At 42.4% G+C, this 276,849-nt stretch overlaps 2 protein-coding genes and 2 long non-coding RNA genes across 9 annotated transcripts; 1 reads left to right on the top strand and 3 right to left on the bottom strand.

The window, feature by feature from the left end:
• The first annotated feature begins 12,545 nt into the window (after positions 1-12,545).
• On the top strand, positions 12,546-17,368 carry LOC133386588 (uncharacterized). Its single transcript, XR_009763201.1, has 3 exons — positions 12,546-12,719; positions 14,440-14,653; positions 17,303-17,368. It is a non-coding gene; the product is annotated as an uncharacterized LOC133386588 (long non-coding RNA).
• Positions 17,369-36,198: 18,830 nt separating this feature from the next.
• Positions 36,199-152,644, bottom strand: ATP9A (ATPase phospholipid transporting 9A (putative)). Of its 4 annotated transcripts, none has more exons than XM_061631251.1 (28): positions 152,560-152,644; positions 115,841-115,985; positions 115,008-115,121; positions 109,793-109,901; positions 102,167-102,225; positions 101,110-101,161; positions 99,177-99,271; positions 98,763-98,843; positions 98,365-98,440; positions 95,054-95,130; positions 93,934-94,094; positions 93,004-93,146; positions 90,953-91,065; positions 85,331-85,543; positions 77,083-77,244; positions 71,235-71,327; positions 69,881-69,964; positions 66,595-66,765; positions 61,728-61,826; positions 60,247-60,336; positions 60,001-60,145; positions 57,421-57,485; positions 56,176-56,331; positions 53,606-53,670; positions 50,182-50,290; positions 50,017-50,074; positions 46,958-47,161; positions 36,199-42,169 (listed from the first exon to the last, which is right to left on the bottom strand). In XM_061631251.1, exons 1-28 carry the CDS (start codon positions 152,589-152,591, stop codon positions 42,033-42,035), a joined length of 3,108 nt encoding a protein of 1,035 aa, XP_061487235.1. In that variant the 5' UTR covers positions 152,592-152,644; the 3' UTR covers positions 36,199-42,032. The 4 variants fall into 4 exon arrangements, with proteins under 4 accessions (XP_061487235.1, XP_061487234.1, XP_061487237.1 ...); XM_061631250.1 differs by lacking the exon at positions 152,560-152,644 and adding an exon at positions 152,121-152,448; XM_061631253.1 differs by lacking the exon at positions 152,560-152,644 and adding an exon at positions 124,737-124,798.
• Positions 152,645-161,436: 8,792 nt separating this feature from the next.
• SALL4 (spalt like transcription factor 4) lies at positions 161,437-193,672 on the bottom strand. Of its 3 annotated transcripts, none has more exons than XM_061631246.1 (4): positions 193,464-193,672; positions 171,436-173,955; positions 165,427-165,731; positions 161,437-163,544 (listed from the first exon to the last, which is right to left on the bottom strand). In XM_061631246.1, exons 1-4 carry the CDS (start codon positions 193,534-193,536, stop codon positions 163,110-163,112), a joined length of 3,333 nt encoding a protein of 1,110 aa, XP_061487230.1. In that variant the 5' UTR covers positions 193,537-193,672; the 3' UTR covers positions 161,437-163,109. The 3 variants fall into 3 exon arrangements, with proteins under 3 accessions (XP_061487230.1, XP_061487231.1, XP_061487232.1); XM_061631247.1 differs by lacking the exon at positions 193,464-193,672 and adding an exon at positions 192,642-193,232; XM_061631248.1 differs by lacking the exon at positions 193,464-193,672 and adding an exon at positions 192,329-192,513.
• On the bottom strand, positions 183,980-185,057 carry LOC133387123 (uncharacterized). The gene is made up of 2 exons (XR_009763372.1): positions 184,963-185,057; positions 183,980-184,250 (listed from the first exon to the last, which is right to left on the bottom strand). It is a non-coding gene; the product is annotated as an uncharacterized LOC133387123 (long non-coding RNA).
• Positions 193,673-276,849: the final 83,177 nt, after the last annotated feature.

The raw sequence follows: 276,849 nt of genomic DNA, 5'->3' as shown, positions 1-276,849 counted from the left end.
CATATGGCTCTAACAGTTAGGAAGTCATTCCGGTGGTACAGCTTAATAGAGGATTGGGTAGGTGCTCAGGCAGGGGGTATGGGAAGGCAAAGTCATTTACCACCCCTCCCAATTTACCGCTTGAGACAAGCAACTCGGTGTAGCTCATGAAGGTGTCTGTTGAATGTGTAGGCAAGACCTTAGTTTGGAACCTAAATATTGAAGTTGTTACAGATTGATGAAGGCAATCTAGTCTCTCTCATAAGACCCAGTGAACCTTGGCTCTCTTCACTCACACATATACAGGTTGGTGGTGTTGGTATGTAGGGGGGATTCATAGAATCACAGAATAGTAGAGTTGGAAGGCTACTGAGTCCAACCCCCTGCTCAATGCAGGAATCCAAATTAAAGCATACCCAACAGGTGTCTCTCCAGCTGCCTCTTGAATGCCTCCAGTGTTGGAGAGTCCACCACCTCCCTAGGTGGCCATATCAAAATAGATAACACAGCAACCAAGGGAATGTCAAGGGAATCACTGGGCTTCCACTGAGTGGTCTTTGGGACACATGATCAGGAGATTGCCAAACGGCACGAGCCCTGAATGAAAATATAAAAGATTACTAGAACCATGTGATTCTGAATACATAGTTTCTTTATTAGGACCAGCTAAAAAGTCAAGAACTAGTAGTGAATAAGCTTTTGAGTTCTCCAGAACCTTTCTTCAGGCTCCAAGAACCTAGCAACAGGCCTGGATGACAAAGAGAACAACTTAAATAAGATATTCAGTGTTCTCTTGAGTAGTAAATTGAATAAGGTTCTATAGGATTTTAATTTTTAAAGAGTTTTTTTTAGCTCTCTTCCCGATCTTGGAAGGAGAAAACATTCAGCTTTGAAAGGTAGTTGGCCCAATGCAGGCACAATGACCATGCTAAGAAGTAAATTTGAATTTATTTTGCATTGTTTGTGCCACTTATGAATATTGTTTATGTGGATGCAGGACAGAAACTGAACATTCTAGCTCATGTAGGTTTTACATTATAGACTCATTTAAGCACACACATACCTATTTAACCCTCACAACTGAAGACACCATTGTTTTGAATAAATCTGTGGAGAAATAAGACAGTAGGTAACTAAAAACAATGGGCACAATCTAGCCAAAATGTAAGCACTTTTGTGATTTCAAGTACAAACATTTCATTAAAATCAATGAGACTTTCTTTCAAAAAAGTTTATACCACTTTTCTACCATTACTCACACCTAAGAACTCTATAAAAGAGATGCAAGGATGACAGATTCATTCATGGAGGAACCATATGATGAAGAACCAGAAATGTTACAATGTGAGGTGAAAGCTGCTCTTAAAATACTTGGAAGAAACAAATCACCAGGAACAGATGGCATACCAATAGAGTTGCTACAAGCTACTGAGACTGAATCTATCCAAATTTTGACAAAAAATTGCCAACAAATATGGAAAAGAAAACAACGGCCCACAGACTGGAAGCATTCAATATATATCCCAATGCCAAAGAAAGGGGATCCCACGGAATGCAGTAATTATCGAACTATTGCCTTAATATCCCGTGCAAGTAAAGTAATGCTCAAGATTCCACAACAAAGGCTCTTACCATATATGGACTGAGAAATGCCAGACATCCAAGCTGGATTTAGAAAGGGAAGAGGCACCAGATATCATATTGTAAACATACATTAGACAATGGAACATACCAAGGAATTTCAGAAGAAAATCATCCAGTGCTTTATAGATTACAGCAAAGCCTATGATTGTGTAGATCATGAAAACTATGGAATGCTTTAAAAGAAATGGGAGTACCACAGCATCTGATTGTCCTGATGCACAACCTATACTCTGGACAAGAGGCTCCTGTAAGGACAGAATATGGAGAAACCGATTGGTTCCCAATCGGAAAGGGTGCAAGACAAGGGTGTATTGTATCACCCTATTTGTTTAATCTATACACAGAACATATACGGAAAGCGGGATTGGACCAATATGAAAGAAGTGTGAAAACTGGAGGAAAAAATATTAATAATTTAAGATATGCAGACGATACCATACTACTAGCAGAAACCAGTAATGATTTGAAACTAATGCTGTTGAAAGTTCAAGAGGAAAGCACAAAAGCAGGACCACAGTTGAACGTCAAGAAGACTAAAGTAATGACAACATAAGATTTTTGTAACTTTAATATTGACACCGAGGACATTGAACGTCAAGGATTATCAATATCTTGGCACAGTCATTAACCAAAATGGAGACCGTAGTCAAGAAATCAGAAGAAGGCTAGGACTGGGGAGGGCAGCTATGAGGGAACTAGAAAAGGTTCTCAAATGCAAAGATGTATCACTGAACACACACCGGATCATTCATACCATGGTATTCCTGGTCTCCATGTATGGATTTGAAAGTTGGACACTGAAAAAAGCAGGTAAGAGAAAAATCAACTCATGTGGTGTTGGAGGAGAGTTTTGTGCATACCGTGGCGTGCAAAGAGGACAAATAATTGGATGTTAGAACAAATTAAACCAGAACTATCACTAGAAGCTAAAATGATGAAACTGAGGTTATAATACTTTGGACACATCATGAGAAGACATGATTCACTAGAAAATACAGTAATGCTGGGGAAAACATCAAGGAGTAGAAAAAGAGAAAGGCCAAACAAGAGATGGATTGATTCCATAAAGGAAGCCACAGACCTGAACTTATAAGATCTGAACAGGGTGGTTCATGACAGATGCTATTGGAGGTTGCTGATTCATTGGGTTGCCATAAGTCATAATCAACCTGAAGGCACATACTCACACCTAATACATTTATGAAGCTATCAGAACATTAGAAAACAGCAGATAAAAATCACATTAGAACACATTGGAAACTCTTATATACAAGGGTATTTATATAAGGGAGAGGTTGCCATCCTTTTTGGAATCATGGGCACATTTGCCAATCAGATAAGCTGTCATGGGCACCCCAGACACTGCAACCAAGCAGACACCACAGCCTATTCTAATGGCTACAATAGAGCCAATGGAAGCCTAATTTCTATAATTGGCTACAACAGAGCCAATTTCAAGCCCAATGTCAGCAGCAGGAGGGGACCTTATGGGCATCAGGGAAGCCCTCTATAGGTGCATGTGCACCAATGGATGTCATGTTGGTGACCCCTGAGGGTTCCAGAATTTCTGTTAGCGTTCCTCCATCCCCATTAAATACAGTTATTGTTTTTAAAAAGGACTTTCCCATGAGCAGCACAAATAGGGATGGGGAAGGGAGGGAGTGCAATCAGAGAAAGGTAGATATGCTGAAATGAATAGGATATGCACATTTAAAGAGGCACTTAAATCCCATTGATTTCAATGAGATGGGGACATGGTATTTTATTTGCATGGATGTAGAAAAGATATATATATCAGCACATGCTGCCATGTGGAAAACAATATGAGTAGCTATTTAACTACATATTATATACCCATTTGGAAGCTGTAGCAATAAATGTCCCTATTTTGTCTGCATGGGTTTTGAAGTATTCAAAGTACATTGTAAATGATTATATGAGGATTTCCCATAACCATTTAAAAAAGACAATGCTCCAGTACAGAACACATGTGAATGAAGGCAGTAGTGATACTTCCTTCAGAAATTCCTGAAATAGTTTGTATGAATGCAGGCAAGCAATAACCTTGGAGTTGAGCATACATTAAAGTGACATAATATAGTCACCTTACACTGTCCTTGGTAAAGTGTGACCATTTCATTGTGTGTCCACTTTGAGGAGATGATAGAGATGGCAGGCCTAGCTACCACATTTCCTTCCATGAGGTCTGCTGGCAAGACGTGCAGCCACAGGGGCTGCTTCCTCTACAGACACACACACAGGCAACTGAACTATATGAGGTATAAAGTCAACTGATTATATGATGTCACTTTAATGTATGTTTCAACTCTAAGGGTGTATTTTAAACAGCAGCACTATGCTCCCATGTAATTGCCTACATTCTCACAGAAACTTATTTGAGGATTTCCTGAGGAAAATACTGCTATTTCCCTCATTCACCTTAGGGTTCATTCACTTGTGTCCAAAGTACTCTCTGGAGCATTTTTAAAAGGTGGTGAAAAATCTTCATATAATAATTTAAAATGCATCAGGGAGTGCTTTAGTTCAGGACACATGTGGACAAACTAGGGTCATTTCCTGCTGTGGCTTCAAAATGTGCATATATGCAGAAAAATAGCTCAGGGTCCTTGCCCTGGTGCTGCCAGTTGATGATCCATGCTTACAAGCTTGCAAGAACACACAAATTTCAGAGCTTTCTGGGGCAATTTTTTCTACCATAAATTACATAACTCTTCCAACTGAAATATACACACACAAGACCACTGGTGTTGCACTGCAATATTTCTTGCAGTGATTGTATTTATATTCAGAGGGAGGCTGCAAAATCTTCTTAAATTGATAAAATTAACTTGTGCATGGGCCTGTAGATAAAACATATTTTAAACCAGCAAATTGAGAGGATTTAGAAATACAGATGTTTCACTAAATTAGCAGAATTAGGATAATTTATTATTCCTTCAGAGGTGTGTGTGTGACATATTAATGGGAGGGTGTAACACCTTCTATGCTGTTCTCCTTGTGAAGTTACATTTCCATAAGATCAAGGTGAAATGAGCAGGTAGGTTACTCTGCAGGGGTGGTAGGTTTGCTGCTGACCCGTTGGAGGGTGATACTGATCAGAAAGAAAAGACTAGGACTATTATAGTAACTGTTGGCTATGTTCAGGAACAGGGGGGTCTCCTAAGCCAACATGTTTCCTGTAGTTAATGGAGAATATGGCTGCCCAGGTGGAAAGATGTGCCCCCACATTCCTGCATTACAACTGGGAGAATCCCCTTTCCACGGTTAGGACACTCAGTTTGGCCTGCTTTGGCCAGGACAACTTTAAAAATACCTTGTCTTTCTTTAAATAGCCCAAAACTCCATCTGCTCCTGCTGGTTCACATGAGATAGTTTTCTTAAAATATCCATTTTCCACCAGTATCTGTTCTCTCTCTTTTTTTCCCAAGTTTGAAAAATGCTGAATCCTGCTACTCAAATCCAACTCCAAAAAGAAGGGTTGGCAAGAGAGATTGCCTTCGTAACACTAGCATTCCCTAACCATCCCAGCATCTGACAGCTTTCCAAGGGCTTCTGGAGAAGGCCAGCAAGAGAAATGTGTGTTCTCCACAGGCTCCTGCTCTGCTGCTGAGTTTAAAGTTTCCTGATGGAACCATTTCTGTTTCTGGCTTCACTACAGGAGACCTGAGAGTGACCATGGATTGGGAAAGGAGCTAGTTCAGATGTTACATAACCCTCAGGAACTCCAAAGGAGGAGGAGAGTGAGTTTCCCTAGAAACCAGAAGAGTTTTCTATATAGTTATATATTTCAATTCTTTCTCAATGGAAGGCCAGATGCCTCCCTCACTTTTTTCCTTTCTTTTTTTAGTAACACAAAAATGGATTTTATTTTTGTAGGAGTGAAAAAAAAGCTATTTATTCCTACTTCCTTCAAATGTTCCCCTGTCACCATTTCTCCCAGATATTGGATCAGTTACTTTCCATCTGGGTCTCCTGTCCTCTTGATAGACAGGACATGTGTTAGATTAGATGGTGGGTTGCCTCTTTTCCCCAGGTATTCCTTTGTAGGGTCAGGCCTCTTCTGAGTTGCCAACTAGGGGAAAGACCCTCCTCACAGAGCATCATTATTGTTGCCTTTATCTTGTAGGGAAGAAATCAGTAATCAGTAGCCTGTTGTTTTAGTTCCTTCCTTGCTCTAAATAAGTTGAATAAATACTTTTGCAATTTACCTAGTTCAAGAATTACCAACTTCTGTAGTCTCCAGGATCATTTTAGTGTACTTGCTGCTGAAACTGATCCCTTCATACAAGGTCTGGCTCCATAAGAAAGTTGCATCTAGCAGTAAGGGCTTTGCAGTTACGGAGCACATATGCTCAATTATAACTGTGGCACACAAAATCTCAGAAATGTAACATTAAAGTACACAATATGTCTACTTCCCCCAACTTGAAAAAATGTTTCCCTTTTGAGTGAAACTGGGGGCAATTTTTTGTTATCATACTTTGATTACATTTTGGGATATGACCTTCTACAGGAACTAGAGAGCTGCCTTACAGCAGGGCAGACTATTGCTCCAGATAGTCCAATATTGTCTACTGTAACTGGCCTTGGCTTTCTATCATATCAGGCAGAAGTCTTTCCCATCACTGGCCACCTGGCCTTTTAAGAAATACCAGAGATCTTCTCCAGAATCAAAGGAGATGTTCTATGACTGAGCTATATAGAGTCCCTCTCTGCTTTTACCCAGGGACAAATACATATAATGCTTCAGGGGCTACATTTAGCTCATAGCTCCCATTGGCCATCCCTGACCTAATACATTTAGTGGGAAAGACTCTGGCAGGATGCAAAGACATGCTTAGGAAAGCAAAGGAAAGACGCCATATTGCCACCTTTTTCCCTCAGGCTCTTTAGAAGATCAGCCCTCAAGGTTTCCTGAGGATGTGCTCCCAAACCTTGACGGCAGCTCTTTTGGGCTTATCATAACAGCCAACTCTGTTTTTCATTTGCAAAAGCATTCCAGTCTCACAGCAACAATAAGTAATTTTGACAAAAGACACTCACTCTTCCAAAGTAAATAATCCACAAAGACTCTGCCATTGTATGCTGTTGGTGACAGATCGTAAACCAAATCTATGTGAGTGGAGGGTACCAAGCAAAGTGTATATATAATAAACGCAGTTGGTGAAGGGAATGTCCAACGATAACACATTTGGTCCCAAATAGGATAGCCACGTATCCTACTATTTCACAGAGGGCAGCCCTCTATTTGAAAGGCTATATGGTCATAAGAACAAAAGAGCCCTGCTGGATCAGACCAAAGGCCTATCTAGTCCAGCATTTTGTTCTCATGGTGGCCTCCAGATGCCTATGGGAAGTGCACAGGCAGGACATGAGAGCAACAGCATTCATCCACTCATGATCTCTAGCCACAGGCATTCAGAGGTATATTGCCTCTGATACTGGAGATACAACATAGTCATCATGAGTCATGAATACTAGCCTTATCCTCCCCCCAAGTGCCCCCAACCCTCCAGAGCTGACTTTGAGGGCACATGGGGGACAGGAGAGGAAAATGTTCCATTGCACGCATGGAAGGTTGTTGCACCAGAGAGAAGTGTTTCCAGGATCTCAGCTAGCCCTGGTTACTGTGCACCTTGGCTGAGGAGTGTGTGTGTGTGTGTGTGTGTGTGTGTGCATTTGCCTCAATTGCCTCATTGTCTTTGGCACAAGCAGCAAAATGACATAGGCCAGTCCTGGGGGCGGGGAGGCTGGAGCAATCATGAAGAGCAACTTAAAATTTTAAAATAAGCCTCTGAGGAAGAAAGTAAGAGGGGATGGGGTCCATTAACTGAGTTAGGGAGCAAGTGAATGCTTAGAATCTCTCAGACCAGCCTGTCTCTGGCTACACAGTCCTGGGATGCAAACTGTAGGCCTCAGGCTCTGTCACTCCTCACTGTGGTGATGGAGCTAGAGCTGGCTCCTGTGTGAGGGCTGAAGGAGATGAGTGGCTGTTCCCTCCCCCCTTCCTGGATGGTTCCTTCTTTCTTCCTCTCTCAGCACCCCCCCCCCAGTCTCCTTGGTTTCTTTCCTTGCTCCAGTCTTCCATTCTCCTCAGTCTCACCTGTAAACTCCTCAGAAAGAACCAACCCTTCAGTAGTTCCTAAAGGCCTAAAAGGGCTGTGCTTCAGGCATCGGCAGGGGGGCTACATTGACCAGAGATACTGCAAGAAATTGTTCAATATCTTTTTACCAGCAAATATTTATTGATTTTTTTTTTTTAGCTTACTGTAATTTTGTATGCTATATAACACCTGCTGTATCTTTAGGAAAGTGCGGTCTCTAAATATTTTAATATATAAATAGATATTTTGACACCAGTTTGTTGCTATAACCCAAGTCAGTGTATGCATGGCCACATTCACACTGTACATTTGTTCCACCATCATTCCACTTTAAGCAGCCATGGCTTCCCCCAAAGAATCCTGGGAAGTATAGTTTGTGAAGGATGCTGAGAGTTGTTAGGAAACGCCTATTCTCCTCACAGAGTTACAATTGCTTGAGTAGATTACCAGTCAATCCCTCTTCCCAGAGAATTCTGGGAATTACATGGGTTGTGGGGAGGTGCTATCTTGTTCTTTTCCTTTGTTGTTGTTATGTGCCTTCAAGTCCATAACAACTTATGGCGACTCTATGAATCAGCAACCTCCAATAGCATCTATCATGAACCACCCTGTTCAGATCTTGTAAATTGAGGTCTTACGATGCAAAATTCCTTGAGCTGGCCTTGACAAACTTTTACAGTGCATGATATGCAGAGACAGTCCCCTGGGGATGCACGTTCTACTGGAACTGTTATAGATCCACATGGATTTTGAAGACTGTAGCCCACTCAGGTCTTTAACCCAGCGGTAGCCTGCTCCGGGGGATTATCACTGTCAGTGTTGTGATACCAGGGGCATCCCAGACCCCACAAATCCACCTGGCAGCAGGACAGCAGCCAATTTGCTACAGAGGTGGAACAAGTTCAGATAGGAACATTTGAATCAGCAGGATTCAATGAATAGCTGCGTTCATACCACCTAAACTACTTATGAGTTGATCTGCTGATCAGTTGCGATTTTTTTTAAAAAAAATCGCTCCTGCTGATTCCACCAGATTTTACAGTAAAAAGGAGCAGAGTTTAGCTAACATTGTGTTCCCCCTTTTTCGGGGGGGGGGGAGTGGAGATGCACTGGAACCAGCAGAATGGTGTGTCTCTACCCTCCGTTCATTTTATGCAAAGCAGAAGGTTTACACTGAATGATGAATTGTTTTTTATCTATCAGACATAATTATCATGGGACACTTAAACTGGCCAGGCTGGACTCACACTCACATCTAAATTACCATCAATGATTAGTTTTGATGACTCAGACATGAAGATTGCACTTATAAAACCCCAAGATTTTGAAAGCAAAACTTGTTTAGAAGGAAGGGGGGAAAGCAGTATTCCAAATCAAGCCAAGAATTAAGAAGTTAGTTTTTAATCCAACATTATTTCATCTTGAAAGCTGTAAAAGCGAGAGCACTGTAATGTTTCTGAGTATTGTAGCTTAGTGGAGCAGGGTGGCCAAACACAGGAATTGCCTGAATAGGATCATTATCAGGTACACAGTGGGGGTTTGCGGGAATCTACTTGGAATAAAATCCATGAAAATCTATAATTACCGGATACGGTGGGAAAGGAGTGGGGCTGATTTTAGAGCTGGGACAAACTGCTGCAGACATTTTAAACTTAGCAAACGTTCAGAATTTAAATTTTGAGCATTTTCAAATTGTGCTTTTGAAGTTCACATTTGAGGGGTAGTGTTAAACAACTTAAAGCATGTCAGCTGATTGGCGGCACGTGCAAAGCACTATGAATGGCACTCTGTACAGTGCTTTGAAGCCCTGACAATCAACTGATCAGCTGGACTTCAAAGTGCTGTGCATCACATGGGACAAAACAGGTCACCTGTTTGGTTGGAAGTAATAAACATCATTGTGATGTCAGGTGATTGACAGGTGAGCAGCCCCATTCATCTGTCAAACTTGGCCTGTGGGGAGTTCCTCCCCCGTTACACATGTATTGTTTTGTTATATGTTTTAGAATCCTTGACTATTCATTATTTTAAAGTCCTTGACTCCTTATTGTAAACCTCTTCAATATATTTTTATATATAGTAAGTGGCGTGTAAGTTGACTAAATAAACTGGCATCAGCTTTATAAGTGCTGAGGCGCTGATCTTTCTCACCACTGCTATCAGAAATCCTTTCAACTGGAAAAGGCAGGTTTGAATATGGGACATCCTACATGCAAAGCATATGCCTTACTACCATGATATGATGGGCAGCGACTCATCTCTGAAGATTTAAAGACATACATCCATTTTTAACAGATTATAGGCATTGCTATTTGAAGTCCTAAAGATAAATCTCTTGTTACTGGATCTGTGGATCTGAATTATTTGGAACAAGTAGATTATTTGTATATTATAATACATATGTGGTTTGTGTAGATTCATATGCTTAGCATCATTTAGTAACTGATATTGCTTTGGATTAGATACCATTGTATGGCTTTTAGTAATGGTCAAGTTGATGTACCTGCAAGAGACCTCAAGAGCCATTGCGAACCAACATTGTTGGCCTGCATAACCACCAGAAATGCACAGCCCAATCTGATGCACATTTATTTTCAGTGGGAAGACACACTCAGATACGTACTTGATCCAATGAACGTTTGGTTAGAAGTAATAAAGTTACTTCCCCTACGTTCATAGGATTGCAGCTTCAGTCTATAAGGAGAATGAAATTCTTCAATTGTGGAGTAACCACCAATAATGTCTCTGTATGTGCCCTTTTACAGGGATCAGTATAGTCAAGAGTGTAATTTAATAAATCTTAGAGATAAGAAAACATAAAAGGAAGAGGTGCATCTCTCAGCTGTGCAAGGTCAAGTTCATTTAGGGCTTAATAGATGAAAACCTTAAACTGTGCCACTGTAGAATAGTAGACACCACTCTAGAGTGGGATAAACTGCTTCAAATGATCTGCCCCTGTTAAAAGACAAGCAAGCAACATATGGTTCATTTTAAAAAGTGCTTTAAAAAATGTGCCATGGAAAATATTGATAATATTTTTATTTAATTTCCCTTAACTCATTCAGCCCATAGCTGCATTCCCAAAGAATAAAGGAGATTAAACACGAATCAGGTGAAACTTGAAACTGTTGAAATCAATGGGACAAGTAAGTCACAATTAATTTTATCTGGATCAAGGCCACCTTGATATCCTAAATAGATTAGACATACAATAGTGCAATCATTGAAATAAACTGTACTGTATACAATCTAAGTCATGATGGGGGGGGGATAAAAAAACAAGTTGGGCTGCTTCCAGTCTAGCCATGTAGCATTGAATTGCGACACACCTTTGACTCATTTTTACAGAGCATCAACACAGCATTGTCATTGAATCATTGTCTTCATTTTCCCCCTATTTTTCTTTCTCCTTTTTTCAAGCCTTAGAAATGCAACTTTTTAATGAATAAAAAAGTTTTTTCCCTCCCTTTCTTTTAAATAAAGGAGCTGTTATTTTAAAATCTCGGCAAGAGGAGACAGAGTCTGACCTTAACTATGAGCACAATTTGCTATTCATTACCATAGCCACTGACCACACCCTCCAGCTAATGTTGAATTTCACACATTTAATGAATTCCATATTTGAAAAAACATGCATACACACATGTGCCCTGTAAAACCCGATTTATACTGTTGTTAAAATACCTGACATGACGAAAGAACATGTTTGGAAGTATATATTTATGCAAAGGGATGAAAAAATAAACAGAGCAAAAAAAAAGTATAAACAACCATGACATTAATTTGGCTGAAAATATAGCCCTTCCCCCATCAATAAAAACATTATTTCTAGTGCTGTATTTCTTTCAGCACTTCAAATTTAGCTGCTCTCTGCTTCAGTGGCCAAACATGCTAAGTTATTTAAGGACAGAAAGGCCTTCACAATGTAATTGTCGATACTTGGGATGCTAACTTAGCTTGACAAGTCAGTTCATGATACAGTCCAGGTTCTATAATTAGTGCATTTCTTGCAAGTGTAATAAACACCTGTGGCATTAGGTCAGTTCTTGTCTGGACTATTTAAGAAGTACCTTGCAATGCTCTTTGATTCAGGCGTGTTCAGCTTTTATTGTTAACACCTGATATTTCCTCCAGGATTTGGTTTTATTGAACACGTTGTTCTGAACCCCCACTTTTTTTTCTCACTGCAAGTCATCAACAGGAGCTCCCTTGAAACCAAGAAGATCAGGGATGAGTGTAAATCACTTAGTCGACAGCACAAAGGGCGAACACAGCTGTAGCCACTGAGCCGGCCCATAGCAACAGCTGTGGTAGAGCAAAATTAAAAGCTACACAAAGTCATTATTGTTGATCAGCTAGAAAAATGCCCATCATTATGTGCAGTGTAGTTGCATAAGAAAGGAAGGCCAACATGTTGCAAGGACCCCTGTCAAATAGCAATGTATACTCTGCCCCCAGAAACTCATTTCATCATCATCATCAATAATAATAATATCCACCAAAGCCCATGGAAGGGGCTTGGGGGAGAAAAACTAACCTTCCATACACGTTTGCCTACATGTTAAGATCACCAACAGAGGGTGTCTTGTGTCCCCCAAATCCATATTTGTTTAAGACTGTTGGAATGCACCTCACATTAGCTTTGCATGTCTGAAAGGAAATAGAGAGGAGTCCTCCAGGTTGCTTGCTGTACCTGTCCTTTACTCATCTGCTAATCTTCCCTCCTGTAAACTGATACCTCTTAAGGATGCTGATCACACCAGCGCATTCTCCTTCCTGCTTCTTCTCCATCTCAGAGAGAGGAGACATCTGTCTTTCTGATGTGTAGCATGAGGGCAATGACCACACCAGGTCTTTGTACCTCCTCTAGTTAGAACTAGAATCCCTTTCCTATCTATTATGTAAAAGTAAGCTTTGACCAGATCTGAAGCCTCAGTGATTGTAGCAGAGTAAACAGCTGCTCCTTTACAGGTAAAGTCTCTCCCACACACACTTAGTCCGGTCTGCTGCTGATCTAAAACCTAACTCTGCTAACCGAGACAAGGGGGAGGGCCTTTTCCATTGCCAACGCTTCTCTCTCTCTGTCTTTCTCTCTCAAAGTAAGAACACTGGAAACTGCCTTATATCGAGTGAGACCATTGATCCATCTAGCACAGTTTTCTCTATGCTGAGTGGCAGTAGCTCTTTTGGGTTTCAGATAAGGATCTTTTCCAGCCCTACATGAGGAGCTTCCACATGGCCCATTTACTGCTTAATTGCAATGTTTGGGGACTGAACCTAGGACCTTGTAGATGCAAAACAAATGCTCTACCACTGAGCATCCTTCCCTACCTACCTCACTCCCTTGATAGCTTTCTGCCACAATGTAAAGATTTCCATTTTCAGGAAAACGTTGAGCCCTTAAAATTGTAGTTGCTTTGTGCCTGTTAGAGGTTTGTCTAACACCAGTGGCAACTGGTGCCTCCAACTCAGTTGGGCAGTGGAATCCACTCCAGGTTTTAGTCTGAACTTTCAAGGAGCTGTCCAATGTAGCACATAAAAACAGTTTAAAATAGTTCAAATACAGATGCAGACTGGGATAAAGGTTTCCACTTAAAAGGCTTGTTGGGAAGTCTTCAGTGGGCACCACAACGATAACAGAGATGGTGCCTGTCTAATATTTGAGGGAGGGAATTTCAAAGGGTAAGTGCCACAACACGAATGGCCCAATTAGTGCAGTGATCAATTGGGCATATAAGAGGTGAGACAATCTTTTAGGTATCCTGTTCCCAAGCTCTACAGGGCTTTGTACACCTGAACCAGCCCGTTGAACTTAGCTCAGTAGCTAATTGGCAGCCAATTCCAATTCCATGCCATCTTGAGTTCCCAGAACAGGTGCTGCAAGCGGGGTGACCCAGATTCAGAGGAAGGCCAGACTTTGACACCTTTGCTAGTAATGTAGAATAGGAATTTTTGGCAAGTGCAACTTGTCACACAAGGGCAAGACAATCTATATCTGCTGAAATTCATCCTTTTTATGCAACTGTTAAAGATACAGGAATCCCTTTTTCCTTTGCCCTAACCCTAGCCTTGCTTAGTTTTATGACTGAGGCCACATTCACACTGTACATTTACCCCACTGTTATTCCATTATGAACAGTCTTGGTTCCCCCCAAAGAATCCTGAGAAGTGTAGTTTGTGAAGAGTGCTGAGAGTTGTTAGGAAAGCAATATTCCCCTTACAGAGCTGCAATTCCCAGAGTTCTCTGGGAAGAAGGACTGACTGTTAAACCACTCGGGGAATTGTAGCTCTGTGAGGAGAATAGGGATTTCCTAGCAATGCTCAGCACCCTTCAAAAACTATATTTCCCAGGATTCTTTGGGGAAAACCATGGCTGTTTAAATTGGAATAAATGTACAGTGTGAATGTGGCCACAAGTACAGTCAAATATTAATAAGCCCTAGTGTCTCTGGTGACCCTTTAAAGTTTTAAAATCCAAATCAAACAGTGGGTAGCTGATTCATGCTCGCTGTGTCAAGAATTCCATGGATGTCCCTGTTTGTAAAGAGATCCAAGAGTGTTAGTCATATACCAACAGCAGTTGCAGAATACAGCAATTCTTTAGACACCACTCTGTCAGAAAGGAAGCATTGTTGGGGAGAACAGTGGCCCTTATAAATGTGGCCTTTTCATCCAAAAACTTAATTTCTAGTTTACAGATGATGTAAAGAAACTGAACTGCTCTGTGCATGGAGTACTTGCTTTGTAATGGACCAAAGTTTGGTGACGGCATTTCAGTGACATCATTCATTTTGAGAAAAGGTGACATGCTTTTGGAATGACATCAGTATTCAAGATATTAGTAGCTCATGGAAGATTTGCTGCAACCTTTGGAATTTAGAAGATATGCCCCAGTGCTATCCATAGTAAGTTGAACAAATGTATGTCACCACTTTATTCAAACAACACTACAATAGATGTGTAAATTGGACATTAGCCTGGCACTGAAGACGGACTGTATGTTTGAGTTGGGGGCACTTTGTGTGCATTTAACATATATATATACATATATATTGCTACAGTCATAATTTCAAAATGTGTTTTAATCATATTTGTTGTTTAAAAATAACATTATTCACACGAAGCTCCATTATATACTGAAACAGACCAATTGCTTGATCTAGCCCACTGTTGTTGATTCTGAGAGGGCAGAAGCTATCCAAGGCCTCAGGCAGAAGTCTTCGACAAGCCTGATATCCTTCTGAGATCATTTTAACTGGAGAGGGAACTGGGGACCTTGTGCATGCAAAGCATGTGCTGTACCACTATGGAGGCCCTTCCTGCTCCGCTACATGCCTTTATTGCTTATAAATACTGAACAATATTTTTGCATCGATTACTCAGTACTAAACATTATGGGCATCCCTACATCGGCCACATTAGGATGACCATATCTTGGTTTAACAAGCTGAAATATAAACAAGCCTCATGCTCCTGCATGCAACTGCTTTGCTCCTCACTTCATGCAGGTGGAGAAAATATATCTTCATATTATGTCAAAACAGCTTCCAAACTGGTCAGGATATGAAGCTCTGATTTAAAGTTGACTTAATATTCTGATTTGTTTAGAAGCCATTAACCATAGTTAACGTTTCCTAGCTTTCCCCCACTCCTGCTAAGTGCCTGTGTGTGGGTGCAAGAGATTCACTCATAACTTGGTTTATTGAGCCAAGATAAAATCCCCCAATTGGGGCCACTAAGATGTTCAGTGGAGGGCCACTTCTGGGTGACCCCACAATCTGGGATAAGATGGGTGGCTACCAGAAAGAGGGCTTTCTTGGTGATAGCACCCCAGTTGAATATAGTCTTCCCAGTCAGGTTGGCGTGGTGTGCCAATTTTATTGTTAAGGTGTTGGACTACGACCTGGGAGACGAGGGTTCAAATCCCCACATAGCCATGAAGCTCACTGGGTGACCTTGGGCCAGTCACTGCCTCTCAGCCTCATGAAAACCCTATTCATAGGGTTGTCATAAGTCAGCATCGACTTGGAGGCAGTACATTTACATTTTAGTTTATTGTCTTTTTTAATTTACATTTTAATTGTTCTTTTTATGGGAATGTTATTGAAGGGAGGGAGGTATACAATGATTAACATTTTCTGAATCTGTTTTATTTATTGTAACATTTATATTCAATTACTAGGGAAAGGGCCTCATTTACACGTTCAGCGATTCTGGTGTCACAGCCTAGAACCTCCAGTTTACATACTCAAGGTGTAAAATAAGAGCCAAGTGATTTAAGAAGCTAACAGTTCCTTACAGGAATAGGGGGCATTTCACTTATTTATTTATTAAGAGCATTTTTAACCTGACCTTCATTCAGTGATCCCAGGGCAGGTTGCAATATTATTTAAAATACAAACATAAGAACAGGTAAAGTATTTTTTCCAATATAAAAATACAGCAGCAGACTAATACCACATAAATACCCAGGAAAGCACATAGACTTTATTCTGGCATTGTCACCAATCATACTTCTGGGAGGAGGATATTCTAGAATTGGGGTACCAACATAGAGAAGGCCCTCTAGTATCATCATCTGATATACTTCTGCTGGTAGTATGACAATGAGAAGGACCTCTCTGCCAGATCTAAAGCCCCAAGTAGGCTGGGAGAGGTGCTTATTCAGAGACCTGTAGCTTAAGTTGTTAACTTTCTTTCATCTTTATTTCATTATATGTAGCACTCATATAAAAAACTAGGATTTAAAAAAAATGGATTAGGGGACAGGATTGCAGGACTAGATTGGGCCACTGGCCTGATCCAGAATGATCGTTCTTATGAGTGAAGTTCACAGTTCTGAAACAAAGTAACCTAAGAATGACTCAGGGTTAAACCAGAACTATCACTAGAAGCTAAAATGATGAAATTGAAGTTATCATACTTTGGACACATAGTGAGAAGACCTGATTCACTAGAAAAGACAATAATGCTGGGAAAAACATCAGGGAGTAGAAAAAGAGGAAGGCCAAACAAGAGATGGATTGATTCCGTAAAGGAAGCCACAGACCTGAACTTACAAGATCTGAACAGGGTGGTTCACGACAGATGCTGTTGGAGGTCGCTGATTCATAGGGTTGCCATAAGTCGAAATCAACTTGAAGGCACATAACAACCACCACCACCTCTAAATCAGGGATGGGGGACCTGTGGCCCTCTAGATGTTATTGGATGACAACTTCCATCATTCCTGACCATCGGCCATGTTGGCTGGGGCTGATGGGAGCTGCAGTCCAACAATATCTGGAAGAGCACAGGCTCCCCATCCCTGCTCTGAACCTTGAATTCCACAAACAAGAAAAAAGGATGGGGCAGTGTTTTGTGGTGCAATCAGCTCATCTGCTCCCTCATTCTAATTTATACTGTGGATAATTCTGCTTTCCTCGTGGCAAGCAAGTTTCTGGATACAGTTCAACTTACTCCAACTACATATTTGAACTAAAAATCTGTTTCACATAGGACAAATGAGAATGGCTATTACCATTGTCTTTAATGCACTAAATTATTTTGCACAGATTGTTCTTGTTACTACCACTTTGAAAGGATCTGAACAGGACACAGTCTTCTTTCTGTACATATGCGCCATAAGCAAAGCTAAAAAGAAAAAGCAGAAAACTTGGTAACACCAGAATGTTTGATGTTTTGTTTTACTCAAGGATTTGTTTAATTTTTTGGTCTGTGTGGACATGTGAAGCTGTCTTGTCCACTGAAGTTTTTGTGGGTGTGGGAAGCCTCCATGCATTCCCCTGTGACACAATTCCGCATAAACTTACATACACAAAGAGACACAAATAAGCAACTATTCCCGAATACAGGGATGGAGAATCTAGGGCTCCCTGGATGTTGTTCAACTACAAGTCCCATAATCCCTGAGCATTGGTTATGCTGGTTGCAGCCAATGGGAGTTGAATCCAACAGCAGAGTTGCAGGTTCTCCATCCCAGCCCTGTTGTTTTAACTTTAAAAGCCCCCTTTTAAGACAAACATGATGATTATTGTAATGGCAATTAATTTTGGCTAACCTACTTGTTCCCCATTGTTGTAACAACAACCTGTACGTTTTATGTTATTAATAATGCTATGTATTATCAATTTTACTTTATTGCTTGAGCTATAGCCCTTTGCAAATACAAAACAAAATTAAACGATAAGATTGTTGCCATAAAACTACTTAAGGCATGTATGCTATAGAAAGCAAAAAGGACACTAACCTTAAGATTACACCACATTATTTAAAATTCATTAACATCTAACTCCTTCAAAAGTTAAGAATCAATAATAAAGCTAAAAAGAATTGAAGATAGGAATATTAGATCAGAACTATGTATTGTATTTTTGCATTTCTGTTATGGCCCTGGGTCAATACAGAAATAATGGCCAACTAATTTTAAGTGCAAGCCTATGCACAATTACTTGGGAGTAAATTCCATTGAACTCAATGGTACTTGCTTCCGAGTAGACATGTATATGATTGTACTGCCCAATAGCAACTGCTGTTTCCCATTGCCATAGGCTGCCAGTAGTTGTTGGAACTCCAGAATACTGCCAAACCAAATATTCATAAATATCCAAAATTTTCTGTCTTGAACGCAACTTTTGTCATCTCTGTAATATGAATGTGAAATTCAAGTGATATTGACTTGCTAGCATTTTGATTAGTGTTTGAAAGGTTATACTTTGTCTCCTGGCAAATTTTAAATAGTATTGCATGCTAGCTCTGTCAAATACTAAAAGCCATTACATGTCAACAATAAAATACTGTCAAATATTCAACACTGAAATTGTACATCGTTGTTCATTATGCATATCAAATGTCTGGCAGATAGTCAAAATATCAGGGGAAGAGGAGTATTTTGAGCAACAACATTATTTCTCCCATTGTTATATAGCAAAAGAACCTTATTCACTGCTTCAGTTGCATAATATTTAATGGAGCAAACACTGAAACACAGACACAGACACACACAGACATCAGTTCATAAGAGATGGTGGTGTATGTGTATGTATATATATATATATATATATATATATATATATATATAATTTTCTGAAAATGCAAGTCAAGAAACTCACTCCTGCAAATGAAGCTGCCTAATAGTAGGTCAAACTCTTTGTCCATCCAGCTCAGCCTTGCCTCCTCTGCCTGGCAACAGTTCTCACTTGCTACATTTAATTGGAGATGCCAAGGACTGAGCATGGGACTTTTTGAATGGAAAGCATGAGCTCTACCACTGATCTATGGCTCCTCCCCTAGACAGACATGCAGCATATAGTAACAAAAATCTGAATTCATAAATGGCAAATGTGAAATGTAAAAATAAGTTTTTCTAAATTTTGTTATAGAACTAGCTCAGTATTGCCTACACTACCAGTGGTTCTCCAAGGCTTCCAGCAGGGGGACATTCCCAGCTGTCCCAGGAGATTCCAGGGATTGAACCTGGGACCTTCTGCATGAAAGGAAGAGGCTCTACCACTGAGCTATGGCCTTTCCCCATTGTCATTAACCTTGGATGGCTGTCACACACAAGGTGATGCAGGAACTTGCAGGTAAGGGCTGGACTTGGAATGAGTGACTAGGGCAGCAAAAGCAGAAGGAAGAAGGTGCAGATCCCAATTAACTGCAAGGAGAAGGGAGACTGGAAACTTTTGCTTCCATTTTCAATGTACTACATATTTTGTTGTTATGTGCCTTCAAATCACTTATGACGTATGGCCACCCTATGAATCAGTGACCTCCATTGTTTTTGTTTTTATGATGATGATGATGATGATATCCCAGGACAGGTTACAACAGTTTTAAAATACATCATTAAAAACAGCCTAAAATTGCAACAGCACAAAAAATAGGATTGATCCTAAAAATATACATCTCAGGTGTCAAAGGAGGTTTTTAGCATTATTCCTGAACTCTAAATTGTGATTAATCTTAACTAAGGTTTAAAGATAGCTTGTTTCAGTTAACCACAATTAATACTAAGCACAAATAGATGAGTAGTTACAAATGAAACTGAAAGCAACCAAGGCTGATTCACATAACGCTAAAATGTAGTTTATCCAAGCAAAAAGTGCATGAGCATCTGTATCCAATGTAGCCATGCCTAGTTAAATATTATTCTGTACCAAGCTAAATTTAATAGCTTTATTTATTTATTTATTTATTTATATCCCACCCTTCCTCCCAGAAGGAGCCCAGGGTGGCATATATAGAAGCTACTCCAGACTTATGAAACTAGTTCCTTCTTTACTTTCTGAAAGTGCTGTAAAACTTACCTCTTTTGAATGGAGAGGCTTTGCAGTCCTATCTCTCCATCTGCTGTAACCTGATGGAAGGGCTGTGAAAAGAAGACTGCTCAGGGAGGAGCCTGATGGAGCTGGTCTTTCAGCAAAACCAATGGAGAGGCCCTGAAGTCCTATTTCTGCCTGTGCTATAGCCTGATGAGAGCCAGTGTGGTATAGCGGTTAAGGTGTTGGACTATGACCTGGGAGACTAGGGTTTGAATCCCCACACAGCCATGAAGCTCACTGGGTGACCTTGGGCCAGTCACTGCCTCTCAGCCTCAGAGGATGGCAATGGTAAACCACCTCTGAATACCTCTTACCTTGAAAACCCTATTCGTAGAGTTGCCATAAGTCGGGATCGACTTGAAGGCGGTCCATTTCCATTTTTATAGCCTGATGGTTCTTAAAAGCCTGGAGAAACAGAAAGTTTTTTGCCTAGACCTAATTGATCATAATGAGGTTCTAGGGTGGGCCTCCTTGAGGAGGGCATTCTGGAGGCAAGGAGCCACCACAGGAAAGGTTATCTCTTCATTAGCCACTCACCATACTTCAGACAATGGGGGTACCTGGAGAAAGGTGACAATTGCAGTGAACAGGTGGACTGATACAGGAAAAGATGTTTCAGCATATTTGGGTCCTATGTCATGCAGAGGTTAAAGGTTAAGACCATCACTTTGAATTGGAAACTCCACTGGGAGCCAGGGGAGTTGTTTCAATAGGAAAGATATATCTCCACATGATCCCTGCAGTGTTCTGGACCTACTAGCTGCAGTTCCCAAATAGTCTTCACAGGCAATCCCATAAGAAGCAACATTCAACTCAGTAATACAGCTTTAGAGTTGCTAGGGCATGGATAACTGTGGCTGGGCTATCTCTGTCCAGAAGAGGTCACAGCATATTGGCATCAACCAGTAGAATGGGAGGCTACTTGAGCCTCAAGAGATAAATACAAATCTAATAGTATTCCCAGACTGCACTCCTTATCCCTTAGGGAAAGTACTATCCTCTCCAGAGCTGCATGAACACTGCTTCCACAGGCACCCACCTGCCAATCAACAGCACTTGCATCTTGTCAAGATTTAGTTTAATCTTATTGGCCCTCATCTACTCTATTTTTACTTCCAAATGCTAGATCAGCACATCTTCTGCCTCAGCTAGAGAACACAGGCACAGCTGGGTGTTATCAGCACATTGATGACACCCAACTCCATATCCTCTGATGACCTCATTCAGCAGCTTCATATAAAAGCTGAACAACATGGGGGACAGAATGGATCCTTCAGGGAACCCAAAACACATATACCAGAGGGCAGAAGTAAAGTCACCCAATGTCACATTCTGGAATCGGCCCTCTGGGTAGGAATGAAATCACGGGGGGGGGGGAAGCTACCTTTAACCTCAACCCAGAGAGCCTATCCTGAAGAATACTATGGTCAATGGTATATGCTGCTGCAGGATCCAGTAAAATCAACAGAGTAACAAACTCGTGTCTCTCTCCCAGGTCACCAGGATGACAAAGTCAGTTTCAATTCCAAATCCAGGCGAGGATCTGGATTGAAATGTATCCAGGTAATCAGTTGCATCTAATAATGCTTAGAGTATTGCTCCGCCATATGTCCTCCCATAGTACATAAAAGAGAAGTCCAGAGAAATTAAAATATAGCAGCTATCAACACTTCAAGTAGAGGACTCTTGAACAGGTATTATACAGCCACAAGAGTGGCTTTATACTATAGTTAGCATGGATTTTTCACATTCTGCCATATTAAATTGAAAATACCCCCCATGCTGCTTCCCATAAGCTCATTTCAAAACAAAACCTTACAAAACTTATAGTCCTGAAGTCAGAAACGCTTGCTTAACAACTCTCTAAGTTTTCATGATGATACACAAAACAATCAGAGAGAACTGAGAGTTCAAAGTGTAAAACAAGAGGGGGGAAATCCAGACCCTGGTTGGACTTTTTTCTGTCTGTGGTCTCATAATTTGTTGAAATTAATTAAACATCAGCCATGTTCACAGAGTACCTGTAATCCTATTACTGACCTTGTCCCATACTCTGACCTTCATCTTCTGCAGTTTAAAAGTTAAAAAATGCCTGGCTGATTTTTAATTAATTTATAAAATTTAACATCGAAGTCTATGATAGTGCAGGCATGCTCAGTAAGGACCAACTGTAAGTGTTCTAAAAGCCTAACTCACAGCTGTTTGGCTTGGCTAATCAGGGGGCCACACACAATGACATTTATTCCACTTTAAACAGCCATGGTTTCCCACAAAGAATCCTGGGAAGTGTAGTTTGTGAAGAGTGCTGAGGGTTGTTAGGAGACTCCTATTCCCCTGACAGAACTCCAATAGTCAGAGTGGTTTAACAGTCAGCCGCTCTGATCAAAGCTCTGTGAGGGGAACAGGGCTTCTGCTAGCAACTCTCAGCACCCTTCACTAACTACACTTCCCAGGATCCTTTGGGGGAAGCCATAACTATTTAAAGTAGAATAAAGGTCTGTTGTGGATGTGGCCAGGGACAGCTTTGGTTTAAATTTGGGCGGAAGACTACACATGTCTGCTGTAGAATAAAAAGGTGGGGAAAACCCTGGGGAAAAAATATTGTTAGCAATGTTTTCCTTTTGGAAAGGAAAAGGGCTTTCCCTCTGCCCAGTGCCCACCCCCTCTCCTCTCCTCCCTCCCCCTACTCTTTCCCCTCCTCCCCCCCTCCTCCCCCCCTGCCCTCCCCCCCAGGTCAGTTTCACCTATCCTAAACATGATTGCACAGCAGTAAATCCTACTGAACTAAATAAGCATGCAAATGATCAAACCTGCCTCTCCCCTCCCCATCCTTCCCCTCTCTCCTCTCATGTTACCAAATTCTTCCAAGCTACACAGGAAGTGGATTGGACTGTGAAAGAACAACCCAAATTGTGTTGGCATTTTGACAAATTTGTAGGGCAATACAATATCTCAGAGGGGAGGTCAGGACTCCTGCTCTCCTGGTGCATCTGCTATTGCTGCCCAATTTCTCTGCTTTTTAAAGTTTGATAGAAATATCTGTTGGCTATAGGTACGTTCTTAAATGGCAAGGCTTTTTTTGCCTATTAGTGGATAATTTATAAGAGGAAAAAATAAAGAGACAAGCATTATTTGGGCAAGCTTAAAACTGTAAACTTAACCATGTGTGAACTCCCAGAATGCTGCCAACTGCTGAAATGTTGAAAAATATCTTGTACAACCCAGTTACATGAAGAATGAAATTAAACCCAATGGAAATCTGTGACATTTTTAGCATTATGCAATGTTTGTATGAAAAACTATTGCAGAAATTCCCCTTGTCTCTCCAAAACTATTTCTAGCTTTTAATTACATTTCACCATTAATTCAGGACAGCTTTTTATAATGATGGCCCACTACACCACACTTATGTAACCCATTTAAACATGGGAAATTAGGAACATTCAGAGGGAAAGCCTTTGTTGTAATAAAGAAATCTGTTCCTTTTGTCTCAATAGACTCAAATATGATCTGCTTAGTCAGTATTTGCAATAGTTACAGGTATCACAGGAAAGAAATAGGCAGTGAAAAACTAATTTTAGAAGTGTTCTTATTCTAGAAGTGCTGGTGGAATGCTGAGAGATTTTGAACTATTTGTTATCGGGATAGGATTGTAGCATGGTGGTACAAATGCATGGAATGTGTGAATAAGTTTCAGGTTCAATCCCTGGCATATCTTTTTTAAGGATGTCAGATACCAGAACTATCAAAGACCTCTGCCCAAGACCTTGCTGAGCACCCATCAGACTAAGGTGGGGAAGGGCTATAGTTCAGTGACAGAGCATCCTACATGCCCTGTAAATTTGCTCTGGAGGGTTGGAGGAAAACCCAGAACAGATTTAAGAGCATCCAGGTTTAAGAGGACAGGGAAGTTTCATTGTGCAACTGAAACTCCTTGTGCCAATGGAACTATTTGTTTTTTATTCATTTCAGTGCTAGGTGCATTTCCCTGCCCATATCAAGACTTCTTTCAAATGCCCATGCCATCTGAGATGATACGGGCAGTAATAAGAGGCAGGGCCTGCACACTGGTGGTGCCGTGACTATGTTTTCCACAGGAAGGTTCATGGTGTTTACTTTGCAATCTTTTTGGCACCAGGTGCAAACTGTATTATCTTAGGCTTTTGAACAAATTTTAGCTGTGACATTGGTTTTATATGCTGCTTAACCATTCTTAGTTTTGATATTGTAATACTTACTTGATTGAATGTATTTTATTTATGTATTTATTATTTGATTTATATCCCACCCTTCCTACCAGCAGGAGCCCAGGGCAGCAAACAAAAGCACTAAAAATACTTAAAACATCATAAAAACAGATTTTAAAATACATTAAAACAAGATATCTTTAAAAGCATTTTTAAAAAGCATTCAAGACATCTTTAAAAAAAGGTTAAAAACATATTTTTTTAAAAAAATAAAGGTTTAAAAACATATTAAATAGCAATTCCAGCAGAGACGCAGACTGGGATAAGGTCTCCACTTAAAAGGCTTGTTGAAAGAGGAAGGTCTTCAATAGGCGCCGAAAAGATAACAGAGATGGTGCCTGTCTAATATTTAAGGGGAGGGAATTCCACAGAGTAGGCACCGCCACACTAAAGGTCCATTTCCTACGTTGTGCGGAACGGACCTCCTGATGATATGATATCTGTGGGAGGCCCTCACCAGCAGAGTGTCATAATCGAATGGGTACATAAAGGGAGAGACAATTATTCAGGTATCCTGGTCCCAAGCTGTATAGGGCTTTGTACAGCAAGACTAGAACCTTGAACTTGGCCCGGTAGCAAATAGGCAGCCACTGCAATTCTTTCAGCAGCAGGGTGACATGCTGGCGACACCGTGCCCCAATGAGCAGTCTTGCTGCTGCATTTTGCACCAGCTGCAGCTTCCTAACCAACCTCAAGGGCAGCCCCACATAGAGCGCATTACAGTAATCCAGCCTGGAGGTTACCAGCGTGTGGACAACAGTGGTCAGGCTATCCCAGTCCAGAAACAGCCACAACTGTCTTACTAGCCGAAGCTGGTAAAAGGCACTCCTAGCCATGGAGGTCACCTGGACCTCTAGTGACAAAGATGGATCTAGGAGCACCCCCAGACTACGGACCTGCTTTTTCAGAGGGAGTACAACCCCATCCAAAGGAGGCAACTGACCAATTATCAGAACTTGGGAACCACCAATCCACAGTGCCTCCATCTTGCTAAGATTCAGACTCAGTTTATTGGCCCTCATCCAGCCCACCACCAAGTCCAGGCAGTGGTCCAGGGCTTGCACAGCCTCTACCGATTCAGATGTTACAGAGAAATAAATCTGGGTATCGTCACCGTACTGCTGACACCTTGCCCCAAATCTCCTGATGACCACTCCCAAGGGCTTCATATAGATGTTAAACAGCATGGGGGACAAGATGGTATCCTGCAGCACCCCACAGCACAACTGCCAGGGGGCTGAAAGACAATCACCCAATACTATTCTCTGAAGATGGCCTTCAAGATAGGATTTTGTTTGTGTGTGTTGCAAAGTCACCTGGAAGAAACCTTTTTATTGTCATGGAGGGGGGAAGAGGAGATTCTGGGTGGCAAACTGCCCCCCCCGCATATGTTGGCATCATAAGTGTGTGTGTGTGCGTGCAGAGAATCTTTTTTCTTTCATGGGTTGGACCTGAACTGGACCTTTTTATTTTCAGGGTGGGAGGGAGATGAGATTCTTGGTGGCAAACTGCCCCAAGAATGGATTGGGCTGGGTTGGACCTCTTACATTTATTTTTATGTTTTAAAGTATCTGAAAATTTGATATGGGTTTATGCAAGATAATTAATCCCCACAGGGATAAGAGCAAGAATGTATTATAATTATTTTAATTAAAACAAAAAGCTTAGGAGTACTTTGAAGAAGACCAGATGTTTATTTTCTTTCTGAACCCAGGACTATGTCTTTCATGATGTGGGCCAGGGAAAAATAGAACAGGAGAGTAGTTGATAACAGATATTCTGGCATTGGTAATCCAATTAGCAGGGCATGTGTGGGGTTGTTGCATAGTTCCATCCCCAATTTCACTTTGAGTGGAGAAGTGGAACCTGTGCAAATGTGGTTGATCAAAAGGAGGATTTTTGAGTTAAGCAAATCCCTGCTTTTATAAAAACCAAGAGACTTAAATATGTGCCCTGCTACAGTATTCAGAACTGATCACATGGTGTGAAAGGCTCTTTTTTCTAACTTTTTGGCTTCTTGTTTTTCCCCACCTGCCGTATCTTTTTCTCTGAGTGATAGGAACTTACAGTTTACAGGGTTGGTTTTATTTTTTTTAAAAAGTAACTAGAGATTTTAGGCAGTAACTGTTATCCATGATATTGCTGTGACAGCTGCTGGACTCCCTTCTGAACCAAAGCAAGACACTTTAGAGTTAGTTAGGTGCTATTTGTAAAATTGGAATGCTTAAGTATCCACAGTATGTTGGCAAGGGAAGATGATGGGGAGAAACGCAAAACTTGGCCAATCCCTGATGACATCATTGGCCACACTCCCATAGCAGTGGGCACCAGCCACCACTGAATAGGTTGTGCCAATTACCCCAAAGGAGGTGATGGTGTGTCCCTTCCTTAACAAGCCCTCTGTTGATTTGCCAGAAATGAACATTCTCAACAGAGATAGCCTGATCACAATTATCCACACTTTGGTAATGTTCAGTTGGCTGGAACTAGTGTAATACACTCTACATTGGTCTACTTTGACTTGGGAGAGTGCAGCTGGTGCAAAATGCTGAGCACAGATACTAAAAATGTGGTATCCTGGAAGCATATAACACCAATCTTGAAGCAGTTGCACAGTCACTAACTGAAGGTGATTTTGACATGTTAAGCCCCAAATGGCTTGGGACTCAACGACCTGAGAGAACTCATCTTTCAATACTTCCTGCCTCTGAGCTGAGATTGGCTGGGGACGCCCTGTTAGTTCTGTCATCATCAGCAATGGTCCAATTGGCTAGAACTTGGAAAAGGGCTTTCTCTGCTGTGGCACCCTAGCAATGCAATCCTCTCCCTCTTCAGATCAGGCAGGCTCCAACACTGGGTGGGTTCCAACAAGAGCTTCAAACATTTCTGTTCTTCCAAGCCTTTGATCAAGAGTAGTGAGGCATCAATTAAATGTTTTCAGATTTAAAAATAGTCTGTTGCATCACTTTGAAAATGTTTTTAAAAAATTGATTTCATTTTATGGCTGTCTATTATGCTGATGAAATGGGGCCTAGGAGACAGGAATGAAGCAGGAGAAAGACTTATTGAATTCTGTGAAGCCAATAATTTGTTTCTTGCAAATACATTTTTTGAACAACCGAAAAGACGACTGTACACATGGACATCACTAAACGGTCAATATAGGAATCAAATTGATTATATAATTGGTAGCAGAAGATGGAGAAGTTCCATACTTTCTGCGAAAACAAGACCAGGAGCAGACTATGGTACTGAACATGAACTGGTCGTATCGAAAATCAGAGTAAAGCTAAAGAAGACCAACAAAGCAATCATAATGCCAAAATATAATTTAAATAACATCCCAGAAGAATATTAAAGTCAAATAAGGAACAGGTTTGAGGCTTTAAGCTTACTTGACAGAGAACCAGAAGAACTATGGAATGAAGTCAGAGACGTTATCAGGGAAGAATGCAAAAAGTCAATACCTCTAGTTAAAAAGAGAGAAAGACCTCAATGGATGACTGAAGAAACTCTTAAAATGGTTAAAGACAGAAGGAAAGCAAAAGCAAAAGGAGATAGAAACACAGTCAGAACCCTAAATGCAACAATACAGCGACTAGTACATAGGGACAAAAAGTACTATTACAATAGTTATTGTACAGAAATAGAAGACAACAAAAAGGGTAGAACAAGAGCCCTGTTCCAAAAGATTAGAGAAATGAAAAGGAAATTTAAACCAAGAGTAGGGATGTTGAATAATCAACAGGGGAATACACTGACTGACCGAGATGAAATAAAAGGAAGATGGAAGCAATACACTGAAGAACTCGATAAAAGAGATGCCCGGATGACAGATTCATTCACAGAGGGACTGTATGATGAAGAACCAGAAATTTTAGAATGCGAGGTGAAAGCTGCTCTTAAAGTACTTGGAAGAAACAAATCACCAGGAATAGATGGCATACCAATAGAGTTGCTACAAGCTACTGAGACTGAATCTGTCCAAAGTTAGATAAAAATCTGTCAAGAAATATGGAAAACTAAACAATGGTCCACAGACTGGAAGCGTTCCATATAAATCCCAATTCCAAAGAAAGGGGATCCCAGGGAATGCAGTAATTATTGAATTATTGCCTTTAATATCCCATGCAAGTAATGCTCAAGATTCTACAACAAAGGCTCTTACCATATATGGAGTGAGAAATGCCAGACATCCAAGCTGGATTTAGAAAGGGAAGAGGCACCAGATACCATATCGTAAACATATGTTGGATAATGGAACGGAGCAAGGAATTTCAGAAGAAAATCACCCTGTGCTTTATAGATTACAGCAAAGCCTTAGACTTTGTACATCATGAAAAACTATGGAATGCTTTAAAAGAAATGGGGGTGCCGCAGCATCTGATTGTCCTGATGCACAACCTATACTCTGGACAAGAGGCTTCTGTAAGGACAGAATATGGAGAAAACGATTGGTTCCCCATCAGAAAGGGTGTGAGACAGGGGTGTATTGTATCACCCTATTTATTTTATCTATACACAGATCATATCATACGGAAAGCAGGATTGGACCAAGATGAAGGTGTGAAAACTGGAGGGAGAAATAGCAATAATTTAAGATATGCAGATGATACCATACTACTAGCAGAAACCAGCAATGATTTGAAACGAGTGCTGATGAAAGTTCAAGAGGAAAGCACAAAAGCAGGACTACAGCTGAACGTCAAAAAGACTAAAGTAATGACAACAGAAGATGTATGTAACTTTACAGTTGACAATGAGGATGTTGAATTTGTCAAGGATTATCAATACCTTGGCATAGTCATTAACCAAAATGGAGACAATAGTCAAGAAATCAGAAGAAGGCTAGGACAGGGGAGGGCAGCTGTGAGAGAACTAGAAAAGGTCCTCAAATGCAATGATGTATCACTGAACACTAAAGTCAGGATCATTCAGACCATGGTATTTCCAATCTCTATGTATGGATGTGAAAGTTGGACAGTGAAAAAAGCGGAAAAATTAACTCATTTGAAATGTGGTGTTGAAGGAGAGCTTTGCGCATACCATGGACTGCGAAAAAGACAAATAATTGGGTGTTAAAACAAATTAAACCAGAACTATCACTAGAAGCTAGATGAAACTGAGGTTATCATACTTTGGACACATAATGAGAAGACATGATTAGAAAAGATAATAATGCTGGGGAAAACAGAAGGGAGTAGAAAAAGAGGAAGGCCAAACAAGAGATGGATTGATTCCATAAAGGAAGCCACAAACCTGAACTTACAAGATCTGAACAGGGTGGTTCATGACAGATGCTCTTGGAGGTCGCTGATTCATAGGGTCGCCATAAGTCATAGTCAACTTGGAGGCACATAACAACATTATGCTGATTATATATGATACCTGATGGTGTAAATGAGCCCTGTGACCACAGGAGGAAGGGTGGGATATACATTTTAAAAATACAAAATAAATAATTGGCAGTGCCAAGAACTGAACCTGGTATCTTATCTGCACAAACTATATTTTCTGTCACATGAGTTACAACAGCCCTTGAAGCAAACACAGCTGAATTTTTAATTTCTACCGTCGATTTGTAACTTTGGGACAGTTGGGTACTCTGGGACTAACTGGTTCTAGAAAGCACATGTTTGAGAGAGCCTATATCAATACGCAAGTTCCACCTAGTGGGCAAATGTAGCAGATTCATTTACGCTGCTATATATAACAACAATTTAGCAGGGAACTGAATTGCTCAAATTAATAAAAAGGGCAAACACATATATAAAAGGTCTGGTTATTGTAATACATAACTTTTGTAACATTAGTTCTAAGCTTTGCAACCTTTTTGGAGAGGTTATGAGAAGCAGTGTGTGGCAGAATACCTGGATTTGGCACCAGGTATAGAGTCAAGAAGAGGTACACAATCCTAGCTCCTGAAAATTGTACCTGTAGGAAGAACCATGTGTCAGTAGCAGAGCACATTATTTCCATGCAGATGGCCCTGGGTTCAATCCCTGGCATCACCAGGAAATGTCCCTTGTCTGAAACCCTGGAGAGCCACTGCCAATCAGCATGGACAATACTGATCTAGATAGAACAATGGTCCGATTTGATAAACAACAGCTTCCTTTGCATCAAGTAAACAATAAGCTTTACTCCAAGAAAGCAATCCGGAAATGAAAACAAATTGCAAAATTTGAATTCCAAGTCACAGTGCTCATTTTAAAACTTCTGATTCATCCTAAGAACATAAGAAGAGCCTGCTGGATGAGGCCAGTGGCCCATCTAGTCCAGCATCCTGTTCTCAAAGTGGCCAACCAGGTGCCTGGGGGAAGCCCGCAAGCAGGACCCAAGTGCAAGAACACTCTCCCCTCCTGAGGCTTCTGGCAACTGGTTTTCAGAAGCATGCTGCCTCTGGCTAGGGTGGCAGAGCACAGCAATCATGGCTAGTAGCCATTGATAGCCCTGTCCTCCATGAATTTGTCTAATCTTCTTTTAAAGCCATCCAAGCTGGTGGCCATTACTGCATCTTGTGGGAGCAAATTCCATAGTTTAACTATGCGCTGAGTAAAGAAGTACTTCCTTTTGTCTGTCCTGAATCTTCCAACATTCAGCTTCTTTGAATATCCACGAGTTCTAGTATTATGAGAGAGGGAGAAGAACTTTTCTCTATCCACTTTCTCAATGCCATGCATAATTTTATACACTTCTATCATGTCTCCTCTGACCCGCCTTTTCTCTAAACTAAAAAGCCCCAAATGCTGCAACCTTTCCTCGTAAGGGAGTCGCTCCATCCCCCTGATCATTCTGGTTGCCCTCTTCTGAACCTTTTCCAAACTCTAGAATATCCTTTTTGAGATGAGGCGACCAGAACTGTACACAGTATTCCACACCACAGATTTATACAACGGCATTATGATATCGGCCGTTTTATTTTCAATACCTTTCCTAATTATCGCTAGCATGGAATTTGCCTTTTTCACAGCTGCCGCACACTGGGTCGACATTTTCATCGTGCTGTCCACTACAATCCCGAGGTCTCTCTCCTGGTTGGTCACCGCCAGTTCAGACCCCATGAGTGTATATGTGAAATTACGATTTTTTGCTCCAATATGCATAATTTTACACTTGTTTATATTGAATTGCATTTGCCATTTTTCCGCCCATTCACTCAGTTTGGAGAGGTCTTTTTGGAGCTCTTCGCAATCCCTTTTTGTTTTAACAACGCTGAACCCTGAACCCTAGAAGTAGGCATTGTGAGAGCAGGGGCACAGGATATAAATTCAGAAGAGCAAAATTATCACAGGCCAAACCACAAGTGCCAAAGACACTTGAAGAGAGACACTGCTTACAAGTGCCTGTACACTAATGCTAGGAGCCTCCGAACCAAGATGGGAGAACTGGAGTGCTTGGTCTTAGAGGAGAGCATTGATATAGTGAGCATAATGGAGACCTGGTGGAATGGAGAAAACCAGTGGGATACGGTTATCCCTGGATATAAACTATATCGGAAGGACAGGGAAGGACGTATTGGTGGCGGAGTCGCTCTATACGTGAAAGAAGGCATTGAATCCAGCAAGCTCGAAACCCCAAAAGAGGCAGACTCCTCCACAGAATCGTTGTGGGTGGTGATACCATGCCCCAGGAGGGACTTAATACTGGGAACGATCTATCGTCCCCCTGATCAAAATGCTCAGAGAGACCTTGAGATGAGATATGAAATTGAGGAAGCATCCAAACTAGGAAATGTGGTAGTAATGGGTGACTTCAACTACCCGGACATAGACTGGCCGCATATGTGTTCCAGTCATGACAAAGAAGCAAAGTTTCTAGATATTCTAAATGACTATTCCCTAGAACAATTGGTCATGGAACCGACGAGAGGGACGGCAACCCTGGACTTAATCCTCAGTGGGGACCGGGACCTGGTGCGAGATGTAAGTGTTGAACCGATTGGGAGCAGTGACCACAGTGCTATTAAATTAAACATACATGTAAATGGCCAATTGCCAAGAAAATCCAACATGGTCACATTTGACTTCAAAAGAGGAAACTTCACAAAAATGAGGGGATTGGTAAAAAGAAAGCTGAAAAACAAAGTCCAGAGGGTCACATCACTCGAAAATGCTTGGAAGTTGTTTAAAAACACTATATTAGAAGCTCAACTGGAGTGCATACCGCAGATCAGAAAAGGTACCACCAGGGTCAAGAAGATGCCAGCATGGTTAACGAGCAAAGTCAAGGAAGCTCTTAGAGGCAAAAAGTCTTCCTTCAGAAAATGGAAGTCTTGTCCGAATGAAGAAAATAAAAAAGAACACAAACTCTGGCAAAAGAAATGCAAGAAGACAATAAGGGATGCTAAAAAAGAATTTGAGCAGCACATTGCTAAGAACATAAAAACCAACAACAAAAAATTCTATAAATACATTCAAAGCAGGAGACCATCTAGGGAGGCGATTGGACCCTTGGATGATAAGGGAGTCAAAGGTGTACTAAAGAACGATAAGGAGATTGCAGAGAAGCTAAATGAATTCTTTGCATCTGTCTTCACAGTGGAAGATATAGGGCAGATCCCTGAACCTGAACTAACATTTGCAGGGAGGGATTCTGAGGAACTGAGACAAATAGTGGTAACGAGAGAGGAAGTTCTAGGCTTAATGGACAATATAAAAACTGACAAATCACCAGACCCAGATGGCATCCACCCGAGAGTTCTGAAAGAACTCAAATGTGAAATTGCTGATCTGCTAACTAAAATATGTAACTTGTCCCTCGGGTCCTCCTCCGTGCCTGAGGACTGGAAAGTGGCAAATGTAACGCCAATCTTCAAAAAGGGATCCAGAGGGGATCCCGGAAATTACAGGCCAGTTAGCTTAACTTCTGTCCCTGGAAAACTGGTAGAAAGTCTTATTAAAGCTAGATTAACTAAGCACATAGAAGAACAAGCCTTGCTGAAGCAGAGCCAGCATGGCTTCTGCAAGGGAAAGTCCTGTCTCAGTAACCTATTAGAATTCTTGGAGAGTGTCAACAAGCATATAGATAGAGGTGATCCAGTGGACATAGTGTACTTAGACTAAAAGCATTTGACAAGGTACCTCACCAAAGACTTCTGAGGAAGCTTAGCTGTCATGGAATAAGAGGAGAGGTCCTCTTGTGGATAAGGAATTGGTTAAGAAGCAGAAAGCAGAGAGTAGGAATAAACGGACAGTTCTCCCAATGGAGGGCTGTAGAAAGTGGAGTCCCTCAAGGATCGGTATTGGGACCTGTACTTTTCAACTTGTTCATTAATGACCTAGAATTAGGAGTGAGCAGTGAAGTGGCCAACTTTGCTGACGACACTAAATTGTTCAGGGTTGTTAAAACAAAAAGGGATTGCGAAGAGCTCCAAAAAGACCTCTCCAAACTGAGTGAATGGGCGGGAAAATGGCAAATGCAATTCAATATAAACAAGTGTAAAATTATGCATATTGGAGCAAAAAATCGTAATTTCACATATACGCTCATGGGGTCTGAACTGGCGGTGACCAACCAGGAGAGAGACCTCGGGATTGTAGTGGACAGCACGATGAAAATGTCGACCCAGTGTGCGGCAGCTGTGAAAAAGGCAAATTCCATGCTAGCGATAATTAGGAAAGGTATTGAAAATAAAACGGCCGATATCATAATGCCGTTGTATAAATCTGTGGTGTGGAATACTGTGTACAGTTCTGGTCGCCTCATCTCAAAAAGGATATTCTAGAGTTTGGAAAAGGTTCAGAAGAGGGCAACCAGAATGATCAAGGGGATGGAGCGACTCCCTTACGATGAAAGGTTGCAGCATTTGGGGCTTTTTAGTTTAGAGAAAAGGCGGGTCAGAGGAGACATGATAGAAGTGTATAAAATTATGCATGGCATTGAGAAAGTGGATAGAGAAAAGTTCTTCTCCCTCTCTCATAATACTAGAACTCGTGGATATTCAAAGAAGCTGAATGTTGGAAGATTCAGGACAGACAAAAGGAAGTACTTCTTTACTCAGCGCATAGTTAAACTATGGAATTTGCTCCCACAAGATGCAGTAATGGCCACCAGCTTGGACGGCTTTAAAAGAAGATTAGACAAATTCATGGAGGACAGGGCTATCAATGGCTACTAGCCATGATGGCTGTGCTGTGCCACCCTAGTCAGAGGCAGCATGCTTCTGAAAACCAGTTGCCGGAAGCCTCAGGAGGGAAGAGTGTTCTTGCACTCGGGTCCTGCTTGCGGGCTTCCCCCAGGCACCTGGTTGGCCACTGTGAGAACAGAATGCTGGACTAGATGGGCCACTGGCCTGATCCAGCAGGCTCTTCTTATGTTCTTAACAATTTAGTGTCGTCAGCAAACTTGGCCACTTCACTGCTCACTCCTAATTCTAGGTCATTAATGAACAAGTTGAAAAGTACAGGTCCCAATACTGATCCTTGAGGGACTCCACTTTCTACAGCCCTCCATTGGGAGAACTGTCCGTTTATTCCTACTCTCTGCTTTCTGCTTCTTAACCAATTCCTTATCCACAAGAGGACCTCTCCTCTTATTCCATGACTGCTAAGCTTCCTCAGAAGTCTTTGGTGAGGTACCTTGTCAAACGCTTTTTGAAAGTCTAAGTACACTATGTCCACTGGATCACCTCTATCTATATGCTTGTTGACACTCTCAAAGAATTCTAGTAGGTTACTGAGACAGGAATTTCCCTTGCAGATGCCATGCTGGCTCTGCTTCAGCAAGGCTTGTTCTTTTATGTGCTTAGTTAATCTAGCTTTAATAATACTTTCTACCAGTTTTCCAGGGACAGAAGTTAAGCTAACTGGCCTGTAATTTCCGGGATCCCCTCTGGATCCCTTTTTGAAGATTGGCGTTACCTTTCCAGTCCTCAGGCACGGAAGAGGACCCGAGGGACAAGTTACATATTTTAGTTAGCAGATCAGCAATTTCACCTTTGAGTTCTTTGAGAACTCTCGGGTGGATGCCATCCGGGCCTGGTGATTTGTCAGTTTTTATATTGTCCATTAAGCCTAGAACTTCCTCTCTCGTTACCACTATTTGTCTCGGTTCCTCAGAATCCCTTCCTGCAAATGTTAGTTCAGGTTCAGGGATCTGCCCTATATCTTCCACTGTGAAGACAGATGCAAAGAATTCATTTAGCTTCTCTGCAATCTCATCGTTCTTTAGTACACCTTTGACTCCCTTATCATCCAAGGGTCCAATCGCCTCCCTAGATGGTCTCCTGCTTTGAATGTATTTATAGAATTTTTTGATGTTGGTTTTTATGTTCTTAGCAATGTGCTGCTCAAATTCTTTTTTAGCATCCCTTATTGTCTTCTTGCATTTCTTTTGCCAGAGTTTGTGTTCTTTTTTATTTTCTTCATTCGGACAAGACTTCCATTTTCTGAAGGAAGACTTTTTGCCTCTAAGAGCTTCCTTGAGGACATCCTATATGTTTCTGTATGTGAGCCCAGCCATAGATATGGCTAATGATGGACTAGGACTACTTGCATGTCAAGCAAGGCTTGCAAGTGTTAATCTGTTCTTGCTCTTTTTGGCAGAAGTTCATCTCCTATTGCCATTATTCCAGTTTGCCCATTCTTATCACTTTGTCTTCTATGCAAGGAATCACTCTCTGTGATTAAGCTATTTCCTGTACCTCTTAAGAGCAATTCCACACTTACATGTTTAAGGAATTTACAAGTGGCATTCGCTCACTTTTTATGGGGCATCTACATGATGCCTTTGTGGAACTGTTGTCTGCCAGTGTTTTTTCTGAACTCCTTCAGTCTTCTTTCAGAACATGGAATATTTTTTTAAAAAAGAAATAAGCAGTAGTCTTAAAATTAGATCAATAAAGGCATTAACTCACATTGCCAGGTCAAGAATTAGATATGAAGTTGCATAAAATATTTATTTTTTAACCTATTTTTATACCATTCCCTTTTAAAAAGTTCTTACGCATCTGCAACACAGAACTGCACATGACAATAATTTGCATTTATATTTCTCTTGCATCAAGAATATGCATATCTTAATTAACAAGGGGACAGGTACAAAACATCAGCATCACAAATGGTTTGACAAGAGAATCCATATTCCCTAACACGGGGGGGGGAAATCCCCCCCCGCTCCACATCCAAAGGTATATACTTTATTAGATTATAGTAACCAACTTGATCAGAGTTAACAAATGCTTTGGAATATCTGAGAGCCCATTCAAATGTTAAGAAAAAACATGGTACAGCCCTCCTGGGATTGTTCCATTCACAATGCCCAGGAATAGGTATTGCTCTCTGCAGTGAAAAGCTAGCAGTAAGACAACCTTGCCTGCATCCTGATATGGTAACCTTAGAAAGATTATCACAAGCTGCTTTTAATTTGCAATGTGATAATTAAAACTGCTGAGTAGAGCAACCCTGCTTTCTGACCTCTACTTTAAGCCGTCATTGGTTCTAGTACACTCAGTGGCTGCATATACACCATACATTTAATGCAGATTCTCACCCCCCCCCGAAAACCCTGGGAACTGTAGTTTACCTTTCACAGAACTACAGTTCCCAGCACCCTTAACAAATGACAGTACCCATGCTTCTTGAGGGAAGTCATGCACTTTCAATGTATGGTGTGTACACAGCAGCGTCCCTGGTGGCTCCTGGCGATAAACACCTGACAATGGTATTTCCTGCTAGTAATGCTTATGCATTATGTGCCATATTATAAGGAAACATAGTGTCTGAGATGTCATGAATTGCCTTGAGGAGAAGAGCAATGAGACACTGGGTTGGCCCCGTAGGCTGTATATGAAAAATGTGGACTTTTAAGACTGGAATTGAAAGAATTCTTGCACAGGAAAAGCCTTCTATAATTTTCAAATAGAAGATTCCATATCTGATATTAAATGTCAGAAGTTCTGTGCGGTCTTCAACAGATGTTAGGTAAAAAATATAGGTGGGCATTTCTGTCTTCATGTCATACAACCATATTTTAATGAGGCCCAATGCAGTAGCTGTGATGTGTGAAAACATTTGCCCCAACATGAATAAAAGGGCAGTTATAACTCATCTAATCAGTCAGGGAGCTTCACACATGACAAATAACTCATTTGTCATGTGAAATCCAGACATCTCACCAACAGCTCTAAACAAGCTGCAATCTATCATTGCTGAGAAAATGCAATTCCCTCCTAGCTGTCACATCTAATGTGATTGGTGCATGCAACATGGTTGCACAAGTGCCATAGGCCCCTAATGGATAGTGCCTGGCATCATGGGTGATTAATACCACAATTCCACCACACAAAAATTTGTAACCAACTCAGGACCATCAAGATTAAAAAAAAAAGTTTAGCCATTGGGCACTCAAAAATGGGAGTGGCCATGTTTGGTTAGAAAAACCCAACCATAACCCCATAACTACCCTCATTTGTAGGCCCTCATTCTAGTCTTTCATTATTTGGGGACAGGAGATGATACTACTACCTCTGTGTCCTTCAGGCATGAGCACAGTGCAAATATAAAAAGTGTAGCTAATAGTCCAATCTTATACATGCTTATCCAGACTTAAGCTCCACTGGGGACCATGGTACTGACTCCTAAGTAAGTGTGTGTAGGATTGCACTCTTGTTCTAGTGTCTGAAAAAGGCTGTAGGAATGTGCATGAACATATGATTTGGAAGTGTGAAAATAACCAAGAAAGTATGAGAAACATAAAAGATACTGTGTCTATTTAATGAAACAGCGGAATGAAGAGAGGGGAATCATCGTATCAGTGCAAAAAGAAATAAAGTGTTTTTAGTAACCAGCTGCAAAGAGAAATAGTATTTATCAGCAATCTCCATAATGCAATAGATGAACCACAAGTATTTCTCCACTTTAAGGAAACTAGCCAAATTGACTTGTATCACACTAGATATAACGTGTAACACACAATCTATAGGGATGTTTGCCAGGGTAAACCAATTGAAACCGTTCATTCCAACTGTGCCTTTGTGCAACTTCCATTTCAGTTCAGTGGAGTTGTGCAGGCATTCCCAGCAGACTGCACGCCACAATGTATGTTGCTGAACTTCACAAAATCAAAACAGCTTAGAAAAGGATACTTCCATTTCCCTTGTCATAAAGACACACAACTGGGGGGAGAGAAGAAGGAAGAAAAGTCTTGTTCTCAGTAGAATCCATTCACATGTGCAATTTACCCGTTCCCCAAAAAGGCAATTTTACAGACACCCTACCATGCTATAATAACAATAAAACAACTGGTGCCACTAATTTGTTGTACAACTGGCTGCTTTGAACGACTAAAAAAAACCACACTTACAAAATTAAATCACACACACTCAGAGAGAAACACTGCACAGATTACAACATTGTGCAAGATGTTAGCTATGGAAGAACAACAGGTCATAGAGATTCCATAGCACATCTTACAAAAAACATTGATATTAACCAAACAAAGTAATAGTTCTGTTACTGCCACTAAGTAAGAGTTCCTTAGTCAAGGCATTAGTCCAACAAATATTACTTAACCTAATTACAATTAATTCCCTTTCTTGCTGGATTTTTTAATATGTGTCCACTAACAGCATGGTGATCATAATTTAGTGTAAACTTCACTGATTATAAAACACACAACCCAAAGCAGTGAAGTCTACCAACATGGTCTTGCAGAATTCCCATCAAATCTGAACAGGGCTTGTGCCAGAGAGGTCATTTTGTTTTTGTAGGCCATCTTTATACACACTTAAGGTTGCATTTTATTTCTAGAAAGGCAAGACAAAGACAACCCATACAAATTGAAGGAAGATACAGTAGTCAAATATAAAAATTACTGGCTGTTGGCCCTGCTGTATTTATGGAATCCTCTCTAAAAAGAAAAGAATAGTTGTACAATCCAGTTAGACATGTTTAAGCCTACAGAAATGCATTTCAAATGACCTTATATGCTTTTATTGTTTGCTGAATGCCCATTAACTTGATTGCACTTCCCTTAAATGGCTGAAGGATGTTGATCTTTACAACTCTAAACTGAACACAGAAATGAATTGGAAGTATAACATTCTAGCCTGCAGATACATTTCTCTTTTACATGTCATCTAAAATCCATTTCCCATTGGCCACTCAAAATAGCTTTGCGCAGTCTGTTCTGTGGGGGAAATAGCATCTTCCTCTTTCATGGAGCAGGGAAGGGCGGCAAGGGTGGGAAATTATAAAGAAAATGCAGCAATGAATGCTTTCTACCTTTTCTTTGAGCTCTGGAAACCTCTTTACTAGGATAAAATGTTTTGCAGGTATTTAGCATTTTACACCTTGAAACCAATGGGCCATTGCAAGACAGAGGTATGTACTGAGCTTTTTTGGAAAAGAGATTCCTGGTAGTGCTGATGTGCCGCTGTCAATTTGGCTTTTGAAGGAATCATGGACAATGGTAAGCATGCATTTCTTTTTTGCTCACTCAAGATTCATTTGAGGGCAGAAAACAGAACAGCAACATCTTCTGCAACTGCCTCTCACACCCCAGATCAAGCAACCTCAGCAGGAATTTCCCATGGTTCTGCATTCATTTGCCCCAGTGATTCACTTGAAAGCATTCTTTTTATATGTAGACACATTCAGCTTTCAAAACAGCTTCCACAGTACTTATTGTAAATAGCTGGGCCAAAAATATGGGTCAATGCATAATGCAAACTCTCATCAAGTGCAGTGGCAGATGGGGAAAAAGGTCCCTTTCCTTTGGATGATGTTGAGCAGGCCTTCATTCTTAGTTTTATCGATGCACTCTTTTAAATTTCTGCTCTGAACAATGCAAATCCAGTATACTATGAAGGCCTTTACAGAACTTGGTCTGGAGTGGGAAATGTATCTCCGATTTTATTTTCAATTCTTCCTTCATCGAGAGCCCAACAACACATTCAAAATTATCACATGGCACAGCTCTGTCTGGACTATACCACTACTGGCACAGGGTAATGTATCCAAAAGTTGCTGCACCTCATGGAAATTTAGAGAAAACGATTCTCATGCAACTTCCTACCCAACAAACTTGCTTTTTCCACGTGTAGAAAGTTATTGTTTTAACATGGGAAGAACATTCAAACGTGATTCCCCAGTTGCAGTCTAGAATGGTACAGTCCAGTGAAAAATATAAACGTGCAGTTCCGTTTTAATAACGTTTTTTAAAAAATACAGTAAATAGCAAGAATCCCATGACCTTTCCCTTTCAACCTCCGATTGTTACATTTCTATTACAATCTGATACATCTGTTACACTTCTGCAGAACAACATTTCAGATGCTTTTAAGGAGGACAATGAGCAGCACGTTTCCTTCCAAAAACATTGATGAAGGTTAAAGTAGTTTGTCCCGTAACAGGGCAATGGTATTGGTACTGCCATCCACATCCTAATGTGCCACCTGGGGCAGTCACCTGCCATATATGTTTGGTACTCCCTGGCCCAGTCTGTTGCTTTACATTGTGAATGCACACTGATAGCCGGAGGCTCTGTAGGCAGTTAAATTAAGGTGTTGGGGGAGCGGCAGGAAGAGACAAGACTTGGTATGTTGGTTAGCTATATGAGATGAGCTGAATGCAACCTGCATATTGAGATAAAATATATATTAGCTCGGCAAACACATATTTGCTAGCCAGTGGTAATGTGTGTGGTGGTGGTGGAATATTTTCAGGAGAGAATCAGCAGGTGGGAGGAGGAGGGCTTAACCCTTTTCCCTACATGCCGATTCTCCTTTGCAATCCCTCCTGCCAAGTCTTTAGTTCTGGAGCCAGGTTCATTTTCAATCTTGGACTCAGCTGGGGGAAAACTGGGGAGGGATGGCTAGAGGGATGTGCATAATAGGGAACATGCTAGCTACTCCGTTGTCCGACACTCTTCCTACAAAAGCCCTTGCACTCTCATGTTAGCATTAATCAGGTGAACATGATGTGGGAAACTTACGTTTGCTTCAGTATGGGTAATTCTATCTGTAGGGAACCAGGATCTGTTGTGCAGCTAGTTTGAATGTCATTAAAATTCTCCCAAGAAAACAGTACCATTGAGAATAAAACAGAAGCTCTCTTTTACCAACATCAATTCCCTTTAAAAATAATTGGACAATATCACAGCAGGAAAGACTCATTGTGGGTATTTTTGTTTTGTTTTGGGGATTTAAGAAAATTAAGTTGAAGTTTGTAGCTCTGGTTTGCATTGGAACACATCAAAAGAGATCAGCGTGGCACCATAAGCTTAACAGTTGCCTGTTAACAGCATATTGTATCACCCATTTTAAAGTATTTCCCAAGACATACAAAATGCTTATAAACTAGGATCTGAACTGAAAAGACAAATAGTAATATAAAAATGACATGAGGAAACTTTTAAAAAAAAGAGGGAAGGAAAAATCATTTGAAAAATTTGTCACATCAATAGATTACATAGTTCTTTGCTCACTGGAAGCCGACTCTTCTTTCCAGTTACATGCATTTATCCTCAGTAAAATAAATATAAAGTGACAAAAACTGGATCCCTATGTATGTTCTCCTGCTTGCTTGACTGCTAGGTTTCAGCTTCACTGCAAGCTATTCAGTCTTTTAGCAACATTCACCAGCCAGTGCATGATCCTTATGCAACCATCACACAGCTGTTACTATGATGAACAGACATTTATTTTGTCTGTTAGCATTGTGCAAAAAAGAAAAAGAAAAAAAAAGAAGTCTCTGCTCCATTGGTAGAACCATCTATGAAGTGAGTTTTGAATAACTTGGGGGAGAAAACCTTCGCCTCAGATACTTTAGGAAGTAGAGAGGAAGACAGCTGACCAGAGTGATTACTGTCACTTTCCACAGGAATGATAAGGTTGCAATGAAATAAACATCTGCAAGAGAAGAGAAAATGGTCCAAATAATGGCAGATCATGCAAGTGTAGCTATATTATGATCATTTAATAAAAATTTAAAAGATGAGTCCAGTTGTACATTTAAAGCTAACTGAAATGATTTTATTGAAAGAAAGAAAGAAAGAAAGAAAGAAAGAAAGAAAGAAAGAAAGAAAGAAAGAAAGAAAGAAAGAAAGAAAGAAAGAAAGAAAGAAAGAAAGAAAGAAAGAAAGAAAGAAAGAAAAGATGTACTGTTCCAGGTGGTTACCTACTTTGGCAGCTACTAAAGTGCAACTCTGGAGTGCAACTTAGAAATGTTAATGAAAAACCATGACGTATTATTTATTCTATACCACCCTTCTAGTTCCCACGCAGGGTGACTATTTGGTATTTTAAGATTTGGAATTGTGTTATAATAGATGAGATAATTAATCAGATCAAATGTGCTCGGGGAAAACAAAAATCTGATGAGTTTAATACTAGTCAGGAATTATTTTTTATATACGCAGATATGAAAAGGAACACGTTAAGAGCTCCAGTGCATCTATTACAATACTGTCAATTTTTAATACAATAGACTGTGTTACAATAGCTCAGTTTGCACAACAAGCTAAGCAAAACCTTTGCTTAGTGAGACTGCGCATGCATGTGGCTCCTGGAGAGGACATTACGGCTGCTTTGCTTCTCTCCAGCCCTTTTTGCTGCTGTGCTGCAATGAGCTAAGTCAAGGTTTGGCTTAGTGTTTCATCCAAACTGGGACTCATGATTAAGCTCTTGCTTCAACTGAGCATGAGCTCTAAGTAGGGATGCGGGAGAATTTAAATTCATTTGCATTGGGTAAAATGTGCATAGAAATGCTATTTTAATGAAGACAACATACAAAAATGTATTATATTAGGGAAAACTGCTCTGCAAAAATGTTGTACTAGGCAGAACTGCATACAAATGTTTATTAGGAGAAATTCACATTAAAATGTAGATAGATTTCCATGTGGACTTTTAATTCTACCCTTGCAAACTAATGGAGAAATGTGGAGAAGTGAAGACTGAAAAATGAGAACCTGAAATTGACAGATTTGCCCGTGCCTAGCTCTAACAAAGGGTTGCCCTTTGTTACAACTTGTGATTACTGAAGAGTGACCTTAACCACAAGCCCTGGTTCAGATGACAAGCTGAGCCAAACTTTGGCTTAGCTCAGCAAGAGCCAACGTGGTCTCATGAAGCCAAGATTTGGCTCAGAGTGTCGTGCAAACCAGGCCATTAATTTTTTTGCTGCAATATTTAGGTTGGTATTTTTTCTTTAAATTATTATTTTTTAAAATGTTTGCCTATATATAGCACAATTTGTTAAATGTATCATTCTGCTAAATAAATTTATTGTCTTTTAAAGCAAATACAAGTTCAAAGAAAGAAAGAAAGTAATGGAATGCTTACATTCAGTTTTTCTTTCATCTTTGAAGGGACAGTTACCTATTAACTTTACATGGGAAAATTTGCAATCTTTACATTTTAGTTGGGAGCAAGTCCTGTTAATATCAACAGGGGTTACTTCTGAGTAGACATGTACAGGATTGCACTGTGAGAATACAGTATCAGAAGTACTTTTCCATTTGTTTTTTACAAATGTGAAAAGAAACTATAGGCCTAGTACAAGGCATACTTAACCGCCCTTTACAAAAAAGAAAACTGAGTGTAAACATTCCATGAACGAATTTCATCAGTTCCACTCTGATGAAGCAGCTAACTGCCTAAAGTGCTCTTTCAATAAAATAATTTCAGGAAGCTATAAAAGTGGAACTGGATTCTCTTAAAACATCAATAAAACCATGCTAAAGTATACAATTCAAACGTCAAACTCCCACATTTAAAATGTTAATCTAAAAAAATATATGATAGTTATACTTAAGACATTCAAAATGAAAACCTGAACATGAAAGCTGGCATCTAGTAGCAAGTTTCAATCTTCTCTGCAGAAAGCAAGCAATTAAGTGGAAATTGAATCTACAAAAGCTTCACACGAAGGTCTGCATGGGGGCGGGGACATGAATTTTGAAAGGTGATGTTCTGGAAACACAACCTTTCAATTCAGCATTGACAACTGCAGATTTGAAAACGGTCCAGTTTTAAATTGGGGGAAAATATTGTTTTGTTGCAATTTTAGACAGCTTTGCAAATGAGCAGTTATTTATCTTGCTTACTTTCCCCTCTTCTGTCAGCTATTCCATTACTTAATTTGTTCCATTTCCATTACAAGACTAGACTAATAATGGATGTGCCAGAAGACCTTAGTAGGCTTTTCTATATTATTACTTTTCACGATGTCTAGAAGGGTAGATGTTATTTCTTGGTTACTTGACAAACAATACAGGAACATAGGGAGCAGTCTTAGGCCAAGTCAGACCATTCATCTATCTAGCCAATATTGTCTAGTGACTGGCAGCAGCTCTCCAAGGTCTCAGACAGGTATGTTTCTCAGCCCTATCTGGAATTGCCAGGTATTGAACCTGAGACTTTCTGCATGCAAAACATCTGCTCCATCCTGAGCTATGACCTCCTCCATTGGCTTCATTCATTCAGATACTTTAGGGTATCGAATTTTGTTCTATGAATCTCAAAATCCTGAAGACTTATTTGCATCAGTATTCAAAGCAGGATACATTATATATGAAGACTTTGTAGACAAAGTCCTTTGTATCCTTCTTGAAATTTCCAAACCTTGAATATAGCATGACGTACTGTGTGGAACAGGTTATTTTACTTGATAATGCAAATCCATGATTTAGAGAGGCTGTGGGGACAGTTGTGCACCCCTCTTTTAGACCACCTGTGGGATGCTTCTCACTTCACTCCTGTTTAATATGGGGTACAGCACAATAATTGCTTTAACAACATACTGCTTTTTAATACTTTTATTTTAAATGTATCAGAAAGGGCTTTCTATCATTCTTGTGAATCTTGCCTATTTATTATTTATTAATTAATTTATTATTTGATTTATATCCCTCCCTTCCTCCCAGGAGCCCAAGGTGGCAAACAAAAGCACTAAAAACACTTAAAAATATCATCAAAAACCCCTACCACCATCAGCACCCACCCAGAAGCCTAGTCATCCCTCTTGATACACTAACTTGCCTAGAAATAAACTAAGTTAGAAGGTAGTACTATTTTATGTAAACCGCTTAGAGATTTCTTTAAAAAAATTAGGCAGTATATAAATCTTGCTAAATAAATAAAAGTATCACTGCTTTTTAAAGACAAGCCAGGGATATTTTCAATATGGTCTCAGAACTGCCATCAGCCTTGAACATTAATGTTATTGCCATGTCAAGAAGATGCAGTGATGGCCACCAATGTGATCCTGGAGGTAACAGAGTCACGAGGGAACAGTAGAAGAAAAGAACTATTGTTAGTGGTCCCTATACCCATGAGATCTATGAGGTGGGAACCATGCCTCTGGAATAACCTTCCCGCTGAAGTGCATCTCACCACAACACTGTTGTCATTTAATCATCACTGGGGGAAGACGCATCTCTTTGATCAGGCTTTAGATAAGGGTGAGGTACATTGTACTGGATTTTTATTGCTGCTGCTGCCATTTTATTAAAATGGAATTTGTGTTGGCTGGCTTTGATAATTTTGTTTAATTTTTGTTTTAATTCTGTGTATTTCCACCCTGGCATCTTCAGTTGAAGGGTGGTCTATAAATATGGTAAGTAAATAAATAAAACATGATGTTCATGTTCAGCTCGTGGGCTTCCATAGGCATCTGGTTGGTGACTGTGGGAAACAGGATGCTGACTATATGGGCCTCTGGTCTGATACAGTGCAGCTCTTCTTATGCTCATGTGTTTAAAGGGTAGCAGTGACTCCTCTGCAAAAACTTGCAACAGTTGCTTATACTAGCCCGTAACCATTAGCTACTGGATCAAGTTCAAGGTTCTGGTTTTAGTATACAAAGCCCTTTGCAACTTGGGACCAAAATACCTGAAAGATCATCTTACCCCTTATATAACCAGTCAATCACTGCACTCTGCAGCTGGGGGCTTTCTGCAGATACCATCTTATCAGGAGGTCCGTTCTACACAACATAGGAGGTGAATCTTTAGTGTAGTGGCACCTATCCTTTGGAATTCTCTCTCCTTAAATATTAGACAGGTGCCATCTCTGTTATCTTTTTGGTGCCTACTGAAGACCTTCCCTCTTTCAACAAGCCTTTTACGTAGAGACCTTATCCCAGTCTTCATCTGTGTTGGAATTACTTTTTAAAGATGTTTTTAAAGGTGTTTTTTTAAAAAAAGATGTTTTTAAAGATGCTTTGTTTTAATATGTTTTTAAAGATGCTTTGTTTTAATATGTTTTAGAGTGTTTTTGTTTGCTGCCCTGGGCTCCTTCTAGAAGGAGCAGCAGGATATAAATTTAACAAACAAAATCTTGACCTACCACTAGGTTAGTGAACAAAATGACAAATGGTTTTCTAGAGCAGCCAGTATTATTCAGTATTTGCAGATGGCCAACATGGATCATAGCTTTTCTGCATTGGCTTTAGCAGTAACTTACTTCTTACTTTGCCCATTACCATTCATGGGTTTGCAACTGAGCATTTTGGAGTACAGGATGGAAAATCCAAATGGCACCCCCCCCCACTTTGCTTTCAATAAAAAAATATTGAAGAATAAATAATAGACAATGCATTGCCCTATTACGGTGGCCCAAATCCATTTCCAGAGGTGTCTTCAACTTCAGAACTGACTGAGAAAGTTTTGAGAACTACAAAACAATTATTGTTACCAATAAACTCATGTAGGAAGACCAGCGAGGCAATGTAGCAGGAAAGGCTGAGTAGTTCCGCCACTATCATAAGCCAATGCCATGTCTGGATAGTCAATGCCACCATCAACAGCTCAGTAAGGATCAAGGAGGTGAAGGAAATAGCCACAATGTGGACAAACTCAGATTCAAATAGCAGCAGTGCACCATACATAATGATACTGCCTACAACATGGAAAGAATAGAGAGAAAGGAGAGGTTAAAGTCTCACCAGCATAAAATAAAATAAATTACAATGGATTAGATCCAGACTTAAGTTATGCTGAGAGCAGACTCACTGAAATCAATGGGACTAACGTTAGTCATGACTACCACTGAGCTATGGCCCTGCCACAAACAATAAAAGAAGGAGGACTTCCTTCCTCTAGCTAGCAAACAGTGATTAAGTATTTATATAGTGGATTGGAGTTTCAAAGCACTTCACATAATATTAGGAGTGGGGGACCTTTGGCCCTCCAGGTGTTGTTGGATTACAACTCCCATCATCTCTGACCATTGGCTTTGCTGCTGGGGTCAATGGCCCAGCAACATCTGAATGGCCTCAGGTTGCCCACCTCCAACGTATTATCCTGGTTAACCTTACTACAGGACCTGCAATTAGGTGGATTGGTAACAAATCACACAGTGAAAATGGGGGAGGGTTAGGCTTAGAGTAGCTTGCCCAAGATTTCCTAATGAGTTCATGGCTGAGGTGAGTTTTGACCCTATTTTTGTCAGCAGTCTTAAGCAGTTCACGGAGGATAGGCTTGTCAGTGGCTACTAGCCACAATGGCTATGCTCTGCCTTCACTGTCAGAGGTACTATGTTTCTGAACAACAGTTGCTGGAAACCACAGGAGAGAAGAGTGCTGTTGTGCTCATGTCCTGCTTGTGGGCATCCCATAGTAACCTAGTTGGCCACTGTGAGAACAGGAAGCTGGACTAGATGGGCCACAGGCCTGATCCAGCAGAGCTCTTCTTATGTTCTTATACTAAGAAGCAAGCCTCAATGAACTCAGTAGGACGTATGTCCAAGTAAACATATTGGGTCAGGAGAGAAAGAGAGAGAGACTGAGAATCACTTTGTATCCTGCTTCTGGCTGATCCGAGAATAGCTGCACAGTGTCCCAGATACTCAGCTGCAGACATAACTCATGTCATCAGCATGAGTAATCTGCACTGATGAGTAATCCACAGACTTCACAAATGCTTGTTTGAAGAACAATTCTACCAGTGACTCAAGATCAAACCATAAAAACACAGACCCAGGGAGTAACCTTTCCACCATCTGGGTACTGCTCAGTTTTGGGCCATCCCTGATCTTGAGCGATAGCTGCTAGCCAAAATTGCATGGTGTGATCCATCAAGAAGTGAAGTCATCTGACCAACAAAACGTAACAGGAGAAGCCTCTTGGCTTAAATAGCTTTCCCACGATATCTCACTCTTCCTGGCTGTCCAGAAGCCATGTGATCTCAATGAAGGCCCAGACACTGCTCTAGTATTGAGTTAGCCCTTGAAAAGCCATTCCTTCTCTCCCCTACAGCTCTATTCTCCCCCACCCTCTGAAAATGCACACAATTTGTTTTTAATATTCCCGGTCCTTGATTTTCTAATTAAAAACAATTACCGCATAACTGGATAGAACCTAGCACTTTTGAATGTGAAAAATGGATGGATAACAACTACAATGAAGAGTGTGGGGTGCAGAACAGCTTCACTGAAGGCCACTCTATAGGAAGCTGTCTTATACTGAGGCCAGACTCACTGGTCCATCTAGCTCAGTATTGTCTACACTGACTGGCAGCAGCTCTCCAGGGTTTCAGACTGGGAGTCTCTCCCAGCCCTACCTAGAGATGCTGGGGATTGAACCTGGGACCTTCTGCACACAAGGCAGATGCTCTGCTACTGAGCTACCACCATCACCCACCATGCCCACTCGACACTCAACCATCACTATTTTCACTGACATATCATTTAGAGCAGTCACTTCAAGACAAAGCCATCCTGAACCCCACACTGAAGTATCCAATAACTAATTATTTCCCAGATTCTAGGTCATGGCACTCCTCTCTCTCTCTTAAAAATACATTGATATTCCACTTTTCCTACAAAGAGCTTAAGGAAGCATTCCCACACTGTGAGATAGGTTAGTCTGATAGACTGTGACTGGCCCAGTGAGCTTCACGGCTGGGTGGAGATTTGAACCCCAACCTCCCAAGTCCTAGTCCAACCCTCTAACCTCTATCTATATCACAGTAGGAATGCATGGAAAACACTTGTGAACTTGCAGTGAAGGGCCTGGTGCAAATGGGCTGTAATGGTCTCCAATGGCAACAGAAACAGTTAACTTGGGCTGTAGCAGCAGAAACAAGCACCTTATGCTATTGCAACTGCTTCCTGGAGGAGGTAACTTGCTCCTCTCTGCTGCACTGCAGTGCCGTCACTGTAGGTGGCCAGATGGTGGTGTTAAAACTACCCACTCAACAGAGGTCAGGTGACATAAGCACTGGATAGGGTTCCACCCAATCCTATGAATCCACTGATCATGGCTTGGTTCCTTGGTCTGAGCAACTCACTGTTCAGGTAGACACTGGAGACTGAGCTACTCTGGGCTGGTCTCCAGACCGCCACCTTGACAGCCACTCTGCCTGCTGCTCTCTACATGTGGAGGAAGCAGGATGGCAGCCAATGTCTGGGAAAATATGAAAAGTCAGAAGGAAACTGAGCAGCACTTCCAGTGGTCAGGGAGAGAAAGAGAGAATGAGTGCATGTGTAGATCCAAATCTCTGCAGAGTTTCTTACCTTTTTCCAAACCTTGCAAAACCAAAATATTTTATGCACAATCCAATTAGTAGATTTGCTTACTTACTCAAGTCACTTAATTCAGGGTTTTCTGGTCCAAAATGTGGGCAAATTTAGTGCACTTTTGGTGATTTTTTTTTTATTTTTGAACAGCAGAGTATATACACCAAATATGGGAAAATATGAGAATTGAACAATTCATTTCATTGAGAAGTATCCTGGCAAACAAAGTCTCTTACCTTGGTAAATACTTATCAAAACCCATATTAAAAATGTCTTGTATGATAAGGGCCTTCCCTAAAAAGAGAGAGAGAGAGAGAACAGAAAAACAAAATGAACTTAAGTCTGCACATGATCTTGAGCACAAACCTGAAGAGAAAAAGAAAACACAAGACATAGTGAACCTTCAGAAGATCTTTGTAGAGTTCTGGGTACAGCATGGCAACTTCTGATTTGACATCTTTGTCCAGCACCAGAGAGAAAACAGGAAACATAGTATAGAGTGTAGAATACCTGAAAGCAACAACAGAAGAGATACCTACGGGTTTTTGCATGGTTTCAATAAAGTTTGTTTTTCTTGACAAACCCTTTGCACAGTTGCCAAAGAGAAACTCTAGTTAAGGCAAATGTAGGCATGACGGAGATACATCTTTGCTGATTTCCACATGTCTTGATGCTGTCTTGTAATCCATTGTTGTTGGCCACTTAAAAGGTTTGGATTCTACCCAGGATGAGACCAGCAGTAAAGTTTAAGCCTCTTCGTGGCCAAAATTCCCACTTTACCTCCTTCACTATCAGAGATTATTTCTTTTAAAATTGTTTTTCATTAATGTTCACTAGTGTATATATATATTTATTTATTTATTCAGCTTATATCCCACCCGACTAGCTAACAGCTCTCTGGGCGGCAAACATAGCAACATATACAATAATAAAATTACAAAGTCAGTATAACAAATATAAAAATACACCATCTAAAATAGAAATTACAGCATTTACATAAATAACTTAAATTAAAATGCCTCAGAGAAGAGAAAGGTTTTAACCTGGCGCCGAAAGGATAATAGTGTCGGCGCCAGGTGTACCTCCTCGGGGAGACTATTCCACAATTCAGGGGCCACCACTGAGAAGGCCCTAGATCTTGTTACTACCCTCCAGGCCTCCCTATGGGTCGGGACCCGGAGGAGGGCCTTCGTAGTAGACCGTAGTGTACGAGCCGGTTCGTAACGGGAGAGGCATTCCTGCAGGTATCGTGGTCCCGCGCCGTATAAGGCTTTATAGGTTAAAACCAACACTTTGAATCTGGCCCGGTAGCACTGGAAGCCAGTGCAAGCGAGCCAGAACAGGTGTTATATGCTCAGACCGCTTAGTTCTTGTTAGCAGTCTGGCCGCTGTATTTTGCACTAGCTGTAGCTTCCGAACCGTCTTCAAAGGTAGCCCTACGTAGAGCGCGTTGCAGTAGTCCAAATGTGAGGTTACCAGAGCATGAACCACTGATGTAAGGTCCTCCTTACTCAGATAGGGACGTAGCTGGGCTACTAACCGAAGTTGGTAGAACGCATTCCGTGCCACCGAGGCTACATGGGCCTCAAGTGACAGGGAAGAGTCTAAAACGACTCCCAAACTACGAACCTGATCCTTTAGGGGGAGTGTAACCCCGTCCAGGACAGGGTATGTATCCACCATCTGACCAGAGAAACCATCCACCAGCAGCATCTCTGTCTTATCAGGATTGAGTTTCAGTTTGTTAGTTCTCATCCAGTCCATTGTCGCGTCCAGACAACGGTTCAGCACATCGACCGCCTCACCTGAAGAAGATGAAAAGGAGAAGTAGAGCTGTGTGTCATCAGCGTACTGATAACAACGCACTCCAAAACTCCGGATGACCGCACCTAACGGCTTCATATAGATGTTAAAAAGCATGGGAGACAAGACCAAACCCTGTGGGCCCCCATATTGGAGAACCCACGGGGTCGAGCAATGTTCCCCAAGTATTATCTTCTGGAGACGGCCCGCCAAGTAGGAGCGGAACCACTGCCAAGCAGTGCCTCCAACACCCAACTCCGCAAGCCTCTCCAGAAGGATACCATGGTCGATGGTATCAAAAGCCGCTGAGAGATCAAGGAGAATCAACAGAGTTACACTCCCTCTGTCTCTCTCCCAACATGGAATATATGTATTCCATGCACTTGGATGCATTTTTAAATTTGCTGCTGGCAAAAGCTAAGAACCTGGATCCCAAATTCTGGCTAATCCAGAATCCTACACCTAGTCAATTTCCCTGTATCCATTTTTGGTACACTGCATATAATAATTAGAAGGTATAGGAAATACATGGATGAATTTGGACAAATGCAGTGTGTGTGTGTTTGTGTGTGTGTGTGTGTGTGTGTGTGTGTGTGTGTGTGTGTGTGTGTGTGTGTGTGTGTGTGAGTGTGTGTGAGTGTGTGTGAGAGAGAGAGAGAGAGAGAGAGAGAGAGAGAGAGAGAGACAGTGTCTATCTTAAAATATTATCTTCATTTTAAAAGAGCCTTGAACATTTAAATCTCTGGAGATGGCAGCACACGTTTCAGGAAAGGAGGGACTAACATGAAATGAAAATGTGTTTGTTAATATTTATTCATTTAATTTATACCCCAGCTTTCCTCCAAGGAGCTCAAGGTAGTGTACATAGTTCTACCTCTCTCCAGTTTATGCTCAGAACAACCCTGTGAGGTAGGTTCAGTTGAGAGAGACAGCGACTGGCCCAAGGTCACCCAGTGAGTTTCATGGGGAAGTGGGGATTTGAACCCTGGTCTCCCAGGTTCTAGTATGACACTCTAACCACACTGGCTCAATCAATGTTATAATAGGGTATCATAGGAAATTACCATGTCAGACTATTGATCCTACCACCACCTCCAGCCCAGTCATGTCTATCCTGACTGGCAGTGGCTCTTAATGGTCTCGGGCAAAGGTCTTCCCCATTACCTGTGACCTGACCCTTTTAGCTGGAAATGCCCCAGATTGGAGTGGCAACCTTCTCCGTGCTCAGCGCGTGTTCTGCTGCTGAGCTACAATCCCACCCTGACGTTGGTGCCCAAGAGCTGCTTCACATCTGAAATACATATCTCTTTTTAAAAGTGCCATATGTTGCATGCGCAATCTAAAAGCATAAATGTGGCAAACACATTTGCAACATGTACATATCGCACAGGACCATTCATTAAGAGTTGGAACTAGCTGCGCCTCTTTGCCAAAAATATACTTAGAGGCAAATTTCATTATGCTGCCGCAGCATGTGTAAGGTTGTCCTCTAAAACACAGGGTCTAATTTTACCACAAACTCACCAGAGCTGAACCTCAACCCTTCCCTACATTGCCAGGCCTTAGGCCAGGCCACTGGAGTAGGGCACAGGCATTCATTGCATTTTCTTCCATTAAAAAAGGAGTATGTCAGAAAAGCATGGTTGCCCTAATTAATTTATTTACTGGTTTTAAATTTTTTATCCTGCTTCCCCCCCCCCCCAAAGAAGAGTTCAGAGAAAATTAAACCATTCATTCCTGGTTCACAAATAATAGTTGCTTTAACAGCTGAAATTGGTCCTAATAAGATCCATGTGCTTATCAGGATTGCTGGATTAAAGCTGCTTTGAAAATGTGAGCCTTCAAAATCTCATCCTTATTCCGATAACAGTGGCTATGGCTATACCAGCAAGGAAGACAGTCAACATTTTAGGCAGTGACACTTGTTATGAATGCTTCCAAACAGATGAGGATTTCAAAACAAATCTCTTTGCATTTTGAACTTCCTATTCACATATTTTGGGAAAACTGTTTGGTTCTTACCCAATAATGAGGAAGCCCTGGTAGAGAGGTACAGAAGCAAAGTAGAATACCGAAGAAAAAACAGCCTATGGAGAGAGAAAAAAAGGCTCTTTAGGCTTCAGAGCAAAGATGTGTTCAGCAGAAATGATCCACCCAGCTGGTTCTTAATGGCAACAGGCGAGGTGGCCAATTATCAGAATGCTCTGACAATTCATAGACAAGGAACAAGATTGGAACTCACCGCTTGTGGCCTGAAGGTGACTTAAAGGAGGGATTGCTGCTCATGACATATACACTCAACTCACTTTAGCCTCTGGTGAAACAAGTTTTTATATGATTTCAAGAAGCTACAATGTCTATTTGACAAGATGCATAGTTTTCATTGGATGCATTTCATCAGACAGCGTGTGTACCTGGATTTCAGTGGATGCAATTTAGCTAACCTACATGTATTGTTTTTATTGGCTTCAGTTTGCCAGCTGTGGGCCTGTATGGCAGGGATGGGGAATCTGTGGCCTTCCAGATGTTATTGGACTCCAACGACCATCAGGCCCACCTAGCATGGTCAGCAGTCAGGAATGGTAAATGTTGTAGTCCACCATCATCTGGAGGGAACCACATTGGCTACCCCGGTGTGTACACACATCCCATTTTAGACTCTGGTGAAACATGTTTTTCTTTGGTTTTTAAAACCTACAGTACCTGTTTGCCAAGATGGCAGAGGACCAAAAGAAAAACAAACAGTGTGCGTTTGTTTTGCATTAAAGGCAACATCTCTAAAACAATTTGAACACTCTTAAAAACTATTGTCTCTCCACACATGGAAGACACATAACACAAGTTGAGCCAGTGAGGTGGTAAACTGTGCTTTAATCACAGAACACACACACTTGCATTTGAACTCCGTTCCATTCATTTTCCCTCTCCTCAGAAGCAATTACTCATACTGTTTATTATCTGACACATGCTTAAATCATCTTGATGAACCACAGGCCTGAATGTGCTTCTGGATGCAGACTGATATTTTCATAGAAGTATCTGGACACAGCAAATCAGACTCTTTGCCTTATGGTTGGCATACACACATAATTCCTTCAAGGTATGTAGCATTAGATCCTTTCACTGCTAGTGTTCAGGTACTAAGGGGGAAAACATATTTATATTATAGGCTCCCTTGATGGCCTTATTTTTAGGCAGGGTCCAAATTAAATATCCACTTACACTGGATATTTGATGGGGGATAAGGCTAATAGCTTAATTTCCACTGTCAGAGGCAGTATGTCTCTAGATACTAGTTGCTGGGAATCACAAGTGGGGAAAGTACTGTTGTACTCGGGTCCTGCTTATAGGCTTCCTATGGGCCTCTGGTTGGCCACTATGAGAAGAGGATGCTGGATTAGATGGGCCTTTAGTCTGATCCATCAGGGCTCTTCTCATATTCTTAATATGGAATTTTTAATCATCAATTATTTTGGCTTTAACAGATTAGTCAGTCAATTGACTGACTTTTAAAAGTATACACATTGCAAACCTCAATGACAGTGCCTTCCAGAAAATCCTGGATGAAAGGGACAGTTTTTACTAGGTGTGAGATAATTTATATTCCCTATTATTAAAAGCAAACATCAGAGCCAAAATGGCTTCAAAAATAAACAAGTTCAAGGCTAATCAGTATTTTGGGTGATCCAAGTTTGACTTTGACAGTGATTTTCAACTGAGGTTACATGCATACCATACATTTAAAGTACTTACTCTTAAACCACTTTAACAGTCATGGCTTTCCCCAAAGAATGCTGAGAACTGTAATTTGTTACGGGTGCTGGGAACTGTATCTCTGTGGTCTCCTAACTACTCTCAGCACCTCTAACAAACTACAGTTCCCAGGATTCTCTGGGGGAAGCCATGACTATTTTAAGTGATAAAAGAATGCTTTAAATGTATGGTGCGGATGTGACCTAAATACTATCCACTTCAGCATGCGGTTCTTATTAGAAGGCCAGTCATAGAACGTTTTCCCTGAAAGGCAATTGTAGGTTATCTATAAAATTCTTTTCCATCAAATTTCACATGGGAAAGAGCAGGTCAGTAGCACTCTGCTGGTTCACCTACACAGCCCTAACCTGGCCACCACCTTGCTCCATCCAGGGAAACTGCAGCAACACCGATATCGGGAAGGTGGCTCCACAACTCTGTCCCATCACACTGACTACTACTGGGTAGCCCTGAGTCTCTGCCAACTGCAACCCGTTATTTATTAACTAATTGGGGACTTTGGGCTGCTGGTTAAAGCAGGAATGGGGACTCTCTTTGACTCTCCAGACGTTGCTGAATTAAAACTCCCATCAGCCCCAGGAAACATGGTCAATGATCATGGCTGGTGGGAGCTGTAGTTCATCAACATCTGGAGAGCCGAAGGTTCCCCACACCTGGATTAAAGCTTGCTATTCCAATAAAAATATGACACATTTTCCAGTTTTAACAGAAGCAAAAATCAGAGAAATGTGAAAATACATATTTTCACTTTTGTACATCATTCCTCTCTTGCACTGAATAAACAGGGAGAACAGTGAAGATACAGTGGCATTACTTGCCTGCATGGTACTGATGCACAAGCTTCTGTGGATCACAAACTGGCTGAGAGCTGCAGATCTTTTGTAGCTGTTCCGTCCATGCACCATCAGTAACCGGCCCAGATGCTTAAACTGAGTGATGGAGAAGTCTGCTGCAAGGGAAGCTTGCTTTCCTTCCTAGGGATAATATGAAATAATTAAGAAAACAACTACCTATCAGACCACCACAACAGCAGAATATCTCCTGCTATAGAAAAACAGATACTGTTCTAATTCTGTAGTATCTATTTGTCTATTTCAGCTGGCGTGCCATCTGTGGGCAAGTGATTTAGCCCTGCTTCATATGCCCTCAGTGTGAGAAGTTAGAACTGTAACAGCAAAAAGGAGGCCTTTACCAGAGTGGGGCCAAGGCTTTGCAACAATGAACTTGAGAAAAGGAGAGGACATAATCTCTGGCTCTTTTCCAGAAGGGTAACAAGTTTTGTTTTTTTAAAAAATCTGCAGATATATGGCTAATGTGCTGTGCAATTCTAAGCATGCTTACTATGATGTAAGTCAAACTACATTCTGTGGGGCTTACTCCCAGGTAAGTGTGCACAGAGTTTCAGCCTTGGAAGGTTTTGGTCCAAATTTATAATTATTATTTCCTGTTTTGTTTTATGATTAGATTTTTAGTCTACTCTGCCTCCAAAGAGATCAGGGCAATGAAGATAATTTTACCCTTTATCTTCACAACCATCCAGAGAGGTAGTTAGCCTACACAAGTTGTGACCTACCAGGCTGAACACAACCCAACAGTCATGCACAGCGGCCCACTAAAGCACGACAGACTTCTCACCTGGGTTATCCAACTCTTGGCAGGCCATAAAACATACTGGTGGTGCACATTTACCAAGTGGTATCTTAGTTTGAGGCACATATATAACTATGTGCAGAGCTGACTTTATCACAAGGAAAATTTTACTATTTCAAACATAGCTTGTTTGGAAGCTATTAGCCATAGTTTCTCAATTTGCATGGAACAGGAAACAATGGCTAACTTCAGCTTCGTGGCCTGTTTCGCCACTTGTACACAGGGAGGATTGAAGGAGGTGTGGTGGGTAAATGGAGCTCATGCATATCCTGGCTTATTAAGTTCAGAGTTTAAGGAAACCAAGTCAGAGACTCACTTCATCTATTGTAGCAAAGACAGTTCCCTACTTATGCATTGTCTATCAATATAATTACTGGGTTAAAACTAAAATGTTGCTTTATAGAGAGACTTACCTTTCCTTCAACCCCAACACCGCAATCTGCCTCTTGAATCATACTAACATCATTTCCACCATCACCTGCAAGAGGCAACAGAGAGAAAGCCCATGGAAAATCTTGGTGAAACATCAACTCTTACTTGCAGCCTAGATGTATTCAGCAGTGCTGTACTGCCAGACAACAAAGGGAACTCTACTCCAGCATGAATCTGCTAATGGTATTCCTGTAACACTTTTGTACAGCAGGAGAGGGCAAACACTGGTGTTGGGGGATGGGTTCCTGCTTTCGTGCATTATCATATGGATTATCTCAATTTGTTTGGCTAATAAAGAAAAGCTAAGTAACCCAACTTAATGATTGTTAACGTGCTTCCAGTCAATGTACTTCCAGCTAGCATGTGAAAGAGAAGTTTGCATATTTCACTTTGTGGCAAGATGCACAAGTCTAAAATGCCCATAACGGAAGGGTGGAGATGCACAAATTCATGTTATCTGGGAGCTATGCATTAGAAAGGAGCACTTAAGTCACGAAAACGTTTTTGCAGCCTTCCATAATATTCAGAGCCAATTCCAGTTGGCCCTGCTTGCCAGAACTGTATCTGACTTAAGTTTCATCTGGTCTGCTACATCTTAATATAAACAGACAAATCAATTTTGGCTCTCAAATTCATGACTGGCAGTGATGTTCTTTTGCAGCTTTGTAGTAATGGAATACCGAGCTTAATTGCACATGCAACATAAAATGAAAGAAGCAGAACATACCATTCACATATTACTTTACTTTGAAAAAAGCTGGATTCCAAACCTAACTTGCATGTTTCTCAGGGCAAATACTCAGGGCCACTTAATGAAGATTTAATTACCCTTTGACCCCCTTCAGCTACTCTTTCTTGCTTATGATCAGGATGAATAAAATATTATTTCCCAACATTTTCACTGCATGTTTCTAAGTGATGTAGGGATTGTAGTTCCATATTAGCAAATGCATGGAAGCACAATGGCTAAAAACATATTATATATTGCTGTACATTGCCTTGATATTTTATGAGAGGGTTCATATATATATCTTATCTGGAATATGCACCCATTTTAGGTATATGTTAATAAGAAGCAAAGGCTTAGGGGATCTTCCATATACAATCTGTTTACTGAGCATTCATCTTGATTTCTTGTATAAATCATTTTTCATTCCACTCTTTTCAATGAATTTCTCCATCAAGTTCCTAATCGCAAAAAGTCTGTTTCTATTTTAAAGTGGATTTGTTGCACAAGGGTAACAATGCACTTTAATTCACTTCAATTGTGCTAACCTACATTTCTAGGTATGCACCTGGATACCGCAGAGTACTGACAGTCTGGAGGTGCCCCAATATATGACTAGCAGACATGGACCAATCTGTCCATTTCAGTTCTCTCACATTTCTCATTTTTTGAATCTTAAGTTCAGTTCTCCACATCTTGTAAGTTTGCATTTCACACACGTCAGATTTTTTTTGCGAATTTCTCCTAACACATTTTTGTATGTGCTAGTATACACATTTTTGCAAAGCAATTTCCCCTAATATAAAGCATTTCAATGTTATTTTCACTAACATACATGCTTTGCACATATTTTCCTCAAACACATTAATTTTTGTATACATTGCTTGGTTGGAATATTGTATTGCAAAATTCAGAAAAGTGTGAATTTGTAAGGTCAGCTAGGTTTTGGTTTGTATATTGGTTCAAGAAGTGTGACTTCGGTGGTTTCTCATTAAAATACAAATAAAACTGACTTTCCCCTCCATCTCTAATGTCTAGCAATGGGGTTTGGCTGGCCTCCATGCTTGCCAACGAGCCTCTGTCCCCACATGAGGGGGAATAGGTGGGTCCCTGTCCCAGACATCATACTGAGCTTTGAAGATCCAGCACAAATGCATTTGGTTCAGAAGGGAAAGTGTTTCTCCACATATTCAATCACCTGTAGTGAATGGAACTGTGGATCCCCAAGTAGCAAAAATATCCATCATCGTTGTGATGTGTGGAGGGGTTATCCATTGCAAGGACATCTGTGATAGACCTGCTCCTGCCCTAGCAATTCCAGCCACTGAGAATCAAACTCGCTCTTGTCAACATAGCCCTTTGGCTTCTTGATCATGCTAGAATGTGATGGAATTCAGAAATAACAGAACCAAGGCCTCAAAGAGAGGATGAGACAAACAACTTCCTTTGAACTTACAGCATTTCCTTCCTTTGAGCAGTAGGGGGAGCCAAACCCACTTGGAGACGTTCAACCCCCAAGGGAGAATGGCTTTTATCTATGTGGTCCAGAGGTGCTTGCATGTGTATGTAGATTGCTTCCAGGTCTGTGTGGATGGGCATAGTTGATTTTGTCGTCTGGCACTACTCCCTCACACCTCCAGAAGGTCCCCAACTATTGTAGGGGATTTTCAGGGGAGATTTTCAGGGGAGCCTGGTGGGTGCCACCAGAAAGGGTAGACTGAACCTGCTGATTCCATGGTGTTAGACCACCACCTCTCTGTCTCCCAATCTCCTCAATGAAGATGTGTTAAAAAAAAGATGCTGAACTGGAGAACAAAAGCTGGAGGCAACCTACCTACTGCACAGGTCAGCTTCCCAGTTCTCTCCTGGAGCAAGCGCACAATCTGAGCCTTCTGTGTTGGGGCGCATCGGCAGCAGACCACTGCTGGGCACTGGCAAGCTAATTCCATAAATTCATACTCATAGTATTTCAAGCACACCTATTCCATGGAACAGACAAAATAGTTATGTGGGCATACAATGTTTTCCACCAGCCCCAGCCCATCTGTTGCAGTGACTACTACAACAGCCCCATTCTCACCTCTAAGGAATCACCAGAAATCACAAGGGCGCAGTCATGTTTGCGGCGGAAGGCATTAAGCTCCAAGTGAGCTTCGCCACGGTTGGTCACCTAGAAAAGAGCAAATAAGTAACCATGATCACTTAAAATTGTACAGAAAGTTTACTTAGAAATGTTTTTTAAAAAATGATGCAATACAAAATTGTGTCACCAGGAAGTGATTTGGATCATTCAGAGCAAACCAATGGATGAATACTTTTAGTATTTTGTGTTTTTAATTGGCTTGAGTTTTTTAATGTTACTTTTTTACATTATCTTTTTGTTTTAACTTTCTGTAAGTTGCTTTGAGACTTTTTTTGTAAAAAGCAGCATATAAATTTAAATAACAACAACAAACACATGCATAGTATCAGGCTGTTAGAATGGATTAGGCCCCAATGGCACTATACATTTAAAGCACTATGATATTACTTTAACAGGAATGGCTTCCCTCAAGAATCCAGGAAGCAACTTCTTAGTTTATAAAGGGTGCTGACAGGAGACCCCTATTCCTGTCCCAGAGCTACAATCCCCAGAATTCCATGGGAAGAAGGACTGACTATTAAACCACTCTGGGAATTGTAGTTCTCTGGTGAGAGGAGTAGGGGTATCTAACAACTCTCAGCACCCTAAACAATGTATAATTCCCAGGATTCCTGGGTGGAAGCCATCACCATGTAAAGTGGTATGATACAGCTTTAAATGTATAGTGCAAATGGGGCTTTAGACTCATCCATATGAATCTGATGATTTGTGCAAGCAAATCAGGATGAGTGCTTAATAAACATGTCATTTGGAGAAGCCCCAAATTATATAAAAATAGTAACATTGCTGGCATCTCTCTATGAATCTTGGGACCTGTCATTTTTCTGAGCATACTCAGAAAAGCATTCTCAGGGAGATTCCTCGTTTCCTCAAAGGATAATATTAATTAGCAGGGTCTTTGTTGCAGAAGGAAAAAAACATGACAGTTGGACTGACCTAAAGTCTGAAATGCAAGCATGGTTTTAGAAAGTAAGCTAGAGTGTGTCATATAAGATCTGGAGAAGGGCAAGATCCATCAAAACAGGAATTCTCAACTTATTGACATTTTTCAGTTGTCAGCGAAACACTGCTCTGTGTTTTGGAAGTTGTTACAGAAGGGATCCAAATGCATCATGTCAACCATGCCTTCAGAAAAGAAATTAATTTATCCCAATTTATCCCAAGAAACTTGGGAGGAAATGAGGGTTACTTTTTAAGAACATTGTTTTTCCACTATGAATGTCCAACTTCTATGTACACATCAGATGAGCCTAGGTGTTGTATAAATGCAATGATGATCAGAGAAAGATTAGGTCTGCATATCATACCCAGATTGTGTTCTAAATGCACATTGGGGCTGGTGTAAGTTATTCCTCTTGATTCATAATGTAGCTCTGAGGACAAGTGCTAAATAAGCTAGTTTTATTCATATTACTCACCAGTCTAAATATATGAATGTCCTGGGTCCTGGTTACCAGATGTGCGTTCTTAGCTGTACACGTGGCTGTTTCCAGTTTGTCCCCTGTGAGCATCCAGACCTACAATAATAGTAATACAATACAAAATGTTTTGTCTGAAGGGAGTTTAGTAGATACCCTATATTTAAAGTGACTTTTACATGAATCCAGGAATATTGCTGTGTGTGTGTAATCCAGTCACTTTGTTTTTACTTTAAGCAAATTAGTTTGAGTACACGGACACATTTTAAAAAAGCTACACATTACACAAAGGAAGGTGGTAGGACTTGGAGCTGTATCACTTCACTTTTGGATTGTGTGCATATACACATTTTTGAATTCTCTTCCTGCATTTTTTAAAGCTCTTCCATGTTAAAAAAAAAAAAGCTCCATCTATGTAGTAAATAAGCATATCAAATAAAGCAATGCTAAGTCTCTGCCCCAAATATGCTAGTTTTCATGCAAGGAGGTACTGCCGCAAATGGGGAGCATTTGACAAGATGGTTGCATAAAGAGGAACAGTAAAGAAAATCCAGAACCTCATTCTCCATAATATATAGATAAAACTTGAGAGCTGCTTCACATGTAACAGCTGAGACAGGTCCCCAGGTTTTCACTACATATTGGTCACATCTGTTCTATAATGACTGGAGGGCCTTCACTTGTTTGAAAAATTGTTTGCCTATATACAGACATATACCCAGAGGTGTGCTTTGTACCTATTTTTGCTGTCATATGAATACCTTTCAAACATTCAGACAAATGCAATTAATCTATGGTGGAAACGTAGGAGCTTATTCTTGCAATGATGCATCAGTCAGCCATCAGATCCATTCAAAGGCTTAACCAATACTCTTCAGACTTTCTTTACATCCCACTGAGCATCTATCCTATTGATAACCAAAGTATGCCGCTTCAGTGTAATTTGGGAAGAGAAACACTGATTTGGCTAATAGTTTCCATGAAGTATTGGATATATGGGGATTTCAAAAATAAGTGAGAGAAATGTACATCTTTGCAAGCGCAGTTGTAACTGTCAAACAGGGATTTGGGACAAGCATTTTCTAGTAAAATAAATGGTGGTTTAAAAAGTTTCTTATAAAATGGGGGCCATTTCTGTATCACACTGTGATCTCAGCAACATTTTTTTAAAAGCAAGAGCAAACCCAATTACATTTTTGGAGATGGATGTAAAAGTTGTACCTAATGCAGTCAGCACTAGCAATATTTATTTATTTAATTTCTATCCCACCCTTCCTCCCAATCGGAGCCCATACGATACAGCCACTCTATAAAGACAACTTTAAATGAGTCCACGTGGCCACTATCTCCATGAGGAAAGCTGCTTGCGTGGAGGAAACCCAACAAGGAAGCTTTGTGGTAGCATGGTGAAAAATGGCCGTATCTGTACAGTGAGTCACTTTGTACACCATGTGGACCAGTTTAAATAAGTCTCTACATGGTAGCTAGAATGCATGCACAGGCCTTTTCTTAAAGCACACATAAAGCCTAGTGAACTCGGAGAGACTTGGTCTGTTTTGGGCTACGTATGAAGGAGCACATGATGGATTCTCTCCCCACAGAGCTGTGTCTGGCATCTTCATTATATAGCTTCCATCCTATGCCCTGGCCTTTCACACTTGAGCTTTGTTATTTGACGCTTTGAGACTGAGAGTTGTTAGGAGACCCCTATTCCTCTCACAGAGCTACAGTCCCCAGAGTTCCCTGGGGAGAGGGATTGATGATTAAGACACTCTGGGAACTGTAGCTGTGTGAGGGGAATAGGGGTCTCCTAACAGCTCTCAGCTCCCTTAACAAGCTACAGTTCCCAGGATTCTTTGGGGGAACCTATGACTGCTTAAAGTGGCCTGAGGCTGATTTAAAGTACAGTGCAGATTGAGCCCGTGCAGATGTCTTGCCAACTTTGGGTTGACAGTGATGTCACCCTCACTATTATGGGCTCTATGCAGGCAGGAATGGCACATTTTCCTGATGCGGAAACAGACAATAAGGTGGCAGTCATTCTTTTCCAGGTTGGGACAAACAGAGCCTTGAGTGTAATTCTGAATTGGGCCTTAACATTTCTAGCCAATCCTTCTCCCTAAAGGTCAAAGGTGACTGCCACATAGGCATGCACAAATTACATAATAAAATGCCAGTGAAAAAAACAGGCTAAAAACAACAACAGAGAACACTTTCTTAAACCCCCACTTCCCACCCAGTCATGCCCACCAAAACCTACTCAAACACAATGGATCAAGAATGTGTTGTGGTTTGTCGATATGGAAAATGATAAAATAAGTATTATTTATAAGCTTCACCGCAGTTCGTTCCAATTGTGCTCCCTCTGGTGGCCAATTCAAGACAGGAGCCACAATCTCATGGTTTCAGATGTATTTTTGTTTCATGCACCACACAAGGGACCTCATAACCAGTAGAGAGGAGGAAATTTCAGTGCTGCCCAGATTCCATAAATGCACAGAAGAGCTGGGCAATGTGGTCAAGTTTGCTTGGCCACACTAAAGTGAACTTGATCAAACAATCATCGAGTTATAGCCAATCTACAATTTATTCTGAGAGTGAGGTGTCATTTTTTAATGCTCTCTAGTGTACAACAAACAACCCCAAAACCTACTTGTATGTAGCAAACTTGCACAATAAAATCAGCGTAAGCCTTTCCCCGCTGTGCTACACATGGGTAAGTCCTACATGGGAGAGCATTAGAAAATATTACACCCATCATCACCACTTGCAGTCTGAAGACGTAAAAGAGCCGGGAAGCACCATTGTTTGTTGGAAGAGTACATGCTTGGCATGGAAAAGGTTCCAGGTTCAATTCCAGGTAGGGCTGGGAGGAAAACCCTGTACGAAACCCTAGAAAGTCACTGCCAGTCGGTTTTGACAATGCCGGGTTAGATGAACCAATGGTTTGACTCAGTACAAGGCAGCTTCCTACGTTTCTAGCTATTCTACTACAGTAGGGCCCCACTCATACAGCGGGTTAGGTTCCAGACCCCCGCTGAAAAGAAAAATCGCCGAAAAGTGGAACACCGACAATAAAATGGTGCCCGACACCCTTTTCAGAGCGCGTCATGCCAAAAAACGGCAAAAAGGTGCTGTATGAGTGGGGCCCTACTGTAACTGAAATCACTATATTAGCGGAACGCCGAGAAGCGAAACGCCAAAAAGCGGGGGCCTCCTGTATTCCAGTCTTCCGCTTCATCCTGTACAATGCACAAAGTGGCTCTTAGCTGCTATCTCATGCTAGGAAAACTCACCCCCCCCCCGCAAGTTTGGAAGTACCTGAAGGATTGCATGTCTCCACATGTATCTCCAAGTTCATTGTTAGTAGCCCTTCTACGAGTTTTCCACCGTCTGAAGTATAGTGGGTGAATTCTTTGGAAAGGGCTTTTTCAGTGGAGATGCCCTGGCTTTGGAACACTCTCTCCAGGGAGGTTCACAGATTTTGATGCCTTTTTGGTGTCACGCAAAGATCATTACTCGAGGCTTTTTAACTTTAAATTATCTGTTTTATTCTGCCTTGTAGATTTTAACAGATTTGCTGTTTCAGCTCAGTTTTCATGTACTTTTTTATTTTATTGTGTTAATCCTTATTTTATCGTAAGGCACCCAGGTAACTGAGCAGCAGGCAGTACATCTTAAATATGTCCAACCTGTCCTGGATGGGGTTGCACTCCCCCTGAAGGAGCAGGTTCGTAGCTTGGGGGTTCTCCTAGAACCATTTCTGTCACTTGAGGCTCAGGTAGCCTCGGTGGCACAGAGTGCCTTCTACCAGCTTCGGTTGGTGGCCCAACTACGTCCCTATCTGGACAGAGATAACCTGGCTTCAGTTGTCCATGCTTTGGTAATCTCTAAATTAGATTACTGCAATGCACTCTACGTGGGGCTGCCTTTGAAGACGGTTCGGAAACTGCAGCTTGTGCAAAATGCAGCAGCCAGATTGGTAACGGGGACCAGACGGTCCAAACATACAAAACCGATTCTGGCCCGCTTGCATTGGCTGCCTGTATGTTTCCGAGCTCAATTCAAGGTGCTGGTTTTGACATATAAAGCCTTACACAGCTTAGGACCACAATACCTGATGGAACGCCTCTCCCCATACGAACCCACCCGTACACTACGTTCAAGATTAAAGGCCCTCCTCCGGGTGCCTACTCTGAGGGAAGCTCAGAGGATGGCAACAAGGGAGAGGGCCTTCTCAGTGGTGGCCCCCAAATTATGGAATGATCTCTCTGACGAGGTGCACCTGGCGCCAACACTGTTATCTTTTCGGCGCCAGATCAAAACTTTCCTCTTCTCCCAGGCATTTTAGCATGTGTTTTAAATTGTTTTATATTGTTTTAAATTTTAAAATTGTGTTTTAAATTGTTTTTAAAATAGGTGTTTTAAATTGTATATTTGTTTTAATGTTTTTGATTGCTGTAAACCGCCCAGAGAGCTTCGGCTATGGGGCGGTATACAAGTGCAATAAATAAATAAATAAATAACGCTTACCCTACTTTTTAATGGACTTGCACACTTGGAAGATTTCCACACTTAGGAACCAAACTTCTCCTGAGTATCAAAGTCAGAGGCTAACAATGATAGGCATTTACAGGAAACTATTTTTGTGTGCGTGATAAATACAACTGTTATTGGATCCAAACTTTCAGTTGTCAGGATACCTCATTTTCACAATGCCAAAAGTTCAGTGCTTTAATTGCTGGGAAAATGCCATTTTCCCACCAAACAATGTTACAATCTCTCTCTCTTTTGTTCATCACTGCACTGTCCGACTGAGAAGAAAACATTAACAGCACAACACTTTCAGCTTCTAGTTTAGCCATACCTTAATGCCGGCATTTCTCAAGGTTTCCAGAGTAGGCCTGACATCTGCCTGCAGCTGATCCTCCACTCCAGTCAGACACAGCAGCTCCATCTCCATCTCCATGCTCTCTATCACAGTTGCTACCTTCAGGGAGCGGTCATGGACGCTCAACTTTGCTTGGACGTAGCGTGCCTGGCAAGGACACAAGAGACACAGCCAGTCAGTAGTAGCTCCATCACCATGCACTAACACCAATGCAAAATATATAAAGAAGCAGGTGTAGCTCAGAACTCCATGGAGATGGGTGGGCAGCCAGTGGATCAGGGGTGCAGAACCTTTTTTCAGTCTGAGGGCCACATTGCATTCTGAGCAACCTTCAAGGGCCACATGCCAGCGGCGGGTGGGCCAGAGGTAAAAGTGGGGCAGAACGACAAATGTAAATTTTACCTTTGCACGGTAGGGTAGCTTCTATACACGCTCATGCAGCCCTCTTTATCCACCATCCTCTATCCTTAGGCAAGAGGTATGTAAGAGTTCAAGGGCACATTCCAGCCAGGCAAAAACACGTAAAGAGTGTGAAGCAGGACCAGTGAGGGGTGTGGCCTAGGGAGAGTTTTGAGGGCCGGACAGAGAGGTCCGCAGGGCCACATTTGGCTCCAAGGCCTGAGGTCTTCCACCCTCCATTAGATGCATTGGACAACATGAGAGTGAACAGGGTGGAGAGCCGAACGTATTGCCTCAGCCCCATTACTCCCTTGCCATTGTCAATATTCTCATCAGTGGTTTCATAACCCCAGATCAGCATGATACCAGGTCTGGGAGCAAGAGGAACTCAGCAGGAAATGTATGGGTGGGTTGGCCCACGTGCTTTCAGAAGTTTCCCCTCCCTCTTGAAGCCAGATGCGTAGAGGCCTGCGTTATGAGGTTCTTTATCTACTGAAAGAAGGTGGATGAATGGTGAGCCAACTGGCTGCCATCCATCAGCTTGATGCAGCCCACAAGCTGCCAGCTGGCTGTCATTACTATAGAGTAAGAGCACAACAGACCAGCACCTCTTTTGTCATATTTCATGTTTATTTCAGCTTTGTCCTTCAGTGCCCTGGAATAAATTATTTATGACCATCAATGAGGGGAGTGTGGAAGACAACGCAGGAAAGGAGAGGCAACAGGGTGATGGGAATGGGAGAGACAAGAAATGACAACAAGCAAGCAAGTGCAGACACATATACATAGGTTTGCAATTTTCTTCAAATCACATGTCTCCTCCCTCTCCCTCTTTCTCCCTCCCTCTCTCTCTCTCTCTCTCACACACACACACAAAATGTATTACATTCATCTGGTGCCTTTCCATAAAATGTTCAATGGAACTTTCAACCCAAACAGAAGTGGTACCTGCAAAAAAAAATGTTGCAGCATGGAATGCTCCTTGATCAGGATTCCAGCCAGCATTCCCAACAGTCAGTCAGTATTTACTGACTGTTGAGTATGTTCAGTCATCATTGAGTTGGGTTTTTTGGGGGGGGGGTGTTTTTACAAACCTTGAGGTTCCCTTGAGCCTGCTGCTACTTCCTTTCTGTGTGTGGGAGATGCCATTTTGACCACATAAGCATGAGCAATCAAAAGCTCAACACTGGAAGCAGAGGGAATGATACCTGTTCCCAGGCCATTTAGGGCTGTCTCAAGGACCACTTTCTCTTCTTTGCCAAGTTCTCTCTCTCCCTCCCTTTCCCCATCTAGCTTCTACATCAGGGAGCCTGTGGCCCTCCAGTTGCTATTAGACGTGTTATGTCTCAAATTAATCAAGGAACTCTGGCTTAATGCCTGTGAACAAACCAAGATAATAAGCCAGGTATAGTAAGAGAGGGAGAAGCACACAGTTGAATCCAGACGTTCATTCATGGCTTCACAAATTACAGGTAATGAAGCTCTGGATGAACATCCAAATGCTGCCACAGACTAGCCTCACAGGGATGCATCAAACATGAAAAAAGTGCAAAGCCTTTGAAAATTGCTGTACAAGTGACAGCGTTCTTCTCTCAAGGCCTAAAGATTATAGCTGACATAATATGAAAAGAGCTCACAGCAAATTCTCGAGTTGCAGTGTGAAACTAGCTTCCTTCCAGTTTTCACAACTGTGATAAGAAAGGAAGGTATACCAGTCAACCATGATTGAAATAGGCAGCTTGCTTTTTAGCCTTGAAATCTGACATGTCAACGAACGTTCATGCGGTTTTCAGTTCGTTCACTGCTGAGTTTTTATAAAGCTTGCATTCACTTTTATTTTTGCAAAAGCGTTCCAAGAGCGAGGAGATTTCTTTATTCTGTCACAGCACAGTGGGCAAAAAAGGGGTGTGCGTGGAGTCGATCAGTACTGCCTACTGCTAGCTCCTGGTTCAAATTAGCAAAGTGCTTTTCCCCTTTCAGACCCTGACTCCTGCTGAGAAACAATTATGTTCAGAAAAGACACAGTGAGGATACTTCTGGGGGAGTTCTTAAAATGCAACATGTGTCCTTGCCCCTATGCTATGTCCTGAATTTCTCTGTAGTTTATTTATTTATTTATTATATAGCCCACCTTTCTTTTCCAAAAAACCTCAAGGTGGTAAACAATATGAAAATTAAAAACAATCTTAGACCATCAGTGAAACCACTGAAAATACTACTGAACAGAAGCTCCAAATAATCAAAACCTAATCAGCACATATCCTCGAAAAGCTACATTTTTAAATGGCAAAATATTAACAGTCATGGTGTTAGGCAGGCCTGCATAGGCATTTCCACAACAATGGTGCCACAACTGAGAAAGGTCTTGTCTCTCATGGCTACCCACCAAGCTTCAGCATGGAGCAGGACTTCTGATGTCGCTTGGAGTAAATGGGAGGGAATGTACAGGAGAGGGTGGTTCTTAAGTCAACCAGGTCCAAGGCCCTCTAGAATTTTAAAGGTAAGAGCCAGCACCTTGAATTAGGCCCCAAAACAAATAGGTATTCAATTAAGATGGCACAATACCAGAGATAAAGGAGGCTGACAAGACACATAATATATCAACCTAAATTAGTTTTTTTAAATACACTTTTCAGTGGCAGCCCCAAATGAATTACAGTGACTGTGGCTCCAGCAAAGGCTATATTTGGTGTTACCAGCTCAGGACTAACAGTGGTTGGGAAAGCACTTGAAAAGCAGTCCTCTTGTACAATTTACCCATTGAAATAAGTTATTAGTCTCTCTCACACGTTGCAGGGTTAACTGATAATACTTAAAAACAGTGCCTGTAAGCTCAGCATCATATATAATCTATATAACATACCTCAAAGTCTTGATATTGTTCCTCAGTCAGGGATTTCTTTGCTACTACCAGGACCCTCAGTCCTTCCCTTGCCATATTACCACACTGCAGAGGAGAAAAATATTGCAAATATGGTCAGTAAGCTACCCTGAAACTAGAGATTTCAAATCAGAGTTATTTCAAAGGCATTAGCTCAAGAAAATGTTTGTTTCCTTACCATTCTAACAGACAGGATGGGGACGGGGTGGATTCAGAACTCCTCCACGCCAGCTCTCAGTCAATTAACATTATATGACACGTCAGGTGATTTAACTTCAAAGGAAGAATTGGGAACACATTCTAAGCGGACTCTCAATTCTTCCTCTTTTCCTTTGCAGTCCTGGACTGAATTCAAGGTACAGCTGCAAAGATACCTGATGGAAGTGGGACTTCCATTCAGTGATGAACGCAAGCCCTGCTTTTGGCAGGGATTGGCTCCACTCTGGAGCTCCCAGGTGGAACCAATCCCAGTTGGGCTTGCATTTGGGGCCAAATTTAAAAGACGCCCAATGCAATGCCTGCTTGCAGAGGAACTATCAGGAGCACACTCTAAGGCTCTCGGTTGCTCCTTTGCAGCCACGGCTTTACCTGCCCCACATCTGATGTCACGTGTGGGACAGATGGGCGTGGCTGCGGAAAGACAGGCTTGTAGGCCAAATCAGGAACAAAAGTTCTCCATGTCCGAGAAAGGAGGGGGTAGTTTAGACTGCCGTGTTATAGTCTACTGCAGCCTTCCCCAACCTGGCACTCCCCAGATGTTTTGGACTATGACTCCCAATATCTGGAGGACACCAAATTGGGAAAAGTCTGCAGTATTGCTATTATAGCTTGTGCAAATGCAACTTGCATAAGAAGCAGATGTTAACAGCCACAGTCTCAGCTATTACCTCCCAAGACAATGGTGTTCCTTGTGTCCCCTGTACCACTTGACAGTCAACCCCTCATAAGAACATAAGAAGAGCCTGCTGGATCAGACCAGTGGCCCATCTAGTCCAACATCCTGTTCTCACAGTGGCCAACCAGGTGCCTGGGGGAAGCCTGCAAGCAGGACCCGAGTGCAAGAACACTCTCCCCTCCTGAGGCTTCCGGCAACTGGTTTTCAGAAGCATGCTGCCTCTGACTAGGGTGGCAGAGCACAGCCATCATGGCTAGTAGCCATTGATAGCCCTGACCTCCATGAATTTGTCTAATCTTCTTTTAAAGCCATCCAAGCTGGTGGCCATTACTGCATCTTGTGGGAGCAAATTCCATAATTTAACTATGTGCTCATTATACTAAGTGCAAATTTCATACTTTAAAGTAAATCAGCCAAGCCGCTGGACAGGCTGCTTCATACCTCTTCCTCTAGCCAGTCATTGTACTGAACAATCCCAGCCATCACCACATCAGCTCCTTTCATATAGAAGGTTATTTCCCCTGTAGATTCATCCTGAAATAGAATAGGGGGGGGGCACAGAAAAAGAGTTTCATCTGTTCTAGCATTGGCACTTAATGTTGCTACACCTTGGTTTAGCTTAGCGTGTCATCCGTACCCAGGCTTGTGGTGATTTCGCTTTCTCCAAACTAACCACAAGCTGTAACCAAGGTTTATCCTATGATTTACGGCTCATAGTCTGTCCAGCAGAGAGACCAGGGAGGAGCGAAGCGGTTCCCATCTCCTCTCCCGGAGCCCATGCATATGAGCTAAGCCATTGTTTGGCTTAGCATGACATGCAGATCAGGCAATTATCAATTTCTAAGGCCTAGCACTAACAATCACAATCAAATGGAACTGTATCTTTGCTGTACCACTCCAGACTGTAGGTGGGTGCTCCAATGACTGTTCCTCCGTATAATATAATGAATCTCCTACCCATAGAAAACTAGCATCTCAAGGAGAAGGACTCTGGCCTAGCCTATGCTGATTTTCTATGGGGCAGGAATTTGTTTTGAATGGAAGAGCATTCACTGACGTGACTCCCCAACCTCCAGCGGTACAGTCAGCCAGCAGGTTTACCAACTCTCATCTTCTGTTTGTGAGAACCAGGTCTTTGTTAACAATGGGCGATTTTGGCTTATCCCAGGCTTATGTCAGATTCCCACCATCCTGAATGGAAAAAATCACTTCTTTTTCCTCATTCCAACCATTCTCATGCCTAGCAAAAAAAAATTACATCAAGTCATTTTCAGTTAAACGCACACAAACGTTAACTTTAGCATTTTTCCTTTTACATATATACATTCAAAACAGGCAAATGTGAAGTCACCAAAATAAATGAGGAATGTGCACCTGTATTCAGATTAAACCTGAATGGATCCAAATCTTGAGTACAAATAGTACAAGCTGGAGTCAGCTTGTTTCATTCCTACAGAGTGAGTGAATTCTATCCCACTCCAAAATCAGGTTTGGGGTTTTGAAGAACCTTTCTGCATATCAGAAATAATCCTGTGGGTTCATAATCAGTTATACGCAATCCTACCCTACTTTCCACTCTTGAGTTTTGCTCACTTTAAAAAAAAAAAGGGGGGGGAATGACTCATTTCCAACAAAGTCTGGACAATCCATTATCATCTCATAAATTCATAGGAAATTGAACCAAAATAATGTTTTGGGACATTCTGGGAATTTCTACGTTTCAAATTTCAAAATTTGGATCGAACTGGTTTACAAACAGGGACAGACTTAGTTTAGCTGATCAGTCTGCTGAGCGCAAAACAGAAGCAGCAGTAAAATGCTCATGAGTAAGCAACCCAGCTGCTCCTCATGAGTAGGTCTGATAGCTAGGAGTGAACCACTTTGAGGGAACTAAGATTTTGCTTTAAAATTGGAGCCCTTCCTAGATGGTACATCTGCTGCATTCCTTGCCAATCTGCTGGGTGAGAAGGTGGGTATCTTGAAGTTTATGACAACAGCAACTTTATGGCACATTAGCAATGGGTCCCCCAATAATTAAAAAAAAAGTCTGAAAAACAGGGCAGCTAGCCCAAAGAGCTCAGGAACCCAAATAAAAGCTTGTAGATCAACATCACCAAGACTCTCCTTTAGCAACTTGAAATGTAGCTCTCTCTGACCAGCAGCATTGCAAGACAGCTCTGCCAGGTCGGGAGGACTCAATTTCAACAGGAGGCTGGAGTCTCCCCAGCCAGCAGATCTTATGCTCTACACCAGTCTCCTCCAAACTGGTATCCTCCAGATATTTTGGATTACAACTCCCATCAGCATGGCTGTGCTGGCAGGGGCCGATGGGATCTATAGTTCAACACATGTGGAAGGGACCAGGTTAGGGAAAGCTGCTCTACACAATCCTCTTCAAATATCATATAAAAAGCTTGCTCCTCTTTACAGAGCGATATACTTTTGCTGAAACCAACTTGAAGTCAAGCACCAATAGCGTCTTCACTCGAAATCTGGTGCAAACAGGAACCAAGCTCAAGGGAATGCAACCTTAGCCAAAGAGCAGGGCTAACGTTCCCTTTGCCCAGTTTAGATCGAGCAAGAGAAAATTGCGCCTGTTTTTCAACTACATTGTTTATTTTCCCTGCTATTTTCTCTATTTATTTATTTATTTACTTAATTTAAAAATCACTTCTCATAAAACGTGCTAAAGGGGAAAGGCTGTGGCTTGGTGGCAGAGCACCTGCTTTGCATGCAAAAAGTCCCAGGTTCAATTTCTGGCATCTGCAGGCAGGGCTGGGAGAGAACCCTGTCTGAAATCCGACAGAGCTGCTGCCAGACAGTACTGAACCAGATGGACCAACGGTCTGACTCGGGATAAGGTAGCTGGATGCCATATTGTTGTTCAGCTGTGGGTTTCACTCTATTTCTGCAAAGGGGTCAATGGTCCACATGTCAATGTAAACTTCCAACTTCAAAATTAGAGACTAGCGACATAGGCCAGAAAAAAAAAAATCCTAAAATAAAAAGATCTCTGGCATTAGTTGAGATAGATGTTTGCGCATTAAATGATTTAAACTGTTAAGAAGCATTTAACAACTTTTCGGTAGGAAACTGAGCAGAGACTCCACTTCCTGTGGTGCAGAACTAGCTTTAAGATGGTTTAGATCTTTTGTCCAATATAAATACCATATCAACTATCTCCTTGCATTAGTCACTTCCTCTCACCAGGTTCAGTAGGAGGTTAGCATGTTCCCATGCTATGGCACGATTACAACTATAAATCTGCAGAAAGATTTGCCAGTTGTATTGTTTCTCAACCACATCTTTTTCCACCATGGTCTGATTTTGGCCAAGGTTCAAAGGCCTTCTCTTCCCTACCCCCACCCCATCCCCAAGCTCCCATTTGACATATGACAAAAGCACTCTCTGAGCTGCAAAGAAAACATACTTCATTCCAGTTGCTCAAAAAGAGAGGGGGACACGTTTTGTGGTCAGATAAAACAACTGCCTTTGTGCCATTGAGAGACAGCAGCAACAGTATGGCTGACTAGTTTGTTATAATGGGATCCTCTATGGAACGGATACCTTTTGAACCAAGAAAGCTTTGGCTGGCATCTTTTCAGCAGTAGCATAAGCTTTTGTGGATTAGTTGCATCCAATGAAGTGGAGTGTAATTCAAGAGAGCTTATGCCATGGTTGGTCTTGAAGGTGCCACAAGACCTCCTTGGTTTTGCTGGAACAGACTAACATAGGTATCCCCCTTTGCAAATTGATAAGCACTAAGTTTTTTAAAATTGTATTTATATACTACTCTTACAGAGGCTCCTAGTCATCTCCCATCCAAGGAACCAACAAGCCCATACCTGCTTAACTTTAACAATGATGCAGCCTTGTGTGATCTTCCTGGGCCCTTAAACAAATGCTTTTGAGAGCTACTGCCATGGCCAAGAGTAAATCCTCAGCTCATATCTGATCTCTGCTGTGACCTCACTAAGCTGCCATAAACAAGCCATTATTCATCAATTGCAACTGCCCTTATCTGCAATATGGGAATACTTCTTATACACCTTACAGTGCTGTTGTAAGGATTAGAGAACACTTGTAAACACCCTAAAGCACAATGTAAGTCAGGTGTGGGGAGCCTTTGGCCCTTCAGATGCTGCTGAACTACAACTCCCATCATCCCTGGACAGTGGCCATGCTTGCTGAGGCTGATGGGAGTTCAGCAACATCTGGAGGGCCAAAAATTTCCGACATCTGATGTAAATGCTAAATATTTTGTTATTTTACATTCTGCCTCTCCCTACAAGGAGCTCAAAGCAGCATATGCAGCTTTGCACACCCCATTTTGGCCTCCCAACCACTCTAAAGTTGGCTGGATTGAGAAACAGTGACCAGTCACATATCACACAGTGAGCTTCATGGCTAGTAGGGAGTTCAACCTGGATTTCCCTGGTCCGAATCCCACGCTCTTAACCACTACACCACAAACTTACAGAAACTATCACTAAGCATCACAAATTGCCATATTTGAAATTTTCTAGGGTTGCGTCCAATTAGGTTTTCCTCAGAGTTCAGGATGTAGTTCACTTGTTGGTGTGGGTTTGGTTCTCATTTTGCCAAACTGGCAGCTGGTTATGGTTTCTGTTCTTTCTATTGATGGTCTCTGTTTTTTTTATTCAAATGGAAACAAGGCAAGTAATGGCTCATCAAATAGGTCTTTTGCCTCAGGGTTACTGTCTGTCCAAGGACAGTAAACTAAATCCCCCCTGCTCTCTGCAATAAAATGAAGCTCGTGCAGTTGAATTTATTTTCAACTATGTGATATAATTTTGAAAGCTGAAAGCTGAACCACTGGTGAGGTCTTGTCCTTACATCTAGCGTGTTTGAAGTTAATCAACCAAAAATTGATGTTGCTGGATCCATCATCAACACACAGCAATGACAACCATTTTTTAAAATTTGTCTTCCTCTCCCACGCCTCACCTGGGTCACTTTTTCACTGTGCGCTTTGCTTTATTAACAAAGTGATGCACACATCTTTTTTTTAAAACAGAGATCATGATGGTCTCCGATGTATATTAAATTGCCCACCTGAATGATGCTATGAATATATTCCTTAAAGAGACAGAGACGAGAGAGCTTGTGCTAATACAATGAAAGCTTGATATAACGCAGGGGTCAGGAGACAAAGGGTGTACCCATGTTATATGGGTTCCGTGTTATAATGAAAGCCTTTTATTGAATAGTATTTTCCTTGGGGGACATTGTCATCCGAATCCGCGTTATAACAAGCATCCAATGTAGCTGAAGGATCTTTTGAGCAGACACATCTGACAGACACACTATGACTGCATAAATGACTGATGTGTGAGTTGAAAAGATACAAGGGGGAGACAGGTTAAGAATCAATGAATGTTAATGGCAACCATCATCACCTTGATGACACAGAAGTTAAAGGGAATACACATTGCAGCTGTTTACATCAAAGATGTCATTTATAACAATGTTGTTATATTAGCCACTGTTGGTTCGTTTTAAAAAAATCCGATATCAGGAAAAGCTGCAGAAGCTTGTAGCAAAAAGACTGATCCACAAAGACAATGAACTGAGGGGCAGTTTGATGCTCCGTGTGACTTTAGCAAATTTCTTCCCCTTCCCTGCTCAGAAGTATACCCAACTGAAAATAATGAGCCAAAGTTAGTCATGTTAGTTGCTGCCCCAGGCTCCTGCTGGGAGGAAGGGCAGGATATAAATAAGTAAATAAATAAAAACAAATGTCCATTAATTTCAATGGGTCTACTTTGAGTAGGACTAACATTGGCTACAACTCTAGAAATTTAAAGAAGAAAAAAGTATCACATATGCATATATATAGTGATCTAATTATTTGATTCATCAAAGCCCGAGTTACCTGTCTTTGCACATGTAGTTGTCTGTATTTTTTGTATCAATATACAACATCAAGTCATGAACTGTCTACATGGAACAATGCACCGTAACTCATCTCATTTATCATTATTTGTTGGTTACAAGCAAACAGCAGAAACTACAGAGTCAGCTCCACCTCTTTGGCTGATAATCAGTTGACTTTCTGCTGTGGTTGTAATATAGAACATTTGATCTTTTTTCAAAACACTAACTTGAAAGCAAAACCCAGTGCTAATTTGATCTTATAGATCTGTGGTTATAAATGTAATAGCTTTTCAAAATACAAAATCTCAACTGAGAAATCTGATAAAAGTTTGCATTTATGGCTTTCGTTGCACTATCTTCAACTGATACTGTGCAGTTTTGTACAACTTACCCGAACAATGATTCCCATTCGTTTACTTTCATAAGTGAATGGGAAAATCTGCAGGATGGTGTAGTTTAGGATGTGGCCACCAGGAGTCCTCAGCTGCACAGAAGACTGATCTCTGCCAACCAGTGTTAAGCCTACACTTTCTGTCCACTGTACCAGGGCCACCTAAATACAAGAAAGGTTAAAGGTCAGATAGACTGCTGAGCTTGAAGGCTCAGAGGTCATGCAAATGGAACAGGAGGGGGGGGGAGGGAAGTGGGTGAGGCAAAGAACAAAGTTACTCAATTGTTAACTGTACATTTGCCCCACAGGATTAATCTGCTATTGCTGCTGCTAAAAATGCATGTACCGCAGCAGCGCTTACATTTCTTTACTGGCACACTGGGGCTAAAGATCTGAATTTTGCTACTGTGGGATTTCTGCACATACTTAGGAAACTAGAAGCCACCGTGCAAATGGTTCTGAGATCTGAAATATTCCTCCATCCCTTAGCATAAACGAATTGGGTGGAGTGTCCTTTTCAAATGGAAAAAAAAAATCCTTCACCAGTTCCTTATTCAGTGCAAGGAAGTTGTATTTTTTATTCTTTTCTTATTACAACTATCTGGACTCTGCCTTTCTAGAGTGCCTTCAAAAAAGCTCATAAATTAAGAAGCTGTCATTAGGAACATATTAAAAAGAAGTGGCCATGAGGAAACGTAATACTGAGTCAGCCCATTGGTCCATCTAGCTCTGTGCTGTCTACACTGACTGGCAGTAGCTCTCCAAGTTTCAGACATGGGATATCCTCCCTGCAGCTGGCAGGAACTGAACCTGGGACGTTCTCCGTGAAAAAAAGTGGATGCTCTGCCACTGAGCGATGGCCCTTTCCTTGTTAAAAGTATGCAGAAATGACACTGGCTTTGCAAGCCTACCAAAAGGAGAGCAGTGATAGGGCCAAGTGTACATCCAAGGAGAGGCTATTCTGCAGTCTGAGCCCCAAAACAAAAATGCCTCTCTCCCTTCTGCCCGCCCATCACTCTTCAGATGGCACAGGAACATAGAAGGCCCCCCCCCCCAATAGCTGAATGGCATCCTTGGACAGGTTTGCACGTATGGGATAACTGAAATATTTTTTATCAGCACGAGGCATGCCCTGAGTTCCTTTTTGGGAGGAAGGATGGCATATCCATTTAATAAATAAATTATACAATTTTAGGGATGGAAGGGCTCTTGGATGTAGCCCAACCCTCTGCTCAATGCAGGTTCCACAGAACTGGATGCAACTACAGCCTTCCAATGGCTGTCCAGCCTCCACTTAAATTTCACCAACACAAAAAAGATTTAAAAAGGCAAGAGGCCATATCTAGAGGAAGTCAAAAGCAGCTCCATGTCAGTGGAGATGGGAGGTGCAGAAGTGGAGCCGGCCCCAGGTTTTTGTGAGGCTTGGAACAATAAGCTATCAGTGGACACTTTGGCCCTGTTTTGCCTCTAGACCCTAAAAGCTCTAGTCGATCAGGCCAGGGGCCCATCTAGTACAGCACCCACTTTTCACAGAGGCCAACCAGATGCCCGTGGGAACCCTGCAAGAAGATCATGAGCACCACAGCACTCTCCCGACCTGTGATTCCCAGCAATTAGCATTCGGAGGCACAGCCTTGGCCTCCATGACCTAGGAATAAGGAAAAAGAATGCTGAATTCCCTCAGTCCCTCCACACCCCCAGAACACCCAGTTCCAGGGCTTTCTGCAGGGTACTGCAAGTAGGGACTCTTCTGCCTGCTTGCACATTTGGCAGATGCAACAGGGAATTCCATGAGGGCACCATGCCAAGCTCCCCACATCGCACACCCCCTCCTCTTAGTAAGCAGCAGTGACCCACGGTGTTGGGAAGCCGAGAAAACAACGCAACCCCACACACCCCTCCCCACTGCCAGCTGCTGCCTCTGCTCAATCCAACACCCACCTCACCAACTCCCAGCAGCCTAAAGCAGTACAAAAAACTTGCCTGGAGGCACAGAGTGTTAAGTGTTTAGAAACCACAACTCTCCATGCTGAGAGATGTCAGAAGGCCCCTGTTCCCCCTTACAGAGCTACAGTTCCCTGGGAAGAGGGATTGATTGTTAAACCACTCTGGGAACTGTAGTTCTATGAGGGGAATAGGGGCTTCCTAACAACTCTCAGCACCCATAACAAACTACAGTTCCCAGGGTTCTTGGCGGGAAGCCGTGACTGTTTAAAGTGGGATATTTCTGCTTTAAATGTATGGTGCAGATCAGTGGTGGCTGGTGCCCATAGGGACTGGGAGGGCAGAAGGCAAAGAGGCCAACAGTAGGTGGAGCCAGAACCAATGGCCAGCAGAAACAACTAATTCTAGCTTTGCTCCTGTCCTTCTCCCTGCTGAGGCAACACTGAGAAAGCTGACACATAGTTCTACCTCATGGACTGGGTGTAGCTAAGAAGGCCGGCAGGTGGGGGCTGGATGAGGGCAGATTGAGGTTGGTGGGGCACTGCCCCACTTGCCCTAAGGAACCAGCCTCCACTGGGGCAAATGGGGCCTATGATACACATTTCTATTAGTTTTATACCAGTTGAAACCACACAGCTTCCTTCAAAGAACCTTGGGAGTAGTAATTAGGTTAGCAAACCGTAACACCCTGCCACCCCACAGAACTATAACTGCTGTAGTTCCTGAGGGTGGGGAAATGACTATTTGAATAATGAAATCCTATGTGTGTATACTCTGCAGTTGGTCCCATTGAGTTCAATGGAGTTTACTCCCAAGGTTGTATAGGATCACACCTTGGTGTGAGTAACGTAGTGACCTCCACAGACTTAGGGTGCAGTCCAATCTCCTCAAGGCTAGGGCTCTGTGGAACGGTGGAGACTCCCCCACTGCATCCACAGCCCTGCCGTTCTCAGTAACCAGGGCGTAAGGTAGGGCGGCAGGACGACTGGGCCTGATCTCTGCACCAGCTCCATTTCATGACTTTCCACTTGTCCCTGCCAGTGGAGAAACCTCCAGCGGAGCCCCCGCCCACACGTTTGGCAATGTAGTGATGCTTGCATTTCTCCATTGGCAGTGGCTGGCAGGAGGCACAGATTTATTTATTATTTATTTATTTGGACCATTTGTTGTTGTTGTTGTTACGTGCCTTCAAGTCGATTACGACTTATGGCGACCCCATGAATCAGTGACCTCCAAGAGCATCTGTCATGAACCGCCCTGTTCAGATCTTGTAAGTTCAGGTCTGTGGCTTCCTTTAGGGAATCAATCCATCTCTTGGATCTCTTGGATCATTTATATACTGCTTATATTTAAATAAAAGTCTAAGCAGTGTACAACATAAGTCAAAACATCCTAAAAAAGCAGATGCAAAAAACCCACAATCAATAAAATACAATGACCTGAACAAAACACCCTCTTGGGTATCAACATAATAGTATAAACACTGCATATAAAATTAAGTACAAGAAATACAAGAAAAAAATCGTAACACAGTAGACTAAACAAAACATCCCCCCCAGCCTTCAAGAAAAAAATAAAAAACAAGTAAAAAAACACAAGCTTATTTTTAAATATAGATTAAATAAAATCAGCTCATTTCTTAATCACAATGTAATAGAAAGCAAAACAATTAGAACAGCCAGCCCCCTTTGTAACAGAATTTCATTGAACTAGAGTTGAAAACAGGCATCATTCCATTTACTCAAACACGCCCTTAACAAGACCAACACGCTCGTGTTCAAACATATCAACATCCTAAACCAACACACTCAAGCTCACTATTTTAGCACACCTGAAATCACACTCTACAAGTACTCACATAATTCAGCCTCACAGCCTAAAAAAAAGCATGATCGCATATCTATACCACGAGAACCACTTAAATCTACATACATACAAGTAATGCACACACACACACACTAAATAAAACATTCATACCAAACACTTTCCCTTGTCTCTCACTCAATCTGAGCGGAGGGACACATCCACTCAATCCACCCCACCCCCAGAGCCCAGCATAAGGTGGGGGGAGGGACTTGGATGGCTCTGTCTGGAATAATAAACTGTCACTGATTTTTATTATTGAGATATACAGGGATGAATGGATTAATGTCTCCAAACCCCAATTTTAAAATACAGCATTAAATTATTCAATGTGGGTAATTGCTTGCTTTCCTTACCAACCCCTAGGAATTGTTTGGAGATAACAAGTCTAAATGTTTGTGCTGCATATCTTTCCCCAAACCTTCTACAATGCAAGCATGTAGCATTCAAGAGCCTAGTTACAGGTTGTTCTATTGTTCATTGTTTCCATAACCATGTAGATAAAACATTGATCCCAGCCTTCCACCGTTATGGCTTAATAAGTAACACTGGTCAAAGGCTTTTCTTTGACTTCTGTTCTTCAGCTTTCAGTGATGTCATTTTTCACTTTTAAACTACAAGTGGGGCCTGCAACAAAAATGTTGCAGTGGGAAGCACTCCTGTTCAGGGTGGCAGCCCGCCAGCCACGCTGTCTTCCAGGATACTCCATTCTATTCCCCCCCTCACCCACCCGGCTTCCTCTCCCCCCCACCCCAATCCTGTCTCAGCCAGTTCTACACCCACTGAGCATGCTTGGTTCTCATAAGGGGAAACCCCTTAAAACAACCTTATTTTTTATTATCCTGCAAACCTTGGGGTTTTCCTAAACTTGCTGATGCTATAACTCCCATCAGCCCCAGCCAGAATAGCCAATCATCAGGGATTATGCGAGCTGTAGTTCAGCAACAACAGGGCACTTCCACACTGTCACTATTTTTGGGTGGAATTCAATCACATACTGGCAAACTCAGGTTGTACAATTTAAGGTGATTTGAAGCTTTTGTTCAACAAACCCATCCCCCCACCCCGTTGCCAAATTCGTACCTTTCGCAGTAAGAAAAGTGACAGGAAAAGGCACTGGAAAGTGTGGGTTAACATTTGCTTTATGTCATTGCTCCAGACTTATTTGCTATCTTCATTGCTATGATTCTACACCTTATTGAGGGGAAACTTCCTATATCGAACAGATGGAAAGCTTTTTAATCTCAGTAGGCTGAAAGCAAAAAATAAGGTAATGTCAACCTCTGTCGTAGAACTTCAATATGCCAATGATAATGTCGTCTCCGCACATTCAGAGAAAGATCTTCAAACTATCCTAAATGTCTTTGCAGAAGCATATGGAAAGCTTGGGCTCTCGCTTAATATTAAAAAAACCAAAGCGCTTCATCAACAGATGCGAACTAGTCCCTCTGTGGCACCATCAATCCAGCTTAATGGTGTAATGCTGGAGGACGTCGATCACTTCCCCTATCTTGGCAGCCATCTCTCTGTAAAAGCTGACATCGATGCTGATATTCAACATCGTCTCAGCTCTGCAAATGCAGCATTCTCCCGAATGAAGCGTGGAGTGTTCGAGGATCAGGATATTTGCAGGGAGACCAAAATGCTTATTTACAAAGCTATTGTACTACCGACCTTACTGTATGCCTGTGAAACATGGACCATTTATAAACGCCACTCCCAACTTCTTGAAAGATTCCACCAACACTGCCTCTGGAAAATTCTGCAAATTACTTGGGAAGACAGACGGACTAATGTTAGCGTTTTGGAAGAAGCAAAGACTACCAGTGTTGAAACAATGATCCTTCAACATCAACTTCGCTGGACTGGCCATGTTGTTCAAATGCCTGATCACTGTCTTCCAAAGCAGCTACTTTACTCCCAACTTAAGGATGGAAAATGGAATATCGGTGGACAGCAAAAGAAGTTTAAAGATGTTCTTAAAGCAAATCTACAAAAATGTAACATGAGCATTGAGAACTGGGAAGTCTTGGCCCATGAACGTCCCAAATGAGGCTTGGCTATTGTCAAAGGTGCTATGGACTTCGAAGAAGCATGAATATAGGGCGAATGGGACAAACGAGCTAAGGAAGGCATGTCAAACAAATCCTCATCGCAACCATCTTCCATCTGGAAACCTATGTCCTCATTTTGGGAGGCTGTGTGGATCCAGAATTGGCCTCCACAGTCACTTACGGACCCACTGTTAAAGACCTTATCTTGGAAGACAATCTTACTCGGCCATGAGAGATCGCCAATGATGATGTGCAAAACACTTCAAGCATTCTATAGTGTTATACAAAAATCCTATTCTTAGCTAGGAATGTTACATCCACCTGCCTGGACTTTGATCTGAAAAAGAAAGGCAGGCAGGCAGTTCTGGGGTTTTAGAACTGAAGCAGGTTTGGCGGTATTGTTGTTTTCAAAGACTGAAGCTGCTATAGAGCTAACTCTTCCTCTTTATAGAAGCTTGCTTGCCGGCCATTCAACCTGTATATTTGTAAACAAACTATTACAGAGAAGAAAAAGATATCCAGCAATCGTTCCTGACAAGGATGGCTGGTGATCCTGTAAAGCTGTCTCAGAATGACCACCCAGGGAAGCAAAGAGCACAAAACAATATTGTTACTACATTCTACAAATTTTAATTGAATGCTTCAGCAGATACTTCACTCATGTGCTTGAACATTTACTCTTTCCGTTCCTTAAATAGCATCAAGTTATTAGCAAAAAAAAAAAAAAAAGGCTGTTAAAACCACTTCAGAATCAGAGAGAGAATAGATCCCTGTTTGTTATTAGCTGCTGCCTGGATGCTTCATTCAGGCTGCACAGTCCTGGGGAACGCTACAAGTGATGCATCTGATCAGTACATCCTGGAGAGCGTTGAAGTGTCGTCAGGGTTAAAGGCCAGTTTGCCAGGAACCCTCCAGGGCAAGTTATCTCTGATCAGATCCTACCTATTACATTTCTTCTCTCCGTTACTGTATGGCCTCAACCTGACAGGATCACAGAGCCCCAGCGGCTGTAACTGATCTCTCAATAAAGATGCTTTCAGGAGTTCCTGCCCAGGAATGCATACAGGAAACAAATCTAGGAAATCCTGCTTTGTGTTTCAGGAAATGAATTCTGTGCCAACTGGTAGAAATTACCTTTGCTGTTCAAAAGTGGAATGGGGGGAGAACAGCTCCCAGGTTTTGTTCTCATTTCTGTGTAAACTGATCTTCCCGGCTTAATATTTTATCGCTATAGGATTTCAAAGGTGGAGTGGATGCCTATTAAAGAGGCTTTTCATGGATTCCCCCCATAGGGAATTGCTGGTTCACAGAATCCCTCTTAGGCCCCATCTGCACTATACATTTAAAGCAGTATCATACCACTTTAAACAGCCATGGCTTTCTGCAAATAATCCTGGGAACTGTAGTTTGTGAAGGGTGCTGAGAGTTGGTAGGAGACCCCTATTCCCCTCAAACAGCTACAATTCGCAGAGTGGTTTAACAGTCAATCCCTCTTCCCAGAGAACTCACACGGTTATAATTTCAGAAGTGTTTTAACGGTCACTCCCTCTTCCCAGGGAAGACTGTAGCTGTGTGAGGGGACTAAAGGTCTTAGCACCCTTCACAAACTACAGTTCCCAGGATTCTTTGGGGGGGGTGTAAGCCATGAGTGTTTAAAGTGTTATGATAGAACTTTGAATGTACAGTGCAGACGGGGCCTAAGGTTCCAGCAAGTATCCAGCTCTTATTTAGCAGTCATCCACTGTAGAACTGGGACAATGTAAAAGATGTATATTTCATATTGTTAAGGATATGCTATGCCAACTGCACCCCAAAAACTGAGCCACACTTTGATCATCCCTCCCCGGAGAGATCAGATTTGTCCCCCACACAGTGCTTATTTACAGTCCTCAGTCTGCTTAAGACCTATTTGTTCCAGCAGGACCATAACAGAAGTGACACTATTTGCATAACGTAATGTTGATTCTTATTGTATGCTTTATTTTGTCTCATGGCTCTGCTTTTGCTTTTAATACTGTATTTTTATTGTTAGCCTCCCTGGGTTCTCATGAGAGGAAGGGCGGAATAGAAGAAATAAACATCTTCATCCAGGACTAAGCTTTTAAACAGAAATCAGATTCTTGTACATCTTTATTTTATAATTGGCATTTGTGTATTTTCTAAGCAATAGTAAGGTAGCCTGGTGTAGGCTAGAAGTTTTTTTCTTTATAAGATTGGATAAATTGTATTCAGATAAACTATTTATGTTAGTACAATCAAATATTCCACCACTAATGTAATCTGAAATTTAATAGTTGTGCCTTGATCCTCACCAGTAAGAATATCATTAGCTGCCTTTGAACAAAAACAGTTAATAGGAAGTCAAACCATTTTCCCCAGAGTTTTACCTCATCAGGACTAGCAGCTTGGTACACTCTACATGAATCTTCATAATGCCTCTCAGCTTCAGCCTGATCCGTCACACCATCTGATTCATAGACAGGAGTCACATTGTGGCACAGGGCAATCGCTTTCACTGCCTCGTGGACTCGGCTACTCAGGGTTTTCCGTACTTTGGTAGCCATGGTGGGGCCTTTTAAAGCAGGTGGCTCCTGAGACTGCTAAGAAAAGAGGACAAAACACAATTATGTTAGTTAGAAAAAGACTTTGCTTGCTTAATATTGACCATTTGCAAGGGAAGTGCAGGGAGGGGGAGGTTCAGAATAAAGATTTAAAAGCTGACAAGAAAATACAGATTTGGTGACAAAAATATTTTGTAGAATGCAAAAATAAAGTTATCCACAGCCATTAGATGCAATGACCTATGTGCCTACCTCACCAGAGCATGGGTGGAGAATCTGAAGCTCTCAATATGTTGTCGGATTACAATTCCCATCAACCCCAGCCAGCAAGGCCAATGCTCTGGGAAGATAGAAGCCGAAGTCCAACAATATCTGGGGACCACAGATTTCCTATCCCTGCTCTAGAGCAGCCTTTCCCAACCGGTGTGCCTCCAGATGTTGTTGGACCACAACTCCCATCAGCCTCTGCCATTGGAAATGGTGGCTGAGGCTGATGGGAGTTGTGGTCCAACAACATCTGGAGGCACACCGGTTGGGAAAGGCTGCTCTAGAGTAGAACAGCCTTTCCTGACCTTTGGGTTCCCAGATGTTGCTGGACTAACTTTTTTCCTGTTCATGTTGTAAGCCGCTTTATGCATAAATTGTTATGGAAAGGTAGCATACAAATAAACAGTGATGATGATTATGACTATAGTTCCCATAATTTCTGACCATTGGACATGCTGGGAGTTGTAGTCCAGCACCAACTGGGGACCCAAAGGTTGGGAAAGGCTGTGAAAAGCACTTTTCATGGGCAGACCTTGCCTTAGTTTATGAAGTTTTCCTCAGGAATAAGAACTTAGGACACAATCCATAAAAAAGCACCTTGATTTCTTTGGAAGAAGTTAATCACATGCTTAATTTTCTCACTGAAATCAATGAGACTTAACTTTGCTTGATGTTGCATGGATTGTGCCATAATATTTAGGTGAGATTCTCTGGATTTTGAAAGAGGCAATATAGTCTGCACTGGGAAGGGCCATAGCTCAGTGAAAGAGCATCTGCTCGGAATGAGAAGGCCCCAGGTTCAATCCCTGGCATCTCAAGATAACGCTGGAAAAGACCCTGCCTAAAACCCTGAAAAGCCGCTGCCAGCCTGTGCAGACAATACTGAGCTGGATGAACCTGTGGCCTGACTCAGTATAAAGCAACTCCCTGTTCCCATAGCAGTTAAATTTTAAAATAAGACACTTACTTTAGAAGTGCTGTTAAAGTCTTAAAGGCATCCTCACAATAACCCTGCGAGGTAAGTCACTGAAAGATGGGAAGCTGACAAATAGTGACATGTCCTAGCTGAGTAAAATCCACAGCTGAGTGAGGATCTGAATCCATGGCAAACCAGGGATCTGAACTCAGATCTACATCCAAAACCAATGCCGTCTTCTCTAAACTACACTGGCTCATATCAATATCGAAATCAGTATCAAGATAATATTTTAGAATGCTTTCAGGCTGAAGAAACCTATTGTGAAACATTTACTTAAAGCTGGGAGGGAGGCATATTTGTGGGCATCCATGTTTTTATACTATTGCTAATTACTGTTATTATTACTATTTATGAGTAGGAGTAGGAGTAGGAGTTGCTAGACACAACGAGTGCCCAAGCAACCTACTAGAGCCATGTGCAAAATTGTTGCTTTGAGGTGGTGGTGAGGAAGCTCGAATTAGGTGAAGAGGGTGCCTCTGAGCATATGCTTAGTTCAGGAGTCCTCACTGCATAAAAATCCATTCCAGGATCTCTCATAAACTTTCTTTCAGCTTAATTTAGGGCAGAACTACATGTGACCTTTGCCATGTAATTTGCCCTTGTGTCATTTAAAAAAACAAGAAAAAAGAAAAAAACTATACGGTTGGCATTAGGAAGGATGAGGAAGATCAAGACTGTGGTATTGTGGGGTTGGAGGTGCAGACAGCATTCTTCTCATTGTGAATAGCAAGCACCAGGGTCTACACCTCCAGGTCTTGAGGAGGCTTGCCCCGCCTCCTGTATCAGCTATTTGATTTTTTAAAAAATCAACTACACAAACATAAAGCACATCACAAACATTGAGTCTAGTTTGGATGTTGGAGGAAGGCTTTTTTTAAATTGCTATTATTAAAACAATTGGGGATCAGAAGTTCTTACCACTCTGCAAATCACTTAAGAATATATTATCAGATATACCAATTTACCTTCTGCCTACTCCAATTTAGAGCATGAAGGGACTTCCTGAAATAGTGGTGCATGTAAGTTTGCACAGTTGGTTAGGAAGAGTATGCTTCTTACAGATCCACAGTCAGTTTAGTCTCTAAACTAAGCTCCATAAAGTGTTAGAATGTGTATTTTCAGTGAAATCACTTTACCCAGCAAGACACTACTTTGAAATGAACAGGATTTTATACTCAAACACACACCCATTGAAAAAGAAAAAACAGATGGATCAACATGGAGGTAGATAGAAAGCTGACTGTTTTAATTTTTAATACTATTTTCAAGGTCTACATCAGACCTTCCAGGTAATTTTACAATTACTAAATTATGCTGGTCACAGGGGGAACATATAGTCATCCAGTTTCCTGCTCTGTTAACCTCTTGTGTCAAGAGGACAAAAGTTTCACTTCCAGGTCAAAGGGCATAGCATGGTAACAATAATTAAAGCAATGAATCAGAACTACAGTTTAAATGAATCATGGCCAGCAAATGCTTCCAATTACCAAAGAATCTAACCTTTTAATTATATTTAAACTTATACTTGCTTAGAAGCTCCCTTTACCAGTTAGGGCTACTTTCCTATTCTTAAATAAAACTATATTAGTTAAACATAGGTTTTGATACAGCTTGATATTGTGAATTGACTGAATATCGCCTCACTTAGTACAATGGAAGCACTGATAGAGATGAGGAAAGTGACATGCAGATCTGCTTTCCATGTTTCCAGTTAATGTTTGACAGTGAGGCCTGTACAAATGATTGGGAACCATGCCTATTCAAGGATCCCTGATCATAAATCCAGCATCAATGTGCATAATTTGTACATGCAGATGCTCTTTCACAGGTGATGCTGAACACATGGAGGAGGTGAAAGTCAGGTATGCTCTTGCTCCCTCTCAATGCACATTCATTGTACCATGTGAGGAGCCCTATGCAGGGATAGCTGACGTGGTGCCTTCCAAGTATTATAGGATTCCATCTCCCATCAGTCCCAGGCAGCATAGCCAATGATCAGTGAGGATGGGAGCTATAGCCCAACAACATCTGGATGGCTCCTCATTGTCTATCCTGCCAAAGGGAAATGCACAAGCTTTCCCTCCCCAGACTCCTTCCATCATCCTTTTTTTCCTCCCCAGAATTCTTCCATTCCCTGAAGCATGGAAATAGGATATACAAACACAAAACTGGTGTTAAATTTTGTTTCTTTTGACTCCCTTACATTGAACCATAAGGAGCTCTTGTTTGATTTATCATTTGCAGCTAGAATTTGCTCTTGGCAGAAAATGGAAGTTAGTTGTTCCATCTTCCTTGAGCAATGGATGAAGAAGTAAGATATTATGATTATTCAAAAGCTAGAATAGTCAACATGGTACCCCTCCAGATGTTGCTGGACTCCAACTCCCATCAGCTCCAACCAGCATGGGCAAAGGACAGGGGTGATGGGAGCTTGAGACCAGCAATATGTGGCGGACACCCTGTTGGCTACCTCTGAGCAAAGCTAAGGTGTGTCTAATTCTTTGTTGCTTGGTTTTTGCTGCTACCTTAATACAGAGTCTGACCATCAGCCCGTTAACCCTTGCATTGTCAACTCTCACAGTCAGTGGCCATAGCTCCATGGTAGAGCATCTGCTTTGCACGCAGAAGGGCCCAGAATGAATCCCCAGAATCTCCAAGCAGGATGGGAAAGACCTCCTGCCTGAAATCCTGGAGAGCCACTGCCAGTCAGTGCAGACAATACTGAGCTAGATGGACCAATGGTCTGAGTCAGTATAAGGGAGCTTCCTATGTTCCTAAGACCATAGCAAAGAGTAATTCCCAGCTTTGCTACTGGAAATCCTTTTGAATGGAGATGTCGGAGGCTGAACCTGGGATCATCTTCTGCATGCAAAGCATGTGCTCTGGAACATGGATCTGAGTATGACTCCTCCGGCTACTTTCTTGCTACTTTCATATTAGGAGGCAGCAGGAAAATGCCTGAACTCCTGCTATATATTAATCTGATTGCATATTTTTATATTGCTGTAAATGGGGCCCCGGTGGAGAAAGGCAGGAGATGAATATAATAAATAATACAAACAAGACATCTTTATCTCTATTAGGGTGTTTCTAGCCTGTAGATTAATATTGCAAACAGGGTGCTGAGATATTGCAAAGATGTTGTTGGCAACAGATTTTTTTTAAACAAAGAAATAACGTATTGGATTGTCCTCCCTGGAAAGGAAAAATCCAGTTTAACTAGGGGGAAATACAGGTTGTCGTTTTGATGACAAAGACACTGAGTGGTGCAGCGAAAAATATGCATGCATAAGGAGCACTGATCCCACAAGAAACACCCATCTGGAAGCACTCTTTATTAACCTTTCACATATTCATGCACTTGACTTCCATTATGTCAACTATGCTCCCTACACAATTTCCTCCCTCCACAAAAATATAACCCCAAATTTAGGATTAACTCCTCCATCTTCAATGGTCCCAACTCAGATCAGTCCACTTGCCTGCCCACAGCTGCATTTTGTTAAGAAAGGGAAAGAGGCATGGCTAGAAGCGGGTTCATGGGTGGGGCAAAACCACTATGTCAGCTTCCCAACATGTGAATCACTGCTGTTTACTGGGAGGGGAGAGGCAGCGGGCATGGTGCAAATGAACCAATAGAACCAATCTGGCGCTCCTGCCAGTGTGTTTGCATTGTGCCGATCTCCCCAACGCCTTGCCCCTCTCCCCCCCTGTAAGCAACAGTGACCCACATGCCGCGGAGCTAGCATGGCAGGCCACTTCTGGGCATGACAGATCCTAAGCATACCACTGAACAAACATGACTCCCCACCACACCCAAATATCACATCACAGATTGCCTGAGAAACTCCCCAAGGGTTTCAAAAACAGTTTGGTTGGAGGAGGCGAGAAAGCAAAGTCTCCAAAGAACTGTTTCATGATTCTCTGAGTTCCAACTACAAATGCCAAAAAGGTTTCTGAGCTCACCTGGGTATGGAAGTGGACTGTCTTCAAGTCGATCCCGACTTATGGTGACTTTATGAATAGGGTTTTCATGGTAAGCGGTATTCAGAGGGGGTTTACCATTGCCTTCCTCTGAGGCCGAGAGGCAGTGACTGGCCCAAGGTCACCCAGTGAGCTTCACTGTACTGTGGGGATTCAAACCCTGGTCTCCCAGGTCGTAGTCCAACACCTTAACCACTACACCACACTGGCTCTCTCACCTGGGTATATATACTAAATATATGGCTCTGAACTTCATCCATGGAGTCTAGTCCATAAGCCACTGTTCCAAGATGAAGGCGTTTGAATACCATCTCATTCTGTGTTAGGGTCCCTAGAAGAGGAGCAGAAGTATAAGGGCATGGTCCAAGAAATGGCAACAAGATGGAAGAGTCTGCTTCACATTTTTATCCCTGCGCTTTGATCCACAAAGAAGGGAAAGGCCACAGGCACAACGATCATTTCTTCCCCTCATCATAAAGTAGTTTGCTTGCTTATTAGTCATTTACAGACCGCTTACTATCAATAGATCTAAAAGCTATTTACATTTAAAAAACAAAAGCCAGGTACATAAATATACAACGAGCATAATCTTAACAATTTAAGGAAAAATAAAATCTAAATACATGGATAATAATACAGCACAGCATCCATATATGTCGCAATAAAAATATCAGTATAAAATTCTAAAAATGAAAAATGTCTCATATATACACGCACAACTTATTAAATATAAATGAAGCTCTCAAAAAGATTCTGCCCACACAACCGCTCTCACAGTCTCTCACTTCCATCAACCTCTCACACCCACACAGCCTTTAATAAGGGTTTTCCTGTTCTTCCCTTTTTTTTTATTTCACATCATTTCATCAATCCCTCACATGCAACAGCTAATAATCATCAAACATACCAATTGTAACAACAATCGTAACAGTCACCGACAACCAATAATAATCAATCTCCTGGCACCTCAAAAACATCAGTAAATCCAGCCCACTCCCACTGAACTAACAGGTACTCTCCTCCCACTTCTCACCCATGGGGGTGGGGCAGGGGGCAGTACTAAAGCGGTGCAGGCTCTCACCCTGGGGGAGGATGTATAAAACTACTTTCCTTTCATTAACTCCCAATAACCACATCACAGCATATAACTGTTTAGGTAGTTTTTTTCTTCTCTAAATATTTATTTATATTGAATTTATATCCTGCCCTTCCTCCCAGTAGGAGCCCAGGCCCATACCATAAGGCAGAGTGAGGCAACTGCCTCAGGCAGATGGTTTGGGGTGTCATGGAAAGGCAGCAATATTACTATTACAGGGGGAGATAGGTTGTGGGGTTTTCTGCCTCAGGTGCAGGTACTATGCACCTTCACTGGGGTGGGCACTATTTGTTTTTTCACTTGGGCAGAAAAATGTCTTGGCCAACCCTGTATACATGCTGATTCAGAAGCAAGTCCCACTGAGTTCTATGGGACTTACTTCTAGGTAAGTACGTACAGGTCACAGACTAAGTAAGTGAATCTAGTAAAAAGATGCTAACTCACAACAATGAATAACTTGAGGCCCATTTATAATAATCTCTGTCTGTATAAATACCAAATCCAGGCACATTATAAGACAGCAAGTTTTTAGCTGAGTAACTGAGAGCAAGTTTATTATTTAAAAAAATAAAGGAATGTAGAGTTTAGTTGATTAACTGATTAAATTAATTTAAAATATTTCCCTAATAAAAATAACTTCTAAAACTCCTGCCCAGTTTAATGCAAGACTTATAAAAAAACTAGGATTAATACAAGGTTTGAATTTTACAGAGGTTTTTTTTTTAATAAAAGGATTTCTATGAGGCCTAGTCTACACATGCAGCTGACTGTGGTGGTAGAATGTATCACTTCTAGACTATATGAGGGACCACAGTTTCATGCTCCCTCGTGCTAAAAGTTTCTGAGAAGAAGAAAACTACCAAAGCAGGAGGCAGGCTGATATAGAACCTTTCTCCACAATATTACAGGAATTCTTTTATATAAGGGAAAAAATTTAAAATGGCATCTCCCACCTTTCACTCTGATACACCACCTTCATTTTATGGCTTGTGTAAAGCCAGTCTAATACATTCGCCTCTAGCAGCAGTCTTTAACGGTGCAACATCCACATGATGACTTGTTCCCCTCCAAAGATTCTATTCATTTTTAAAAATAGATTTGTGTCTTGCCCTTCAAAAGAAAAACTTTTTGCAGGGTAGCTAACAAAATAAAAACAGGGATATCTTTACATGCCTGTTTTATCTGTAAGTAAATAAGATATTCTTCCTAGTTGTTCCGGGATCGTGCTAGATCGAACCACAGTGCCAGGAATTTTAGAATCCTTCCGGATCATCCAACTGTAGACTATTTTCCCCATGTCAAGATTCACACGTAAACTATAGGGAGAGAAAAGACAGCAGAGAAAACAATTAAGGAACAACTATACAGCTGACTGAAATCAATCTGCCCCCGTCCCCTCCAAGCTCCTCTTTGCTCCTTGGATTGAATGAGCCAATCTTCCCCTACATAAAATATTCCTTGTACATATGAAATTAGCATGTCAGTTCTAGGTGAATTTCATATATACATGGAATAGTTTTATGCGGAGGATCAAACTTTCAGAATTCCGCTTATAGGCCCAGTACAGGCACAGTAAATCATGGGTTGTCATTACTTGAATAAGCTGGCACGAGCCACTTTCTGTGCGAGAGGTGGTCTGAAACGTCCATTCCTGGTTAGCAACAAACAGTCATTTCTTTCTCCATCCAGTCCTGGAAAGTGTTCAAACCACAGTTTATTAACTAACAAGGTTCTAGTTTCTTGCTGACCAGGAATGGAAGCTTCAGAATCTCCTCTTGTGCACAAGAGCAACAGAACAGTACATACATGCCTGAGGTCATGCTGGCTCATTTATATAATGAACTATCGGTTGTTATGTCATGTCTGAACTGGACCACAGATGCATTGCATGGAGCTTTCTGCGCTTCAATTTAGTTCTTAAAGCAGCTTTTACACAAGGAAACCTGAAACGGAGCTGAAATCAGTGACTGGGCTCAGAATAAAGATGTGGACTGAGCCAGCTATTTATGGTATGTTCATATATGGGCCAAGCAAACAAGAGCTACTGCAGAACTTACTAAGAAACTATAATAAGGGGGTGGGGGAGGGGAGAGACTTTCTTACCTAATAGGAATTATATTTGAGAAAAGAAGAAGAAATCTGATGATCTGAAGGTACCAGCGGCCAGCAAAGTGTTGAAGAGCAACCATGACAAGAGAGACCACCACCAAGGCTCCAAAGAGGATCTTGGTGAGGCAGTTCACTTCCAGATCAAAGAGGCCAATCTAAGGAAAAGAACAACAAAAAGACTGCTTGTAACATACTACAGTTATGGGCTGTTTTTCACTCTTACAATTCGATGAGCTGCTGCCATCATTATACAGCAAACTCTCACCTACAGACAAATGAAACTATAGTGTGGAGAAAGTGGATAGAGAGAAGTTTTTCTCCTTCTCTCATAAAACTAGAACCTGGGGTCACCCCTCTCTGAAGAGGGTCTGGAAGCTCATTTGTCTGAAAGCACTCACAAACCTCCTCCTGATCAGCACCCCGATAAGGCAGGATTCATGATCATGAGGCGGCTTGTAAGCACGTTCAGACACACACACTTACAATCCCACTTCGGACCTTCACACCTATGACATGAACACTGGGAGCTGAGGGGGTGCACACGTTTATGTTCAGCACAGGGCCCACGTGTATGCTCCCATTCCTCTACAGTCATGCTTTTAGCCTTGTATATCCAGGCCAAATGCCTGAGGAGCCACAATGGCTTTGTTCTACCTCCACTTGTTGAAGGCAGTATGCCTCTGGATGCCAGTTTCTGGGAATCACAAGTGGACAGAGTGCTGTTGTGCTTAGGTCCTGCATTTAGGCTTCCCATATGCATCTGTCTGGCTACTGTGAGAATAGGATGATGGACTAGATAAGCCACTGGCCGGATCCAGCAGGCTCTTCTTACATTCTTAAGGGGGCTACAATGGCCCTGGCATGGACGATGAAGAAGCTGTTTTGGGTTGTTGCAATGTAGGAGCTATAATGTGTGAAGTCACCACACTGAGACACACCAATTCACACACTGCATTTTTAGGTGTACAGCTGTCTTACATGCTCATCTAGGCGTTCATGTGACAAACACATCCATCATATGTGTACACAGCCAGAAGCCAGGATTGTCCACATCTCCCAATCCTAAGTTTGCTAGCGCATAATGAGAAAAGCAGACCAAGGAATCTTCGCTTACCTTACTCCGTGGATTTGATGTGTTCATGACACTGCGCAGTTCCCGGCCTGTGTACAGAACAACTCCCACAACTGTTCCTGAAAAAAACAAAAAGATTCAGATTACAGTTTGATATAAATTTCAAAGAAAAGCAGTTGTTTAAAAAATAAGAAGTGAGCATATGGAAAATGATCCTGTTTATTTGTTTTGGCAGAGCTGGTGAGAAACCTGATTCAGAGAGTCAACTGCTATATGTGAATGGGTATAAGACTGATCTACCCAAGTTAACTTGCCACACCATCTTCAAGAGGCACTTAAGATTAACGTCCCTGTAGCCTTGACAATTATTCAAAACAGACTAGGAGGGGAGGGTTTCACTAAAAGACATGCCTCTTCTCCGAAAACCAACCTTTCATCCATTATTACTGCCACATTTGAAAGGGCAAGGCCTTTGCAATTGGGGTTATAATGGAGATAGATATAAACACAATTTCAGGGCAGAAAGGGAAGAAAAAACGCAATAATGCCATAGTTAAAACAGGGAAATCGTTTTTGGAAATTATCTGTTGTTAAACAGTTGCGTTATGATACCACCTAGAGGTTCTCTTGAGCCATGGCTATATTATAGCATGGAGGACCATAAGTCTGCTCTCTTGGAACATTTTCAAATAGACAGAGTACAGGGAACATGTGGCCAAAGCAGTATTTTGATTTAAACACTGAAAACAAGAAGCACAAAGAAATCTAGAGATTTGCTCTAGAATACACAACAGAGGCATTCATAAGAACCTACGCATGCGCCCAATGAATATTTTGCGGGTTAACTGGGAGCATGCCTATTGGCCCTCCCAGACCAACGCCCCTTGCTGGCTAGGCCTCCTTGGTGACTGGGCATTTGGCAATGGTGAGAAAGGGGGCCTAGGCATGTAAGGCTTCTCTACGTGATTGGAAACCTTGGCTAGTGAGAGCTTCTTGTTACTCCCCTAATATGTTCATCGACTGTAGCCCATTGAAGGTTTTCTAAGGCTGAAGCTTCAGCCACAAGGCAATCCACTTTTGTACAGGGCCTAAGGACAGGAAGGAGTATGTGCAGGTGGAAGGAACAAAGGCCAGGTAAGCTGAGCTGGAAAAGCCCAAGAAGCAAGAGGCTTAAGTGACAGGTGGGTCAGAATGCAGTGGACCTCAACAAAGTGAGTGGTAAGCTGAGAAGCTAGGACAGACAAAACAACAGAAAGAGAAGGCAGGGAGAAAAGGGGAGAGATTGAGAAGAGTGAATGGGGTGGTAGTGGCAAAAAGCCTTTCCACAGCAGCACCTCCTGAACACCTTTGGATGTAATGAAAAAGCATGGTTTATTGTGATAGGAATGAGACAAGCTTCTTCCTGGGGCTTACACATTCTCCCCTCCTGCTTCCTCCGCTGCAACAGTCACGAACTTTCACTTCCATTTTTTAAATTAACCTTTATTAACCATAGCGTGGACAATCTGACGTTGATCTTAACTATGGCTTGCTTCAAGCAAGCAAACTTCAAACCATGGTTTATGAAGCTGAGTTGTTTCAACAAATCATAGTTAAGATCAACCATAGTTTCAGGTTTGGATGGAATGCTAAACTGTGGTTAGTGAAACAGGAAGCATTTCTATTTGGCTGTGCCAGAGAAGGAGATGGGGGGAGCATGCAAAGATACATGGGAAGAATTTATAATAAAATATGTAACTGAATAAACATAGACTACAACATTGAAGAGAGTCAGATAGGTATCCAGTGCACAGCTGCTGGTCCCCTGTCCATCCTCTGGACAGGCAGTGATCCTCGGTGCCTATCCAACACAGGGTATGCAATTTGATATCAAATGCTCTTATCTTCTTAACCTTGGACTAAATGTTTTGGGTTACAGGTTATAATCTCACAGTAATTGCTTCAAGCAATGTATTTTGAAATGTGTGTGTGTGTGCGTGTGTACATATCCTGTTAATATAAAGGGAGCCCATCTCATCAGGTCATCCATCAGCATAAGAAAAGAGATTGTGAGGTTTGGGCCCTCCACAGACAGGGATTCTTCCCCAGAACATCCAGCTACTGATGATGAGAACCCCGAGACGTCATTCCTCTAGCCCCAAGATGCTGACCTCACAGAAATAAAGTTATAGGCAGCCACCCAAAGGAGACAAATTGCTCAACTGGGTGCTAGGTTTAGCTGAAGTATGAATGAGAGCAAGATTTGGCTGGCCCTTGCCAGTGATAACACCACACTTGCTTGAGCAGCAGCAGTATAAAAGTGGTGTGTATGAAGGCACGAGTGCAGATTTCCATATGTTGTTGGTACTCCATCTCCCATCAATCCCAGCTAGGGATGACAGCAGTTATAGTCCAACAACATCAGAAGGAAACCAGGTTGGAGAAGGCTCCACTAAACACTAGGGCAACAGCTGGCCCAGTTCGTAGTTATTATGCCAACCACCTTGCAGCCTTGCTTCTAAAATTTGTTTGTTTCCCTATCAGATCCCTGAATATTGGGCTCAGATTAAACTTTATTCCACTTGGTTCCTCCACCTAACACTGCTGACTGCCCAAAATTAGACTACCACCAGCGTGAAGCCATACCGACAGCAAGTACCAAACTGAGATCAAATGTAGTTTCCTTGGGGTCCACCCTCTACACCCCTACATAAAGCTTATATAGAAGGGGGCAGATGCATTAATTGCAACAGTGGGAATAAAAACAAGGCTCTCTTCCTCGAGATGCACTTACTAGAGCAGGGATGGGGAGCCAAGTGACAATCCTGATGCCGGTGGACTACAGCTCCCATCTTCCCCAACTACTGGCCATGCTGGATGGGGATGATGGGAACTGGAGTGCAACACCACCTGGAGAGCTGCAACTTCCCCATCCATGTATTTGGCCGCTCTTCCACTCTTTGCAGATTCTGCATGCTACATCTGGTCTTGCTTTTGCAAGATGCTCTCCTATGGAGTTAGAAACCAGGGGGTGGCCTTTATTTGAAGATCTTTTATCCTAGCTTCCACTTATAATCTCTTTGACACCCTTTCTGCTACAGATTTAAAATGTCAATATTGAGAGCAATTAAGTGTTATTCAAGTAGTGGATATTTTGCCCAAAGGTTATTGGAATTCCAAAGGCTTTCTCATCTATAAAAGTCCGAGGGTAATTAGATGTCAGCTCAAAGTCCCCAGTGGTGTGAGGACAAGTGGGAAACTTCATTCCAGCCACTAATGTCCATTGACAAGAGATGATTATTTCAATTACAAGAGATTTTTTAAAAATTGCTAACATACTCCCTCAGACATTTAAACATTTTCTTTGGTCTTACCTGAAGCGATCACTGTGCTGGCCCACAAGGTATTTTCAATGCTTAAGCTCTCATTCACTGGAGGGTCGCTGTCCTCCTAAGAGAATTACAAAAAAAAAGAGCTCCTCAGAATTGCCTTGTACAACTTTTTCCAACAAAAGAAGGACTGCATCATTTTTTGGTCTCATGAATGGTCAGAGATGTGTTAATTTCACAGCTTGTAACACTCCTAGTCATCAAAAGCAGAGGTGGAAAAACTTTCTCAGTCACATTCCTTTCTCAGTAACCTTCAAGATACTGAACTTCTCCAGCATCTTTTGGAAGAATCTAGAGGTTGTCTGCAAACAACCTTCACTATCCTAGAGTTCTTAAGAGAGACAATTTTGTATTTCTTACTCAGCAACCCAGCAATTACTTACTCTAGTGAAAGTGCCAACAAAGTTGTGGATGTCAATGTTAGGCTCCTCTGCATACACGTATGATCGGATCTGAAGAAGGTCCTATGGATAACGGTAAAAAATGAGTTACACAGATTTAAATCTTTGCAGTCTCCTGTTTCAAGTCAGTCCTCTTTCCAAATAACTGACAGAAGCTTTAGGGAGAGAAAAACAGATGAAAAGGGTTTTTTAAAAGAAATTAAGGATATATCTATCCCACTTTTCCATCTAAATTACACTCAAGGTTTCAATATACTTTTTTTACAGCTGCCATTAACTTCAAGGAAGCTGGAGCACAAGAGATGCCCAAATGAATTGTGCTCTTGGTTTTCAATTATGGCTGCATTTTACAGGACAATACTTAAAAACAAGAACAAATTAGAAAACCTTACATACAGAAGCAGTGGGCAACCTCTGAGTGCAGCTGACAGGCAGGCGTAACTTCCAGTCTGTTTCACCATCCAGCTGATCCGTGCGTAGAAAACAGGACCCTGTGGATTTTTAAATCTGTGTTAGTGGAGCTTTGGTGGCTGTTCTTCAAACTGCATCTTAAAGGCTGCTGCTCGCTTACTTATTTCAATAGACCTTGCAAAGCTATAGTGAGAGGGACCATAGCTTAGTAGTCCAACGTATGTTTTTCATGAAGCAGGTGCCAGGTGCCATACCTGGCACACCTAGTAAGGGGGATCAGGTAGTAGGTGATGAGAAAAGACCTCTAAGACCCAGGAGAGCTACTGCCAGAGTAGACAATACTGGGAGGAAGGGACCTTCCTACGTAATTTAAACATAGTTTACATCAAAACACACATGTGCACAGCACTTTGATTTTAAAAAAAAATCTTACTTAATAGCACCACATCAGAAGGAAGACTCCAAGTGGCATGTCATTGGTTCTTATAAAGAAACAGAACCAGGAATCAGAATTCTTCATTGCCCCTTGCTCTTCCCCCACAGTTTGCAGACACAGATTAGATCTACTATACATTTTGGAAAGTTGTTTGCTCGCTATGCCTTTGGACACCTCTTAAGATATTGTAACCAAATTTTGCATGATAATTCCTGAGATCAAAGAGCAGGTTTTCATCTATGTTTGGATGTTCATGGACACCGTTCTGACTCAAAAGTGTACACTGAACCTTTCAAAACTGCACTGATTTTAATCACTGATTTCAAAACTGCACTGATTTTTTTAGTTTCTTAGAATTCCCAAGCAACACCAAGCACAAGGCTGCTAGTGCAAAATAAGCAAAAAATATGCAATTTGCTTCATCTGCATATTTTGCACGGATTGAAGAGTTCAGCACAGCAGCCTAGAGCAGGGTAACTTGTGCTGATGGTGGTACAGCTGCTGGGTTGGCTGGGGCTGATGGGTGTTGCAGTCCAAAACGTCTGGAGGACATCATATTGGAGAAGGCTGTGGTTAAGCACGGAGGGGAGAATGCTATTTTCTTGGCATTCTCCAATGCTTCGGTCTTTTAGCTCCTATCAGCCACATCACACTGGTTCCTTCCACTTCAAATGGAAGCAAAACTATTCTGAGCATAGTCACCCAAACCAGCACTGCTCCAAGGGTGTGCTATGAGTAGAAGCTTTACCATTCACTTTTACTCTCTTTCTCGGATATAGCTGTAAACCCAACAACCCAATTACTTCAGAGTTGGGGACAGCTCCATGTGTGCCTCCCCACTGCACTTTTAATCTGGGTCACTGTTTCTGTATGACCCACAAACAATTTGACAGCGGCCACCAAGATTGTAATATAACTGCACTTGAATAAACACTGCTACCAGCAGCTGTCCACTTGATAAATATTATTGCACACAGACAGGGTCCCAGTGTCTGCAAAAGCATGTAATTTTAAAAAACATGGCTTTTCTTTTCTTGCAGCTTTACTTAGGGCCAAGTAAATATATATGAGAAGGTACCCCAGAAAATCACAGCTATCTATCTATCTGTGGGTTTCATAGGTTACATTTTTCTATTATGCTCTCTTAATAAATGGTGGCATATGTTAAAAGACAAGCCAGTATGAAGCTCCAAGTGAGCGACAGCGTGTAGCATCAATCTCCCTTTTCCTCACATTGCTTGACCTTACACAATAGGACACCCTACAGGAGAAACAAATCGCTGTGGTTTAAACAATCACAAACTATAAAACAAGGAGGATAACCAAGCTATTTTTATATTAAAAAGGAGCGTCTGAACCAGTCAGACTTGTTAAGTTAAAAAATTATAGCTACTTGGGTTACATTTTCAAAATGATTCTTTTCTCCCATATAAGTAACAAAAATGTTAATGGTTATTTTCACAATTGGTTCCAGATGTTTACCGTTCTTTTCTGACGTCCTGAGGAAGATCATGTCGGCAGGCACCCGCTGGTTCTGTATTGTGACAGATTGAATGTTCAGTACACAACCATCACCATCTTCAAATTAATTAATTAATTAATTAAGATGATGCCTTTTTTTTTTGCAACAGTTGACCTTTGTTTTTATTGTCTTTGTAATGGTTTTTTTAAAATTCTGTGGTGGCGGTTGTTTTAACATGTTGTAAACTGCTTTGATGTTTTTAAGGAAATAGCAGCATACAAATATTTTTATAAATAAATAAACAATATATACTGCTGAATGAAAATAGGTTTCTAAGAGGTTTATAAAGTATACAAACCCATTACACAGACATTAAAATAAAAATATCCAGAATTAAAATCTGCTATTTTTTTGGGGGGGGGGGAGTTCTTTTATCTGTTCATTTTGCATCTAAACACCTCTTTAGACAGGGTAACCAAATTTGCATGATGGTTCCTAAGCTCAAGCAGCAGGCTTTTGTCTATGTTTGGATGCAGTTGGATGGTATTTTGCACCAAGATGGCGGGCTGAACCTTTCAAAACTACACTGTATTTCCTGTATTGTATGTACAGAATGCACATGTATACCTAGGGCCCCTCCAGACTGGTGTGTCTTTGTGGGTGTATTCCCCAACATGCCATGGACACAATAATAGTGCATTAGTCATGAATTTATAATGGACCATCCACACATCATTCTGCTTTATTAATTGTTCTGCAATGCTTCCCCATCATTATTGCATTACTTCAGTCTGGGTGGGGGGAGGGGGAAAGACCCCAGAACATTTGTGGTATAAAAAGTTACATAGCAGTATGTCTGCCTAGAAACTTTTACTGACGCAAACAGTATTGAAAGTGGACTGCATAAAACCGCCCTGATACCATCATGAGCAGAACTCATAATGAATTAACAACGAAAAGGACATCTGGAGGGGAGGCCTAGTTTGCTTGGTAGTAAGTGACTGTCCTATTGAAAATCCCTCCCAGCATGCCAAAAATAGTCAGAAAAGTATAAGATCTTTGCAAATCCAGATATACCTTTTCCACAATGATAAGGTCCCCCACTTGAATACTGGAACTTTTCACTTTCACTGTCCCTGTTGAAAAAATTAGATACACATTAAATTACACATTAATTTCTTCCCCACACAGTTTCCTTTGGCAGCACCTTTCAGAAATATCTGGAATAAATATTTTTTTAACTTAGGCTTCAGCACTGAACCAGTTCAATTAAAGAATTTAAAAGTAAGTTTTGATTGACTGAAACTGTCCTCCAAAACAGAACAAAAAATCAACCGCCTAACATGTCTTTAACTCATTTTTTTCTTTTTTCTTTACAGTTCATTCTAACCTACACATTGACCAGCTAAAGCTGCATTTTATTCATTTAAAAGCATTTCCAAACCACTTAACATTCTAAAATCTTTTAAGTGGTATACAAAAACAACATAAAACAAATTAAAACAGTATCATGAAAACAGAGGCACAATAGAAAAACCACTAAAACAGTACTATAAAAAAAATAATCTTACGGGTCAGGGTAAGGCTGAGCAAAAAACTAAGTCTTTAGAAGATGTCTAAAGCAACTGGCTGATAGTGCTTCACATATTACAGAGGGATGGACATTCCACAGTGTAGGAGCAATGGCAGAAAATGCCCATTTTTGGGCCACCACCCCAAGATATTCTGTAGGGTGCAATGCCATAAGAGAAATTCCCCCAGATGATCCAAGCAATCTTACAGGTCTATACAGGGCAGGGCCTTTCAGGTACAAGACACATGGTGAGCAACGCAGCATTGCTTCACCAAAGGAGCATAAGAAGCTGCCCTATGCTGGGGGAGGCTATGGGTTGTAGTCAACAAAGTCTTACTCAGAGTAGACCCAGTGAAATTAATGACCCTAAGTTAGTCATGTCTATTAACTTCAAGGGGTCTATTATCAGTCAGACTAGCATTGAATACCACCCTGCATGTCTACCCATGTAACGTAGTATTATCAAGCAGTCACTTAAATATCACACAGTCCAGAGAGAAAAGATTCTGATAATTCTTTTTACTGGATAAACTGAACAAAAACAGTGCATAATTTGAGAAGACAGACACAGAAAGAATTTGTCTCTCTTAGTTTAGGCCTGGTTCATAGCCAAAGGCAGTCAACCAAGCACAGGGGAAAAACTCCCTCAAAACTACACAGCCTATCCGAGCATGTGCTACCTCAACTGAGATCATGCCACTCTGACTGGTTGTGAAGCAACACCTCCACCACTGAGATCAACTGAGGTCATACCACTCTGGTTGCTAAGCAACACCACCACTCTCTCTTGGCTAGGTGACTTTAACACTAACAGAATTAAAGTTACAAACTGAATGATCCCTGTTGTTATACTTCCAAAACTAATTGCTGCCAGCCCCCTCACAGGCTCCTCACATCACCTCAATCCTGCATTGAGCAGGGGGTTGGACTGGATGGACTTATAGGCCCCTTCCAACTCTATGATTCTATTCTATGATACTATCTGATTCTTGGAACTGGAGATGCCAGAGATTGAACCTGGAACCTTTGATATATAAAGCATATGCTCTGCAAGTAAGCTGTGGTCCCTAGCTTTTTAAAAAAGCCTCCAATTATATATTCCCACCAGTGCAATGCCATTCTGGTGCTAAGAGGATGCCCCCATAGATCTTAGGCATAGCAGTAGGGATAGAATTATGTACTCCTTGTCCACCTTCTTCTCCTACCTATCACTCCCTGAAAGTCTCTTTTGGGACAACTGAACATCACTGAGCATCTTTATAACAGGACACTACCATCACCCCCAATGGCTTCCATTTCCTGGCACAGTGTCCTGCCTGAAGTCAAGGGATTCAGACTCACGCTCGGCTGTGGCTTTTTCTCTTTTTATTAAAGTAACAGATACCTCCAAAGCAGTTTGCCTCAATAACCTAACTACTCTTTCTAGGCACTCAGCTCTGCTCTAGCGCTAACTAAGCATGACTTCATTACTCTAAGACATTGACTCAGCAACTGGGTTCTCCTCCTGAGTCCGCTGAAGCAGGCTTGGATCGTGCGTGCAAAGACTCTGCTTCAATCTGTTGAACTTCCTGCCTCAAGCGCCTCTGAGCGCGGGGTGAAGGTGGTTTGATCTCAGGTTCTCCCTCCAATGGAGGAGGGCTGCTACCTGTCAGTTTGGGTGTGGGAAGCTGGGCAGTGCTCGGCTGCGAAACGTCTGACGTGCAAGGTTGACTCTCTGGCAGCAGTGGCATGTGCAGTTGGAGAGTGTCAGACAGGCCAGGTGGAGCTTCCACAGGGGGATCAGGAGCTGAGGGGGCTGAGCTGTCAAAGACAGGGGCTGGGGTGCCCTGTGAGTCCACCCCGCTGTCTGCCCCCTCCTCGGGTTCCCAGTCCAAGTCCTCATCCTCTGATTCGCCCTCGTCTGTCTGCTCCCTCCCTGCATCGCTCACGACACACAGAGGCAGAATTAGGTCTTAGCGCTCACCCTAAGGGACACAGCAGATCATAGCATTAGGCCATGACAGCAGTCACCCCAAATTTAAAATACCTTCTTCCCAAGATGGGCATCAGCGTCCCAACTTATGAATAAACAAATGAAACCACTTCTAACTTCCTGCTGTGCCTGTGACTAACTCAGTACATTTAACAAAGGTGCCTCATTGCTCCTGCTAATAAAAGTCACAGACTTCCTTTGATGCTGCAATTACTATAAGTCACAGGAAATAGTTGCAACAATATCAGTTCACAGATAAAAGGCTCTAACAAATTTCTCTCGCTCACTGCACAGCAGCAAAATATTGGCTGTGTGATTCTTTTCAGTGACAGTCAAATTCTTCTATACACACATTGCGCAGTCTTCACACACACATGCACACTACACAGGACTGGAGCTCCTTGGTGCTATATCAGGGACTCATATAGTAAGCTGAGTTACTTTTTTATGGCAGGGGTTCTCCAACTGTGGTCCATGTACCACCAGTGGTCCACAAGCTTCATTCAGGTGGTCCACAGCACGGTGATATTAAATATTCATAATGATTTTTCATTTTACTTTTATTGCTTCTTTTAGTTCTTATATTGCATTTTATTGCATTACAATTTGAATTCTATGGAATGCTAATTGTAATACCACAAATGCCATGGAATGCTATAAATATTCTATGGAATACAAATGGTAATACTATAAAATGCAACATAAGAAATAAAAGAAGCAATAAAAATACAATTAAAAGTCATACAGCATCTAGCACAACGCATTAGAATTGCTACCACAGGCAGAAAAATCACTGGTCCACAAAGACCCTCACAATTTTCAAATAGTCCATGGGGAAAAAAGTTTGGGAACCACTGCTTTTTTGAATTGTTAGCTCTTGTTTCGCTGCTATGCTACTGTTTTTGGTTGTTGTTGTTGTTTTTGTTCAATATGCTATTGTGTTTTTTTTTAATAAGATCATATTAATGGAATTATACTTTAGGTGTCTATAAAAATACTTCATTACTATAAACCACTTTGAGCTCAACTTGATTGCTGGAAAAGTGCCATGCAAACATTAAATCAAATCAGATCCTCCCAAGTTCCCCTGAGACTCAGGAACAGTTCTGCTTCAGAATCCCTGTTAGAACATCTGACCCTTGCTAAGTAACTCTTTGGCTGCTGGCCCTTGCATTTGTCATGACTGTGGGGTCAGACTCCCCTTCTTTAGGGAATGAGGCTGGGGTTCAGAAACACTAGCATGCAAGACAAGCCTGTTATGCCAGTACCTGTCCAGCTCAGAGATAATACACTGACCTCCTCTGACTTGGAGGGCACCAGCCTGAAAGCCCTAGTGCAGCAGTGAAGAACCTCTGCCCCAGCGGCCTAATTAGGCCTATCAGGCCTCCCATTTAGCCCATGACGTTGAGCCATGCCCACCCACCCTACACATAACATTATATATGACGTGAGGTGCAAGGCAGATAAAGGCCCAGCTCAGTCAAAGGGGGATTTGAAAGCACCAGGACAAAGCCCTATACATGGCAAGCCCCAACAATCAGCTGATCATCAAGCTTGTAAAGAGGTGCATGCCCACACATGTAGCCCCTTCCCTCCTCCCTTCTGGGCATGCCACAATTAGCCTTGATTTCTTCAATAAACCCTAGTTTCCCATTATGTCTGAGTCAGGAAACTGTGGATTGTACCATTCCAGTGTTAGTCCTACTCATAGAAGACTCACTGAAATTAGTAGGTAAGACTAACTTAAGTCTATTAGTTTCAATGAGACTACTTTGAGTAAAACTTAGTTGGAAACTCTATAGTTACAAGCCAGGATACTAAACCAAGTTTTAAGACCCTGGCTTTTCCTAAACCAGTTTCCCAGTTCAGGTATATATACCATGGTGAAGACTTCCAGTGTTAACAGCAATGTGCTGAGAAGGGCGGAGGGAAGGAATGGCACAAAGACAGAACACGTGTGTATCATGGCTTATTAAGATGAGAGATTATCACCTAAACCAGGCCAATGTCATTCTAGACTGTATCATTCCAGCTTTCTTGATTTTTAACCATGCATACCAACATTTTTTTAGTGTCAGCTGAAGTTGTGAGAATCCAAGTGCCCAAACTGCAAAATAAAATACTACAGAGTTGAAAATGTAATACATCCCATTAGTGGTAGTACTGCACTTTTATGATATAAAACAGTGACATCACAGTAATATTGATATACTGATAAATGTAATTGCCAATTAGCTGTTTGCTTTCAGGTTCTTTATATATACACATCTGACATGATTCTTGATGCTCCAGATGCAGCCAAGGCTAGCAACGGGAAATGCCTCCTTCCTTTAAAGGATTCAGTGGAGAGATATTTCTGCTGTATCAGTGTAGCCCTGAGTTCCACAATGTTTAGGATGCATTTCATTTGCAAATAAAAAGTCAAAATAAAACATCTTCAAGAATAAAACAAAACATATCCAAGGTAGTTTTCTGGTAAGCTTTTGGCTTTTATGTGGCCTTGCACTCCGTAACCTGCAAAAATAGAGCACAAAAGGTTTGGGAAAATATTGTTTTTTGATACAGCTGGTAAATGCCAATGATCTGTATCAAAGGAGCTCTCCCCAGTAGGAGGTCTCTTTGCATTTCATAGGGGTTTTTTTATGTAGTTCTCTCTTATTATTCTCTGTAATCTTGAAAGGCTAAAGGGGAAGCAAGAAAAGAAAAAACAACCATGGAATTTAAAAGCAACAGCCTAGAGAGTATCAAAACAGAATTCCGGCCTGCAAATTTAATAGCAAAGTTGGGTTGATGGATGGAAGGATAGGAAGCTTGAGCCTGATTTATACAGATGATCTGAAACTATTTTCAAAACTCCTTTATGGTGTCTCCAAAGGTAGCAGCCAAACAAGTCATAAAAGATAGCAAGCTGTGATGCCCAATATGAAATTAAACTTAAAATGAATTTATTTTGCATCACAAAGTTGCCAAATTTCATAAAAGAATACATCTATCATCATTTTCTCTCTCCCCCCTCATACAAGGCTGCCCTCTCATATCCTTTGTTACATTTATATCCCACCCTTTTGCCATTCCACTCCCCCCCTTTTATCCTCACAACAACCCTCTGATATACATTAGGCTGAGAGAGAGTGGCCAATTGTAAATGTCACACTTTTGACTTCAATTAATCACAGTTTAGCACAGGGATGGGGAACCTGTGGCCTTCCAGATGTTGCTGGACCACCGATCCCTCACCGTAGGCCATGAAGATTGGAGCTGATGGGAGTTGGAGACCAAAAGCATCTCGAGGGCCACAGGTTTCCCATGTCTGGCTAAGTATGCCATTTGAACCTGACAAGCTGTGGTTAAACTTAGTTATGGTTTATCTGAAACAAGCCAACTTCAAACCATAGGTTATGAGGCTGGCATGTTTAAAGCAAACCATATTTAACATTAACCATGGTTTAGGTTTCAGACACTATGGTTTAGGTTTCAGACAATATGGTTTAGGTTTCAGACTTGCTACCACGAAGGAGGGCAGGCATAAGACCAAGGATCTCTGTGGCTCTTTTTTTGTCACAATAAGCTATGGTTTAGCACAGCCAGGGACCAAAGGAAAACAGTGCCAAAACATACATCTCCCCACTGCTCACAAATATTGTGCATACCTCTCTTCTACCACATCATCTAAGTGGCTATTTCACATTATTTCCTCCACCCACTCAAACAAGGAGGGGAAATTCATGCAAATCAGAAGTTAACATGATTGGACATTGTGCAGAATACCTCCTTCAGAGGCAAGGTCATCTGAATGGTGAAGAGAAAGGGATGTCCCTGCTCTTTCACCACATAAAAACAGGTGTCATTATAGGTAACATGAATCTGGAGCAAAAGTCTTTTTCAGTGAAATAAGTGGAGAAAGAAAAATGATTCCTGAGAAACAGGCCAGACCTCTGATAAATCAAGAGCATGGAATCCATTTTTTGCAGTATATATTTCCATCTCTGGGGCTCAGCATTTTACATGCTGCTGCAAGAACACGCTCTTAAAAAGGAATTTAATATGCTCCAATCTTGACAACCTTTTAATTCCCAGGATGTGAAAAGCACAATCCTTATTAAATTATGTAATTACTACTATTAGCACTGTCAACTAATTGAGTAACACGTTTTCTTCTAGACCGTTATAATGGCTTGGATCCTGAAATGCACAAATGGAAGTTCATTCATGGAAAGGGACTTTCCTGTCTCCTCCTTCTTCTGCACACACCCCCACCTCTTCCAAGGGCCAGGGGGAACTTCCAAACAGCATGGGCTGTGTTGTCAGAGGAATCATCATAAGTCCTATTAAACTCAATGGGTGATATCCAATATGCCACAAGATGATTTTCCCTTCCTTTCCTCCCATCCTGCAGCCTCCCACACACATAACCCAAATCTGATTCAGAAGATCCTCCAATCCCACCCCTAAAGCAAATTTGGTGAACATACAGGGTTGTAAAAAGGAGGAAAGAAAGGGGAAGTCCCACTGGATGAGTGTAAGTCTGTTATGATAGCAGACAAGCACAACTGGACATCAGCCAATGAGTCTCATCTCTGAACAAATGTGAATGGGATTAGACTGCATATCTAATTTGCAACACACACTCCAATTCTGAAAAGATCTAAGTCAGGGTGAGGATAATCAACCCATTCAGACCACCTATCACTTATAACCTATTACTGTAATATGAATGTGGCTGTAGCAGCCATCATCTCAAAAACATGAACTCCTTCACGCATGTAATTCTTCCCACTTATTTTGATCGTCCAATACACAGTATGCCATAATTATTCCAAGTAATTTGCCAGCTCCAAATATGTGCTGAATATTTGGTTTATGCTAAAGATACCCATTCACTGATATATTTCTGACAATGGTTAGGCAGTACACTACCTGTTCTCTCATTAGGAGACTCCAGTACTCTGCTGGGGCCAGACTTAACAGAGAGAGCTGTTAAGCCATGGTGCCTCTGTGCTTGGCAAAAAACCCTTCCCCTTCAAGTCAACCCCTCCTTTCAGAAACTCTGCTCCTCCAATTGTCAGCAACATTTGATTGAGCTGCAACTCCTGCTGTTCAGGCAGTCAGCTAAGGAGCGCAACAGGCAGATGTAGAAAGCTGGAGCCAAATAGCTGACCTCTTGCTGTGAGCTTGCTGTAGATCTGGGAGTTCACTTCCTTGTCACGCATGTAGCATCGGATCTCTTCCACAGCCTCACGGATGATGGTAACAGTGAGCACAAAACCCTAAAAGAGACCCAGAGGGAGAGGGGTACTGAATGCGAGGAACACATTCTTCTGGAGTATGGTCTAACAGATGAAATAAGATGCCACTTCTCATTAAAACTGCCAGACTCTATTCAGAAATTTTTTGCTTTTCAGCAGGAATAAGTAATGTGATGTGTCTAAATTAAAAGAAATACGAAAAAACACAGGACCTAAACATTATTGATAAAATTCTTAGGTTTCTCCAGATGACCTATTTATTGAGCTGCTATTGTTATTGTTATTGTTTATTATTACTATTACTATCACCACCACCACCAGCTGCCCTTCACCAGCAGGTCATAATGGTTTGAAATTCAATATTCAAAACAGCTGAAACAGTTTATCCTGATTTGCTTGCACAAAGGTTAGATTGTATCTGACTGTACTGAGCATACATTCTATAGTTTGCAGGGAGGTTTGCAGGGAGGTTATACGACAATGGGCACTCAACCTGCGTTCATCCTGATTTGTTTGTGGGGGTGTTTATAAGTCTTCTTGTTAATCATTAATTCATTCCACACTTTTCAATTGATTTCCTCATCACTTCCCTAACTGCAAAACATCCATAGATTTTGTGTATTTATAGACTGATGGTATTTATAAATGGAATGTTCAGGTATTCATTTGACATGAAAGAGTTAAATGAAAAACTATGGCTATCAGCCTTATCCACTTCTTTATATATTTATATAATCCATCCTAAGATTCTTAGGATATGTTACATCTCAGCATATGTTAAATCTAATATTTAATTATTAAACATATTGTAATTTATGGTAATATGCTTACAAAATAAATATTTTTTCTATTAAAAAAGTCTGCTTTTTAAAAGTGGATTTGTTGTGCTAAGGAAACAGAGTGCTTTAATCCACTGATATTGCATAAGTGTGAATCTTCCTCCAAAACATGGACAATCTGGAGGTGCCCCTTATTTAAACACACGCACAAACATCAACATCCAAAGAATATTCTCATTGCTGACCCAAGTCTCTTAAGAATGATTTTTCTTACCTGTATCAAGAGGGAGAAATAATTTGTTGCTTAAATGCAATTAAGGCCACCCCCATCCCCAAGGAAACTAATCTGTTTGACTAATTTCAGGGCATCGCTTGCATGGCTTCCCCTGAACATTAATTCAGAGGTACATTGTTATATGCCCTCAAAGCTTGGAATTGCTTTGCAAAGAGATGCAAATGCTGCAGAGGGATATATTACAACTACACAAGTTTGAAAGTCATTAGTATACAGTATGAAGCCAGTCCAGAGGGATTTGGGGATCATTATTTCTCATTTGAGGGCACCAAGCTGTCATCTGGTTAAATAACATGAATGCAGGGGGGCATCCTTCCCCCAAAAGATGGAGATTCTCTTTTAGCCTTTATATTCCATGACTTCAGAACATTTTGCAGCATTTCAAACTCTCCTGAAAGTACCACTGTTACTCACTGTTAGAAACAATGTAGCTCATTATTGCTATAAGAAACACACACATCATAATAATCTAGATACATTTGGGGATGCGGATTTCAAATAATCACACCCAAAAAATCCTTCATGTTCTGCCTCAGTGACCCATCCCAAGTTGTCATTCTATATGGAAATGGTTGCATTAGCAGCCTACAAAATGAACAAAAGGCCTTTTATATGTAGGTCTGGCAGCTCACATGCGGAATTCTAATGGTTCATGTGAGGTGGACAAACCACAATCACCTTACAGATTTGCAGTCAGCCTTACAAAAACCAATTTCTAAGGCTCTCCCTATCCATAACAAATACAACAGTGCAGCCACAACCAAGTACCCAAATGTTCATTCTATACCATATAAGAGCCAGTGTGGTGTAACAGTTAGGGGGTTGGACTATGACCTGGGAGACCAGGGTTCAAATCCCAACTCAGCCATGAAGCTCACTGGGTGACCTTGGACCATTCACTGCCTGTCAGCCTAACCTACCTCACAAGGTTGTTGCGAGGATAAAATGGTGAGGGGAGAACCACGTACACCACCTTGAGCTCCTTGGAGGAAAGGTGGGATATAAATGTAAGAAATAAATAAAAAAATAACGAAAACAGAATCCAGACTCCTAAGAATCTCAGCTTTTGTTTAAAAGGGTTCAAGTGTCTTGCCCTCATAACTGTGAAGGCATGCCTGAACGTGTGTGGGCAAGGCCTACTGAAGTCTCGGAAGGCTTGAGGGAGAGGCAGGGAAATTGTTTTTATTTTATATTATTTTATTAAATTTATATCCCATCATTCCTCCCAAAGATGCCCAGAGAGCAAAAAACACAATTAAAAACAAAATAAAAATATATTTAAAACATTTAAAAACGGTTAAAAACATCTAAGAACAATGAAACACAAAACATGTAGCCAATCACGTGTCTGAATTGGGTTTCCAGGGGCAAGTGGACGGAGGCTTCAGCTCTCTTGGACAGCTTCTTGCTTTTCCCAGTGACTAGCAAACCCAACATTATACAAACTAGTAAAAATGGAAGAACTTTGAAAAATAAGATTTTTTTAAAATGCTAAATTAACATAATTTTACAGAGATCAGGATTGTTCTTCTCTTGGAGTGCTTGGGCCCTGCATTTTTGTACCATGGAACACTAACAATGAAGCCCCAAGTGTAGGTTAATAGTACATTTCCTTTGATGTGCAAAGCTGCCTGGACTTACAAGTTTATTGGCATGCTCAACTGCAATGGCCCACAAGGTGCCTGTCACTGAAACAGGTAAAATAACATTTAGAGCAAAACAAACAGGGTAAGTCTAGTCTACTATGGTGAAAACTATTTTGAAGTTCAGTTATAGAATGTCATTGCCCAATATGAGGAATACAGGATTGAATCCAGTTTGTTAATGACTGGCAGGTCTTCAAGTGCAGCTTTCTGAAACTTCTCAGGAGCTGTGCCAACACCCACCCATCAATTCTAAACCTTCCTCCTGTCCCCACTTCCTCCAACTTTTCTGCTTCTGCCTACTACCTAGATTCCCTGTCTTCAAACTAAGGCAGGCCTGGGGAATATCTGGCCCTCCAGATATTGCTGAACTACAACTTCCATCAGCCCCAGCAAGCATGGCCAATGGCCAGGGATGATGGGAGTTGAAGTCCAAAACATCTGGAGGGCTCCAGGCTTGGGAAGGCAGCAGTAGCTGTTGGCACACCCAGGTCTAGGCATTAATGGCTGTAAGGATACACTGAGTCTTTGCCAACTCTGATTTTTCATGCTAACTGAAAAAAATATATAGAATTAGTACAGCGACATGGTTTTGCTTAGACCATAATGATGATGGAAATGCAGATTACTATAAATCTGTTATGGATATGTGTTTAATAAGCCAATTAGCCTGAGCTCTTGGATTGATTATGTAGTACACCCCCATATGCTAATTTTTTTGAGTGTTGAAGAAATTGGCAATGTTACTATGTAGCATTTGATTTTCATAAACCTTTTCAGAACGAAGCCTTTTTCTCCCCATCCAGCATGGGCGATGGTTCACAAAAACTGGAGGGCCAAAGGTTCCCCACAACTGAGCTACAGCAATGCTTGTAAGCAATATGTTGCCAGCCAGGGGGTGGGGTATGTGCGTGATTGGGTTAGAAAACGGAAAACACTCTCATGGCTACACATTATATGGGAGATCTATAATTGGATCATTCACAAGAAGAATCCTGCTGGATCAGGCCAAAGGCCCATCTAGTCCAGCATCCTGTTCTCACAGTGGCCAACCAGATGCCCAAGAAAAGTTCACAAGTAGAAACTGAGCACAATAGCGATCTCCTTACTTGTGATTCCCAGCAAATAGTATTCAGAGACATACTGCCCCTGACAATAGAAGTAGAACATAGCCATTGTGACTACTCTCATTGTTCATTTAATTATTGTATTTTAAAAGTAGCCAGAATTTTTACCTATGGCACCGTGGGTGAGAGGGTTTTACCCTTTTTCCCAGTGCTGTTTTCCCAATCTCAGCTGTCATCACTGTATCACCCTCCTGCCCCAAAACTGCTACTAGCCCCACAGGAGGAAATATACAGCAGCAGCTTTGGGGGAGAGACGTGTAACTAAGATGAAGGAACCACCGTTCTAATTGAATTTAAAGACACCCTCCTCAATTTAAAATTAAAATTAAAACTTATGTGGCAAATCTGTGACTGGTTTTCCCACAACAGCCCACTTTACACACCACATTAAACCAGTTTTAAAAACAAGCAAACTATTGTTTACTGTGAACAAACTCTCATGGCCAGAGTCTGGCTTGTCATGTCATCCAAATCTAGGCTTGTGGTTTGTTCCCTCCTGGGAAGATGCCCTGGGTCAGTATCTTCATTGAGCTATCCACTATGACCCAAAGGTTTTGTTCCTGACCAGTCACCACTAGACCCAATTAATGTATAGAGTGAAATTAGGGGGGAAATCGCCCCAAGTGCACCACTTTACACATGCTTACATTGAATTGTGTCTGCCATTTTACTGCCCATTCACCCACTTTGGAGAGATCTTTTTGGAGCGCTTCAAAATCCCATTTTATTTTAACCATCTTGAACAATTTGGTATCGACAGCAAACCTGGCTACCTCACTGCTCACCCCTAACTCTAGATCATTAATGTGATGTGCAAACCAGACCAACATGAAGCTTAATCCTTTGGAAGGACCTGAACCCAGGTCTCCAACATACAAAATGGATGCATCAATAACAATGACCCAATATATTGCTAATTGTTCTTGCAGGTATAATTGGTAGAATGTTCATATGATGACCTACCCTTCCTGAGGTTAACCCAAGGGAATCTCCCTTAGCCGTACTCCTAGAATGGCCAAGTTATGGGATAAATTACCTTTTGGATCAAATGTCCCTCATGCCTTTTCCTGCACTGCTCAACATCCCATTTTTGAATAGCAAACTTTTATTAAATCAGTTTAAAAGTCAGACTGAGCATCTACAATTCCCAAACACATCAACTAAGCTAACAAAAAACATTTTGAGTTAAAACATCACTTGGATCTCTGAGATAAGGTAACAAAAGGCATATTGTATTCAAACACTGAAGCTTTTCTTGAATAAATAAACCCGATACTACTTACTAATGGAACCCAATATGTGTAAAGCGCACCAAGCCTCATTTCAGGAACAAATTGAGAACAGGCCAGAAACAAGAAGTAGAGGTTGAAGAAGTACTTGAATTGGTTGAACAGTACCTAAGAAAAAGGAGAAAAAATGAGCGACGAGGGATTGTAGTTGCTCATCTAAGGTTAACATGGCTGACCATGGAAATGTTTTAAGGCAGCCTTCCTCAACCTGGTGCCCTCCAGATATTTTGGACTACAACTCCCATCAGCCCCAGCTAGCAGAAAGGCTGCAGCTCAGTAGTAGTGTCATTGTAATGTGCTGTGCTAGACATTTTAAATTGTATTTTTCTTGCTTTTTTATATTGCATTTCATTGTATTGCAATGAGCATTCCATAGAATTCAAGTTGTAATACAATATAAGAAATAAAAGAAGTAATAAAAATACAGTTAAAAATTGACATGAATATTTAATATGGACATGCTGCAGACCAGCTGAATGCAGACCACAGGTGGTCCATGGACCACAGTTTGGGAACCTCTGGTATATAGCATGATAGGAGGTGACTGATATCGGAAAAGCCATCAAGGTGGGAACACAATTCCACCACTTCCTCAACAGTCGTTGAACCTTTGGGGCAGATAGTGTGTGTGCGCCCCTCCACATCTCCCCAATTTCAGCCCCTTCCCTTCTCTCCATTCACTTGTACTGAACAGGGGTGGGAAAATCCTCAAAGCTTTTCTTTTCAGTTATCACCCTTGAAGGCAACAGGATTAACTTCCAACACTTGCAACAAGGAAGATCAATAGAACAGGAAAGTAACTTGGCTTTTCAAGATGACATACACACCCCTGGTAGAAAAGTAAAGAAGTTGTATTTCTGGTTGTTGATGACATTGCGTGGGTATCTCTGGTCCCTCTTCTCTGGATGGCCAAGCCAAACCGTCCGAGGCCTTGGGTCTCTTCTTCCGCAACATCTTAGGCACTCGCAACATCTGTAGGGGAACAAAAAGTGAGTTTTTAAAACTTGTATCTTGAGGAGAACTAGCATAAGAAGAGCCCTGTTGGATCAGTCCATGGGTCTATCTAGCCCACGATTCCATTGTCAGCAGTGGCCAATCAGATGCTTCCAGGAAGCCCACAGCAGGGCACGAAGGCAATAGCCTTCCCCAGGAGTGGTCAGCACATGAGGTCACACTGCCACTTACCGTGAGAGGGCAGGGCAGGGGTGAGATCAGGGCTGCATGGATGCATTGGTGGAACCCACCTGGCACTCCTGCTGATGTGCCAGCGCAGCCTCAACCTCACCTCACCCCCACCCTTGTAAGTGGCAGCAACACTGCTGTTGGGTGGGCACCATTGCACCACCTCACCACACTGGCCACACCTGGCCCTCCCCTGTCTGCCCTCCATTATCCTCAGTACGTGGTTTAACATGGAAAAGTGGGATAAAAACGCTATAACATGAAGCCTGCATAGGCATGACTCATCTCTAAAAGCAGCTGCTAGTGGAAAGAGTGTTGCTGGGGAGGCAGGAGGGAAGCCATGTGCCCTTCTTTACAGGAAATGCTCTATTTAAAGGGCTGTCCAGTCCTAGTCCAGTTTAAGAATACAGCATCTTAAGAAGGGAGAGCAGGAGGGATGCTGAAGTTGCCCATCAGCAGTTAACACCTGGACAGGAGACTGAGCTGGCACACAGGTCAGCGGCCACACTCTTCCCCACTCCAGTCAGTTCTGTTTAAATTAATGTCATTATTACTAAACTTGCATCAATGCATATAAATTAGAATATGCAAATATGTGCCCTTAGTGGCCAGCAGGGAGGCATGCTGTTGCAGACTTGGCCTCCCAGCATTGGTGCTGCTGCTGCGTACTAGGCAAGGCGACAGCAAGGCTGGGGCAGGGCAGGAATGCTGGTAGGAGCACTGGATTGTCTCCACCGGTGTACCTGCACCACCCAAGCCTCATGGATGGCCTGCCCGTGCATTGTTCCTCCTCACTGGCCATTCCTGGCAAACAGTCTCTAAAAGAGATGGTCACTGAAGGCAAGAAAGATTTCTAGAAGTCTGAAGGACTCACATGTGCATGCGTGCGTGCGTGCATGGGTGGGTGCGTGCATGTGTGTAGTGTCCTCAGAATACCTGTGAGAAGAGTTATAAAGAAAGCCCTGCCATTATGCAATGACCAGCTTGCAAATAAAACGTATGTCATTTTAATAAAACTAGATCACCGTCTTCCCTGGAAAATAACCACCCTGACTGAGCTGATGGAGTAGGCCACAAAACTACATAACCCTGGTAGCAGAGTGTGGGATTAGAGTTTAGCAGGCTGATGAGAGCAGCAATGAGGTGAGTGACACACAGAATGTAGCCTCAGGAACCATAAGAGGCAAGGCAAGATGCCCTGTTTTTATGCCGAGTCATTCTTGGAGTTTGAGGAAGAATGTGGCTCTTGGATTGGACATTTTGAACATGCTGTTAGAAGGAACAGGTGATCTGATATAGGGCGGCCATATGTCTTCCCCACTATAGTGAGATGTACTGTATTGTAGTCATTAGGTGGTATTCAACTAACTTGTCCCATCAGTGCAAGGGTTAGCACTAGCACAGTTGGATTCACCTCCTTCCTCACCCTGCATGCACCCCACACTCTCCCCAACTCTGCTCCAGAGTTAGAGGAACCCCTACAACAGATTTAGGGGGCACGCAGAGGGAGGAGAGGATGGGAAAGTCCCATTGTGCTAGTGGAAATCCTTGTGCGGATGGGACCTTGACTTAGCTCTTACAACCCATTATTTCTAAATTTGCATCTATACATACAATTTAGTATATTAAAATTTTATGTAAATCTGCATCCTCTTTTGTCCTCCATTTGGCGATGCATAAATGGCCACCCTAGTCTGATGAGGAAGGAGTGGAGGCTTTATGTTACAATACTTTAAACAGCAATAGCAGGTATTCAGAAACACACTGCCTCTGATCCTAGATTTTCCATTAACTTTCATGGGCAACAGCCACCAAGAATTTGTCCAATCTCCTTTCAGAGCCATGCAAGCCAGTGGCCATCACCATAGTGAGACACAGGGAATTGCACAAATTAATTTATGCATTATGGGTGCCTCTAGACAGTCAGCATTTCGCGGGAGGAATTCAAGCGCATTCTGGGATATTTAGACTTGCACAATTAAAGGGGTTTAAAGCACTCTGTTGCCCAAGCTCAACAAACCCGCTTAACAATAGATTTTTTTTGTGTGGTTTGGAAAGTGATGGGGAAATACATTGAAAAGTGTGGAATGAACAAGTGATTAATGGGAAGAGGTATAAAGATGCTGCAAGCAAATCCAGAAGAATGCTAGATGAAAGCTGATTGTCATATAACCTCCCAGCAAACATAGCAGAACGAATGCCCCAAAAAGACCAGATATAATCTAACCAGCTTTGTGTAAGCAAACCAGGGTGAATGCTCAATAAATAAATCACCTAGAGAAGCCCTGTGTCAAGGAGGGATTTATTTTTGTCTAATTTCATTGGGTGGTTCCTAAGGCAGTCATAGTGCTTCATTTCCAATCAGTGCATATACTATAACTTCCTGCTGAAATCCTGCAACTTTTCAAACCACAAATGTTCTGGGGTTTGGGGTGGTTTTTTTGGTCCCATTTTTATTGCGCCCCTGCAGACAGCAAGAATATGTTAGCACTGGGGAAGCAATCAATAAAGCAGCATAAACCCACCACTAATGCACTATTGTTATATCAAAAACATGTTGCAGAATATATCCACAATAAAACACCCGTCTGTAGGGGCCGTAATAGCACAAATAACTGGCTAAAGGAGGACATTTCATTTCTACAGTGAGGTAGTTACAACCAGTCTCTTGAGAGTCTGAGCTACACTCCCAAATTTGCTAATGAATTCCAATCTTGAAGAGCCACCTTGGGGGTCTTCTTTGGCCAAAAGGCAGCACAGACATAAATGCTAACAATAACAACTCAGTGATTTTACTCTAAACTCTGCCTTTTATACTTTTTTGGTTGAAGTATGGAGACTTTGAAGCTCTGCTCCAAAATGTGCTGGGATATCCTGCAGATGAAGCTCAAATGCGTATTATTCATTTCACAACACTTGTGTTTCTGTGAGCCCTGAAAAATGTTATTTTGTGATCACAGAGTTCTGGGCCTCAACAGTTCCTAGTGGGAGAACCTGATTAAAGCCGGGACTTCCAGGTCAGAGGTCACTCTCTATTAGTTCCTGCTTAGAAGCATAGTGCTGTAGCTTTCTTCATTAATGCCTCAAATGTGTTAAATAGTTATACAGACATGGAAATCCAAACACCCCCACCCACAGTTTAGCAGAAACTGTCCACAGATTTTCAAACTTCTTCTCATAGTCTTGAAACAATAGGGTAGCCAATGATGTTAGGCCTACTCAGAGCAGACTCCTTGAAATTAATAGACGAGACTAATTTAGTTCCATTAATTTCAATGGATCTATTCTGAGTAGAACTTGGCAGGATACAACCCAGTGTTTCTCAGCTTTGTGAGCTGGGCCTTACTTCTGTGCTTTATTTACCTTTCGTCTTCCCAACCCAGCACTAACCAATCCCTTTCAAGCACAGCATGTAGAACCCCTTATGTAGTGCCATGCATGCAGCCTGTGTGCTGCAAAGATCCGTGAATGTAATCAAACATTAGCATTAAAGGGCAATAGAACAGGACACCTTGGACTCCACATCCTAAATCCACACACAGATATCTTTCATTACAACAAAAAGCAGTAAACTTCTTCCCACTGTCCAGTAACAGTCCTCTGTAACAGGGGATTCATCTCTTGTGTCGGCCAAAAGAGAGAAGACAGCTTCATCTGCCTCATGATCCTATCCCTTCATGAAGCACCTTTGAAGTGGGTCCATCCCACTACCTTTCTTAAGGACTAGGAACCTGCTTAAAAACAACACCCAAGGCTACATACGGCCAATATTCTTATCCCTATTTTTGAACCTGCACAGTATGATCCCACAATACACTAAGCTCTAATTATAAGAATATAGGCAATTAAATGTAAGGAGTCTGCTATCACTGTAACTGAAATATAGTTGCACAACTTTGAAATATGTACTCAAAGCAGATGTGCAGGTCACAAAAGCCTTGTGATTCCACACACACACACAGTCCCCTGGAACTCACCTGATTTTAGCCCTTCCCATTCCTCTCAAATGGTGGCTACCCTGTAATCCCAAGAGAGGCCTAAACTCCTGATGAACACAGAAAGCCACTACTCAGTTTTTAAAAAATAAAGGTAACTAGCTGTCTGCTTCTCCTTTTAAAAACTATGGACCCAATCAGAGTCTATCTTCCTGGTGATCAATCAGGAGCCAGAAACTGACAATGGATGTCTGGCCACATCCAATCATTCTTTGAGAAAGGCATATAAAATGTTACTCTGCATGTTTGTGTGTGTGATGGTGCTAGTGTGGCCCTGGTTAAACATAGGAAGCTGCCTTATACTGAGTCAACCCACTGGCCAGTCTAGCTCAGAATTGTCTACAGCAGTGATTCCCAAACATTTCCCCCCACAGATCACTTCAAGATTCCTGAGAGTCTTGGTGGACCACTTAATGATTTTTGTCTGCCTGTTGCAGCAATTGTAATGTGCTGTACTAGACGCGGTATGGTTTTTAATTGTAAATTGATTTCTACAATTAATCTTAAATGTTGTATTTTATTGTATAAATTCAATTTGAATTGTATTACAATTTGAATTCCATAGAATACAAATTGCAATGCAATAAAATACAATATAAGACATTTATAAAGCAATAAAAATACAATTAAAAATCAATGTATTTAATGTGACAGATATGCCATCGCCCATCTCCAACCACAACTCCACAAACATGCCATGGGCCACCTGAATGGACCACTGGTGGTGCATGGACCACAGTTTGGGAACTCCTGGTCTACAGTATAGGCTTATTTCTCCATCCTTTGGGAAAGCTATAAAACTCACTGGGTGATCTTGAGCAAATCATGCCTATCCTACCTCACAGGGTTGTTATATAGCTAAATAGGGGAGGGCAGGTTATATTTGTGTCTAGCAACAACATTCTTCCTTGGGTTTTCTTTCCTTCTGACCTCAATACTAACATCCCACCATACCCCTCTCTCTGGAACAAATGATAACACTCATGCATTCAAGGAAGTGAACTCTAGTCCATGAAAGCTTATGCCATAGGAACATAGAAAGCTACCTTATGCCAAATCAGACCAAATATTCAACAACCCCAGTATTACCTACACTCACTGGCAGTTGTTCTCCAGGAATTCAGACAAGCAGGACTAGCACCAGATGACAGTGGACCCTTGGGCACCAGACCACAATGGCCCCCAACCTCCTCTGTGTGCACTAAAATAACCCAGTCACGCCACCTCTTGTATCACTGTGTGAGTGCACATGCCTGCCAGTACCCAACATGGTGGTGGGGGCATATTGATGCTCTTGCCACCATCTTGAATGATGATGGCATGTGCACACAGCACACCAATGCAGCAACACAAGAGGTGGTGCAACTGGGCATATTTAGGCATGCACCAGCTGCATGCATGTGCAGCGATGGGGTCACATGGGAGAATGGAGCTCCCACTCCACAATCCACACCAACATCGGTTCACGATTTGCAATCACGCCCCACAACTCAATGCTGGCAGGGATCACAGAGCAGGAGGTCCACCCTGCCAACCCCAGTCTTAGCCTCCGGAGCCCTTGGCCAGCTGCAGGGGCTCTCAACCAGTGTCCAACCTGGTTGCTCACTGGTGTCGGGGCTAAAGACAAGGTCTCTTCCACCCCTGCCTAGAGATGCCAAGGATCAAACCTAGAACCTTCTGCATGCAAAAATACTCTAACACTGAACTGTAGCACTTGCCTTTCAGTATTGCCCTATCATCTCCTGTCTCTTGCTGGTTGTCAGATGATGATGATGATGACAAATTAAATTTAAATCCCGCCCTTCCTCCCAGGGCAGCAAACAAATGACAAAACAGTAAAAATATCTATAAAACATCTTAAAAACAGAACCTCTTAAAAACATTTGTAAAACATTTTTTAAATATTTTTGTTAAAACATCTTTAAAAACAACTTAAAAACAATTTCAAAACAGACGGAGACTGGGATAAGGTATCTGCTTAAAAGGCTTGTTGAAAGAGGAAAGTCATCAGTAAGTGCCAAAAAGGTAATAGAGACTATGCCTGTCTAATATTTAAGGGGAGGAAATTCCAAAGCATAGGTGCCATAACACTGGCCTCCTTCCTATGTTGCATGGAATGGACCTCCTGATGAGGACCTCTGCCCTCACCTGCAGATATTGGGCTCTGGATACTACCCTCCTGTCTGATTCCATGCAGACTGTGTACACACCACATTTAAAAGTACCCTCCTCCAAAATCTTGGGTAGTGTAGTTTTTTAAGGGTGCTGGGAACTGTAGCTCTATTAGGGGTACACTACCACTTCCAGGTTCAGAGGGGGGGATGTGCTTTAAATGTATGGTTTGCATGCAGCCTTGCTGTAGCCAAAAGCAAATGGGTGCACATCCAAAGTACCTTCACAGATCATAACCACATACGCAAAGGACATGTGCTTAACAGTCAGGGCTCCACCCTGATTGTTACAGCATTCTGCTCACGTAGCCTGCCCAGTGCTGTTGTAACATAAGCTTGGGAAGACAATAAAAACTCTTCCTTATCAATAGGTATTTTGAACTCATAACATCACCAGTCTGGGTGAGTCCAAAGCAGTGAAGAAACCATGGAGAGGGCAGAGCATCATGTTGCACAACAAAAGAAGGGAATCTTTCATAAACAGCCAGTCCTAAATTCTCTCTCAGTAAGACTTTTCTCCCCGCCACAAAGATTAGCACTCTGCCCTGCCCAGAACAATATCCTCTGCCACAAACACTTATTTTCTCCCATTCTTGATCTTAACATCTGGCCTGAGGTAGAATTCTGTGCAACTCAAGCATTTGCACATTCCACTGTGAATGCAGGTCGGTCCCAATTAGGGCTGCACTCCTATGCATACTTACATGGGAGTAAGCCCTAATGAATTCAGTAGGACTTACTTCTGAGTAGACATGCGTATGATTGCGCTGAATATTTTATTTTATCAGATGAACACAGCAACCTGTTTGTCTGGTTGATCCATCTGGGCTTTATAGAAGCTGCTTTGAGTGCTTCTGAAAAGTGACATGGAAAGATTTATAATGAAGAATAAAGTTTTCATCAAACTACCAGAGCAACTTATTATTTTTAACTTCAGTTCACAACCACTGCTTATTTGATGTGACTTTCCTGGTTAAATACAGATCTGTATGCAGTCCACAGATCTGTATGCAGTCTGGACAGTATGCAGATCTGTATGCAGTATGGTTTACAACAAATGGTATTGGAGGTCACTGATTCATAGGGTCACCATAAGTTGCAGTTGACTTGAAGGCACATAACACACTCACACACATGCAGTCCACCTTATTACTTAGTCACTGTGCTGCTACGGATAAAGATGACAGAGCCCAAGTGGAGAGCTGCCTTCAGTCAACATTACAGTGTACACTTGCAACACACATTCTTTAATGACTGAAGCAAATCTCTTCCTTAATGGGTAGATTTTCACAGGCTCAGAATACAGAGCAACAAAACGAAACTTGCCAGCAGTTCACGGTTGAGGTTTAATTGCATTTTGGTTTAATTAGACAACATCAAAAAAAAGAAAGTAGACTGAGGCACCTCTCATGGGCCGTAAAGTTAGTGTTCCCTGTCACTCTGCAAACATAAATCATAATGAAAGTAAAAACAAATAAACCTAGAGCTGCAGTACCATGCACGCTTATATGAAGTAAATCCCACATATAACTTAAAGAAATTATAAGAGTATATATATCCCACATATAAGAGTAAAGAAATATAGGGTTCCTTGCATGCTTCCTTGGGAGTAAGTCCCATTGAACCCATGCAGAGTAAACATGCATAGGATCAGGCTGTAAAGCTGCATTCCTAACCATATTTACCAAGAAGGAAGTTCAGTTTAACTATACGGAGCTTCCTGTAAGGAGATGTATGTATGATCCAGGTATAGGTTTGTTTGCTTGTTTTTTATTGATTTTTGGGGTGCCAGTGGCACAGCATTTCCCTGGAACCTTGTTTGTTTTTTAAAATATACAAGTTAGCAATCCTAAACACATTTGCTAAAGAACAAGGCTTCAATTCTATCGCACTTGGGAGTAAATTAAGATCAAAAGGACTAAATTCCAAGATAACTAAGATAGGATCAGGCTGTAAGACTGCAATCCTCAACAGACTTACAGTGCACTTCTCTACCTGTCTAACCAGAACCAAGTCCCATTGAACTCACTGGGACTAATTTCCAGGTAAGAGGGTATAGGAATGCAGTCTTACAGGGGAATCCTATGCATATCTGCTCAGAAGTGAGACCTGCTTTGTCCAATGAGACTTACTTCTGGGTACCTGTGCATAAGACTGCAACCTAAGTCTAAGCATGCCTAACACCACATAGGATTGGGCTATTATGAAGGAGGCCTATCATCATCATCAACAACAACTGATTTATATACTAATATGCCAAAATGGCTTCTAAGCAGGCTACAATAAAAAAATCAATTACAAAATCCACACATAATTACAATACCCAATTACCATTCAAACAGCACATTAAAACATATTTGCTTAATTGAACTTGCCTAGGATTGTGCTGCATGGCTTCAGTTCTAAGCACAGGTACTTATAGCAATACCTACAGAACTCTGTAAGGCTGACTTCTGAGTAAATGCATGCATAGAATTAGGCTGCAAAAGTATTATAACACTATACTTCAATGTAGGGTTGCCAGGTTCAGGGCCTGAGACTGATCCTGTATCTTTAGGAGAAGAGAAAGTCAGCCAAGTGCAGGTGTTCTTGCAACACTGTAATGGGGGAAACCACAAGGTGGAATTCTCCCTTCCCCCTGCACAACTTTTAAAGATACAGAAGACCTCTTGGAGGCAAATAGTGCTTTAAAAGTAGTGTAGATGGCGCCTTGGCTACAACTTGATGCTTCTCATCCCTTCCTCCCTCCGCAGCCACCTGTGACCCCCGAAAAGCCTCTCCAGTTGGACCTTTCTGAACAATGTGGGATAGGCCAATCGCTTAGAATTTGATTTGGAGCCCTAAGATAATTTAAGGAAGTTTATGAAAGGAAGGTTTCCTGTCTCCTCCTCCTCCCCCAGCAGCCTCCATGCTTTTGGGGCTGCAGATGGCTATAGAGCAAAGGAAGGAATGGCAAACTTTCCCTCCTTGAACTTCCTTAAATTATCTTATCTTAGAAACTAACCAACTCTATGTCTTAACTGAGTCTATTTGACCCCATATCAGATTAATAACGTGTGTTTTACCAACAGCAGGAGCGTTATAAAAAAAGATTAAAAAAGAAAGGTTGAGACTTGCATTGTTTTCCACTGACATTTTGAAATGTAAGTAAATGTTTGCCATGGGGGGGGGGGGCAGGGAAGCTGCTAAACTATCTCATGCAACGGCTCACTCTTATAGGTTAAATATCTACCAGTCTGCCATGAATAATGATGCTTGTCTGTTCCACTGATTTAGGTAAGCAAATAACCTCCTGATTAGAAGCAAACTAAGTTCTGTTTAAGGAAGAGCTCAGTGCTTTCAACAGGTAGAATCATCATCTCTGTTTTGCACACTGCAAAACAGGAAACACTTTGGGGACTGGCAAACAATAGGAAAGATAGTTTCATTTTTTTTCTTCAAAACCTATAGTATCACATTTCTTGCTTTCCACCTCACTGCCTGCAAATAAGGATAAGAGAATCTTATCTGCTAAGGAAATGCTTTTAGAAGCCCCCATCCCACAAAAAAAGAGAAAAGAGCAACAGCTGGAAAAATCCAGTTAGTTACAGAGAATGAGTTAGGAAATGTTAGCTTTACTTAAATCAGAATACACCACAGGCAGAGGACAGATCAACTTTCACCAGAAGTATTTTTCAGGCACTCTACTGAGAACAAACATAACACGATTTCCATATTGGGTCAATAATCGTAAAGCTAAATATTTCAGTAGGAAAAATCTGATGAAAGCCAATAGGTAAAAAAAATGTTTTAACGAAGCTTCTGTTCCCAGTATTTAAGTTCTGCTACTGCCTCCCAACTTTTCATTCTCAGTAAGGACCTATCCAAGGGATGACAAGGAAGCTGCAATTTTCATTGGCTCATAAAATCATGAAATTATAGAGTTGGAAGAGTCCTTCTGAGGTCACCTAGACCAACCTAATTTCAATTATTTATTATTACATTTATATCCCACTTTTCCTCCAAGGAGCTCAAGGTGGCATACAAACATGGTCCTCCCCCCCCCCATTTTATCCTCACAATAACTTTATGAGGAAGGTTAGACTGCAAGACAGTAAGTGGCCCAAGGTCACCCAATCATCTTCATGACCGAGTGGGGATTTGAGCCCTGCTCTCCCAGGTACCAGTCTAACACTATAACCACTACACCACACTTGCAGGATGCAACCTCAGCATCCCTGACAGATGGCTACCCAGCCTCTGCTTAAATACTTCCAGCAAAAGAGAGCCCATCGCCACTCAAAGCTGTCTGTCAAACTATTACTGATAGAATGTTTCTCCTAATATTTAGCTGAAAACAACTTCCTTGCAATTTCCACCCATTGGTTTTGTCCTGCCCTCTGAAGCCATGGCAGCCCTTCAGGTATTTAAAGCCAACTATCATGTCTCCCCTTTTGATGGCTTCAGCTAAAGGAATGAAAACAGCAGGACACTGATGCTGCTCCACTGAGCCACAAATTTGGAAAATTGGAAAGACGGCTTCCAAAAGGCCTCCACTCTGCAATATCCAGAAGCCCTGGCTAACCACAAATGTCATAATCTCATTAAGCATGAAGAAAGAATGCTGAATGCACAATTACACACCCGTAGGTACTTCCTGCCCAACTGGCTTTTCAAAAAAGTGATGTGTGTAATAATGCTAGCTGCAGTCTTTTAACTAAAGCATAACATCTGCCTTGGCATTCAGTTGCCAACCACTTGCCAAGAGAATTCAGACCTCGTTATTTACACTCTTATTGGAATTGCTTATTTTTTATAATTAGCTGAAGCAATAACATATATAGTCTAAGTGAAAAGAAATGCAATATGCTTGGAACTGAATATCCTACATTCGTCGGAAGCTTTGTGGTTAGTTCCTAGAATACTGAGGCCCAACTGTATATTATGGGTAGTTATGTGATACTTCCCCCCACCCCCAATAGCTGTTCCCCTTCCTCCAAGAAAACTACCCACTGGAGGCTGGATTCTTGAACAGAGGAGTGGTAGTCAGAGGAGGGCTAGAGGGGAAAGGGGAGGAATTGCTTAAACTTTTCCATGTCAGCTCAAAAATGGTCTTCCCTAAGCTACTCTTCCACTCATGGGCGGGGGGATGGGGTGGGTGAATACAGGCCCCTGTATGTTTTTACCTGGAACTGGGAAAGCAGTTCTGAACAAACAGAAGGCATGCAAATGGTTAAGCTGTCTGTCTGTCTGTATTTTGCAACATGTTATTGATGCCATAATAGTGCATTAGTGGTGGATTTATACTGGACCGTCCACATATCATTCATGGTGCTTTATCCGTTTGTTTGGCAATGCTTCCCCAATGTTACTGCATTATTGCCTTCTGGAGTGCCAGTCTTGTACTATAGCAAAACAAAAGAGGGGCAAAAAACAAAAAACTGAAACATTTGTAATATAAGAAGTGACAGGGTTTCATCAGGAAGTTATGAGACAGGTAGTGATTGAAAACGAAGCAGTATGTCCGAAAGTTCTTCAGGCACAAACAGTACTGAAAGCCAGATTGTGCATCTCTGCCCCAATACCATCATGAGCACAAATAATCATAAATGCACAATAAAAAGGATATCTGGAGGGGCGCATAATGTGCATTTTTGGCCTTGTAAAGAGTAATTGGTAAGACATACGGTTTCCAGCAAGGATGGGGAGCCCTTTTCATGTTGAAGGAATGTTCTCTCAAGGGTGATCTCTCAGAGGGGCCAAGGCCAACAATGGGTGGGGTCACAGCCACCTCTTTTCTCTTTCTCCAACTCCCTTCTCTCTCTCATGTTTGGTGGTAGACGGGGGGGGGGAGAAGATCCTATTCCCCCTTGTCCAGCTCAGGAACACAGCAGGCTACAAGAGGAGGCAGATTGCTCAGTCTCTGCTCTGGCAGCTCACACAGTGCCCATGATGGCTGGGGAGAAAAAGGCCTCTTTCTAGCTTATATCATAAGGCATACTTGTTAGCATGTACAAATGACTGGCAAGTTTCTCCTTCTATGAATACTCCAGCTTGGGTAATTTTAGAGATGGCCTATTTAACACCTTTCTTGGGGTGGCTAATGTTGGGGTCTACGTAAAAAGAAAGGACTGATACCACCTTCAGTTTTAGCAGCTAAAGAGAAATGGCATCTATCAACTTGTCAGTTACAATCGGACCCATATGCCCACCCATATCTTTGTGAGGTAATCCAGATTTGAAGATAGAAAGGCAGACTCTGGTGTGTGTGTGTGTGTGTGTGTGTGTGTGTGTAAGAAATGGGTTCAATGTAGGATATATACATTAGATCAGCTGACAGGCTCAGAGGAGAATTTTTGTCATTTCCTATTTTACACCTTAAATATCAGTTACCAATGACCGTAGAATGGCAATATCTTCAATTACAACATTTATGGCCCATCTGCTCTGAATGCTTTGGCATCTCCTAAATTATTAGAGGGAATCATTGGATCCTTACAGAAAGCTAACAGCTTTAACAGCTGTTTATAAATGTTCAGTGGATCTTTGTAAGGTAGAGGTCCAGGAACTCAAAGCAGAAAAGGAACAGGGAATTAGCATGCATTATACTAGCTAAAAAATGCAAAAATTCTTTATATGGAATGTTTCCTTAGACCTGAAATTGAGATTGACTCAGCAAAAATTAATATTTTCAGTATTTTGGATTCCACAATGTTTGCATGGGAATACTGTTTCTAACACAGATAGTTGCTGGAGGTGTAACACTGAGCATGCCTCGTTGAGGCATATGATGTGGGCTTGTCCAGTGATATATTTGTTCTGGTCGGAAATTATCTGTTTTAATTTTGTACTGGTCATATCCTTGATATTTGCAGATGTTCATGCTCTTTTAAATGATACTTCAGGTTAACAGTAGTACAACAAAAGTGGACTTTGCGAGCCCTTATGGTTGCTAAGAGACCCATACTTCAAGCCTGGGAGGATAAATACCCACCATCTATTAAGTAATGGCCCGAAGACCTCACTGTCCTGGCTACATTTGAACATATTCAAAAAAAGAAGTCACTACCTAGTGTAATGGAATGCAGAAATGGGAAATGACAGGACCCAGGGCATATCGCTATAATGCAATGCAAACAAATGTACAAATAGCCAAAATGCAATGCAAATCACAGCAGATAGTAAATAACACTAAAGGTAAAGGTGTCCCCGCACTTATAGTGTGAGTCGTTTCCGACTCTTAGGGTGACGTCTTGCGACATTTACCAGACAGACCGTATATATGGGGTGGGATTGCCAGTTCCTTCCGTGGCCTTTCTTTACCCCCCAGCATATGCCAGGTACTCATTTTACCAACCACGGATGGATGGAAGGCTGAGTGGACCTCGACCCCTTTTACCGGAGATTTGACTTCCTCCTTCCGTTGGAATCAAACTCTGGCCGTGAGCAGAGCTTCAGCTGCGTTACTGCCACTTACCACTCTGCGCCACTATAGATACCAAAACCAATTAACACTGTAATCACAATAAACAGTAAATACTCCACAATAGCCAAAAGGAATGAACCTTTGATTTAAGAAGCAGTGGCGTCTGGAGAAGTATTGAAACATTTTTTACAATCTGGAACAGCTGTCATTGTAGTGTTATTCCTCATGGCTTTTGGTTATTGTAACATTATCATAGTGTATATTTCATTGCTTTTGCCTATTGTGGTGTATGATGCTGTTTATTGCGAATTGTATTGTGTTTAGGCTATTTGTAACATTTGTCTACATTGCATCATTGTGATTACAGTGTTATGCCCTAGTGCCTGTCATTTCCCATTTTTGCATTCCATGACACTCTGGGTGAAAATGAAAATGGACTGCCTTCAAGTCGACCCCAACTTATGGCGACCCTATGACTAGGGATTTTGTGGTAAGTGGTATTCAGAGGGGGTTTACCATTGCCTCCCTCTGAGGCGAGTCCTCCCCAGCAGGCTAGGGCCTGCTCAGCTTGCCACAGCTTGCCACAACTGCACAAGCCAGCCCCTTCCTTGTCCGCAACTGCCAGCTGGGGGGCAATTGGGCTGCTCGGGACTGGGGGTGCTCTTTAGCTGGCCCTTGACACCCAGGAGACACGAGTGGGGATTTGAACTCACAGACTCTGGACTCCCAGCCAGGCTCTCCTCCCCACTGTGCTATACCAGCCTTACTACACTAGGTAGCGACTTCTTCTTTTTTGCGTTTGTTTTGTGGAACCGTCTCCTTTCTGGCAGTACATTTGAACATACTTCATATAGACCAGCCTTTTCCAACCTTTGGGTTCCCAGATGTTGCTGGACTATAATTCCCTCATTCCTGACCATTGGCCATGCTGGCTGGTGCTGATGGGAGTTGTAGGTCAGCAGCATCTGGGGACCAAAAGGTTGGGAAAGGCTGATATATAGATGTCAATTTTGAGTGGATACCTATGTGTACATCTGAAGAGCTTATATTAATATATTTGCTTAACTCAAGATGCATGTACTGATGGATACAGTATTTGCCATGTAAATTGATGGTGGTTTATTGTTATCATTAGTAGTATTCATATATATATATATTCATAGTTTTTTTACCTTCAATATTTTTATTTATTTAATTGTTTTTTGTTTTCTTTTTCTTTCCTTTTAGTGTTAAATTTGTAAATAAAAAAGTCATTAAAAATAAAAGAAAAAGGCTTCTTTCTGAAAAGGTTTACAGAAATCATGACATGGTAATGTTGCCAACTTCTTCAACACTCAAAGAAAATTAGAATATGGGGGGGTGGACCACATAATGAATCCAAAAACTCAAGCTAATTGGCTTATTACATATATATAGCATATTTACAGTAATCTACATTTCCATCATGATTATGGCCTAAGTGAAACCATGCTGCTGTACTAATTCTCTAATTTTTTTCAGTTAGCATGAAAAAACAGAGTTGGCGAAGACTCCATGTATCATTACAGCAAGTTAATGCCTAGATCTGGGTGTGCCAACAGCTACTGCAGTCTTCCCAAGCCTGTGGTCCTCCAGATGTTTTGGATGACAACTCACATCATCCCTGACCACAGGCCTTGCTGATGGGAATTGTAGGGCACCATCTTGGGAGGAAGGCTGAACTACTGGAATGTAGAAGTACTCTTTTGAAACTCCCTTTTGTTTAAATTCAGTTGTCAGGTTTGTATTCTATTAATCTCTTGCCGAGAGGCTTGTCTGTTTGTACTATGAATAAGCAGGAGAAGGGCACTGGTGGCAGATGATCAGAAAAACTGGCAACACTCAGAATGCAGTGGAGGGCCATTTCAATCTCCCAGGACACTTTGCTGCTGCTGCTGACCTCAAAGTCACCATACTCCAATAAAAAGACTTCAAAGGCAGGCTCCAGGGTGAAATTGCTGAGGTAGGCCATCAGCAAATGTGTTTCTAATCAATTTGCACAATCAGAACTGGGAGTTCCTTTCCCACTAGGAGGGATAAATTAGCATAGCATAGCTAGAAAAAAAGTATTATTGGTATTCTAAATGGCTCTTCAGATATCTTAAATAGATTTGGGCTCTCCATGACAATGTCAGACTTGATGCTACTACGGGCAAATGATGGCTTCTTTTTGTACTCACTATCGATTGACAACTGTTTCTCCTTCTACCTGTATGTGTGTTTTTGCATGTACATGTATTATCAAAATGGAGACAATAGTGAAGAAATCAGAAGAAGGCTAGGACTGGGGAGAGCAGCTGTGAGAGAACTAGAGAAGGTCCTCAAATGCAAAGATGTATCACTGAACACTAAAGTCAAGATAATTCAGACCATGGTATTCCCGATCTCTATGTATGGATGTGAAATTTGGACAGTGAAAAAGCGGGTAAGAGAAAAATCAACTAATTTGAAATGTGGTGTTGGAAGAGACCTTTGCGGATACCATGGACTGAAAAAAAGACAAATGATTGGGTGTTAGAACAAATTAAACCAGAACTATCACTAGAAGCTAAAATGATGAAACTGAGGTTATCATACTTTGGACACACAATGAGAAGACATGATTCATTAGAAAAGATAATAATGCTGGGGAAAACAGAAGGGAGTAGAAAAAGAGGAAGGCCAAACAAGAGATGGATTGATTCCATAAAGGAAGCCACAGACCTGAACATACAAGATCTGAACAGGGTGGTTCACGACAGATGCTCTTGGAGGTCACTGATTCATAGGGTCGCCATAAGTTGTAGTCGACTTGGAGGCACATAACAACAGTATTATATCTTTGACAAAGTGGAGTTTGTCTACAAAAGCCTTTTGCCACCATAAATATTACAAGATTCTGCTGGTTTGCTGCAACAGATTACCTCTTTGGGATTAAGGAAATACTGGCCTTGGCTGTTTTAGACAGTTTTTACTGGTTCACTGTCCAAATGCCACATAATGTGGGCAGGAAACTCAAGTTTACCCCCACATATATTCTCAACAACGGTGCAGTCATTCCTAACTCCCTGATATGTGTACTTGTATGATACAAACATTTGTTGCATGCACACTACATTATTTGATTTAAATATTTGTTTACTTAAATATTTCTAGACTGCACTTTCATAAAAATACAGCAAGGTGGTATACAACATAAAGACACAATGTTGCAGTAAGATCAATAAAAGCATCAATTTAAAAAATCAATAAAAACTGGTTTGTAAAAAGAGATTCTTGTTTCAAAGGACTGTCTTTTTTTAAAAGATGTCCAAAAGAAGGCAGGGATGATTCCTGCACATTATTAAGCAACAACACATAGATGCATACCTGCAAAATGGAATGTGCACTAAGGCACCCAGATGCAAAGCAGGACAGAGCTCCTGCCCCTGTAATAGGTGTGTGGAAAAGGAAATTTCTGTAGGTATATGTCAAGGTACACCTGCTCACATTCCTCTTCTTCACAGCTAATAGGTACAAGAGACCAGTCTTCTCTTGCACCTGGCCACCTCAGTGTAAACTAGGTCAACACACACTTACTTGGAGACAAATCCCATTAAAACCAATGAACTTACTTTCAAGGAAACAGGATTTCCAGTGCAATCCTAAACATATTTACTCAAAAGTAAATCCCATTGAGTTCAATGGAGCATATCCCCTAACAAGAGTGCTCAGGATTGCAGCCTTGGGCTGTAAAACTTGTTTCCCTGCTGCTGCCACATAAAATCCGAGAACAGTGAAGGCTGAGTTCTGTTACCTTGTACCTTCGAATAGGGAATGAAAGTAAAAAAGCAAACCGCACCTTTCAGGAATATTTAAATAGCAACTGTGTGGATACAATACAAACACCTACCTCAGTAAGCTAATGCTACAACTTTCTGTAAGTATCCTTAATAATGTTTAGATAGGTGTTGGTTTAGGTAGACATAAGTAGTCACTGGAAGAGCATCTGAGAATGGATTTATGCTTTCACATTGTTCTTTCAAATATGAAAGGTAGCATGCATGAAATGCAGTCTTTATTTCCTTATATTCAATGCAGTAGAAGTTGGTTTGGTGACAGATTCCTCTGACAGGGATCACATCTGAATAGAGCACATTGAAGAACCAGCAACACTGGTTTTGCATGCATGCTGACCAATGCAAGCCAAGAAATGGACAAAGCACTCTTTTATCCCTCCTCCGCCACCACCCCAGCGCGGACAGCAACAGAACTGTCATGATCCCCTGTCCCTGTGGGAGCCCTGAAAACAAGAGACCTGCTGTAAACATGCAGCAGAATCAGGTGGCAGAATGAGCTACAGCAATTCACTGCAGATGGGAGGTTCCAACATGGATGCCCCATGGTGTCTCTCCCCTAAAAAAAAAGAAAAAGCTTCCTGCAAATAGAGAAGTAGCGCAGAAATTTCGCAACCAGCCCTTTGCTTTACTGGTTTTCAGTTAGCAAGGAGTTTAACATAGGGGAGCCTACAGACCAGGACTGACAGAGTGGCACTGAAATGCCTAACCCTGCTGGATCAGGCCAAAGGCCCATCTAGTCCAGCATCCTCTTCTCACAGTGGCCAACCAGATACCTATGGGCAGCCCTCAAGCAAGACCTCAGCGCCATAGCACTCTCCCCATTTCTGATTCCCAGGAACTGCTATTCAGATGTATACCGTCTCCAACAGTAGGGGTCGAAGACAGCCGTTGCAGCCTGGTAGCCACTGACAGCCTTATCCTCCACAAATTTATCTAATCCTCTTTTAAGGATTGTTGGTGGCCATCACTATCTCTTGTGGCATGTTCAGATGACATCCACATATGTTGAAAGGACATGTGAGGGGGATGGAAGTTGTGAGGCTGTGCAGGCTGGCCCCACTCCCCACTGTGAATGTACAACACAGCCATGCCCTCCTGCACGCACAGCCATGCCCAGATCTGGAGGACCACTATTCTATTTGCACACTTCAGTTCACCATGCAGTTGGGAAGAGCTAGCCTGCACAATCCCTCTGCCCAACTTCTTTCAAGGCACCTCGGGGCTGTGTGTGTATCTAAACCCTCCTTGTGTAATGATTCATAGGAGAAAGTGGCTCAGCTGTCTCATTCACTAGGTCTGAATTGCCAGTCCCTGGGAATAATTGAGGGGTGGGGATCCTCCAGCCCAGGGGGCTAAATGCGGCTCTCTGCCTGGCTGGAATGAGTCCTTCAACACCAATAACACCTCTCTCTTGTCTGCATAGAGGATAGAGAGGGGCAAGTGTGTGCAAAAACAATTGTGTGCACAAAGGTAAAATTAAATTTGCTGCTTTGCCCACTTTTGTCTCTGGCCCCACCCACCACCGGCATGTGGCCCTCGGGAAAGTTCCTCAGAAGGGAATGTGGCCCTTAGGCTGGAAAAGGTTTTCTGTTGCTGTAAAAATCCTTAGTTAAAACTTTACATTTATGGCAATATGCCAATGGAATTTTATCCTCATTTGAGACTCCCCTGACCAGGGTCAGCACCAGACATGCCGGGGCTCTTGGGCACCAGCTTGCCTTGGGTCCTGGCGCACACGTGCCTACCTGTCTCTCACAGGAAGGGAGCTTCTTCTGCCCGCCCGGTCGCTGGCTCCGTCTCTCCTCTTTTGAGGCTGTGCAGGCTGCTACATGCGCACATCGCTGTCATCCACCAAGATGGTGCCGGAGGCTTCAGCCCCTTAGGGAAACCTTGGCAGCCATCTTGGTTAATGGCAGTCCTGTGTGAGCAGCACACGCAGCCGCAAAAGAGACAGGTAGGTGGAGCCGACGAACGGGCGGGAGGAAGAAACTCCCTCCCTGAGATCCACGGCAGCTACTCTGTTGCAGATTGTGGAAAATGAGTGCTACTCCTCCCCCACCCTATCGAGAGGCTCCTCAGGGGCCTCTGTGGCTCCAGGGGGCCTTGGCCAGGGACTGGCCCTGCCCCTGACAAGGTCTTCATCCACCCAAGCAGAAAAGGGGTTTCTTTAACAATCCCCAATTAAATGAACAAATGTAACAGGCAGCAGAAAAGACCTGCCCTGAAGGATTACATTGAAAAATGTTCATAGCTTTAGACATACTCAACAGTGATGACATCAAGCTTTAATAATGCTTCATGGGAGAGGAAACTACACTCCTATAAATATGTTCTGACTCAGGTGATTTTCTCTTCCTCAAGGCAAGACATTTTGTTGCTTAATGATTCACTCTCCTAAAAAGGAACAAAAGAGGGTGTATATTTGTATAAAATTTGCATATCTAACTATATAATATTTTTGTAAGCCCTGAAACCATTACACAGTGTGGTGTAGTGGTTAAGGTGCTGGACTATGACCTAGGAGACCAGGGTTCGAATCCCCACACAGCCATGAAACTCATTGGGTGACCTTGGGCCAGTCACTGCCTCTCAGCCTCAGAGGAAGGCAATGGTAAACCACCTCTGAATACAGCTTACCATGAAAACCCTATTTGTAGGGTTGCCGTAAGTCGGGGTCGACTTGAAGGCAGTCCATTTCCATTTTTGCACTTGGCCACAGACAGGTGGTGCTGTGAACTATACAGCATGATGATGGAGCAAGAGGCTGGGGCAGCTCTGCGAAGCTTAGTGATGGGAGGGAGGAGACGAGGAAGGTTGGTAACCGAAGGTGGGGCAAGGAGAGGCTAAATCTTGGTGACCCATGAGTCAGGGACAGCCAACAAGAGTGTGAACAAGTGGTGGGCAGCAGCCTGGCCAAGCCATGGAGCAGCAGGCTGGGGCAGCTGCAGGAGGCCTCAGCATCACTACCATGAGATCTGGAAAGGAGGAAGCTTGGCAACCCATGGTGGGGTTGAAGAGGAGCTTGGCAACCGATGGGGGGAAGGAAAGTGATTAGTGATCTGTGGGAGGGAGGAAAAGAGGAGTGACCTAAGGGGGGGAGGGTTGGTTTGGTGACCCATGGGGGGGAGGAGAGGGACAGGCTTGGCAACCAATCGAGGAGCACGAATGGACCAGCAATAGGCAAGTGGGTTAGTGGCAGCTACCACACAGCAATACCTGGGAGCCTGGGGAGGAGGGTTGGTAAGACGGTGAGGGATAGCTGGGGTTCCTGTTCCTCGGGTTGGTGATGGGGTTGGCATGCAAAGCGCATAGGGGCATAGCCCCTAATACAAATGTGGATATAATTAATTAAAATAGAAATACAATACATCTAACCACAGTGGGGAAAACTGTTATTAGCTGACTAATGTGCCTGTTGTCCAGGTTGCTAACTGATGGGTAACTTCAAGGCACTTGCTCTCACTTCCTGTTTTTTTTAACAACAACTTGGATTGAACAGGATTGGACATCTTGGATTGGACAGCTCTTCAAACAGAGGGCTCTTTCCCTCAGTTCTTCGGGAACTCTTGATGTCTCTGCTGATCAGCCTGTATTATATCTGCTGTTGTATAATAATTATGGAATGCATCGTAGAAACATGCCCTATACTGAGTCAGACCCACTGGTCCATCTAGTTCAGTACTGACAACACTGACTGGCAGCAGCTCTCTAGGGTTTCAGACAGGGAGTCTCTTCCAGCCATAACTGGAGATGCCAGGGATGGAACCTGGGACCTATTTGGCCAAAAGTTGTGCAGAGCTGACAATATCAACCTACCTTGTAGGGATCTTGTAAGGATTATAAGGCATTCTGAACATTGTAAAGTAACTCTACTATTCAACTCTACTATTCTATGATTCTAAGTAAATCACTATATAAATGCCAGCTTTTATAACTGTGCTTGGCAATGGCATTCCAGAGTTACAGGCAGTAACCTTTCCAGCTATCTAAGTGTCTTTAAATGAAAGAAACTAAGGAAACAAACTGGAACCTTAAATATGCAAACAATGCATTCTACTATGAGGAATGGGGAGTGGAATTTTACAGGAGCTCTACCTGCACTACACTCAGAAAGAACAAGCAAGCCATGGAGATAATGTTACACAGGAAATAAGACTGTCAACCCATGAAAGAAATGTTAGTCCAGGGCTGGCTCTAAAGGGTGGTGAGCTTGGGCCCTGGCCGAGGGCCCCGTGGCCCACAGGGCCCCCTGAATGGCCCCTCTTTAGGGTGGGGGAGTAGAGCTCCCCTTCCGCGATCCATGGCAGAATCGCTGCCGCAGATAGCACCACCCGCCCATTCCCTCGCTCCGCCTACCTTTCCTGTGTTTTGCAGCTGCGCACACAGCACTGCCCTTAACCAAGATGGCGGCCGAGGTTTTCCTAAGAGGCTGAAGTGTCTGCCGCCATCTTGGTTGATGGCAGCCATGTGTGTGTGTAGTACGCATGCATGCCATCAACCAAAATGGCGGTGGAGGCTTCAGCCCCTTAGGGAAACCTTGGCCGCCACGTTGGTTAAGGGCAGCTGCAAAACACAGGACAGAAAGATAGGCAGAGCGAGGCAACAGATGAGCGGGTGGTGCAATCCGCGGCAGCGTGTGCCAGGACCCGGGGTAGGCTGGAGCCCAAGGACCACGGCATGCCTGGAGCTGGCCCTGTGTTAGTCAATTTGTCACATGAGTTTTAGTCTACTGATCAGGGCTGGGAATCTTTTTCAACCTGAGGGCCACATTCCCTTCTGGACAGCCTTCCAGGGGCCACATGCCAAGAGTGAATGGAGAGAGAAACACATGTGAATTTTACCTTTGTAGAGTAGGCTACTTTCTTCGTGTTCATACTCCCATCTCAATCCTTCATCCAGGCAAGCAAGAACCATTATCAGAGGTGAAGGACACATTCCAACCAGGCAAAAATATATAAAAGGTAAAGGTGTCCCCCCACTTATAGTGCGAGTCGTTTCCGACTCTTAGGGTGACTTTTGCGACATTTACTAGGCAGACCATATATATGGGGTGGGGTTGCCAGTTCCTTCCCCGGCCTTTCTTTACCCCCCAGCATATGCCGGGTACTCATTTTATCAACCACGGATGGATGGAAGGCTGAGTGGACCTCGACCCCTTTTACCGGAGATTCGACTTCCTCCTTCCGTTGGAATCAAACTCCAGCCATGAGCAGAGCTTCGGCTGTGTTACCACCGCTTACCACTCCGCGCCACAGAGGGCTGATGCAAAAATATATAAGGAGGGTGCAAACCTGGACTGGTGAGGAAGCCTAGGGAGAGTCCCGAAGACCAGACAGAGAGGCCAGAAGAACCTAATGTGGTCTCCAGGCCTGAGGTTCCTCATTCCTGAATTAAACAATCAATCAACAGCACAATCTATACACATCTACTCAGCATAAGACTTCATCCCAGTTAAGATGGGGGATACATGGCTCAGCAATACTACATGCAAGAAGGATCTTGGAATTGTTGTTGATCACAAGCTGAATATGAGCCGACAGTGAGATGTGGCTGCAAAAAAGGCAAATGCTATTTTAGGCTGCATTAACAGAAGTATATATTCCAAATTGCGTAAAGTACTAGTTCCCCTCTATTTGGCACTGGTTAGGCCTCATCTTGAGTACTGTGTCTACTTCTGAACACTACACTTTAAGAAGGATGCAGACAAAATGGAACAGATTCAGAGGAGGGCAACAAGGATGATCAGGGGACTAGAAACAAAGCCCTATGAGAGACAGAAAAAACTGGGCATGCTTAGCCTTGAGAAGAGAAGGCTGAGGGGAGATATGATAGCATTCTTTAAGTACTTGAAAAGTTGTCACACAGAAGAGGGCCAGGATCTCTTCTAGATCATCCCAGAGTGCAGAACATGGAATAATGGGTTCAGCTTTCAGGAAGACAGATTTCGACTGAATGTCAGGAAAACATTCCTAACTATTACAGTGGTACGACAATGGAACCAATTACCTGGGGAGGTGGTGGGCTCTCCAACAGTGGAGGCATTCAAGAGGCAGGTGGATCGCCGGGTATGCTGTCGGGTATGCTTTAATCTGGATTCCTGCATTGAGCAGGGGTTTGGATTCAATGGCCTGATAGGCTCTTTCCAACTCTACTATTCTATGATTCTAAGTAGGTGTGGAATGGCAACCTAAACCTGCATATATTTGCATATGAGAAAAATAGGGAGAAATTGTATTTTGGGTTTCTTCCCCACCAGATTATGTATTTTATAGTTTATTTAGGTATTCACAGCCTGCTTTTCAAGGCAAAAAGCCTTGGGAAAAGTGGCTTACAATATAGCTAAAGTAGTATTAGTCGATAGTCCACAACAACAACAAAATCCTCATGCACTTCTAGGACTGACTCAAATTCCAGTGCATAAACGAGTATGTCAGGGTGATTTAGGAGATGGACGATTTCCTGATACAGAGCAAAAATTATGACTGCATCATCTTTGAGATCGCCATGAGTGGCCTGATCAAGCTATAACTGGGACTCAGAAGTGGTGGGAATGTATCTTCTGAGGTGGTGCTTGCCATATGCAGGTTTAATAAGTAGTACTTGAATTAAAAATAAGCAAAGTTTTCTTTAAAAAAAAAATCTGCTGCCCAATTAAGCAGGAGCACTTTTTTAGTTTATCAAAATGTTTGCTTTTATTTTTGTTTGCCTATTGATGGATATAGCCAATTGACTAACAATGCAGTCCTATACATGTCTGCTTAAAAGTAAGTCCAGTTGTTCTCAGCAGGGCATATTCTCAGGAATTGCAACCTAAACACTGAAACTTCAGAAGCTGATCTGAAGACCTTCAAACCCCCAAAAATCTTAAAGACCAGAAATGTGGATGGTTAAAAAATTGAGTCATAGAATGTCCTATTGCTACATTCACGTCAGAAGCAAAGCTCTGTGCCGTCAACAGCTCTTGACGGTTATACGAAATATCACTCCTGTGATCCAGTTGGAACAAGCAGACTCCCTAGTCCGTGACTAACAGCTCTGGAGCTAAGGTTAGATCAGGGTAATTGCTGCAAGCACTACTAACAAGGCAAGTCACACAACGATGTCAACGAAACACCAGTGGAGACTGTGTAATTCCCTACAAAGAAAGCAAGATCAGCCAAGGAGTACTAATTGGCCTATCTGTTCCACAACCATGAAGTTGCTCTTTTGTGTCACCAGAACTGCCTTGAAACGGAGCCAATTAACTTGACCATTTTAATCATCTGACACTATACCATTATCATGTAACTAGCAAAATACACTTCATTACAATAAGGTGTTAGCACAAACAATTTTTCTACCTAAGGCGGGGACAGGGGGAAATTTGGTTCGCAAAGCTAGCTAATTCACACTTCCCAAAACAATATACATGAACCGAAATACACCTATCCTCCAAAATTAGCACTTTTCCGAGTTTTGCAATGAAGTTCTCCAACCAAAAAATGTGTAGCACAGTGCAGAAACTGGGGAAAGTGTGCATGAAATAACATACAAAAATGCATCATTAAGGAAAACTGCATGCAAAAAAAGTGTAGATTAGGCAATAGAGCAAACAAAAATGTGTTTATTAGCAGAAATGTGCATTAAAATGTTGACTTTTTTTAAAAAAAAATCATAAACTGATGCAGAAATGTGGCCAGCTGAACTTAAGATTGGAAAAATGAGATGCAGAGAGGAACCAAAATTAACAGATTCATCTGTCTCTAGGCTGAGGTGAACGTCAAGATGGTGTCCCCCTCCCCCCCCATAACATATGCAGAAGATAACTGGAGTCGGAAGCTTTCTTCACTGCTGGCAAGAGGACAAAATCCTCCACCCCACCAGGTGGCAGCAGGCTAGCTTAGGGGGTTCAGGGCAGGGCAGGCGGCACACACAGCTCTGTCCTCCAACATGTCGCTGCTCCTCCTCACCCTGCAACATGTGCTGCCAGAAGCAAGTGTTTCGCTCTATCCAGCAGCAATAACATGGGAGATCCACGGACAGCTCTCTCAACATTGTTGTTTTTTAAGACCAAAGCAGCTATGATGTTGGGGGAGTTGGTTCAGGAGGAGCTATCTCCCCAATTTACACAGACTAATTTCTTCCCTCATCCGATCCATCAAATGGCAGCAGGGAGGTTTGGAAGAGGCTGATCTAAATCAGGCTAATGGTCTGGGGAGAAAAGGTTCAACTCATCTCTCCAGCATGGCAATCTTGATCCAATTTGCCCCTGGGGCTGCTTTTAGGTCTTTAAAAAAATCCAGAAGTTACCACAACTCCTAACATACGCCTACAGAGCTCGTGAACCTTGCCAATCCATATGCAGCCCACCAGCCATGTACTGTATATTAAGCCTTCTGAGGTCATTCCATGTCTGAAATTGCGAAAGCAGGGACTTATAGGCTCCCTTGTGGAAGAAGAGTGGGACATAAATCTTTAGTAGTAGTAGTAGTAGTAGTAGTACCAAGCTATAACATATCCGCTGTTGCTTGCCCTGGACTGCATGAATAGGGAGACTCTCAAGGACCTAGCAGGCTACCATATATAGCTGATGGGCTGAATTTAACTTAATGACTCACAAGTTGTACAGACCTGTTCTACATTTTGGAACATGCTACCTATATATATCTAGTAAGGTCATCCAACAAAGGAACCAATTCTGAAGTCCGCTGCAGTACTTACTACAATCCTGCAATATTTCTTTAGCAAAATGAATATGTTAGGTACCAAACAGAGACATAAGACTATAGAGACACAATCCCTGCAAAATTCTTTAGCAACAAGATCCTGCCATCCTGAAACACTATCAAACTCATTTGACTTCAAAGACAGAAAGAGGGAGATCACAGAACAAGCCATGATGAGTCCCATACTCGTACACTCTTCTCCATTCCAATCTTTCTTTTTCAAGAACCAGAGAAGGAAATTGGAAATTTAAACAAACTTCAATGCCTGTTACATCTGAACTCTGGGAACGGTGTTTTGTTTATACTCTTCTAGGTAGAGAAAATAAACCAGGATCACACTATGGTTTCTGATCCTTGTTAGTTCACTAACACGAGTTCAAACAAACCACAGCTTTCGAAGTTCAGACTTAATGGGGAACTGTGGTTTGTTTAAAATCAGAAGTGGAAGCTTCTCTTTGCCGCCTCTGATGTAAGAAAGTTTAGGGGGAGTGCAAGAGTTGTCCCAGTCTTGCTGTGGCACATTCATGTAATGGGAAGCCCAGGTTCCTCATTATCTCTGAAGAACCAGCCCAGAGACAAACACAAGGTATGTGTGAAGTGAATGAATACATAAACATGTTTAACTCGTTAACTGAAATCAGTGGAACCTAACAGTGCTTTATGTATTTGTATCTGGCTTCTCCTAGAAGTTCAGAGAACCTTAGAAGGGGATCCAGTGCAATCTCCCACCCGCACACTAACTGTAGTCAGCATGGATTTTTCACATTCCACAATGTTAAATCTATACTATTCAGTTTGCAACTGAAATTAATCCTTACCTCTTCCTAGATTAGGATCTCAGTTTTCCCATTGGGCTTCAGAAGGCTCTTTTTGCTCCTACAGCTTTAGGAATGCCCTTGCCATTCTCATGGGTCTATGTGATCATCTGCCCATGATAGTTCAGCAAGACTGGCTGCAAATTGATGCCGGACAAATAGATAAGCCAGCAGTCTGAAACCCCCCTTTACATTGCTTAGGGCCATTTAGGTCTGTAATCTTGGTCCTGTCTCCACAACTACTTTCATGCCACAGTAGTCGCTTATGTTCTGATATAGGACAGAGTTAGGCCTGTAGTCAATTTCTCTCTTGGGCTATATCCCAAATCTTAATAAGTCTAGCTCTCTTTACCATTTTGACAAACACTCTCAGGGAGGGGGGCAGCAGGCAACATATGAGTAAGTGTCCAGTAATCCTTCTTGGACTGCAGTTCTGTCTTTGCCTCCGTCCCTTCAGAAAGAAACCATGATGCAACCTTTTCCAGTGCATTCAATAAAGGCATAGGGTTCTTACTACCTTTTGGAGTGTTGTCTGTTCCAGCTTTGGGTCTATACTAGGGAGTGATCCCCTTCCATTAGTGAGTTCACAACTGCTCTTCCCCATTTCTGTGAAACACATAACAGGCCTGTTACTCAGTGTCCTTGGGAAAGGATTAGGTTTTATATATTATTGGTTGAGATTTTAATATTTTAATGTAACTATATGTTTTAATTTTGTATGTCGCCCAGAGTGGCTCGATTGTCAGCCAGATGGGTGACTAATAAATTTAATAAATAAATTAATAAATAAATTGAAAATATCCCCCAATGCCATTCTGATCCTTCCCATAAGCTCATTTCAAAAAACCTTACCAAACTTACAGTCCTGAACTCAGAAATGCTTGCTTAACAACCCTCTCAATTTTCATGGTGATGCACAAAACAGTCAGAGAGAATCAAGAGTTCAAAGCGTAAGAAAAGAGACATAGAGAGAAACCAGACCCCTTTAGGACTTTTTTCTGTCAGATTTCTCATAATCTGTTGAAATTCATTAAACATCAAATATGTTCACGGAGTACCTGTAATCCTGTTACTGACCTTGCCCCATACTCTGACCTTCATCTTCTGCAGTTTAAAAGTTAAAAAAAATCCCTGGCTAATTTTTAATTAATTTCAGAAAGTTTGGCTTGAACTCAATGATATCAGGCATGCTCAGTAAGAACCAACTGTCAGTGTTCTAAAAGCCAGACTCACAGCTGCTAGGCTTGCCTAATCAGGGGGCCACACCCACACCAGACTTTGTTTTCACCTGAGACAGTCATGGCATCCCCCCAAAGAATCCTGGGAAGTGTAGTTTGTGAAGGGTGCTGAGAGGAGACTCCTATTCCCCTGACAGAGCTCCAGTGGCCAGACTGGTTGTGTCAACCGCTCTGATTGAAGGTCTGTGAGGGGGACAGGGCCTCTCCTAGCACTTCCCAGCACCCTTCACTAACTACACTTCCCAGGATTCTTTGGGAGAAGCCAGGACTGCCTAAAGTGAAATAACAGTCTGGTGTGGATGTGGCCAGTGACAGCTTTGGTTTAAATTTGGGTGGGAGGCTACATGTGCCTGCTGTAGAATAAAAAGGTGGAGGAAACCCTGAAAAAGAGTGATACTGTTCACAGTGTTTTCCTTTTGGAAAAGAAAGGGGCTTCCCCTCTGCCCGGTGCCCACTCACCCAATCTCCTCCTTTCCCCCTCCCCTTCCTGCCCTCCTCCCCCCTCCCCTCCCCTCCCCTCCCCCTCCCGTCCCCCAGGTCAGTTTCACCTATCCTAAGCATGATTGCATAGCAGTAAATCCCACTGAAGTCAAAAACATGCAAGTGATCAAACCTGCCCTCCCCTTCTCCTACCTCCTATCCCCTCCCTCTTGCCCGTTCCCTCTCCCTTCCCCTCCCCCATCCCTTCCCCTCCCCCATCCCTTCCATTCTTCCTACCTCCTAAAATAAGATCAGCGCAGCACGTCTTGTTTCTGTTATTTGGGCTGAGTGTGTTGCCACCACTCACCAGACCATACAGAATCCTTAGTAATGTTTTTTGTACTAATGTTACTCATAAATTGTAATTCCCGTATATCACTGAATGTAATGGCAATAGTAGTGACATAAACAGCTAGCAAAATTAAAATTACACCTTTAAATTACAATATCATACACACAGCCTAAATGTATTTACATTTATACATAGTTTCATGTGGTTAAAGTGAAAATTTGGTAAGAAAACAATAGAATTCGAAGTAAAAACGTTGAAGAACTACATCAAAATTATGAAGATAGAGGAAGAAACCCCACCGCAGCCCAGCTTCTCTATATCGCCAAGCGCGGGGCCCTCCAAAGCTCCATAGGATGGAGAAGTTGGTAGAAATCTATTAAGCATAGCCAGGAGAGAGAACTGACGGAGGAAGTTTCCTACTTCCTCTCTTACCTCTATATGCTTTTCAAGGCTCAGGTTGATTATTTGACCCTTGGAAAAGTGACGCATGAGTGTGTGTGTGCATGCACTTTTTCTCTTTCTGTCACTTGTGTGTGTGTGTGTGTGTCATTCAGGGGAGGGGGAGAGAAGAAATGAGAGGGGAGGCAGGGAAAGAATGCCCACGGCACTTGCTCAAACATCCAAATGTGCCCACTGGTCTAAAAAACTTGGTGACCCCTGCATTGGAATAAAGTTAGAGAAATGTCATCTTTGAAAGAGTGTCTTGGTGACGACAAAGTATGCTAACAGTCAACTGTTGTCTGCCTCTTGCCTACAGGGCACCTGCCCCATTGGTTGAGCAGTTGTGACATCATGGAATGTTCTCAAAGGATTCTAAATGGTCAGGGAAAAGGAGTCAGCTACAGAATCTTGACAATCCAGGGACCCATTGCATGGTCTGGGAGAACCTGTTACTTCAACATAACGGACAGAGCAGGAAAGATGGGTGAGAGGTATCAAGTGGTGAGATGGTATGTGAGAATCCCCTCTAACGGAAATGAGAATACAAAACCCTTGATAGCTATAGATTGTTTTATGCCAAGGTGGCTAAGCTGTGGTTCTCTAGATGTGGATGGACTCCAAATCCCATCAGCCCCAACTTGCATGGCTAGGTATGATGGTAGCTGTAATCTGACAGCCACCCCTATGTGCAGGAGTGTAGTCGTCCATGGTCCTGGTGGGTCTTAGACCCCTTACTGAGCAGGGTCCCAGAAGGGTCTCTTTGTTTCCAGGATCCTGTGAGGCAATCTGCATAAAAGGGGAGTGTATTAGCCATTGAGAAGAGGCTTCTGATATGCTTTCTTGTCCTTTCCTGAGGATTGGAGCCAATCAAGAGTGAAAGAAGGTGAGTCAGCCACTGAGAAGACTCTTCTCAATATCTAACACACTCCTCTTTCATGCAGATTGGCCCCTAGGGATGTCTGTTGTTGTGGGAGAAGGCATTAACTAGGATCTCATTCTGAACCCCGCAGCGAAAAGCTGGGGAGGGGAGTGGCTGTGACTATCATGAAAGGACCCTACACTTCTGAATTTGCCACTATGCTATTGCCTATGTGCCTTTCTCAATAGTGCCTTCTCACTGTGCAACACTAGAAAAAGACAGCTACACTTCCTAGCTCCAACCTGCCTTTAATATTTAGAATTTTATGAAAGGCCCTCCACCCAACTTTTCCCCTCATTTATGCTCCTGCTTAGCTTCAGAAAAGCGACTGTAACAAGCATCCTGAGATCAGTTGTGCCTGTCTCAATTTCTCCACTGGCTATTTCATAAAGCCCATGTGTGCCACTGAAACACACATGGGCCCGCAGGAAACCCAGAGGTACCTTTTTAGCTTTTTTTTTTTAATGCACAGATAACATTTTAAGCTTTTTTTTAATGCACAGATAACATTTCAGTGAGAAAAAGAGAAGTGATTTCATCATCCTCATAATCATTTTTTTAAAAGAACATATTACCAAAAGCACTTTCGCTTTTAAGGGTCTGCCCTGCTTCTGAGAGGTCAAAGACAGGAAGCACAGCCGATTAAAGCGAAAAGTGTGTGGCGCATGTGTTTGGCATCGGGAGCACACGTGACTTGCACCCGCACCAGAGCCGGCTTGGTGCAAGCAGCTGCTGCCCTTGCAAAGGGAAGCAAGCAAAGCGACGAAGCTCTGCCAGGCACCGTGCAAAAGGTGGCCTTGGGAGCAGCGTGTGCAGCCCTGGGCCCGCCGTGCGCACCAGAGCAGAGCTGCATGCAGCTGGCCGGGATCTGTTTGCTGTTGCTGCTGCCGTTGCGGCTGCTCTCACTCTTTCTCCCGCCCGCTTTGCATCCTATTGCACATTCTCTCCTGGCGGCGACGCTCTACTTTTCAGCTGCACAGCCGGCTAAGCAAGGAACATGGTGCCAGGTCCTGGGTGTCACCCCCTCTGATGGTGTCACCCGGTGCGGTCCGCACCCCCCGCACCCCCTGCGTGATGCTGCTGCTCACCATATGCTCAGAGGCACATGTTACCAAATTCTTCCAAGCTACACAGGAAGTGGATTGGACTGTGAAAGACAAACCCAAATTGGGTTTGCATTTTGACAAATGTGTAGGGCAGGACAATATCTCAGAGAGGAGGTCAAGTCTCCTGCTCTCCTGGTTGCATTCACTACAGCTGCCCAATTTCCCTGCTTTTTAAAGTTTAATAGAAATATCTGTTCGCTATAGGTATGCTCTTAAACTGTGAGGTTTTTTGCCTATTAGTGAATCAGACTATAGCCTTCTTAGATTTAACAAATGTAGCAGGTGTATATCTTCAGACCATTCTCTGACAGACTCATGCCCCATATGCCTATGTGCTCCAGTAAAAAAGGTATGGGGTTTAAGATGGGTATGCACACCCCAGTTCATCATTCAATGACTGCAGCATAGAAGTCCTGTGCAGACATTCACTGGACACATAAAAGTGTGGCAATGGTGGTAGTAGAAAAAACTGGATCACATCAGCTGTCATCAATCCTGACTGCCACATGTTTAGATGGAGGTTATAACAGAGCCTGTGCCACAACTTGTGTCAAGCTCTCCATGTTGTCAGAGTCCAGTTCTCATCATGCTAATGGTCAGGGATGATAAGCCTCATCACCCAGTAACATCTGGAAGGCAACAGATTCCCCTTCCCTGGCTTATGCACATGCAAACTGTATGTGTACAGAGTCTGTCAGTGCAATCTGAACTCTGCAGAAGGCAAGATCACAGGTCACACAGAGAGAGTCTATAGATGTGCAGTGGTACATAAGTGATCTCTGTTCAGACCTTTGGTTGAACACCTGGGGTAACAAGCAGGGATAATGGACACAATCTTGATTCCACTGAGTGCACACATTCACTGATCAGCAGTATACCAGGCTGCAGTAATGATTTTCACGTGTGAAAGTACCATCACAGACTAAACAGAGAACTCTCATCTATCTCACCACCAAAAAAATTTGAAGCAATCTGAGCACTTGATCTTGAACTATAAATTCAGAAATGTGATGTGACACTACCTTTCTGACTCTATGTGGCAAGGGATCACATGGGTTTGGACGTTCTCCTTTCCCATGGGCAGAAGCAGAATAAATTATGCAAATTATTATTTAATATGCATGTGAAATGGGAGTGATTTGGGGGCATTTGTAGGGAGAACTGGTAGATGTGGGAAGAGTCCAGCAACCCTACAATTCACCAACTACCTCCTTGCATTTGTCTTACACTGCAAACAGGGCTTTGGAATATATGTTTCATAAAAATGTAAATGTACTGCCTTCAAGTCGATTCCGACTTATGGCGACCCTATAAATAGGGTTTTCATGAGGCTGAGAGGCAGTGACTGGCCCAAGGTCACCCAGTGAGCTTCATGGCTGTGTGGGGATTTGAATCCTGGTCTCCCAGGTCATAGTCCAACACCTTAACCACTGCACCACACTGGCTCTCAATGTGTTTCATACCATCCCCATAAAGACGTAAGTGCCTCATAGAAGGTGCAGAATGTTTTTCACTCATTACTGATGAGGGACAGCCTACCTTTATTGTATACACACCATACATTTAAAGCACATTACTTCCACCAAAGAATCCTGGGAACTGTAGTTTCTTAAGGGTGCTGGGAATTGTAGCTCTAGAGAGGTATATTACAGTTCCCAGGATTCTTGGGGCGGGGGAGCCATGTGCTTTAATTGTATGCGTACACAGCCAAAGGCAAGTGGGGCAGTGGTATATTTTGAAGTGCAGGAATTCATGACAGCATCCGTAACCACACAGCCAAAGGAAAGTCCATAGCCACGCCCCTAAGGAGAGTTCAGGGAGTGTGTGTTGTCTCTCTCTCACACATCCAAAGATCAGCAAAATATGTAGCATAATACCTAATTTTTTAGATCAGTATACTGCAAACCTGAGAGTAAGTTCCATTGAACTCAGCTTCATGGTGCTTATTTCTGACTGCATAGGTTCAACTTGTAAAACTTACTGAGCTTGAACAAGGAATTTTCCACCAGCTGAATTGCAGCCTTTAGCTTTTACTTAGAAATGCAAAAAAGAAAGAAAGAAAAACCTTGCAAAGAAGTGTTACAGTTTAAACTGCTAGACAAGGGGAAAATATATCCAGCCTCTGCTTGATTCTTTTCCCCATTCTCTGACTTCCTCTATGCTAATGTTACAAACTTGAAAGCCTCATTATCACCTCATTCACTTGCCAGAGCAAGGAGGATGGCAAAAGTCCCAGAGCTGCACTCCCCTCCACTGATAATTGCTATTGTTAGCAGGACTCCAGGTGCACAAAGCCAGCAGGGAAGGAAGGAAGCAGAAGAAAGTGTTGGGACAGAAATGGGCTGTTTCATCTTTAACTGCACCAGCAATTTTTAAGGTACCAAGCAAATCTCTGCATTGCAACCTGGCAGCTCTAGGGTCAGGCCCTACAGTTCGGAGAATACAGCTTCTGAACAGGCATGATCTCCAGAAAGTAACCATGCAGGAATCATTCCTGAAAAATCCACTTGGTGTAATGGCTCTTCTATGGCGAACATACCTCTGCTGGAATTATTGTTCTAGAAGGCACTCCCAATTCATGCCATTGATCAAAGGGGGCTGGCTCATAGCCTGTCCCTTTATTTTAAGTTGTTTAATAATAAGAGGGTCTGGATGTGCCAGCCAGCAGCTCCTAACAGGCACCGACATTGGCAAAGAAGGAGGGCAACTCCATCAAGCACCCTCCTATGAGGACTGCAATTGCCATCAGTCAGCTATCTGAGGGCAGAATGGTGTGGCAGGAGCAGCCCCTCCTACCTGGACCAGACATTGTCTCCGCCTCTGCTCCCAGATCCAGCAGCAACCAGCAGTGCGAGGAGGGGTGGTGCCATGGTCCTGACCTCCTGGAAACAGCATGATTGCCAAGCACAGGAATGGGGCGTGGCAAAGTGGCAGCAAGGTCAGGACAGAGCCAGTCTGGTGCTCCCACCAGTATGCCCGCACAGCCCTGACCCCTGTGCCACCCTGCCTCTGCACTGTCCTGGTAAGCAGCGCATCACAGGTGCAGGGAGGCCAGATCCATGGTGCTACATCTGCCCACAGAGGCTGCTTCTGCCCAGATCTGATAAGGGGGAGGGGGAGAAGAGTTTTTCTGGAAAGGGGTTGCTCTCCAAGACAGCCAGAATCAATGCACACAACAGATCAATACAGCCGTGCTATAAGAATGATAACTTTAAGAGTGCCTGTGCTGGCTTTTTGCCCTCCTCCCTCCCCAACCCCTTTTCCTTGTAGGCAGTGTCTTTTATGTATTTTTACAACTACCTTTTTTTTGGTAACTGGCTCTGGGAGCCTTTTATTTATTTAGCAAAAGAGCAGGGTACACATATATGCTTTGAATAAAACAAATAAGTAAAACAGCTGGTTATGAAAGAGCACATCCGGCTAGGTAGGCTAGTTCATCTGACTCTCTGCACTACGTTCCTTTTTGGCCCTTTCCAAGCAATCTCTATTGTTTTCCTACCTCGGGCTGTCACAAGCCTAACTAGGGAAAGGACTGTGCCTTCAAAGGCTCTCTCCTCTTGGTCCTGTTTTTTTCAAGGCCTTTACATAGAAGGAAAAATAATAATAATAATGCTGGCGGCAGCAGCACCCTTTCTTTCCGCCTTCCTTTCCCCGACCAGGTTCTGTAGATTGGAATGGCAGCCTCCGCCTGGGCGTGCCACCTTACAATGGCGTCAGGAGCAACCTGTCAGCTCCTGCTGCTTGAGCAAGACCAAGCCCAAAAAACAACCCCTTCAAGAGGTGGATCTGTCCCTCAAAGTCCCAGCAAAAAAAGGAATCCTTTTCCTCTCCCTGAAAGAGATCGACTGATATATTTTCCTCTCAACGAGCAGGAGAGCCCCTGAATACACCCACCGACCCACCGTCCCCAGTGCCAGGTCTATCCTCTCACCGCTTTGCAACTGAAGCGGAATCCAAGGGGATTTGGAAAAAAGGGAAACAAACAAGTCAAATCCGGAAAGGCAAACCCACAAGACAAACGGAACCGGGAAAGGGATCCGGGAAGGGAGAATCCACCGCGCGCCTTGAAGGCGAAGGGGAATGTAATGCAGTTGATGCAGAGAAAGCCCTGATTTTTAATTTTTTTTATACTCGGCCATGAAAATGCCCACCGCCATCACCACCGCTGATCGGGCAACCAACCAGCCCGGCTCTAGAACTGGGCAGCCAGGGTTTGGAACAGGAGACCTCAAGCCCGCCAGCCGCCGCCACCGCCGCCTCCTCTGGGGGAGGAAGGCAGGTCCAGCAGGACGCAGCATGGCTTTTCTCCCCGAGAAAGCCGCGGGGGGAGACAGGAGGCCCCGGGTCGCCGCCGCCCCCTTGCTGCAACCACAACCGGGCATGAGAGCCCGCCTGGGCGCGCGGGCGCGCACGCAGCCAGAGGGAAGAGGCCAGAAAGGTCCGCTGGGAGCGGGGAAAGCGAGGCCCGGCGCCTGCGGGGGGAGGAAGAGGAGGGGGTCGGGCCCGAAGGGGGCTGGCTTACCCGCCTCGGTGCTTGCTGTCCATCCGCTTCTTCTGCCTGACCGGCTGCAAGGGGATGTTATCGGTCATGGCCGCGGCAGCCAGACTGGGCGCGGGCGCAGCCGGGGAGGAGCGCACGGGAGGATAGGCTTCTCACCAGCCTCGCCTCGCTCGGCCCAACCTCCCCGCGCTCTGATGACAGCGTCGCTGCCGAGGACCGGGCTGGCTGGAGGCTGGGCCACGACGCACAGGTAGCGTGGACGCTCACGCCGCCACCCCCGCCCGGTTCTTCCCCTCTCCGGCCGTGGCCCACCCATTGGGTGGTGGGGCTCCCCCACCCCTAGGCAAAGCTGCCTTTCTCCAAATCCCTCCAGCTCGCGCGCGCGCGCCAGCCAATGCAGGGCCCACCCTCCGGCTGCTGTTTCTCCTGCCCCCTCCTCTTCCTTCCCGGCTCAACCCACCGCACGGAAAGTCCCTTCTCCGTTCCAACCATCTTCCCGCCACTGCTCTTTTCCGCAGGTAAAGGTGCTGCACCTCGCCAAGCCACCTCGCTTTGCACCGGGGCAGTCGAATCTGACTACGTAGGAAGGTAGGAAGCTGCCCTATCCTGAGTCAGACTCAGTATTGTCTACTGGAAATGGCTCTGTAGGATTTCAGGCAGGGATCTCTCCCAGCTCTACGTGGAGATGCCAGGGATTGAACCTGGGACCTTCTGCATGCAAAGCAGATACTCTGTAACCTTGGAGGAACATCCACAACTACGCCTGCGGCACACACAGCTATGATCTCCAACCCCGGAGAATGGCCAGGAAGCTCAGGAGAAATGGCCAACGGATGTTGTTAACGCTGACATCTGCCTGCGGCCATAGCCTCCCTCTGTCTAGTGCCCCTTTTTGTGATGACCTTTACTTTGCCCAAATCACACCTAAACCTTCAGAGCCGCAGGACTGAGTTGTTTGTTGGCCCAGATTCAACACAAGTGGGCAGTGCCAGCTCCCAAGTTTTGGGGGGACCCTTGGGCAAGATGCGTCCAGTGTGCCTCCCTTTCGAAAGTTCAGGGCCTGCAGCCCTCCCATTGTTGTTGAACTGTGACATCCATCATCTTTGGCCTTGACCATGGAAGTTGTAGTCAATAGCATCTGGAGTGCTACAGGAGTGTCCACCCTTGCCCAACTGAGCCCACCCCCTCCATGCTGTTGTCTCCCCACTGCCCATTTTGCAAGCCACCCAGAGAAAAGGGGAATGGAGCCTGCTGCCGCTTCTCTTTCTTTTGGACCCTGCTCACTTGCTTGGCAAGAATAAATGCCCAGGCAATAACAGAAGGAACAGTCAGGCCGCAACGATGCTCCAGGGATTGGCAGTGGGTCCCTGTTGGGGTTTGCTGACTCCTGACAATGGTCATGCAAGTTAGTACACATGAGGCCTTGGTATTAGGATCTCCTTTGTTATATGAAACTTAAGACAAATAGTTCCTGGTCATTTCCAGATGTCCTATTTATTGAGCGTTTATTCTGATTTGTTTGCACCAAGTTGGCAGAGAGGTCAGACGTGAGCTACTTATCGAGCATTCATTCTGATTTGTTTGTGGGGAGGTTATATGATGTTGCGTCAAGCAATTGTTCGCTCACACTTTTCAGTGCATTTTCTCTCTTCGCTTTCTTCATTGCAAAAGACCCGCTTTGGACGGAAGCTGGTTTGGTGCATAACAGCACTAAATCAATTGTCTTTGTGCAACCGGAGTTTGCTGGTAAGTGACTGAACCCCACCTCAAAATAGAAACAGTCTGGAAGCAACCCCCTCCCCCAATACCTCTTATTCTACAGATCTGAATGGGCTCTACCCCTTCTCACTGGCTCACCTTTTTCCACTCCTCTCCCAGTTGCCATTTTGCCACCAATCCAAAGAGCTACTTTCTCTTAACCTCCTCACAGCCACCTGTTCCCTTCATTGTCCAGATGATAGTTTTCCTCAGAGAACTGGATACAAAACGGTTACTTTATGACAAGCAATATCTTCCTTTCCTTTCTGTTGCGCAATGTGCAGACATTGAAGCTAAATTATAGCTTTCATAGAACTTATTCAGCTGGGGCCCTGCTCTACAGCATCTTTAGCGTAATGATTAATGTAGTCTGCCCTTAGTTCTGGTTGCTTGAGTTGTTCCAGATGTGTCCTCCTGATGAGATAAATACACCTCGTAACTTGAAGATGACATGAAGGAGTGAAAAGAGCTATTGGTAAGGATAATCAATGTGACCTCAAAGGCAGCCTTGGGATGCATCTGATTATTTGGAATATGGGGGTGGCATTGGGGAGTTAAGGGAAACAGACAGAAGACAGAATAAAGAATGATCAGAGTACCTAGTTTCTGGAGTCCATTGGAGCACTGTTCTTCAACCTTGTGTTCTCAGATATTGTTGGACTACAACCCATCATCCCCAGACAGCATGGTCAGTGATCAGGGATGATGGGAGTTATAGTCCATCAACATCTGAGGACCCAAGCCTGAAGAGCACCGAGTTTGAGCTACCTAGAGGTCACAGGCAAATTGGGTTAACATTGAATACCACCCATAATATCTGCAAAACTAAGCATATCTGCAGAATTTATACAGGTCACAGGAGTTGTCTTTCCTACCCAAATAATTTTTAACTTTTTCCAATGCAGACTTATACATTATCCTGATTTAAGTGGAGGAAAGAATGAGGCCTATGTGCTACTGAAAGGAGTAGCAACGACTCCTTTCAGCAGAGGAGCCTAGTTTGGCTTGTACTGCCATCATTTGTAAAGAACACAACCAGAAAAATCTCACAGTGACTTTTGTAAAAACTTCAGCCACAAGGAAATATATGCTGAGTAGACTGTGGAAGTAGAAGGCAGCTTGACTAGGGCCAATGGACCTAACAATAGACTGCCACCAACCATAAGCTTCCAGGGAACTAGTGACTTGTTCTCGTGTAAATCTGGAAACATTTTCTCTTGGATAGCCTGCTGGGCATCAGCAGCAAGTTCACTGGGAATTTTATCTAAGCAGCAGCCACTTCCATTTCTCTCTCTCTCTCTAGAAGATGGCAAGGAAGGGAATACAAAGCTGAAGGGACATGATAGGATAGATTAGAGAGCCAGGGTGACACAGTGGTAAGACTAGAGTATCTGACTGAGACCTGGAAGAGCAGGGTTCAAATTCCTGCTTGACCATGAAGCTCATTGGATGACCTTGGGGCCAGTCTCTCCATCTAACCTATCTCACAGCATTATTGTGAGGACAGTATGGGGAGGAGGGAAACTAGGGCCAGCACCAGAGAGCAGCCAGGTTGGGCCCTGGCTGAGGGCCCTTGTGGCCCAGAGAGGCCCCTGAAGGGCCCCTCCATAGGGTGGGAGGGTAGTGTTCCCATTCTGCAATCTGCAGCAGTGGCGGCTCCAAACCCTGCTGTGAATTGAGGAGAGGGAGCTCCCAGGCACCCCCCACATACAGATATTGTGGGCTTCAATAAACCTGCACACCCACCCCACCTACATCTTCCGTTGCTGTGAATGTTATGTGTGCTATGCACGCGTGTCTACCATCAACTAAGATGGTGGCAGGGGCTTCCCTAAGGGGCTGATGTCCCTGCTGCCATCTTGGTTGATGGTAGGCATGTACGCACAGCACACACGGCATTTACAGTGACAGGAGAGGTAGGTGGGATGTACAGGCACGTGCCCAGGGGCCCAGTCATGCCTGGTGCCGGCCCTGAGGGGAACCAAGTATGCCACTTTTAGCTCCTTAGAGAAAAGGTGGAATTTATTAAGTTCTCTCTCAAAATAAGAGGGTGGTATTCAGTGCCATTCATTGAATACTACTCCTTCTCAGAGTAGACCCATTGAAGTTAATAGGCATAGCTAACTTAGGTTAGGTTCATTAATTTCAATCGATCTTCTCTGAGTAGGGCTTAGTTGAATGCAATCCAGAGTTTACACTGCCTGAATGGAGATTGTTGCTGTGAACAAAGTATTGCCATTAGTCACAGAGGGGGAATGAGTTGATCTGCCAGTCAGTCGGGAATCTCTTTGAAGCTGAATTTTTTTAAAAAATGCACAGGAGCTGATCCAACCAGGTTTTACAGTAAAAGGGGGTGGGGTTTGACTAGCATTGTGTGTCCCCATTTTCAGAAGAGAGAGGTGGAGATGCAGTGGAACTGGCAGAACGGTAGTGTGTTTCTGCCCTATCTTAACAAGATTGGGGGAAGTGGGAGGGGGAAAGAGGTGAGCTTCTTTCTTAAGACAAGCAAGGAAGATAAGCCCTTGATGCTCTAGGCTGAATCCAGGCAACCACTTATCAAGTGGCAGTTTGGCACTTGACATGCTAATTAACTATTGTAAGCAGTTAAGAGAATCTTACTCCACTTCCCTTAGATTTCTGATGAGGCAGCACAGTATGGTTAAAAAACAATAGCAGCAAAAAACAACCTCACCACTTGCATCAGAGTGGGTCATCCCACTCCTAGCTGTGGATTAATGCCATTTTTGAATGCTTTTCTCCCATGTTAAAAGAGCAGAACACACTGCCCTGCAAGTAGAACTCTAGCATGTCAGAGAGAAAGAATACATGCTGTGCTAATTTTCTTACTTACAGGGAGGTTATTTGTATAGAAGGGACCCTTTTAATGTAGGATTCCCTACCTGCAGACTGAAGTTGTACAATCCATTCTACCCTCTCATAAATCTGTCTCATCACCATCCAGGCTCCTGCATGTGGGTGGACTAGGCTGAAGCTGAGCGGCCTACCAAGTAGTTATACACAGCTGGTGGTTAAGGTGGCAATTCTGTAGACACTTACGTGAGAGTAAGCCCACTGAAACCCATGGAACACTTCTGAACAGACACATGCATGGGAAAGCACTGCAAGCAGTTCTTGCTTGCTATGGGACTATCTGTGTCCACCTTTCAGTGCTATGAAATTAGGAAAGTGTCAAACCCTCTTCAAACATTTGTGCTCCCATGTTTATTCAACACAACATGTCTCCACTGCTGAGTACCTTTCCCCCTTAGCCTTCATACAAAACAGCATGGTCAGCTGTAACAATGGAACATTAGGCTTGTATACAACCTAGAACCATGCTCAGCTGGGGTTCTGGGTCACATGGAAGCTGTTGCTACATGAAGTTACTCTGTTTGTGCAGAGTTTAGAGGACAGGGCTACTTGGCATGTTGAAAGGCCGTATCTCAGTGGTAGAGGATCTGCTTTGCATACAGACAATCCCAGGCTCAATTCCTGGCATTCGGTGCTGCCCAGATGTCATAAATGCACAGAAGGGTGGGCAACAGTAAAGGGAACTTGATCACACAATCACCACCTTAGAACCAATCCATAATTTACTCAGAATGAGGTGTCATTTTTTTAAAAATGCTTCCCGTTCTATACAATTCTTGATGCATGTTTCTAAGTTCCAAGTGGGGAGCCTGGTTGTAACCAGAAGTTGAGATGTTTCAGAAGATAGTCCCATAACTGCTATATGGCACAGAGCTTTGGGGGTACACAAATGCTTCTGCTCTCGAGGTAATGCAGAATTCCTTCATGAGATTCCTGTTAGCTGTCCCTCAAAGCATACCTGCATCTCTTGTAAGGGCAGAAAATACTCTGTAGAATCCTGAGCTCACACTGCACTTGCCTTGTATTGCCTGAAGTAGGCTTGTATGAATGAATTGCTTCTGCCAAAGAAATACTTTCTAGAACAACTGCAAACTCCATCCCAAAGCTGTTGTGTAAATTCTGTTAAATCTACTCTGTTTGCTTATGAAATCAACACCAGTTTTACCTACCTTCTCTTCCACTAGAGTTAAAACAGCTGTTCAAAGAAAGCATCCACCTTTATTCTAAACAGTGGGATCTCTATTCAGTTACACAAATGTCATATTCTATTTGGTACCCACTATATAAAACATTTGTCATGGAGCAGTATTTCACATTTCTGACAGAGGCACCTTTGAGAAAGTCATTCATAGCTTTACGACTTCAGTCTATGCCCTCTGCTTTTTTGGATGGGAGGTCTTCTAACATTCCAGCTCATCAAAAAGTTTGCATCTGTGAGTCTGGTGAATTTGAGGATATTGTACATTATATACTAAGCTGCCCCCTATACAAATCCTCAAGGTTTAAATTTCTTTCCTACATCCTTCATTACTTGTCAAATAAACCTTTCCTGGAGTAGATATGTATTCTGCTAGCAGGCAACAATGTATGTATAACCATCCAGGTGGCAAAATTGGCTCTAGCTGCGAGAACATTAAGAGTCAGATATCAAAAAAGCCTTGTTGGGTGAGTGGGATGTGCCCCGGTGCTATTATGGCTGTAGTACTTATATACTAAGTCATGGGGTGGGGTCAGTGTATCTTTCTACCGGGAGAGGAAATTCTATTTGAAACTTGCTGCTGTTCCTTTATTGTATGTTGTTGAACTGTGTTTGTTGAAATATGATTTGTATTTTAATATGTATTCTGTATTGTCCTTCTATGTGTGGTGAATTGTGGCAGCCTGTGGCTCTGAGCAATACAGATATTCATTCATTCAGAAATGCTCTCCAGTGGAAAACAAAACAACACCCAAGCCACCTTGCATGTAGCCAACTAGGTCTTTAAGAAACATTTAGCATAAGCCTTTCCCTGCTGTGCTAGATTACCACACATGGGTATGTTCTTACACAGGAGAACATTAGAAGATATTACATCCACCCTTACCTGCAGTCTGAAAAAGGGGTTGGGGAAAGGTTGTACCTCAGCACGTGCGTTGCATGCAAAAGGTCCCTGATCCAGTCCCCAGCATCCCCAGGTAGGATTGGGAAGGAACTTTGTTTGAAATCCAGGAGAGCCACTGCCAATCAGTGTGGACATTACTGAGCTAGATGGACCAGTGGTCCAACTCAGTACAAAATAACTTCCTATGTTCCTGACACAGGATCCTGAATGCCTGAAGAGGCCTTTGACCTCCTAGAGCAGACTTGGAATTGAGTGCAGTGCACAAAACAGTCATTGGTGAGGGTGATGAGGGGCAGGCTTCATCCCAGTTTCATCTCCTTCATAAACACCCTCAACCTTTTATGGTAACTTCTTAAGGAGAGAAAATAAAATGTTATGAACAGATGCAAGATCAGGCTGTTCCCATGGTTTAATGGACACAAAAGCACTAAACTTCTGTGCAGAACACGCAACAAAATAGAAGCGCTTTTGCAACCGAAAATACAGTATTGATCTTGGATGGCAAGACTGGAATTAGTAGTAGTATGGCAATATTATATGTGCCTTAAATCTGCACACCATACATTTCTTTCTCTTTTCTCTGTGTTCAAGCACTGACAAGGCCACTGCAATTAATTGGCCAGTTAATCACTACCAGACTATAAGAAGCTGTTAACACCTGTATCTACAGTCTGCTGGGATGGCTTTGATTTCCCACCCCCTTCACTCCCCTTTTTGGACAAGTGGGTGATAGCGGATATCCTTTAAACATACGTTTAATGAAGCCCTTCATAAATCCATCAGCACTTGCTAACAGAAGCTACAATAAAGCTCATGCTGCCACAAGCTTTCGCAGCAAGGCCATTTGACATCCTTCTGATGCACCAGTGTGTTATGTCTATGCAGTACATATTTTACACACCCAGATTAGAAGGGTGTGGGAGGATCAGTAGTAAAAGAGAAGCGGTATGCAAGTTGCGCAGAGTACTGCCATAACATTTTCTCCAGAGTTTGGCTAAAGCCTAACAACACTATACAATTTTTTAAAAATAAAGTATTCCTGTATAAAGGGGCAAAACCAAAGATGACATGCCCTCCCCTCGTTTCATGAAAACAGGCTTGTCAGCACACACATACATATACCATTGCCGCCTGCAAGCTTCCAAGGATGGGGGAACCTGTGGCCCTCTGGAAGTTTTGGATTACAACTCTAATCATCCCAGTAGGTTAATGTTGGCTGGGGATGCCAAGTGTTGGGAGCCCATCATCTCCTGGTTTCATGTTAACCGCAACTTCATGTTGCCAGCAGCACTGATCGTTTTCACAGTGATTTACACACATCTCTCCCCCTCCCCCCAAAATATACTGTGTGTTAGGATCATTCTTGCTGGCTCAGCCTCCCAGGGTTCCACTGCTTCCTCTTCTTGTCCCTTCAGTGTGCATGCGATTCCACATACTCACAAATCATAGCCTTGCTATAAAATCAAGGTGTAAGAACAGGGCTGGATTCAGAAGGTGGCAACGTTGGGCATTCACTAGGATCACACAACCAGCAGAGCTCCCACTACCCTATCAGTGCTAGCATTTTCTTTCCAAGATCAGATGCAGCCTAGGAATTCCCAGTTTGCAGAACCCAGCTCTCCCAGGTTGTGGGGCAGTATTCTTACAGATTTATGATGACTCAGGGTGTCATGTCTGAGGATCCCCCAAATCCTGGAACCAGCACTGGGGTAGAAAAGCACAAAATGGGAATGGGTCAAAATTCTGCATCCTGCAAGTTTTCCATTTCTTGCCTGCTAAAATTTCAGAAATGGGGGAGATGGTTGAATAAGGTTTTCAGTGGTTTAGGACAGGGGTGGCAAACCTGTGGCAACTCCCATCATCCATAGTTATTAGGTATGCTGGCTGGGGTTGATGGAAGTTTGAGTCTAGCAATGTCTGGAGCGCCAGAGATTCAGGGGAGCACTCCAGTGACTTTGCTTCTTTCCAGACTAGCAAAGCTGGAATGAAAATTGGGGGGGGGAATGGCAGAATTATGGAAAACTGACTCCCACTTGCAGAACTGATGCAATTCTCAGAATCTGACTAGCCTGTGTGCAGATTTTCTAAGCATAAAATACATGGAGGACTGATGATCAAGCACCTTGTACACTGAAAGGGGTGCAGAAACTAACAAAAATGAAGGTTAGATGCATCAGGTGTGAAAAAGTCATCCCAAATTTATTCTCATATCATCAACAGAAATGCTTCAGTAGATAGTTAAAAAAACTACACAGAAGTTCCTTAAAAGTCCATACATTCACAATGTAGAAGAGGCATTTGGTGCTTGGGATGCACCTTTGGCATGTTCATTGTAACAAGATCCATTTTACAGTGTAAACAGGGTTGTGTTTTCACGTAACAAAGTCCAGCAGGAAAGGCACAACTTGGCAAAAACTGTTCTTAAGCAACAACAAAAAATTGAGCGGAAACACCCCCCCACACACACACACAAATAGTTCAGGTGCAACAACATGATGCAAGTAAAATTTGTGTATTTTTAATTATTATTATTAAATCCACTTTGTTTCATGAGCCTTCCACATGAGCACAGCTGGATTCACCAAGTCAGAAAAAAAAGCCATATGTTTATTCAAGTCATTTTAATACCAAATGCTTAAGTAAATTTTCCAGCATACCTTTACATCAACAAAGAGAGATTCTGCAGAAGCAAGGGGGGAGGGGTTTAAGGAGAATGGCCCAGAAACAAACAAAAAAACCCACATGCATACACGCACGCGCACACACACACGCACAAAACATAACATCTTCAGATATTCTTACCAGTATATCACTTTTTGGTTCAAATAGTGCACAGTAGCCTCTGCTGGGATCTCAAGTTTAATACAGTGGTTATTTTATAGAAAAATAGACACTTAGCACTACAAAAAGAACAACAACAACATAATAATAATAGTAATAATAATGAGGTAGATAACTTAGAATCCAGAGGGCCATCCCAGTAACCTTCATACAAACACAAATGCCATCAGGTTTTGTTTTGTTTTGTTTTTTTCTTCCAGGAAATGCAAATACACAAAGTCAAAAGGAAACTTCGCCTCCTCCTCTCCCCACCTCCTCAGAAGTTCTCCTGTACAAACTTCAAATGAAATGAATCGGGCCTGCTGTACGAAGTTCACACAGATAAATGTCTGGGTAGATTGCACCCTGAATGTGTAAAGTAGAAATGTCTTTAACAAAAAGCCCCCCCCCCCAAGAACATACTTCATTTTAAATACAGGATTGCGATACAGTCCTTTCCTAAGAAGATCAATGATGCAGAGGAAATATTTCCTCTTGCTATGTGAACAGCTTCCCGAATGCAGTCACCTGAGTTTCCTAGCAGAACATTCCAAACTCAGACTCCCAAAGGATCAAATTCCCTTTCAACAGTATATACAAAATTTCAGCTCTCCTGCTTTGTGCCTGCTTCTTGGTGATGAATCTTTCCCAACTTGCCACCTGCATCTGGTGTACGGGGGACAGATGGGAGGAGAGCATTGCAATGAAAAGTCAGGATTTTGGCACAGTTCTCTTGATGGTTTGCATGTGTCCACTGTAGTATTTAAATAAGCAGCAGTCATCAATACAGGGTATTTAAGGTTTATCATGGATTAAACAGAGAGCACTAGTTTAAAAATGTAATTTCTTGTTAAACAGCATTTCTTCTAAGTGAGATTTGCATGTCCAATAGGCATTATAACAATATTACATTCAAAACCACATTAAAAAAAACCACACACACACAAAAAGATACTATCCTAAAAGGGTGGCATTCTTGGATATTTACCCGCATAATTAGTTTCCACATATTAGTCGTGAATTCCAGGAATACCAAGCTCCCTAACCCCTCTCTTAATGACTGACAGATTTGATTCTACTCTGCTCAAAGCCACAATTGGTTTTTTTTACATAAGCCATAATAACAAAACAAAAAGTATATGTTCATCACTTTTGGAATTTCACATTGTACAACTGGTAATATTTTACATGTTTAAGTCACCCATGTAAGAACTACTTTGCAAGACCCGCATCTTTCCAAAAAGAGAACATAAGAACCCTAAACTGGCTTCACTTTAGTTTTGCGCAAAACGAACAGCATGATTGTACTCTGGACAACTCTTTACAAAGACAATCATAGAATCATTTGCACATCAATAGGAAAATAAGGATACTTGAGGTGTAATCTCTTAAAAATATAATATATATATCTATATTGATTTTTTTATCCATTCCACTTCGTCTCAGGTTTTCTTGGCTTTTAATTAACAGCAATTTTGTTCTCCTCCATAAAGTGAGGAAATTGGCGTTTTGGCACATTGTCTGCAGCAGTGCTACTAGACTTTTCCATCTCTGAGCCAATTGCAGATTGGGAACCATCCATGTTGGAGACTGAGGCAGAATTCATCGCGATGTTGATTGCTGGACCTCCCCCAATTGTGGTTGGAAGAGAAGGTATACCACCACTCTGGATCACAGAGATCTCATTGGTTTTCATGGCTAAGCCGTTGCTGAGCACTGCAGCATACTGGTTCCATGCTGCAGGATCGAGGTTGACTGACGCAGGCACAACATCCTTGGGAAACATCTCTGATACTTTCTTGGGATCATTGCCGAGCAGCGCTATGGGGTTATCAATGGACAGCCTTCTTCCACGCCTGGCTGAGTTGTTCCACATGTGAGTTCCGACATGAACCTTACAGAAAAAGAAAAGAATATCAAAACAATGTTTCCACTTTTCCCTGATCCTGCCAACACTTGGGCAGAAAGCAAACCACAGATAAAGCACTTCTGAAGGGGAAGACTCGGTTTCAGATCATTGCTAGCCACAGATCTCCTTGTGGCATGTTGACCAAGGCTCCATCTCTTGCAGTCATTATAATTAACAGGTCTGTTGTAGTAAGAAGTGCAGTAACCCCATACTCCCTGACCTATGCTCCTTGTATACAGATGCAAGAGATTAAAAGGGAAGGGAGTGGACAGCACAGATAACAAAGCAACAGAAAGACACAGAGGAGTCCCCCCAACGCCATCCTCCTAGACATGATACATTCTCCATGCAGAGTTTTCCCAACAAAATCTAGAGCAATGTAATACTTCTGGATGCCAGTGTTGTAGGCTTTGAGAAGCTTCATAGAAGTTTTTGCAGTTGTTTCATTTATTGGGTCTGTTCACTGTAATGCATCGTTCTTTCCACCCCACCCCCCATTTTATGCTTTTCAATTGCTTATAGAGTTTTTATGTAGCAAGCAACAAATAGACTAAATAATAACAATGATGAAGATAACAATCCCCTGTTCAGTTACATCTGCATAGATGCTCCATGTGATTGGAATGTAGATTTCATGGTATAGCCAGAGGCACCCTTTTGCAGACAGTTCATAGAACATTTTGTTGTTATGTGCCTTCAAGTCGACTACAACTTATGGCGACCCTATGAATCCGCAACCTCCAACAGCATCTGTTATAAAGCACCCTGTTCAGATCTTGTAAGTTCAGGTCTGTGGCTTCTTTTATGGAATCAATCCATCTCTTGTTTGGTCTTCCTCTTTTTCTACTCCCTTCTGTTTCCCCCAGCATTATTGTCTTTTCTAGTGACTCATGTCTTCTCATTATGTGTCCAAAGTATGATAACCTCAGTTTCATCATTTTAGCTTCTAGAGATAATTCTGGTTTAATTTGTTCTAACACCCAATTATTTGTCTTTTTTGCAGTCCATGGTATGCACAAATCTCTCCTCCAATACCACATTTCAAATGAGTTGATTTTTCTCTTATCCACTTTTTTCACTGTCCAACTTTCACATCCATACATAGAGATCGGGAATACCATGTTCTGAATGATCCTGACTTTAGTGTTCAATGATACATCTTTGCATTTGAGAACCTTTTCTAGTTCTCTCACAGCTGCCCTCCCCAGTCCTCGCCTTCTTCTGATTTCTTGACTATTGTCTCCATTTTGGTTAATGATTGTGCCAAGGTATTGATAATCCTTGACAAGTTAAATGTCCTCATTATCAACATTAAAGTTACATAAATCAAGCCATTTATGTGCCACCTATGTTTTGGTAAATATGAAGGTGGTTTACAGGCAGTAAGATACAAATTAATTAACACACCACATTAAAACAACCATTGGCAACTAATTAATAACAGGGCAACATCCGCAATTGACTAAAGTGCAGCAAACGCAGCATGCGGATGTGGGGCAATTAGGGCCAGCAGACATGGTCCCTCTTCCATACTGCCTATGGAGGGACATATTAAGCAGGGATGAGGAACCTGTAGCTCTCCGCCAGATGTTGCTAGACTACAATTCCCATCAGCCCCAGCCAGCATGTTCAGGGAGGATGGGAGTTGTAGTTCACCATCATCCGGAGGGCCCCAGTTAGTACTCTCTGCAAGATGAAGACTGGTGACACAGTTGACAGTAATGCCGGTTTCAACTCAAGAAGCTTATTGTTGGTCTGGCCCTCCCACAGCAATTGCCAGAGGTGCCATTTTGGGTGGAAAAAGAAGAGAAGTGGAAAGCGATCAGTACAATTACCAAATGCAAGTCAATGCCTTCCACTTGCTCACCTTGAGGTTCCCTTTCGTGGTAAAAGCCCTTCCACAGATCGTGCACGCAAATGGCTTTTCGCCCGTGTGAGTCCGCTCGTGAATCTGGAGAGCGCTTGCCGAAGAGAAATTCTTGCCACATGTAGTGCAGATATGCTGTTTGGCAGTCCGGCGAGGGGGTGGCGGCAGCAGCAGAGGAGGCCCAGCAGGTGACAACAGAGGTGGGGCAATAAAATGGCTCGTGCTGATAGGGCGATCGCTAGGAACTTCCATTTTTATAAGAGTTGGTGGTGCCCTGATGAAAGCAGGGTGGATGCTGTTTCGGCCTGCAGAATAATAGAAAAGCAACAATGCATTGGTGCACTGTTTGCACTGAATGTAACACAGGAGTCTTAGGTGTTTCTAAGGCTGCATCGAGCTGATATCATAAAGAAAAAAAATCCAGCTGGACAAAATACAAACAAGTAATAAGATCATATGCTTAGCTTAGAGACAGACATGCGACAACTGAATATCATTTGGAAAGGATGCTGGTTGTGGTGTGGACACTCATTCTGCTGAGTAGCATTTGCAACGCCTGTTCTACCAGAGGAAACAGCCAGAGAAAAAGTGTGCATATCAAAACCTGTCTTTGGATGAAATTCAGTGGTCTGTCCAGCAGTAGAACTGAGTTCTGCTTGTGCCACAGGACTTTCCCTTCCTCTCCTCCCCCCGCCCCACATCTCCCTGTGCATCCCATAAATCTGCTCTGTGTTAGGGGCCTCCCTGGGGCAGATTTGGAAAGGATGGGGGCTGCAGGGGGCTAGGCAAGGCAAGGATGTGAGTCGAATGTCACCCTTTAAAATGGATATCTGTCTCAAGACTTACAGGGGGGAAGGGACCCTATGTTATTGGGTGGGTAACAGAACACTCCAATGACTTCAGTGGCATCTGTTCCCTTGGAAAAATATAAGGTCTATAATAATTCTAGGAATGGGGGATGCTGGCATTTTAAATCATTTAAAACTGGCAGGTGTTGGAAATGTAGGTAAGCCATCAAAAGTTGAGCAATGGTGAATAATGTTACGAAACAAATATTTAGGGCAATGTTCAATGCTAGTCCTACTCCAAGAAGACCAGTGAAGTTAATGACTAGGATCTCCTCTGCGCTTATGTTTAAAGCAGTATCACTTTTAAATTATCATGGTTTCCCCCAAAGAATTCTGGGAACTGTAGTTTGTAAAGATTGCTGAGAGTTGCTAGGAGATCCCATTCCCCACACAGATCTACAATTCTCAGAGTAGTTTAACACTTAATTCCTCTTTCCAGTGAACTCTGGGACTTGTAGCTCTGTAAGGGGAACAGGGGAGATTTCCCCAACAACTCTCAGCACCCTTAGCAAACTACAGTTCCATGAATCTTTGGGAGAAGCCATGATAGCAGTCCATTCTTCCAGATGGGATACAACCCAGAATTAATTGGCACTATCTGGGCACTCTTAGTTTGGAGAAGTTATCAGCAACAATTAAATATAAAGAATTTCAGGGAGCTGGAAACCTGTTATTCATATCTAAAAATGTGTTTCTTTAAATATTGATCTGAACTATTTAATTTTCATTACCATAATATTCAACTAAGCCCCAATCAGAGAATTTCCATTGAAATTAATTTAAGTCATGCCCATTCACTTGTACTCTGAGTAGGACATGGATCGAATGCCACCCTAATGTTTTATAGTAGAATACATTAATATTAAAACGTGTATGTAATGTAATGTACATTTAAAAAGGTAAAGGTGTCCCTGCACTTATAGTGCGAGTCGTTTCCGACTCTTAGGGTGATGTCTTGCGACGTTTACTAGGCAGACTGTATATATGGGGTGGGATTGTCAGTTCCTTCCCTGGCCTTTCTTTACCCCCCAGCATTTTACTCATTTTACCGACCACGGATGGATGGAAGGCTGAGTCGACCTCAACCCCTTTTACCGGAGATTCGACTTCCTCCTTCCATTGGAATCGAACTCCGGACGTGATCAGAGCTTCAGCTGCGTTACCGCCACTTACCACTCTGCGCCACGGAGAATGTACATTTAGCCAATATTTAATACTTACTCTACATTTTATATGCACTAAATTTGTATTTAATAAGTACAGGTTTTGATGAGTTTTTCTAAGTTTGTAACAGTTTTCAATGAAATAAAAAGGAAAACAGACATGAAGTGTGTGATAATAGCAGCTTTTATGCTAGGAGTTAACACCCAACCCTTTTAGACCCATTTCTGAAAAGACATTCAAGAAGAGACCTGCTGGACCAGGCCAATGGCCCACATAGTCCAGCACTCTTCTCACAGTGGCCAGATGCCTACAAGAAGCCCACAAATAGGACCTGAGCACAACAGCACTCTTCCTGCTTGCAACTCCCACAGAGTTTGTATTCAGAGGCATATGCCTCCAGCAGTGGTGGTAGAACATAACCATAATGGCTAGTAGCGATTGATAGCCATATCCTTCCTGAAATTGTCTGAAGCCATCCAAGCTGGTGGTCATCACTGCCTCTTGTGGAAGCAAATTTCATAGTGCATTGTGTGAAGAAGTACTTTCTTTTGTGTGTCCTGAATCTTCCAACATTCAGCTTCATTGGATGTCCCCACGTTCTAGTATTATGACTCTTTGATATTACCTTTGCAGTGAATTGTTTCTACAAAGCCGCTTCCCTGTGACTCATTCACACACTGCACCAGTTAACATAGGAAGATTGATGCCACATGATTGTTTTATGGGTACTTTTCATGCAACCATCAGCCGTGGCAGAGGGGGGAGCAGAACATCAGGGAAGGAAACATTCCTCTGTTATCAGCATGGCACAGAATCCAGCCGCTGGACAGAGGCTTTGTGGCAGCCACCACACAGTTAAGAGATGATACATGGATTGTCATGGATTGGGAGAATTCAACAGCCAATGAGAGCAGCTGCTGCAATCACCTGTACACAGTATGTATCCTTGCTGGAATGACTTGGTGATGGTAACCAGTTACCTCAATTAGTGCTGTGCTGAAAATTTCTCCTGCATTTTATTTTCAAATTAATGAGAACATTGAAATTTTATAAATTCATAAGAAAAGAAATTGGATTAGAAAATTATCAGAGGGAAGATACGTTTTTAGTTAAATCCTCATTGGTGGGGTGCTGGCTTTTTTTTTTGATGCCCTTATCTTAGTTTCAAGGTGGCTAAGAAACATTAGAGGTGTCCTTTCATTCTACAAACCATCCCTCTGATGGTCTTCACTTTCTGAAGTTACTCATGCAGAAAGAAAGACACCTGAATAGGACTCTATGTTGTGCCTGGCTTATGATTCCATATCATGTACTGTACAAATATGCACATCCTGGGCAGACCGGCCAGACAACATAGTACTGTCACATTACTTCTTAGGCCAGGGGTCACCAACCTGGTGCTGATGGCCTTTATTCGTGACCTGACAGCTACCCCGGACTCTGAGCTTTCTTTATAAAACACTATGTATCTAGCCCTCTTAGAAAGAAAAGTTATGCAACAAAATGTGCAGGCATCCTTCTAAGTAGTTTCTGTGAAATAAGCTAGCCTGGTTGCTCCCATCTATCTAGTGCTTTTAGCCAATGAGTGAAGTCTGAACTGTGATTGATAAGTGAACTGTGTGGACACCAAGCACTAGGGGTACCGGGGGTCCTAAAGAGCTGCTGTTTTTTCCCCTCCTCTTTAGTGCACTTTTCCTGCTTCTGTCTTAATTTCTAGTCCCAGGAATCTCTGTAGCTTGCCTTTCCTTTTCCCTAGCAACCAGGATGCATCTTTCCTCTGGTGGTAATTTGCTTGAGATCAGGTAGTCCCTAGAAATTATTTTCTCTAAATACTACTACGTAATAAGTGTGGGTAGATGTTAAAGAATGTCCCCTCCCTACAAAAGAGAAATGTAAAAACTTTGCAAAGGGGGTAAGGCATGTCTTCTGCTGCACAGGAGCTAAAGACCAGGGAATCACTGTACAGTTAACTTACAATCAAATTTTTATTACAGTCAACAGACCATTGAATCATCAGATAAAAACAGATATTATTACAACCTCATTTATAGAGGGACAGACAGAGACAGAGAGAGAGAGAGAGAGAATATATAACAGCATTTGTATGTTGGCAGCTGATGAAGGCAGAAGCTGAAACATTTTGTTAATATAATAAAAACCTCTGTTTGGTTAATCACAATTACGTTCATATATATATATATATTAGGTGATTAACGGAATCCTTATAGGGATCCAGAGCAAGCTTGAGTGAAGTTCTGTTTGTTGCTTTCAAAACTGTCTTATATATAGAATATATGTATATAAAGTGAAGTAAAACTTTTTAAAAATTAACAAAAAACCAAATAACACACAGTTGGTTTGGAGACTATCAAACAATCATTAATGGGCTAATACATAAACCAATAATATTATCTGTTATTCAATGGTCTGTTGACTGTAATAAAAATTTGATTGATTGACAGTTAACTTACAATGCAGTGGTATACATGTCTACTTCAGAAGTAAGTCATTGTGTTTAATGGGGCTTACTCCTAGGTAAGTAGGAGCAGGATGGCCACCTAAGCTTTGGTTTAGGGTTGGCATTGGGGAAAAACAGGATTCTTGTCCCTTTAACTGCTGTATGGCAGACAGAAACCAGATTAAGCCTTTTCTAATATGGAAATTACAATTACGGGAAAAGCTTCAACATGACTACTCTCTCAATTTATGTTATGCCACGCCCTCCATGGCAGCCATGGTGCAACTGGTGCCCATAGTACACTCTCAAAATCTGAAACGTTCCCACTGCTGGCGACCCGTTTAGCCAATGCTTTAAGCAATTTTAAACAACTGAGGTTGGGGCAGAAACAAGAAGGCAAAAATTTCATCTCTTTCTCATAATTAAATGTATTCTGGCTCATGAGCCTCATGTGTTCCCTAAGGGACTATGGCTTTGGATATGCCACCCCCCAAAAAAAGATGAAGAACAAAATAAACCATCCAAGCTGTGCCATTCTCAAGGAAAGTAGTTTACAAATTTTGGGGTAGGTCATTAGATAAGCAACTCTTGGCTTAAGGTTAAGTTTGATGTTGAGGGGTTGTATCCAATGGAGTGCCAAATAAGTGTCCTGTTAGCACAAGGATTACTGCTTGCGGAATGGGACTTTCCCCTCTTCTCCTCCAACACCCCCCCCAAAAAAATCTGTTCTAGGGGTTTCCTCAACCCTCCAGGAGCAGATTCGGGGAGGGGAGCAGACACAGGGGAAGGAGAGGGGGGAAAGTCCAGTTACGCTATGGTAACCCTTGCACTGATGGGACACATTAGATCTTTAAAAATGGTGGAATTTGGCACAGATTGGGCAGGCAGATGGGAGTAGTGGTGAGAAACCACAATCTTGCGAAGAGCCAGCGGTCATTACCAGCCTCCTGCTTTGCTCACCTGATGAAAGAGAGGAGAGGAGGCTGTTCTCAAGTCTCTCTCCATGTTGCTTAGCTTTAGATCCATAACACCACAGAGAGCAGCCATAGCATGCTGCTGCATTTCTCCAGTCTGGAGACCCCAGACTGGGTGCTCCCGTTCAGCAGGTGGGGAACCTCTGGCTCTCCAGATATAGCTGGACTCCAGCTTCCATCCATCTCAGCCAGCTTAGCCAGTGGTCAGGAATGATGGACTCTGTAGTCCAGCAACATCTGGAGAGCCACAGGTTCTCCATCTCTGGTCCAAGAAACCGGCTAGCCTGGGAGAGGCAGCAAGATTGTAAGCCGAAAAATACACCCATAGATTTAGGATCTACAGTAACTGTAGTTAGAACAGAAAGAAAGAAAGAAAGAAAGAAAGAAAGAAAGAAAGAAAGAAAGAAAGAAAGAAAGAAAGAAAGAAAGAAAGAAAGAAAGAAAGAAAGAAAGAGAGAGAGAGAAAGAGAGAGAAAGAGAGAGAAAGAAAGAAAGAAAGAAAGAAAGAAAGAAAGAAAGAAAGAAAGAAAGAAAGAAAGAAAGAAAGAAAGAAAGAAAGACTCACCATATTCTCCATTTGGGAAGAGTAACCCAGGTTCCTCTTTGATAATCGTTCGACCAATACTGCCATAAGTTAGATCCAAAGCACTATCCTTTTCCATGGGATGGATTTCAGGCCCTTCAGCCTTACTTCCCACCAGACCATCTTCTTGGATGTTAAAGCCTGGAGACTTGGATGTGGTGCTCTCTGCTTGACTGTTGGCTGGAGACAATGCTGTGAAAGAAGCTGAATCAGAGACAACAGGACTCCCACCACCATTCTGATAGTCTGGATCACCTGTTACTGAGGAAGAGTCATTGGTCATACCATCGCTCTCCCCTGAGCCATTATCACTGGATTTCTGGCTGCTTTGCCGCTGTAAGGTCAATGCCGAGTTCACCATTTTCATCTGGTTTTCCAGCACTGAAATGCTGGTAAACAAAGAACTCTTAGGATCAGCTTGAGTATTGCAAGGGGTAAGTGGTTTGGAAGAGTGGCTTGGGCCATCCTGCAACTCCAGGTCTCCTTCCATCTCCATGCATTCTACATTATCATCTGGACAACATGGATCTCCATTGTTCTCAGCTGTGGTAGCCTCCACATCAGTAATGTCATGTGTGTTTTCTGGAACTGGGGTATTGGGGATTTGCCCCCCCATGTGCATTCGGATGTGCTGCTGTAGCACCACAGCATTTGTAAACTTCTTCTGGCAGATGGGGCAAGAGTGTTGCATCTTTAATGGGGTATTTGCACGGTGTACTCCATAATGCGTCTTAAGATTGCCTTTGGTAGAGAAGGCACGGCCACAGATCTTGCACTTGAACGGCCTCTCGCCCGTATGTGTGCGATAATGCATTTTGAGGGAGCTCTGGCAGCTGAGGACTCTATGACAGATCAGGCACTCATTGGGGTCAGCCGTGGATTTGTCAATGTTCTCCACTAACTGCTGGAGCTTTGTTGTTTCGGAGCCTTGCTCACTGGCTCTGCCTCCGTGGAGAATACGTACACTGCTACCAGCTTGCGGGGAACTCCTGTTCTGCTCAGCTCCTGACTCTTGACTGGCTGTACCTGATGAAGAATCCCCTTCACTTTCTGGTGAAGGCCTAGGCTGCACATCACCCAGAAGTACACCAGCAAAAGAATCCTTGCTGCTTGCTAGGTTGGGAGTGTTTGGAGGCAAGCAAGAGGTAGGCAGTGCCGTCAGGATAGGCTTGGTATCCACAATAAGGTTCGATTCATCCAGTGGGACAGACATCCCGTAGGGTATGCCGCTGCTTGTGGGCATGTTGTCTAGGTGTTCTGGCACAGGATAAGGATTCATTTTGATATGAGGATATTTGTCCTTATGCCGCTGGAAATGCACTTTAAGGTTGCCTTTGGTCGTAAAGCGATTGCCACAAATGTTGCACTTGTAGGGTCTTTCACCAGTATGGGAACGGAGGTGGATTTGCAGAGCACTGTCGTTACCAAAGACCTTGCCGCAAAACTTGCACTTGTGTTTGAAGAAGGAGGAAGGCTCTTCTGGGCTCAGTTTGTTTTCCAACACGTTCATGGTGGGCAACTTTCCTTTTCCTTTCTTTGAGGGGTCGACCACTGCTGGGGAAATGACAGAAAGTGGGTTTTGGAAGATAACAGAGCTGGACGATTGAGGTAGCAAAGGGCTCGGGAAGCGGGACATGGAGCTTGAGAGGCCTCTGATTGCATCGGTCTTCAAAGAGATGGCAGCAGGCGCAAGCCCACCGGCCATGGAGACAGCAGCCGGCAAGCCGGCATTCGAATGAGGTAGTTTGCCTTGTTTCAAGGATTCCAGTGATAGGCTTTGGTTCCCAGCTTTCTGTCCAATTAAAGCAACAGCAGCTGACAGTTGTTGGGACATATGAGCCCCCAAAGCTTTTAGGGGATCTGCAGCAGCTATCGAAGGATGCAGGACATGGGGGGCCATCATGGCAATTTGGATGCGGATTTGCTCCGTAAGCTGAATCTGCTGGAGCTGTTGCTGCTGTAGGCACACAAGCTGCTCAAGGATCATTGGGATAGCATTGAGGCCAGCCACAGATGGAGACAGGGTCTCCGAGGTACACTGGTTGACAGCCACTTTCGTGCCACGTATAGACTGCAAAGTCACGTTAGTGTTTGGTACTTTGGGTTTGGGTATATAGCTCAGCCCGTGAGCTGCAGGAGCAACGGGGGGCTCCGTTTTCAGATACGTCCCTCCCTCTGGTTCAGCGCCGACTCTCTCTCCTCTCTTTTCCACAGAAGCAGAGCAACTCTTCGCGTGACTCTCCTTGGCCATTCGACTGTCCATCTGATTGCTTGGAAAACTCCCTGAGGAGCTGTCGGGGAAGTCGTCCAGGGGCATCGTGCCCTGCCCATCATTCATGATTAGGACAGGTGGTGTCTTAGTGCAATTTTTCTTATGCTCAAGGAATTCAGAGAGGTCAAAGAACTCTGCACAGCATTTCTCGCAGATGTTGGTCTCCTCCGTTCGGCACCTTTTGGAACCCATTTGGCCACCTCTGTCACCTGAGGCGTCTTGTGGACTCCCTAGAAAAAGACACCAGAAAGGGAGAAGGGGTCTCAGAGCAAGGCTCTTACACCAACAAAAGCATAATTGGAAAAAGGAAGCCAGCAGACAGAGATATTTGCAGAATGGAAATGCACGGTCCAAAAAGAAAAGAAATGAGGATTTTCAAATCCTTTCATCCAAATCCAGTTTCCATTATGCATGCAAACTGCTCTCCAATACCAGTTTCAAAGTTCTTCATGAACAGAACAGGTAGGCTAAACTAGTTCATATGCGCAGCAGGAGATGAGCTCCAACTAGGAGGGAACTCAAAGTGCCATACAGTAGCCCGCCCACCCACATCAGTAGAGACTGGCTCATTTGGGTAAATGGGACACTGCCCCACCAACCTCAGTCTACTCTCACCTACTTGCCTTCTTCTTTACCACTAGTCCAGGGGATGGCACTGTCCATCCGCTTCCTCCCCCCTAGTCTTTCCATTGCCCTTGTAGAACTCTGCAGGGAGGAGGATGGGTCAAAACTAGAATTAGCTGGCTCCACCTCTCATTGGTGGTGACTCCATCTACTGTTGCCCTCCCTGCCTTCCACGGTACCAGTGTCAACATGCACCAGCGACCATGAGATGTAGCGATGGTTGCCAATTTAGGTCACATCCAAACCACACATTTAAAGCACTTTCGCAGTCATGGCTTCCCCCTAAAAATCCTGGGAACTGTAGTTTGTTAAGGGCACCAACAGTTGTTTGGAGATGCATCATAGAGCTAGAATTCCCAGCATATGTAACAAAGTACAGTTCTCAGGATTCTTGTGGTATAAGAGTGCTTTCAATGTATGGTGTGGATGTGACCTTGGATAACGTTTAAAATGGAATTAAACAGATCCATGGAGAATATGGCTAGATGTTTTATTTAAAAATGCTTTCAGCCTGCCCTTCGTTGCAAACTAATCTCATGGGTTACTAGCTGTAATGGATATATGCTACCTGCAGGATCAGAAGACGTGTGCCTCTGAATATCAGTCAGTGGAGAACAGGAAACAGCTACTGCCTATCCCCAGGAGTACAAGAAGCCTGAGAAGCCTGATCTCCATGCCATGTTATACACAGAATGGAGGACCATACCGTGTTTTTTTAAAATGCTCAACAGCCACTGTGATGAGATTATACTGCAAATTTGAAATTAGTTGCTCTTATGGATGCTCCCCCATGTGGCAAAAGCTGGTATTTACACCATCAGGGGAAAGCAGAAAAGTTTTAAGTTCCCTGAAATGACAACAACCAGATGCCACTACATTGTGGAGGGGAAAGTAGCAGGGGTAGGAGAACATCCACAGGAAAAGAATGCCACATGAAACTGGGTGTTTGTGCATGTATGTGTGTGTGCGCAGATGGACATCTTAAGTCTTTTTCAGATGTTCTTTGCGCCTCTGCAAGGTTGTACCTCTGATGGTCTTTTCAGATCTTTCACAAGAAGCGCAAGCAGGGTTAGAGCAGGGATTGCTGTGGTGGGCACAGCATCCCTCTCTCCCAATGCAAAATTCAATTGAGATGAAAAGATTGGCTGAATAGGCTATCTGACAATGGTTTTCCCACATTAAAAGTTAAAATAATCAATAGGGCCTCATGAGTAGGGAGAATTTATAATTTTATATGGTACTGGAATTTGACAAGACAATTAGCATTCTGGAAGCGTTTGATTTTTTTTAAATAAATAAATAAATCAACACCTGTCAGCATGGGGGAGGACAATTCCTCTCCCTCCTCCCTAGGAGCGTAGTCATTTGGAACCTAGGAGGGTCTTAGATCCCTTAGTTTTTTGAGAGCAGGGTCTTCATCAGGGTCCCTGCCTCCAGCGTCCTATGAGCCAATCAGCATGAAAAGGGAGTGTGTGAGTCACTGAGAAGAGTCTTCTAACATGCTTCCTTGTCCTTTCCTGCTGACTGGAGCTAACCAGAGTGAAAGGAGGCAAGGCGGCCACTGAGAAGACTCTTCTCAGTAGCTAACACTCTCCCCTTTCATGCTTAAAAAAAGGATGGGAGGGGGCATGGCTGTGACTATCACAGGGGACCATGCACTTCTGAATTTGCCACTGCACTACTGTTCCTCCCCACTTCAGCCAGCTGAAAGGCATCAGCACTGTTAATTTCTTATGTACTCACTCTCAGCTTTATAGGAACATAAAGCAGCCTTATACCGAGGCAGACCACTGGTCCATCTAGTAAGTTCAATATTATCTACCCTGACTGGCACCAATTCTCCTGTGTTTCAGGCAAGGGGTCTCTACCTGCTATAACTGGAGAAACTGGGACCTTCTGCATACAAACCAGATGATCTGCCACTGAGCTACTACCCTTCCCCAACTTCATCCGTTATCCTCCTTTGTTTTGTCAAAACCACCGCCTCCCCAGATATCAACTCTGTTCTTTTCATACAGTTCTAATGGCAAATATGAGCATACCTAACAGCATCTGCCCATCTCTCACCTGTAAGGTAGGTAACACAGAGAGAGAATGACTACATAAAAAAACATAAGAAGAGACTGCTGGATCAGGCCAGTGGCCCATCTAGTCCAGCTTCCTGTCCTCACAGTGGCCATCCAGATGCCCATAGGAAGCCCACAAGCAGATCCTGAGTGCAACAGCACTCTCCCCTCCTGCTGTTTCCAGCAACTGCCACAGTGGAGTTGCACCTTACATGGGGATTAGGTTCTAAAGTCAGCACGTAAGGCAAAAATCACCTATAGTCAAAATTACCCTTGGAAATCCCTTAAATTGCCCATAAAGTACAGTACAAAAAATACATAACTTCAAACACTAGAATCACAGTGTGGTGAGATGCTCACACTAGGAGAGGCATGAGGGAACTGAGACCAAAGGGGGAAACAGCAGATTCACATCTCCCATCTTATGCTTACTTCGGGCCATACGCTCATTGAGTGGAATGGCAGGCGGAATCGCCTGCACTATTTAATTTTCTTTTTTTGCCGAGCACATATAGTTGAATTCATGTTAAGTTAAAAGCATACATGACGCGACTCTACTGTATTCAGAAACAAACTGCCTCCAACAATGGAAGTAGAACATATCCCTCAGGTTAATAGCCATTGATAGTGTTATCCTCCATTAACCTGCTTAATCCTCTTTTAAAAGCCACCTGAGCTGGTGGCCATCACTACCTCCTTCTCAGTGGTGGCCCCCAAATTATGGAATGATCTTCTTGACAAGGTGCACCTGGTGCCAACACTGCTACCTTTTTGGTGCCAGGTCAAGACTTTCCTCTTCTCCCAGGTATTTTAGCATGTGTTATTAAATTGTTTTTAAAAATGTGTTTTAAAATTTGTTTATTTGTTTTTAATGTTTTTAATTGTTGTAAACCGCCTAGAGAGCTTTGGCTATGGGGCGGTATACAAATGTAATAAATAATAATAATAATAATAATAACAATACCTCTTGTGGGAGTGAATTCCATAGCTGAACTATGCGCTGTGTGAAGAAGTACTTCCATTTGTCTGTCCTGAATCTTCTAACATTCAGCCTCATTGGATGTCCACGAGTTCTAATGTTATGGGCTCCCTTTGGAAGGGTGTGATATAAATTCAATAATAAAGTAAAATAAATATGAGAGGGAGAAACTTTTCTCCATGAATCTTCTCCATACCATGCATAATTTTATACACTTCTTTTTATTTATTTATTTATTTATTTATTTATTTATTTATATCCCACTCTTCCTCCCAGCAGGAGCCCTTCTTACTCCTGCTGCTTACTCACCTTTTCTCTAAAATAAGAAACACCAAATGCTGTAAACTTTCCTCAAGGTAGAGCCCAAGGACTAGCCTAAGGTCACTCACCAATATTCATGGTTGAGTAGGGATTTGAACTCAGATCTCCTCAGCCCTGACCAAGACTCTAAGAACTACTCCACACTGGTTCTCAGCTTCCCTGTCCATATCACAGTTGACTTCAGCCTCAGACTAGCTGTGTGACAATCCCCACTCCCTTAAAAGTAAATGCTTATGATAGGAAGTCACCCTCTTGTCCTCTATTCCTTTCCACCAATGCCACCCCCAATTTACTTTCTTGCATTCCCAAATTTTTACTCTTTTCTTAACGATTACTACCCTTGCTTTGATGTTTGCTGGGGTCCCAATGAAACATCTCAGCAAGGGTTACAACAAAGCAAGAGTCACAGAAAAAATGGCACCTTCTTGTAGATAGCAGCCAGAAGTCAGCCAAGCAATCTATATCTGCTTCCTTTGCAGATATTCATTGGGTTTGAAATATCATTCTACAACAGTAGACAACAAAACATTTGTGAGGAATAGCAAGCAAGAGCCTTGTTTGTTTTTCTTTAAAATGGTTATGCTATTTTAAGTACTGAAGGTAAAATGTTAAGGTGTGTTTACCATCATGTTGTACAAAAGTATGTACAGTGTTTCCAACACCCACAATTATCTGCGGGCACTGAATCATTTATACCAATAAAACGTTTATGGAAGATGAGGTGGAAAGCATTAAGGCCTGCTGGAACAGGAAATTCATGCTTTTCTCCCCTCAAAAAAGAAGAAAAGAAAGGGAGATATGAACATGTTTTAATGCTAACACACAGAAAAATGGCTTCCCACACAGTGGTGGAAAAAGCAGGTATGAAAAATATTTCTTTGAACTACAGCAAGTAAAACCTGCAGAGGAATAGGATCTTGGCCTGGTTTGAAAAAAATCTCCTTCAAGAATAAATTTCTAGAGTTCATATTTAAGAAAATAGCAAAATAAGTTGTGCTGCAAACACTTGGTTTTTTAAACGATAATTTCACCCTAAGGTCGGTATTCAACTAAATGTTTATACTAGTGCAAGGGAATACACCCCTCTCCTCCCCCATGCCATCCTCAAATCTGCTCTGGAGCATTGGGGGGATTCCCCCAGAACCGATTTAGGGAGTGTGCAGGGGGAGGCGACGTTCCGTTGAGCAAGGAGAAATCCTTGTGCTGACTGAACAATCTTAGTCCTAAATGGAATACAACCCAAAGTATACACCAGGGATTTATTTATTATTTATTTTATTTATTAATTTTATGTCCCACCCTTCCTCCCAGAAGGAGCCCAGGGTGTCATGGGGAGCCTCTGACCCACGGGCCTACTTAAGCCCACCAGGCCTTGGAGGTTGGCTCACCAGGCTGTTTGGGGAGACCATAGCCACTTTTCCCACACCAGATGTTATTGCCAGTAGAAGCTGGTGGCTCCTATTCAGTGGGGCAGTGAATCTGCTCCGGGTTTTAGTCCTATCTTTCCACCAGCTTCAATTGATTATTGCCCTACATGACAAAAGAAAAAGGCACCAAATTCAAATAATGCCCGCTTTCTTAGGCAAAGGAAGAATCAGGAGTGCACTTACAAGTGACCTCCAGATTCTTCTTTAGAATTGCTAGCTTGAATTTAAGTTGACGTTACAAAGGCTCGAGTCATGCTTCCAAAGAGAGGGGGAGTTCATTTGGATCATCTGACATCAGGTGATTGACAGGTAGGCAGTGCTTCCCACCTGTCAAAGTGGTCCACAGGAACAGGGGATCTTAGGATGTGGCTCATGGTGTGGGAGGTGCCATGAAAGGGGGGGAAGTCTGTAGAAGAAGAGGGACCTGTAGAGCCCTCTGCTGGCATTGAAACAGAACCCTTGATGCTGGCCTTTGTTTCATGGGTCACTTAGTAACGTACACCTATGTTGTTTCCTTTATTTTCCTCCTACCTGGCCCACCAACCAGATTCTGTTCCCCACTACTGGTGTACAAGATTAACAAGGTAGGAGTAAATTAAACAAAACAACATTTGTGTACAAGTTATTAAGTGACCTACAACAGCCAGCTTCAAGGGGTCCATCCAATGGTGTCCTATTTTGATGCTGTTGGGGGGCTTCTGCTGTTCCCTTTTCTCCTATAGTGTTCCCCCATGGAACTTCACACATTGTCCCCAAATAGGCATGTCAGGGCCCAGCAAGAAAACAGAAAATAGGGCAACCCTGTGTTTTTTCCAGGCATTCACATAATTACCCCAACCCTCTGGGAAGGCTTTCAAGGGGACATGGGGAAACAGTAAACAGCACATCTCCCCCATGCTTCCATTAGCAGAGGACTCTACTGGATCAAAAGCCCTTCTACAGTGGAAGGACACTTCTGAATGCAACCCATCATAGAAGCTGCCTTATACCAAGTCAGACCACTGGTCCATCTAGCTCAGTACTGTCTACTCTGACTGGCAGTGGCTCTCCAGGGTTTCAGGCAGGAGTCTCTCCCAGTCCTGCCTGGAGATGCTGAGGACTGAACTTGAGACCTTCTGCATGCTAGGCAGGTGCTCTACCACTGAGCTTCCCCAAAGGAGGAACAGCCTATGACATCCCGGTATTCCCATCCAAGCACTAACCAGGCCTGACCCTCCTTAGCTTCCAAGATCAGACAAGATAAAGCATGTTCAGGATAGTACGGCCGTGGATTATCTTAGGTGGATCTCTTTTTCCAGCCACTTCCCCCCACCCCTAGAAATTTGAGATTGGCTGCATCTCAATATGGTGGGGTTTTTCCACATCATACAAACACACATATATTTTACAGGCACATCAAGTGCCCCATACATGACTTGTTGTACGAATTTAACTGAAGACAGTACAAAAGAGATCAGTATCATTACATCAATCCGGTAGCTTCATTGTACTCTTTTCGGTATCTGCTACAAACTTTTCATTTAGGCAAGCCTCCCCAGACACGCAAAAGCTGGCATACCTTTTAACCTGCAATTTTAGCTTAACTGCTGGTTTTAATTGTATTCTGAAGCTTTTACAGCTTTTTAACTTTAAAAAATGATTAAAAATATTAGTCAAACTGCTTACATTCAGTGACATTTAGTTAAATAAAATCAAAGAAAAATAAAAGATTATCATCCCTACATGGCAGAAGTGGAGACTTTCAACCGACACTTACTAACCTAAACATGCGAGTGGAAAAGTGTCTAGCAATAATCAACACAAAATTTGTTACCAGTTCCCGCCTCAACTGAGAAGCAGAAATTTCATGGTGCACCAGGGCAGATATGCTAGTAGAACAGCAGTGATCTCTTGCCAATTATTACCAGGCCAGAAGAGAAACAGTCAAGAGGGCAAGCTACTGAACAAGCTGCAGGTATTTCAGAACAGAAGAAAACAGTTGGCTGCTCAAACCAGAATATCAATGCAGATTTAGAATTGGAGGTGGCAGAGACGGCAATGACAAAGAACCAGTATGCTCTTCTCTGGTAGGGCACACGATCTCAGTGATACCAGATGGGGGGGCAGGAGAGAAAGAAAATGAAACAAGCCCTTATTTGTTTCTAGCGCACTGAAATGCCATTTGGGATGTTCACGTTACATTCAATAGAATGCGCAGAACAGCTGAGCTCTACAAACAACAAATCTTTCACACAAACACTTGTACATGTGGAGAGACAGCATGTTGAGGTGAACACAGGTGCAACCTAACAAGCCTATCGACAACTGCCCTTTTGCCCTTGAATGCAACCCTTTATTTTCTTCTATAGAAGTGAATAGCCCAACTGATTTCTGCTGGAGAAAGTTAATTTTGCCTGTCATATCAATAGACAGTCCATTATAGTCCTCTATATCCATGAACTTCCTTCCCCCTGGATTCAGTACATTTTTCTGATGACCAGCCATAGGCTTCTTTCATTTCTCATTATTGTATTAAAAGTTGAATTCCACAGAATAAAATACAATATAAGACATAAAAGCAGCAATAAAAGTATAATTAAAAATGAAAATAAATATTTAATGCAGACATACCATGGACCACCCAAATGTAGTTCGGAGACTACCAATGGTCCATCGACCACAGTTTGGGAACAGCTGGTCTGGAGAATTTGTCACCAGATTAAAGGCCAAGTGCTTATACACCATTACTTTAACACTCTATAGACAAGTGCAAGGTTCTTTACAGAAATGCGAACATAGAATTCAGCTATGCTGTATGGCAATCAGACCTCAGCTCACAGCTAAAGAACTGCGGGAGAAAGAATGCACACACAAGGCCCAACCCCACCTCTACGTTGGGAGTTTATAGCAGAACACACATTTCGACCTAGGCCTCAGACCAAGACATTTTAAACCCCATCGAAGAATAGGTTGTGTTCACTGTGATACTTCAGAAATGTTCTGTCTTAATGTCTTGTAAAACTTAATGAGTGCAGTGAGCTCAGCAGGGAAATTTATAGAGCAATCCTTACTTGCGTTACTCTGGGATGGAAGATAAGACATCACTACACTGGTAGAACAGCAGCCACAGCCAATGCATGTTCAGCCAGGGAGGGAAAATACAAACACAGTAGGAAAACAGGAGATACACCCCCAGTGTCCCTGAAAACACTGCTAGTGACTACCAATCAGGGACTGAGAAAAACAGTTGGAAAACAGCAGACATGTTGCCATCGTTCCTAGAATCACTGCCCATGACAACCAATCAGGGACTGTGTTAGCAATAACAGCTACATGCCACCCACAAATGGAGCAAGCCAGTAAACTCACAATGATGGAGACATGCCCCGAGATGAACCCACAAAAGATGCCACAGTGTATCTGGTCCAGTGGCACAGGTGGCAATGACCCTGCTATACAGTAACCTAGTGGCAAATTCAGAAGTGAAGGATCCCTTCATGATAGTCATGCCACACACCCTCACAGCCACACACCCGTCTATTATACAATAAAATGAGCTATCAGCCTCTTACTTTGGAGTTCTGTTGAGTGATGAATGCAGAACTAGGGCATTTCTTTTGGATGTTCAGCAAGAAGACAATGATAGCTTCCAGAAGACTCTTCTCAATGGCTAACATACTCCTCTTTCATGCTGATTGGGCCATGTGGCACTGGAGACATAGGGACCCTGCTTCCAAAAAAGTAAGGAGTCTACAACCCCCTTGCACCCCCGACAACTACACCTCTGCCACTTTTGCAAGTCCACCAGTATTCCCTGCAGGCAGGGATTCAAATCCCCTTATGTTCCTACCAAACACTGTTCTGTAAGCACAATGCAGAAACAGAAAGCAGCAGCAGATGCAGAACGCAGCATTCTGGCGCAGGACACCTACACAGGGCATACATCCGCCCTTCCAGGGCAAGAGTTCAAGACCCACACAGGGAGGGGGGAGGATAGATGATTTTGTGAAGTGGTCAAGGGGAGGGGAGTCTCCAGTGATTCACTCAATAGGGCAGAAGGTTGGGATGGAAGAGATGGGAGATTTGAGTCCTGCGGGAGGAGGGATGGGAACAGAAATATGGTTCCACTTGCCTTTTGTATGCCTGGCCAAACAAGAGAGTGAGAGAGAGAAGAAAAAAGCAGCCATGTTAAGGACAAAGAGAGGGAACCTGAATCCCCCTTGCAACCCCCATTGAGCAGTTCCCCACCTACAGTGGCACACAGCAATTGGACACATTGTGGGGCATTTGATTTCCCCCATCTCCAGCCTCACAAGTACCAGAACAGGCGGAAGCCCTGGCCTGGTGGAACAGCTTCCAGTTTACATATGGGGTTCCCAGATTCCAATCCTAGGTCCATCCCCACACTAGGAAATGTGAAAAGGGTAGAACCCCTCCACTCAGGCATAGCTGAGCCAGCCAGGAGCACCACTGCATAAGCTCTTAGCTTGGCTCCTGCATGGGCCAACCAGCTCTTTTGGCCCAGCTGTCCCCTGCAAGCCATACAACAGCCCCTTCCCCTCTACGTTGCCTGATAGGCCAGCCCTCGCAGATAGCATCCCAGTAGGAGTTACTACCCCCTCTCCCTCCTTCCCCATCCCAACCCCAAATGACACCCTGGCAAAAACACCCATCTCACATGCCCGCCAAGAGGCCAGGGAACCCGAGTGAGCAATAGAGGGTCCACGGCCCCCCACTCCAAGTTCATCAAGCTCACCACCCACTTCCATAGAGCCCTATCCCAAGGACAGATCCTGCTATGGTGGTGAAAGGGATCCTCATCTACCATGTTCTAGCAACAAAAAGATGACACATGCAGCAAAATTGCAGCCTTTATTGAAAAGCATCCATGATGGATGTGTGATGCTGCCACTGGCTTGAGAGGCAGGAGGACAGAAGTGGCAGTGTCCTTTATGGGACCAGCTCCATACTAGGAACACCTTCCCTTCCCCTGTTGGGTTAACTGTATATCGTGGAGCCTGCCTGGAACAAGCCCATAGAGGAACAGCTGGGAGTATCTTCAGCATGGAGTGAGCCTTCCTCCTGGTCTGTGCAGAACGGAGTGAATCCTGTACCTGTGGAAGAGCGGCCTATGGAAAGAAAGGGAAAACATAGAGCAGTGAGCAACCAGCAGCAGCTGCAGCACATAGTCTGAACCTAGATGCATGAACCGTACGTGCATGCAAGGCAGAAGAGAGGGTGGCGCCACCTGAGGCCTCACCCACTGCTCATGCCTCAGCCTCCCACACCCTGGAAGAGATTGCCGCAGCTGAGAGTCTATTTTCCTCTCCCCTCCACCCCACAGGGGTTCTAGTGAAACACTGTGAACGTAGGGGCTGTCCGCTGCTGGAGGAAGCATGCCTCTGAATACCAGTTGGCTTTGAATCACTCGTGGGGAGCATGCTGTTGCACTCAGGTGCCGTTTCTGGGCTTCAGGTTGGCTGTTGTGAGAACAGGATACTGGACTGGGTGGGCCTTTGTCCTGATCTAGCAGGGCTGTTCTTATGTTTGCTTTGCAGGATTGCAGCCCAGGCACATGGGGCCAAACTGAAGTGCTCATGAGCGTTTAAGTGCAGCAGCAACGGTTGGGACAGAGTGCCTGACCTTTGCCAAATGAATGCTTACCTGCATCTATGGATGAATGCCTCCCGTGCTGGGATACATTGCCCCCTGATTTTAATGAGTTAAAAAGGGGGGGTTTGCAGCAACAACATAGTTCAGACAAGACACAGTATGGGGTGGGAAGACCTGGAACAGTGTTACAGCAATCCTAGGACATGTCTTTCCACTTCCCTTGCTTACCAGTGTGTGGGGTGTTCTTTCCTGCTATTGAAGTGGAGCTTGGTGATGGGTGCTTGTGTCTGGAGTGCCAAGGTTACTTGAGGTACCTGTTTAGATTATACTAGAGAGGGAAGCATTAGCAATGTGTTCGTGCCCCGCGTGTGTTTCTGCAAGCAGGCTGTTTTATACCCAAGCGCCCTTTGTCCTCAAGAGTTCTCCTTTGTGAGCTCTGTCCACCAGCTGGGGTCAAACAGATATAACCCCCTCACTGCATGCAGGGATGGGGAAACCTCAGGCTCTCCATATGTGGTAATCAACAATAATGTGGAGTTTCGGGGATTCCTGCAGCCCTATGAGCATTTGATACATGGAGAAAACGCCCATGCTAAAGGACCAGAGCCGCGTGAATGAATGTTGCCATGCAAATCGCTCATATTGCAATGCTTGTTCTCTAAATCCTAGCAAATCTAACAGTCCTAATCTACACTTTTAGAAGTATGCCCTTGTTCACACTTTCTTTTTCTGCATTTATTTATTTAAAGCATTTATATACCGCTGAATCCTTTTCATTTCTAAGCAGATTTCAATGCTTCGATTGATGCCGGGGATTGAACCTGGGGCCTTCTGCATGCAAAGCAGATGTTCTCCCACTGAGCTGTGGCCCTTCCCTTCCAGAGACTCCAATTCTTAGTCTAGTGGCCAGACTATGAGCTTGGTTGCAATCCTACACATGGTGACGTGGAAGTAAATTTCCCTTGCAAAAGGAAGGGTTGTAGCTCAGTAGTAGAGCATCTGTTTTGCATGAGGAAGGTCCCTCAGCAACTCCAGGTGGAGCTGGGAATGTTCCCTGTTTGAAACCCTGGAGGGCAGCTGCTAGTCAGTATGTAGACAATACTGCACTAAATAGGCAAATAGTCTAAGGGTAAGGCAGCTTCCCAGGCTGATGAATTCCAAATCTCACCAGCCTCAAACAGCATGGACAATGATCAGGGATGATGGGAGTGAAGTCCAAGGGAGTAGGTTGGGGAAGGGGTCTATGACCCTCCTGTACCCCCAGACAACTACACGCCTGCTGCTATTGCAAGTCCATCAGTATTCCCTTCAGGCAGGGATTCAAATCCCCTTATGCTCCTGCCAAACACTGTTCTGCGAGCACAATGCACAAACAGGAAGCAGCAGCAGATGCACAACACAGTCCCACTACCCCCAGTTCAGGGCCAACATCTACCCATAACAGAACCAGTGGCTCAGTACCAGAGTTGCCATCCAGCAACATCTGGAGTGCCACAGGTTTCTCATCTCTGCCCAGTCACCTGAGTTCTGGTCTCCCCGTGTAGGGATTATATACAGTGGTAGTGTGCTTAGATCAGGTGCTGAGCTGCATCATAGCCTATGCTTGGGTATGAGTGAGGTGGTCGCCAATAAGCAGGGAAATTTTCTGCACCAGGTCCATGGCAGATGTAAACTTATACTATCAAAACAGGTGTGGCTGTAGAGTGAAAGGGCTTAGGATCCAGTGTAAGTGCACTCCTTCCTTGCGCTACCCTTGTCCCACTGAGCATCTCTGACCCATTTTAGCTGTTCTGCTGACATTATCCTCCATGGCAGTGGCATAATCTTAGTATTCTGCTGGCATAATGGGGCTTCCACAAAATCCAAAAGGCCCCCATCTGCCAGAACCTCTGCACCTTTAGACTCCAGGTAACAATGGATAGAAAGTAACTCCTACATGTGATAATGAGGTCTGCTGCAATACATCAGACCTCACTATTAAGCCCAAACCTGTGAAGTCTTTCCCAGCGGCCTTTGAAAACCAGATTTAAAATTTACTCAAGTGCTTACAAGAACTGGAATGATTAAATTAGTTATCAAGACCTCATGCTTCACATGCACACACCTTGGGCAGTATTCGAGTAACTTGTTCAATCAGTGCAAGGATTTCTGCTTGTGCAATGGAACTTGCCCCCCTCCCCTTGCATCCCCCCACATCTGCACGGGGATTTCCCCCAACCCTCCAGAGTAGATTTAGGGAGAGCATGGGGCGCACACAGTGAGAGGAGAGAGGAGCAAGTTCTGCTGTTCAAGTGGAAATCCTTGTGCTGACAGAATGAGTTAGTTGAATACCGCCCCTTGGCTTTTAAAAATTATCCACTACATTATAAATACTGATTCCAAAACAAGTCACCTTAGTGTATGACAGAGACAGCCAAAATTAAGCTCTATTTAATGCGGAGGGGGAGAACCATATTACCACCTTGAGCTCCTTGAAGAAAAGGCGAGATATCAATTGTAATAAATAAATACTAAAAAGAGTTAATTGTGATGGGGCTAATTCTGAAGTCTATTAACATTTACAAGCGTTTCAGCCAAATGAAGACAGAAATGAACATATTGCCAGCACCACTGGCAACTGTTCTAAAGAATTTCTCCAGTTCAGCTTCTCTCCCATTAATATGACAGGGCTTGGAGGGCTTTTTACAGTGGGGGCGAGAGGCTGTAAAACATTTCCAGTATTCCAATCATGAGTGAAGCTAACACCATAGATGCTCTCAGAGTTAGATCAATATCAATTAGTTACACATGTGGGCCGGTGACAACCTTTGTGTTCAACTGAAACAAACAAAAATTTAAATGCACAAGGCTCTTTGTTTTGCTTTCGGCAAAGTTAAAACACAACTCAGTCTGTCACAGGAGCTTGCAAGCACCACACCACATGTCAAACAGATGACAAAAACTATCATGTATTCAAAACTTTTGCACTGAATCAGAGAAAATAAAAATTACTAACAACTTTGTTTGGAGCTGGGCAGCGCAGTTCCAAGTATATTTACTTGCAAAGAAAACCCACAGAGTTCAACGGTACTTGTGCCTTAGAATAAGATTCTAAGTAGCCCATTACCATTTGAAGTAATTTTAGAAGGGCTTTGATAAAAGTTTTAAAAGGCCACTGAATGCTGACAAACTTCTTTTAAGAAAGTGTCCTTAGTAAACTGCTGGGCTTAAAGGTTTTGATTTTACTGGACGTATGTTCCAATGCAATTAACACAGAGATTAAAAAGAAGGCCAAAGAGAACTTATAATAGCGAAGACGCCCACTTCTGCAGAAGATTACATTTTTGTTGGCTTGAATTCAGTAAACTTGCATGCTTTCATTATCGGAGTGAACTGCCTTTTTTTGTTTGTTTAAAGCAGGAAAGAACAAAAGAAACTGCATTACACAAAAAAGAAAGTCACAACTGATGCGTTATCTATGCACAAGCCATACTTTGCCTATCCCAGCAATATTGGCCAATACTGCATTCCTGCCAGAAACGTTTGTTAAATACCACTACATCTGCCTATGCAAAATATTGCAAGGCCCATCAAGAGGTTCTTTTTATGTTGGGATGCAACACAAGTTTGAATGTGAAGATCAAAGAGAAACAAATAGTTACTCAATTGCTGCCCCCACCCACCACAACCAACAATACCCCTACATACCCAAGTACTGAAGGGGCATAGAGACACCCCCCCCTTCCCAGTATATTACTTGATGGCAACAGCTCACCCCCAGAAGAGAAATGGAAGAAAAGAGGAAGAAAGGAGTAGCAAGTCCTGGCTTCTAACCTTCTCCTAGGACCATTTCTGCTGCTGCTTCCACATTCAATTACTTCCACCAGCAAGTCCCCTCGGCTATAAACAAGGCAGCTCCCCACCACACTTAACACTAGTGCAGTGTTTAAGGCGAAGCTAAACAGCAGAAAACCCCGCTGCCAAGGTCAATTGCATGAGAGTCCTAATTGTAAGCTTGACATCAACTTACCACCCACAGCAGGCAAGAGGAGGCAAAGGTTAGAGCAGCAGCTCTGTCAAAAACATCACAGGCTGCCAGGTTTCGCAGAAAAGGCCCAATCACTACAACCAATACAGTGTTCTGCTCGCATTTAAGGGGGGGGGGAAGGCAGAGCGAGAAACCGAAGAACAAGGCACCATGCACTGCACCCCATGCTTTGCCTTTCCAGCAGCACTGCCAATCAGCCATTCGCCTGGTGCTTCATTTAAAACAGTTCATCTGCACAAGGCAAAGAACAGAGGGGAGATCTTAGTTGGGACTTTTCGAATAGTCTCTCCGTTGATCAGGTTTTAGCCCTGCAAATAAACTTACCACATTCCTATAAATGCTACATCTATCATCAAAGCAAATTTCAAAAGGACTCTTTTTATCAGGAGACATTTATTTTGCTTGATCCTTTCCATTTCTGCAAGTTGATACTTCAAAAAAAAAACCTACCAACCCTGCTTTGCCTTATTTTTTGTGGATATTCAGTTAATGCTTCTAAAGAGTTATTGCTGCAACAGGGAGAAACTGAAATGTGTCACCACAACTAGTGAAAGAAAATTACATTTTTTAAAAAAATCTGAAGGTATGGCACAAGGTATGGGTCTTTTATTCTAAATAATTTTTAAAAAATTCTACCTGGCCACTTTTGGAAAAAGAATTTGGCCTAAAAGCTGTTGTCAAGTACAACAGGAAGTTAAAATGCAGGGGGAAACGCCAATTTTCAGTATGCAATTACTGTTCTCAAGTAACCCACCTGCTATTTTTTGACCTGCTAATTGATCATCAGGTTAGCAGTAACTCCTCCAAAAAAAACCACCCACACACGTCACTGTTTTGAAGAAGGGGTTCTCAGCTTTGTAATTTTTTTTGTCTTGGTTTCTTTCCCTGAAGTCAAACATGGTAAAAGTGCTTGGTTTAATTACGCCTCCTTGCCATGCATACGCAGAAAATCTTTTGGTAAAAGATTATCAGAAAATTCTTATTTCCGTATTTAAAAATGCATAATATGGGCATATCCAAGGTCTTCTTGTGACTTTAAATGCTCAAGTCATGCACAAACTAAAACTGTTTTTGACACCTAATAACAGTGTTTCTGCTCCTTTTTTAAAAAAATGAACTTCCATGTCGACAAAGTTCTGCCTCACAATATGAAGAAAACTGAAGATCTACATTTATTTATCATGTTATTTCTCTGTCCTTTGGGAAAGCAGCTACATCCTCCGGTGTAGTAGGTAGAAAGGTCTGAGTTTAAATGTGGGACCCTCAGATCTAAATTCCTTTTCAGCTATGAAACCCACCAGATGGTGTCGGGGCAAATCAACCATATCCTATCCTATCCTACCTCACAGGGTTATTTGGTGGCTAAAGAGAGGAGGGCAGGTCACACTTGTACTAAGAAATAACATTCATCCTTGGGTTTCATTTCTCTCCAAACTCACTGCTAACACCCCCAAGCCCTCTCTGCCTCTGCAACTAATGATAACACTGCATGCATTTCACAAAGTGGACTCTAGTCCATGAAAAGCTATGCCATAGGAACACAGAAAGCTACCTTAACAGGAAGCCAGGCCACTGGTTCATCCCCTCTGAATTGTCAATACTGACTCACAGCAGCGCTCCAGAATTTCAAACAGGAGTCTCTTCCAGTCTTTACCTGGTGATGCCAGGGACTGGACATGAGACTTTTTGCATGCAAAGCACGTGCTGAGCCAAAGCTCTTCCCACAAGACTATTGTTCCTTTCCAAGGGAGAGTTGTGCTAGTTGATTATTTTGCAGTAACAGACTTAAAAGTCTTTCCTGACACCTTAAAAGGCAAGAGCCCTATTTCATCAGGGGATGATTCATCCGATGAAGTCTTCCTTGCCACCCAGTACCTCTGTCACAGTAAACTTTGTTGTCTTTTTAATGTTGCAGGAAAAAACACAATGAATAGCTACCCTTCTAAAACATAAGAAATAAAATAAGAAATTAGCACAGAGCAGCTTCCAGCCAATCTCTCTCTCTGTAGTTTCCTTTTGGAATTGAAAAAGACAGAAAAGTGTTATGGATTTCTCATCCAGGCACCAAACAGACTAAGACCCGTCTCACTTTACCCTAACAGCATCATGGGCTCATACAAGGGAGTTATTCAGAGAGTCGGCAGCAGGCATCCTGCGAGAACTTGAAGAGACTGGCTGCTCACGTATAATTTAACCTAACTCCACAAATCGGGGGGGGGGAGAAGATCTAAACACAGAGAGATATACCTAACTAAACTTTACTCTCAACTCTTGAAACCAATGGGCCTTAGTCAGTCATTTCTGTGGGTCTACTCCGAGTATGACTAAAACGCTGGCTTCAACCCAGAGAATCCATCACCGGCCAATAAAGACAAACTCGCATTTTCGATACCGACGATTCAAAGCAGGCAGCGTCCCCTGGGTGGCGCAAGAGAGCAACTGAACTGTCCCATGCACGCACTCTCGAGAAGTTACCTTCGAACAATTCTGCGCGATTTAAAAAGCGTGATGTTTTTACTAGATTGATAACACACTCAAGCGTTATTGAAAGCCTGGGGGGTTTCTCTCTCTCTCTCTCTCCCTCCCCCCCCCGCCATTTTCTTTACTAGCTAAGTTGCTCCTCAGCACTGGAATAAAATCCAGTAATGCTGAAAACTTAGTTGCTAACAAATGAGTCCTTTACAAAAAAAGGAGTGTGAAATGCTGATCAAATAAGAAATATTTGGAATCCAGGTGCCTGCAGCAGGAGAATGGTACATCCAAGTAATTTTCCGATTAGCCTCTTCTTTTTCTCCCCCCTCCCTCTTTTCCCCCAGAGCACACAACTCCAAGGGAGTTATTAACCCTTTTGTTTCAAGGCAGCCCCCGGAGGTGATTCTCCAGCTGCGGGCAGATTTACATGTGGAAACATCACCTCCAATCGCTCCCCCCCCTCGACTCCGCTCCATCCTAACCATATGCACAAAGGAAAAACAGTCATGCATTAAACATGGGATTTATTGCCTTCTGGTCAGCTTGCCGTTTTCCAAATCACCATTAACCGGACTCAACAATTGCACATTTGGACTCAAAAGAAAAGAGACGGAGACTCCGGGAGAAAAGCCCCAACCTCCTGCGGGTCGCAAATAGAATCGTCCCCCCCCCTAGCTTCCCAAATATACATTGTTATCGACCATTTCCAACAATTGTGGCGAGGGTGGGGGTTTACCGTGGGGTTTCTTTTGACTAGAACCCACATTACCTTCCCAAAAAGAGAGAACCCACTTTTTAAAGACTCCATCCCAAGGTTTTCATTAATCCTTGAAATTAAAAAAAAATCTATACGAGGGGCCTACAAATTAGCGAATGCATTAAGTTTTATATTTATAATATAGGCTCTAATTTTATTCTTAAAAGTCTAGGTTGCGCCTCCACTTGAATTAGAAAAGTTCAGGATCGCATCGATAAGTATCAAGATCTCTCTCCCCTCCCCAAATGCTTTACCCGTGTTTTTTTTTTTTAATAAATAAAGGAATCCTAAACCCAACTTTCCAGAGCACATAAAGCCAACCACATCCCTGTTGGTACCGGTGAGGATCCAAACAGAAGGGTCTCAACTCATCGCCCCATCCAGGAATTCAAAGCTCTCCAGTTCGCCTTCGAACTGCAACATCAGTTGCCCTTCTTTGAAATATATATATATCACACTTTCAATCACTGAAATCAGGGGAGGCAAAGCCAGCAATTTCTTTTTCGCTTTACATGTATATATAAAAGAAGAAGAAAAGTCATGAAACGCCAGCGGCAGGCGAGAAAGAAAGGAAAGGAAAAGGGGGAGAGGAGCAGTCTACAAGATTTTAAAAGATATCTCCCCCCACCCCAACACACCATATTAGCTCACCGGAGTTATTTTAGGAAGTCGGAAATCAAAGATGGCTGGAGGTCAGGCTACAAAAGGTCCCGAGTGATTGCGATCTCTCTCTCTCTCCACAAAGATAATTCCAAGTTTTTGGTTAACGAGAGAGGGCAGGGGAAGAACCCCGTCCAAATAAGGAAAGAGATTTCAGGGTGGGGAAAATATTTTTTTCACCCTTGCATTACAAAAGGTGTTCCTCTCGCCTAGTCCCCCTCCCCCTCCCAGAAATATTTCCGGAGGGGGTGTAGTTTAAGGAGTTACCTACTAGTACCATCCATGGGGATATCAAGATACGATTGTCCCACAACCCAGGGAGTGGAGGAGGGAGAAGAAAGGATGCTAAAGCGATCCTGGAGCCTCCATAGAAGAAAGTGCCCCCGGGGGGGCAGGTGGGGGAAGAAAGGTCACCCCCAAAAAAGTCTGAAGATTTTTGTTTAAAAAAATTAATAATATAAATATTGAGAGTTCCTTTCCCTGCTCCCTAAAGTAAAGGTGATCAGAAGCTGGATCCAATATGGATTGGGGGAGGGGGGAAACGGGACTCAACCTTGAATATTAAAAAATAATAAGAACAGCACACATCCAGTCTGCCCCAGCAATCGTTAGAAATAAGGGTGAGATAAAAGTGGTCCAGATTCGGAAAGGCTGACTCAAGATCGCGAACAGAATCTCAAGGCGCAACGCTGAGATAAAGAGCCACTCACACAAAAGCGACACCCCCCCCTCCGCATCCGATTCCCTAGCTGATTTCTTTTGCCCATCAATTAAAGTTAGCAATTGACCAGAGCTCCCTCGGTCTTGCCTTACCATTTGCTACATTTGGGGGTTGCTGCTCGTCCGAATTGATGTGTTGGGGCTTCGCCTGTTTGCGCCTCGACATGGTGCACACGCATCGGGAGCAAAATAGTAGCAATTATTTTCTTCTTCTTCACAACAAATTCCTAGAGTTGGGAAATTACTCCCATTGACCGGAATGCGCATGTCAGAGTAATTATGATTATCAATAATGCATTGCGATTTATCATGGGTCCCTGACAGCTGATTGGCCTGAGTCCAAGAGCTCACAGATTATTCAAATAAGGTCTATTGATCAGGGAGAAGAAGGGGACGCTGGGCATTGTAGTCTCGCACTGGCCGCAGGGCTTGCCCATGTGATTGAAGCGTGTACGCTGTACCCAGGCGCGCACACCCAGAGAGAGAGTTTAGCGAAGCGTTTTGGACTGGCGGATTGGATTATATTTCCCTGAAGGGAAGGGAGCGGGGGAAGAGGCACGCACAAAACGTCCCGAATCCATCTTTGAAAGTAAACAAACAGCCAGGCAGCCTGGTTTTCTTGGGCAATCATATGAGAACAATACCTCTGTTATCTTTCTAATTGTCTTCTGTCTGTTTTAAGTGTTTTGTTTTTGTAAAGAGTCCTGAAAAACACCATCAGCTGGAGAAATTTCATTTTTCTATTCCTCATTAGATCAGATAAATACCTATTGTCCTCCAGAATGAAGCATCGTCGCAGACCGATCCAATGCGTTTTTACTCAACGACATACATCTTACTGAGTTCAGTGCGAGACATGGTGTTTACTCAGAAGTAAGATCCGCTGAGTTCAGTGGGACTTGCTCCCACCTGAGTGGCCCATGAAATTGTAGCTTTACTCTCAAGGAAGTGTACATAGGATTGCAGCCTCTCTGTACAATCCTATACATGTCTACTCAGAAGGAAGTTCCATTTGCTTTAACGAGGTTTACTCGCATGTAAGTGGGTATAGGATGGCAAGTTTATCTATGGGGGAAAAGATGTTTGGGATTGCTATCATTACACAGCTTAGATATGTGAATGATTAAGTAGTATATGAATTTTTTAAATAAAATAATAACATTTGTGGCTATACTTAAAAGAACTTGAAACCATGCTTCTACATTAACCTGACATTGTCAGGTTAATACTCCAGTTTTAAGACCAATTTTCATAGAGGATCAATGGGTATACTTGCTTCAGTTTCAGAAGTGTTATCATACTACTTTGCAGAAACTTAAAAAGCAAAAAGTGCTGTGGCATTCTGACCCAGCATACTTTGTTCTGATGCAGGAGGGGCACTAGTCCCTCACAAAGAGAAGCAAAGACCAATACCAATAGTAAGAGAGTATATTTTTCTCTTGAGAGTCCCAAGATGTTTCACACACAGCATTCTTACAACAACCCTGCAAGGTGGGCCAAATCTAATTTTATTACATGTTTTGCCCTGCCTTTCCTGCTAGAGTGCTGGGGAGCATGGATGGCATTTTCACACACTCACTCTCTCCCCCCTCCTCTCTGCTCCTTTTTATTCTCACAACAATTTTGTGAAGTCAGTTAAGCTGAGAGAGGCTGATTGGCCCATGCAGCAGAGAATAAGTGGGGATTTGATCCCCATTCCCCCTTGCTCTCAGTTCAATAGGGTTAGAGTCTAGCCCAGGGATGGGAAGCCTCCAGCACATGGGCCAGACTTGGTCTACCTGGCCTCCCCATTTGGCCCACAAGGCAGTTTTTGGGAAACCATGCCCACCTGCCCTACACCTAGCATCATTCACGACATCACCAGAGGCATGGGTAAGGGCGGGGTTCAAAAGAATAATTGGGAGCTTAGAATGGGCTCCCAATTGTTCGTTTGCTGGGGCAAGGCTGGTTCCCAACTGCACATCAGCTGTTAAGTGGTAGGAGTGTGCCTTCCATTCAATGGAAAGTGCATCTCCTTCCCTGTGCAGTTCTTTGTAGCTGCTCCCTTCCACCTTCCACCTTAGGGTAGGGAGACTTGGCAAAGGACAAGGGATGTTGACAGGTGGGTGAGACAGCCCACCTGTCAATCATGCAGCATCATAATGCTCTCATGGGATTGACATGTGAGTTGCCCCACTCACCTGTCAAAGCTGGCCCACAGGGTGGGGACCAATAAAGATCTGGCCCCCAGAGTCAAAAAGATTCCCCCACCCCTAGTCTAACCACTACATTGCAACAGCTCTCCGCTGTTATTGTCATGCTGGAGGTGTGGAAAGAGGGACTGAGACTGAGATCAGTGATTTGCCTAAGACCATCTGGTGAACTCATGGCTAAGGTGAATGAATCTCTGGGGCACAAACTGCAGTGCAAGCTTTACACTCTGAGCCTATTTGGCACCAAAAAAATTCCTCTGGAAGAGGCATAGCTCAGTCCTTCTGCTTTGCATGCAAGAGGTCTCAAGTTCAATCCCAAGTGTTTACAACTAGGGCTGGGAGAGACCCCCTCCTTGAAACCCTGGGGAGCCACTGTCAGTCAGTGTAGACAATACTGAACTAGATGGACCAATGGTTTGACTCTGTAGAAGGCAACTTTTTGTGTTTCTGTCCAGGCTTCTTGGGGCTGGCATACATATTGCTAGGGTGGTTGGTTTTTTTTACCCTGGAATACTTTTTCTGCCTTTTTCAGCTGTATTAGGAGCTGAGGCAAGAAGGCTTCAGCCAGCTAGTGTTATGGAAAACTTCTGTTGAATTTCTCCCCCAGAATGCAATTAAGGGCACAAGAAAAATGGGGACGCCACATAATTCTCCTCAGCCATAACATGGCACAAACTTTCTCAATAGCAAATGCTGACTGAATAAGACAGGGACATTGGATGTGGGTTCAAATCCCATTTGTTTCATGGGCTCATTCTGTGGCCTTGAGGAGATGAAAATGATGGATTGACTGAACTCGTGGAGTCTGAAGAGGGCAAAACACAATAACTGAAAATGATAGATCATACATCTGGCTTGCAGAAGATCATGCTGCTCTAAAGTGGTTATTCTCCAAAGCCCAAAGATGCAGTCTAAATGTACTCTTCACCCTGCGTTATTTTACATATTACACTATATGCACATGCATGCACGCACACACACTCTCACACAGTTTTAAACTTGGGAATAACACATTTAAATGGCACAATGCATGCATGACATGATCAGTTGGGAGTGTTGTGGTTAAGTGGACTTAAAGCACTAGGTTGTCCCACAACAGATACAGAAACAGCAAGCAGAAAAGGATTGGTGCCATTATCTTGTTTTTGCAAGGAAGTCCAGACATTAAAGCATTCATGCAGTATTCAGAACAGTAGAATTTGTGTTTTGCCGTTTAAACCCTGGTGCTTTAGGCAAAATGAATTGGCTCATGGTTCTCACAAACAAATGAAACTCAGAGAATAAAGCCTGAATAGAATTTACAGTAAGTGTCTTGAGGATTGTGGTTTAGGGATGCAGTCAGTGACCTGAGCTTTACTATGATTGGCATTGCAGACCCTAATCCAAAATACAACTCAAGCTGCAAGTTGGGAGTAAGCCTCATGAAAAACTGGGATTTACTTCTGAGTAGACATGTCATTGGGCGTAGTAGTAGTTATAATATGAATGATAATAATCTGGGGTGGTAGAAATGTCAAAATGATACAAACTAAAATTTAGAAAGAAAACTACAAGCCTTCCCCCTCTGAAGTGGTATTGTCAAGTATGATAGAAGATGCTATGATGAATGGCTGTGCTAGGTAAAAACAGAGGCCTTGAAAACAGAACTTTGCAAACTCATTCAGAAAGTGGCTACCAGTGTCCCTAGGAGTGGAATCCTGCAAATAGCCAACATTAGCCTCTCTTGTGTACCCGCTAGAATCAGTATTAGGACATGTGCAGAATTCTGCTGATTCGTTTAGGTTGCTTTCCTGAAATCAACATTTTTTTTCTGCTTTCTTAACTTCCTCCATGGGAGTAGACTCCCATTCAAGTGCTATAAGCTATCCACTGTAATGGGCATTATTTGCCTAATGAAGCCTTTCGATTGTAAACTCTTTGAGGCACCTAGATCGGCTTTCAATTGCAGCTTTGATCAGCTGGAGCAGTTTCCTTGAAGGACGGCTAAACTGGAGGTGGGTAACCAAGAAACATGCTTTGGTAGTTAGAATGCTTTGGTAGTTAGAGACATAAAGTGGCATACATGGGGTCCCCCTCCCCAAAATGTTATCCTAACAACCCTGTCAGATAGGAAAGGCTGAGAGATGGTGACTGACTCCAGATAACTCCATGAATTTAATGGCTGAATGGAGATTGAACCCTGGGGTTGTATCCAATGAAGTTGACCCATTAGCGCAGGGATGGGAAACCTCCAACCCAGGCACTGATTTTGGCCCTCCAGGGGTCTAAGTTGGCCTGCAAGGCCATTTTCCCTCAACCATACAAACCTGACCATCAGCTGATGTCACATGGAATGACATAAGCTGGTGGGCAAGAGGGTGGGGTTCAATACTGCTGGCAAAGCAGACCTCTGCAGCCAGTAGGACTGAGCCTTCCATTCATCAGCTGATGAGCTGTTTCAGTCCTGCTGGGGTCTGCTTCACCAACACGAAAAGTGGCGTTTCAGAGAGCAAAATGTGGAGATTTAAAGAGCAGCACAGAACTGTTTGCAACAGGGCTTTCAAGCAGACCCAAGCTGCATCTGAAGTCTCAAATGTCTGGGCTTCACAGTACATCATCTGATGTCACTATGATTGATTTATTATTAATTTCATTTATTTATTTGATTATATCCAGCCCTTCCTCCCAGTCAGAGCCCTCCTGGGCTCTACAACTACCATGATGCAGGTGATTAACAGGTGGGTGGCCCTGCCCACCTATCATAACTAGCTCTGCAGGGGTCAGGATTTGAGGATCTGACCCACTGCCCTAAAAAGGTTCCCCACCCCTACAATAGCACAAGGTCTTCTGCCGAGCAAATGGGACTTCCTCTCCCCCACCCTATGTCCAAATCTGCTTGTATCAGTTGCATTGTTATATATTGTAGCAGGTGTGGGGAACCTTTGGCCTTCCAGATGTTGCTGAACTACAACTCCCATAATCCCTGGCCTTTGGCCATACTTGCTGGGGCTGATAGGAGTTGTATTTTAGCAATATTAGAGTTAAGCAAAAGGTTCCCCACCCCTGGATTAGAGAGTATGAAATTAGTATGAAGCAGCATACAAATATATTAAATAAATAAGCCAACTTGGATGGGCTGTCCCCCAAAAGAAGCATATATATGTGATTTTATAAACAAATACTGTATGTTATGTCCACCATGGAAGTGGACTACAGAACATGCAGACCCAATCCAAAGAGGTGGTGATATTGGTGGTTGTGCATGATGTAGAATTTATAAAGCACTATCAGTGAGCAGTATCCAACAGAGTAGATCTGGTAGCTCAAGGATATCTACTTGCACAAAGAAAGTTCCCCTCCCTCTCCTCTCCCCACATGTCCATTGCACCCTCCTCAGATTTGTTCAGGAGGGTTGGGGGAAACCCCAGAACAGATCTAGGGGGGCATAGGGCACGCACATAGGGGAGAGGAAGGCACGGGAAGTTGCATTGCACAGCTAAAAGTCCTTGAGCTAGCAGATCTACTTTGGATATCACTCTGTACCCACAGCACTTTGCAGAGTAATGTATACACACACAAAAACTCCTGACTAGGGAAACAAATTCAAACACTGTCAAAATTCAAAAAAAGACTATTCCTTTATGTAATAAAGAATCAATCTGTGGAACGCATTGCCACAGGATGTCATTTATAGCCATCAGCCTTGACAGGGCCAGATGATTAAATCAAGTGTTAATAGTCCTGCGTTAACCATAAAAATGAGCCCCATTTTTATTGTCAGCATAGTTCTAATCACCAGATACTAGGGATTAACCTCACCATCATGCTGCTTTATAATCCTCCTTGAGGAATCTGGCTGCTTCCCAAGAGACAGGAAGAAATATTCTTCAGTTTTGAAGGAATCAAGGTAGAGGTTTAAATCACCGTGGGTGAAGAGTTCAAAACAGGACAGAACACGTTGGGTTTTCTCAATAGAGAGGAAGCCTGTGGTACCAGAGGGCCATGCTGTTCTGATCACTTATGATAAGATAAACAAGATGCAGAGCTGGATAGATCACGGGTTCCTCTCTGTGTGGTTCTCCTTCATACATAGGAAGGGCTTCATACCTATGGGGAAAGTTTTAAGGGCTGGGCAAAGGGCTGCTCTATGCTAGTTTCTGAGAGCCATCAAGCTGCTATAAACCATTGATCAGGGGTACCCAATGTGGTGGCCTCCACATTTGCTGGATTACAACTCCTGTCCGTCCCAGCCAGCATGGCCAGTGGTCAGGAATGATGGGAGTTATTGCCCAACAACATTCAGAGACCACCATGCTGGCTATCCCTGCCATAGATCACGCACCTCCACTCTAAATCATTTGAGGTTAGCCTTTGTTGCGTCTAGGAGGGATACTGGTCTAGATGTTCTAATACAAGGTGCTGGTTCTTATGCCCGTATATCAGCCCCTGATAAATGATTTCTTAACAGCCACTCCTAAATATTCACATGCTCAGAAGGGAAGGAAGGAAACCCTGGAGATCCCCAAACTATGGCTGTGAGCGCATTAGTTGCCCACAGCAAAGTGTTTCCATTGGCCACATTTGGAGGGACAACAGGTTGATCTGCCGATCAGTTGCAAAATCTGTCTGAAGCTGAATTTTTAAAAAATGCACCTGAGCTGATCTCACCAAGTTTTACAGAGGGGTGGGGTTTGACTAGGGTTGTGTGCCCCCATTTTCAAAACAGTGAGGTGGAAATTCACTGGAACCAGCAGAACAGTGAGTGTGTCTCTACCCTGTAATAAATTAGCATAGATTGATGGAATTGAGGTATATCAGAAAGATGTATAAAAGAATGATCTCACTCCCATCTGCATTCACATTCAAGGTTGTCAGGTGCTGAGATGCTGCTCTTCACTTTAAGAACGCAGGAGAATCTTCTGAAGTCAGCAGAATACTCTGCTGTTTTTATGGTCCTTTGTCCACCGATCTCTCGGACAGGTAGCATACATGATGATACGTGTGTGTAGGGACAGGATGTCACTCAGTGGCAGAGCAACTGCTTTGCATGCAGAAGGTTGTAGGCTCAAGTCATAAGTATGTATTCATCATTGTCTGCCCTTTTCTGCATTTCAATATGCAATTTTATTTTAGAATGTATATTTTAACAGCTGATTTTATATATATTTTTGAATAATTTTTAGATCAGCTTATTTATTAACTACTGACTTTTTCTTCTAATAATTCTGAGATATATTTTATGTAAACTGCTTAGAGGTTTGTATGATTAAGCAGTATATACATTCTGTTTAAAATAAATAAATTCTCTCTAATGTCACTTTGTACAAGGCCTCCCCTGCATTAAACCATATATATACTGCAACACCTAATAACACTTCATGCATCTAATAAAGCAGACTTTAATCCTACAAAAATTTATGCCACAATAAATTTGTTAGGTTGTAATCCTAGTCCCACTTACCTGGGAGTAAGCTCCACTGAATTCAGGAGGACTAACTTCTGAGTATAGACATGGTTAGGATTGACATGTGAAGTCTTTTAAGCTACCACAAGACTCTGTTGTTCTTGCTACAATGAGAGATGCTAACTCGAGAAATATCCTCATTTATATTGTGATTTATTTGCTTTGCTTCATTTCATTTTTTTATTTTTTTAAAAAATAGCTACTAATATCTCTATAATAGCAGTTTCACAAATTATTCTAGAATGTCCTTTTTCCTTCTTGTGGGGACAGAAATCTACACAAATACAACAGGGATTGAAATGAGGTCTGGAAAAGACAGATTTGGGGACCCCATGTTTGTGTCACAGAGAGCTCAAGAGGTCTATAGGATCTGTAATATTTTGAAAGCCACACTAACTGGCTCCACTGCCTGGAAGAATGACAAGTATGTGGGTGAGGCAGGTAAACAAACAAATGCTGGGATGTTTGTTAAAATGCCCAAGCATTTCATCCCATCCAAAGTAAACATCATCAGATCTATTTTTCACAGTATGGAGCAACAGCCTTTGTTACGGACGGAGGATGGGAACTGTGGGAAGGAGGGTTCACAGTTTGCTCCATCTGCAAGGCTCAGACATTATTTTGGGGTAGCTAGGAATATAAGGAAGCTGCCTGATACAGAGTCAGGCCATTGGTCCATCTAGCACAGCTGGCTGGAGTTGATGGGAGCTGCAGTCCAAAACACCTGGAGAGCACCAGCTTAGTGAAAGATGGCAGCAGCTTTCCGAGGTTCCATACAGGTAGCATTTTCAGCACTACCTAGAGATGCCGGGGATTAAACCTGAAACTTCCTGCATGCAAAGCAAATGCTCTATCCCTGAGCTACAGCCCTTTCTTTGTGTGTGTGTTTTAACATACTGGAGTGATCTGTACACTTGTGCCATGCAAGACCAAATTCACATGCCAGTCTTGGGTGGGGACTGTACCCAAAGAGTAACAGTCAGGTAATGACATTTTTTGACTCGCACTCTCTATCCAGTACATGTAGAATGTGATGCCCGACCTGACGCATACATATATATGTACACAGGCCCTTTCATTTTATTTTAAAATATGCATAGACCACTTTTCATGAGTAAAATTCACTTGAGGTGGGTCACACAGTAACAGATAAAAGCTCAGTTTCCAACAGCAACAAAACAGTACAACACTTCCTGTAAAAATCACATCAGTAAAACCAGCAATAATAAATGTTCACACCCAGCCCAAATATAAAACACAAAGTTTTTCACAAGACCATCATTCCAATGGTACTCAGTCCATCTGAGTCATCCACCCCCTTTTTGGCAGTGATAGATAGAGTGGCCAGAGAGAGCATACACTCAAGCACATCGCAAATTCTTCAAATGGTTGGGAGACTCCTGCACATGCTTGTGATTCACTCTACGGCCACACTAGTGTTAGATTCACATTAGGGGAACCTGGATCCAAGTTGTTACTTAGTTATGATGCTCTCTGGGGGACATTGGCCTGTTTCTGGGTGAGTGTAGTGCTTTTCTTCCAAGGAGCCCAAGTGTCGTGCATGGTTTCTTTCTCCCTCCTCCACCATTTTGTCCTAACACAATCCTGTGAGAGTAGGTTAGGCTGAAAGACAATGACTGGCCCAAGGGAAACTGGTTGGAATTTTTTTTACTGCTTGCAGGGTTGATTTTTCTGCCCAGAAACCCTAAAAAGGCCTCATGCAGAGCTGTGCACATTGAGAATATCAGACATTAGGTCAGAGTTACAACCTAGATTGCCAGCCAGATATAGTGTGCACAGTAGTGTTTCTATTCCTCTAGGGCTGTTTTCATCTTTTGCCATCAAGTTCTCATGAGAAAGTAGGGGGGAAAACACTATGATTGTGAGTATAGTGCATGCTTTAAAGAAGTAAAAAGTAACTTAGGGTAGATATTTTTTCAAATTACTTTAAGTTTTCTGTTTATTTCACCCTTTAGCGATAAGCACTCAATCCTGCTTTACTTATTATAATAACTGCTGAATAAACAAACTTACTTTTTACTTCAGGCAAATAAACATGTTCTTTATTGCTGGCTGGGTGGAGAACACAACTGAAGCTAAAAAGCAGAGCAAAGGGAGGCCCAAGGCGTGGAGTCTAACTCTAGCCCAAAATAAAAAGTTCTAATATTTAACTCTTCAGGGGTCATGTTACTAAACAGGCTGTTTTTTTGAGGATCACTTAAGTAATTATACCCGATTGTGATCGTGAAAAATCCACCCTCAGTCAGGGAAAGTCTTGAGTGAGCATACTTCTAGAGGCTCTTCCAGATGAGGCTTTTGTTGTGCACTCGCCTTGCCTTATTAACTGAATGTTTCAGAGGATCCTATTCTTAAATTGCCCCTGTTTTTAAAACAAGCTGTCATACTTGAAATGGAGGCTGTCATGTCACAAATTAAAAAGTCAGTGTCCCCAAAATATCCTAGGAAGGAGGCCAAGCACATCTCTAAGCGACAAGACTGTCCACAGAAATATTTCCGAGAGGGGGGAGCAAGGTCTATGAATTGTTACTATAGGTCACTGGTAACCCACTCCACCTACCATTACATAGAATTGCAGGGGGGGGGAAGTGCCCTTTATAGACTCCCTTGCTGGAAGGGCAGTGTACCCATTAGCCCCACTGAGTATTTCTCAGCACCCTTAACAAACTAGTGTTCCCAGGATCCTTTGGGAGAAACCACCACCATTAAACTGACATAAGTGTGATTTAAATATAAGATGCAGGTGTGGATCCAGACAAGGGCCTCTGCTCAGATTAAGATGGTAGGCGGCTGGGGTCTCACATGTGCTGCACTTTTAACAATGTTTTTTTTTTAATTAAAGGGCTAAGAGGCAGGAGAGACAGAGCCTAGCAGAAAAGACTTGAGGCTTTGCCCCCCTCTTTACCCTGCTCTTCTGCACTTGAAAGATATTTCTTTTAGGACCCACCCTATTCTGATTATAACTTGATTTTATATTGTTGTGACCCACCCTGGGACAGATAATAAAATAAAATAAACATTTTTCTGGCTCCAACCTGCTGAGCTCTGCCGCTTTGGTGGCAGAATTGAAAGGAGAGCCTTCAGGCACACAGGCCTCACTGGTGACATGATCTTTTGTATGCACAGTGGGTACAGGGTTGGACCTGAGAATCATAGAATAGTAGAGTTGGAAGGGGCCTATAAGGCCATCAAGTCCACCCCCCTGCTCAATGCAGGAATCCAAATCAAAGCATTCCCGACACATGAGCTAGGGTTCAAATCCCCACTCAGCCATGAAGTTCACTGACTGGTTGACCTTGGGCTGGTCATTGTCTCTCAGCCTAACCTACCTGCACAGGGTTGTTGTGAGGACAAAATGGGGAGGGGGAGAAAGCATGCACACCACCTTCAGCTCCTTGGAGGAAAGGTGGGATATAAGTGTAATAATAATAATAATTGAAATAAATTTGCCACACTGGCTTTCCTTTCAGACCTTTGGCAAACATATAGAGGCTACAGAGGCAGGGCTGGTGCACCTCTCTGGTCTCCAGCACACATTTGCCGAATGCATGGAGAGTGTGTGTGTGCGTGCCATCCTGTAATCTGTCTTCAGGGTCTTTTAAGCTCCAGTAGTATCTTTGAGATCAGGGAAGCTAAATGCTCATGGGATGATACATTACTCACATGAACAAACATCCCTCAAGAATGAATAGAGTGTCCTAAAGTAACATCTAGACTGGCTCCAAGAACCTCTGGAGTACTTTTTAGGATGGTTTTTAAATGTTATTTTACCTGTCCCATAGCTTAGATTTATGACAAATTTATGTTGTGATTATTATTTTATTTAGCAAAATTTATAGACTAGTCAGTGGTTCACCTGAACTGGTATAAAATACTATTTAAAACTAGCAATAAAAACAGACATTAAAAACAGTAGACATAATACAAGCTATCAAAATACAGATAAAGTCATCAGTTGTGTGGGTGTAATTGCACATGTTTAAATGAATTTGCACATAGAGGAATATATACACACACACACAACCTTTCTTTTCCTCCTGACTTGACCTTGCATTGCAGTCCTATGGAAGCATATTTCAATGTGTATTTTATATTTTATGCAAACTGCTTAGAGGTTTTGATGATTAAGCAATATATAAATCCTGTTAAATAAATAAAACAGCTGTACTCTTTTTGGTGCCTGCTATAAAACCTTTTTTGTTTAAGCAAGCCTACCCGGACATGGAAATCTGACGTGTATTTTCATATGTAATTTCATTTTATGATGTATATTTTTTAAACTGCTGACTTTATTTTGAAAAATTTTAATATGTTTTTAGCATCTGATTTTATTGGTAATTTATATGTATATTTTTTGTAAACCACGTAGAGGTTTTTTGGTCTTAATTATTAGACAACCTGGGATCTTCTACATGCAAAGTAGATGCTCACAAGACATGCACACCATATATTCCAAACACTCTTTTACCACTTTAACAGCTATGGCTACCCCCAAAGAATCCTGGGAATTATAGTATGTTAAGGGTGCTGAGAGGTTATCCTTAACAAACTACAATTCCTAGGATTCTCTTGGGGAAGCCATGACTGCTAAAGTGGCATAAGAGTGCTTTAAATGTGTGATGTTGATGTGATCTCAAACCGCTGAGCTCTGGTCCTCATTAGGTTGTAGCCCAATTTGAAAAAGAGTTTTAGTATCAATCTCAGAATGGAAACATTTATCTTTATGATTTATAGAGGAAATAAAGTAAGAGGCATGGGTTTTTACGCTAATCTCATTTCTTTTGGTGACATAGCTTTTGCATACATTTGCATCTAGAAAGACCCTTGGATTGAACAATGCTCTCTGCAGTGGCAGAGCTTGAATCCTGGCAAGAAGGAGGCATTAAGTGAGTAAGTGGTTCTGATACTGGAGAAACTGGTTAATTGCCTGACCTAGACAGACCTACCCTCCCCCAGAAGGAGCTGGTACACAGTCCAGGGGTGCTTGTGGACCCAGCTTTGTCACTAGAGGCCCAGGTAGTCTCAGTGGGTAGGAGTGCCTTTTATCAGCTGCACCTGGTAAAACAACTACAAGCTTGACCACAGCAGTTCAGGCATTGGTGACTTCAAGACTGGATTATTGCAGTGCCTTCTTCTATGTGGGGCTTTCCTTACGCTTGACCCAGAAACTGCAGTTAGTGCAGAATGTTACAGCCAGATTGCTAACAGGGGTGAGACCCTGTCAGCATATAACTCCTCTGATCAGAGCTCTGCACTGGTTGCCAGTTTCTTACCAGGCCACACTCAAGGTGTTACTACTGTTTTATAAAGCCCTTAACAGCATGGGATCAGTTTACCTGCATACATGCCCACTCAAGCATTTCGATCTGTGGAACTGGCCCTGTTACAGGTGCCGCATAATACTCATTTTGCAAGAAATATTCCTTTAGTGTGGCAGCACCTACTCTTTGGAACTCCCTGCCTATTGACATCAGGCAGGCACCTTCGCTGTATTCCTTTTGGTGCACACTTAAAACCTTTCTGTTAGATAAGTCTATCCAAATACATAGATGTTGATGTGTTTTAATCTTTTTTGTCTGTTAGTACTTTAATTGTTTAAAAATACTTTTAATTACTTGTTTTTAACTGTTTATTGATAATTTTAATGCTTTTTGTAAGCCACCTAGAGGTTTTTTACAATCAAGCTGTATATAATTTGTGTTAAATAAATAAATGAATAATGGGGTGGAAATACAAGGAAGAAGTGCTGAAAAAATTACTTCTATAATGTGCTTTTTTTGTGTGATTCCTTATGGACTTTTCTACTTTTGAATCTAATGCTGTAAGCCTGCAGCCACTAAATGGATGACCTCATAAACAGGTTTATTGGGAAAATGGCATGTTGCATAGTACAAGGAGAGAAATATATATCTCCATCTCTAATAAGGAAAATATCTCTCTCCATCTCTAATAGGGCAAACACAAGCCTATTAGCTGCCCTGCTCTGTGTGTGTGTGTGTGTGTGAGAGAGAGAGAGAGAGAGAGAGATCCTACTCAATTGAAATTAATAGAAGAGAACCAGAGTTGTGTAGAGGATAGGGGAACCAATAGGAGTCCCCCCTCCCACAATAATTGTTATGGGAAGGAGGGTGATGCTGCAGGTCCAATGAAAATGCCCCCCACCCTAGTGTAGTATTAATTTTAAAAAACCCACAGATGAAACTGCATATTGTACATTTAAGAAAACGTGTAATCTGGCCCTAATTTACTGCCTGAGCTGCAATGGGGCAGGGGTACGGAACAGTGAAGACGGGTGGCTCCAATATCAGCGAGGCAGTAAATTTGCTATGGATTTTAGTCCAAACCCTTGAAAGTTCTGACTAAAACCCGGAGTGGATTCACTGACCACTGACATCAGAACTACCAGTTCTCTACTGGTAGGGAACCTTTTTTAGCCCAAGGGCCACAAATGTTTGTTTGTACAGTGAGTAGTTTCTACACACAGTCCCACACACCTCTCTGTCCTCCATCCAGACAACGAAGAGGCATTATCAGAGTCCCCCCACTTTGATAACAAATCAGAGAAGGGGATGTTCACAGAAATCTGTTCTTCCCATTACAGCTTCTCCTCCCTTTAGATGAGATCACACCCAATGTGGGACTAGGGTTACCAGGTCTCTGTTTTTTGGGTGGAGTCTCTGGTTTTTGGGGGACCCCTCCGGCTCTCCGGCTAGCGCCCCTTAATCTCCGGACTCTCAGCTTCAATTTAAAAAAAAATTAAGTTTCTAGGTGGTCTGGTTCCTGAGATACACACCAAACCATCAGCTGACCCCTGCAACTGTTTAATCTATTTAACTGATACCACGCTGAAGTTGGTTCCTAGTTTCCAGTTCCTTATTTGCGAACACATTTTTTGAACAACCGAAAAGACGACTATACACATGGACATCACCAAATGGTCAATATAGGAATCAAATTGATTATATAATTGGTAGCAGAAGGTGGAGAAGTTCCATACTTTCTGCAAAAGCAAGACCAGGAGCAGACTGCAGTACAGATCATGAACTGGTCGTATTGAAAATCAGAGTAAAGCTAAAGAAGACCAACAAAGAAATCATAATGGCAAAATACAATTTAAATAACATCCCAGAAGCATATAAAGATGAAATAAGGAACAGGTTTGAGGCTTTAAACTTAGTAGACAGAGAACCAGAAGAACTATGGAATGAAGTCAGAGATGTTATCAGAGAAGAATGCAAAAAGACAATACTTCTAGATTAAAAAGAGAAAGACTGAAGAAATGGATGACTGAAGAAACTCTTAAAATGGTTAAAGACAGAAGGAAAGCAAAAGCAAAAGGAGATAGAAACACAGTCAGAACCCTAAATGCAACAATACAGCGACTAGTATGTAGGGACAAAGAGAACTATTACAATAGTTACTGTATAGAAATAGAAGAGGACAACAAAAAGGGTAGAACAAGAGCCCTGTTCCAAAAGATTAGAGAAATGAAAGGGAAATTTAAACCAAGAGTAGGGATGTTGAATAATCAACAGGGGAACACACTGAATGACCGAGATGAAATAAAAAGAAGATAGAAGCAATACACTGAAGAACTCTATAAAAGAGATGCAAGGATGACAGATTCATTCACGGAGGAACCATCTGATGAAGAACCAGAAATTTTAGAATGCGAGGTGAAAGCTGCTCTTAAAATACTTGGAAGAAACAAATCACCAGGAATAGAAGGCATACCAATAGGGTTGCTACAAGCTACTGAGACTGAATCAGTCCAAATTTTGACAAAAATCTGTCAAGAAATATGGAAAACTAAACAATGGCCCACAGACTGGAAGCGTTCCATATACATCCCAATTCCAAAGAAATGGGATCCCAGGGAATGCAGTAATTATCAAACTATAATAATAATAATAATAATAATAATAAATTTTATTTTTGAGTCGCCTATCTGTCCGAGCTAACGGACACTCTAGGCGACGTACAACAATATAAAATACATATACAAGTTAAAACCACAATCATCCATTCATCTAAAACATCCTTCAATTAATAAATCATAAAAACTAATCCCCCCCCAAAATCCTATAGGCCTGCCTGAATAGCTAGGTCTTTAAGGCTTGGCGAAAGCCCATCAGGGAGGAGGCATGTCGAAGATCAAAAGGAAGCAAGTTCCAGAGGGTGGGGGCCACAATCGAAAATGCCCTCTTTCTGGTCCGCACCAGCCTAGCTGTTTTGACTGGTGGGACCGAGAGAAGGTCTTGTGAGGCTGATCTTGTCTGGCGGCATAATTGGTGATACTGGAGGCGTTCCTTCAGATAAACTGGGCCAAAACCATATAGGGTTTTAAAGGTCAACACCAACACCTTGAATTGGGCCCAGTAAACAACTGGTAACCTTAATATCCCATGCAAGTAAAGTAATGCTCAAGATTCTACAACAAAGGCTCTTACCATATATGGAGCAAGAAATGCCAGACGTTCAAGCTGGATTTAGAAAGGGAAGAGGTACCAGAGATCATATTGCAAAGATACGTTGGATAATGGAACGGACCAAGGAATTTCAGAAGAAAATCACCCTGTGCTTTATAGATTACAGCAAAGCCTTTGACTGTGTAGATCATGAAAAACTATGGATTGCATTAAAAGGAATGGGGGTGCCACAGCATCTGATTGTCCTGATGCACAACTTATACTCTGGACAAGAGGCTACTGTAAGGACAGAATATGGAGAAACCGACTGGTTCCCCATCGGAAAGGGTGTGAGACAGGGGTGTATTTTATCACCCTATCTATTTATACGCAGAACATATCATACGGAAAGCAGGATTGGACCAAGAAGAAGGAGGTGTGAAAATTGGAGGGAGAAATATCAATAATTTAAGATATGCAGACAATACCATACTACTAGCAGAAACCAGTAATGATTTGAAATGAATGCTGATGAAAGTTAAAGAGGAAAGCACAAAAGCAGGACTACAGCTGAACGTCAAAAAGACTAAAGTAATGACAACAGAACATTTATGCAACTTTACAGTTGACGATGAGGACATTGAACTTGTCAAGGATTATCAATATCTTGGCACAATCATTAACCCAAATGGAGATAATAGTCAAGAAATCAGAAGAAGGCTAGGACTGGGGAGGGCAGCTGTGAGAGAACTAGAAAAGGTCCTCAAATGTAAAGATGTATCACTGAACGCTAAAGTCAGGATCATTCAGACCATTGTAGTTCCGATCTCTATGTATTGATGTGAAAGTTGGACAGTGAAAAAAGTGGAAAAATCAACTCATTTGAAATGTGGTGTTGGAGGAGAGCTTTGTGGATACCATTGACTGCGAAAAACACAAATAATTGGGTGTTAGAACAAATTAAACCAGAACTATCACTAGAATCTAAAATGATGAAACTGAGGTTATCATACTTTGGACACATAATGAGAAGACATGATTCACTAGAAAAGACAATAATGCTGGGAAAAACAGAAGGAAGTAGAAAAAGAGGAAGACCAAACAAGAGATGGATTGATTCCCTAAAGGAAGCCACAGACCTGAACTTACAAGATCTGAACAGGGTGGTTCATGACAGATGCTCTTGGAGGTCACTGATTCATAGGGTCACCATAAGTCGTAGTCGACTTGGAGGCACATAACAACAACATTTGCTTGAAAGTTCAAAACACTAAAAAAGAAGAGTTGACAGCTGCAGCAACTTCAAACCAAACTTAACATGACTCTGAACCCCAACATATATGTTGGGGTACCCTGTATGATATATCACTGTGATCAGGGGACTCTTCCCGTCAAGAATAACAATACATTTATGCAATCAAAATCATTAGGCTTCTGATATTATCATAAATACATAACGATGTCATAAAATAATAAAAAATAAGTAACTGGGGGTGCCCACCCCACAATCTGCTCTGGGACAGGACAAATCATATACCCCAGGAAAGGGGAGGGTGTCCTCTATGAGATGCCACTGCATCCCGCCTGGCCCAGAGCTTCTGCTGGGCGCAGGGCACAGAGTAAGGCATCTATGCAAAATCAAAGCAGACCAAAACATACAGGAAAAAAATAAGTAATTGGGGGTGCCCATCCCAAAATCTGCTCTGGGCCAAGACAAATCATACACCCCATGAAAGGGGAGGGTGTCCTCTATGAGATGCCACTGCATCCAACCTGGCCCTGAGCTTCTGTTGGGCGCAGGGCATGGATGAAGGCATCTATGCAAAACCAAAGCAGAGGGAAAAAAACAGGAAAAATAAGTAACTGGGGGTGCTCACCCCAAAATCTGCTCTGGGACAGGACAAATCATATACCCCAGGAAAGGGGAGTGTGTCTTCTATGAGATGCCTGTGCATCCCGTCCAGCCCAGAGCTTCTGCTGGGCACCGGGCACGCACGGGTGCATCAATGCAAACTCAAAATGGACAAAAACATGTAGAAAAAAATAAGTAACTGGTGGTACCCACCCCAAAATCTGCTTTGGGACAGCACAAATCATATACCCCAGGAAAGGGGAGGGTATCCTCTATGAGATGCCACTGTGTCCCTCCTGGCCCAGAGCTTCTGCTGGGCGCAGGGCACAGAGGAGGGCATCTATACAAAATCAAAGCAGAAAAAGACATACAGGAAAAATAAGTAACTGGGGGTGCCACCCCAAACTCTGCTGTGGGCCAGGACAAATCATACACCTCATGAAAGGGGAGGGTGTTCTCTATGAGATGCCACTGTGTCCCGCCTGGCCCAGAGCTTCTGCTGGGCGCAGGGGAAGGATGAGGGCATCTATGCAGACAGAAAGGGTAGAGAATCTTCTTACTCTTACTCATTTCTCAGACCTCTTTCTGAAGTGAAGGGTCAAATCTGTAAAGAAGTTTGGAGCAGCCACATTAAAAGATAAGGGCAGGGCATTCCAAGCAGGAGGTTGCCAACCCTGCTTGGATATGGATGTCTTTGCAGAGGATCCCTAGTCAAGCTTTACCAACAGCACAATCCAAACTATATCTACTCACAAGTAAGTCCTGTTGAGTTCTATGGGGGCTTAGTCCCTTAGTACATGTGTTTAGAATTGCAGCCTTCAGGAGCATCCATCTTTACTCCCGAATGCTCCCATCTAACATCTCCACAACACTAGGCTCCTTTCTTCCTACAGTGGCCTTCTGGTGACTGGCCTGGCCTGAAGGCACTTAAACCCTTCTTGCCGAAAGCAAGTAGGCTAGATTAAATGTTCCCTACCCAGGCTCCATCTTTTAGCTAAAATGTCTAGCTTAATTTCCAGTAAGAGTTTTTTTTAATTGTATGCTCCAAGCAACTGTGATTGATGCTTAATGTATCATGCTTAATCACATCACTCGGGCCCGCCTCGTGACATCACTCAGGCCCACCTCTAAAATCTCAGGTTTTGGGATGCTTCTGACCTGGCAACCCTACGTGGGACGTTATATTGGAAATCCCCACCTTGACATCTTGTGTTCAGCATGATTGCCAAAAAATGGTTAGAAAAAACCTCCATCCCCTGAACAAAAGCACAGGAGTTCCCACTTTGCTGGAATTCCAGTTACGGTATTGGAAGTCAACGAGGGAAGAACCGTGCCTTTTAACTCCCCACACCCTTTGGCTGATCCGTTGCTTCTGAATGTTGCCTGCATTTAAAGGTAACCTGACCTCTCGAATAGACTGACTTCCTGAAATTACTTATTTGCTCTAAATCATTCTGTTCAGGAATGGCAGCAGAGAGGGATCCAACGAAGCTGCTGTCCTTGATGTCCAGGTGTCAGTGGAAGGAACTGATTTGCAAAAGTCTGAGACAGACCATTATGAATAATAATGGCTAAAAGAAAAGAAAAGAAAGGAATTTGGTTGACAAGATATCATACCCTGCAATGACCTAGTCCTCCTCTTTATGCACACTGGAAAACCCAAGGCCTCATGCCTCATGATAATGATTTATTATTTCTACCAGCTATTTAGGCCCAGGGTTCACTTGGAAGCTTAATTCTAGTAAGTGGAACAGATGGGGGTGGCCTACCACGCATATATGACATAAAGTATTTTCATACTGTCTTAGGATAAGACCAAATATCCATGTTGTTGGTCTCCCAAGGAGGTTAGTCACATGTTTCTAGGAAGCACATAAGCAGGGTATGATGGTGATACATCCCTGGTTGATTGTCCCCAATAATCCTAGCTATACTGCCTCTGAATGTGGATGTACCATTTTTTTTAAAAAAACTAGCATGAATTTATTTATAAAAGATATGATGCTACATAAGGAATCTGTCTCTGGTCACCTTGCCCCATCTCATCATAGCACTCCTGGATGCATTTCCATGCTGGGCAACAGTTTCACAAGCTACCGCTGTATAGCAATTGGGGATGGTGGCTACTGCAGTGCTGTAAGCATGTCCCATCACATCATCTCAGCTTCAGTCCCCGGCATCTCCAGGTAGGGCTGGGAAAGACCCCTGTCAGAAAACTTGGAGAGATGTTGTCAGATGTAGACAGTCAGAACAAGGCAGCTTCCTATGATCTTATGCACCTTATGACAGGGGTGGGGAACCTTTTTCAGTCCAAGGGCCGCATTTCCTTCTGTGCAACCTTCTGGGGGCCACATGGCAGTGGTGGGAGGGACCAGAGGCAAAAATGGGTGGGGCAATGAATGTAAATTTTACCTTGGTCCTCCCTTTATATTCTCCATCCAGACAAGCAAAAGTCACGACCGGAGCTCAAGGGCACATTCCAGTTAGGCTAGAAGGGTGTGAAGCAGGGCCAGTAAAGGGTGTGGCCTGGCAACTGAGGTTCCCCACCTTGACTTATGATGTCATACTGGTAGAAGTGGGGGAAGCCATTGTGGTGTTCCCTCATGCCAGCTTCTTAGCTAGTGGAGAAACTAGTAGCCCATAGGATCAGACCTTATGTTCAATATCTGCATTGCTTAAAATCTGCAGAAAACTGGGCAAGATTAGTAATCACCTTGAGTATACTATAGACTGACCAGAGAAGAGGGAACATTGCAATTTCCTGTATTTACTCAGCTTTTTTTCATTCTCCTTTTTTTTTATATAGCTTGGCAATGATGTATTGATTTTTGTGGGGTTTCTTTTTACAATTACAAAAGAAAAACTAAATTACTCATTGCAAAAGGGGAAAAACCTTCTTTGTGCCTCTTCTAGAAAAGAAGCAGACTTTTTTTGTGTTTGTGTGTGGAAGAAATACAAATGTGTTAAACAAGAAAAAGAGGAAGAAAATAAAATTATGTGGGGATCAATACAGAGAATTCAATGAAAAAGAACATCTTGTGTGTTTTACTTTAAAAAAAATGAAATCATATTTTATATACTAAACACATTTGGACACTTTCCTGCTCGGAAATCTTTTTGAAGTGCAATTTGAATCCAGGCTAGCTTATGTGTTTAGAACAGCTGAGAACTCATCTTCTAAAAAGAGTTGAGATTATGCAGAATGTCAGCCTAGAGATGGACATTTGCTTTATTGCTCTGATGTTGCTTTTACTGCTGTGGAATTCCTCCTATAGGAACAAAGAACAGGCACAATTGCCTATCTTGGCTCAGAACAGGGCAGCAAGATTGTTAACAGGGGTTGGACAGTATGACCATGTTGCACCAGAGCTTTGCCATTTTCAGTGGCATTCAGTTTATTTCCCTGCCTAATTCATTCAACAGGCTGATCTTAACTTTTAAATCACTAAATGGCTTGGGGACAGATTACCTAAAAGATTCCCTCCTCATTTACCTATCCAGACATTCAGCTGTTCTTCAGAAGCCTTCTTTGGGTACACCTGCAGAGCAAGAGGTTGTATCCAACTAAATAATACTCATAGTAGACCTATTAAAATTAACTTAACTCATGAAAGCCAGTTTGGCATAGTGGTTAGAATGTTGGACTACGACCTGGGAGACCAGGGTTCGAATCCCCACATAGCCATGAAGCGCACTGGGTGACCTCTCCTCAGAGGAAGGCAATGGTAAACCGCCTCTGAATACCGCTTACCATGAAAACCCTATTCATAGGGTCGCCATAAGTTGGAATCAACTTGAAGGCAGTACAAGTTACTCATATCCATTAACTTCAATGGGTCTACTCTAGCAGCACTAGTATTAGAAGCAATCTAATATGTGGTGAGTGTCATCTAAGGAATGGTCCTTTTCTATTAGGTATGGGGTCCAAAACTGGCTTCAGAAACATTCCATTGACCTAACAGTCAGTAAGTATTGATTTGTTTGTTATTTCTCCGCTGTTGATTGCTTTTAGTAGTCTGATTTTTTTCCTTTCCAGAAATATCAACATTTTATCAATATTTTGAAATAAGACACTGATATTTTTGAAAGGAATTATTCAAGGGAAAAAATCCATTGTTGGTGGAAAGCCACTGAAGTTGGGAGCAAACAGAATCACTCTGCAAAGATGGAGAATATGAGGACAACTGAAAAATCTGGTGCTGAATCTGAATTCAGTGGAATTTTCACCCATATCTATTTTCTGTAGCGGCACACCAGCTATGAAATGTTATTCCCTCCTTGGGATTTGAGTACTTGTTAACAAGGAACTCAGATTCTGGCACTTGAAACCAGCAGTAATTCCCATTAGTGAAAAGCATCCAAGATGTGGTCCCGGAAAAAAGCCTTGAGAACATGCTGGTTATTGCTAGTTCCTATTACTATTAGTTCACGTATGATTTATTTATTTATTGCATTGATATACCACTTTTTCTCCAAAGAGCTCAAGGTGGCGTATGTGGTTCTCCCCTTTCTCATTTAATCCCCACAACAACTCTGTGAGGTAGGTTAGTCTGAGAGACAATGGCTCACCCAAGATCACCTAGTAAGCTTTGTGGCATGAGTGCTGAAGTCATGCTGGGGGGAGGGCGTAAGAAGAGCTATTTCCTAAGGGTTGCAAGAGTCAGCCATATGTCATCCCATCCCTGACATTGTCAACCTGAATGCAACACCCAAGTGGCCCTTCTCTGCTTGTGCACTGTATGCAAAGGAATGGATGCTGATTTTTCAAGACTCGCTCCACAAGTGAGTGTTTTGTCTGGCCTGAATATGAAGTAATGCTGAAAGTTCAGTTCGATGACTTGGAATTTTTGTGAACATTAACTCTTAATACCAGTTGAGCCATCTGCAATAATCAGCTGCTGACTAATCCTGAGTGCTGCTCATTCATTTATTATTTCTGGGCACTCAGGACTATACAAACACAGCATAAAACACTGCCTTTACTTAAAACAGTTAGGCCTTATAAGGTAATGATGAGAGTCATATATCAAAACTGCATAGCTTCAGTCATCAGAAAGGTCTCTGATTCCCTTTCATTTATTTTAAGTTATATTTTGAATGGATAGAAAATGCATGTACTGTACATACAAACAGATTTTAAAGAGAAATCGTAAGCACAGATTGCACAAGAGTATATAATAATATTTTTAACCAAATAAGCAATGTTGATGTAACTTGCACCCATCCAGTTGCTGACAACTAATAAACAACTGAAGATACAATCACACACTCTTGTATGGCACAGAGCGTCAGCACAAATGAAAACAGTGGATTGGGTGAGAAGAGAATGTCCTGGGAGTAGAGGAGAGACTGGATCTACCTGTGAATTTATATCTACCAGGTTTTACTTTTGTGTGTGTGTGTGGTAGTGGTGATGATGATGATGATGATGAATAATTTATATACTGTTTAATGCCAAGATGGCTTCTAAACCATTGACAACATAAAAACCAGTTGCACAACATTGCTGAAATACATCATAATAAAAATATATAAATTGTTTTGTTTTTGTTTTTTTGCTGTTTAAGACTGTTTTACTATTGCATTGTTAGCCACCTTGAGGGTTTTCAGACCAAGAGGTGGGAGTGAAACAGGGGTGTAGTCGTCTGGATCTTGGCAGGTCATAGACCCCTTACTTTTTTGAGAGCTGGTCCACAACCAGGACCAGGTTCCTATTTATGAGCCAATTATCATGAAAGGGGAGTGCATTAGCCACTGAGAAGAGTCCTTGTCATTTTGTGCTCATTGGAGCCAATCAGATTGAAAGGAAGTGAATCACCCACTGAGAAGACTCTTCTCAGTAACTAACACACGTCTCCCCTTTAATGCTGATTGGCCTCTAGGGACGGAGACAACACAGAGAGCAAGGGACGCGAGGGAAGGTGGAAAAGAGTGTGTGGATGTGAGGGGACATGGTGTGACTATCATGAAAGGACCCTGCACTTCTGAATGTGCCACTACACTACTGGAAGGAAATATTTAAATAAAAAATGTTATAGAAAAGCCATGGGGTTATGGGCATGGCAAGTTAGGAGAAGAGTTGAACTGTTTCTCTGTGGTAAATTAATACAGGTTTGTATCTAATACAAAACACGTTTGTTTGTTGTGGGGCAATTCAAAGAAACATGGGTTTACAATTGAAATATATGCAGCTACAGCTCTTTTCTGTCCACATAACTCCCATTGATTTAAAGTGTTCCCTTCCATTCTCTGGATTGCAGTGATCTACCTGCATTTCCTAGGCAATGAAAGGCCAAAGTAGATGTGGCATTATTTTTATTATTAATTTAATTTAATTTAAAATATTTCTATCTCACCCTTCTACCATACAATGGGGTACTCAGGGCAGCTCACAATTCCATCACACACAATAAGTAAAAACACCCAAAAAATTAAAAGAGATAAAATACATAAAATACAGTTAACAATTCAAGAGGAGTGAAGGGGACTAAAGGTAAAAGGGGAATCAAATCAGTTTCAGGCTATGCCTGCACCTTTATTCACAACATTAACGTTTGCAGGGCTGTTTTTTTAAAAAAATAAAAAAATTGCTGGCACTTGTGGGGAGGGTGGAACAAACCGCATGACATGAGAGGAGGGTAGCTTTTACCATTCCTGTGTCTGGTATTTGTGATGGGAGGAAAATGTCCCACATGCATCAATAGGAGGTTTCTTCCCCCTGCAAATAGGCACAAAGGCACCCTATACGAATCAGGACTCTGGCAGGGCAAAGGGTTAAATCTCCCCTTCCCCTATGACATGGTCCAGATCTTGTCTATTACACACAAAGACACCCACATACACACCACTTGCTATTTGTCAAAGAAAACCACACGAGGCATAAAGACCTGATAATATCACAACTGGTTTGGCCCTGAATCTACAGCTTAGCCAGCATGTACTGAAATTTGTAATTCTGAATATGTCTGTATTTTGCAAAGGAGGTTCTGCAGAGCAATCGGAAAGCGCTAATTTATATGCTTTCTGGGCAGTACAGGTTGCATACATTCTTTACAATTATTTTTCCATATTTCTCATTTTCCAATAGTTCAATGTTTCTTTGGCAGGCCTCCTGCAAGGAGCAACTGCCATTCTATAGGCCAGGTAATGTAAAATGAAGCCCCTGCAAATAATTCCCTTAATGTGTTCAAAGGAGTCATGGAGCAGGGAAGTAGGACTGTGCATGCTAGCCGTTCCGCTAGCTAGTTCCTCTTAACCTGAACTCAGCTTCGTTGAATGATACTGTGTTCCAGTCAGTGCTTTTTTGGGGGGGGGGTGTAAAAAAATGAGGTGCTGGTACTCATGCCTCAATAAAAGTACTGTGGGTGCCAACACAAAATGGCTGGCATGGGCACAGCGGCGTCACTAGCGGGAGTGCGGGGGGGTGCGGACCTCTGGTGCGTGCCCTCCCAGGGGCATGGACGAGGTGGCTGGGCTTGCGCGCACACTTGAGGCCAGCCACCCCGTCCATGCCCCTGGGAGGGTGCGCGCCGGAGGGGCACCCAGCCGGAGAAGGCCTGGGAATGCCGGCGCGCCTCCCCCACCCCGCCGACGCTGCTCCCGCGCTTGCCTGCCCGCCCGCCCGCCTCCGAGGAGTTGGAGTAGCCTTGCCGGGCAACGGCGCGGGGCAGCTCTGGGTGTCACCCCCCTCATGGTGACACCCGGGTGCGGGCCGCACCCTCCGCACCCCGGTAGTGACGCCCCTGCATGGGCAACAAAATTAAAAAAGGTGCCAGTACTCTGTACTGGTGAGTACTGACATTAAAAAAAGTCTTGGCTGTAGTATTATAAGAGGAGAAAAACTTCTTTCTATACTCTTTTTCTGCACCATGCATCATTTTATGCACCTCTGTTATGCCCTTCCCCATGTGCCTTTTTCCTAAGTAGCCGCAAACGTTGTAACCTGGGAGTTACTCCAGGCCCTTAAACAGTTGGCCCTTTTCTACACCCTGCCCAGCTCTGCAGTGTCATTTTTGAGGTGCAAAGACCAGAACCATACACAGGATTTGAAGTGTGGTCACACTAGAGATTTACATGAAGCCATCATAGTATTAGCAGTTTTATTTTTGATATCTTTCCTAATGATTCCCAGCATGAACTTTTCACAGCTGCCACATATGGAGTTGACTTTTCATGCTTGTGTATTCGGTAGTATGTTCCTCTGAGTTCAATGGTCCTCCTATGTAAGTGTGCATAGTATTGCACTATAATCATGATAGTCTTGCAGCCTGATCCTGTGCAAATCTACACCAAAGTAAATCTCTGTTTGTTAGTGCATAGGATTGTGTCCTCAACTGGATTGTGGCCAACCTGTGTGCAGGTTGCTTTTTGAAAGCGGAATTTAAAACCAGTCCAAAAAAAACCATATATCTTAGGGGAGATGCATGGCAGTAAGTGAAGTAACGACTGAATCTATAGTTAAAAATGCATTTTATTCTAAGGAAGGTGTTATGTCAACATGATATATTGGTCCAAATAAAGTGACAGATTCTCTGTGAACGGAAAGATGTCTCAGCAAGACTGAGCATAAATGAAGCGGGCAGATCCGATCAGGCTTCTCGCCATCAAAATACTTTGCCAAATTGCCTTTGATTTATTGTGTTTATGAGTTATAAAAGCATGTAAAGTTATTTTCATATGGTTTCCTTGGGGGAGGGGGAAGTAGCCCACAAATAACATCAGTGAAGGGTTTAGCTCATACCATGATGGCAACAGCAGAGTAGTTTGAGCTGGTCTCAACAAAATTCTGATTTAGAGGGTTTTTGAAGTCCTGATGATACACTTCATTGCAAGACATTTGGGGCTCCTCCAGACAACCTGTTAATTGAGCATTCATCCTGATTTGCTAGCACTCTGCCAGAGCAGCCAGGAGACCAGAGTTCAAATCCCCACCCTCTCATGAAGAACACTGGGTGACCTTGGGCCAGTCATTGATTCTCAACCTAACCTACCTGAGGACTGAATGGAGAGGAGGGAGAAAGCATGTACACCACCAATTAAGGTGGATGTAGCAGTATAAATCCTGAAAGTATTTATTATGGAATAAAATAAAACAAAAATATATCAATATAACAAAATATTGCTGAAGTCATGAAAAGTTTTTTACAAAAGTATATAACAAGAACAATATATAAATATGAATATTGTCTTCTTGTGTGGAACAGAAATAATAGAATAATCAATTTCTTATGCTGTAAGGATATTTTCAAGAAGGTCCAGCCATTTCAAGATGGTCCAGCCAGACGCGTTCTCAGTGGCGACTCACGTCCTTTCACTCTGATTGGCTCCAGGCAGTAGGAAAGGACAAGGAAGCATGTTAGAAGACTCTTCTCAGTGGCTAACACACTTCCCTTTCATGCTGATTGGCTCATAGGATGCTGGAGACATAGGGACCCTGCTGTTGGACCCTCTTCCCAAAAAAGTAAAGCGTCTAAGACCCCCCCCCAAGACCCTGGGTGACTACACTCATACTCTCAGCTCCCCAGTAATGCACTCGATCAATCTCACTACGGCCGCAATTGAAGGATCCTTTCAAATCTCAGCTTAGAACTGGAAAGTGACTCTATTTATGTCGAGTGAGGGTGTGTGCATCCCAGTGGCAACAACAAAAAATGTGGGATTTCCTCTTTTTCTTCTCACCAGGACCCTTTTTTTAGTCTACCCTTGCCAAATTATCTGCCAGACTGCTGCAAGCAACCACTGCAAATAAATATGAGAGCATCATGTTTCTCCCAAGGGAAGGTTAAAATAAAAGGATCACGATGGGCTAGCATTTCAGCAGCAAACCGCAGCATCTTCTTCCTCCTCCTCCTCCTCTCTCTCCCTGTGCACTTTACCAATCTTAATCCGGAAAATGGGGGGGGGAAGAGATTTTTTCTGCCCCCCTACTTTTTTTGGTGCCCCCCCCCGAATGTTCAGGCTGGCTATGTGTCTGTTCATCCCACACTTTTCAGTGGGTTTTCCCAACACTTGTCTAACATGCAACATACTTTTAAAGCACATTATTTCTCCCACAGAAATCTGGAAACTGTAGTATGTTAAGGATGCTAGCAACTGTTAAATATATTTTTAAGATGTTTTGTTTTAATATGTTTTGAAGTCTTTTGTTTTTAAGATGTTTTGAAGTGCTTTTAGTATTTTTACTTGCTGCCCTGGACTCATGCTGGGAGGAAGGGTGGGATGTAAATTTAATAAATAAATAAACTGTAGCTCTGTGAGGGGGGTAAACTGCACTTCCCAGGATTCTTTGGGGGAAGTAATGTCCTTTAAATATATGGTTTGTACACAGCCTAACTAGAAAAAAATTGTTTTTTTAAAGTGTATTTGTTGTAACAGAGTGCTTTAATCCACTTTAATTGCTCAATGGTCACATTGACACCATGTATTTAAAGCAATTAGAGCACATGGCTTCTTCCAAAGAATTCTGGGAACTTACGTTTACCCTTTCAAGAGCTACAATCCCCAGAATCCTTAATAAACTACTGTTCCCAGGGTTCTTTGGGGGAAACCATGTGTTTTAAACATGCTTTACACGTGTGGGGTGCTCTTGAATCCCTCCCTCAGGATACTGACAAACTGAACAGGGGAATGAGACTCTGACTCTTGTAACTGCTCAAGGGAGAGAGCAGCTGGAGCAATGAAGCTCTGCTGGCTAATCAGATGAGCTGCCCCTGCCCCAGAGCTTGGAAAAGTTACTTTTTGAACTACAACTCCCATCAGTCCAATCCAGTGGCCAGGCTAGCTGGGGCTGATGGGAGTTGTAGTTCAAAAGAGTAACTTTCCTAAGCTCTGCCCTGCCCTAGGTGAATGAATGGCTGCTTCTCTTTCCTTGCCAGAAATGCTGGGCAAGACAAAAGGAGAAGGAGTGCTTGGAAGGCTTCTCCAGCTGACTCCTTGTATTGGCTTCTGGCGAAGGAAAGAGAGAAGCAAACTGATTGCAGGCAAAGTAGGGCTTGGTTATGTCCCACAGTCAAAGGCTACTGTGGGAACCAGTTCTTAGTATTACTTGGGGGGAAGCAAGAACATTGCCTATTTATGATTATCCATTTATTTAGACATTTCCTTTTTTAAAAAAATCATTCAACAAGGGGCACATCCACACTATGGATTTAAAGCACTGTGATACCACTTCCACAGCCATGGCTTCCTCCCAAAGAATCATGTGAGCTGCAGTTTGTTAAAGGTGCTGAGAGGTGTTAGGAGATCCCAATTCCCCTCACAGAGCTACAATTTTCAGATTTCCTGGAAAGAGGGATTGACTTTTAGAGCATCACAATCATTTTTGGATATTGTGACATGTTGTCTTTAACATGGTGAGCACACACAGCGGACAGCATGGTGTAAGTTTGTGCATGGTATAAAACTCAGTGACTGATAACAATTGTATGTTTTTTTTAAAAAATAAAAGCACAATTTGTGGACTAATACACTGTGATCACTGAAATCATAAGAAACAACAAGATAACTTTGAACAATTTGACATTGTGATGTTTGTTTTTAATGTTTAGTGCTTTTGTTTTCCGCCCCAGGCTCCTACTGGGAGGAAGGGCGGGATATAAATCAAATAAATAAATAAATTTCACAAGTACCTGTGCCAAACAAACAATCGGATTTCGTTGCTGGAGTATTCTCTTTCACAAGAGCACAGCATGGCACATGGAAGGCTAGCCTTTGCACTTTCAGTGCTTCTGACTCCCTTTTGTACAGCTGCAAGAGAGCAGCTCACAGCAAGTCTAGGATGCTTCAGGGAGTGTTGTCCAGAGGATCGATCTATCAATCTATCGATCTATCGATCGATCACTTCAAAAATGTTTTATTGAGGGTTGTACAAAGTTACAAATATTATTGCACATACAAAATAGAACAAGGAAAATTTATACCTGAGCTGTGTTACTTCACACAAATTCACAGAATAATTCTAAAAATAACTTAAAATAATATAAACATAAACAACTATACACACGCACACACACATAAATAGGTTTTATTTTATGTATAACTCATTATTGGGAGAGAAAAAGGAAACACAAAATTACACAATATTATATACAGTTAGACAATGGTTTCAAGTTGAATAATTAAATAAAATCCAAACATTCATATATATTATGCATTAGATCATACTTTAAATTATTGTATAACTAGAATTCTTGATATTCTGATAGTCATGACTAGACTGAATTGAGTAAAATATATGGTTGAGTTCTATCTTGTGTTTTATTAATCCAATATGCAATGAATAAGGGCCATTTTTCTACTAAGGAATTGTCTACCACTCTTCCTTCTCTAACAAAATATGTCAACTTGATCATTGTAACTATGTTCCAGATTTTAAAAAGCCATTCACGTTGTCCAGAGGAGTTTTTACAGAGTTTCATACTTCTATACAATTGAACCCACAGTGTTGCAGACAAGGTCAAAAAGAAGCTATGGTTAAAGAGGAGAACTAACATGTTCAGTTAACAGTGCATGTGTACAATATGTGCAATATCACTTGAAAATGATCACTATGTATTCGTTCACAAATAGTGTAAATTTGATGTTAGAAAAAGTTGGTCAGCTATGATATACTGCACTATTGGTTCTATTTTTTTTTAAAGAGAATTGAGCCATAGGCCCCACATGCAGCAGTATCAGACCACTTTAAATGGTCATGGTTTCCCACAAAGAACCCTGGGAACTGTAGTTTGTTACAAGTACAGTGAGTTGTTAGGAGTCCCCGTTTCCTTCACAGAGCTACAATTCCTAGTTCCTCTTCCCAGGGAACTCTGGAAATTGTAGCTCTGTGAGGGGAATAGGGGTCTCTTAACAACCCTCAGCACCGTTCACAAACTACATTTCCCAGGATTCTCTTGGGGAAGCCATGGCTGTTTAACAGTGTTCTAAGTGTATGCCACAGACTTGCCTTAGACTTATAGATTTGGAAGGTATCTTGGAGGTCATCTCATTCAACCTCTGTCTCAGTACTGGCTCTACAATGCAGAATGCAACTCTAATACCCCTAACACATAGCCTCTGCTTAAATTCCCCTTCCCTCTCCCAAGGAGAGCTCCCCGCCACTGGTTAGGCTGTCTGTTTTGCTGCTGAACAGCCCTTAGAAATAACAACAACAACAACAACAACAGAGCTTCAGTTATGGGGCGGTAGACAAGTGCAATAAATAAATAAATAAATAAAAACAACTACAACCACCATTAGGAAGTGTTGCCCACTGCTTAGCCAAAATCTGCATCCCTGCCATTTGCACCCATTGGTTCTAGTCCTGCCATCTGGGGCAACAGAGGACAAAACTCCTTATTTGGCTGTATGCATGAGAGCTCCCATCAATGTTCTAATCAGCATGCACAGGTTAGTGCCGCTGCTTGCTTTTATTGTACATGGAATGACTGACTGACAAGAGCTACAGCTGAGTGGGAAAAGAGAACAGAGGATTAGGCTGAGTAAGATTCATTACACAAGGGAGGAGGAGGAATCTGTTTCCTACCCTCTTTTGCAACCCAAGTGGTAGAGCCTGGTGGCACCGATCTCAGTAGGGCAATGAATCCACTCTGGGTTTTAATCCAAACTGTCAAGGAGCTGTCCAAGGTGCTCCTTGAAAGTTCCGAGTAAAACCCTGAGTGGATTCACTGTCCCACTGTCATCAGAGCCACCAGCCTCCACAGAACCCAAGCGCTAGTCAATAGGCCCAATTTTTGCAGGTGTCCAGTGGCTACTGGGCCCCTGGAGTTTTGCAACCGAGTCTATACTAATGTTGGAAAACAAAAAATCAGCATGATTTTTTCTGAATCGTGGCTATGGGACCAGATGTGAAGAATTGTTCAGAAAAATAGTTAAAGAGGACACTAGTGCCGACTATCTAGGCTCTTCTGAGGTTGCCCTGTGGCATCCAAACTGCTTTGGAAGACACTTGCCAATTGAAAAAACATGAGATAAATAACAAAACCGGAGAGGGTGTCTGAGAATCTGCATGTTGTAAAAACTGTCGGCATGTGGGTGGGCTGGGGTTTCCTCCCCTCTTTTCCCTCCCCTTTTCAAAGATGCATAGAAAGGGTTCGACTTCTTTATTGGGAAGTGACAGTTCTGTATCTGCACTTTCCCCAGGCAAGTAAAATATTTTGCTTATACCGAATTTTCATAAACATTTCCTGGGATGTGTACGGGGGCGCGTGACGAAGGATGTGCATTAGGAGTAAGCTAAACAGAATGGTATAAACACAAGAATAGCTTGTAATAGGAGAGTAAATGATCTGGCCTTGCTGCTTTTAGAAATTAGTTTGCAGAAATACAGCCCTGCTATTACTTTGAGAGCCAGTGCAGTCCTTCCTCAAGACCACTTCTGCTTAAAGCAACAGCTGGCCTCACCACTGGAACACAGGGACATAGGGAGCTGCTTTATACAGAGTCAGACCACTGCTCTGCACTGACAGGCAGTGGCTCTCCAGGATTTCAGATGTGTTTCTCCCAGCCCTGCTTGGAGATGCTGGGGACTGAACCCGAGATCTTCTGCATGGGCGTTGCTGTCCAAGGGTAGTATTCAATGCTAGTCCTGCTCAGATTAGACCCACTGAAGTTAATAGACACGACTAAGATTCACTCATTTCAGTGGGGCAACTCTAATAAATCTGCAAGGTGCCACAAGAATTGTTGCCTTTGAAGATGAAGGTGATTGTCATCTACAGTTAGTTTGTATTATTATTATTATTATTATTATTGATAATCATATTTTTCATATAGAAGGAGAGGGCAGGTCTCTGCTGCAGGAGGCTTCCAATCTAGTAAAGGGCATGGAAGATAACAGAGGAAGGAGAAGGAAAGGAGGAATAGGCAATTGTTGCAATAACGCATACTTAGGTTTAGTTGTTACAGGGCAGGAGTGGGCAAACTCAGGCTCCAGGGTCAAATGTGGCCCTCTAGGCTTCCCTATCTGGCCCTCAGAACTCTCCCCAAGCTATTTCCCACGCTGACTTTGCTTCACACCCTGAGTGTTCTGGCCTGGCTGGAATGCGTCATTGAGCTCTGAAAATCCCTCTTGTTGCCTGGATGGAGGATAGAGAGAAGGGTGTAGAAACTAGCTTACAGTACAAAGGTAAAATTTACGCTAGCTGCTTCATCCACTTTTACTTCTGGCCCTGCCCATCATGGGCATGTGGCCCTCAAGCAGTTCCCTGGTAGGGAATGTGTCCCTTGAGCTGAAAATGGTTCCTCACCCCTGCTGGAAAGAATGTAGGCTAAATAGTTGTGCCAAAGGCTTCACAGAAAAAGATGGGGATCAATGTTTTCTTTTAGACATCTCAGTACGGTGATCTTAAGATGGCCACTTGAACAAAGAAGAGGACATAGATTTGGATGAAGTTTGCATACAAAAAATTATGTGTATAGATGCAAATTTAGAAATAACGACTATAATTTTAAAAGAAATGTAATATATCTCACCATAGTGGGAGAAGACTGTGACCAAGTGACTGTTTTTTTAAAATCTTTAAACCAGACTTTTCTGCACTATACATTTAAAGCACTATTATACCACTTCCCCCAAAGAATCCTGGGAACTGTAATTTGTTAACAGTGCTAATCAGAGTGGTTTACCAGAGCTTGGAAAAGTTACTTTTTTGAACTACAACTCCCATCAGCCCCAGCCAGCATGGCCACTGGATTGGGCTGATGGGAGTTGTAGTTCAAAAAAGTAACTTTTCCAAGCTCTGACCGTTTAACAGTCAATCCCTCTTCCCAGAGAACTCTGGGAATTGCAGCTCAGTGAAGGTTTTTGACTAACTCTCAGCACCCTTAACAAATGACAGTTCCCAGGATTCTTTGGGGGAAGCCATGACTGTTTAAAGTGGTTTGATACTGCTTTAAATGTATAGTGCAGATGAGACATGGGACACCTTCAAAATCAGAACTGCCCTCTGCAAAGTAGGACAAACTGATTCCTTGCAGTGATCCCCAAACTTCAGCAACACCCCAAAATCCGTTTTGAACAGTAGATTATCACTTTTTTGAGAAGTTACCAGTCTGTAACTTCAGAGGAAGAATCAACAAAGAAGTTTATGAATACTTTTTTAAGGCTATTTCCTCTACACAGTAGTTAGCTGATGCTGTGCTGTGTTTTCTGTCTGTGGCTAGGTGTTAAATTAATTACTGCTGTGGGAATGTTGACTGAGGGAGAGAGAAACAACAGCTGTGGAATCCATTCTCAATCTAATAACACTGCAGTGGCATCTCCAATTAAAGCAAGCAAGGTCTTCCCACCTAAGGAGCAGAGTCAATTTCCATTTTAAGTGTAAACAGGAATATCTCCTGTGCCTGCTTTCCTGATCACCTCCCTCAGGACTATTTGTGTGGATGTTTGCAGTTGCCCTAGCTGATGAAGTTTTTATATATATGTACATACAGTTCCACACCAATATTGCAAGATGGTGTATTTCAGTTTATATTTATACTCGTAAGAGTCATACAGCAAATTTCTAGAGACACAGGAGGGTGTTTTTTACCCTCTCTCTCTCTTGATAATAGCTCCAGAAATGAATGATTGAGAAACATTTTGTTGGTTCTGCAGAAGAATTTTGAACAAAGGGTTGAACACAGGCAAGAAATTCCTGGAGTTTCTTTACAAGATTTGCTGCAATATGAAGAGGTCAAACAGAGGTCTTCTGAGAGCTGCTTCTCATTTTATGCAGGAACTGTGTTTACATCGATGCTTCCATCATAAACACATAAAGTTTCAGTGGCAGATACATGTCCCTAAACACTTGGAGACATGGACCAGAGACCTCCAATTGGCTGTTGATCCCCCTGGATGTTTACAGACATGTGCACACTTTTAGACTGCAATTTTTAATACTTAATTTGACTATTTTAGTTTGGAATGATGATGTCCCCATGGAGGAATGTCTGTCACCCTTATGGTTGGTCTTCAGGTGTTGATTCAAGACATTTTTATTTACCCAGGCATTTTTTTTAATAACGGGACATTTAATCCTCAGCAGCAACGTTTAAATCAGTGTTTTGTGCTATTTATTTATTCAGGGCCAGTGCCAGGCATGGTTGGGCTCTTGGGCACCAGCCTGCCCTGGCCCCATGGAACCCCAGCCCAATCCCCCTATGCAGGCTGCATGGGGCTAATAATCTCGCCTGCACATCCCACCTACCTCTCCTGTCCCTGTGAATGACATGCGCATTGCGCACACATGCCTACCATCAACCAAGATGGTAGTGGGAACGTCAGTCCCTTAGGGAAGCCCCCATCACCAACTTGGTTGATGGCAGGCATGCGCACACAGCACACACGTCATTTACAGGGATGGGAAACGTAGGTGGGGCATGCATGTGGGTTTATTGAAGCCTGCACTGACTGTATAGGGAGGGTGCCTGGGATCTCCTTCGCTATCCGCAGCAGTGTCGGGAACCAATGCTGCTGCAGATCGTGGAATAGGAGCACTATCCTCCTACCCTAAGAAGGGGCCCCTCTGGGCCACAGGGGCCCTCAGCCAGGACCTGAGCTGGCCACCCTCTGATGCTGGCCCTGTATTTGTTCATTACATTTATATCCCATCTTTTCCCCAAGGAGCTCAAGGTGGCGTACATGGTTCTTTTCTGTATTTTATCCTCACAACAACCCTTTGAGATAGGGTATGCTATATGGCAACAAGGGAGAGGGTCTTCTCAGTGGTGGCCCCCAAATTATGGAATGATCTCCGTGACAAGGTGCACCTGGCGCCATCACTGTTATCCTTTCGGCGCCAGGTCAAGACTTTCCTCTTCTCCCAGGCGTTTTAGCATGTGTTTTTAAATTGTTTTAAATTGTTTTAAATTGTTTTTAAAAGATGTGTTTTAAATTTGTATATTTGTTTTTAATGTTTTTAGTTACTGTAAACCGCCCAGAGAGCTTTGGCTATGGGGCAATATACAAATACAATAACTAAATAAATAAATGCTGAGAGATTGTGACTGGCCCAAGGTCACCCAGTAAGTTTCATGGCCAAGCCGGGAAGTGAACTCTGGTCTCCAAGTTTCTAGCCTAACACTCTAACCACTACATCTCACTGGTTTATATGTTTGTTGAATACTGAACTCCTTTGGAGAAAGGGTGTTTTATAAATTTCTCAAATAAATAACGTAGGGAGCAATCCTAACTATGGGAAGCCAGCATAATTTACACTGGCTTAAGCTGAGCTGGCATAATGTACATCAGATCCAAACCCCATTCAAGAGCAAGGTTACTGCTGGCTGAGCTGGCCCAAGCCGGACAGAATGAAACTGAGCCTATACTAAAGAGGTTGACTGTAAAAGGTAAAGGTGTCCCTGTACTTGTAGTGCAAGTCGTTTCTGACTCTTAGGGTGCCGTCTTGCGACGTTTACTAGGCAGACCGTATATATGGGGTGGGATTCCCAGTTCCTTCCCCGGCCTTTCTTTACCCCCCTAGCATATGCCAGGTACTCATTTTACCGACCACGGATGGATGGAAGGCTGAGTGGACCTTGACCCCTTTTACCGGAGATTCGACTTCCTCCTTCTGTTGGAATCGAACTCCAGCCATGAGCAGAGCTTCGGATGCATTACTCAGTCAGGTTGCCAGATCACATGATTGAATTGAATGGAGTTAGGATTCAGCGATGTCCCCCCCTCTTTGGTTGCACCCCTACCATACCCCAGACCACCCATTTTTCGGGGCTTATGCCAGCACAAGTTACACCGGTCTTGGCTGAGCTGGCTGCGTGCAGCTGAGCCAGGATGATCAAGTAAACTGGCATATCTACGGCTGAGCTGGGATGAATGTGTTATGCTGGCATAGCCTGGCTGAGCTGGAGATCCACCAGATCCTAACTCGGTCATCCTGGTGAATCTTGGGTTTGGATTGGGCCCTAAATAACTAAACAAGCAAACAAACAATCTTTTATGTTATGCCGGGAGTCTTTTACTGAAGGGCTGATTAACCTGTACCAAAAAAATAGTTTGTACCTTTAATGCATGTTCATTTCAGGAAATAGCACTGATGTAACAGTAGAGTAGCCACGGCAAACACAATTGCCACGTAAAACAGGATGTGGCTTTTTAGTTTGTGCATTTAGTTGCTTGCCTGTACACAGAAGATAAAGCCATTTATTATCTTTTCAGGAAGTATATCGGAGAAATCTAGCAAACCCAATCCCCCCTCCGCCCCAATTTTCAGTGTAAATGCAAAATTTATTTATTTATTTATTATTTGATTTATATCCCACCCTTCCAGCAGGAGTCCAGGGCGACAATTGTGGAAGTATCATCATTTACCGCATTATGTGATTAAAATGAAAAGCTTGCTTTGGCTTAGCACACTTCTACTTTTTATCCTGAATAACCAGTATTCCCAATTGACACATTCCAGGCTAAAATTTATTTTTAGATCATGTTTGCACGGCACCAACTGTAGCACATCACTTCTGGTTTGATTGTGGAAAAAATTGTTCCTGGGCCCTTCTAGGTGCCCTTTTCAATGCACATTCATGATGTGCTTATGATGCTGTTGGGGCAGTCATACTTGCTTCTGCTTTTCAATACTGTTTGTGCCTGCTAAAGTTTTGGGGTGGTCACATTGCTTCCTTTCTAATCAGTGCATATCCTGTAACTTCTTGATGAAAGCCTGTAACCTTTTACAACACAAATGTTCTGGTTCATTTTTGCCCTGGTTTTGTTGTACTATAGCACCTCTGGACAGCAGTACTGAGGTAGCATTGAGGTAGCATTGCAGTACAAACTGAAGCAGAATAAATCCATCATTGACACACTCCTTATTGTGCCATGAACATGTTGCAGAATACACCCACAATAAAACACCAGTCTGGAGGGGTCCCCTCTGTTACTGAACAGTCATTGCAGGAACATTGCATCTTTCATTTGGAAGGAGCCCCTGCCAGTCCTCCTTTACTTAGGAGTAAAGCCAACCTGTTGAACTGAAATCCTCCTTCCCAGAGATCTAATAAACTACAGCCTTCCTCAGGTGCACATTGGTTAGAAAGGCAAGGAGACAGAAGGTCCACATGCAAGGAAAAATTGCTAACATGGGCCTGCTTCTGAAATAATATTACCTAGGAAGTTGCCTTGTACCAGGTTTATGTCCAGTGGCCTGGTTCACATGTCACTTTAAACCATCGTTAAGCTGAACTGTGGTTTTAAGGTGAACACGCAGTATACTGGTGCATAGGGTCAAAAATCTTAGCAGCTTCACTCCTCCCCTCACTCCTGCTGCACTGCTGTGTTATGTCCAAACCAGGGCTCATGATTTGTCATTCTCCAAACCATGTGCTGTAAGCAAGGATTGTTCTTGGCTTATTGCTCATGGTTTATTTGGGGTAAACAAATTACAAGCCTGGCTTCAGATGCAATGCTAAGCCAAACCATGGCTTTACTCTTGGTAGCATGGCAGCAGCGGAGTGGGGGGTGAGTGAAGCACCCTCTGTTTTAGCCCTGTGCACCAGGATGCTTCATATTCACCTTTAGACCATCGTTCAGCTTAACTATAGTTTAAAGTGATGTGTGAACGAGTCCAGTGACTGGCAGTGGCTCTCCAAGGTTTTAAGCAAGGTGTCAGGGGACAGACATTGGGACCTTCTGCATGTGTTTGGCCAAAGAGCTATTGGTCCCATGTCCAAGGACTGCCATCCACAAACTTTTGCCACGAATGAGTTATACCTTGATAAGTTAACAAGACTGAAATCATAATCCTAATAAAAATAACAGGCCACACACATACATAAACACACGTGCTTAGTGGTGGCATGAAAAGTGCTCTAAGATCAGATCTGCCCACGGATGCGTGGGAAAACAGTTTAAAAGCCAATGTGACAGAACTGTAACAAGGGGATGTAAAAGAGGTGAAATTTATTTGGAATAACCGATAGGGGGATTTTATTGCTGAGCCAAGAGTGTTATAAATCAGCCCCTCTGTAAATGCAGTAAAACAATTGTTTAGTCTGCATGATTCATACCCCAAACTTTAGTATTCTGTGTTTTGATCTTATTGCTGCAATAAACTGTCTAGACAGCAATTAACAATCTGCTTTTCCTTCAGATGTTTGGAGTGCTATTGTGGCTTGAGGAGCGCACAGAATTAGCAGGCCATTCTTCCTCCCAATACCTATTGATTATCAGGTTGAATATTTGGAATCATTAGTCATCTTCCAGGGCTCTACTTAAAGTGGGATCATACAGGGAGAGAAAGGTAGATAATACAATTTCCAGATTGTACGCACACTTGCTTTTCATGTTTCAAAAGCAACCTACTTTGCACTTTGCAGTGTTAGTTTGTGTGTTTTATGATGGCATGATTGAGTTAATTCTATAGTAGTTTTTCCTTCCCATCAGCTCAGTCCAAACATAAGATGTTATAGTGGTGAAATCAGCTACTATTTTCAGGGCTGGATGTACAAGTATACTAAGTATGTGTCAGTGAATCTGTGATGCTGAAAATGTCATGACTGCCACTTCTCTAATGGGCTGCCTACTGCTGCTGGTCTTCTTGCCATCATTGACTACTGTTTTTTTTTAAAATAAATGATGTTCTGCTTTTGTATGTGCATGCAGGCATGCATGTGCACATGTGCGGGTACAAACAAATGACTGCCACATGGACATAGTGAAGTCCTTTGAAGGCACCACCAAGTTTATTGCACCATTTCAATGGTGTATGAACATTCATGTTTGCGGGAGTTCCTGGGGGATATAGATTGGACTGAATACATTGCAATCTGGGTTCAGGCACAGTTTTGGGACTGAATCAGTCTTGGTTGCCCTGATGGATGACCTGTACCTACAGCAGGATGGGGGAGTACCACTCTGTTTCTGCTTCTTGGTCTCTTTTGATACCATCAGTGCTGGCGCTACAGGGCAGCCAAGTCAGTCCCTGGCTGGAGGCCGCTGCAGACCAGAGGGGCTCCAGAAGGGTCCCTCCTTTACGTGGGAGAGTAGCGTTCCTGTTCCATGATCCATGGCAGCATTGGCTCCCGACCTTGTGGAGAGGGAGCTCCCAGGCACACCCCTCAATACAGTCAGTGTGGGCTTCAATAAGCCCACACACACGCCCCACCTACCTCTCCCATCCCTGTGAATCACATGCGTGCTCTGTGCACATGTCTGCCATCAACCAAGATGGTGGCAGGGGCTTCCCTAAGGGACTGATGCCCCCACTGCCATATTGGTTGCCCCCACTGCCATATTGCTTGTTAGCAGGCATGTGCATGCAGTCTGCATTTTATTCACAGGGAGAGGTAGGTGGGATGCGTGTGTGGGCTTATTAGTCCTGCACTGCCTGTGTGGAGAAGGGATTGTGCTATGGCACCACGGGCCTGGGGCAGGCTGGTGCCCAAGGGTGCAGCCATGCCTGGTGCCGGCCCTGGATACAATTGGCCCTGGTATCCTGGACCAGCTCTGTGGGATAGGTATTGCAGTGGTGTCATTCCTGCTTGCAGAGTCATATCCAGAGAACAACCCTGGGACACTGTTTCAGCCTCATGTTTTTTGTGCTACATTACATTGGCAATCACTCGTGACCAAGTAAGATTGTCTTCCAAGATAAGGTCTTTAACGGTGGGTCCATGACTGTAGAGGCCAATCCTAGGTCCACACAGCCTGCTATAGTGAGGACATAGGTTTCTAGATGGAAGACATTCATGATGAGGATTTGCTTGATGTGCCTTCTGCTTAGCTTGTTTGTCCCTTTCGCCCTGTACTTGTCCTTGTAAGGTGTGCCATAGATAGGGATGGAAAGATCGGTCAATTTCGGTTCTCCCAGTTTCTCATTTTTCCAATGTTAAATTCAGTTCTCTACATTTCTTCAGCAACCTGCTATTTTTTTAAAAAAAAAATCCTCATGAAAATTCTCCACTATTTTGATGCAAATTTCTCAAAATAAACATATTTTTGTAGGCAGTTTTGACAAAGGTACATATTTTTGCCAGCTATTTCTCATCACATCATGCCTTTCTGCCTGTTATTTTCACTCATATATTCATTTTTATGCAGACTTTCCCCTAATCCATGTATTTTTGTAAATTGTTCAGCTGGCCAACTGCATCCCAAAATTCTAATAAATGCAAATTTCAAAGGATGGCTGTGTTTCAGTTCTCATATTGTTTCAGAAAGTGCGAATTTGATAAATTCTACTTGAAATGCGAACTGAATTGAAATTCTCACCCATCTCTAGCCATAGGGCACACTCTTGTTCTCTGTCCTGTTCAACATCTCCATGAAGCCATTGGGAGTAGTTATTAGGAGTTTGGGGCTAAAGTGTATGCTGATGACATAGAGCTCTGTCTCTCCATTTTGTGAGATGGTTAGATTCAGACTCATTACACACTGAAAGGTGTGAAAAGAAAATGCAACCCAGTGGGTACTGTAGTGAAATCAGTTACTTCCTCTTGTGTAGGGGTTACATAGTTTTAGGATTCTTCTTCCAGTGCAGCAACTAGGCAATCTGTGGAGGTGAATGCTATGCAATGGCTTAATTCAGGGATAGGGAACTTAAGGACCAGGGCAAAATGTGGCCCTCTAGCCGTCTCCTTCTGGCCTTTTGGACATTCCTTAGGCCACACCCTCTCTGTCCAGGCCACACCTCCTCACTTGTCCTGCTTCCCCCCCCCAGTGTTTTTGCCTTGCTAAAATGTGTCTTTGAACTCTTGATGATGCTTCTTGCTTGTCTGGATGGAGGACAGAGGTGTGTGTGTGTGTAGAAACTAGCCTTGTACAAATGATAAAATTTGTATTTGTTGCTTTGCCCAATTTTGACTCTGGCCTTGCACACCACTAGCATGTGTCCTCCAGATTGAAAAACTCCTGGCTTAAAAGCAGTGGCATCTGGTGATTCTATGTCAGTGGGGCAGTGAAATCTACTCCATGCTTTAGTCCCAACGTTCAAGGAGCTGTCCAAGGTGCTGAGGTACCTCAGACAGCTCACTGAAAGTTGGGACTAAATTCCACTGCCCCACTGACATGGAGCCACCAGGCACCACTGTTTAAAAGAATACACTTGCGGCGCCATTGCCGGACTTACATACTTTTCTGGACAGAGGCCTTTTCTGAATTTGCACAGAGGATTGGATCCAGACTTGCCCTTCATGGAAGGGACTAAGTTCCAGTGGAGGATCCTGCTGGTGGGGGAAATGGAGATGATTTTTGCCTATTCCTCCTGCAGAAGCCAGCACCATACTGTTCCAGAGGATCCCCCAACTCTCCCGAGCTGAGTTTTAGGAGATACAGGGTCTCTATGTAAAAGGAGGATTTGCCCAAATTGCCTCTCCTCAATCACTCGTGTGTGTGTGTGTGTGTATGTGCATGCATGCGTGGGCACATGAGCATGTGTGCAGATAAGAACGACTGTACACTCTGGCTTAGTTTCTTATTCTAGGTCCTTACCAACTGTTCCTGAGCCATAAATGCTACCATTTCCAGTCAAACATTCTGATGGTCCCTAAACATTAAAAGTTGGATTGAAACTTTCAGGATGAAAGCCTCACTCTTTAAAACATTGTTTGTGCTTGTTCTCAGACCACAAAAGTTAATTTGAAGGGGCAGCCACAAGGTTAGCAGGATTAAAATTTGATTTGGCTGACCCTGTGCATCTTTCTGTATGTGTTTACAGAAAGTATCTCTCGAATTCTTGTCTTGTTCCCCACCCCTCACCTTTTTCTTTGAAAATGAATATTTTTTCCTCCTGGATGGAAAAATCAATGCAGGCCACAACAGCAGCAGCAAGGACACATATCTTTAGAATGGCCAACTTCTACAGTTTCAGGGGACAGGGATTTGTGGTTCAAGAATGGTTTGTTTCATTCTAGCAGTAAGTGAGTCACAGATTTGAAGCCCATGCATTCAGACATAGCATCACACAAATATGTTCATTTACCTGTTGCCAGTGATGGCTGGTGGCTGCATGTCAGTGGGGCAGTGGAATCCACTCCAGGTTTTAGTCTGAACGTTCAAGGAGCTAAGTTGTCCTTTGACAGCTCCTTGAACGTTTGGACTAAGAGTGGATTTCACTGCCCCACTGACATGGAGCCACTTTTATGTTGCTTTCAAAACACAAAGGAAAGATGCAACACTAAATTGTGGGTTGCTATTCCTGAAGTTTTTCTCCCTCTCTCATAACTCGTGGCTATCCAATGAAGCTGAATGTTGGAAGATTCAGGACAGACAAAAATAAGTAATTCTTCATGCAATGGATCATTGTTAAATTATGAATTTGCTCCCACAAGAGGCACTGAAGGCTGCCAACTTGGATGGCTTTAAAAAAGGATTAGATAAATTCATGAAGCATAAGGCTATCAATGGCTATTAGCCATGATGGCTATGTTCTACCTCCAGTGTGGCACGCAGTATGCCTCTGAATGCCAGTTGCTGAGAATCGTTAGTGGGGAGAATGCTCTTGCACTCAGGTCCTGCTTGCGGGCTTCCCATGTTTCAGCACCTTGGAGAGCTCCTGGAAAGTTCAGACTAAATCCTAAAGTGGATTCCACTGCCCTGCTGACATGGAGCCAGCAGCCATCACTGCTTGTTACATACTTACTGCAGAGATGAGGAACCTGAGGCCTGCCAGCTGTTACTGAACTCCCATCAGCTTCAGCCAGCATGGCCAATGGCCAAGGATGGCCGCTTAAAGATCAAGATTTTGTCCTTTCTCTCTTGCTGCCCCTTATTGCTTGGGGATTGTCTGTGAGCACCTGTGAGACTCCACTTGCTTCTTCAAATCCCAGCTCAAACTTCCCCTCTTGTCTTAACCCCATAGTCCTCATCACCCCATCAAAACAAAGCTTAATGGTGTAATGCAATACTTTCTACTCTTTAAGTAAACTTCTGCTGAGTTTAATGCAGGTTAGACCTCACCCCTAACCAAACCAAAGCTTAAGTACATGAAATTGCATTTCTTCACATTCCTTCCTTCTTGCCCTGGCTTCTCTATGAGTAGGAGGTAATGCAATTGGCCAGAGCCACAAAGTCACCCTCCTGACACCGCCATTGCTACAGCTTACCTGGATGAGGATGGGGCAGGGTGGCAGTAAGACTGGGGCTGTGCAGATGCACTGGCAGAGCCAATCTGGTGCTCCTGTCAGTGAATCCATGCAACCCTGACCTGGGGATGTAAGAAGGTATTGTTTCCCATTGTACCCTGTATTCATTGCATGCAGCACAGTTTCCGTTCTGCTGCAGTTCATCTTCCACCAAAACCAGCACCATTTATCTTGCTGTTCACTGTGGTGAAATTACGTAAGTTACACTGTCATCATGTTATTCCACCTCACACATTTCAGTGCAAAGGAAACACCATGCAATGGGGGGGGGGAAGGAATGTGATCAATTATGTATCATTTGTAGACTGAAAGCAACAAGAACTGCAAATATCGATCGTATTTGTTGGATTTATTTGCACTTTGGACATGGGAAGAACAAGTGAACGTTGGCAACTTCCACTCTGGTAGTCACTCTGGAAGTAGCATTCTCCAACATTCCTACCCTGACATTGCCACCAACTTGCCCCACCCCATCTGTAAGCTGTAGTGATGCTGGTGTTGGGAGGGCAGCTCTGCCTCACCACACTGGCTGCTACTCCTCACTGTCAGTCTTGTTTCTCTGTGGCCTTCCTTCTACCGCTGTCTAAATTTTGATTGTAACCTCTTTCCATCAAGAGCATGTCTTTTGCTTATGTCATTCGATAAAGTGCACTAATGGTGCTGCAGTAGTAGTAATAATAGTAGTAGTAGTAGTGGAAGAAGTAGAAACAGTAGTAGTAGAAGCAGTAGTAAGAAAGGGCCATAAAATAGTGGAAGAGCATCTGCCTTGCATGCAGAAGGTACCAAATTTAATCCCTGGCATCTCCCAGGTAGGGCTGGGAGAGATCCCTACCTGAAATCCTTGAGAGCTGTTGCAAGTCAGTGTATGAATCAGTGACCTCCAACAGCATCTGTCGTGAACCACCCTGTTCAGATCTTGTAAAATCATGTCTGTGGCTTCCTTTATGGAATCAATCCATCTCTTGTTTGGCCTTCCTCTTTTTCTACTCCCTGCTGTTTTCCCCAGTATTATGGTCTTTTCTAGTGAATCAGGTCTTCTCATGATGTGTCCAAAGTATGACAACCTCAGTTTCATCATTTTAGCTTCTAGTGATAGTTCTGGTTTAATTTGTTCTAACACCCAATTATTTGGGGTTTTTTTGCAGTCCATGGTATGCGCAAATCCCTTATGAATAGGATGTAATATAAGCATACAACATATATCACTTCCTGTTAGGCAATAGCTGTAGATAATAGTATTGATGAAATAAATATGCTGATACTGCTTCTTTCTGTCTGCAAAGCATAGCCCAGTCCTCATTAGCTACATTCTGGAACCAGTTTGGGACATTTTTCTTGTGTGCTTCTCTCTCGATCACTCAGTGGCACAGCTAGCAAAACAATGGCGTGCTACACCATTATGTCTTCGTTATAGAGTTTTTCCTGTTACCTCCATTCACCCTAAACTAGTGGACATGCAAATATCCATTGTACGTGCAGAAGCTCTGATATGTTACATGGACTTTTGCACAAGCAAAGGCTGCCTGTTCTCTGCACTCTCAGGGAAGTCCCAGCTGGTGTGGAGCTCCATTTGTGAAGAATTCTTATTGTGGCTATTGGCTCAGACTGTAAGCTAAGTAGATGGAAGGAAGTTCATGGAAGGGATTTTTTCTATCCCTTCCTTCCTCCGGGCTCCCCAATTTTGAGCAATATTCCCCCCAGCCCCAGCAGCTCCCCAGGCCCCACCCTGCATTGTTCAGGAGAATGACTTGACCCTCCAGAGAGGCTTTTCAGGGGAGGGAGAAGATGGGAAACTTTCCTTCTATGAATTTCCTTCCATTCACTTGTCTTAAGATCCAAGCTTCCGTGTACTGATAAAGCATGTGTGTTATTAAAAAGTATCATAAAGCAGGTGTGCATTAAACCTAAGGGTTGAGATTGAAACATCAAGTATATACAAGCTTACCCTACCACGTGGCTCAGTTGTTATTCTTCTAACTTTTGCCTTTTTATGTTTTTATCTCTGATTTTATTATGATGTGTGGATTCCACAAAGGACCCTGCTTTTAGGAGATTTTCTGCCTTAAATCAGCAGTATAAAAGTGGCCATATTACATAAATAAATGAAGTAATACTTAACTTTATATAACATTTTTTGAACGCTCATAGCACTTTGTATAATACGTTTGTAATTATTACATCAGGTTGGTTGCTATCTTGTATATTCCATCCGCCAATCCCAATTGCAGTTGGAAGGAGAGCATGCTGAATTTGAACTGGTGATTTTAGCCATGGCACTACACCAGCTGTATATTATTGAATGGAAATGGACTGCCTTCAAGTTGATCCCGACTTATGGCTACCCTATGAATAGGGTTTTCATGGTAAGTGGTATTCAGAGAGGGTTTGCCATTGCCTCCCTTGTGCCTTATGCTTCCACAGCTGCACCAGCCAGCCCCTTCCTTGTCCGCAACTGCCAGTTGGGGGGCAACTGGGCTCCTTGGGACTATGCATCTTGCCCACGGCTGCACAGGTGGTAGGGCACATTACCCCTGAGCCACTCACTGTGGGGGTGATCTTTAGCTGGCCCTTTACACCCAGGAGACACAAGTGGGAATTTGAACTCGCAGACTCTGGACTCCCAGCGAGTCTCTCCTCCCCACTGTGCTATACCAGCACATTATTATGTAAGAATATTATTATTATTACTATTATTATTACTACTACTACTACTACTACTATTATTATTATTATTATAGTATATTATGTAAGAATATATTCTGAGATGCATACATATCTAGCTAGCTAGCTATCTCTACATCTTTTATCTAGCTATCTAGATTGCTATCTAGGGGGGCCCTTTGGGTAGTTCCGCCACCCTCGGAGGTTGAGGGGTGGTGGCGGCCTGGGAGAGGTGTGTCTGGCAACTTCATTATAGAACTTTCAGTGAATGCTGAAGTTGCACCTCTTTACCTTGGCCTTCAGCATCTGAGATATATATTTTTAGGACCATGCTTTTTTCTGTGATGTTGTTGTTTTCAATTATATGTTTAAAATTGTTGCAACCTGCCCTGGGATCTTTGGGTGAAGGGTAGGAAATTAATTCTAATAATAATAAATTAATTATAATAACATAATTAATTAATTATAATAACAATCTACATCTGTATCTGTTCTCTCTGTTATCTACATTTCTTATCTACCTATCTTATACATTTCTTCTCTGTCTACATCACCTTTATTTCTTAACTACCTACCTATCCACCTGCCTACTGTATACATTTCCTATCTGTCTGCCTCTCATCTATACTTCAGGTCTCATCTATCTATCAACATTTATTTTCTGCGATTCTCTTTTCCAGTGAGAGGCTGCCTGACACAATGGTAGATTCTTCCAGGTCTGCGTGGGGGCCACCTTTATCTTGGGACTAGCAGCATTCTGTTTTCTTTTTCTCTCTCTTCATTTCCATAAACAATATATGCACAATTCTCTGTGCCATTCAGTCGGCAAAGAAAGGCAGAAGGCTAAGTAAATTTGCTTCACACCAATTATATTTGTGAGGTCACAGAGTTAAGCATTCAAGAATGCTGCTGGGGAGGAGCCCTCAGAAACAGTATGATTTGCGCTGTAAGGTGGACAAAATCTCTTTTGGCCTGGCAGAATGCAACGTTTACTACAGGGCCTTTTGTCTGCTGAGAATAATCCCCCATTCTTAACTCTTATGAATTACCCTTTTAAAAAAAAAACTTCATACGTTGCGCTGGTACAGTTCTTAGGCAGGGCAGCTTTGGGAAGGAAACTTTGTTATCAAAGGAAGCTGGGACTTGTGCTTTTTCATAAAATCACTTTACAATTGGTTTGGTGACCTTTTTGTGGCATTGCAAAATGCAGCTTCTTTATTCAAGTGGGTATCATTGGGAAAGGGATGCATAACACAAAATGTTGTTCTGTGCTTCCTCAACGATCCACAGGGAAGCCTTTTACAAGATGGATTCATTTGTGAGCACAGAGTGCTTATTAGTGGTGGCTGGTGGCTCCAAGTCAGTGGGGCAGTGGAATCTGCTCTGGGTTTTAGTCCAAACATTCAGGGAGCTATCCAAGGCGCTGAAGCCACTGGTGTTTATGATGTTTTTTAGTCTGGGGAGCAAGACAGACAGGATCAGCCCCTCAGAAAGGGCTGTGGGGAAGGGCTTTGGCTCAGAGCATCTGCCTGACCTGCAGAAGATCCCAGGTTCCATTCCCAACATCTTCAGGTAGGGCTGGGACTGGAAGAGACTCTTACCTGAAACCCTGGAAAACCATTGCCAGTCAACATAGACGACACTAAGCTCGACAGAACAATAGTTTGACTTGTGTAAGGCAGATACTTATCTTCCTAAATGGCATGCTCTTGAAACCTCCATAAAATTCTTTCATCCAAACAAGATGAAAAAGTCAGGGCCTTCATATAGATCTTGGTGGAGGACAGGATCATATCCTTTTCACAGTTGTAATCAGCACTCTGTGGATGCAGAACTTTGCCCCATCAGCAGCAGTGTCTGAACATTCTTCAAAGACAGTCCCAGGTAGAGTGTGTTGTAGTAGTCTTGCCTGGATGCGAACAGGGCATATGTGACAGTGACTAGATCTCCCTTTTCCAGGGAAAGCTGTGGATGAAGCACCAGATGAAGCTGCGTGCATGCATAAATAAGCAAAATCAGTGCTCATATGTGGATATGCTCCAGTCATTGCTGACAGCTGTGACATCTGCTGGGAGAGAGGGGGCAATGAAGAAAACAAGAGTTTTGCATTGCTTGCACACTTAACAATGCAGAGTCTGAGTGTAATGAACTCAGTTCGGTGGTAGAGCATGTGTTTAGTATGAATAAGTGTCTCAGTCCAATTCCTGGCATCTCCAGTTAAAATGAATCTTAGACAGCAGGATTGGAACAGGGCTGTGCCCAAGTTCCACGGTATAGTCTGAAGGCATATGAAGCTACCACCTTGCTGAAGCCCAGCAGGTCTGAGTCTGGTCAGTGCCTGGATGGGTGGCCATCTGGGAGCCTCATGAAGGCCCTCTTGGGTTCCATGACAGAAGAAAGGCAGATAAGGGGGAGGGAGAGAAAATGAAAATAAATAAAGATCCACAAGAGTCACTGCCAACTATAGGACACAAGGCTGGGCAGCAACCTAAACCAATGGTCTGACTCAGAATAAGGCAGATTCATGTATTCAAATGTTCTTAGGAAGCAAGTAATGTTTGCTGCTTTGATTTGCTTTCGGGCTGTAAGCAGGATGTTTCATTTTTCCACTTAGGATTATTGCATTGTTTTAGTGGTACTTTAATTGTGTTTTGAAGATTTTGTTGCATGGCACTTTGGATATATATATATATATAAATATATATAAGGAATTGGGGGACATCTAGTGATCTATGCCTGCTTGCATAACAGAAATCCACTTGCTGAATGGGACTTTTAGTTTCTTTCTCTCCCCACACCCATGTGCATCCCCAAAATCTGCTTTAGAGGATCCTCCAAACCTCCAGAGTAGTTCCTGAGTGGGGAGGGGGTTCCAAGGGGGCAGAGAGGAAGGAGAAGCCCTGATACATTGTTGGATCTCACCCATTGTCTTTTTCACAAACTCTTCATTGTCTTCACAATCATTTTTAAAGCCTTTGGGGCATTTTTGGTCCAGTATATCCTAAAGGACAAAAGAAGAGTCCTGTTGGATCAGGCCAATCATAATCCAGCATCCTGTTCTCACAGTGGCCAAGCAGATACCTATAGGAAGCCTGACATGGAGTGCAATAGCATGATGCTCATACTGTCTCTGACAGTGGAGAGCAACCATTTGCCATCATGGATAGTAGTCACTGATTGCTTTATCCTCCATGAATTTGTCTAATTCTCTTTTAAAGCCATTTCTCGCTCATACCTTTTGTTGCTGAGGTCTACTTTCAAAGAAAAAAATGAAGTCCAAGAGTTATGCATTTGCTGGCTGTTTTATGCTTGTGAAATTCCTGCATTCATATTTTTCCCCATTGCGTAAAACAACCCCTACTGACTCAGATGTCAGCAATTTTTCATTGAACTGTGAGCAGCATGAGCACATGACTAAGGGATCATATTCTCCAGCTATAACATTCTGGCATTGTTCTAATTGAAACTGACATTTTAAAAAGTTGATGAATCCCTTTTTTTGCAGTAACATGTTTTATATATCTAATAGTAAAAGATGGATTTTGACTTATCTTTTCCCTTCCTTTTCAAATGTGTTTGTCTGTTAGAAGAAATATAGCTCACTATTCCTTACACATGCACCCAGAGGGTTAGCAGCAAAGGAAACCTTATAAAATAAATTCAAACAGTTCAAATCATTCAAAGGAGAAATAAATAAATGCAACAAGCATGACTTGGCTGTTATCAATTTGGAAAAGTGATCTTGGAGTCACTGGGGAGGAAAACTAATTGAAAACAGATTATTAGAAATCATTAAGAAATTGATAGGTTATTAAATAGTGTTATAATGATACAAATCTCTCTTGCACCCACATTTAGAAATATTGGCCAAGAAAGAGTCCAAGGAACCCACCATATTTTAAACCTTCCCTTCAAAGGATTTAACATGCAGGTTAAATGGTGCATCACTTGATTACAATTACATTTAAGGGACATCTCTTTGCACAAAGAATCTTTGGGACTGTGGGTTTTTTTTAAGAGTGCTGGAAATTGCAGTTCTGGGAGGGGTAAACTACAGTTCCTAGGATTCGTTGTGGGAAGTAATGTACTTTAAATGTGCTTTAAATATATAGTGTGGAGCATAGTTTGATGATTGCTTGCAGCTGAATGTATGAGCTCTCGCCACTGAAAAGTATTGCAGTGGGTGTGGTACTAGGCAACATGAAAGTTCTATCTGTGGTGTTAGATCTGCAATGGCTTATTCTGTTACGAGGTTTTGGTACATACATATTGCAGCGGAGTGCAGAAATAGCTAGTATTTGAAAGAATAAAGAAACTTATTACTACAAAGCGGTAAAGTCATACATGCTGAAGCAGCCATGCGGCCTGCACTCATGGAGCCATTAGTAACTAACTGAGACGAAAGAAAGGAAGAGAAGGAGGAAGGGGAGGAGCAAAGCCTGCAAAAAGCAACAAACACTTTAGAGGAAGAATCTGCAGAGGGAAGAACAGATTGCCTTTCTATCACACTTTCTATCTTTTATAAGTTCAGGGCACTTGTAACATGCATTGGTGCTTTACTCCCAACATATTCATAAATGCAAGTAATCACTTCAGTCCTTTTCATATATTTAAGCTACTCCTCCAGAATTTGCATATGACACAGGGCAACAGTCTCCAGACCTGCAGTAACACATCCATTGACATGTCTGCAATAGAACACTGTTGTTTCTGTTGTACACCGCCCTGAGAGCTTGTCGCTAAAGGGCGGTCTAAAAGTACAATAAATAAAATAAAATAAATAAACACAGTGTTCCCAATTGTACAGACAGGAATCTATGTCCACACAAGTGTGTGCACAAAGATTCATTGTAGGCATGCCAATGAATGTCTGCATGATGGAGAACACAGCCTTCTGCAGAAATAATAATAATAATATAGTAGTAGTAGTTGTTGTTATGTGCCTTCAAGTCGATTATGACTTATGGCAACCCTATGAATCAGTGACCTCCAATAGCATCTGTTATAAACCACCCTGTTCAGATCTTGTCTGTGGCTTCCTTTATAGATTTAATCCATCTCTTGGTGGGCCTTCCTCTTTTTCTACTCCCTCCTGTTTTTCCCAGCATTATTGTCTTTTCTAATGTAATGTAATGTATAGTTTATTTATATACCACTTTTTGGCCAAAAGGCCCCCAAGTGGTGAACAACATATTAAAACATATTACACACACAAAAATCACATAAGAAATAACCAGTAAAAAAATACAATAAAAATACAATGCAACAAATGCAAATACAATGCAACAAGAACAATGCAACAAGAACAATGCAACAAGAACAATGCAACAAGAAGAAAGTAAAAATTTTTTGCAATAAAACAATGCTTTCTTTGTTTTCAAATGATGCACACAGTTACCATAGCAGACGTGGTCTTAGGAGAGACATTCCTTCTTTTCTCAGAAGTGCATAATGTCATCGGCCAAGTTGTCCCTCTCCACCTCCACGCGGCCCTTGTTGTTGATGAGCTGGTCCACCTGCCCAGGCTGCGGGGAGGATGTCCAACTCCCCAGGTGGCACTCTGCTGCCTCACGCCTGGCATGGACACGTAAAGGATGGCATGGAGCTCCTGGGCTGGGCTCCTTTTCTAGTGAATCAAGTCTTCTCATTATGTGTCCAAAGTATGATAGCCTCAGTTTCATCATTTTTGCTTCTAGTGATAGTTCTGGTTTAATTGGTTCTAACACCCAATTATTTGTCTTTTTCGCAGTCCATGGTATCCGCAAAGCTCTCCTCCAACACCACATTTCAGATGAGCTGATTTTTTTCTTATCTGCTTTTTTTAACTGTCCGACTTTCACATCCATACATAGAGATCAGGAATACCATGGTCTGAACGATCCTGACTTTAGTGATGCATCTTTGCATTTGAGAACATTTTCTAGTTCTCTCACAGCTGCCCTCCCCAGTCCTAGCCTTCTTCTAATTTCTTGACTGTTGTCTCCATTTTTTTTGGTTAATGACTGTGCCAAGGTAATGATAATCCTTGACAAGTTCAATATCCTCATTGTCAGCTTTAAAGTTACATAAATCTTCTGTTGTCATTACTTTAGTCTTCTTAACGTTCAGCTGTAGTCCTGCTTTTGTGTAGTAACTTTTATTCACAATAGTGAACCCAAAGCAACTTGCAATCAATAAAAGGATCAAAAACAATAAAAAACAAAAACAAGTAAAAATGTAAAAAACACAGTAAATAAATTTAAAAGGTGGTTGGACAAGCCGCCCCCTAACAGAAGCTACAGTGTCAAAAGCCTTTCAAAACCCCTCCAAAATTAATAGCTGAGTGCCAGGGAGAAGATAAATGTTTTTGCCTAGCACCTAAAGATACATAATGATGGCACCAGGCCTGCCTGCCTGGGGAGAGCGTTCCATGAACAAGGGGCCACCACTGAGAAGGCCTGTTCTCGTGTCACCACCCTCTGCACCTCCGTCAGAGGGGGCACAGAGAATGGCCTGAGATGCTGAATGCAGGGTCCAGATTGGTACAGATGGGAAGAGGCAGTCCTTGAGGTATTGGGGTCCTAAACCATATAAACCTTTATAGGTCAAAACCAGCACTTTGAATTGAGCCCAGAAATTAATTGGTAGCCAGTGCCATTGTGCAAAAATTGATGTTATGTGCCCAAACTGTCTTGTCCCAGTGAGCAATGTGGCTGCTGAATTCTGTACCAGCACCATTTGCCTTACACTCATTCACTAACTTGTAGAGGAGAACTCTAATATTTGCTGAAGGGCTGCAGTTCAGTGGTAGAGTATTTGCTTTGCAGCAGGTCTCAGGTTCATTTCCTGGCATCTCCAGGTAGAACTGGGGATGCCTCCTGCCTGAAGCCCTGGACAGCTGCTGCCAGTCAGTGTAAACAATATGGAGGTTGTTGGACCAAGTTCTGACTCAGTATAAGGCAGCTTCCTTTTTTCTTAAAAGGACTATAATGCTGCAATTGTCAAGTGATGGACTTGCCTCTTTAGACCAGGTCTGACTTCCTGGTTGGAGTGTGTTCTTGAGCTCTGGTAATGTCTCTTGTTGCCTAGGATGGAGAGATAGGTGGGTGTTGAAACCTGAGATTTTGTGTGGCTGGAATGTAGCCTGCTGTACAAAGGTAACAGGCATGTTCATTAATCCATCCACTTTTGCTGATGGCCCAACCCATGATTACCATGTAGCCCCCAGAAAGTCCACAATGTGGGATAGTGGCCCTCAGCTGACAAGGTTTCCCCAATGCTGCCAGAAAAGATCCCTCTGTTGGCAGCAATGAGCTGCAACAGCAGGAAACCATCCTCTGCGGACCAACTGTGAGGCAGCCAATTTAGACTCTACATTTTAAATTCAAGTACAAACTGTACCTACGTTTAAGGCTATGAGCACATATGCAGTCACACTGGTTTCAGTGTGTTTCCACCTCTGTGTTGTGAATCTGGGGATACATGACGCCAGTAAAATTCTGTCCTTTTTTACTCAAAATCTGTGAGTTTTGAGATCAGATGCGCTTTCCCTTCAAGCCAGCTTCACGCTGATTGTTTGGTCAGTCAACCCACTGCAACTCCAATGTGTGTCCAATGGAAACACTTTTTGGTAGGGCGGTCCTAAAAGGTCTGACATCAGCAGTGGGGCTGGGTGTATTCCAATCAAACAATAAAGATATGTACAGCTGGGTGCAGATTCATTTCAAACTGCACCCAGTCAAAATGGTCTGACTGCTTTTAAAGGAACTAGCGTGCACATAGCCTAAATGGCACAATATAACTGCAGTGTCATCAGTTATGAATGGTTCATGTGTGATTAAAAGGTTGGTTTCCCCTGCAACATTTTGTTTATTGTATACATTTATACCAGGGAAGGGACAGCTGTGTCCCTTCAGATGTTCTTGGACTATACAACTCCCATCATCCCTAATTGTTGCCCATGCTGGCTAGAGCTGATGGGAGTTGGAGTCCAATATTTGGAGGCACAGGTTCTTAATCTCTGATTTATACCCTGCCTTTTAAGACAATGTCTGACAACATGGCTTCCAGCAATAGATTAAATTCAGCAATTTTATTTTAAAAAAACCAAATTAAAATCTAATCAAGGAGGAAAAACCCAGAACAATATAAAGCCAGCATTAGGGGAAAAAATCAGTCAAGAGAAACTAGACTTGAAAGAAGTTAACCAGGAAAAGGTAAGCAAAACAAACCAGCCTTTAGAGCCCATTTAAAAGCAACCAGAGAGAAGGCCTGATGAAGATCTCTGGAGAAAGAGTTCCATAGATGTGGGACCAACACTGAGAAGGCTCTGTCTCTGGTAGCTACCAATCTAATATTTCTAGAGGGCCAGAATAGAGACCCTCTAAGGATGATCTCAAGGCTAGGGTGGCCCTGTGTCTGACTTTACAGAAGATACTCTTCTGTTTGAAGGACTGTCTGGTCCACATATACAGAATCATCAGAAGGAAGAGCAGGAGGGGACTTGAAGCTGTCCATCAACAGTTGGCACCTAGACAGCAGACTGAGCAGGCACACAAGTCACCTGGTCACAGTCTTTCCCACTGCTTATTTATTACATTAATTTATTAATCACCTTCTACATGAATGTCACCATACAATAAAAACAGCTAAGAATAGTTTTAAAAACAGTACAAAAATGAAGCAATAAAGAATGAACATTTAAAGCAGAGACCTTTTCATCCAGCTAGGAAAGTCCGTCAAAACTAAAATATCTCCAATTGTTTCCAGAAAGTACAAATAGTGGGCACCTGTTGTACAAGGTCTCAAGGGGTCTTAGACTCTTTATCTTTTTGAGAGCAGGGTCCTAGCAGGGTCCCTATGTCTCCAGAATCCTATAAAAGGAGAGTGTGTTAGCCACTGAAAAGAGTCTTCTAACGTGCTTCCTTCTCCTTTCCTGCTGATTAGAGCCAATCAGAGTGAAAGGAGGTGAGTCAGCCACTATAGTAGCTAACATTCTCCTTTTTCATGCTTATTGGCTTTTAGGGACGTCTCTTTTTGTGGGAAAAGGCATTAACAAGGATCTCATTCTCAACCCAGCAGCAAAAAAAAAAAAAAAAGAGGGAGGGGCTTGGCTGTGACTTTCATGAAGGGACCCTGCACTTCTGAATTTGCCACTACGCTACTGCTGTTGTATCTCAACAGGAATGCTGTTCCACAGAACATGGGCAGCTACGCTGAATGCCCTCCTGACTGTGGATCGGGCTTCTAATATCTTTGGGACTTGAAGGAGAAACTCTCCTGCAGAACACAATGACCTTCAGTGGAAATAAAAAGCACAAGGCAGGCTCTGAAGTAACTTGGTTCTGAGCGGCATAGGGTCTTATATGTGAGTACCAAAACCTTGAACTTGGCCTAGTAGCAGTCAGACTGGCAGCCAGTACAAACCCCACAAGCACTGTGTTATATGCTGGCGGAGGTTTGCCCACAGAAGCAAACTAGCCACAGCTTTCTTCCCTAGCTGTAGCCTCCAGATCAACCTCAAGTGTAGCCCCACATGGAGGGAATTGCAGTTATCAAACCTTAAGGTTAACAAAGCATGGGCAACTGTGGCCAAGCTATCCCAAATGCCCAATCCAGGAATGGCTGCCACTTTCTTACTAGCTGAAGCTTGTAAAAGGTACTCCTAGCCACTGGGGACACCTGCACTTCTGCTGACAGAGCTGGATCTAGGAGCACCTCCCGACTATGGTGAGATATATTGCATTTCTCTTGAAATTATAGTAATTACTTCTACGTTTGCATCTATGCATTTAGGGTAGAGACACACTCACAGTTCTGCTGGTTCCAGTGCATCTCCACCTCTCTTTTCTGAAAACAGGGGCACACAACACTAGTCAAACCCCACCCCTTTTTACTTTAACACCTGGTGGGAGCAGCTTGAGGTGTTTTTTTAAAAAAAAATTCAGCTTCAAACAGATTTTGCAACTGATCAGCAGATCAACTCGTTGCTCCTTTAGGTGTGGCCAATATAAACGTTTTGCTGTAGGCACCTAGTGTGCTCACAGCCATAAGTTAGCATATGAAAATATGATATCAATAAGTATAATCTTCTGTTGTATTTTTGGCAATGCGTAAGAAGCCACCTTATTTACATTCATTTGGGTGTAGGCAGTCTGTCAGATAACCATGAAATAACGGGCCTGTTCCATTCCCAAACATTGATTCCATCTTTAATTGAGGAAACCTGTCCATTTAAAGCCAGTGTGTGTAGTGGTTACAGTGTTGGACTGGGACCTGGGAAAGCAGGTTCAAATCCCTGCTTGGCCATGATGCTCACTGGGTGACATGGGCCTGTCACTGGCTCTCAGAGTAATCTGTCTCACAGTAATCTACCTCATTTTATCCTTGTTGTGAGGATAAACTGTGGAGATGGAAGAAAGATGAAGGCCACCTTGAGCCCCTTGGAAGAAAGGTGGAATATAAATGCAATAAGAAAAGAAAAAAGTGGAGGGTTCTGATAACGTTGTTGAGCAAGAGACATAAGAGTGGAGAATTGCCAAAGACCAACCGATGGCTTGAGAAAGACAGACACCATTCGCAGTTGTTGGCACTCCGTATGATTTTGCTGTTTACCCTCAGCTAGGTTTTGCACTAGAATTCAGCCATGTGTGAATGGATTCTCAGGTTGTTTAGACAAAAAATGGTGGGTGAAAGATCCTCCTTCCTCCATGGCTTGTGAATTTTTCCAGGGGTATCTGCTTAGTCACCCTGGGAAACAAAATGCTGTGAGCTGGATACGTCACTGATCTAACCCAGAGATTCCCAAACTGTTGTCCATGGAGTGGTCCACGAGCTTTATTCAGGTGGCCTGCCAAGTGTCTGTGAAGAGCAGTGGGAGCAACAACTATAAATGGCTGGCTCAGTACGTTAAAGATTCATATTGATTTTAATTTTTATTTCTTATATGGTATTTTATTGTTAACTATTGTATTTTATATTGTATTCTACGGAGTGCAAACAGTAATAGAATATAATACAAAATAAGAAATCAGAGAAGCAATAAAATACACTTCAAATCATACAGCATCTAGCACAGTGCATTACAATGGCTACAATACAGAGAAAAATCATTAACTCTGAGCAATTTTCAAGTGGTCTGTGAAAAAAACAGTTTGAGAACCTCTGGTCTAACCTGTGCCACTTCATATGCTCTAATAACTTCAGTGAACCTCAAAAGAGGGGAACTGCTAAGCCTCTGCTGAATATCTTCCTTTCCGATGAGCTGTCCCAGGAAGGGTTGGCATTAGGGATCATAAATTGTCCTCTGGCTTTTCAACACTTCAGAAAGTCTTTCGGAGCTGCCACAATAGGTGGGGGAAGGGAAGGCTCTTAACAGCTCATTAAGGCTCTTTTTTTTAGCCAAATGGAAATAATAATAAAAAGGGGAGCTCTTAAAAGGATGTCTCATTTTTATTAAGGGAATTTTTTAAAAAGCTCACTACAAAATATAAGGAAAGATACCATAAAAGGGAAATCAAACAGAAGACCACGCTGCAGGTAATTTCTTTTATTTCTTTATTTTTATTTTATTTTATTTCTTTAACAAAAGTCATATACCACTCGATTGTAAAACAAAATAAAAAAACTAAGCAGTTTACAAGAAACATTAAAATTATCACTGAAAACAGTTAAAAATAATTTAAAACGTTTAAGAAATGGTTGAAACAGCAGTAAATTAAAAATAGATTAAAACCAAGATTAAATACATCAGCATGTATGTGTCTGGAATGGATAGGCTTTAAACAATGCTTGTTTAAATTTTCTGTCTTAACTTAAACTCTCAGGATGACTCCAGCAAGGACAGTTTGATGCATGATGGCTGTCAACAAAGAAGATGGTTATCTCAAAAAGTAATTGAAAAATTAAAATCCAAACAATAGTAATTTCAGTGATGGCTAGACTGTGTAAGAGAGTTTAAGAGTGTTGTGAATTTGTAGTTCTGTTAGGTGGAAACCACAATTTCCAGGATTCTTTGGGAGAAGTACCTGAAATGTATGGTGTGGATCTGCCCTAATTTATTTATTGTGGGCGCTTCCTACCCCTTGGAGTTGTTGTGAGGATCAAACTGGGGTGCGGAGGAGGAAAAGAAAGCCATGTACTTTGCCCTGAGCTCCTTGGAGGAAGGAGGAATATAAATGTCATACATTTTTTTAAAAAAAGAAAAACTTTGGAAGCAACTGCACTTGCAATTCTGTTCAGGTTTCACATACCCCCTTTTTAATGGATTTTTAGCTTGCCCAACCCTGGAGATTTCAAGTATGAAAAAGATAAATGGAGTATTCAACTATTGGTCTTAAGTGTAGCCATTTAAAAATTCAAAACCTAACTGCTGAGCCTGCCCTAGCTTTATCTCCAAATGTTTCTTCCTCAATTCCAGAAGAACATAGGAGTTCTGTGGGATCATCCAGTCCAACATCCTGTTCTCACAGTGGCCAGTCAGATGTTCCTGGGAAGCCCACAAGCTACAACACTCTCCTCACTTACGATTCCCAGCCCCTGGTATGCACATACAGGAGGTAGCACACAGCCACCAGGGCTAGTAGGCATTGATCGTTTTATCCTCTATTAATTTTTCTAACCCTTTTAAAGTCATCCAAATTGGTGGCCATTTGCTACATCATGTCACAGTGAATCCCATAGTTTAGCTATGCACTGTGTGAAAAAATACTTCTTTTTTGGCTCGCCTGAAAATGTCTCTCTGTCCATGTTCTCCACGCCATACATAACTGTATACCCCTCTAGCACATTTCCCTCTTATTTGCCTTTTTTTCCAAACTAAAAAGCCCCAAACGTTAACCTTTCCTCATTGGGTATAGCTCCAGCTCCTTGGTCATTTTGCTTGTCTTTTTCTGAAACCTTCCCAACTCTACACTATCCTTTTTGAGGTGCAGAGACCAGGAATGGATAAAAGTATTCCATGTGTGGGCTCACTATGGATCTGTATAGTGCCATTCACCTCCTCCCCCCACCAGTGACCCTAAAAATAATTATGCCAAAAGCCTAAGATCCCTAAGTGGATTTTTAAAAGTTTGCCTATGCTAAGTCACCGGTTTCACCAATTTTATCTTTTGGCTCAATGACTGAGGAGGGATTCAAGATTTCTTCTGCTGGGATTGCTTTATAACCGGTTATGTCGCTTATTAAGGGTGAGCTCTGATTTATGGCTGTTCCCCCTAGGTCTGTGCTTTTGGAATGAAAAGGAAGTTATATGCAATCACACTTGACATTTTAAAATGCAAATGATCTAGACTTTAGAGGAGTGGGTGGCAGGAGGGGTCAGGGAGGTTCAGAAAGAAAAGGTGTTTTGGAATATTTTCCTAACATCCTTGCGAGCCAATAAGCATTTCCTCTGATGTTCCTCAGGTTTGGAAATGTTGCTTTAATGGAAAATAACAGATGACTTTCCACCATCAGGAAAGAGAGTTGCCTCTTAAGGGTTTAACTTTCGTCCATGCCTACAATTTTGCTTCCCTTGATGCACCCCCCCTCCCTGTCCCCAGATTTAAAGTCCACATTGATTTGATAGTGCTTGGTTGGCAGGATGCCTTACAAAATGAGGAAGGGAGAGGGAGAGGTAGCAAGGTTACAATGTGAACCACTCTTGGTTTGGAAGGGGAGGAAAAAAACTGCTGAGCTTCACCATATGGACTGCTGTATGGCAAAGAATATGCTTTATTGGCATGGCTTGGAGGTTTACAAGCAATCTTCTTGAAGTTTTAATGGTTGCTCCGGTGATTTATCCTGTCTTGAGAGTCATGGTGGTGAAGAGGCACCCGGTTCCTGAGCTCTTGTTTTCCTTTATTATGAAAACCTTTAATCTTTCCTACAATTCGCCTCCATGTGCCATAAATAACTCCATTATAGGCCACACAAAAGAAATATGTAACCATTCTCATGTAAGTCTGAACTTTCCACATCACACACATTTATGAGCTGTTTTAACTTTACAAGTTGGGTTCATCATGTAGAGCTATGTACATTTTGGGGTGATGGGGGAACAAAGTCAATTTGAATCACTGGCATATGGCCCTATGTTATGCAGACTTGAAAGAATGGAAAAAATGCATATTTTAGTCTACTTGAAATACTTTATAACTTTCTATGCTTTTGTCTATGCTTCTATATATTTAATCCTTTGGGGTTTAATTTTATGACAGTGATTTGGCTTGACAATAGCGAAGAACAATATAAACTATGCAATACAGTGGAATCTACCTTGGCGGTCACCACCCCCTGCCTCTATAGGTCAGCCTTGCCGCCCAGGTAGAAAAGGTTTGTTTTATGGTTTGCCTTCATAACTGCGTAAAAGGTATATGCAGGCATACAAGAAATAATTAAACTATGCTGGAGAAATGAGCTTTGCATTTCTTTGAGAAATTGGCAAAATCTATAATCTGAAACATCTATATTTCCTCACTCCTGCCTGATTTTTTAATTAATTAATTAAACAAAAATATACTAAACAACAAACCAAGCATACATGTTCCAACAAATATCTAGGACTCTGGGACATTTCCATTTATAAAATTATTTTGGTGGGAACAGGGTCATAGCTACTAGCTAGTCATTTTTATGCCCAGGACAAACTCCCAGTTTTTCACTCTCCAGTCACACCACTACACAGATTCAGAATGACGGTTTGTTTGATTCTTCCAAACTGGTCTATGGCAAATATGCGTACAGTGCTATCAATATGGATGGAGCTTTGCAACAGTTGTGGACAGACTTTGGTTTTGGTCTTGGACTGGAATCCTGATGTCCACTAATCAGAGCCAAGTGCCAAATAGAGAGATTGGGGAGGGCATGCAGTCAATTACCTACTGCAGCCCATTAACTGCACATTTGATGTGCAAATCAAATCTACCACTGCCTTAGGAGTCAGTGTAATTGACTAGAAATCAATTGCGACTCAGTTTATTAGGACCAATCCAAATGTCACCTAAACGTGGCAAGCTTTTGAGTTCTCCAGAACTTTTCATCAGGTAAAACATTGCACAAATCAGGGGGGTGGGGAGACAAGGGGGAGAAGTACAAAAAGTAGAATGTATGTTGTAACCATAAGGTCAGCTTGTAGATTCAGTTCCAAGGTGGAAATTGCAGGCTGAATACGCATGCTTCCATACGAGGGCTTAACATTGTAAAAGAGCTGTTGGCAACATGCTTTTTAAACTTATCAGATTCCCCGCTTCCTCCAGAAATGGTAAATGCACTGATTAAACAGAGTTAAGGGCTTCTCCAGGCAACCTATTTATTGAGCATTCATTCTGATTGGTTTGCGGGAAGCAACACACCCCCATGGGCCAAGTTAGACTGAAGGGCAGGAGCACCCAGCTGTCAGTCAGCTGATGTAACAGAGATGTCACATGAATTATTGCTTGCCCCCACGGTTTGAACTCAAGTGAAATCAAGAGAGGGTGGAAGTGTACGCGGTACTTCTCAAGGTGATTGCCAATCAGCTGATTGTCAGCACTTGGGTAGCCTTATTAGCTGATTGGAGGTCCCTGCAAACCCCCTTTCATTCAAGCTCCACTTCTCCCTGCGCCACACCTGACTTCATATATGACATCACACATAAGGCTAATGGGTGTGGCTTGGCTAAAATGCCCTCATGGGCCAGATGGGGAGGCCTGGGAGGCCTAATTAGAGCTTCCCCACCCCTGTTACATGATTAGGAGCATCCATCCTGCTTTGCTTATGGGATGTTTATATATCTTCCTATTAATAATTTGTTCATTCCATGCTTTTACTTTGAATTGCTCCCGCAAAATATTGACAGTCTAGATGGGCCCTAAAAGAAACCTTTTTGGGAGGTGAGGGAAATCACCTGAGGGAAAAATCCAATGACATTATAGAGACCTTCCATTCTGGTTGTCAGAGGTACACTGCCTCTCTGAACACAGAGGGTTCCTTTTCAGCTACTACTCCTGGTAGCTGTTGATTGAGCTGCCCATTGTGAATTTGCCTGACCCATTTGAAAGCCCAGCCAATTGCCATCACGAAATCCATGGTTTACTTCCCTTTTGTTTCTCCTGAATTCCCCCCCCGCCCATCATCTCACTGCTCCTTAACAAAAGGATCCTGATTTTGCAACAATTAAAATATCAAGATCAGATTAAAATGTGACAGTTGAGGGACTTAATCCCAAAAGACAGCATACACCTTTTTTTGATTAATTCAGGGTTGTTGCTTTTTGAGGGGGCTGGAAGGATTTCGTTTTCCTGCTCATGCTTCTTTGTCTCTTACTTCACAGTATAGAAAAAGCACAAATGGAAGTTTGATACTAACAAGTATCAGCCAGCATGTTTAAGTTTTATTTGAAAGTTTTATTAGCATGATTGGATTTCATTTGTCACTGGTGAGAGGCTGTTAACTAGCAGTTTTACATGTTTCAGTAAAAGATTAAGAAAAATTAATGGAAACTGCATAACAGTTCTATAAACTCTCCAAAGTTTCCCCCCGGATTTCTTGCAGTGCCTTGAGGGAAAACCGACACACGTGTATGTGTGTATGCATTGATGGGAGGAGTAGGAAAAATATAGCTGATTTCACTATAGTTATTTATACACTTTATTACATTTCTGTATTGCCTATCTTTTTTTTCTTTCTTTTTTATCTTGGTCTGGTAGGAAGCTGCCATATACTGAGTCAGACCACTGGTCCATCTAGCCCAGTATTGTCTACAGTGACTGGCAGTGGCTCTCCAGGCTTTCAGTCAAGAGTCTGTCAATTAAATGAACAAATCAAATAACACAGATTTGTTTAAGATCCCTGTAATAAAGAAAAGGGTCAAACCAAATGTGACACTAAAGCGGCAAACCAAATCCCATGGCTGGCAGCAGTGAGCCTAGGAAGCTGCCTTAGACTGAGTCAGATCACTGGACCATTGGTTTTGTCTACACTGACTGGCAGTGGCTCTCCATAGTTTCAGACAGGAGTCTCTCTCACCTCTTCTTGGAGATGCCAGGCATCTCTGATGCCAGGCAGCATCCGTTCCATACATTTAAAGCAGTACTATACCACTTTAAAAGCAGTCGTGGCTTCTCCCAAAGAATCCTGGGAATTGTAGCTCATTAAGGGTGCTGAGAGGTGTTGGAAAAATGGAACTGCCTTCAAGTCAATTCTGACTTATGGGCGACCCTATGAATAGGGTTTTCATGGTAAGCGGTATTCAGAGGTGGTTTACCATTGTTAGGGGTTCCCTGTTCCCCTCAGTGCTACAATTCTTAGAATTCCCTGGGAAGAGGGATTGATTGCTAAACCACTCTGAAAATGGTAAACTTTCTGTAAATGTAAAGTTTCCAAATATCCTGGCTTGTTGTTGTGTATAAACCAGAGATTTTGGTTTTAAACCAAACCTGATCTAGACATTGGCAAGTTTGTTTTAAATCACGATATCTGGTTCAGACGTAACAAACCAGAATGAATGGAAAGTGAAGCTAATTGTTGCAGAGGTCTTTCTTCTGACCACATGGGAAGATGGCGGGGTCAGGGGCGGGATTGGGGTGGGTGGGTAGTTCACAAGTCCCAGGCTTCATTCAAGTTTATTCCAGGTTGTACATGTAGTGTTAGCCAATGGTTTAGTATTATGTGCAAACCAGCCCACAGCCTTGTTGTTTGTTGTAGACTGTAATAATTACATAGCAATTCTGTTTTTCTAAACAACCTGAGTTGTCATGAATTTGATGAAATAGCTCATACCACAGAACATTTGTTATTAGTTTTCAGGGTGCCCCGCAACTCTGCTGCTTTTGTTGCACAAGATTAACATGGCTACCTTTCAAAACTGGCAGAAATGTAGCTTCCATGTGAGTTTTGTTGCAGCAACATCAACAGAAGGTGCCTGCAGACAACCTGTTTATTCAGCATTCATCCTGATTTCGTTGCACAACGCTTAGGCAGTGCTTAGACTATTTCTGGTCTTTAATGAACATTCATATTGCGGAGAGGTTATATGACAATAAACATTCATCTTGCATTCATCCTGATTTGCGTGCGGGGCGTTTACACATCTTCCTGTTTATGCATCCATCCATCCCACACTTTTCAATGCATTTCCCCATCACTTCCCAAAGTCCTAAAAAATTGGTTTGTTAAAAATGTGGATTGATTGTGCCTTAATTCCCTTTACCTGCACGAACCTAAAGTTCTGGTATGCACTTGAATTCCTCCTGCAAAATACTGATAGTCTGGAGGCATTCAGATTCTTAAAGGTAAAGGTGTCCCCGCCCTTGAAGTGTGAGTCATTTCCGACTCTTAGGGTGATGTCTTGCGACATTTACTAGGCAGACCGTATACATGGGGTGAGATTGCCAGTTCCTTCCCCGGCCTTTCTTTACCCCCCAGCAGCTAGGCTCTTTGCTTGTTTTTGCTTTTGAAACTTTATTATCATTATTTTTATACCCCCACCCCCAATTTCTCCACCTCTAGCCTCTGGGATAAATAATGGGGCAGGAAAGGATGACTGGATTACTGATAACAGCAGATGTGTCACTAATTTAATAAAGGTGCTTGTTCAGTGTTGACTGAGCTGAACACAAGACATTATTTACTTAGATGATTATCCAGTCTTTTCCCAAAAGCTCATGCTGGAGAATTCTCTCTCTGTTTCACTTGAAATAATATGCATGCACCAAGGGCAGTCAATTACTACCTATTTCTGTAACACTTTGAGAGTGCAAAGTGGTTAAGATGTCTTATCTCCTTGATCCTCATGTGACAATGGAAATAATTTTTAGAGGCCTTCAGGGTATACCACATCACATGGAAAGGATTAGGCAACATCCTTGATCTGAGAGATTGTTCCTGCTTTTGTGCACTTTGAATTTTGTTATTTCCCCATCTTTCTCTGCCCACCTTAGTCCTATATATTTTGAGTTATCTGTCTTTTTGAAACCCATAGTTTGCTGGTACTGGTTCCTTGTTCAGAAGAAAAACCGTAGCACTTGTTGCTCTTGGTTTCTTCACAACCACAATAACGGGCAAGAGGAATTAACCAAGCAAACAGCCCAGCAAGATAGACAATGGAAAAGGCATAAGTAGAATCATCTCAGCAACCTTGTGGGCACCTTGCTGCCTGAAGAAGATGCTATCTCCTCTTTAGCATTACTTAGCTCTGCACTAAAGGAAGAGATAAGGCAATATGAAGACATAAACTCGTCGCTTGCAGCAATCAAGTTAATGTTTCTATAATATGTACAGAACAGATTGTTGTTGAAAGTTGCTTCCCCCCCACAAAAGGACATTGAGAGATACAGCGGCTTTATGAACTGATGAATCTAATGCCTTTTAACTGGTTAAGGAACTTAATTTATTACATTTAAAGTCATTTGACCTGTGCTACAGTGGCTGTTTATGATTATTTATTAGATATTTATCCCGCCCTTCCTCCCAAAAGAATCTAGGGCAACTAATGGCCCATCTAGTCCAGCATCCTGTTCTCACACTGGTTATCCAGATGCTGATGGTAAGCAGAACCAGAGTGCAACAGCTCTCTCCCTACTTGTGAATCTCAGCAACTGGCATTCAGAGGTGTACTGCCTGCTACAGTGGAGGCAGAACAGGTTGAGATGTTGAAGGAAGGAATGAGGCAACTTATAATTTAATAAAGAAAAGGGACAGCTCATTGTTAAAAGGGAAGGTCTTCTTAAGAACATAAGAAGAGCCTGCTGGATCAGGCCAGTGGCCCATCTAGTCCAGCATCCTGTTCTCACAGTGGCCAACCAGGTACCTGGGGGAAGCCCACTAGCATGGCTTCTGGCAACTGGTTTTCAGAAGCATACTGCCTCTGAATAGGGTGGCAGAGCACAGCCATCATGGCTAGTAGCCATTGATAGCCCTTTAATAGTGTCTCTCTCATTCCCTGGCTGCGTACACACCATACATTTAAAACACATTTCAAGCACATTTCTCCCACTAAAAAAAGGAATCCTAGGAACTGAGATTTGTTAAGGATGCTGGGAATTGTGCCTCTGTGACAGATAAACTATAGTTCCGAAGAGTCTTGTGGGGAGGTGCTTTAAATGTATGGTGTGTTCGCAGCTACATTAAGATACCAGGATGAAAATAGCCTAAGGCTGCAAGCCTAACCCTACTTACCTGAGAGTGAAATGAAGTGGACTGCCTTCAAGTCGATTCCAACTCATGATGACCCTATGAATAGGGTTTTCATGGTAAGCGGTATTCAGAGTTGGTTTACCATTGCCTTCCTCTGAGGCTGAGAGGCAGTGACTGGCCCAAGGTCACCCAGGGAGCTTCATGGCTGTGTGGGGATTCGAACCCTGGTCTCCCAAGTCATTGTCCAACACTCTAACCACTACGCCACACTGGCTCTCACATTAAGATACCAGGATGAAAATAGCCTACGGCTGCAAGCCTAACCCTACTTACCTGAGAGTAAGCTCCATCAAATTCAGCGGGACTTAGTTCTGAGTATTTTTTATTGATACCACTTAGGCATGGTTACATTGCAGCCTAACAAAGTAAGTCCTTAAGTCTCAACTCTTGCCAATTACAACCGGCCCTCATTGATTAATCAACTAAATCAGTCTGCCAGTTAAACTGATTAAAGTTTACCACCTGAGGCACAGTCTGACCAAATCTGAGCATTTGAGAGTCCCATTGATTTCACTGAGAGAATGTTGCCAACCATGTATTTAACCGTTCCAGTAGAACAGATGAGGCTTTAAAAGTGGCTACCTTTGGATGAGTTCTTCCCCTAATATTTATAAAATTACTTGATAGGGCCACATTGAAAAAAATATGTTGAAAGAATGTTATATTGTCACTCTTCCCAATGGCATAGTTAGACTGCAACTTCCTGTGTTTATAAGTGAGCACCATAGCAGAAAAATAGAAACAATGGCAATATCCCAGGGGCATTTTAACTGGGTTCTTCAAGAGAGAGAAAGAGAGAGGGAGGGAGGGAGACAGAAAGAGGAGGCCTCCAGACAACCCATTTATTGAGCATTCATCCTGCCTTGTTTGTACAAAGTTTGTGGGGAGGTTATATGACAATGGTGGTTTATAGACCCTTCATTCTGATTTGTTTGAGGGGAGGTTATATGATGTTGGTGTCTCAGGAAATTGTTATCTACACTCTTCAGTACATTTTCCCGTCACTTTCCTTGCAACCAAAAGTCTGGTTTATTAAAAAATTTTTTAAAGTGGGCTTGTTGCTTTTTTAGTGCCAGATTTGCTTTAATTATGTCTGCAGCAGACACTGTAATTATGAGATGACAGATATGTTGAAGTTGGAGCAGGGTGGCCATGCCGGCCTACTTTATCAAGGGCTGTCCTCTCTTTGAAGAAGTCTTCACTGGGCTTTGCATGCATTCTCTCCGGGTTTCTTCTCTCTTCCCTTCCTTCCATGTGACCACATGATACACAGTCTTCTCATTTTTGGTTTTAATTTTTTTATTAATGTACTTCTGCAAACCTTGGGGTTCCTCCAAGGATGGCGATGCTTCCAGAAGCAGCTTGTGAGGTAGCTTCCCAGCAGAAGGAGCCCTCTTGCTTACCAAGACGAAGAGAGGGAGGAGCAAGGAGGCAGGGAGGTTGGTGCAGGTGCAAATGCACTGGTGGAGACAATGTGGTGTTTCTGCTGGTGTGTTTGCCCAACACCAATCTCCCCTCCCTCCCTGGTAAGCAAGAGTGAGAGCTTGGAAAAGTTACTTTTTTGAACTACAACTCCCATCAGCCCCAGCCAGCATGGCCACTGGATTGGGCTGATGGGAGTTGTAGTTCAAAAAAGTAACTTTTCCAAGCTCTGGCCTGTCAAAGCTAGCATGGCAGCTTTGCCCCACCCAGCAAGCCACTTCTCGGTGCCTCCCTTTTGTTTCTCAGTGGCCCTGTTTTGTCTCCAGTTCTGTCAGTGCAGGAGGCAGGGTTCAGTTTTAGGCTACATTCTCACCATATATTTATCCCACTATTATCCCACTTTAAACAGTCATGTCTTCCCCCAAAGAATCTTGGGAGCTGTAGTTTGTTAAGGGTGCTGAGAGTTGTCTGTAAACTACCGGGCCAAGTTTAAGGTTCTGGTTTTGGTGTACAAAGCCCTACTTATGTCTGAGTACATGTTTATAGCTCGTTTGCACTGGCTACCAATACGCTTCTGGGCCAGATTCAAAGTGTTGGTATTAACCTATAAAGCCTTATACGGCACGGGACCACAATACCTGCTGGAACGCCTCTCCCGATATGAACCTGCCCGTACGCTGCGTTCTACATCGAAGGCCCTCCTCCAAGTTCCGACTCATAGAGAAGCTCGGAGGGTGGTAACAAGAACTAGGGCCTTCTCAGTGGTGGCCCCCGAACTGTGGAATAGTCTTCCCGATGAGGTGCGCTTGGCGCCAACATTGCTATCTTTTCGGCGCCAAGTTAAAACCTTCCTCTTTTCTAAGGCATTTTAATCTAATTTAAGCTAGTTTTTAAAATTTGTTGTAATTGATTTTAGATTTTTCATTCTTTTATATATGTTTTTGGTGTATTATATTATGGGATTTTATTGTATATATCTGTATTTTTTGTTGTACACCGCCCAGAGAGCTATGCTAGTGGGGCGGTATAAAAATTTAACAAATAAATAAATAAATAAATACCTTTAAACTATTGACTGATTGACTGATTAGCCACACTTAACTTAGCCGGGCCAAGTTCAAGGTGCTGGCGTATGAAGCCCTACACAGCTTGGGACCAGGATACCTGAAAGATCGTTGTACCTCTTATATACCCAGTTGATCACTGTGCTCTGCAGGTGAGGGCCTCCTGCAGATACCATCTTACCAGGAGGTCTATTCCGCACAACATAGGAAGCAGACCTTTAGTGTTGTGGCACCGACACTTTGAAATTCCCTCCCCTTAAACATTAGACAGGTGTCATCTCTATCAGTGACTGCTGAAGAACTTCCTTTTTCAACAAGCCTTTTAAGTAGAGGCCTTATCCCAATCTGCGTCTGTGCTAGAATTGCTTTTTAAGATGTTTTTAAACTTGTTTTTTTAAATATGTTTTTAATATGTTTTGTTTTAATATGTTTTTAAGTCTTTTGTTTTAGGATGTTTTAAAGTGCTTTTAGTGTTTTTGTTTGCCACCCTGGCCTCTTTCAGGGAGGAAGGCCAGGATATAAATTAATTAATTAAATAAACTACGATTCCCTCACTGAGTTACAATTTGCAAAGTTCCCTGGGAAGAGGGATTGGCTGTTAAACCACTCAGGGAATTGTAGCTCTGTGAGGAGAATAGAGGCCTCTGAATAACTCTCACCTGGCACAAACTACACTTCCCAGGATTTGGGGGGGAAATCTATGACTCTTTAAAGTGGAATAATAATGGAATAAATGTATGGTGTGAATGCAGCCCTGAAGCCAGCCTTCCTTGTTAGGTGGGACAGCCACGTTTCTAGGTGAGACATTTGGGGAGGGGAGAGGTACATAGCGCCAGCCAATCCCACTCTCACCCCCACTGGTGGAGAGGACATGAGGACCAGGCCAGAAGAAAGGAAAGGCAGTGACTTTGCCCATCACTCATTCTCCATCCAGAGAGTGTATTAACCAGCATGAATGAAGTTTAATCAGTTAAACGGACTCACCCTTTTTGAGTGATCTCCAGGAATACCAGACTCAGAAGCTTGCCTTTGCCTATAGCTGCAGCCCCCTTTCACCTGTGATCTGTCCCTGTGTTCTTCATGAACTACTTTGATAATGATTGTGACCTTCTGCTTTTATGCTGCATTAGTATCTCAGTTTTAGATTCCATCTGAAAAACAAACTTGCCCATACCGGAAGTTTGGGGAAGGGCAGAGAGAAAAAAATACTTTAGAGTGTGTTTGTTAAATCGTCCTTGTTGAGAGTCCATCCTTCTAGTCTTGTTCCTGACCTTTACATTTTCTTTCTTGTTGGACAATCAAGGAAAAGTTTTTTTTAACTAGCTGTTATATAAAGGACTAACTAAGCACTTGGAAATTAATTCTGGAAAGCAATTGGATTTTTTTATTTTTTTTTATTGATTGCTGGGTTGATTTTTCTGTTCACAAACCCTGAAAAGGCCTCACGTTGAGCTGCACATATTGAGAAAATCAGAAATTAGGCCTGAGTTACAGCCTAGGTGGCCAGCCAGCCAGCCAGCCAGATAGCTAGCTAACTGAAGTGTACACAGCAATGTTTCTATTCCTCTACGGCTGTTTTCATCCTTTGCCATCAAGTACTCAGGAAAAAGAAGAAAAGATAGCTACTATGATTGTGAGTATAGTGGGTGTTTTAAAAGACAAAAGGGTAGCTGTTTCTTCAGATCACTTTAACCTATCTCTTTATTTCATCATTTAGCAATAAACACCCAATCCTGCTCTATTATAATAACTGCAGAATAAACAAACTTTTTCTTCTTACTGCAGGCAACCAAACATTCTTCTTTATTGCTGGCTGGGGTAGAGAACATAAATGAAAATGAAAAGCACAGCAAAGGAAAGTCCAAGGGGTGGAATACTGTAGCCCATAATAAAAAGTTCTCTCAGCGGCTTTCGATACCATTGACCATGGTATCCTTCTGGGAAAACTGGCTGAGTTGGGAGTGGGAGGGACTGCATGGCAGTGGTTCCGCTCCTACTTGGCGGGTCGGCTCCAGAAGGTGGTGCTTGGGGATCATTGCTCAGCACCTGGACTCTCCAGTTTGGGGTTCCACAGGGACTGTGTCCCTGTGTCAGTTCTGTCCCCCATGCTGTTCAACATCTACATGAAACCGTTGGGTACGGTCATCCGGAGCATTGGAGTGTGTTGCCATCAGTATGCTGATGACACAAGCTCTATTTCTCCCTTTCATCTTCTTCAGGTGAGGCTGTCAATGTGCTGAACCAGTGCCTGGCTGCAACAATGGACTGGATGAGGGCTAATAAACTGAGGCTCAATCCAGACAAGACTGAGATGCTGCTAGTGGGTGGTTCTTCTGACCAGATGGTGGATGTCTAGCCTGTCCTCAATGGGGTTGCACTCCCCCTGAAGAAGCAGGTTCGTAGCTTGGGGGTTCTCCTAGAACCATCTCTGTCACTTGAGGCTCAGGTAGCCTCGGTGGCACGGAGTGCCTTCTACCAACTTCGGTTGGTGGCCCAGCTACGCCCCTATCTGGACAGGGATAACCTGGCTTCAGTTGTCCATGCTCTGGTAACCTCCAAATTAGATTACTGCAATGCGCTCTATGTGGGGCTGCCTTTGAAGACGGTTTGGAAACTGCAGCTTGTGCAAAATGCAGCAGCCAGATTGGTAACAGGGACCAGATGGTTCAAACATATAAAACTGATTCTGGCCCGCTTGCATTGGCTGCCTGTATGTTTCTGAGCTCAATTCAAGGTGCTGGTTTTAACCTATAAAGCCTTACATGGCTTAGGACCACAATACCTGATGGAACACCTCTCCCGACATGAACCCACCATACACTACGGTCAACATCCAAGGTCCTCCTCCAGGTGCATACTCAGAGGGAAGCTGGGAGTGTGGCAACAAGGGAGAAGGGCTTCTCAGTGGTGGTCCCCAAATTATGGAATGATGTTTCTGACGAGGTGTGCCTGGTGCCAACACTGTTATCTTTTCAGCGCCAGGTCAAGCCTTTCCTCTTCTCCCAGGCATTTTAGCATGTTTTTTTAAATTGTTTTTAATTTTTTTTCATTGTGTTTTTAAATAGTTTTTTGTGTTTTAAAATTTGTATATTTGTTTTTAATGTTTTTAATTGCTGTAAGCTGCTCAGAGAGCTTTGTCTATGGGGCGGTATATAAATGTAATAAATAAATAAATAAATAAATAAATAAATAAATAAATAAATAAATAAATAAATAAATAAATAAATAAATAAATAAATAAATAAATAAATAAAATATAACTCTTCAAGTGTCATGTCACTATACATACTGTTTTTTTTCTGGATACTTAAATAATTATAGGGTGATCATGAAAAAATCCACCCTCAGTTAGGGAAAATCTTGAGTGAGCAGACTTCTTCCAGACAAGGCTTTTGTTGTGCACTTGCCCTGCCTTTTTCACGGAATTTTTTGGAGGATCCTATTCTTAAATTGCTTCTGTTCTTCAAACAATGACAACTTCCATTTAAAGAACGATAGCTTGTTTTAAGAACCACTCTAACCACTACGCTACACTGGCTTAGGTTCTTAAAACAAGCTATCATTCTTTAAATGGAAGTTGTCATTGTCTGTCATGTCACAAATTAAAAAGGCAATTTCCCCAAAAAGTCCTGGGCGGGGGAAAGCACAGTTTCTGTGTGTGTGTGTGCCTCCATTCCCTCCCCCGGCTACAGGCCTGTGTGCATGTGACCTTAGAGGCAGCACAGTAAGCAGCCTTATACTCAGACCAGCTCAATATTGCTTAAACTGACTGGCAATGGTTCTCCAGGACTACAGGCAGGAGCTCTTCCCAGGTCTACCTGACAGATCGCATGGCGAGAGGTCCGGAACCCCTGTAATTGCCTTGCTTCTTCAACCTACTTTTCTTGGCTGTTGTGCACACAGCACTGCCCTTAACCAAGATGGCGGCCGAGGTTTCCCTAAGGGGCTGAAGCTTCTGCCGCCATCTTGGCTCATGGCAGGGATGCACACAACCACACAACAGCCAAGAAAGGTAGGTTGAAGAAGCAAGGGAATGGCAGGGGCGAATCGCGTAAGTGAAGCGGAGGGGCCCCTCAGGATCCCCTGTAGCCCCAGAGGCCCTCGGCCAGGGCCCCTTCTGGCTGCCCTTTGGAGCCCGCCCTTTCTGGAGACACCAGAGACTGGACCTGGGACCTTCTACACACAAAGCAGATGCTCTACCACTGAGCAATGGTCCTTTCCCTTGATCCAGTTTCTGGAGGGGGGCAGTGAGAGAGTGATGGACAGAAGACAACACTCAGCACAGGGAGGGAGGGATAGAAGGAAACACCATTCAAGTGAGATTGTGGTGGGACTTGTTTGGAAAAAAAATCTGTTGGGTGGTGCCCTTTCCTAAGAAAATATTTTGTATTTTCATTATTTTTATGGTTAGTTTTGTCATGATTAATTTGTTCATTCATTCACTCTTTTAAATAGATAAATTTGCATGTTCAGTTTTTGAACTAATATTAAAAGCTCTGCATTGAGATTGACTGGTTGGTTGGAATTTTCTGAGATGAAATTTGATTAGCCCAGTTAATTAACCACTTAATGAACTAATCAAAGTTAGAAGTATTGTCTTCCCTTATTTTTTGCTTTAAATCATACTAAATGAAGCTGATGTGAGTGAGCTTGGGTTCTTCAGTGTGAAATTTGTTTAATGATTAAGGCTGTTCAAAACTGTTTCATCAATCTTAATTAATTTCCACTATAACAAGCCAGTTCACTGAAACAGATTACACGTATGTTCAGATTTAAAGCATGCACTTAAATAAACATTCTCAATTCAGATTTGAATTAAAGAGACACCAGATCTTGGTGTTTGGAAGCCTATAAACCTATTGCTAAAATAAAAGTGTTGGCGCACGCATGCACACACACACACAGCTAATTTTTAAAATTATGATATTTAAAAATTGCATTAAAAATTGCATTTGTGAGAGAAATGTTATGATAGACACCAATTTATGCTGCATCTTAAACATATTAAGCTTGCGCTTGCAGCCCCCAGTCCCAGCATAAATTAAGCTGAGAAAAACAGTGGTCTAAATAAAAGCATACAATGGAAGTCAATGGGGAGGCCCCATTCCTCACAGATTGGGCCCAGGCTCACCTGCCAGCCCTGCCTTCTCCTCCTCTTCTTTTTTTTTTAATAATTTTTATTCAAATTTTTCCAAAAACAAACAAAACAAAGTCAAAAGGACATAACAATACAACAACAAAAAATGAAAATAAAATAGTTGACTTCCGATTTGTCGCAGATCAGCTATAAGTATATAATATACATCAAACCTGTCCCTTAATGTATACATACAGAATCCCTTTTCTCCATAAGCTGTCTTAATTAATCGTCAAATCCCAGTATCATCATTTTATTTTGATCTTTCAACAAAAAGTCTAAGAGAGGCTTCCATTCCTTAAGGAATGTATCTGTCGATTTTTCTCTAAGTAAACATGTCAATTTATCCATTTCTACTAAATCCATTAATTTCAATAGCCATTCTTCCATTGTTGGTGTTGATTCCATTTTCCACTTTTGTGCATATAATAATCTTGCTGCCGTAATCATATATAATATTATTCTTCCATATTTCTTTTCTATTTGTTTATCCATAAAACCCAATAAAAAAAATTCTGGTTTTGACTGAATATTTATCTTTAGAATTTTTTGCATCTTCCTACCTATCTGTGCCCAAAATGATTTTGCCTTTTTACACAACCACCACATATGATAAAATGATCCTTCTTGTTGTTTACATTTCCAACAAACATTAGAAACATTACTATACATTTTTGACAACTTTTCTGGAGTCATGTACCAACGGTACATCATTTTATAAAAATTTTCTTTAAGATTATAGCATAGTGTAAATTTCAAACCTTTTTTCCACATATTTTCCCATTGATCCGTTTGTATGTTATAACCAAAATTTTTTGCCCACTTTACCATACACTCTTTTACTTGTTCTTCCTCCATATCCATTTTCAATAAGAGTTTATACATTTTCGCAATTATATTTTCATCATTTGTACACAATCCTATTTCAAAATCAGATTTACTTATTTCAAACCCATACATTTTCTTGTCCATTTTATATCTTTCTAACAATTGTAAATAGGCAAACCATTGAAAACTATATCCTTCCTTTGTCAGTTGTTCTCTCTCTTTCATTATATATTCTCCATGTACATTTTCTAATAGTTCTTGATAAGTTAACCATTTCTCTTTTCCAGCCATTTCTCTTCTATAAAACGCTTCTTGGCTTGAGACACATAGTGGTATTTTCGAATAAAAACTTGGTTTATATCTATTCCATATTTTCAACAGAGGACGTCTTATAAAATGATTGTTAAAGTCTACATTTACTTTTACTTTGTCATACCATAGATATCCATGCCATCCCCACTTCAAATTATGACCCTCCAAATCCAATAGTCTTTTATTCCCCAATAAAATCCATTCCTTTATCCAGACTAGACAGCAGGCAGCAAAATAAAGTCTTAGATTTGGTAATCCCAGTCCTCCTCTTTCTTTGGCATCTTGTAGTAGTTTAAATTTAACTCTTGGTTTTTTTCCTTGCCATACAAATTTAGAGATATCTTTTTGCCATTGTTTAAAAGGTAAATCAGAGGATATTACAGGTATTGTTTGAAACAAAAACATCATTCTCAGTAATACATTCATTTTTATCACAGATATTCTACCCATTAATGACAGTTGTAGTTTATCCCATTTTAGCAAGTCTTTCTTAATCTCTGTCCATAATTTTTCATAATTATTATGAAACAACTTTGAATTTTTATTTGTCATAATAATACCTAAATATTTCAACTTTTTCTCTATTGTAAAATCTGTCTTGTTCATTAACTCTTTCTGTTCCCTTAAAGTTAAATTTTTCACCAACATCTTTGTTTTTTGATTGTTAATCTTAAATCCTGCTAACGGTCCAAATTCTTTTAATTTGTCCATCAATACATTAATTCCTTCCAAAGGATTTTCTAGTACAATTATCAAATCATCAGCAAATGCTCTCAATTTATATTCTTCTTTTTTTATCTTTAATCCCGAAATTCTTTTATCTTGCCTTATATCTCTAAGCAGCACTTCTAAGACCAGAATAAATAAAAGGGGAGATAAAGGACATCCCTGTCTTGTACCCTTTTGTATTTCACATGAATCCGTTAAATCTCCGTTAACAATTATCTGAGCCTTCTGAGATGTATAAATCGATCTAATCCATTTTATAAAATTGTCTCCAAAATCCATTTGCTCCAAAACCTGAAACATAAATTTCCAATTCAAATTATCAAATGCTTTTTCAGCATCTAAAAAAATCAAAGCTGCTTGTTTATCATTTCGTTGTTCTAAATATTCCAAGACATTCAAGACATTCCTGACGTTGTCACGTAATTGTCTTTTAGGTAAAAACCCTGATTGATCTTCCTGAATAAATTGTTGCAATATTATTTTCAATCTTTCTGCCAAGATCATTGTAAAAATTTTATAGTCATTATTCAATAGAGATATTGGTCGATAATTTTTTGTTTTAGTTAAATCTTGCTCCTCTTTAGGTATTAATGTTATATTAGCATTTTTCCAACTATCCGGTATCTTTCCCTCTTGCAGAATAAGATTCATTGTAGACTGTAAAGGTAGTAAGAGTTCTTCCTCCAAACATTTATAATACATTGCAGATAACCCATCTGGTCCTGGTGCCTTTCCTAATTTAATTTTGTTTATAGCTTCAGATATCTCTCTTGACGTAATAGGGCCATTAATAGCTTGTCTCTGAAAGTCTGTAATTTTAGGCAAATTCTGTTTAAATATATACTCTTCTATTTTTTCAGATGGAATTTCCTGACATTTGTACAATGTTGAATAATATTGATGAAAAATCTTTTTAATTTTTACATTATCTGTCAACGTCTCATCTCCTTCTTGTATCTTTAAAATAATATTTTTTTGACGTTCTTTTCTTAATTTATATGCTAACCATTTCCCAGGTTTATTTGCAAATTCAAAAGTCCTTTGTTTAGCAAAATTTAGTTTTCTTTCAATTTCTGTAACTGTCAGCATTGATACTTGCTTCTGTAACATTTTAATTTGATTTACAATAGAAACGTTCTTAACCAGCGAGCCTACTTCTGTCTAAATCTTATCATTTGGCTTAAATTACTGCAATAAAAGGGATTTGTTTACGAATCAGCAACTGAGAAACCTGGGTGAGTCATACTTTTTCTCTTTTAAATATAATTAAGGAAGAAAGAAAATGTAAACAACTTATATACTTTTTTTACGACAAAAAGCTGGCCTGAATTTGGAGTTTTAAAGTTTAAAAACGGATGAGAGGTAATTATTATATTTTGGACTATTTTCCTCTTTGGACTATTTCTCTTTGGACGAATCTGCTGCTCGTATATGTTACTAATTGTTTGGTGTTGGGAACCAGAATTGTTTTGCATTCTTGGATGTAGATAAGAACTGTGCTGTGCTGGCTGGACTTTAATAACAGGCATGGAATATTAACTCTTTTGTTGGTGGAGGAAAAAAAAAAAGAAATAGACTGCCTCTAGGTTTTGAAACAGTGATTAATATCAGAAATTAAAGGCTTCTCTTGAAAATGACAACTAGAAAAGCAACTAAGGCCCAGGAGCGAAGAAGAAGTTCTACTGATCCACAGGAAGGGGCTATACCCCCAGATATGTTTCAAAAAATAATGGAAGGGATTAATGATATAAAACAGGAAATGAAAACTGAACTGACAGATATAAAAGACTATATTAAAACACAAGTGGATGAGATTAAAGGGACAATTGGGCAAATAAAGGAGGATGCAAAAAACACTAAAGAAAAGGTACAAATCTTGGAGAATAGAACAGATATATTAAATCTGGAATTAGAAAAAAACCTGGACTATATGGCTGTGACTGAAATGAGAAATAAAGAACATTGTTTGAGATTCCGTGCAATTCCTGAGGAAACAGGTGAAGACATCAGAGATAAAATTGTTAATGCTCTAGTAAAATTTCTGGATTTGAATGAAGATCGGATGGAATTTGAAATAGACAAAGTGTATAGAATTAATTCCAGATATGCAACAATGAATAAAATTCCAAGAGATGTGCTTGTTCATTTTATAAAGAAAACAACCAGAGATATGGTATTACAGCAACACTTTAAAAATACCTTTAAAATTGATGGTAAGGAAATACTGGTGATGAAAGAAATTCCTATTAGACTTTTACGTAAGAGAAAAGAATATGCTTTCCTTACAGAGAAACTTAAGCAACGCAAAATTCAATTTAGATGGGATGTTCCAGAAGGAGTGATCTTTACATTCAGACAACAGAAATATAGATTGAATACTGTTCAAAAAGCAAGGGACTTCTTGAGAAAAGCTTCAAAAGACATGGATGAAGATAAACTCAAAGATATGGATATAATTCCTGGGAAACAAAGTCAACAAAGATATGCAGAGGAAGGGAAGGAAGATGATGGATTAAAAGGAGCATCAGGCACATTTTAAAATACACGCTTAAAGATGGATTACAAATATCTAACTTGGAATATAAATGGAGCCAATACGGCGCAGAAGAGAAAGAAAGTGTTTCATTATTTGAAAAAATTAAAATTGGATATAATTTGTTTACAAGAAACTAATATTAAGAAGAAAGATTCCAAATATTTGATTTGTAAAAATTTGGGTGAAGAATTTATTTCGGCTGGACCAAAAAAAAAAAATGGAGTTGCTCTCTACATTAACCCACAATTGCTTCCTAAATTGGTATTACTGGATGATAGTGGTAGATTTGTGGGGGTTGAAATTACTCTACAGGGTACAAACATTTTGATAGTGGGTATCTATGCCCCCAATGAAGATAAAACAAGGTTTTACACAGGACTTATGGAAAAATTGTCAGAGTTTTCATATGACCATTGGTGTGTTATGGGTGATTGGAATGGGGTAATCTCACCAAAAATTGATAGGCTTTCTGAAAAAAATATCAAAGAGACGCAGGGTAAATTACCGAAGATTTGCTTTGAATTGATGGAACATTTAGAATTGGTGGATACCTGGAGATATATAAATGATAATGCAAAGGAATTTATTTCTCAGAAAGACACAAAACATTCTCGAGGATTGATATGATTTGGATGTCTAAAATTTTAGCGAAGGATACTTTTAAAATGGATATATTACCAAAAACTTTTTCGGATCATAACCCTGTGATATTAATTTTAAAAAAGAAAAATCTTGGATTTAGATGGAGACTAAATGAATCTTTATTACAGAATGACAAAGTAGTACAAGAATGTAAGAAGAAATTAAAAGAGTTTAAAAGTGAAAATATCGTTTGGGATACAAGTAAGGCATTTATGAGGGGATATTTTATTAAATGTAACTCTGAATTAAAAAAAAAGAAACAACAGAAAATGCAATTAATTTTGGAAGAAATAAAACAAAAAGAGGAAGAATTGAAAAAGAATCCAACTGCCTTCTCCTCTTCAAAAGAGCTTGCTGGATCTAGCGTAACTCCTGGCCAACTGTGCTGCAGCCGGCGGATGTAAACTGAGCACAATCCAGCCACACCTCACTCCCTACCAGGGTTGCCAGGTTAGAAGCATCCCAAAACTTGAGGTTTCAGGGGCGGGCCCTAGTGATGTCATTAAGCATGATACATTAAGCATCAATCACAGTTGCTTGGAGTATACAATTAAAACAAAAACTTAATTTCCAATCAGAGAAATGTTTCTGTTTTAATTGTATACTCCAAGCAACTGTGAGTAAAAGATGGAGCCTGGGTAGGGAACATTTAATCTAGCCTATTTGCTTTCGGCAAGAAGGGTTTAAGTACCCTCAGGCCAGGCCAGTCACCAGAAGGCCACTGTAGGAAGAAAGGAGCCTAGTGTTGTGGAGATGTTACTTGGGAGTAAAGATGCATGTCCCCAAAGGCTGCAATTCTAAACACACTTACTAAGCCCCATATAACTCAACAGGACTTACTTCTGAGTAGATATAGTTTGGATTGTGCTGTTGGTAAAGCTCGGCTAGGGATCATCTGTAAAGACATCATCAGTGGGTTTAAGGGGGCTGAGCTGAGCACATGGAACCACTGTTATTACTTCTATGATGTAAGGGAGTAAGGTCAGAGGTAAATACAATGCAAATAGAAAAAGTAAAACAAAAGACAATGATGATTTCCTAAATGCAATGCCATACCAACCACAACAAGATTCCTATGAGGAAGACAGAAAACTCAGCATCTCACAAACGGTCAGGATTCCGAACCAAAAACCAAAACTAAAAAAATCCTGGCAGCCAGTCAGCCAAGGTCACAGAAATCCCCATGCAGCACAACCTGCCCCGGGAGCTGCAGTTAGTGCAGAATGCTGTGGCATGATTGCTGACATGAGTGAGATCCTATCAGCATATAATAGCTCTGCTCTGAAATCTGCATTGGTTGCTGATTTGCTACCAGGCCAAGTTCAAGCTGTGCTTTCCATTTTATGGGTGCCATATAGTACTTGTTCTACTCTTGTAAGAAATCAGTCCTGTAATGTGGCAGCACCTATGCTTTGGAACTCCTTGGCTATTGACATTAGGCAGACACCTCTTTTCAGCACTTGCTAAAATCATTTTTGTTTAGGCAAGCCTATCCAAGCATATAGAAGCTATTGTGTTTTTAAATGTGTTTTTAACTCATTGTTGGTTTTATTATTTTGAATGTTTTAAATGCCTGTCTTTAACTGTTTTTGCCAATAATTTTATTGTTTTAATTCTTTCTGTAAACTGCTTGAGATTTTTTACAATAAAGTGGAATATAAATGTTGCTACATGCGCGCATTGCTGCCATCAACCAAGGTAGCGGCAAAGGCTTCAGCCCCTTAGGGGAACCTTGGCCGCCATCTTGATTGATGGCAAACCTGTGCGTGCAGTGTGCATAGCCGCAAAAAACAGAAAGGTAGGTGAAGCGGGGGAATGGGGGCAGCTATGAAGCTCCTGCCCTGCTATCTGCGGCAGCAATCCCGCCGTGGATTGCATAAGGGGAGTGCAGGGGCCCCTTTAGCCCCAGGGGCCCTCAGCTAGTGCCCCACCTGGCCACCCTTTAGAACCAGCCCTGTGGACTAGCATTGGCTCTGCAGGATTCCAGGCAATAGTGTTCTCCAGAAATTGAATTTTGGACCTTTCCATGCAAAGTATATGCCCTACCACTGAGCTATAACCCTTCCCCGTTTAAAAAAGTATCTTTTAAAATTGTTCTTTTTAATTCACTCTTGAATGCACATTATACCTAGGGCAGATCCACACCATTCATTTAAAGCACATTTAAACACCCATTTGAAGCAGCAGTAGCAGTGACAGCAGCAAACAACTACAAGAGAAATCAGCAAGGAAGCCTGGAAACATAGTCAGTCAGGGAAGGGTCACCCTGGGAGAGGCGGACCCCCCCCTGCATCCTCAACAGAGAAGGTTGGAGGCAGCCTCAAACACCTCACCCCCTATAGAGGCTGCCCCAGCCCACCAATCAGCCTTCCATATGGCTCATTCATACTGACCCCAACTGGGGGAGGGGAGTTTCAAGGCCCAGACTTGAGCACTCTGTGCACAGGAACCACTCCACAGGAGTCAGGGCACCAGTTATGAGGAAGCCCCTGCAACTACTAGACCACATTACCTTTCTGCTATCCATTTCTCTTCCAGACACACTGCACCTGGAGGAGACAGCAGCGGCCACAATCTCAGGATGAGTCCCAGGTGGGAGAGATGTGCCCATAGGCAAGCAGGTGACACCTCAAGGCAGCCACTCCCTGCCCCACACATTCCTGCTTTACAGGAGCAGTCTTCCGGACCCCAGCCAAGCAGGCCACAGGGACCAGGATGCCAGCATCAGGTAAGCCCCAGGTTGCTCCAGGCATGCCTCCCATGATGGCTGGGAGTTAGCTCATACATGGTGAGCCAGACCCCCACCCTGCTGCCTGTGGAGTCACTGCGCCATCCCCCACTCTGCACTGTTATGTTGCTGTTGTCTCCAGAGGCAGCTGCTATGCCACCACAACATTGTGCAGTATGGCACAGGCCAGCACCAACTGCGACAACAGAAACAAGACTTGAGAATCCAGAATATGCATTTGATAACCATGCATGCAGAGTGGTGCACATGGTTATATCACACTATGGCATGTCTGCTGGACAAGGCATCATCAGGAAGGGCCTCAGCAGGTAGCCACAGTTAGCTGCAGGACAGCTGTCATTGCCACATGTGCGCTGCATGCCCCCCTCCCCCTTGACCATCCCGACCTGCTGCCTCCCCACCTGCTGCCTCCCCAAGGGGGTCAGACCTTCAGCATGTTCAGCAGCAGGGAGGCCTCCAGGACCTGGGCATCATGCACACTCCCATGCATCGTGATATTCACGATGAGGATTGTTACAAGGTGTTATGTTATATTTATAGTGTTGGTATGGGTTTTGTGTTGCTGTTATATCTGCCATTTGTTATTTTCTCTATTATTGTATTATTTCACTTGAAATTGTTTTTGCCGTTGTTTGACTTACTGTAAGCTATTTCATTCACTAGAAAAGACCATAATGCTGGGAAAAACAGAAGGGAGTAGAAAAAGAGGAAGGCCAGACAAGAGATGGATTGACTCCATAAAGGAAGCCACAGACCTGAACTTACAAGATCTGAACAGGGTTGTTACAAACAAAACGCCCTAGCCCCCTTTTAGGGGTCCTAATGGCTGGGGTCCGCTCCCAATACTCACCCAATAGAGTTCAAGAACGACGAAACAAAGATGGAGGAAGAGTATATTTATTACTAACACGTGCACGTGGAGAAGAGGCCAAGCTAGTTCTGGCAAAACTATGCATTGCTGGCCTTTTTATCAGCTTTGTTATGTTAATTACATTAGCATCATTATCATCATAACTACATCACTTTCATTTTCCATACATCACTTTAACCATGCCCACTGTACCTTCCCCTCTCTTCCTAGTTCCATATTTGGAGTTGTTTTTCACACTTGTTTTGCTCATTTTAACCTTGTATCTGCAACAAATTTTGATACTTTTCTACAGTACAGCTGGACATTGCAACAAAAGCCTGAGACCTTATTTTTGCAAACGTAGCTTTAAACAAACAATGATAATGCAAGTCAGTAAATTAGCATTTCTTTTAACACACACACAAGTAAA

Source organism: Rhineura floridana, chromosome 6 (assembly GCF_030035675.1).
Source record: "Rhineura floridana isolate rRhiFlo1 chromosome 6, rRhiFlo1.hap2, whole genome shotgun sequence".
In the NCBI taxonomy this organism is placed as follows: domain Eukaryota; kingdom Metazoa; phylum Chordata; class Lepidosauria; order Squamata; family Rhineuridae; genus Rhineura; species Rhineura floridana.
Note: the sequence above shows the minus strand (reverse complement) of the source record. Positions and strands in the feature narration are given on the sequence as shown.

What these genes read in the sequence shown, in the direction of transcription:
- SALL4 (XM_061631246.1), bottom strand. Translation starts at nt 193,536, where the DNA reads ATGTCGAGGCGCAAACAGGCGAAGCCCCAACACATCAATTCGGACGAG. An exon ending in ACCCCCAAATGTAGCAAATG is followed by an intron (nt 173,956 to 193,463) that starts GTAAGGCAAGAC and finishes GTCTTTTTCTAG; the next exon opens with GGAGTCCACAAGACGCCTCA. An exon ending in CTTCCCAAATGGAGAATATG is followed by an intron (nt 165,732 to 171,435) that starts GTGAGTCTTTCT and finishes ATTATTCTGCAG; the next exon opens with GCCGAAACAGCATCCACCCT.
- ATP9A (XM_061631250.1), bottom strand. Translation starts at nt 152,188, where the DNA reads ATGACCGATAACATCCCCTTGCAGCCGGTCAGGCAGAAGAAGCGGATG. An exon ending in TCTTTACTTTTCTACCAGGG is followed by an intron (nt 115,122 to 115,840) that starts GTGTGTATGTCA and finishes CCTTTTTCTTAG; the next exon opens with GTACTGTTCAACCAATTCAA. An exon ending in TCAAATATAATTCCTATTAG is followed by an intron (nt 93,147 to 93,933) that starts GTAAGAAAGTCT and finishes CTCTCCCTATAG; the next exon opens with TTTACGTGTGAATCTTGACA.